This window comes from Macaca mulatta, chromosome 11 (genome assembly GCF_049350105.2).
Source record: "Macaca mulatta isolate MMU2019108-1 chromosome 11, T2T-MMU8v2.0, whole genome shotgun sequence".
Taxonomy (NCBI): Eukaryota; Metazoa; Chordata; class Mammalia; order Primates; family Cercopithecidae; genus Macaca; species Macaca mulatta.
Window position 1 is genome coordinate 72,969,604 of NC_133416.1, and position 288,358 is coordinate 73,257,961.

Here is a 288,358-nt window from a genome sequence, read left to right on the forward strand (position 1 = left end):
TATGGAACAGACTAAAATTTTCCTTTTGGTGATAATGCATTTGTTGCACTTAAAATATACAATAATTATTCATCTATGATACCCATATGATAAGTGATTTTATTTTTATTTTAATATTTTAAGGTGATAAATCTGGTTTTCTCCCAGCACTTTTATTGGGTATCATAGAAAAAAATAACATATAAGCCAATATTCATCTGTAACTGAGGGTTATCTACCATTATGAGTTAGAATCAGAGGTATAGAGTTATTTCCTAACCCAGTGTTTTTCACCTCTGCTCTAGGAAGTTCTAGGGATTATTTCCAAGAGTGGGAACAGGGGGATAATGGGAACCAGTGCCAGGGTAGGAAAACATGAACTGTAATTGATGAACTGCTAGAGGCTCAGAGTAGGCAAGCCTGAGAGTTAACAAACTCCATGGGGTTCCAGCCATGGGGTTGTCCACACTTCTGTGAGTTTTATCTACAGGATCTCTACCAGGTCTTCACAGTGAATATTGGAGAAAAATCTTCTCATGCTTCTGGCAAGGGAAAGGGTAAATAACCCATTTTGAAATTTTCAGCAGCATTCTGTCCTTAACAAGGCCTGCTCTCAGGAAAAACTATTAACTGGAATCCAATCTACTGGGGTTTTATTAGAGCCTAACCTACTTGAAGGAAGGACAATATCCAACCCCAGCCTCCTATAGCCATCCTGTTCCACATAACAGGCAGGGAAAAGAAGTGAGAAAGCACTCAGTTCAGGGACACAGGCTCACCAAAAAGTGCAACCTGATCATAGGACTATAGAAGACTCTCTCCCCTTCACTTCTTAGGATTACATTAGTGAAGGTCTAGTCTCCTCAGTTCCTTACACCCGGTACAGCATGTCCACCTTTCAACAAAAATGGCAATGCACACTAAAAGACAAACACACACACACACACACACACACACACACACACACACACACACACACACAGTTTGAGTGACTGAACAAGCACCAGAGCCAGAGTCAGAAATGGGAGGAATGTTGGAATTATCAAACGAAAAATTCTTGAAAACTATGATAAGTGTGTAGAGGTCTTTAATGAAAAACGTAGAGAGTATACAAGAACAGATTATAATGTAAGCAGAAAGATGGAAATTCTAAAAAAGAATGAAAAGGAAATGCTAGAGATCAAAACACTGTAACAGAAATTAAAAAAGCTTTTGGTGAGCTCATTAGTAGACTAGACATGATTGAGGAAACAATCTCAGAACTTAAGGATATGACATTAGAAACTTCCAAAACAGAAAAGCAAAGAGAAAAAAGATGCAAAAAACCCAGAACAGAATATCCAAGAATTGTGGGACAACCATAAAAGGTGTAACATACAAAAGAAGAAAGAAACAGAAGTAATATTTGAAGCAATAGTGACTGGAAATTTCCCCCAAGTATTGTCAGACACCAAACCACAAATCCAGGAAGAGCTCAGTGAACACCAAGAAGGACAAACACAACAAACCCGAACTCAAAACAAACAAACAAGAACAACTACACCTGGCTATAATACATTCAAACATCAGAAAATTAGAGATAAAGAAAAAGTCTTGAAAGAAGACAGAGGAAACATTTTACCCATAGAAGAGGGAAGATAATAATTACATCAGACTTCTCAGAAACCATGCAAGCAAGAAGAAAGTGTAATGAAATATTTAGAGCACTGAAAGAAAAAAAAAGCCATCAACCTAGAATTCTATACCTTGTAAAATTATTCTTCAAAAGTGAAAGAGAAATAAAAACTCATAGACAGACTAAAATTGAGGGAATTTGTTGCCAGTAGAACTGCCTTGCAAGAAATGTTAAAGATCTCTTCAGGGAGAAAGAAAATGATATAGCTCAGTATCTCAGATCTACATAAAGAAGGAAGCACATCAGAGAAGGAATAAGTGAAGGTAAAATAAAAACGTTTATTTTTCTTATTTTTAGTTGATCTAACACATAACAGTTTCTTCAAAATAACAAGCAACAGTGTATTTGCATATATATATATTTACACACATACTTATATATTCTTATGTGTAAACAAAGCAAATGACAGTAGGAGACAATAAAAGGGAGAGAGGAAGGAATTAGGGATGTTTTGTTATTGTAAGGTACTTGCACTACCCATAAAGTGGTATAGTGTTATTTGAAAGTGGACTTGGATTTATTGTAAATGTATATTGCAAGTAAAAAAAAGTTTAAAAAGTACAATTTATGTGCTATGAAAAGAGACAAAATCGATTCATATAAAATACTCAATTAAAACCATGAAAGGCAGAAAAAGAGTGGAAGACTAAATAGGAACAAAGAAAGGCAACAAATAAAAAGCAGTAACAAATATCATAGATATTATTCCAACTATATCATCAGTAATCACTTTGAACATCAATAGTCTAAATGCACTAATTAAAAGTTCAAAGTGGATCAAAAAATAAGACAGACCCAAGTATATGTTATCTACAAGAAACCCACTTTACATATAAAAACATATATTAAAAGTAAAGGGATGGAGAAAGATGCACCATACTGACACTAATCACAAGAAAGAAGGAGTAACTATATTAATTTCAGACACAGAAGACTTCAGAGCAAGGAAAGTTATCTTTTAAAAGAGAGCATTATATAACAACAAATAGGTCAGTTCTCCAAGAAGGCACAACAATTCTTAATGTATATGTGCCTAACAACAGAGCATCAAAATACATGAGGCAAAAACAGATAGAATTGCTTTGTTTGTTTTCTGAAGAACTTCTATACTGTTTTCCATAATGGCTGTAATAATTTACTTTCCCACCAACCATGTGCAAGAGTTACCCTTTCTCTTCATCCTCACAAGCATCTGTTATTTTTTGTCTTTTTGATAACAGGCATTTTAAGTGGGGTGAGATGATATCTCATTGTGGTTTTGATTTGCATTTCCCTGATGATTAGTGGAGTATTTTTTCATACATCTGTTGGCCATTTGTATATCTTCTTCTGAGAAATGTATATTCAGATCATTTGCCCATTTTAAAATTGGATAATTTGTTTTATTGTGATACATTGTTTGAATTCCTTATATATTCTGGTCATTAATCCCTTCAGACAGAGAGTTTGCAAATATTTTCCCCCATTCTGTAGGTTGTCTTTTCGCTCTTGTTTCCTTTGCTCTGCAGAAGCATTTTAGTTTGATATAATCCTATTTTATATAAATCTACAGTAATCAAAGCAGTGTAATATTGGTTAAAGAATAGACAGGCGGGGCGTGGTGGCTCACGCCTGTAATCCCAGCACTTTGGGAGGCCGAGGCAGGCAGATCATGAGGTCAGGAGATCAAGACCATCCTGGCTAACACGGTGAAACCCCATCTCTACTAAAAAACACAAACAAATTAGCGAGGTGTGGTGGTGGGCGCCTGTAGTCCCAGCCACTAGGGAGGCTGAGGCAGGGGAATGGCATGAACCCAGGAGGTGGAGCTGGCAGTGAGCCAAGATCGTGTCACTGCACTGCAGCCTGGGCGACAGAGCAAGACTCTGTCTCAAAAAAAAAAAAAAAAAAAAAAAAAAAAAAAAAAAAAAAAAGAATAGGCAGAAAATGGAACAGAAGAGAGTCAAGAAATAAACCTACATAAATATAGTCAACTGGTCTTTGACAAAGAAGCAAAGGCAGTACAATGAAGCAAAGATAATCTTTCCAACAAATGGTGCAGGAAAAACTGGATGTACAAATGCAAAAAAGAAAAAAAGAAAGGAAAAAAAAAAAAGATCCAGTGGGACTGCTCTGAAAAGGGAATACTTTTACTGCTGGTGGGAATGTAAATTAGTACAACCACTATGGAAAACAGTATGGTGATTTCTTAAAGAACTAAAAGTAGAACTACCATTTGATCCAACAATCCCACTACCATGTATTTATCCAGAGGAAAAGAAATCATTATATGTAAAAAACATGTGCACACACGTTTATAGCAGCACAATTTGCAATTGCAAAAATACGGAAGCAGTCTAAATGCCCATCAACCAACGAGTGGATAAAGAAAATGTGATATATATATATAGACATACACACACCATAGAATACTATTCAGTCACGATAAAGAATGAAATAATGGCATAGGCTGCAACCTGGATGCAGTTGGAGACCATTATTCTAAGTGAAGTAAATCAGGAATGGAAAACCATTATAGGTTATCACTTATAAGTGGGAGCTGCCGTCGCGGTGGCTCACGCCTGTAATCCCAGCACTTTGCTAGGCCGAGGTGGGCGGATCACGAGGTCAGGAGATAGAGACCATCCTGGCTGACACTGCGAAACCCTGTCTCTACTAAAAATACAAAAAATTAGCCAGGCGTGGTGGCGGGAGCTTGTATTCCCAGCTACTCGGGAGGCTGAGGCAGGTGAATGGCGTGACCCCTGGAGGCGGAGCTTGCAGTGAGCCGAGATGGTGCCACTGCACTCCAGCCTGGGCCGCAGAGCGAGACTCGGTCTCAAAAAAACAAAACAAATGGGAGCTAAGCTATGAGGATGCAAAGGCATAAGAATAATATAGTGCACTTTGGGGAACAGGCAGGAAGGAGGGAAGGCTTAAAGGATAAAAGAAAATACATTGGGTGCAGTGTACACTGCTCAGGTGAGGGGTGCAACGAAATCTCAGAAATCACCACTAGAGAACTTTTCCATGCAACCAAACACCACCTGTTCCCCAAAAACTATTGAAATTACACACACACACACACACACAATAAATCTAGATACAGACATTATATTCTTCACAAAAATTAACTAAAATAAATCTATGATTTCCTAATAAATGTAAAATGCAAAATTATAAAACTCCTAGAAGACAGCATAAGAGAAAACCTAGATGACTTTGAGTATGGCAATGTTTTTTTTAGATACAATGCCACACGCATGATCCATGAAAGAAATAATGAATACTCTGGGCTTTACAAAAATTAAAAACTTTTGCGCTGCAAAAGACAATGTCAAGAAAATGAGAAAACAAGTCACACACTGGGAGAAAATACTTGCAAAAGTCACTTCTGATAAAGAACTCCTATTGAAAATATACAAAGAAATCTTCAAACTCAAAAATAAGAAAATTTTAAAAATCCTATTTTAAAAATAGGCAAAAGACCTGACCACAAAAGAAGATATACAGATGGCAAGTAAGCATATGCAAAGATGTTCAACATCATGTGTCATTAGGGAATTGTAAATTGAAACCACAGTCAGATACCACTACACACCTATTAGAATGGCCAAAATCCAAAACTCGTAACACCAAAAGCTGGCAAAGATGTGGAGCAACAGGGACTCTCATATCTTGCTTGCGGGAATGCAAAATGGTAATGGTATAGCTACTTTGGAAGACAGTTTGGCAGTTTTTTACAGAGCTAAACATACTCTCACCAATCCAGCAATTGTGCTCCATGTTCTTTACCCAAAGAATTGAAAACTTATGTTCACACACACACAAAAACCTGGCACAGGGATGTTTATAGCAGATTTATTCATAATTGTCAAAATTTGCAAACCACCAAGATATTCTTCACTTTGTGAGTGGATAAACTGTAGTACATCCAAACAATAAAATGTTATTCGGTGCTAAAAAGAAATTAGCTATCAAGCCATGACAAGACATGGAGAAAACTTTAATGCATATTACTAAGTAAAAGAAGCATATCTGAAAAGGATACATATGGTGTAAATCCAACTTTATGAAATTCTAGAAAAGGCAAAACTATTAAAACAGTAAAAATATCAGTGGCTGCCAGGGATTAGGTGGGAGGGGAGATGACAGGCAATGCATAGGGATTTTTAGGGCAGTAAAACTATTATTCTGTATGTGACTACGATGGTGGATACATGTCATTCTACATTTGTCAAAACTCGTAGGATGTACATCAACAAGAGTGAACCCTACTGTAAACTATGGACCTTGGGCAATAATGATATGTCAATGTAGGTTCATTGATTGTAATAAATGGTGTCAATGTATATATAGCTCGGGAGGTTGTATATATGTGGAGACACAATATATGGAAACTCTCTGCACTTGCCACTTTATTTTGCTGTGAACCTAAAAGTGCTGTAAAAATAAAGTTCATTGATTTTTCTAAAAAGCCAGTCACATTATAACTTTTGCCAATCATGCGTGGATTGAATATTTTATCAATTAAGAATTACATTTTACTGTTCATGACAGAGAATGGCTTGAACCTGGGAGGTGGAGGTTGCAGTGAGCCAAGATCACGCCATTGCACTCCAGCCTGGGCAACAACAGTGAAACCCCGTCTCAAAACAAAACAAAACAACAACAACAAAAATAGGTTATAAATTGTAATGTACAGTATGAACCTATATTTGTTCACTTAAAGTCCAGAAGGATTAAAATAGTTTTAGAGTTTTCTCTCAGTGGTGTGATAATTGGGGCATTTTTTTCTTTACTTTTCTGTCGCTTACATTTTCAACAATGCATTTTCTATTACAGTTGTGATAAGAGAAAAAGAACAATAACAATAACTGATCAGAAAAAGAAAGAGATCCTTCTAAAAGCAGTGAAGAATGGATTCTTACAATGTAAGACTGAAAGCTAGGAGACCATGGAGAAAGATAGTGAAGAAATCCAAGTGAGAAGGGGAGGGAGCCCTAACTAAGGCAGTGGGGGTGGGAAGTAGAGTCAAGAAATATTTAGAAGGTAGAATTAGAGGGACTTGGTGATCATTTGATGTGGAAAGAGAAGGATCTAGACTGATTCCTAGCTAAGTGCAATTCCTAGTTAAGAGTGATTAAGAGTGATTGGTAAGAAAAGAAAATCATTTTGGGGAAAAAATTATGGGCAGTTTCTATGGCTATGTAACAATTCACCCAAAAACTTAGTGAATGAAGAACAAACACAACATGTGTTTTACCCCTAAATCTGCACTTGGGTCAGAGCTCAGCAGGGGTCTCTGCTCTCTGTTCTGCTTCACATCTGCTTGGGGTGGCTTAAAGGCAGTTGGGGGTGGGGGCCTGGAATTATCTGAATGTTCATGCACTCACTTATCAGGCAGCTGATGGGAAGATAAATGTTTGAGACCTGGCACAGCAAGGGCTCCTTGGCATTTCTATCTCTGTGTGGCCTCTGCCCAAGGTCTCTACAGCATGGTGGCTTCAAGGTAGCTAAGCTTCTCACATGTCGATTCAGGAATTCTAAGGTGGCAGGAGGAGGCACAGGGAGAGAGAGATTGGGATCAAGGCAGTAATTGTATTATTCGTGTTTGCAGCCTTGTGTTATGTAGTCTCCAAAATGATGCAGCATGATTTCTACTGCCTTTTATTTATTACAAGCATGTTACTAAAATTGACCCACGTTTAAGAAGACTGGAAATTAGATTTCACCCTTTGTGGGAAGAATGTTGAAGAATTTACAAACATGTTCTCAAACCACCACACATGACCAATTCAGTTTCAGAGACACTGAGTTTGAATTTCTGGGTGCCTTAGTCTGCTTCCTGAGCAAACAAGAGTCTTGGGTAAGGATCAATCCTTACACTTTATTTAGAAATACACACTCAAGGCAGTGAAAGTACGGAAAAATGAAGATAAGGCAGGGAAGGATGGAAAGCAATTGAAGTGATGCATTTTTATGCTGGTCACTACTACCCAATTACCACAAAGAGACAAGGCAGGTGGCTTGGTAGGAGTGGTGCAACCACGCGGGGCTTTTCCAGATAAATTCCAGATAAAGTCATTGTGCTTTGGAGCTTGGTGGCATTTCACGGATGGTGAAAGGAGAGGAAGTTTATTTAACTAGATCCCTCCTGTATTAGTTTTCAATGGCTGCATAACAAATTACCACAAACTTAATGACTTAAAATATGGTTAAAATACCCATTTACTAGCTCACAGTTTTGTGAGTCAGAGCCAGGTATGGTGTGACTGGGATTCTTACTCAGGGTATCATAAGGCTGAAATCAAGGTGTCGGCCTGGCTGTGCTATTGTCTGAAGGCTCTGGGGAAGACTCCACTTTCAAGCTTGTTCTTGTTGTTGGCAGAATTCTGTTCCTTGTCATTGGAGAACGGAGGTCCTTATTTCCTTGTTAGATGTTGGTCTGGGCTGACCTCAGCTCCTAGAAACCACTCATATTCCTTGCCACCCATGTCCTCCATCTTCAAAAACCTTCTTCAAATCCTTCTTGAGCCAGAGGAAACTCTCTGCTTTAAACATACATTTAGTATGGCTCCTCTGCACAATTTCCCTGTCTTAAGGTCAGTATGTCAGGTAATACAACCTAGTCACAGGAGTGAAGTCCAGCCAGTGATTATGCACTCATGTACACCTCGAGGCAGAAAATCTTGGGTGCCATTCTGCCTACTACACCTCCTATCCCTAAATCTGATTTCAAAGCCCATGTTCTTCCTGCTACCCAAAGCTGCTTGATAATATATGGAGACCGAGATTGCTTGGGGCTGACAATACGATGTCAATAGATGAAAGACAGACATGAAACTCTATCACTTCTGTTCTGTTTCCATGACTTTTGTTGAAAAGAACGTTCTGTGAATCCCAGCATGTATTAGGTGCTCAATAAAGAGGGTTGAATGAATGATGGATTGGACAGAGGAGACTGCTGGAAGACTTAATGTGATAAGTAAATAGATTTTAAATGAAGACCTAATTGTGTTAATTGAGATTCTCTGTAGTTCTAGATGAATTATATTTCTGAGTCCTGAGAGAATAACAGTGAGATTTCTGCAAAATCAACTCAACTCAATATATGTTCCTTGAATGAATGAGTGAACCAATTTATTTTGTTTGATGATTCTCTGACTACAGGACTAGGAAGCCTATCAGAAAAAATTTAAAACCCCAAAACTAATTTGGCAGCATATATTTGTTCTTGATGATACTATAGGGAAACTCTTAGAGATAATCTCTCCGACATTTCATTAACTATTAACCATTAAAGACTTATTATTATTATTTTCTTTTTGAGACGGAGTCTCACTCTGTCGCCCAGGCTAGAGTGCAGTGATGTGATCTCAGCTCAATGCAACCTCTGCCTCCCTGGTTCATGCCATTCTCCTGCCTCAGCCTCCCGAGTAGCTGGGACTACAGGTGCCCACCACCACGCCTGGCTAATTTTTTGTATTTTTAGTAGAGACGGGGTTTCACCGTGTTAGCCAGGATGGTCTCAATCTCCTGACCTCGTGATCCGCCCGCCTTGGCCTCCCAAAGTGCTGGGATTACAGGCATGAGCCACCATGCCCAGCCCACAAGTATTATTAAATAATACATTATTAAAGATATAATTTCTAAATTGTGGGTTTGAGCAGTGCAAATGACCTTATATTAAAACACATGAAACATTTTTCAGCCAAAGTAGAATGCAAAGCTCTTAAGGCAAGATTATGTGTTTATTTTGCTTTGTGTGTGTATGTGTGTGTGTTTTGACACAGGGTCTCACTCTGTCACCCAGGCTGAAGTACAGTGGTGCCATCATTGCTCACTGTAGTCATGACCTCCTGGGCTCAAGTGATCCTCTCACCTTAGCCTCTTGAGTAGCTGAGTGAGACTATAGTTGCACATCACCATGCCTGGCTAAATTTTTATTTTTTGAAGAGACAGGGTCCCACTATGCTGCCCAGGCTGGTCTCGAACTCCTGGCCTCAAGTGATCCTCCCACCTCGGCCTTCCAGAGTGCTAGGATTACAGGCATGAGCCGCTTCGCCCAGCCTATGTGTTTACACTGTACTTTACTAAACTTCTATTTACATACACACACACAAGTGCTATGCATTCTGTTCAATCAAAATTAGTTATAATTTTTTTCTGTGACCTTACATAGATTCAATTCCAAAATACCTGATTATAATAAATCTCCATTTAATTACACATGAAATATATTCATCATTAATCAGTAATAATCTGAGTAAATCCTTAAATAATTCTTTTTAATTTGTGAATGTATTAAGGTGTCAATATATCACGAAAAAGTGCAATATGAGTACTTAAATCTCCTTGTCATAGATGTATCTTTCTTTAGTTAAAAGAATATGAAAGGTATTTTAGTATATCTAAAGCTTTTCTCATCCTGTATGGTATGTTCTTTAAAATAGTAAATTTATTATAGGTGCTTTCGTCGTTGCAATAAATTAATAACTATCAGAAGTCTATCATGAACAGAACACTACTTAGACTAGTGCAACAAAAACAAACAAAAAACCGAGGTACTTGAAATGCTACCTGTCTTCTGGGAATATACATAAAATTTACATATAAGCATGTGTATTAGTCCATTCTCACACTGCTATGAAGAAATACCCGAGATTGGGTAATTTAGAAAGGAAAGAGGTTTAATAGTTCTGCATGGCTGTGAAGGCCTCAGGAAACTTACAATCATGGCAGAAGGCAAAGATGAAGCAAGACACCTTCTTCACAAAGAAGTAGGAAGGAGAAGTATGAGAGCTGGGCAAAGCAGGGAGCCCATTAAAAAAACCATCAGATCTTGTGAACACCTACTATCACGATAACAGCATGGGAGAATCACCCCCATGACTCAATGACCTCCCACCGGGTCCCTCCCACCATAGGTAGGGACTATGGGAACTACAATTCAAGATGAGTTTTGGGTGGAGACACAGCCAAACCATAGCAGCATGTATACTACCAAAATAGAAAAGACACTACCTAGTATGTGATAACATAGTACTAAGACACCTTGAATTCTAAGATACATCCCAAATTCTGAGACGTTAACGATGAAAATACAACCCATCTTAACAGTTTTCATACATATGTACTATATATCTAAGGCAGAAATTGTACATGTGATATTCTCGATCTTAGTCTACCTATTTTTTAAATGATGTTATGGGTTTGCTAAATTAATTTTACCACCCACTAATGGGCTGACCTGATCTAAACACTAATCTACATCATGTATCACAGATAATTAAAAACCTTGTTAACATATACAACCAAGGTGCTAATTGCTCAATTCTATAGTGGGTACAGAAGAAGAAAAGACAGTTGAATATGGACAGAAACTACCTGGAAAGTTTTCAAATTAGAAAGAAGAATTGAGCCTTGAATATATAGGTAAAATATGGTGTGATAAAAAAGTAAATGGTTGAGAAGTTTAAACTGGGGGAAAAACCCTCAGATGTAAATGTAAAAAAATTCCTTTTTCTATAAAAATTAAATCTAACCTTTTAGCATTATTTTTAAAATATATAAGAACACCATTTTGTATAATAAAAGTCTCAATAATTTCAAAGATTAGAACAAATTTTAATGTTTTGCCTACAGAAAATATACAGAATTCTGAAAAATTAAATACAGCTTCCAAAGAATGAAAATATGCAAAATTGATTTGAACAGAACTTGATACAATATTTGTTTTATACCCTTGTTATAAATTCAAAAGGGGTCAAATAGTCTAAGAGCAAAATGATAGCAGCCTGAAAACAAGTGGCTGTATATTCCCCCACCCCCAGTTTTTCTGTGCTTCTCTTATATTCAAAGATTAATGCAAAAACAAAATTTTGGAATCCCCTCCTTGCTGACCTCTGTACACATTACAAAAAAAAAAAAAAAAATCCTAGGATATAATGAGGTATACAGCACAAAACTGGCTGGCTGAACTCCTCAGTGGCTCTCCTGCATTCACCCTCAGAATTTCTCTCTCCTCCTGGCAAAAAGTAAGCAAACACACACAAATCCAGAAATCTATTTTGTACGTGTATGTAAAATGTGCACACCACAGTGCAAATATGTGATCATAGTTTTTAAATGTGAACGCTTGTCAGTTAGGACATGTCACTGTAATCGTTAGGTGAAACTTCAATCCCTTTGATGAAGATACCATCTTTGAGCCAAGCCCTGACAGAAAACCTTTGGTTCCTGTTAGACCCCTCCCTTCCCAGTCAGCTGCTGGGCTCCATCCGGAGGGATGGAGGCTCTCTCTCTCCATCACAGCTAAGCGTTCCCAGACCCAGGAGAAACCCTGGATTCCTGCAGAGCACTCGACGTGCAGCAAAGTGTCCCAGCTCTGCAAAGGGCAGCTGGAAATGGATTTAAAATGGCAACGCGGACCAATCAGCGCTGCCGCGCCAAAGCAGACATTTACACGCGCCTCCTCCACATGCACAGGGGAACCTGGCGGTGCCTAACTTCTGCTTAGGGCTGCAGAGTAGGCGTTTTTATTCCACGGTGGTCTGTATCTTTGAAAAAAATAAATTCTTCCCCAGGTGAAAGTTTTTATTTTGGAATTAGTCCAAAATAATTTTGGGTGTGATGTGTGAAAATCTGAACCTAATTTTTTCAGAGTTTTGTGTTATTCAAGGATGAAAAGAGGTACATTTAAAAATGTACTCCACCTTTTAAAAACGGACTGTGGCCATTATGGTGTTCACATAACTCAGAAACAGCCCAGGCTATAAAATTAGGACTTGGCAGAAAGAGTTCTCAGGCAGAAGGTTAAATCGAGGTAAACTGAAGGGAGAGTTGAGCAGTGAGTGCAATTGTGGTGTTAGGAATCTACAAGGTGCCCTTTACTCTGCGAATGTCGGATCCCCGGGGAGGTGGATGGGGAGGGAACTTTGATTGCCTCTAGTCTTTCCTGGAGAAAAAAGTTCAATGAAGAAGCTGGCGCGCTCTGTGTGTGCACATTGCTTGCACGTGTCTGCGAATGTGCATGTCTATCTGCGTGCCTGTGTGTATGTGTGTGTGCGTAAATGCGTGTGTTTACGAGCGCATGAGTGCCCCGTTTCCACGTGTATCTGCGTGCAAGTGTGCATGTGCTTACACGCGTGTTCGTGTGTATCTGCATGCATGTCTCCGTGTATGTGCGCGCTCGCCCGCCCGCAGTCTCTGTGGTGAGGGCATTCTGCGGCGGAGTAGGGCTGTCAGGGCCCCTCTCCCACTCCTCTGCAGTCCCTTCCCGCTCACAGTGAACCGGAGCGCTGCCTGGGGTGCAGCCTAGACGCTTCCTGCAAAGTGTTGGCTCGCGACCGTAGAGGCGCAGGTAAAGGCCGAGCCCCGAAACGTGGCTCGGGGACAGTCACGTTCCCGCGCCTTCCCAGGACAACCGCCCAGGGGTGACCTCGAGAGGCGGGTGGGGCTAGGCCCACGGCGAGCCTGTCCGGGATCCCCGGCCTGTCCCTTTAACCCCGCCGCCGGGCGGGAGCACGTGAGCGGGGCTCCGGGTGGCACCCGGGCGCCGCCGCCGCCGAGGCAGTTGTATTTCGAACGCTGCCTCTGGCTAGCAGCCAGGCGCCTTGGCTCCGCGGTCCGCCTGGCCTCCCTCCTCCTCATACTTTTCTTCCTGCGCAACCCCCTCCCCTTTATCCGCCCACGATTAGAGGTGGGCACTCCCCCCCTTCCACCACCCCCTCCCCAAGCGCAAGCGCGCGCACGCACACACAGCACACACACTCACACTCACACACACTCACACACACTCATCCCACTTGAATCTTGGGGCAGGAATTCAGAAAACTTCCAGCCCGGGCAGCGCGCGCTTGGTGCAAGACTCAGGAGCGAGCAGCCCGTCCCCCTCCGACTCTCCGGTGCCGCCGCCGCCTGCTCCCGCCACCCGAGGAGGCGCGGTGCCACCCACTGCTCTGTCCTCTGCTTGTGCTCCGTGCCCGACCCTATCCCGGCGGAATCTCCCCATCCTCCTTTGCTTTCCGACTGCCCAAGGCACTTTCAATCTCAATCTCTTTCTCTCTCTCTCTCTCTCTCTCTCTCTCTCTCTCTCTCTCTCTCTCACTTTCTCTCTCTCTCTCTCTCGAGCGGGGTGGGGGGAAGAGGAGGAGGAATTCTTTCCCCGCCTAACATTTCAAGGGACACAATTCACTCCAAGTCTCTTCCCTTTCCAAGCCGCTTCCGAAGTGCTCCCGGTGCCCGCAACTCCTGATCCCAACCCGCGAGAGGAGCCTCTGCGACCTCAAAACCTCTCTTCCTTCTCCTTCGCTTCCCTCCTCCTCTCGCTACCTCCACCTCCACCGCCACCTCCACCTCCGGCACCCACCCACCGCCGCCGCCGCCGCCGCCGCCGCCGCCGCCGCAGCCACCGGCAGCGCCTCCTCCTCCTCTCCTCCTCCTCCTCCCCTCTTCTCTTTTTGGCAGCCGCTGGACGTCCGGTGTTGATGGTGGCAGCGGCGGCAGCCTAAGCAACAGCAGCCCTTGCAGCCCGCCAGCTAGCGCTCGCCCCGCCGGCGTCCCCAGCTCTATCACCTCATCTCCCGAAAGGTGCTGGGCAGCTCCGGGGCAGTCGAGGCGAAGCGGCTGCAGCGGCGGTAGCGGCGGCGGGAGGCAGGATGAGCGCACGCGGTGAGGGCGCGGGGCAGCCGTCCACTTCAGCCCAGGGACAACCTGCCGCCCCGGCGCCTCAGAAGAGAGGACGCGGCCGCCCCAGGAAGCAGCAGCAAGTCAGTACGCTGGCGCGGTGGGGGCACCAGCCCACCCCGTCCCCACTGCAGGGGCCCAGACACGCGCGGGGCGGCCGGAGCGCGGGAGCCCAGTCGCCGCGGCAGTCGCACGCTGCCCGCCCGCCGGCTGGGGGAAGCGGCGCAGACCCCACGAGTGTGCCGAGCGGCCCCGGGGCGCCAGCAACCCTCTGGGCGGGGAGGTGGGGAGCTGCGGCGGGCGGCCCGGGGAAGGCTGGAGGTGGGGTCGGGCGAAGCGCGTCCTCGGACTTTCGCTATTGTGCACCGCCCCGAGTGGCGCGGTGTCGCCGGGTGACTGGAAGCGACCGGGATCCGACAAACCCGGGCTCGCAGGCGCTCTCCGAGCTGCTTTTGCAACTGCCCGGGAGGAAGGAGGTGCCGGGGACCCGGGCGCTCTGGCCGATCTGGGCTGAAGGGGTTAGAGTCCTGGGGGCCGGAGGCTCTTTCTCCCGCCTCCCGGGGCTGCTCGCGGGTCGGGGGCTGGCGCGCCGCAGCCGCCCCCTTGGCGCCCTCCTCCAAGCTCTCGGTGGCCCAAGACTCGCGCCCTCCCGACAAAGAACGCATGGAGAGCCGGCTGCCTGGTCCTCTTCGGGCTCTTTAAATGTGCGGCGGCCGCCGGAGGGAGCCCGGGGCAGGGGCTACGGGGAGCCTGGCTCCCCGCGGGACGGGGTTAACTCGCCCAGCCAAGGGCGCGTTGAAAGGAGTGTCCGAGAGAGTGCAGGGTAGCCAGGGTCGCTTCCTCGTCAGGCGCCCGGTCCCCCTTTTGCCCCTGGATCCCGCGCCTCAGAGCTGCAGCCATTAAATGCTCTTCTCCAAGGCCAGTGGCCGGGGGTTGAGTAGGGGAAGATCGAGGGGCGCCCGGGACCCAGCGGAGTGGAGGGTTTTGTCTGCGGATGCAACCAATTAAGCGTGCAGCCGGCGCTTGCAGAGCTGCGCTCAGCGCGCAGAGCTGGGGGTTTTGTTCGCTGTAATTTCCAAGCCGCGGCGGGCAGGGTCGGAGCGGGATGAGTCTATTGAGAACATTTAAACTCCACTTTCTCGGGCTTTAAAACTTGCTCGCTCCTTAGTCTTAAATCGCTTCCTTCATGGCAAACACGCCGATTAGAAAATAATCCTAGAGTCCCAAAGTTGCCTGAGAGCAAGGTGGGGAAATTGAACAATGTTTGCTTGCCAGAGAATTTTAGAAAAATTGAGAGTTTACCTTTTCAAAATCATCAAAGGAAACAAGCCTATCTAGAGGCCCCTGAGTTTTCCCGCTCTGCCCAAGCGACACTTTACATCGCAATTGAATCCTGTTTTACACCTCCCAGGAAGTCTCTGCCCTCCCCCACTTGTTTCCCACCCGCCACCCAGCTCCAACTGACTAATTGCACCCCCCTCCAAAAAAAAAAAAAAATCCAAAAGAAATTACAATGGGGTCTGGAGGTGATTGGATACTTTACCTTTGAGTTAAGGCAGAGTTCACAAAGAAAGAAAAATGTGTCTCCGATGTGTTTGCTCTCGATGTGCCCACTGGCGCTAGTGGTCCCACAGAAGCTTGCAGGGAACCTTCCCCGAATTCTCTAAACGGGATGCGAATTTTCATTGAGGACGTTCATGGGTTTTAAGTTAATTAGTCTCACTTAATCACCGAATCTGAATGAAATGTGAATAGATGATTCACTGGATAAATATTTGGGATCTGGAATATTAATCATCGCATTCTCTTAACCACTTGAGTATTTACTACTTGGCATAGGAGCCATTTAAAGTTTTGCTAAACCTAGTGATTGCTTCCATTTCTCATTCCCAGACACTCCATTCCTCCTCGCTTTTACCCCCTTTTAGTTTTCTCCACTCCATCCCCATAAGAGTTTTCTTAAAAGAAAGTTTTGAAGAAAATATGTTTATTTTTATCAAAAGATATTTAAATGTAGACTGGAGACCATGCCTGCATCTCCAAAAGGAAGTGGAGAATTGAAGCAATTAACTAGATAATTCAAGCAAAACCTCCCACAATAGATTTACTATAATTATTTGGAAATTTTAGGGGGAATGGAGTTATTTTGAACTGAAGAACTTGAATAATTCCTCCAGTATTTCACTCAGAATGTGTCAGTTGAATCATAATCCACCTAGAAGGCAGGTATACAAAGATTATTAAAAGCCACCTTTTCAATATGGAAGATTGTTGAAATATCTATGATGTTAGCTTCATATTTCTATTGTTTGAAATGCTAGTATAATGGACAGTGGTGTTCGTTTAAAATGCTTATTATTCCTATGAGTCGCCAAATGCATAACCCTGTAAACTTTACATCTTAAAAGTATATGACTTTCTTTCTAGAACATGCCTCTTCAGTCTTTGTTACCATTTTAGGTTTGAAGTAGAATCTAGTTTTCATATACAAAATAGGGTTTCCTCTTTGAACCCTTGGATTAAAAGTATAGTTATTTCCCCTTTCTGTAAACTCTGTACCATCATCATCCATTTATGCTTGAACTGAAAGTGTTCCAACAGCTCTTTTGAGCAGCACATGCAGAAAATATAGCTAAAGAGTCAGGGTCAATTTCTTTCAGACATTCTTGCCACAACAGCATTTTTTTTTTTCCCCTCACAATTAGGAGCCAACCGGTGAGCCCTCTCCTAAGAGACCCAGGGGAAGACCTAAAGGCAGCAAAAACAAGAGTCCCTCTAAAGCAGCTCAAAAGGTGAGATTTCTCGAGTCAAGCTCTCCTAACTTCATCAATGACTACAGGAGCCTCCCTGTAATTTTCCTATTCTAACTCCGCACCTAGGAATTTGTCCCAACTGGGTAACACAGACTCAATTCTTACATTTAACATTAATTAGATGTGAGTTAACCTTTTTTCTAAGCAGATGCTCAGCATAAAAAGTTTATGAAGATACTTAACAGTGTTGTTTTTAAACAGCCACCAAATAATTTGAACCTTAAAACGGGTAGAAGTGAGGAAGGAAGGCAGGGGGGAGGGGAAGGTGGAAAATGACACAACTAATATTTGCACTAGTTGTAAGTAGTTAAAAACAAATCAAAACTATAGATTTTGCCTGGTGGTAAAGTTTTTGCAATTTCTTCTGAAAGATGATAGAGATTGATTTACTTTGTGCTTATTACATGGCTACTGCAAACCAAATCCCCCTATTAAAGTACTTTGCCAAATAGATGATAATTAGAAGTCAATCTAGTTGTGCGATAGTGGAAAAATTTCATGAATTTTACAGCTTTAGTTGTGATAATAAAGTATACTGCTTGTTTTACAATAAACCTGCAGTATAGTATATCATAATCTCAAAAAGCCTTTTCATCAAGTGACATAGAAATGTCTGAATTGGACAATGAGACTTTTTAAAACAAATATTTGGCTCATTTAATATCTCTTTTTGGGCAAAATAGAACCCAGTTAAGTGTAACATTCAGTGTTTTTCTTAATAAATTTAAAGTTGCAGTTTAAGATAACTTCAGGTTGGCTATATTTAAGATTGCAAAGAGGAACTATGTCAGGGTTAATGCATGTATAGAGAAGTACCAGTCGCTTTTTTGACTTTATAAATAAATTGGAAAAAAAAGTTTCTGCATTTTATTTGTAGGTTTGTATAGTAATTGAGAACAAAGTTTCAAAAATCAGAACTAAATTTGGATATACCTTTTCAACGGGTTTAAATACATGTACAGTATTTGTTAGAAAGGGCTATATGCTCATCGTTTGGGGATTAATGTTTTGTGTGGTTTTCTTTGTGACTGTGGGTACTAACTGTAATATATGTGCTAGTTTTCAGTGTTGTAAACTGCCATAGCAACTAATGGTACATATAAAGTTATTTAGGAAGTAACTATGAGTTCTTGTCTGTTTTAACAGTTTTGAACAGAGTTGAGGAGCATATTTTTAATATATTTAAATTTAATTGCTTCTTAGAGTTTAGATTTGATTGTGTTTCTTATTTAATCAATAAACTTTAAAATAGCTCTAAGTAACCTTGTTATTTAAAAATGGCAATATGTACTCTGGTATTTTTAATATGAGTACTTTATATTTGTTTTATTTTACCTCATTTATAAATTAACTAAAAAGGACTGATTTTACCAAGGAGTTTTTCTATGTTGCGTAAGTGTGGAGTTTACCTAATTTACTTTTATTCTAAGGAGATGCACAAATAAATACTTGTTAGATAGCTAACATGCATTTAAGCTATGGTGTAGTTCTTCTGAAAAATGCAGCATGATAATATCTCCGAGGAAGAAATCTTTAAATTTCACCATAAATAAGTAATTTGAAATTTAATACTAAAAAGGAAAATGAATTGTCTCCCATATTTTACTATATTCCATGTTTTTTGGATGAATAGATAGAAATGCTCCCATCGCCTCCTCTTCAGTTTAAAAAGCTTACCACTGACTAACAAAATTTGTATTGAGAAAAGGGAAGCTGAAACTAGTGCCTAGTTTACCATCTAAAGCAAAATTTTTGAAGTTGATCTGTTCCTAAGTAAGGGTTGATTTATTTTTAGTGACTCTAGTGACAGGCGTTTGTAAATGAGCCCCCTAAGCCACTCATCTTTCTGAAAATTCTTCATATGTATGCATACATTATTCCAATTTCCAAAACAGAAGTAGGCTTTCTTTTTTCTAAAGATTCCTTCTCCAGAATCCTTCATTCTTTCAGACACAATTATTTCCAACAATGCTGTTATAAAAATCCCTCTTGTAATAAAAATGAATAAATACATTTGCCCATAACCTGACTTATTTTTCTTCAGTTTTATAAATTACGCTTCATCTGGAGAAGAGAATACCTTGCAAAATAATGAATGACATTGATGAATCATTCATGGCATGTGTAAACTTAAGGTGTTTTCACTTTCAAATCAGAATTTGTTGAGTATGTTACTATTCTATATAAACATGATTTTCAAACATATTTGTTTATTAAGCATATATTGTGTTCTAACAAAACATATATGTTCATCAGGATTTTGAAATGCAAATGTTTTTAGAAAAAATTATATTGTTCATAACATGTAAGATAAACATACCCTGTGAGACTGACCAGAGTAGATATGAGAAGTCTTCTATGAGTAACAAAGTGGGTGTTTTCCTGTAAACTGAGACCCATCACAGTGCAACATACATTGCAAAGACTGGTAAGTATATGAGAAGAAAGAAGCCTAAAATTAGAGGAGTTGCAGTGCACACTGAAATCCTGATGGTTATATGCTTAAAATGTCTTGCTGCTTGGAGTTTCTTGACTTACAAAGTTTATATTTGGATTCAGTAACTGGCCTTGGGACATTTGAAAACAAAGCTGTTTGTTAGGAAATTAACAGTGTGAAACTGGACAATGCATGCAGAATGTTGCAAGACCAAGTGAATGACTACTAAATTAGCCATCACTTTAATTTCAAACCATATTCAGTAGAAAATTGATTTATATAATATGCAAAACAAAGACATTTATAAAAACACAATTTGCTATCCTTGGAACTTTTGGAAGAGAATTATTCTTCAATCTACTTAATATTCCATTAAAATGAACTACTATGCATGATCATTGTGTGATGATTCTAGTCATTCCTCAGAACTCCAATCTGAGTGCTCAAAATTTGTCCCTGAATCGGTTTCATATAGTTACCTGAATAAAAGAAAAGAAATCAGAAGTTAAAGTTTTCCTGAATAATTAATTTGTCCATGTGTGTATATGTCTGTGTGAGCATATCTTTACCCTTTTATTTTTAGTCTGAGATATACCTAAGACCAGTTATGTTTTAACCTCCTTTTTTGTTTTGTTTTGCTTTGCTTTCCTTTCCTAGGTTGTGCTGGATGGAACTCTTTGCATTTTTACAGTTCCCAAATGGTTAGAGAGAAAAGTTATAATCTCCTTTAGTTTAGGGTTTTGTTGTACTTTTTTAATCATGACAGAATACTGGAGGGGTTGTCACTAATTCTTCAGTGTTGAAGGTCTCAAGTCAAATTCATCCTTAAGTTTTAAGCCAATTCTCATTCACATATTTTAGGAAGTTTTTTTTCTGAGGTTGAATTAAATTTTATTGGAAGGTAAATGAAAATTTTTAAAAAAAGATCTCAGGTGTGAGATAACCCTACTTCATCATGTCATATATTTGCTTCACCACCCTTGTGACTTTAGGTGTAATGGGCAGATCTAGGGAGCAAAGTGCAGAATGAAAATATCTAGATAGAGCAGCTATAGTTAAAATAACATGTTCAGAGTAAATATTTAGTCTCTATGTTCAATTTGCTATAAAAAGAAGGCCTGAATTAATTAGATACTGTAAAGACTACTTCATGCTCCTTCTAATCATTTGCATTCCTAGAAATGTGGTTTGCTTTTCATAATCATTACCAACACCAATCACAGGTATTTTAAGAAGAGAGAAGATAGGTTTTAGTCAACATTCAGATAAATCATTCAGCATAAATGCTGAATGAGGACAGAATTTTCTTCAGAATATAGTAGGCCTAGTTGAAAGGAGAAACCAAAGGCATTATTATAGGTGAGTTAAGGAAAGGTAACATTGGCAGTTATCATATAATTCTGGCCTATGGTTTCTAAATTAAACTACTGTGATTTAGTTTAATTCCTCTGTATTTCAATGGGCAGGTAAGTTTTATTGGGGGATTCAGGGCCCTATCTGAGGATACAAATGAATTCAGGCAGATTCAGGGCCCTATCTGAGGATACAAATGAACTCAGCAGGTGAAATTAAGTAAAGCCCAACTGTTATTCCATTATCTTGATATTTCAGGCTGACTTACCTAAACAATTGACTCATTTTTTTCTTTCACTTTGCCAGGGAAGATAAAGCCTTACTTAATGCACCACCACATTCTATCTGGCAATGCTTTGAATCATCACAGATTATGATCCAAATATGGGAGATTGAAATACATTTGAATTATCTTACGAAGTAATTTTATTTCAAGGGACCCATAGTTCTACTTCTCTAGAAGCTCTCATCCTTCTGAACTCTTCTGAACTTGAAGGCTCCTCACTTCTCTGGCTGACCTACATTCCTGGCTCATTTTTATCTCAAGTTCTCAACAGATCATTTTGCTAAGGAGATAGAATATACCAGATTGGTATTCTATTGCATTTCAGTTCTTTCTCGAGAATAGATGGATGAAGAGCATTTTATGTCAGTTAAATCATTCAGAACTATCTTGTCTTGTTAACTTTCTGCAGTTTCCAGAGCAGAAGGCACAAAGTAGAAACTGAATTTAATTTCACTGTCCTAGATTCTGAAGGTTTTAGTTAGGAATCTTTGTTCTGCCAACCAGGAGAAAAGGGGAAATGAGAACTGACTATCTGTTAGGGCATTGCATTATCTCATATTGTTTTAATATGCTGAGCAATTTTGAATGGCATAGTCTATTTAAATTTGGGAAGAGTAGTGCAGGCATTATCTTTTGTCTAGGATAATGTTTGCTCAGAAGGTAACTCCTATGATCAATAGCAATGGTCTCTTGTATCATTGCTATTGATTTTTCTCATTACAAAGAAGTAGAGAGAAGATTTGGAGGAGGAGAATCTTAAACTTTGAAAATGATAACTTTGCCTGTCATTTGGCTTTGGTTTTAATTTAGTGTTTGTATACATGAAGATAAGCATTTGCAAAATAAGGACACTAGAGTTGACAGTAAGGGCTAACTTGGGTAATAAGCAGGAACTACAATGGATGATGGAAGTTACTTATATTTCCTATTGGTAAATATATTATGATAGCAAATTGTAATGTCTCTTCAAGGCTAAAAGTGTTTCTTGTAAAATTAGGAAACTCACAGAACTGGATTATCAAAAAGGTAAAATGAAAATTTCCTCAGTGCTTAGTGGGATTGATTTGTATAGTTGATTTTGATAGCAGTGTACATTGATTTATACTGTTTATGTTTTTAAAAATAGCAACTGAAGGAAATAAAATGTGTTTTCTAGGCTTTGGATAGTGGGCTTCGTGTAAATCAAGATACATGCAAACAAAACAGGGCACCATCACACCCAAATATTTTTCTAGTTTTTTTTTTGGTACAGATGCACTGATGGATTTGCAGTGGGGGAGTTCTGGCTATATCATAGTACATAAAAAATATGATGAGATAACTTGTAATAGCAAAAAATTAATAGCCATCTAAATCTGACCCTGAAGTCAGAATTGAATTATTCTTAGTTTCCAACCTCTGCTCTTGTCCTGTGTTTATAGGAAACCTGGAAATACATTACTTTTAACTAATTTGATTTTCACCCTAGAAGGTTATCTTTTATTTTTTAAATTTTCCCATGGCAGTTTTGTTTTATATGAGAATAGCTCTCCAAAGAACAGACACTTTACTGCCTTGAAATCCGATTGGGTCTCAGTTCTACTACCTGTGAACATGGGCAGGATGCTTAATCTCCCATTTGTAAAACAGGGGAATTAACAGTTGCCCTGCCCTACTTAAGTAACATAATGCTTGGAAAGTCACTTTGGAAACTTACAGAATTGGTAAGTATTATATTTGTGGGTAGCATTTTAAAGTAAGGGGAGGGAGAAGAAATTACATTTGCCTAACTGCTAAATACCATAGCTTTTGTCAGGCACTTTATATGTCTATTAGCTCCTTTAATCCTCTGATTTAAGCATTGTGGTCTTCATTCCACAAATGAGAAAACTGTGATTCAAAGATGTAAACCAGGACATATCTGATACTCAACTCTGGTACATGGTAGCACGTGGGTTTGAATTCACTTTAATTCTAAAGCTTATACTCTTTCCACTACCATGTGCTCCTGAATGTTCTGTAAAACACTTGTTAAAAGGTAGATTTCTGTTATCTCCAGTGACCTGAAATGCAGGTTGGAAATTACGCTTTGGGAAACCTTTGAAGGGCCACTCCAAAGGTTATAAACAGATTGGAAATGTGTGCCTTCTGGTACTGATACCCACAAGACTTCTAGCTCCCAAATATATCATGGGGCTATGTCTTTGGGAATTGTAGTGCATCCAGAAGCTTTCTGCTTTGCTAAATGAGAGGGCTAGGTGAAATTATTTTTGCTAAAGTTTTACTGAACTCTAAATTCGGATGAGAAGAGGGAAATAAGACACACATATAATATAATCACTTTTCCTTCCTTTCTTTTTTCCTTCCTTTCCTCTTGCCCTCCCTTCCTCACCTCTTCCTCCTTCCTTCCCTCCCTCCCTCACTTACTCCCTTCCTCTCTCTTTGCCTCGCTCCCTCCCTCCACTCCTTCAACAAGTATACAGTGAACACCTCCTGCACACCAGGCACTAGTGCTAAGCACTGTTTTCAAGCTCAAGAGATGTGTTTGCTAGATGAATTTCTTTCCTAATTAGCTTTTAAAATCTGCAGTACATTGAAGAGTCTGCAGTACCAGAACTTGTAAGAGAAAGAAATAGTTATATTTACCATTTAACATTTCTCCCAATCCTCGTGGACTTGCTTCTAAATATATCATAAAATTAAGTATACAGTTTTGAATCTAAAGTTTAAAACATAAAAATATTAATGAGGGCAAACAAGGGAGAAATGACACTTTTAATGAGAAATGATTGTTGTAAATATTCACATAATAGTACTGGTAATAGTCTGAAATTTCAGTTCTTACAAATGAGAATTCCGACCATATCTCCCTTTTCTCTCTCAATGAGAGCAATAAATAGTTAGAATTAGTTATGTCTCTGTTATACATGGGTTTGTAGTATAAAGCCAAATTCTATTCTGGCAAAGGAAAACCAAATATACACTTCTACAGTATTGCATATGTTAAAACAAAACAAGCCTCCTGAATGTTTTGTTTGTCTTTTTTGAAAAATAATATCCTGAAAAGCATTAAACACAGGAAAACAATATTAAAGCTGGTGTTTTCCAATATGTAAAAATTCTGGATCTAAGCTGGTTTACAAACTAAAACCCTAACTTGTTTTGCAGCCTTTGAGGAGTTTGATTAGAATGATTAAATAATGTGGGTTTTAAAGAAAAATGAAAACCTCCCAGATCGATGCCACACAGCACAGCTAATGTGTTTCTTCTAGATGTAGTCTCAGAAGAGGGTTTCAGTTTACATGTAACACAGGCCTGAACGACCAAGGAGCAAATTTGCTTTTAACAAGTCCAAGTGATAATCGTGATATTTTGCCCTTTAGTTAATGGTGCAAAGTTTATTTCTCAGTAGGCTTTTTGTAAATGAGATGCTTGTTTAAAAGTCATCTTATTTGCAGGGCTTTTTCTGTTTTTGAGAGATTTGTTTTCTCTGACTTTGAAATGCAGTGAAATCCTTTTAGAAAAAAACAAAAAACAAAAAACAAAAAACTCTCTCTTCAATAGACTTTAAATACGCCCGGATCACATCATGGCCCCTGAAACATAACAACCATGCGGAGAAAGCATGGTGTGGCACTGTTAGCTTCTAAGGTCAATAGCCTCCTTCTCCCACCCCCACTTCACACCCCCATTTCCATTAAAAAGGATTTATATTTTCCATGTTTATGTAATTTACTACTGGGTTAAGTGTGCAATCTTAGAGTTGCTTCCAAAGATTAAGTTAGATGCTGCTTCTGTGCTAGAGAACTCCATACCCATATATAACTCACTATGCAGTAGCAAAAGGGATCCTTAAAAGCCTTATTCTAAAGGTGACAGATGGGTGTGATGGAATACTTGCATTGACCAAGCCTTCTGAGAGAGGGCTTGGTCAACTTGAAGAAAAACTCCCTTTTTGGGAGGCCGAGGCAGGTGGATCACGAGGTCAGGAGATCAAGACCATCCTGGCTAACACAGTGAAACCCCGTCTCTGCTAAAAATACAAAAAATTAGCCAGGCGTGGTGGCGGGCACCTGTAGTCCCAGCTACTCGGGAGGCTGAGGCAGGAGAATGGCGGGAACCCGGGAGGCGGAGCTTGCAGTGAGTCGAGATCGTGCCACTGCACTGCACTCCAGCCTGGGTGACCGAGTGAAAAAAAAAAGAAAAAAGAAAAAGAAAAGAAAAACTCCCTTTAAGAGTTCCATCTAGTTAGGAGTGAAAGAACACTTATGGAGCACCTCATGGGAGGCAGGAACCTCTAGGTACTTGGAGGAATGACCTTTCATAGGAGGCGTCATCTCCATTTCACAGATGAAACCAAATTGAGGTCTTCAAGGCCCTGCCCAAAGTCATAAAACTAAAATGGCAGAGCAGGAATTGGAATCTAAGCGTTCCAAGGTAGAGTCTGTGATCTTCTCAGGACATCTCCCTCTCTCCATGAGGCAATGCTCTGAAGAGTGTGTGATTTACTTGACACTCTGGGCTTTCACTGAATTCATGCCCTTGGGACTGAAGGTAAGACAGTGCCACTAACCTCTGACAATATATGATTCCTTTGTGGAGCCATTCAAAAGTAATAAACAATGATTCAGAATGTCCAACTCTGATGGTCAGATAGAATTCCTAAAGGCTACCAGGTTTCCTTTTGTTCTGGGAAATTAACTGAATCAGTGACAATTATAGTTTCCTCAAGTATTTTTTTATGGTAATAAATGCTTGTATACTAAGGGGTAGTAGCATTGTTAAGAGGCTAGGAGCACAGTTTTTAGAGTTAGACAAAACTGGGTTCAAATCCCAGGTCTGCCACTTACCTGCTTTGTTTGTGACCTTGAGACAGTTGTATACCTAACCTATCTAAGACTTAGTTGTTCATCTACAAAATAAGATAAATAATAATACCCACTTTATAAGGCTGCTGTAAGGATGAACATAACACCTGTGACTGACAGTCGAGTGCCTGGGATATTTTAAATGCTCAATATGTGTGAGTTAACATTACAATCATATAGAGTCTGGGTTAATTCATGGGACCTGTTGGATAGTAATGACAGATCAGGGAGATACTATTTTGGTAAGAAATGTTGTGGCTTATTTTATCTGTTATCTACCTGTCTGTCTATCTGTCTATCCATCTATTTGTCAACTATCATGTAAATCTATCTGTTTTTACCAGGCAGACTGAAGAGAAAAAGAGGAAAGTTTCATTTGGCAATGTAGATAGTCAGTATCACTACCAAGTACCCCCACTGGCTGCTAACTCAGATAACAAAAGTAAAATGTGGAACAAGGTATCCTGGTTCAAGTTACCTATATTTGTGTGTTAATATAGCCATGGATGATTCTTATACATGAAACAATATGTACTAAGTTTTCTTTATCCTAAGAAGTATGAACGCATGTTTTTATAGATGTATGTGATATGTGTGTGTATTGGTGTGTTGTTGTGTCTGAAGATTGGACTAGGGCTGACAAAAACAGGGAAAAATAATTGTTTTATAAATCATGTTAACAACTGTGATATCAGAAAAATCTTCTGTGAAGTAAAGCAATGAAACAAACTCTCAAGATAGAAATGTATTCGTGTTAAGTGTGGGATTATTGTTAATAAAGTACATTTTTAATTAATCATTATTTCTAGGCACATATAGTTTTCATCACTGGGACAAACTGATGATTTCTGCCGCTTTTTTTTCCTCTGCTTTAGGTGAACTGATTGACAGGTAATTGTTTCAGGCAAGGAACATGAAATTAAACATGTAGAAGTGTACAAATGTTTGTTATTTTGAATTAGAATGCTTGTGTATTCTTTTTTATACATTTATACTTGCTTTTGACTATCAATATAGGTAGAAGAGCTTTGTAAATTGTAAAGCAATGTATCAATATTAATTTTTGCAACTTTAGTTGTGACATGGAAAGAATCTTGATCATCTTAAGAAACATTAATTTTCTAAAATACTAACATATGTAGTTACAGAATGTGGGGATAATGTTTTTAATATGGACAGAAATAAAAGCAAAATAGCTTTTTAAGAAGCATTTTCATGCATTTCAGAAGAGATCACTATACGGGGAGTATTTTAGGGTAAGGGGTTGCATAGATACCTCTTTACATCATGCAATGAAGAAGAATCTACTCAAAAATGTGGAAAAAGATTAACCTTAGAGGAGATGGAGTTTGCTAAAAAAAAAACCCCAAAAAACCGATACTTCATCTGCAAAGCAGAACATTCTTACTTCAAATGTGTCCCTTGGTGCAGTACTTATAAACAATGTCAGGTAGAAAACTATAATGACTTCCTTTGTCATTTGCAGAAAGCAGAAGCCACTGGAGAAAAACGGCCAAGAGGCAGACCTAGGAAATGGGTGAGTAATAAGATATAATTTTTCTTCTTTTTTTTGGAAAGAAAAATTTCTGTTTTATTAAATGAGAAAAGTTTTATTTCGTCAATTACATGAATTTCCAACTTCTGGTTTGATGAATCTTTGAAAGGGTTAAGGCAAGAGACAAATGATCATCACTTCCTACCACTAGGCTCCAGGTGTTTACGCAGAACACTTTTCTTTCCTGAAGGTGGACTCATTTTTCTATCTCTTATCAACATCAAAAGAGGCTCCACTCTTCCTTCAAATGGGGTAACAATGAGATGATTTGTTCAGTAGATTGAGTAACTAAAGTTAAAGGGTATTATGAAACCTTGGAAGTTGATTACAAATGGTGATAAAATTCATACACAATGTGTATGTGATAACTTTTTAATGTTTTTCTTTTTCTTTCTTTTTTTTTTTTTTTTTGGTTTTCTCCATGGCTTTTTTTTTTTTTTTTTTTTTTTTTTTGACACATCTCATTTTCTAGGTGGTTTGTGTTTTCTTTTTCACATGGCTTTGTTAGGAAGCAAGGGTTTATTTCAAGTTCTTCTTGCTTCCCTTAGTAGTCATTCTCCACATGCAAACATTAGAGATAGCTGTATCCATACAAGTGCACTTAATCCCATAGGCACACAGATCCTGTATCTTTTGAGGCCAGAGATTCAGTCGCCACTGAAGAGCTTTGCTAATTTTATTGCTTGAACCTTGTTCCCTTGGTTGCTGTGTTACCCATGTTCTTCTGGTCTGTCTTTCCCACTGACAGAGAAGTCCTAAAAAATGAATGAACTCGTTTCTCAAGAAGGATGAGGGCATCCTTTATACCCAATGTTGTATATGATGGGTTCTTTGGCTTTCCTTTTTCCTCTTCCCCAGTTCATTCTTCACGCTCCAAATTTTAAAAAGTTTTTTTTTTTCTGTTATGCTGGATTATATGTTCCTGTTTGCCATTCCTTTCTCCTCTAGAGTTCTACATCACTTTCTATTTATACTTTGGTATTGCCTTTCATTTAATTTATTCATCTTGTATTTTTCCTCTGCTCAACATGTGTTGGGATTAGATTTCTTAGCACAAGGAAATGGGATGATCTTTAGATGAAAAACATCTCAGTGTTAAAGTGTAACCTTAAAGTAAGGATATTTCATTCAACCTTCTGTTCATTAACTTAGTTCTCTCCAAACCTGCTTATCAAGTGGTGATCATCTAGCCTGTGCTTGATTACCTTTAAAGTTAGGGAACTTGCTACCTCTCAAGGCTGCCTCTTTCTTCTAGGAAAGCTCTGAACATTAGAAAATTATTCCATCTGACTCCCTGTAACTTCTGTCCACTGTCTCTAGGTCATCCTCCTGGAACATACAGAGTAATTGTTTTCACTTTCACTCATGATAGCCCTGCAAACAGTTGAGGAAAATAAACACATATTCTTTGTATGTATCTGTGTTTGTATGTAACACATACTCCAGTTTTCTCATTTTTTCCCCATAAAGGAACGTTCTTGTTGTTCTTTTCTGAGCATGTTTGTTCTTTAATCTTTTGAAAGATGTCACCTAGAACTAAATATCATATTTCAGGTGTGGGTTCCATAACCAGTGGGTTTATCACCTTCTTTATTGGACATATGATTCCAGTTATTGATTGCTGCTTAGTTAACCACTCTGAAACTTCATAGTATAAAAAAAGATTTTATTATGCACATGGATTCTTTGGGTCAAGGATACAGGCAGGGTAGATAGAGCAGAAAGTCTTGTCTCTGCTCCATGATGTCTGGGGCCTCCACTGGGAAGACTCAAGCATCAGTGGATGACTCTAACACTTGGGATCCAGAATCTGGAGCTGTTTCACTTACAAGTCTGGTGCTTTATCAAGATTGACTGGAAATCTGGGTGGGTCTGGGAGTGTGTGCACTGGATCACACATACGTGGCCTCCCCAGGATAATCAGCCTTTTTAACATGCACTCAGAGTTCCCTCTGGGAGTGTTCTGGTAACTGAGGAGGAAGCTGCAAGGCCTTTTTTGCCTTAGTCTCAGAAGTCAAAAACTGCTGCCTTCATTATACTCTAATGAGCACATTGTTGACTAACTTGATATTGACATACATATCAAATAGAGATCTGCTGTTTTCTAAGCATCAGAACTCTGAAAGGACATCACATACCATTGAACATTAATAAGAAAGACGTGTATAATCTTTCTAATAGGTAGCATAATAGAAAATAGATGAGTTATTTGAAGTCATGGGATTAATGTGGCTAAAATGAAATAAAATAAATTGTAAGCAAATACAGTGGCAGTTAACCAGCAAACTAACCTCCATCAAATGGGGCCTCTTAACTCTCTTAGCCTTTCATCTCCTGCCTTTGGACTGTCCTATAATGGTCACCAATTCACCTCCATAGGTTAGAGTCCTGTCGTCTCAGAACCTTCCTATGGCTCCACATCTGACCAGCTAATTAATTAGAACCCACTCTAGTACTTCGAAGTCACCCGGTTTACATCTACCTTTCTTTACAGTTTTCTTTTTCACCACACATCCTTAAACAGTTGATTAATCAGCCAAGCCGGAGTAAACTATAGAGCAATTATATGTTTTTTTCTTAACGGGTTCTTGCTAATTTAGGGGGGGATCTGGATTGCAGGCATTCGATCTTCCTGCTGGGTAAGAAGCACATGTGAGGCGCCCATCACAGAAATCCTTGCCTTTCTGAGAATAGCTGGGCCATTTTCTCTGACTCTCCTGGTTTCTAATTTTTACTGGCTGTGAGAATGGAAAATATTATGCGGTGAATTGTTACAAGTCCCTGATTTGGTCCCCAAAGAAGAGTTGTTCTACTGAGAAGAGGAAATAAAAGGAAATTGTATATTTTTTCTAGACAGCGTGTTTCCTCTTTGCTTGTATATCTTCTGTTGGGTAGAGTATGCAGCCAGTCACAGCAAGGCATTCCGTTCAATGGCATTCTTTGCTGGAAAGCTTGTACTGAAGAAATAAATTATTGCATTTTCCATAGGAAATGGGCTTATACTTTATAGCAAGTTCAATTCTTTCCAACAGTGTCATTCACCGATTTCCTTGAGTTAGAGATATATTTTTGAACCAACTGGATTCATTAGGTATATGGGTTAGAAGCCAAATTGTTCCCCTTTTATTCTTGTGGGGTATTTTGCTTTGTTTTAAAGCTCTTGTGCTTTTAAAATTTGTTCCAGTAGATATTATAGATTCATGTAAGAGGCCTGGGAAAAGATACTTAGCGAGGAATCCTCTGATCTGATGTAATTGGGATCGGTATGGGTAGGTGTAGGAGAGAAACTTGAGTCAGTCTTGCTTTCAGAGGGCATGAAGCATTGACCAATCCAGTGATCTAATGAGTGTGTTAAGTAGATTTGCTTAAGAACACGTCTATTGTTTACTTTAATTCCCTTCATTTTTTTTTTTTTATCCCCCTAGTTTGAACTGGATTTCAGATCTATTATTTTTATGAGGTGGTCTGATTTTCAAGGGGTGTGTGTGTGTGTAGAAGAGGCTAGAGGTAAACGGGTCTCTTTTTTTTTTCTGGCTTTTTATAGTTAAGAGCTTAGGCTCTGGATTCAGATGGCTTGAGTTCAGATTCTGGCCCGCCATTTAGCTAACTGGAGTCTTGAGAAAACCACATGACCTTTAACGGTCCAGTTTCCTCATCTGCAAAAGTTATATTTCTAATAGAGTTGTAAGGATTAAATGAGATAATGCATGCGAAGGGCTTAATAAAGAGCATGGCACACAGGAAGTACTCAATAAATGTTGGAAATTATGATTAATTTCACTGTACATTTTCATTTTGACATTAGCTATAGGCTAAACCTTAATTACTTAAAGCCACCAGTAGTTACACATAGAATGAATGACAGAGTTACATGTCAGACTAACCAAGTACCCTTGATAGTATCATTATGTCCTCAATATGTTTATGCTGAATATTAATCAAGTTTAAGAACTGCTTATAAATAATACTAAAATGCATTTTTAATTCTCTTTGCTGTTAAGGGGGAGTTTTACATTGCAGCTTAGAAGCCTTTCTTCTAATAGTAGAGATTTGGTGTCATGTGGTGTTCATCAATTTGAAAAGAAGTATTTCTGCTGTTTGCCTCAAGATGTACATACAGAGATGGCTGATTCTCAGAACTTCTATAGAATTCCATTAGCCAGTCCTGCCAATTGAAATTTGGCATTTAATATTTGCATTTTTCTATTCTTGCATAGGAAAGGAGCTTGTCACATACCTAGTTTAGTGATGGAAAGCATTTGGAGAAAGTTGTAGAGAGTGGGGCTCAGGCTCAAGAATACAATGAAGTAATAAAGTTGTTAACCTCCTGTATAAAATCCTCCGTGCAGATGTTGCTTAGTGATGCAGCTAGTGCTTCTGGAGGAAAAGAAGCAAGAACCAAATAATGAAGACTACATCAATGGGAACAAGTGATAATTTTAGGTGTTTTGTTCTCAGAATATTTTAAAAGAAAGGAAATTAACAACAGAAGAAAAATATTTCCCAATATGAATTAATGGTTTTTAAAAGAAAAAAAATCTTTCTGGAGATACTAAGATTGACCTAGAAGTTGATCCAAGGACCAGATGCTGAAACTGCACTTCAGTTGGTCACTAGAAAGATCCCAGCAATCCCCAGCTGGTTTCTCAGGCTGCTGATTCCCTTTATTTGGTAATGGGGTGTGTGCAGTACGTCGATTAAAAAATATGTATTTCCATTCCATTGCTTGTGAAGGGGAGCAGTTGTCTTTCTCTTATTAAAGAGCTTGTGATACACAGGAAAGTGATGTAATTTTATTTATTAGTCAAACATGTGAGGATTCTAGATAAGACAACAAGGGTTTTTTTCCCTAGTTTGTAGAAATCTAGAAATTTAAGTGATGATTTGAGGATCAAGAAGGGAGAACTGAATCAAAATAAAATTTACTACACCTATTCTTTGGTTTTGGAATTCTTTGGCTTTCTTCTAAAGATCCCAAGCATTAATGTATAGAAGAACCTGGAAATCTGATTTTGAAGCTAAAGCATTAGGTTTTCATGTCCATTACTTTTCCCCTCCAGAGGTTTGCTACTTAAACACACACACACACAAACACACACACACACACACACACACACCCCAAAAACTTTTAGCTGTTTGTAATTTAAGACTTTCCTTGTTGAAAGTGGCTGGGAGTGGTGGCTCACGCCTGTAATCCCAGCACTTTGGGAGGCCGAGGTGGGCAGATCACTTGAGGTCAGGAGTTCGAGACCAGCCTGGCCAACATGGTGAAACCCCGTGTCTACCAATAATACAAAAACTCCTGAGTGTGGTGGCCCGTGCCTGTAGTCCCAGCTGCTCAGGAGGCTGAGGTAGGAGAATTGCCTGATCCTGGGAGGCAGAGGTTGCAGTGAGCTTAGTGATCATGCCACTGCACTACAGCCTGGGCAACAGAGCAAGACTCCATCTCACAAAAAAAAAAAAGAAAGAAAGAAAAGAAAAAGAAAAAAGAAAGAAAAGAAACTGAAGTATATAACTGCAGCGTTTAGAAAGGAATATCCAATAATGCAGATTGTAGATAATTGCAACTTTGTACTGCAGTCGGTGGGGAAGAAAATGACTTTGATATAACATCAAAAACTCTCTGCTAATGGAATATGTGAAGGTGAAATCATTTTCCCTTAGACCCTTGAAACAGGAGATGCTCTTTTTAAAGCAACTGGATTTTAAAAATATATGCTTAGTAATTAAATATAAATTTGCTGATGCATATAATGCATTCAAAGTTGGTAAGTAATATTTTCTGAAACTAGCTTCTCCTTTGCAATTATGATAAAAATAGAGTACTTTCCAATTTTTTCCCTATGGAGAAAAGTAGCTTAATATTGTTTTGTTTTAATAGTTTACTGCAAAATTCACTAAAATGATTATTTAAAATTAAAAGATGAAATATAAAAACACAAATAAGTCATGTCTAAAAGGCAAGAATTGAATTTGATCATTCATGTTTTGATTCAATACTAACGTCTTTTTCATTTGTTTTAATATGCAAGTGCTATTCTTAATTATTCTGTTAAATGAAGACTTTCCAAAAAAGAGATTGATAATCTGCCCTACTTGGTCATCCAGTTCATCCAGTTTAGGACGGCCAATCTCTACCAGACACTAACCATTTAGGATTATAAAAGCATTGACTGCAGAGTCTGAAGCTCCAGTGACTCTGCTGCTGTGCCAAAATAGCACTGACTATTTTTCTCACTTGTGTGGAGTGGCAAATTTTAGACAGGAGGTAGTTTATAAAAATGTCTTGTTTCTCCATATGTTATCATCAGATCAACAGAGTCCTGGCCAAGACCGTATTCTCAATTTTTAATTCTAATAAAATGACAAATGTAGAATCAGTGACCATTTTGTATGACAACAAATGTATATAAGATTTTCCTTACACAGTGTACTATCCCTACTCCCATACACGTTTACCTACATTCACCTTACTGTAAGTATTTATGGATGGTAGTAAATATTTCTAAAAGGTTGGAAATCCTCATACTGTATATTAATATGCCACTTTTTTTACTAGGTAAACAAGTAAAATGATTATATTCCAGGAGAATATTTTTGTTGTGTTTTTAAGGGTGGAGCCTGCTTTTATAAGGGTTTTTGTTTTTGTTTTTGTTTTGTTTTGTTTTTGAGACAGAGTTTCGCTCTGTCACCCAGGCTGGAGTGCAGTGGCACAATCTCGGCTCACTGCAGTTTCTGCCTCCCAGGTTCAAGTGATCCTCCTATCTCAGCCTCCTGAGTAGCTGGGACTATAGGCCCATGCCACTATGCCTGGCTAATTTTTGTTTTGTTTAGTAGAGACGCGGGTTCATCATGTTGGGCAGGCTGGTCTTCAGCCTGACTTCAGGTGATCCTCCCACCTCAGCCTCCAAAAGTGTTGGGATTACAGGCATCAGCCACCACTCACGGCCTTTAAGATTTTTTTAAAAATCAAGGAATTCCTGATTCTAAACTCTTCAATACTTGACACAAACATTTAAACATTTTTGACAAAAGATGGGATGAAATCAAGCCTACTCCTTGTACTCCAGATTGAAAAAAGGACCTCTGTATTTTGATGGGCTGAATACCTTTGGGCAGGTTGCTTAATTTATCCATGCTTTTTCTCATGTTTAAGTGCCTGACAGGAACATTCTGTCCATAACTAATGGCTGTCAAACATTTACGGTTGTAAAACACAAAAACCTGTATTGCTCCAGCCAGGGACTGATTATTGAGTTTGTGATGATGCAGCCTCTTGTCTCCTTCTTTGCTTTGTTTTCTCGGTTCCCTCCTGCTGCCTGCCCTTTGGCCATTTCACTGCTCATTAGCGCCTCCACCAGATGGGGGGCAGGGGCAGGAACAGGGGGTCAGCTCTGGTAAAAGGCTTGGTGAGAAGGAGGCTGAGAGTAACAGCCAACATCAGGTTTTCAGATTATCTACATCCAGGCTCGCCCCCAACCCTGTCTTCAGGAATCACTGAATGCAACCATGACACTGAAATTTGTTTTTCATTCATTATTTTTTCATTCTTATAATAAACGTGGTTTTATAAGTTAGTTAAAAAGTTAAAAAGTATTTTTCAAGATGTCATAGTAAATAAGAGTCCCTTTTGAGCATTTCGTTAGTAAACGATGAATGGCTGCCGGTCAAGCTTGTTCTGGCAAGTCTTTCGCCTCTGTTCAGATTCAGAAGAATGGCACCAAATCTATGCGTACATTAGGCTCAGGTTGTGGAATGTAGTTCTTTCAATTCAGGTTTAGGGAATTTGCCTTATGATGGTGAAAGAGTCCTGTTTGGGTGTTAAGAGGCCACAGAGCTAACCCTAACTATATGATCAAGGAAAGCCCGTGTTATCACATTGTACTGTAGTTTCCGTGTGTTAACTCAGAAAATGCACCTGAAGTGCCTCTTTAAACGTGACATTGTGCAGAAGGCACAGCACGTACAGGACAGAGATACAGACAGAGGCTACTGAAACACTTTTGTTCGTTCACCTATTTGGTTGCTTGTCTCTTTCTTGGCTGGATCATGTAAACCCTAGAGCTCCAGTTCTGAGACCCTTTGATTTTGTGATTTTCCCATTTGTCTAAACATTTTGCCAAAGCCATCTGACATTATTATGAATCAAGCCTGTGCTGGGTCCTAGGGATGTCAAGGTTAACAAGATAGGTGGGACTGCCTTTGGGGAATTTATCGTCTGGGGAGTTCTAAAGAGATAACCTGATGCCTGCCAGGTAGATTATTATTCTGTGCTTCAGATGTTAGGAGGTTAAATTAAATGACAGTTTTCAAGTATTTTGAGCTCTTTAGAATTTAAATCCTTCCATAGAAGTAATTATACTGCTTTCCAAATCCTAACAACACACTATCGGAATTTACTTATATTAACACCATAATTTGAATGTACATGTACATGTATACATATATATACACACATACACACACACTTATATATGATATACGAATTGGTTGTACTATGTACTGTGCGCCTGGGGTCACATTCTCTCATTATCATCACAGCAAATATTAAAGCTAATACAAAATGTGTACAGATTTGATTTATCAAAGTAGTCAGATTTCATCTAGTTAGTATAGGTTCAAGAAGATGAGTGTTAAGTCGTCAGTTCCCAGCTCCAAAAAGAGGGAGAAAAAGGGAATCAGAAAAACCAGGAAAATTCTGGTGAGCCATTCAACATATGGTGATCTTATTTTTCCTCTTTGTGCATACTCAGTATAATTTATGTTTATCAAATAATTTTTAAATCACCAGGTCTTATAGCAACTTAATTATATACTTTAATATTTCTGAAAAGTGCAGCCCTTTGTGTTTTAAAATGAGCTCTTTGAGGGTAGGGTGCATATCTCATATTTATCTTTTCACCCTCAGCACCTAGGACATAGGAGGAGATTCAGCAAAGCGATTAAGAGCTCAGACTGCCTGGGTTCAGGTATCAGCTTAATCAAGGCAAGTTGCTGATGGTCCCAGCCCCTGTTTCCCTGTGTGTAAAACAAAGGGTAATCATAGTTTTTGTCTTGTAGGATTGTTTCGTAAGAATTAAATGAGAAGCCATCAAAAAAAACTTTATTCAGCATGTGGCAAGCTCTCAATAGGTCATAATTGTTGATGTTAGTACAGTCCCAGGCCCATAATGGTGCTTACTAAATGTTCGGTGAGTAGGATGACAGTTTTTCTTTAGTGTGTATAAAGCATGGCTTTTGAATTTTTGTTTTCCAGTAATGAGTGTGGATTTGAATTACATTCTTTGACTTAAAAAAAGAAAAAAACCAAACATGATTTGTATTTCCAAAGAGGCTACACTGGTTTTTTTTTTTGTTTTTTTTTTTGTTTTTTTTTTTTTAAAAAAGCACAACCTATAGGCATCAAAGCAGATTTGTAATAATTTTGAATTCCATCTTATGCCTTTCCGCTAAAGAAGTAAGCTGCTAGCCACTATCAACCAGGCCCAATAGAAACTTTGAATGTCTTGCCCTATATTAATATTTCCATTCCCTCGCTCCTGGAAATAGCATTCTGCTTTCCAAAATAGACTCTTATGCTGTACCTTAGAAGGATTTTTGTCACAATTTTGGATCATCAGAAAAACAGAAGACAGTTTTATTGGCCAAACCTCATGAACTAATTTTCTAAGGTAGTTTCTCTCTCTGTTTTACAAAAACTCATTTTAATGGCCTATTCGTGTCCCATTTTCTTTCTGTTAATTTTTAGTACTAACATGAGAATAAAGAAAAGTAAAAGTAACTCTATTTGTTTCTTTTGAGGGCATCTGAAAGCACTTAAAGTGACACATTAAGGCAGTAGGGTGTACAACTAAAGATTTACTGGGGACAAAAATCTGAAACGCTAGGCTTACATCAACATGGGAGTAAGTACTTCACAGTGAGAATAATAGATAGCAATGTTACATAACTTAAAAGTTTAAGCATTACCAATAACGGAGGTTCAGGTTTACCAAGTTCCCAGAAAACCCAAGTATCTTCACTATTAAGGCAGTGCCCCAGTGCGGGAAGCACTAGATCCCAAGGAGGTGAGATAATAACTCTACGCGCATGGAGGAACATGGACTCATACGATTATGGTTGGTAATGTTCTAGAAAGCACCATTTGTTTTGCAGTGTCTTATTATTTCCTGTTCAGAATGATTGTGATGTCAGAGAAGTACATCCTATGCAGTTTGTGTCAGAAGCTGATCCTCGAGTGTAATTTCCTTATTACAGGGTCTCTGTCCCTACATTTTCTTTCCTGCCATTATTCTCTCAGGTAGTCCGACTTCAGTATTCCTTACATTCTCTAGTGGAAACTTGATGAGGCATTTGCATGCCTGGGCCCACTCTCAGTTGATAGAACTGGAGGTGGGGTTAGAATGCATGAACATGGCCATCTCTGTGGCCCCTCATTCTCTTGAGAGATGGACATTCTTGGCACTATGCACACTTTATGAGTGTTAAGGAAAGGATGAAAAGGCAATGAGTGATCTTATAACATGTTCATTCTGTGCTATTGCTAAATCTAAAATTTCTCTTTTAAAAGAAAGTATAGTTTGATTTACAAATCAATAAATAAATCCCTTATTCCCCTTTCATATGTTTAGACTATATATTTTCCATATATATTTGGTGAAAATTATCTCATTCCCAATCCTAATTCTCCTTATTATAATTTCTTTCATAGCTATGTTGTAGAGTTTAATGACATTGTTTGGATTGCTATTGAGATTTTCCTAAATGAGAGTGCTTATTTCCAGACTGCCAAACCAAGACAATGGTCAGCTCTGAATTTTTTTTTTTTTTTTTTTTTTTGAGGCTGGAGTGCAGTGGCGCAATCCTGGCTCCCTGCAACCTCCGCCTCCTGGGTTCAAGTGATTCTTGAGGTACAGCCTCCCGAGTAGCTGGGATTACAGGTGCCTGCCACCACGCCTGGCTAATTTTTGTATTTTTAGTAGAGACAGGGTTTCACCATGTTGGCCAGGCTGGTCTCAGACTTCTGACCTCAAATGGTCCGCCTGCTTCAGCCTCCCAAAGTGCTGGGATTACAAGTGTGAGCCCCTACGCCCAGCCTGTATTTTTTATTTAGTATTGCCCTTCCTCTATTGGTAGTTGACTTTTTTGTGGATATTAAAATTTGTCATCAAATCAGCCAGGCTTAAAGTTTTGTGCCTTCCATCCTGTTTAAACAATTGATGAGCTACATAAAACCATTTAAAATTCATACTTTTATAAGCAGTAAATTGGTAACTTTTTCTAACATATAGTCCTCCTTGCTATTAAATTGCTTATCTTAGTGGAGATCAGTTGGGATCCTTTTCAACTGTTAAGACCTATAGAAACAAAACTGTTACAGCTGTGATCCTATTTACACTGTTGGAAGTTCTTAGGGAGCCATAGTATTTATAGGAAACTAATTCACGCTCAACTCACTTGTACTGCATTGTTTCCTGCTATGATAAAGCAAATGGGTTATGTATATTATTGCTTTAATAGAATAATGAATGCACTTAGATTGTATAGTGTGAGAGAGTTTGGCCTTACATAGTCATAGTATGAAGAGAGACCGATTTTTTTTTTTTTAACTAAAAAAAGACTTTTCTGCTGGGATTGTAATAATGTGGTAAGTATTCAGACTTACTATTTGCTATCTTTGAAGCAAATATATCACAATAAACATTTAGAGAAGCTGATATTTTATATCCATAAGGCAAACACAGAATTTCCTGATTTGTGTGAAAATTTGGGTGTTTTATCCTGTGGTTTTATTTTATTTTTGAGTCTGAGATACTTTTGTGTCCAAGAAAATGTTTAGATTAATTTACTTGTAGTCTTGAAGTTATCTTTTGTAGAAAACCATCCTTATGTGTATGAAAAAAGCCATTTAGAAAGGAGATTTCGTGAGTATCCTTGACAGTGGTGTACAAGTTTAATCATCTTTCCTGTGGCAGGAGAGTCTTCATGTATTCAACCTAGAATTTCTCCTTTTACGGTTCTTAGTCCATTTCCTCTTGTCTTATTCTTAATGGTGATAGAGAACATCTGCTATGTTCCTCTTCAAAACATATCTTCCTACTTGGGGTACTGTAAAGTGTACATACTTTGGGTCCTAACATATCTGCATTTGAGTCTAAACCTTATCACTTACTAACCTTAGGCCTTTGTTACCTCTCTGAGACTAAATTTCTTCTTTTGTGAAATGAGGCTGGTAATATCTCCATTGTAGTTTTAGCTAAAGTATCCAGTACCTAGCAAATGCTCAAAATGCCATTATTTTGGCCTGGCACGGTGGCTCACGCCTGTAATCCCAGCACTTTGGGAGGCTGAGGCAGGTGAATCACTTGAGGTCAGGAGTTCGAGACCAGCCTGGCCAACATGGTGAAACCCCATCTCTACTAAAAATACAAAAAATTAGCCGGGTGTGGTGGCACATGCCTGTAATCCTAGCTACTTGGGAGGCTGAAGCAGGAGAATCACTTGAACCCAGGAGGCAGAGGTTGCAGTGAGCCGAGATCACGCCATGGTACTCCAGCCTGGGTGACAAGAGTGAAACTCCGTCTCAAAAACAAAAACAAAAACCAAGAAATTAGATGGCGTTGGTGGTGGGCACCTGTAATTCCAGCTGCTCGGGAGGCTGAGGCAGGAGAATCGCTTGAACTCAGGAGGCGGAGTTTGGAGTGAGTCAAGATCATGCCACTGCCTGGTCAACAAAGGGAGACTGTCTCAAAACAACAACAGCAACAACAACAAAAATCATTAGTTTTAAACCCTGTAAAAATATGTTGTCAGCTTTCCATTTTCCACAATAAGATTCCCAAATCTTCCTTACTATGTCCTGTTTTTCTAACTCACTAATCATGGTTCTGAATGAGACTTCAAATGACATGGTAGATGGAACACTACGTTTGTGATGAAAGGCCTTTCTGACTTGCTTTCTGACTTAATGAATTTCTAGCTTTATGACCTTGGACAGGTGACTTATCCTTGAACCTGCTTGCTCTTATGTAAAAGGGGGATAATAATTGTCATATATTCTTTGTCTTCCTCTCTGGGTTGTGGTCAGAATAATATAAGAAAGTAATTTGTAATGTACAAATAAAGCACCTTACAATCATAAGGTAACAGCAGTAAGTATCAGCAATTAAAATTTCATACACTAGCTGGATGCAGGGGCTTACGCCTATAATCCCAGCCCTTGAGGAGGCCAAGGCAGGTGGATCACCTGAGGTCAGGAGTTCGAGGCCAGCCTGGCCAACATGGCAAAACCCCATCTCTACCAAAGAAAAAAATACAAAAATTAGCTGAGCATGGTGGCGCGCCAGTGTAATCCCAGCTACTTGAGAGGCTGAGACAGAAGAATCGCTTGAACCCGGGAGGTGCAGCTTGCAGTGAGCTGAGATTGCACCACTGCACTCTGGCCTGTGTGACAGAGCAAGACTCTGCCTAAAAAAATAATAATAATTAAAATTTCCTGCACTACAATAGGGTGAATGAAATTGTTCCTGTTATTTATGTAACTTCTAACACTTAGCTTGCTATCTTCAGCTTTTCCCTTGTCCTATCTGGTGGTTTATGAGGCATTTACTCTTTTACCATTTCCATCTGCTCTTGTGATTGAAAGGCTAAAACTGACAACTTTCAGATGTATCACAGAGACATGTCAAAAGAATTTCAACATGAAAGGTACTGGGTTCGTGTGCAGAAGTAGTGAATAAATAAGCAGGGTTGGGTGAGGTTAAGAGAGAGCCAGATGATCTAAGTGGTAATAAACAGGTGAAGTGTCCAGGAGAGAGAGATGAGCAGAAGAGATCTCTCCAGTAGTAGACTTTGAAGAGGAGGATTTTAGAATTCGTCTCCTAAGACATTCATTGCCAAGTTCCAACCGAACATCGTGGACAAAACATGTCTAAATGAGAAGGAAACTTTGGGACATTGAGGATTGCTTGGCGTGGAAGTGACCTGGAAGGTTACAGTGATCCCAGGCAGGAGAGGACAATGGCCATGTCTGCAGTGGCTGTGTCTAAGGGGGAAGGTTGCGGACTGACGTGTTGGGAACTGGGAGTGTGGCACTGGAGAAGACCAGTTGGATAATTGATTGCCCTGGGTGTGAAAGGTGAACCATGAGGACGGTCTAAGAGCACTGAAACTGGGGAGAAAAGAAAGTAGTGTGAACATGGTAATGCTTAAATGAATATTTACATGTGATACTGGCTTAATATTTTAAATCTACTGAATATACTGTTCAAGTTTATAGAAGCAAGAAACTTCCCCCCATATTTGTACTGTATTAATCTTTTGGTTTCCTTGCCTCAATTCAGTTTTGTTTCATGTTTAATTATGGGGCTGAAAGTACATAAGTTTGAGTAGTCTAGAGTGGAATGTGGTTAAATATCCCTGCAGATTACTTTACGTGTTTCAGTATTCCAATAAAATCAGCCGCAGTGATCCATATGGGATTTGTAGCTGCTGTTTTCCCGAGGCCCTTTTCTCCATGGCTGTCTGTGACCTTAGCCATTGAATGGCTTAATCGTTTTTGGCCTCCTCAGTCAGTGATTCTGAGCGGGCAGAGTGGTAATGTGATGTCATGTCTGGGGCATGAGCCTGCATCCTCGCCGTACATGGGTCCCACCCTTCCTGGTCTAGGCAGCTCAATGCACAGTGCTTGGCGCATCGTGAGTGCTCAATAAATTCAGTTGCTTTTCCCGTCTCTCTCTGGATCTCAAATAGGAATATCCAAATTTGAGAATGCCACCAAAGCATTAGGTTCCCTAATTAAAGTCCATAGTAAAACCTGAGGCAGATGTGTGGGAACGCAGTTCCAGACACTGTAGTTAATGTAGGAGAGATGATCGCACTGTATTTACAGCAAGGCTTCCCATGCTCATGAATCATAATAAGAACTCTTACAGGATTAATGAGTTTTAACTTATTGCAGAATTTTTGAACTATGTGTAATACTGGGACATTTCAAAGTGTTCGTCATGAAAAGTGGCTGATGGAGGTACACATTTTGAGATATCCTGTGTTCTGACTACGTTGTTTGTTATCTTATTGACATCTTCTGTTCCTTTTACAAAAAGGTCAGCAGGAAGGCCCTCCACATTTTCTGTAGATTTCTAGATAAGAGAAACATCAAGATAGAAGGGAACATTTTGATAGCCTTACACATTTATGTTTTTAAAAATGAAAAAATTCTTTACATAAAACTTTCTTTCGTGCCCTTTCTCTGGTAGAGAGAAAAATCAGCCCCCTTTTCTTTCAGAGAAAGGCCTTGTGCACTTTGCCCAGTTTTCCCCAAACGCTGGCATTTTGTAAAACTGTAGAACAAGATCTCAATTAGGATGTTGACATTCATACAATCCATTCATTGCAATTAGATTTCCCCAGTTTCTCATGTACTTATTTGTGTGTGTGTATGTGTGAGCATCAGGTTATATACAACTTTATCTCATGTAGGTTCATGTATTCACTACCAGAGGTGTTATTATTTTTTAAGTTCCGGGGCACATGTGCAGGATGTGCAGGTTTGTTACATAGGTAAATGTGTGCCATGGTGGTTTGCTGCACCTATCAACCCATCACCTAGGTATTAAGCCCAGCATGCACTAGCTATTCTTCCTGATGCTCTCCCTCCCCACTCCAGTATTATCTTTTTTTTTTTTTTTTTGAGATAGAGTCTCACTCTGTCGCTCAGGCTGGAATGCAGTGGCTGGATCTCAGCTCACTGCAAGCTCCGCCTCCCAGGTTTACACCATTCTCCTGCCTCAGCCTCCTGAGTAACTGGGACTACAGGTGCCCGCCACCTCGCTCAGGTAGTTTTTTTGTATTTTTTAGTAGAGACGGGGTTTCACCGTGTTAGTCAGGGTGGTCTCGATCTCCTGACCTCGTGATCCGCCCATCTTGGCCTCCCAAAGTGTCCAGTATTATCTTTTAAGACGGTCAGTTGCTCAGGAGTTTGTGGCACATCCCATGGTGACATACACTAAATGTGTCTTCTCTAAATACACAAGAACTTTGCATGACTGTAGGAATATGGGGAGAGGAATTCTGGTCCATGATTCCTGTCTTTGGCTGTGCAGTTACTCTTTCACATTCCCTCATTATAAAGGTCTGGCTGGCCCTGGCAAAATCATAGGTGGGCTTGGCACACAGCTAACTGCTTGCCTGAAGTAACTTACGCTTTTGTACTGCATTCAGAGTTCTGCCAATTTCAGAGGCCAGGAAAGAAAGAAAGGATTGGCCTGGGAGTGTAACACACCTGCTTTTCCTGAGGGCACATACAACAGGCCTGTTTGAGTACCTGCTTGCCCTTTGGTATATATTGAAACACATGCCTGTATCGTCCTGAAGTTGTGGATGAATACATTTATCCCCTGGAAATTCCTTGTTTCACATAGATTTTAAATGTCCATGCGGGCAGACAGTCACTGAGGAAACTGTCCTGTTAATTGTACTTTGGCTATTTGCCCAAGTCTCTAGAACAATTATAGTAGAACCATGTCATCTTGACACATTTAGGAAGAGCCATATTTGAGAATGCCACTGTAACATTTAGGTTCCCCAAATAAAAATTTCATATTACAACCACGTCTCTCTCTCTCTCTTTCTCTCTCTCTCTCTCTCTCTCTCTCTCTCTCTCTCTCTCTCACACACACACACACACACACACAGAGCAAAGCTGTGCTAAGATGCAAACACTAGGCAGATGGTCAAGTTGCCCCTTCAGGCTAAATGTCTCAGGCCTGCACTCTAGTCTGAGAAAAAAATGGATTTGCAAACAGCTCAAGCTGTGAATATTAACATTTGAGAATGGCCAAGGTCTATTGCATTCCGCTAGTCACTCCTAGAATCTGAGGTAACCAGAACACAGATGATGATGATGATGATGATGATACCGATTGATCATAATAACTGAAGAGTAAAACACCATCAATGTGATCATTATGGGATTCTTTTAAAGAATACATTTAGCATATTTGGACCCAAAGGCCTATGGGATCCTAAATCCCAGCTATGCTGTGGCATACAAATAACTATTTTTTCTTTTTCTTTTTTTTTTTAGACTAATGCTTTTTGAATATTGGCACTTCAAATTTCTACGAATTACAAGTGATACTCTTTATTTTTGGTGGTAACGATTACCTTATTTAAACAAAATCATGCTTTTGAATCAGCTGTAAACGTTTTTGACAATCTTGGAAGTGCAGAAAAAGTTATATTTGAAAGAAAATAATTACAGAATATCAGAACATGCTGCTGTTGCTTCCATAGCAAACTCCTTTGGGCCTTACTCAACCAAAATAAATGTGACCACACTACTGCGGTAGGCATGGCTCGAGGCAAATGGAAGACTGCAGTTCTGTTTCCTGTGTCCTGCTTTCTGTCCCTGAGGTCCAATCAATGCCAGAACAGTGACTCTGGAAGTATTAAATTGTTGGTCTGTGTGGTCCTTGGTCTTCCCAACTATAAACCTAGACTTGGTCTAGAGGTTATATAGTTAAATCCTCTTATATTCTACAGGTAACAAAATGAAAACCCAGAGCAATTGTGTCCAGCTCAAGGCCATGCAACCTTGTTAGCTCTGGCAAGAGCCAGGTTTCCTGACTTCTAGTCTGCTTTTCCCTGTAGCGAGCCGCTTCCTCTTGCCTCACCTGATCTTCCTTGGATTTCCACTGGGAATGTTGACCACAGTTCTGATGAATCTCTTCCTTCAGATCCTGTGCTAGTTTCTTCAGTGCTGCCATAACAAAGTGCCATAAACTTGGGTGCTTTACCACAACAGAAATTTGCTCTTTCACAGTCTGGAAACTGGAAGTCTGACATCATGGTGTTGGCAGGGCCGTGCTCTCCCTGAAGGCTCTAGGGAAGAATCTGTTCCATCTCTTTCCCTTCACTTCTGGTGCTGTTGGTAATCCTTGATACTCCTTGGCTTTTAGATGCATTGCTCCATTCTCTGCCTCCGTTGCCACATGGTGGTAACAGCAGTTCCCGTGTGTCTGTGTCTCTTTTCCTCTTATAAGGACACCAGCCACATTTGATTAGGGCCCACCCCGCTGACTTCATCTTACCTTGATTATACCTGCCAAGACCTTATTTCCAAATAAGGTCACATTCATAGAGACAAGGTGGGTTAGGGCTTCACTATATCTTCTTAGGGGACACAATTCAACCTATAGGAGTTCTTTTTAACTTTAAACCTGTTAGAACCAGGCTGGTGTGTGTAATGCATAACGAGAAACTGCAGTGAATTTCATTAAGTGTAAAGCATCATATCCAACATTTGTAGTTTGTTACAATAACACATTGAAAAGATTTATAGACTGTTTTTGGTGTGATTTTTGGATTAATTCCCTCTTTTGAAGACATTTGTTGGGTTTAGTTTATTTTAAGGAAGGAATGAATAGACCTGAAAGCACCTAATTTTTATTTTCAATTTAGGCTGGAAGCTAGCAAAAGCTTTTGCAGAGAACTTAAACTGTTTCACAGAGCACCAGCACTGTATTTGTTATCATTTTGGCCTTCAGTTTTATTAATGCTTGTTTGATGTGCTAAGCCTCTAGCTAAGACAAAAAGACAGAACTTTAGTGGTTTTGTTTGTTTTAGCAGTAATAAGGTCTAGAATAAAATGTTTGCTCTATAATATTTAATGGTGTGTATTCAACTTTTAAACCAAAATTTAAAAGAAAGAAATCCCATTCTCATTCAGCACTGTCAAATGTATTCATTCCCCCAAACTTCACTGGTTGAATATAATAATTTGTGTGTATAAATAGTCTTCCTGACTGCATTCTCTTTAATATTAGTTTATCAATTTGGGAGGAAATTTCCAAATAACCTTTATTTGTACCTTAAAAATATAGTTTTAAACGAAGTCATGGGAATGGATTGCTGTATCTTTTATTGACTTTTGTATATGTGATTCCAAATCTCCCTTTAAATTAATGTCTTCTAGTTTCAAATATACCTCTTCCCATAAGGCTAGTCCCCATTTCCTATAATCTTACAGACCTAGGAGAACAATATTTTCCCTTCTTCCCTTCTGTCGTTTTGATAATTACGTCCTCTGTGCTCAGTGGTGGCCTATTAACTCACATGAATATCATGGGCTTGCAAAATAGCCTCAAATTTCCATATATTGGAACTGTGAGAATTTTCTATAATGGTGCTTTAGCAATAATGATGGAGGTGCAGGCATTTCCTGAGGATTAATGACCAGCTGGGAGGAACCAGTGGCCCTTGGCTCTGCCTCCCAGCCAGCCATTAATTCTAAGGAAATGTCTTTTGCTGAGGTCGTTATTGCTATTATAAGCTTAAAATGGAAAAACATAATAGGCGTATGAGTTATTTTTATGGGTTGATGCAGTTTCCAATGGTATGTACTAATTTGAGAAAATGAATGTGTATACATACAAGAGTAAGATTGTTTGAATCATCCCTCAGTATTCCATATGTTTTGTGACTGATTTTACAGTTCTCTCTACCTACCTTTCTCATTTACAAAAGAAAAGAAAGAAAGAAAGAAAGAAAGAAAGAAAGAAAGAAAGAAAGAAAGAAAGAAAGAAAGAAAGAAAAGAAAGAAAGAAAAAGAAAGAGAGAGAGAAAGAAAGAGAGAAAGGGAAAATTTGATTTAGCAATTCCTAAAAGTATTGTATTCAGTGACATCTTTGGAAACACCAATTTCTGTTATCAGCTTTAAGTAATAGTCAGGTTTTATGTATGATCTAAAGGGAAAAAAAGTTTGTTTTTCAATCGTGTGATAATTTTTCTTTTAGAATGAAACATTGCAAGAAATGAAAAATAAAAAAAAAAAAACCACTCTAACAATTGTGCTGTGCTTCTTTGATTTTTCTCTGTCATTTGTTTAACAGGCACCTTATATTTATACCTTTACATATTGAATTCATGAGAGAGTTATGCACAGCCTAGTTATTTGACATTCCAGGGGTTTTTAAAAATGTATATTAAATATTGCAATAATGGTGAATACTTTAACATAAAACCACAAAAAACCTCCTAAAAATAAAGCCAAAGAGTCAAAGTCTTGCTCACTGTGCTTTCTGATTCTTTTTAAAAGCCAGCACTTCTTGTACAGTGTTTCTACTTTTTATTCTAATCAACTGGCCTGTTGCGTTATTTTTATGTAGATTGCTAACAAGGTTTTTGAAGAAACATTCTTAAAAGTCATAAAAGGGAAAATCTTGACAGTTCTGGGATATTGCCACCCTTGACCTTTTGGAGAAACGTAGACAGCATCTCCCAGGCATGACGCCTGGGGATCGTGTTTATCTGTCATCAGTTGGTGACTCCATGTTTATCGAGCACTGGCTATAAGCCAGACTTGGTGAGGGACTGAAACAATTACAAGACACAGTTCTGCGCTGGAAGAAATAGGAATCAACCTAAGATGTCCTGTCCTGCTAGGTCATCAGGCTCCTGTCCCACTACTTTCCTTTCGCTACCAAATTCACTTATAGCCTCCAAGTAGTGTAACTATCAATAGCACCCCTTTCACTCCCCAAAGTGGCCTAATTTGGAGAGTAAGTTGTATGATCACTCTACCTACAGTCTGCCTGTTTTCAAATGCACACTTTGTCCCTCTCCTGCTCTTGTTACACATGTGTTCTGAGGCCACTTCCAGATTGTTCTTCCTCTGTCATTACTCCAGCGTGTCGTTGCTCTGCTCAGAAACTGCTAACTGGGTCTTGGTTTGTGATTAAATAATTTATAAATATTTCAGGTCCCATAAATACAATTATGTGGCTCTCAGTTTACCATTTTTCTTATATACATGTAGCAGAAAGCTCTATTTCCAATATGGAAATAGCTCAGAGTAAACATTCTATTCCATGAACAGGACAAACACTCTAACCTTCACTTTTACCTGCAATTTCCTTCTCCATTTTCAACTGCTTAAAATCTTCTTTAACCTTCAAAGTCCAGTTTAGACGGCACCCTTTTATGAATTAGCTCCTTACTGCCCTAGTCAGAATTGGGCTGTCTCATCCGTGGAGGAGGGTGAACAGACATTGCAGATGCTTCTCAACTTGCCATGGGGTTATGGCCCGATATACTCATTGGGAGTCGAAAATATCGTCAGTCAAAAATGCATTTAGGCCGTATGCAGTGGCTTACTCTTGTAGCCCCGGCATTTTGGGAGGTTGAGCTGGGAGGATTGCTTGAGCCCAGGAGTTTGAGACCAGCCTGGGCAATATACTAACACCCCATCTCTAAAAAAAAAAAAAAAAAAAAAATATATATATATATATATATATATATATATATATATAATTAGCCAGGTGTGTGGTGGCACGCACCTATAGTCCCAGCTACTCGGGAGGCTAAGGTGGGAAAATTGCTTGAGCCTGGCATGTCTAGGCTTCAGTGAGCCATGACTGTGCCACTGCACTCCAGCCTGGGCAACAGAGCAAGACTCTGTCAGGAAAGAAAAGAAGAGAAGAGAAAAGAGAAGAGAATGCATTTAAGACATCTCACCTACTGAACATCCTAGCCTGGGCAACAGAGCAAGACTCTGTCAGGAAAGAAAAGAAAAGAGAAGAGAGAAGAGAAGAGAAGAGAAGAGAAGAGAAGAGAAGAGAAGAGAAGAGAAGAAAAGAGAATGCATTTAAGACATCTCACCTACTGAACATCCTAGCTTTGCCTAGGCTACCTTAAATATGCTCAGAACACTTACACTGCCTACAGTCTGAGCGTATTTACATTAAATATGCTTGGAACACTTACATTGGCCTACAGTCATCTTACACAAAGCCTGTTTTATAAGAAAGTATGGAATATCTCATGTAACTTACTGAATACTGTACTGAAAGTGAAAATCAGAATGGTTGTTATGGGTATTTGAAGTACAATTTCTACTGAACGTCTATCACTTTCACACCATCGTAAAGCCAAAAAATTCCAGTCAGGCCATCATAGGTCGGGGACTATCTGTATGAATGCCTTGCTTTTATTATAGCATTCTCTATTTTCTCTTGTACTGGTAATTTTTGAACAGTTATTTTTACCAGTTTTGTAAATTCCTTGAGAACAGTTTTGTATTTTCTTCAAAACCTAGGACTGTAGTATACAGTAACTGCTTAATACAATATTTGTTAAATGAAGAACAAAAAATACATGGCTAGGCTACTCAGGTCATTACCACAAAATGATTTCTTTAAACTGCGTAATTGGAAGTTACTGTTTTTTCAAAAAAGTATGTCCACAGTATTATGTCATTAATTACTGTACCCTGAGGAATTACTGCTGCTGCTAATCTTTTGGATTCAGTACTTAGAGACATAAATATAAGTGACATTAGCACTGCTACTGTTCAACAAGATTACAAAATAGAAAGTAGATGTACAAGCAGATGTTGGAAAATATCCTCAAAGATAACAAAATGTAGAATATCTTACTAGGCCTGGTTCAGGGACATAGTCTAAGCTGAAGCTGCCACACATGGTGTTTGATTTCATGGCAGACTCTTCTGCAGAACTGGAAAGAGATGTGTCTACTTTAGGGCATTTTCTTGGAAATTTTTAAAAAAATGTGTCTATGATTGATTTTTAAAAAGATAATTTAGGCCAGGCACGGTGGCTTACACCTGTAATCCCAGCACTTTGGGAGGCCGAGGCGGGCGGATCATGAGGTCTGGAGTTCAAGACCATCCTGGCCAACATGGGGAAACTCTGTCTCTACTAAAAATACAAAAAACGAGCTGGGCATGGTGGCACACACCTGTGGTCCCAGCTACTTGGGAGGCTGAGGCAGGAGAATTGTTTGAACCCGGGAGGCGGAGGTTGCAGTGAGCCCAGATCATTACACTGCACTCCAGCCTGGTGACAGAGCGAGACTCGGTCTCAAAAAAAAAAAAAAAAAAAAAGATAATTAAAAGAAACAATACATGCTATTGTATTGGATAGATAAAACAGAGTTTCATGTGACAAAACCTGTACATAAAAGTATTTCTTATTGTTTAATCATCGTTTTATGTATGTGGATCACTATGGAATACTGAGCTCAGAAAATAAATTACTTTTCTTTTTCAAAACATTGGATTGGTAGTTTCATCTCGTTTTAGGTAATATTGATTTATCCTAAATTGGTAAAAACAACCTAGATACTATATATATTTAATTTAAGTACCTTGTAGTTCCATGGAAAACAAACTGATAAAATTTTAAGAGTAAATTGACTAAATAAATATAGATTATACTTAAATTTTTTTCTCTATGAACTGGCTTTACAGACGTACTTTAACATTTAATATACCAACATATTTTTGAAAAAAGAATCCATTTTTGTGCAACATGTTTCTAAGTGAACAGTATGACTTCAGATTTTTAAGAGAGTTAACAAAATAATAAGCATTGGATATATTTACCTTTTTTCAAATGTTGTAACAAATTTACCAAAACGCACCACACACACACACACACACACACTACACAACATCAAACAACAGAAAATGGGATTCTCTCTGTGTCTGTGTTCCACAGTCAGTACCACTACCACTACTACAGTTTGCTTTTATTATAGCATTATCAATTTTATGCAAATAAGCCTAAATGTCTTATAATTCTACATGTTTATATTACACAGTAATTGAGGAAAAACTAAATATTTTTGAAAGTACATTTAAAATACTACTTTAGAACAATTAATCTGCTTGGGTATACAAAATGAAAGCCAGTTGTTAGAAATCTCTTATACTCCAAAAATTAAAAGAGTGTTAAATGTCAAGGGTTAGACCTGGACTAGAAGCATGGGTCACTTGGTGGATGACCATGCAACTCAAGAAGAGGAAGAGTGGATTTAGAATTCAAGATAGAGATGAAACACTCATGTACTTAGTATGTGTGAAGTTTAGGAGAGGGAGCTGAGCTTGATGGAGCCATAAGTTGCAGTAGCTGAAGCCATGGCTGTGGATAAAGATCCCAAGAGAATGTGAAAAATGAAACGTGATATAGAAAGTGGAGAAGAAAGGGAATATGGGGACCACTGCACACAAAGGAAATAATATATGTTGTCAACTGTCAACAGCGATGTGTGGAACAGTGGTCTTTACTACATCCTTCTCCAGCTGACCCACCGTCCACACGAACTTATGCATGCTTTCCTTGCTCTGCTCCACCCATGCTCGGTTCATGGTAATTGACATGGCTGTTTCATATCTATTAGCTCACTAGACTGAGCTTACCATTGGGATAGCCAACAACAGCAGTGAACCCTAAATCCTGACGACCCTATCAGCACTTAAGGAGAGCTGGGGAATGAAACTGGAATTCTTTTGGGGCCAGATCATTAACTCATATCTAGTGACACCCCATTTTCCCTCTGGAAAAGTTAATTGTTATGCAATTAGCCTTACAGAATGGAGCATTTCTGTTGGTTTACTAAAACTGTTAAGCCAAAATAGGGCACAAGTGCAAGTCCTGGCTTCAGAAGTTGGCTGTACCTTCCCTTCTGCAGTACAAGGTGAACATCTGTAAAGAAGAGTGCAATGTCCCGGGTGTGTTTAAACTGACTGCCTTGGCCTCAAACTAAAACTGTTAAGCCAAAACAGGGCACAAGTGCAAGTCCTGGTTCCAGAATTGGCTGCACCTTCTTTTCTGCAGTATGAGGTGAACATCTGTAAAGAAGAGTACAGTATCCCTGGTGTGTTTACACTGACTGCCTTGTCTTCAGGGATCATTAGATTTCAAAGAAAAAAAGTCACAATATCCTTTGCATGGACCAGATGATGAGAAACTAAATTGTAATTTGGGATTCATTCACAAGAAAAGGCCTGAATGGTTTTCCCATGGACAGGATCTTGGAGGTTAGGAATACTAAATCCTGTGCCCAGCTCAGTCTCTCTGACTGACTAGGGAACATTGTCTTCAGACTACAGAAGTCGCAACCCTAACCCCAAAGCATGAGATATTCAAACCTTTTGAAGGGTGTGATGTTTCCAGGTAATTTGGCTTGGCGCAGGGATTGCATTTATGCCCAACTTTGGCTAAGCGATTTTAGTAGTCCAACAAAAATGCTCTGTTCTGTAAAGCTAATTGCAAAACAATATCTTCACTTCTCCAGATGGAAAACGGGATATGAAAATCCACCAAAGGAAAGAAATATCATTTCCCACACTATGGCTCTGCAATCTTAGAATGGTTTCATGAATATTATGTATGTGCAGTAAACATTTATGACCGTATTTAGGTCCAAGCAGCATGAGGGATTTTGTGCTAGTAGTTGTTGATGAGCACTACAAATAGGAATCCTTTATATCTGAGGTATCCATAGTAACTACGTAGGGCCCATTTCCATTGTGCTTATTTGCTTCCAACCTGCCAACCATGCTTAGACTCTGAGGGCTCCAGGATTCCTAATTCATAAAAAAACACCCCAGAGAGGTGGGTTAGTGCTTTTCAGCAAAAGCAAACTTAAGCAAGTGATTTTAAGAGATTTGAAGAGTGCTACATGGCAGCCAAGATGATAATTTTTGGCCCAAACATAAATTTAATCGAGTAGTGTTATAAAGACAAAATTACATAGCCAGAAACAGAATTATGAGCATTAGGAAAATAATAGTGTTGTCTTGCATCTCCTTGAAATCCCCTGTTATGTTACTCACTCCACTGTTGACTATTTTGTAGGTAGCACACGTTCACCTTGCATTTGGCAGAGAACACCAGCTTTGCTATGAATGCTCACAGTTTTTGTAATACAGGGAAATATTTAACATACTAGGGAAAAAAGGTTTAAATTCATTAACATTAATATTGTAATGTTCACATAATCCTCTTAGGACACACTCACTAAAGTGATTTTATAGTGTTTCCATTTAACACACATAGTAGCTTTTCTTATGGATTGTATGTGCAGTGCCGTTGAACAGAAGCATAAAATTGTCAGTGGCCTATATTTTTTAGATTATTTAACTATGATTAGAAATATTTTGATCCATTTTTTTCACTTCATCTCTTTTTCATATTAGTGCACACTTGACCCTTGAACAATACAGGTTTGAGCTGGACGGGTCCACTTATATGCAGATTTCTTTCAATAAAAGTTACACCGAGTGCTCCTGCCTCTCCTGCCTCTTCCACCTCTTGTCCCTTTTCTGCCTCTGTTACCCCTGAAACAGCAAGACCAACCCCTCCTCATGCTCAGCCTACTCAACATGAAGAAGATAAAGATGATCCATTTCCACTTAATGAGTAGTGAACAAATTTTCTCTCTTCTTATTTTCTTCTTTGTGGTTTACATGTAGTTTGTAAGAATGCAGTATATAATAATGTAACATACAAAATATTTGCTAATCGACTGTGTTATCAGTAAGGCTTGCAGTCAACAGTAGGCTATTAGTAGTTAAGTTTTGTGGAGTCAAAAGTTTTGCGTGGATTTTTGTTGGATTTCTGACTTCACAGGGAGTCAGTGCACCAACCCCTGCATTGTTCCAGGGTCAATTGTATTTTTGTCTGATTTCATGAGGGTGAACTTTTTATACTATACTTTTACAGATAGAAATGAAAGTACTTAGTAATAATTGAATGTATGTACAGTAAAAATATTATAACTGTTGTTCTAAAATAATTATATTAAATTGAAACCTAAGTTAGTCTTCAGGCTTTTTAAGGTTTTGAAATTTGAACTGGAATGTGAAGCAGAATGCACTAGAATAACATTTCTCCTTTCTCCAGTGTCAAGATGGGAAGGCACACATTCTAAGAGTCTGTATCCCCATCTATTTTTCACTAATATTCAAGCTATAGTTACTGGCTAAAATGATGAAGCATCAAAATTTGTGAACTCTGGGAATCATAGCAAGTGTATAACTATAATTCCTTTGTGTCTAAGGAGGGTGGACCTCTAAATTAGAGAGAAAATTTACAAACGTTGGGGATAAATGGAAATTGAGATTGACTCCTAAGGAAACATCTGTTCACTCACTCAGCAAACATTTATCCCACTCTGCTAATGCTAGGCACTGTGCTAGATATTTGGAGAGACACTGGGGAAAAGCCTAAGGTCTCTAGTCTTGTGGCTCTTACATTCTAGAGAGGGATTACAAATGGTGGCATAGTTATTAAAAAAATAAAGATGATGATTTCAAGACATGATAAGAGCGAAGAAGAAAAGTGAACCAAGTTAATGTAATGGAGAGTATTGGAGTGGGCAAGGCTGCTTTAGATCAGAGAGTCTGGGTGGACTTGACGGAGGAGGTCATGGATAGCCTTGCAGCTGGTAGTCCTGTGGGCAACATTAACAGCAGATAGAATGAGAGGGTTAGGGGCTAACTGAGCATTCACCTTTGTCTTCTTTTTCCCCTCGGTTATGAGTGTGACTAGGCGGAACATTCAAGAGAGATGTTGCAGGTGTCGTAACAGTCATGTAAAAGGCAAGATGATTCATTGTATCTGTTCTTTTTGTGATACTCGTGTGACTACCTATAAGCTTCAAAGTGAAATAAACATTACCTCTTCTACCTTAGCCCGCTTCTCATCATTACAAATTTAAGAAGGCAATTATTAATGTGAACAGTCATTCTTCTTTTCAGCAGTGCTAACTTAAAAAAAATCACTAGCACTTAGCTGAGATGCAGCTGACATGTACCAAGATTGCTTGCCATTGCCCTCTCAACCCATCTGAGTCTAGTTTTTCTTCCTGCTGCTGTTTTCCTTCTGCTGCCGTTTTTCTTTCTGCTGCTATCAAGATGGGAACATGTGCCTTCCCATCTTGACACTAGTAGAGACAGAGATTGAGAGAGTGAGGGGGCAGAAATCACTTCTGATTTTCTAGTTTCTAAACACTGCAGAAGAACAAAGTAGAGAAGAAAGAGGAGAGTGTGTGAGGAAAGAAGTGGCAAGAGATGCATGAGATAACTTAGCAAGGAGTTAAATCACTAGCTCACATAATGACAAAGAAATTGACACTCTAAATTGAGAGCCTGCCATTTTTGTTAACTGGTATCCCTGAATGTAGCTAATGGCACAAGCTACATAGAAACAGCGCTTGTCCTGTTTTTGTAATGAGCAGAAATCTAGCCCACTGAGACATTGAGTTCTTTTCTAACTTTTTGCTCTGTTGAGAACATCTTTGCTTTTGGATACAAAGGCAGCATGAAAATCCGGAGGCCTTCTCAGGAAGGGGAACTTCTAGGAACTTAATCTGTTAGTGGGAGAGCCAGGAACCAGCACACTTGGAGTGTTTTCTGAGCAGGAGGAGTCAGAATTGGCTGGCCAGTTTTCCCTTAATGAGTGTTTATTATGTTTAAGCTACAGAACTAATTACTGTGAAAAGACATAAAGGAACAAGAAGACCAAAATCGTATCCTCATGATACTGACAAATCAGTTGGACTGAGCACACATGAATCAACTGAAGAACACTTCTGCCAAGTTCAAGTTGTGTAAAAGTGGAGGATATGAGTCTTGTGGGGACACAGAGTTGAGGCATGAGCTATTAGTCAGAGCCGTAAGGCTGCCTGCAGGAGAAGAACTTTGGATGGAGTTTTGAAGGAAGTGAGGAAAAGATCTGAATTAACGTATTAATACATAAAGCTTGTCATCTGAACAGGACTAGAAGCATCTCGAGGGTAAGAACGTGCCTTCTCTTTCTTACACATTCCCTGAAGACCCACGTTCCTTTTTGGGCACTCTGTAACAGTATTTACTAAGCACTTGAATACCTGGACATGGGCACCATGTTGCTAAGTTGATTAAAGGTTTATCTTCCGCTCTGCCACTGCCCGTAGCACAAAGTGGAAACATGTCACAAGCACCTTGTAGATCTGTCCCTTTTTTCTTCTGATGTTCACTCTCCTTTTGAGCTCTTTTTCTCTCCAACATTGCTTACAAAATAATCTTTCTGCATCTGAGAGGGAGCAAATATTCAGTAACTTTCTGCCGTTGGCCTCCCTAAAGAGGAGAATTTGCTGAATGCCACCGGAAATGTAAGGATCTCTTGTGACAGTAACGTCTCAGGGGAAAACTAGTGGTTAAATTGTTAATTCTTTGCGTCTGAAACTTTTTTCATTTGCAGTGCAGATAAGTGCCTGATCTTAGAGTATCATGTTTCTGACTTCTTTGGTCTGGCTTCATTTTTTTTTTTTTTCCAAAATGCCATTTTCATTTGTTCTTAGAGTTCAGAACATGTCAGAGAGCTTCTCTGAGCAGTAGGTGATTTTACAGAGCCCACAGAGAAGGAAAACTAAATGTCATCCCAGATGTAGTCCACTACGATCAGGGAGGAGTCAGATTACTCTCCAGGCTTTGCTGTGTCTGCTTGTGAAACAGGAAAGGGAGAACTGAGGCAATGAGTCACCTTATTTGGGCCCAAAGCACCACCTACGTTGAATATGGAGGAAATTTGAAGCAAGAGTTTCTTTTTATAGGTACTGTGTACATAATCACCATTTTCTCCATGGTTCTTATCCAATTCAGTGCATCTTTAGGGATGGCTTATGGAATCATGATATAGCAGAAAAATACAGGTGATATCAGTCTTGCCTGTTTCTACCTAACTCTTTCATTTAAACTCTCACTAGAATCTATAGGAACTGTTAGCATAAATTTTAATAAGTTGTCGACTAGGTGATTAGTGGTATTTATTGGTTATTTTTGACAAAATAATGGAATCATCAAATTTTGGGTTGAGAAGTAAAGTAATAATTTATGCCAAACCCCAAATGTAGACAAGGTCACATTATAAACATTAATGCTGTCCCAAACTGCCAATGCATTGCATACAAGTGAGTCTAGTAGGTTACCGTTGAGTTCCTCTACTTATGCTTTAAGAGGTTGGCATTGGTAAGCCACTACATTTTCTTGATCAATGAGGCAGAAACCCCTTTGCAAAACACTCAGCTGATGAAAAGATTAGCTAGAATGACTCTAGGAACTGTCTTCTAAGGATCTGACTCATTCATTCCCTTTTTTTTTTTTTTTTTTTTTTTTTCTGGTAGGGTTCTCTGGGCCAAGTTAGTTCGAGTATGTATCATTTAAAATAGGATATTACCATCACCATCATCATGTACATTCGTAAATCAAAGCAAGATTAGAGAAGGAATATGGTGGATCACAGAGCAACTCAGAAAGATGACAGCAACAACTAGGAAATGAAACACCATGGTTGTATTTCAGGAACCCTACCCAGCAGATAGGAATTACCATAGCTCCTAAAATTCCATCTGGGTGGTTGATGGAGCTTCAAGTAATCTGACACCATAGCCCACACTCCCCTCTTGCTACCTGCTGAAGTTAGCAGGGAAAAGTCAAAGAGGGTGCTGTCAGTGGAGTCAGTTCTGAGGGATCCTAGTGAACCACCCTCCATTGCACTGACTCTTTCCCACAAAATGGGCTAGAGACAACAGCTCTCCTTATGTATTTAAGAAAGAATGGTCAAAAAATACAATTCACATTTTTTTCTGATGTACACCATTTTGACAATGTTTCACCATGTAGGTAATATGAATGGGGGCATTTAAACACAGTCCTGTTTAATATCCTTAGCCAGTACTTATTAAATGCCTACCAAGCCCAGCACTGTTCTAGAAACCTCAAAATACACCTTTAAAAACACATTTTATTGACAGTTGTATAAATGAAGAAAACAAGTCTCCGAAAATTAAAGTAACTTGCACAGATACACGAGCTAGAAAGTAATAAAACTGAATTTTCAACCCAGGTTTGTCAGACTCCAAAGTCCATGATTTTCTGCTCCATATGGCCAACCCAGTTAGAAAGGTTATAAAAAATCTTAACAGTTTTTCAGCCCTTCTCACACTTAGCTTTAAGATTAAAGTATTGGTCACGATTTGAAAAAAACAAAAAACAAAAAAAAAAGTGGTGTACAATATTCCAGCTATATTCAATAAACATTTGTTGAACACAACACATGTATATACAGGTCACTGTTACAGGTGTGTGTATAAGTAAATATAATATGGTCCTTAGCTTTAAGACCTTATAGTCTAGGGGTAGATATGCATATCCATACAACTTCTATTTATTTTTGAACTTCGACTATGTGTCAGGTGTTACGCTGAGCACGTTGTCTTGATTTATTATTTAATCCTTACAAGAGCCATGTAAGGTAGTGGTTTCAGAAATATTTTTGCCGAAATGTAAATAGTAAAAAACAATATGCGAAGCCTTTATTCCAACTAGGTAAAATAAGGAAGGCTTTACAAAGGAGTTGAATGACACTTCAGCTGAGCCCTAAAGAATGAATAGGATTCTAATAGAACAGCTGGGGGCAGGCGTGGTGGCTCACATCTGTAATCCCAGCACTTTGGGAGGTGGGCAGATCACATTAGGTCAGGAGTTTGAGACCAGCCTGGCCACCATGGCAAAAGCCCGTCTCTGCTAAAAATACAAAAATTAGCCGGGTGTGGTGGCACATTCCTGTAATCCCAGCCACTCGGAGGCTGAGGCAGGAAAATTGCTTGAACCCACGAGGTGGAGGTTTCAGTGAGCCGAGATGGTGCCACTGCACTCCAGCCTGGGCAGGGGGAGACTCCATCTAAAAACAAAACAAACAAAACAGCTGGAAGAGGACTTTCCTGTGACAGGGCCTTTCATGTCATGTGAAAAGTAGGAGTAAATCAATGGAGGCAGGGAAATGTAGGGTGTATTTAGTAAGGGCAGCTAGTTTGGATTGGATAGTGTACATTAGAGACATACCATGAGTGAGGGAGTGAATGTGGACAGTGAACCTAAACGCTTAGTGGTAGCAGGTCACGAGGGCCATGCATACATGCGTAAAGAGATTGGACATTGCAGGAAATGGGAAGCTATTAAAGATTTCTAAGCAAGAGAATGACAGGTCAAATCCGACATGATTTGGAAAAAACATAGGCTCAGTCAGAAGCCATAGTCTAATGACCAACGCATCATAATTATTTGCTACCCTAATTTTCTTCTTTAGAAGTCAGCTTTTAAAATATGTGTTTATAATACAGGTTTATACATTGTTACATGGTTGAAACAAAGAATAATAATATTTATTATGTAAGATTCAAATTTCAGTATCAACAAATAAAGTTTTCCTGGGCACAGTCGCACCTATTGGTTCACGTGTTGTCTACACCTGCCTTCCTACTACAGTGACAGAATTGAGTACCTGCCACAGAGCCCATCTGCCCAACAAAGCCTGAATTATTTACCATCTGACCCTTAAGAGAAGAAGTCTGCTGACTCCTGCTCTATTGCGTCTTTCTGGCCCTCTTAATCCATTTATATAGGTTTCTTCCCTTTGTGTGTGAATGGAAAATGAATTTAAGTTCATTAGTAGAAGCAAGAAACCTTTAGCTTGGCCTCCAGGTATTATTTGTTTTCCTTCTCATGAGAATTTTGAATGTCCTGTATCTACATTCTCAAGGCTAAAGAATAATGAGGCAGAATATGTTTTCTCCATTACTATATCCCCTTCCTACGGGGATTCTGAAGGTGTGGTTTTCCCTCTAGGTGAGAGAACTATATTCCTTTTCTAGGCAGATTCCATTTTAGTTCACACTCAGGCTGTCAGATACACAGAACAATGTCACACAAGCTTCTTAAGACCTCTTAAAAATCACTTCCAGTTTGACTTCTGCCCATACCTTATTTTGTTAGTTTTCCTCAGAAAGGCTCGGGAATAGCAGAATAACCTTTGATTACCAACAATAGATTTAATTTTCCTATTTGATATGATGATGTCACAGAAAATAACCAATTGCTTTATGTGCTCTGTAGCTTTGTGCTTCACTGCATCATCACTTTCTTGGGTTTAGGGGTCTGTGGGCATAGCAAAAGAAGGTGTGACAGCCTGTCCTTGTTAGACTGAAGCCAGTCTGAAGTGGTAAGGAGGCAACAGGATGCCAGCCAAATGAAACATCTTCTCACCTCTCCAGATCTTTAATCCAGTCCAGAGCCTAGTGTGACTTGGCTTCTGCCCCCTTCATCCTTCCTAGGGTCCCCCTACACAAAGTCCTCTAAATAAGGTCGCCAGTAACCTCTTAACTGCCAAATCCAGCAGACACTTCTCAGTCCTCGTCCTGATGTCTCTTCTGAAATATCTGACACATCAGCAGCGCCTCCTTATTTCAAACTTGCCCTCCTTGGATGCCTGAAGGTAAACCTGTCCTGTGTTTCTTCTCTTGTCAAGAAGTTCCTTGCACCTGGGAGGCTCTTCTTTCTCTACCTGCCCTCTGCACGTCGCTCGTCTCCAGGGTTATATCTGAGGTCTTCTATTTTTCATTCCATGGTGTTTATTCTGAGTTAGCTCCATGATATCTGTGTTTCAGTCACTGCCTGCATTGACTGACTGTATTCGTAGCTTATCTGAGTGCCATCATATACCCGGTCATCCTTGACTTGTCAGTCTCCTATTTCAACATTTGCAAAGTTCTGCTATTTATTACTCCTAAAGGTGCCTGGAGCTATATGTTTTGAGTTTTCTTTTCCTCCATTCCCACTTCCCCACTGCCACATTCTTTGTACAAGTCTTTATCTTCTCTCACTTAAACTATTTGCACCAGCCTCCTACTAGTTTTCCTGCTGTGTCTACTCTTCTTTGCACAGCTTGCCTCCGTTATTGCTGGAAGTGTTTTCTTCAGAACAGACACTCAATCACTCTCCTGCCAAAAATTGTCACTGGCTACCATTCACCCAACAGATAAAGTCTGAACTTCTTATGTTGATTATAGCATTGGGCCTAGTTTCTAATCTTGCCTCCTACCACGCACCAGTTGAAATCTTCACTTCCCTAGGACAGAAAGACCCGTTTTTCTGAAACTTACATTAGGTGTTTCACACTTGTGCTCTGATTGGTGAAGTCTTTACCTTTACTTCCATTTGGACCGATCTCAACACACCTCCCAAGACCCAGTTCAAATATGGTGCCCCCGCCAACCCCTCCTGCAATTATTTCCTTCCTCTTTGCCTCATGGAAATTTGCACACACCTGAGGTAAAGGACATTTCCAAGTCTACTATAATTATTTGTTTACATGTTTTTCATGCATGAGACTGTGTCTCATCTATCTTTGTATTTTCAATGCAGAGCATAGTGTGTGTCTTATAAAAAATATCCAAGGAATGAATGTGTCCAAGCCATGTGTCTGCACCTATACCATGAGCCCTCTAGATTCTGTTGTCTGGTGTGTTAGAAATAAATAGTGCTTTGAGCACCAAATAGGGAAGCCATCAGCAGAAAAGGTTTATTTCCTTTTCTCAATATTTTTTTCGTATTGAATCTGGGCTAAGTGTAGATGGCTATAAATAGTCACTCATGAAGTCAAATGCACTTGTGGGATTGGAGGATAATATTTATTTTAGAAAAAAAGAAAGAAGGAAAAGAGGAGAGATGTCCAATGTCACTATTAGTGAATCACATATATTATACTTTAATTTCCCATGTAAATGTGAAAAGAGCTTAGTAGAAAGTAAGATATATAAAGCATGTCTACATGTGTTTTATTATATGTATACATGTATATATGTAGATGCATACATATATTTAAATGTGACCATTATCACATTACTCTATGTTTTATTTTATTATATTCATCCTCATGAAATCATTGTTTTACCTCCAGTAATAAAGACAGGGAACTGAGGATTTATTTTCAAGTCTTGCTTGTGGTATTTGCCCGTGCTTGCACAACAGTAACAATAATGGCAGACCCATTTATTAGATGATTGAAAAGAGCAGGACACCCATGGAAGTTTAACATATGGTCGCTGCCCTTACAGAATTCAAAAATCACACACCAAAAAAGGTAGGTAACAATATAGGGTGGTTTGAGGTATGCCAACTAATGGCACACAGTTAGTGAGATTTTGTTTTTTTTATCTCTCGATAGCCTACTATAGCACTTTGCAGACACTGGATAAATATTTGCTGAATGAGTGGACAGTAAAACAGAAGCAAATTTGTACTAATTTTTCAATTACACTTTCTTCCTTGTATGCATTAAACTAGAGTTGGGTTTTGGGCTGTGTTTGTTGACACCAGCTTGTTGGGAATAAGAGTAAGAATTTATCCTTTACAGTTTCATAGATCTCATTTATCATCTACAAGAAAAGAAAACTTATTTTTGTTTTGTAAACTTCAAATGTAAATTAATAAATATATAATATAAATAATAAAGCTATATAAATAATAGGTATATATAATGTATAACATTTAAAGCTATATAAAGTCTACTACTTAGTTGAAGACTTTGTCAGTCTTGCTGAGACACATTGAGTGAAAATATATATAAAAGGCTTTAATGATGTGAGGTGAATACTCAAGAAATTTTAATCATCTTCTTTTCAGTGGTAACGAATTGCGCTCATACAACAAAGCCTAGGTTTCCAGCAGGAAGCAAACCATTTGAAGATGTGGTGCCCTTTAGAAATTGTTTAGAATCTTTTTCAGAAGGAGGTGTAGTGTGACTCCAGGTGCCTCTCCAACCTTGTTGAAGTGAGTGCAGGTGACCTCTATGTACTTGTTCTTCAAGCTGCTTTATAATAAGCAGCTCACTACCCCGATTTACCCACAGAACCACCTTAAGACTTGGCAAGATAGCTTTTAAAAAAAAATAAAGTAATGGATAATCATAGTTCAAACTCATTTGTTTTTCTGTATATATACATACAGGTAAACATTTTCACAAGTACGCTTAAAAATAGTAGAAGAGTTTAAAGATTTGCCCCAATGGGCTCGTCTCCCTTTTCCAGTTTGGTGCTCCATCTCAGAAAAAGAGAGTCACACTTTGAGACAGATGTAGCTCTTTCTACAGATTTTTTCCAGAGCAAGAAAATTGGGATCTCACACACCTGCAGTACTTATTTTATCTTCTCATTTCCCTTTATTCAACCAGAAAGGTTTCCCCCCACCAGTAATACTCTTTTAGAATTATCATGTAGCTTGATGCTATGGCCATAATGGGTTTTGTCTTGTTTTGTTTAATCACAGATGTAAAAATAAAAAGAAATGCTTATATTTAAATAGAGTTAATACAAGTAATTGTCTCAAAGTAGTCCCAAATTAATTTTTACTCCCTCATGCTCATACGAGAAAATATACTGACAGTGGCTTAGTACTTGCTTGCTTTGCTTATCTTGCTGGCAATAATACCAGATGTATTTTATTTAATTGAATAGCTGTGTTCCTGAGTGAGTAAATGATATTATTCTAAGTTGATCTATTTACATACACTGGAACTTGCAGTTTATAACAACTGTTAGTTTATTATTTCAAAGATTATACTGTGTTGCAAAGAAATATTTTATTCAGATTTTCATATATTCAGTTTTGTCTGTTTGTTTGTTTTGAGACAGAGTCACTCTCTGTTGCCCAGGTTGGAGTGCAGTGGTGTGATCTCGGCTCACTGCAACCTCCACCTTATGGGTTCAAGCCATTCTCCTGCCTCAGCCTCCTGAGTAGTTGGGATTGTGGGCATGTGCCACCATGCCTGGCTATTTTTTTGTTTTTGGTTTTTTTTTGTGTGTGTGAGACGGAGTCTCGCTCTGTCGCCCAAGCTGGAGTGCAGTGGCCGGATCTCAGCTCACTGCAAGCTCCGCCTCCCGGGTTCACGCCATTCTCCTGCCTCAGCCTCCCGAGTAGCTGGGAGTACAGGCGCCCGCCACATCGCTCGGCTCGTTTTTTGTATTTTTTAGCAGAGACGGGGTTTCACCAAGTTGGCCAGGCTGGCCTCGACCTCCTGACTTCAGGTGATCTGCCTGACTCGCCTCCAAGGTGCTGGGATTATAGGCGTGAGCCACTGTGTCCGGCCTTGTCTGGTTTTTTAATACCGATGGCCTACGTAAACCATCAGTCAACTTTCTATGAGTTTGAACTACCAACTTGGTGGATGTTTTTCTTTTTTTATTTGCTTGTTTTCTTTGAATTATTTTTACTATCATTAGAGAATGGGCAAAGTTATTTAGTAGAGAATGAGCTCATCTCTGCTACTTCAGCTATTTTTAGAATCTGATTTTTTTTTTTTAAGTGGTTGGAGGAAAGAAATGAAACTGTATTCAACTAGGCTGACCTTGGTTGCCATTATCATGGGGATTGGTGAGTTTTTCTCTTTGTTGATGTCTTCAGTTTTCAACAAAATTGCTTCTTTGGAAGTTTCTGCTTTTTCTCCCAAACTGGTTATATAGGAATGTAGTAGGTACAGGTAATTCCATTATATAAATGCGTATTTATAAATGATTTACTTAGCTGTTCCAGCTTGTTAGTTAAATATGTATTTAAGGCCCATTTAAAAAATATATATATATATATATATAATAGAAACTCACAGAATGGATACTGAGTTGCTGAAAATTAGCCAATCATTTGAATTTAAATCTTTTCAGGAGTTTTTTCATTAGGAATTTACACCATATACTCACTCTGAAACCACGGCATGAGAAGTATGATTAGTCACATCTATTAAAATGGTGAAAGAAAATATTTGGTAATTTTGTATTAGCCAATAAGTTACTTTGCATAAGGCAATTGTGAATACTCTTTCTGTTCCTAATCTTAATATGTACACAACTATACATTCAATATTTCTTTCAGGAAAACCAAATCCTACAACACCAAAAAGAGATTCTAATTTGGTTGCTTTCTATTTCTCTTTGTATCATTTATAAAGCAGGCAAAGCAATTTCTGGCCTCTGATTTTTGAAAACCATACAATCATTTCACCACTTAAGCCCAAACTTTCTAAATCAAATTTTTACCCTAAGAACAAATACTTTCACCATTTATAAACCTTTCAAATTAAGGTTTTGAGTAGAACTTTCCAGACAGCCTCTGGAAACCATAGCGACACATGTCCCTAAAGCACATTATATTATATGGTGCTCTACCATAGATGCCCAGTATTTGCCACAGAAGGAAGAGAACTTGTATTACCCCATGAGTAGGCCAATTGGTCAGTGGAGGGGTGACAGGTGAGCAGTCAGCGACGGTGCTGGAGGAGGGTGGCTGTGGGGGTGTGAAGGTTTAGTAGTAGAAAAAACTCTCACTCTGGGTTGCTGGGTGCTTGCTTTGCAGCCCTGGTTTGTGAAGTGATTTATGGGCCATACATCACCTTCCTGGTTGGCTTTGTTGACACCTTGTCACATTCTTGCTTAGGCTTGAGGAATTCATTGTTCTTGTTTGAACTGATAAGAACAAAAAAAAAAATGAAGAAAGAAAAAAGAAAGGTTTTCTCACTGAGACCTTGGGAAAAGCTAAGGGGGTGGAATGTTGACGTGGAGCGTCAGGCTGCACTTTCCCAAGCAATGCAGCCCTGTGTCTGCTGGCTGCTGCAGCGGCAGGGAATGCCATTAGGAGTGCTGGCGGAAGCTTTATTTGCCCTGTGGAAGTAGTTTCCTGGCTTGGAGCTGTTCCTTTTTGCTAGAATGGTACTGTGGAGAGAGGCCTTAGGAGGGGTCAAGGAGAGAGGTTTTCCTTTGAGAGCTGGGATACATAATGGCTGAGAGGAGATTCCAGTGGGAGGTAAAATGACCCCGGCCACTGGGAGAATGTAAAACACACGGTGACTTGATGTGAGTTGGTCTCTCCAAAGTTCATCCTGCTGTACAGCATGCATTTTGGGCATGGTGCCATGCTGACCTTTCTCCTTTAATGTGTAGTGCCCCATGCTTCACTTAGTATTTTGGCAGCCTGCACACAGAGGCTGGCATTTGAGCCCAGTGCTTTGAAGAGAGCAAAAAAGTTTCCAAATGGGAACTCTTCAAGTCATTGGTTATACATAGGGTATTATCTCCCACGTCAATGGAGCAATGGATGACCTGCCTGTTTTGTTTGTTTTTTTTTTTTTTTTAGACCTCTTCCCTTTTGTCTTTGCTTCAAAAAAAGTTAATACATTAAACTATTTTTCATCCAAGAGAAGTAAACAGGTCAGATCCTATGTTCCATATCATGGGATTGTAAATGCTCATATTTCCTTTTGTGAAAATATGTTTTGTTTAAGAGCAGCCAACTGTGAACATACTGCATTCACTAATATTCTCTGTCATCATGCTACTGTTGATTGGAAGGAGAAGAACCTACTTGCACCCCAGCCAAGGGTGAGGTGTCCTGGGGAGTGTTCGCACTTTTGTGTTATACTGTTAACAAGTTCATGTGTAATGTAATAAATCACTTTACCTGGAAGCGCCATTCACACATCCCCCCTATGAACCCCATTTTGAACCTGAGCCATAGAAAACTGTTTCTAAGCTTCTTAAAATGGTTCTCTGCAACAATGTTTCTTACAGAATGAGGATGTATAAACTTGTTATAATGTACTTGACTTTCCAAGTGGTCCCTGTAAACAAGGGATGCTTGAAGAACTGCCAAGGTAGGTAGCCAGAGATTGGGATTGAAGAACTGACATTGTTCTAACACTGAATGCAAATGGAAATGACCTAATACATATGTAATAGTAAAGCTTATAAACGTGTAACAGTATAGCAATTGCAGGATTAAAATAAGAAGCAAATTTTGGAAAGTGCACACTTTTTCTTTTGGGTCATCTACCTTGGTATGAAGTGATATTTCGAATAACATTTAAATATCTAAATATATGTATTGCCATAATATTGACACCAAACTTTTAACACATATCTGTTTTTAAAAATCTGTAAGCCCGGTTTCCTCAGTTTCTTTGTAACTCTGATGAGCCTGCCAGTTCTGCCTTTGCTTTTTTTCCCAACTTGGAATCTACTCTGGTTTCCAGAATTAGGTTTATTGACAGTGTTTCACTGCTCTCTGCTGGAGAAGCCCAAAGCCAAGCCAGGCATCTAAGGCTCTAATGACTTGCAAGGAATGCAGGTGAGATGGTTCAGCTGATAAACTCCCGGCCTTGGAAATTAAACTCAACACAAGACTTATTCATACTAGTCGAAGATCACAGTTTGCAAGCTGTGCTGTACGGGCTAGAAATGGGTTTCTCAGAGAGTAGTATAGGTAATATAGAAAGTATAATACTGCCTAAGCTCCAATTTCTTACTTCGAATGTCCTTTGTAAAGATATCCTATATAATGTTGCACAGAAACTGTGCAGTTTCTCAAGTCAATTTTCATCCTTCCATTTTTGACACATAGATATAAACTTAATTGTGGTATGTACATCTGAGACAGTAATCAACCATTCCCCCTGAAAGAAAAAAAAAAGAATTTTATTTTTATTTTTGAGACAGTGTCTAGCTCTGTCGCCCAGGCAGAAGTGCAGTGGCATGATCATGGCTCACTGCAGCCTTGACTTCCCAGGCTCTGATGATCCTCCCTTCTCAGCCTCCCAAGTAGCTGGCACTACAGGCATGTGCCACCATACCCAGCAAATTTTTTGTATTTTTTTTTTTTTTTTTGGTAGTGATAGGGCTTCACCATGTTGCCCAGGCTGGTCTTGAATTCCGGGGCTCAAGCAATTCACCCACCTTGGCCCCGCAAAGTGCTGGGATTACAGGTGTGAGACACCATGCCTGGCAATAAAGTGCTTTTAACCAAAATATATCAAATTTGAAACAAACTATATATAAAGATTTTTTTCTTCTAAACTTCGTATTTAGTATGTCCATGACCAGAAAAAAGAGAACAAGAGTATTTACCAAGTAAGCAAAAGTGAGTTATGACATTTTTTTCATGAAACTTTTCTAGGTAGGAATAAACATTACTTTACATCTTGATTTGCATGAACACAAAACTCTACCATAATCTAGATGCCATACTTCTCAAATTTAAAACAAAAGAACAAAAACAAAAACAGTAAACACTTTAGGTGACTGTTGTTTAAAATGTCTATATTAAGCATATATGTACACATATATTTATGTATGTGTGGATGTGTGTTTATACATATATTCTATGTATATATCCTTGGGTGGGAACAGGGAGCAAAGATCTAAGCATATCTCCACAGGGCTTTATGTTCTTTTCAGTCTGGTATCTTTTAACTTAAAAACAACTCGATGAATAGAAATCATAAAAGCCATCCTTACAACAGCATTAAAGTACTATTCTATTCTGTAGCATTCCAAGTGAATTATTGCTGTGCTGTCAAAGAAAACAAAAACATTTGGGAAGGACTGTTTATTTTACAGTGGTTGACCAAAAGTATGCAAGTGGTTATAAAAAAATGTAGACAGCTAACGATGGGAGGTGCCACTTGCACATTCTGAAATCCATTCACAAACCTTTGACACTAACTGTTGATCACTGGAGATAATATTAGAAGCAAAGCATTTTCCACAGGGAAAATCCTAGCACTATGAAAGCATTTCAGGTCAAAGTAAATAAATAAAACCTCTATCCCTCATCCTGTATCACTGGCATCTCCTCACTCACAGAACCTAATGGCATGGTTGTTTCTTCCCAAGAAGAGCAAGAAAACTTTGCAAAAATATTTCTGTCAGAGGTTATGGCAATGAGGGATTTTTGTGCCATGAAACATGTGTTGCCCTTTGTATTTAAAGATTAAAAACTGCTGTTGACAATGTTAATAGATTCTTTCATTAAACAAATATTTCATTTTGAGCTATATGGGAAATTAGAGACATCAAACGCAGTCCCTGTATATTAAAGATAACAAAATGTATACTTAGGGAAGATAAATGACTTAAGGTTACACAGCAGGTAGCATGGAAGGATGAATTAGAAGTACTAGTTCAATGTTTGTATTTGTATGTTTTGCCTCAGAATCAGACAATATACAGTTAAGACCTCATTGATATCTCCCGGTAAATGCTTATTTAATGTTTAAGAATTTTCATTGGTGGAGAGATTCTTATTCCAGGAGTCTAGGTCTTGGAGTTTAGGTTTCTTTTACTTAAAAAAACAAAAAGATTCCTCTGATAAGTGAAGATTCATTTAACTTTCTGGTGGATCATTCGGTAACTTTCGAGAAATGAGAATAATCATAACTGGCTCTATTTATCCTTAGCATGGGGTGAAAGATATGAAAAGTTCCTTGATATGACTGGCATGAGTCTATCCCATAAAACCACTCGCAAATATCAGTTGAAATAATGCCTGTAGTGAAAAATTTCAAATGTCCTTTCTGTCAATGCAGAAATGCCAGTGCAGCTTGTTTTCTGGGTGGTATGTAAGTTGTAGACAGGCACCACATTGTAGACGTATTATGGTGGTGCGGCGAATTGACAGGCAGTTTACCACCATTTCCATGTATTAGATTATGTATACCTCTGGCTATCCAGAGCCTTTGCCCCCGGAGTGGAGATAGTGAAAGAGAAGGAGAGAGGGTCAAGAACTCCTCGCATCCATGCCCCTACCTCAGCAGCTCCTCCTCCTTGTCTCTGAGGGTCTCCAGAGTTTGAGTTTGGTGTCATGTTGGCCCAAGAGACTGTTGTCCTTTTGACAGCTCGGCTGTTTGTGTCTCCAGAATGAAACAGAATCAAAATTTTTTCAGATGTAGCATCTGCCTTCCCTCCAACATCCTTGGGTTAATCACGTGCTTGCTGGCCAGGATATGTAAATAAGACTTGGCTAAAAACCCCTTAAAGGATTATGAAGCAATCTTGCTTAATAGTAGCAGAACAAAACAAAACAAAAAACCACTCCAACAAATCCTCCTGTGTGCTACCAAGTAATGGAAAGATCCAGTTATGACTGGAACTGTCCTGGCCTGAGTATTGTCCTAGACCCAGAGGGAGCGAAAGAGGGAGGGAGGAAGGGAGAAAGGGGGGGGGGAGAGAGAGAGAGAGAGAGAGAGAGAGATAAGTATGAGAGGAGGAGAGAAATTGCTGAAGGAGAGCTTCACTCACTGACTCCGCACACATTCCCTCCCAGTGGTTGCTAATGAAGAGCCCGTGCTGGTGAAGGAAGCCTGCTGATCCCGGAACTGGCCTTGCGCGCATGTGGTGGGATGACAGACACATTCCCTTCCTTGAACTGCACTCTTTTCCTTTGCACTCAGAGGTGGCCAGAGAGAGCCCCGGGTAGGTCCCGGAGTATGTTCCATGCTGCATAAGACATGGAGAGAGTCCAATTGCGGGGGTTCCTCCGTAGCCTTTGCAGCTGAACGTCTCCATCTCCTGTCCCTAGGCGGTCAGTCGCTGGCATGGCTCTGTGGAGTTTTACCTCCCAGTTGTCTATCACCAAAGCTGTCCACCCTGTCTGGAGGGGAATGAGCGTGGAAACCCCTGGCGGCTGTACTGACAAAAGCAACCTTAGTCAATGACAGAGTTGGGCAGGCGGCGAGGTCCTGCGGGCTGGCCTTTCTGCTGCTCGTAGGAGGATCATGTACTGCTATTTCGGAGGTTCCTGCCAGTTGGCCCCTGCCCACCTTTTCTGTTCATACTGAAGCAGCCAGGAACTGAGAGAAAGAGGAAGCCTCGGCTGTGCTCCGGGCTGCGCTGCCAGGGTTGCGTCTGTAGTGGGTCCAGCAGCAAAAACAAAACAGGGCAGAGCCCAGGGAGGCCCCAGCCAGAGCAGCTGAGTGTGGAAACAAAGCAGCCCGCCCGCCCTGGGAAGCTGTCGCAGGCTGTGGAAGGCAACTTCTGGAGAGGCTGCATCCTCTTCAAGCCGGGAAACTGAGACCCAGAGGACATGTGACATATATGAGCAGTGACCAAGCCAGGAGTAGAAATGTCTTCTGAGGGCCTGTCCCCACTGCTGTTTGGTTTTAATTGCTCAGCTTTTAACAATGTAACCCTGGACAAGTGACTTACTGTCCCCAGCCTCCATCTCATCTGTAAAATGGGGATGAGAAAATACCGCTAAGAGTTGTTGTGACAATTACATGAGAAAGTATAAACAAAGCATGTGGCACAGTGCCCGGCCACTTAATGGGCCCTCAGTAAGTGTTGTCTAATTATGTGAACCAGAACTTGAGATGGAAGTGAAGCAGAAAAGATAGGGAGTTGTTCATAAATGCCTGATCTGCTAGGGAAATATTTTTTAAAGCAAGGCTACTTTTCACAAGGAGGGGTAGGCACACTTGAATTAAGATCAGATTGATTATATGTTTTTGTTCAGCTTTGATGTTGAAATGTCTAATCAAATGGCAGACTGTGCACCACTTCCAGGAAGAGCTCAACTCCAACTAGGAGGAAGCAGGTAACGTGGGCCGTGGCATCTTCGCCGTGTAGATTTCCCGAATCTTTGTTTATCTTCTTTGTCTGAACCTTCCCAACAGAGTTTAAAATATTCAACTTCAAAGTTACATTCTGATGGAAAACACTTCCTAAGAGGCTGAAGGCTTGCTCTAGGAGGTGAAAGAAGAGGAGAGGCGATGGATCACACCACATTTGTGGAAAACGTTAATGCTATGTGATCTTGCCTCCTTAGACCCAGATAGATGCAAAGGATAAGGAACTCAGTTTATAAGCTAATAACAGATACTCCAGAAGTGCTTTGCATCCTGTTCTGACACTAACTGGTTGTGATTCACTTGTTAAAGACAAGGATAACAACAGCAATACCATTTCTTGAGCCCTTACTGGGTGTCTGGTATTGTGCAAAGTACTCTCTCTATTACCTCAGTTTCCACAACAACTTTTATGAAATATTTCTTCCTTTTGTGATGAGGAAAGTGAGACTTAGACAGAAGTTAAATAACTTGTTCAAGATCACTGAATTAATAAATGCTCCTATGCACTTAATCACTGTGCTATGTCCTGCTTACCCCTTAATGTTAACCTTAATCCTAACTTGAATTTAGGTTAATGTCTATGCACTGCTGTTTTGTTCACCTGCAAATCTAGGGCTGTACTTACAGTTTTGCTAAGGCCACTTCTTTGAAAATTGTCAATATTTCCAGAAAGAGGCACAGTTTACAACAAACTTACTGCTTTCCAAATAAATTCTTCCCTATTAAAATCAATGTACCAGTTGTAATTTTCATACCTTTGTATTGTTTAAGATAGAGAGTTCAGGACAGAATTGAAAACTGGGAAAAATAATCTCGTGGTTTTGTTTGTTTGTTAGAGACATAGTCTCGCTCTGTCGCCCAGGCTGGAGTTCGGTAGCCCAATCTCAGCTCACCACAACCTCCAACCTCCCAGGTTCAAGCAATTCTCTCGCCTCAGCCTCCCAGGTAACTGGGATTACAAGTGCGCACCGCCACGCCCAGCTAATTTTTGTGTTTTTAGTAGAGATGAGGTTTTGCCATGTTGGCCAGGTTGATCTCGAACTCCTGACCTCAAGTGCTCCAGCCACCTCGGCCAAAGTGCTGGGATTACAGGTGTGAGCCACCAGACCCAGCTCTCGTATTTTTGATATACAGATTGAATATCCCTAATTTGATAACCTGAAATCTGAAATGTTCCAACATCCAAAACTTTTTGAGCAGTTACATGATATTTGAATGAATTGCTCATAGGAACATTTTGGATTTCAGATTTCCAGATTAGAGATGTTGAAATCTGTAAGTGCAAGACAAATATTCCAAAATCCGAAGAAAATCAGAAATGCAAAACAGTTCTGGTCTCAAGCATTTCAGACACTCAGCCTGTATTTGCATGCTCATGGCTGTTGGGAAAAGTTAACACATTCACCAAATTGTGCTTGGCCAATTGATAATGACTAATCAATATTAATGCACGAGTATATGTACTTTTGCTGTCAAGGGCAAAATTTAAACTTTACTTGCACTAGTCTTTATCTCTAAGGAAACTTGTACATTTATGCGTGTAATTTGGTATCCTCAAGGTAAAAACTCCAAATAGTCAGCATTATTTACTGAGTGAAATTTCTCTATGAAGACTTTTCATATCCTAATGGAATTATGCTTCTAAATTCAATATTTATTAGTATCATTGAAATTTTGTGAATTAGACTCATCTAGATTAATATGTACTAGAATCGTTACCTGTATGAACTTGGACAAGTTTCTTAATCTATCTGGGCCTTAGTTGCCTCAGCTGCAAATTGGGAATGAAAATGGTATCATCATATTATAATGGCTGTTGAGACTGTTCAATGAGTTAATTATGTAAAGTGCTTCAAATTGCAGCTGGCACATAGTAAGTGCTATATGTGTTAATTAATTGTACTAATCACTTGTGACTTTCAATTGATTCTATTTTAATTGATATATTCTATAATATAATTTGCTTCCTTCGTCTCCATTTCATGTATACAAATTAAATTTGCATAGAAAGTCTTCTAAGAAATTTTCATTCTTCTACTTCACCCTCTCTTTAGCTCTGTAGTAAGTAATTTCTAACTATTTATCCCTTAGAACTTTATCTAGAGAAGCTTTTGATATTAAGCTGTGACATATAATGGATGAAATTACAGTCATTGAATTTATTTTCTCTGAATTACTGATTATTTTAGGTAGAATTTATCTTCCTTTTTTTTTTCTGGTGCCCAAGTCTTAGAGAAACATGTTTTCAGCCCTGATCATGATAAATAGTGGGTTTTTTAAATGACATCACAAGATACATATTTCTCAGATACAAAGGATTGTTGTTATGTTCTTTTGGCCAGAAGACACTCATCTTCCTGGGAAATGTAGCCACAAAATGCTGGGTTTGAGTTTTATTAATATCCTTGTAGATGAAAAACAAAATGTTTCCCCTCTAAGTTTTTGTTCTTTTCCATTTGGCAAACCCGGTGATTTGCCACATGAGCCAATGTGTGTCTCATTTGCTTATTTTCTTGCGCACTAGCAGCCCTGGTGATAGCATCTGGAATGTGTGCAGTTCCTGGGAACAAATAGCATGTTGGAAAATGGTTGACTTGGTGGCAGCAGGATTGCTCATGCACCTGACAGCACATGCCACGTATCTCAAGCCATTTGCCTTTTGTAAAAGTGATTTTAAGATAGGCTGCCTCTCCCCAAATTTTTGTCCAAATAATAATAATAACAACAATGATAAGAAAAGATTTTTATGACCAGTGACTTTAATTTGAGAGTCAGATTTTCAAAATTATTTTGATATTTGAGCTGATGATATCAACTATGCCATGAAATTTTGTTTTGTTTTGAGGCAAATTACTCGGTTAAATGGGGAGGAGCCCTCAGTTCTGGGAATTGCCCACTGCTTTCCTGGAAAACACATGAATAATCCACCCTCTTGTTTAGCATATAATCAAGAAATAACTTTAAGTATCCTTAGTCCAGCAGCCCAAGCTGCTGCTCTGCCTATGGAGTAGCCATTCTTTTATTCCTTTACTTTCCTAATAAACTTGCTTTCACTTACAAAAAAATTACTAGGTTAAACTGAATCAAGAAAAAGATCAGACTTTGAAAACTTGGTTTACATATATATTATATATGTTGCTTTATTTTCACCATTCTTAAAAACTGTTCATTGACTAAATGATACACAGATTTAAGAGGTTAGGAGACTGAATGGAATTTAGACCGGACTGTTCTTAAACTGCTTTCAAGCTCACATTTCACTTAAGAGTAGGGACTCCCTGTCACCCTTAGTCCCTGTTTCCTCCTTTTCTTTTGATCATCATTCTTGCAGGAAATTACTGAGAAGGACGTGAGCTAAAAGACAACACAGAGGTATTCGAGGAAGGAGGTGTGAATCAAACCAGGCCAGACCATTGAGTTCCAGAGAAATTTCCAGACAAAGCTTCTCAACCCACCAGCCAAGACCCAACCCACAGCGGTCACTTTCACTCTGTCTTATCTTGAACATACTCTTGCTTTTTGAAGGCACAGTCTGTAGAATTCCACATTTTCTGTTTCATTCATTGCTTTCCTCAGTTTCCCTTAATAAGTAAGCAAGACTTGAACTACAGGTTATGAAATTCTTGGGATTAATGACTGAGCTAATTTAGAAAGAAATGCCTGTTCTTCATGGCCCAAAAATGTAGAAAGCCAATCACCTAACTCTACTTGGCAATTTAAATGATGCCTTTTCTATAAAGAGTTCATTACACAAACGCTGACCTCCCCTCCTCATAAAATGGATGATATTTTAGTGAGGCATTTCAAAGACGAAAGAGTCTGATGACTTGGCCTAAGGCTAGTTCAGTGAAGGCAATGAAAACTTACCTTGGCTATTCTTTTTCGAGTTGGCATTCCAATGAGTCACCATATGGAAGAGGATTAAGAAAAATATTTTATACTTAGGCCAGACACAGTGCTTCACACCTGTAATCCCAGCACTTTAGGAGGCCGAAGTGGGTGGATCACCTGAGGTCAGGAGTTCGAAACCAGCCTGGCAACATGGCAAAATCTCATCTCTACCAAAAATACAAAAATTAGCCTGGTGTGGTGGCGTGTACCTGTAATCCCAGTACTTTGGGAGGCTGAGGCCAGTGGATCACTTGAGGTCAGGAGTTTGAGACCAGCCTGGCCAACATAGTGAAACTCCATCTCTACTAAAAATATACAAAAATTAGCCGGGCATGGTGGTGCGAGTCTGTAGTCTCAGCAACTCGGGAGGCTGAGGCAGGAAAATCACTTGAACCCAGGAGGCAGAGGTTGCAATGAGCCGAGATCGCGCCATTGCACTCCATCTCAAAAAAAAAAAAAAAAAAAATTGCACTTAGGATTTGTAAAATCCTAAAAATGTTGAAGAACAATAGTTAAATCTTACCTTCTATAATTAAAATAATTAAATATTAAGGATTCTTTGGAGTTGCGTCATTAGGAGCTTTACAGTAAGATACCTTACTAACCAATATTAGCCTGCCACAGGTAAATTTGAAAAAAAAAAAAAAAAGCAATGACAACAACATTTGAGTTTGTTAATCTAATTGCCCCTTCCTTGCCATCACTCCAAGGCATTAATGTGTCTTTAGATGACCCCATTAAGTTTTCTATTAGAATTTCCTCTCCATCTCTCTCATACACACACACACACACACACACACACACACACACACACACACACACACATATCCTAGCCATTGGTGTTTCCGAGATTATGAATCCTCTTTCCATGGTGGTTTGGGAACATAGGATATAGTTTATGAGTTGGGGAGACACAAATATGTTCTGAAAAAGAAACCTTCAAACCTACTGGGCGTGGTGGCTCACGCCTGTAATCCCAGCACTTTCGGAGGCCAAGGCAGGTGGATCACTTGAGGTCAGGAGTTTGAGACCAGCCGGGCCAACATGGTGAAACCCTGCCTCTACTAAAAATACAAAAGTTAGCTGGACACGGTGGTGTGCGCCTGTAATCCCAGCTACTCGGGAGGCTGAGGCACGATAATTGCTTGAAACCAGGAGGTGGAGGTGGCAACTAGCCAAGACGTTGCCACCGCACTCCAGCCTGGGAGGCAGAGTGAGAATCAGTCTCAAAAAAATAAAAAAAGAAAAGAAAAGAAAGAAAGAAAAGAAAAGAAACTTTCAAATAAAACTATCTTTGACTAATAGACTCATTCATCCAATAGGAATAGAGTGCCCATGGTGTGCTAACTCTTATGACAATGATGACATAGGGACCCAGGGACCACCCTCCCATTAGAGATGCACCATGCTCAGCCCGTCTAACTTCGAGCCTGCACTTTCCACCAATAATCAGCTGCCTTCTGTGCCCACACTAGGAGGAAGGATATATGCTTGATACTTTGTTTTATTACACTGTTGAATTTCATCATCACCCTACTCTTATCCACAAAAATTATCCAAAGTATTAAATGTTTCTTAAAAGAAATATTAGTTGTGCCCATTTTAATCTCCTAAACTTTATGACCTTTGTCCAGTGTTCAACTAGATATTTAAGATTGCTTTCATTTGGCTTTTGGTAAGACTCATTTTTGGAATTAATACAGGATCACTATTTGTTCTCCTCAAGTCCCAGAAAAGAAAAAGGCTTTTTCCTACAAATCAAACTTCAGCATACCACGAGCTGCCAGTGTTATTTGCCATTTGTTCCTTATCTTTTCCAACAAAGTGACCTTAGCACTGAACCAGGAATGCTTGGATGTAGATGTGCACAGAGGACCCTTTTAGTTAATATATAGTAAATACATACCTAATAGGTAAATATGCCTATATATATATATACCCACAGATTTTTAATAAGTGAATATTCTAGAAAGTTGCCATTCCAAGAATGCTCACCGAAAACACAGTACACAAGGCCAACAAGGAATAAGATAGAATATTCCAGCTTGGCAGAATGGTGAGTGAATTGGGCTTTGACTTTAAAGAGGTAGGTAGGTGAGGAGCTGTTGACAAACCTTAGTTTGAAAGTGGTTTATGTCATGGGAAAGTACGTATCAGGGCTGTTGTGAGGACTATCTTATTTCTTTCTCACAGTAACTCAGTGAGGTAGACACTGTTATCATCCTTATTTCACTGATTAACAAACCAAGGCACAATAAGGTAAAGTCATCTGCTGCAGGACTCAACCGCTGATGAATGAAAGAGCCAGGCAGGGCAGGCTGGCTTCAGAATTGTACTGTTCCGCTTCCTATTTCTCCCTACATCCTAGCCCCACTCACATGGAAATCAGTCTGAAAAGTTCTTCTGTCTTATTCTGTAAAGACAATCCAGGCTGGGCGCGGCGGCTCACGCCTGTAATCCCAGCACTTTGGGAGGCCGAGACGGGCGGATCACGAGGTCAGGAGATCGAGATCATCCTGGTTAACACGGTGAAACTCCGTCTCTACTAAAAATACAAAAAAAAAAAAAAAAAAAAAAAAAAAAAATTAGCCGGGCTTGGTGGCAGGCGCCTGTAGTCCCAGCTACACGGGAGGCTGAGGCAGGAGAATGGCGTGAACCCGGGAGGCGGAGCTTGCAGTGAGCCTAGATCGCTCCACTGCACTCCAGCCTGGGTGACAGAGGGAGACTCCGTCTCAAAAAAAAAAAAAGACAATCCAGGCCGTCTTCCTCCTAATTCTTACCCACTTGTATTTCTTCTATAATTGCTACAAAAATGGTCCTACACAACAACAACATTGTCAACTCACAGAGTACCAAAATAGCAAAGAACCTTACAAATTCCTCTGGGCGAATTTTATCAGCAAAACACTAAGCAAAATGAGAGTTGCCCAAGTCCTGAAAATCATTATGCCACAAAGTGAGTGGTTACCAAGTTCAGCCCACTATTTAAGTATAGCCATTTAAATAGGCCACTATTTAAAACATTGTGTTATCCCCATATACTCAACTCAACAGGACAGAGGCTATGTTTTATGTCTCTTTGCATGTCCAGCCCTTACCACAGCACCTGAGACATATTCCTCAACAATTTATGCTTGTTGGATGAATGATGGACTGAACAAATTAACAGGTCTTAGCTTTTAGTTTTTTAAAAATTAAAAATTGTGCTTAATCTTTCATTAATATATTCTTGTGATTTGATCAATGTAAAGAAGAGCAAGATCATCATCTAATATTATCCTGAATACTATTTAATATATTTCTATAATGTTGCCTAAGGTATATATCTTTTGTTTTGTTGTTTTGGAAGCTGTATTACACAGTTGACTCAAGCAAGCTGTATATGCCATGAAAATCAGCATTGTTCTCCCTCACAACCCCCCCCCACACATACCCAGCTTTCAGATAGATCTGAACTCCATGAAATGGAAGTCCTTCTTGGGTTAAGCTGAGATTGAGAGGACTATTTTACTGCTTCTTCAGTATATTCTTTTTTTTTTTTTTTTTGAGATGGAGTCTCACTCTGTCACCCAGGCTGAAGTGCAGTGGCGCAGTCTCGGCTCACTGCAACCTCCGCCTCCTGGTTCCAGCGATTCTCCTGCCTTAGCCTCCTGAGTAGCTGGGGTCCCAGGCACACATCACCATACCCGGCTGTTTTTGTATTTTTTGTAGAGACAGGGTTTCACTGTGTCACCTTGTCGGCCAGGCTAATCTCAGTCTCCTGACCTCAAGTGATCTGCCTGCCTCGGCCTCCCAAAGTGCTGGGATTATAGACGTGAGCAATAGCTCCCAGCCCACTTCTTCAATATATTCTTATATGTGAATTGAGCCTTCCATTTCTTCCCTTACCTCCTCTTCCATCGATTGGAACCAGTTGACTTTTTAATGTAAAGTATAGAAACTCAGCCGCTCTAACCCTGTTTTGATTCCAAACCCTTGTACCTACCAGGCCTTTTAGGAAGACTGGGATAAATAAGCATTGTAACTCCAGGGAGCTTTCTGGTTTCATGATCCATTTCTGCTTCTTAGGGGCCAGACAGCGCTAGGCTTACAGGAGGCTCAGCCAGAAAACTGGCAAGTCGATTAATCTGTAGTTAACCACAGCAATAAATGAACACAAAGGAAATGCAGATGTAAGTAGGGGATAAACTTTGAGTGGTTCCATCAGTAGTGATTCATGATGTTGAACTACAATAATATTTTCCTCCACACACTCTCCCAGTTCCCATTGTGACCCTGGAGCAGCATTTGGGGAAGACAGTTAGGCTTGGGGGTGGGTTCTGTGGTCATGGCTGTGTAAGATTGGTCCTACGGCTGTTAATCTGGCTGACAAATGGTTCATCAACATGTATTGTTGAAAGTGACATGATGCACAGTGCTAGTTAAGAGAGTTGCGTAAATATTAAAATGCCCAAGATGGGAGAAGAGCAGTTTTCCCGGCTTCTCCAAGTTTGAGCTGCAGAATCAGAAGTGGCAGAATAGAGAGAGAAGAGACAGGACTAGCTTGGGTTCCAGCCCCAACTCTGCTGCCCTGTGCTGCGAGGCTACAGCAAGTGACTTATCTAATAACTGTGGGTCTCAGTTTCCTCACTCATAGTACTAGTGATCATTTCTCAGGAGTATTAAATAAAAGCATGAGTTTAAAGAGCCTAGCCCCGTGCCCAGCACAACGGAGGCTACCCTCCAAAGGTCAATCCCTTTTTCTATGTGTTTCATCCTCTCTTGGCAGCCTGTTTGCTGCATCTCTTAGCTGACTTTTGTCCCTTCCTGCTCACTTAGTCAATTCAGAGATTACAGTTTGTACAATAATGCGCTGCCTTGTCTTCTCGCTGGTGAATCTGGACCGGAATGCTCTGCCTCTGCGCCGACGCTCACTCTGATGGTTTTGGCTGGAGGACAGAGGCTGCTGGCAAAAACCTAAGAGGGAACATACCGTGGTAGCAGCATGAAAGAATTTGGCAAGGAGGTGCTCGTCACATGATTGTGATTCATACTGTACTCTCAAAATGTGGCAGGAGGGCTAGGAGAGACTTTTAATGCCAGCACACAGAGCAGAGACACTCATTTTCAAACATCACATTCTTTTTATAGTACAGGCATGCCTCACAGGGAAAATATTGAACTTGGCCTGCCAGCACCACGAGAGTCGTCCCAACTGTGATTTTATTGCTTGAGTCACTCCCTGAATCAGATACTGGCTGCATGGAGGAAGTCTTCTATTAGGAATGCTTTGAAATTGTGTTTTTAATTAATTAACACCAACTCTGGGCAGGTTTTTCATTTACTCCTAGCAGACTCTTTTTTTTTTTTCTTTCTTTTCTTTTCTTGCCTGAAACTTGTTAGACATTTTTGTAAGGTCTCAGTTGGATCGCTTTTAAGTATCTTGGTGAAAGAGTCATCTGTGTTGGGTGAAAGCAAAGGGACCCTTCAAAGTAGAGTTTGTCATCTCCGAGCAAATCTGATCCATGGGAACTGGGTCGTCAGGAAGAGTCCCTAAAAGTCTGGCATAACACTTTCTGATGCCTTCAGCCGTCCTCAATCCATTCATCCTGTTGTTAAAACTTAAAACTAGAGCTGGCCAGCTGTTGAGAAAAGTCCTCAGTTTTATTTCAACCAAATGGTGCTGCCTTCTGGGGCTGGAAGGGGGCTGACTTCAAGCACAATTAGAAATGTGTAGCTCTTACAAGCGGCGGAAACCTACAAAATGGCCTTGATTCACAGAGCCCCTCTGGCTCAAAGACTCTCTGCTTCCCGTGTGTCATAAATCTGTATCTGCATCAAAAAGTGTAAAGACGGCAGTGTATGGAAGTCCCTCTTCCTCTGTGAGTGTGTCTATGACAGATTTATACTGATGGCTACACTGCACCCCGGTCACAGGCTCCTATTATAGTCATGCCCCACTGACTCAGCCCCCATTTCCTGTGGAAGGGGAGACAAGGTCCTGCATGAAGGAGGGTGAAATTACAGCTCAACTCTCTAATTGCTGTTAGTACAGGAGGACCTTTAAGGGTTGCAGCAAGACCCATTTTGTTCATAGCAACATCTACTGTCTCCTCACCCCTGTGTGGTCACAGCTAAAACCTAAGGCATTTAGTTTAATGACAAGATCTGCCATGACAGGGTACTCCAGAATTCAACAAGACCAAATGGATACATGCGAAAAGAACAAACCACCTCATCTGTTTAGTTTCTGTTTCTTCAAAGTGGTTTTCTTTTTCTTCCTGAGGGTCCAAGTTTCAAATGTGAAAATTTTTTAAGGTAGCATTGAATCTACCTCTCTATTAGTATTTGCAAATGGATGCAGACCAGGACTGGTTTTTGAAACCACCTCCTTGTTGGAGATTTTTCATCCTTGGCGAACATTGTAGGGTTTCAGAGGTAGCGGCTGATGAGAACGCTCTTGTGTTCGACTGCCACTTTCAAGGTTTAGAGCTGTCCTGCATTTCAGGGGGTGAATCGCTACTGGTAAAGAGGTCAAAATGAGCTTTATTCCAAGAGTTAAGCAACTAAGTTGCAAAGTTTAATTCGCCTAATTTTGGGAGATAAGGATGGAAACTGAAGGATGTTAGGACAGTTTGAATCCTCTAAGAGGAGAAAAGGCAAAACTGATGTTTCACTTTCCCATTGTATTTAGAGTAGAGCCTTCACGTGGGTAGCTGTTCCTTCTCCTGTTTGGTATGGCTCAGAGCACTTGAAAATGTCACTGGCTGAAGAATAGTGTTTGTGATGATATTTTTTAATTCAATTTTTTTTTTTTGTAGATTGTAGTACTATAAAGAAATGATAGATAGAGGTGAGTAAAAACTTGTCTAGCTAACAATTGGTATTATGCTTTTGAGTGCACAGTTCTGATTAAATTATATACATTTCTTCCGTTGGCCAACTTATCGTGAGCCTGGTTGTGTGCCTCTGGTGTTTGTATGATATCCACCGCATTTTTTTTCTAACATATTAAGGATTCTGTTTTAAATAGAAAATCAGATTGCAATTTGAAAAACTTAGTTTTAAAACTCTACCATCTGCTAGATTTGTGAAAGAGGATCTAGTAAATGAAAATTGTGTGTGTATGTGTGTGGTTTATTTTATAGGCACTGCATATTTCTTTGATGATCTATTTTCCAAGCTCATTCTTATCTTTTAGAAGATGTTTCAAGGATTTATGCATCTGGCAGGATTTCAGAGAACTCTATAGTGGTGGAGAAGTACACTCCATTTATAGGGAATCCTGAATCAGGGTCATTCAGAGCATTTATTTTGTTTTGTGCTTAAATTTATTTCTGCTCCGGACATTTCTTTCAAATGGATCATTTTTACATTGGCAAATCTAAGCATTTTATTCATAAGAACTGTAATAATAAAGCTTTTCCAGTCCAGACATAGGAGGAAATTTGCAAAATGCATCAAGAAAGTATGGCAATTGTTTTTCAAGCCATCGTGTATTTGAGAAAGTATTGCATTCATTAGTGTTTGCAAAACTGTACATTTAATGGTGCAAAAGTAAAGTTGACCTCTCCCTTTTGGTGCACAGATGTATAAACTTTATGGAAGTACATCCCAAGGTAGAGACTTATTGGAGTAACTCTTAGAAAGGGCAAAGTTGGCCATAAACAGTGATGCAATAACCCCACAATTATGTATGCTCAATTATTTGGAAGGGAAGTCTGGGAGAAGTGTTTTATATGATTACATGGGCAAATAAGAAGTGAGTGTGGAGAAGCACAGTCCAAAAGTTTGCATTTGTTGTGTATACCCCAAATAGCATCCTAATACAGCTTTATAATGTAAATCCACCGGTACCAGTAAAATGGCATTTAAAACAAATTGTAAAATGAACAACATTTGCAAAGCAATAAAGACACCACCTTTGCAACCACTTTACTACAGTTTTGAAAAATGTTAGTGAATAGCTCTCCAAAGATTCAAATAAATAATATTTTATTAGATTTCAGACTAGGAGAAAGGGGAGGAAAACCTTCAACTAGAATTACATGATTATTGCTTTGCTCCTCCCTCAACCCAGCAAACATTAAAATGGAACATAAAGCAAGTCTATAACAAGATTTATGAGGAAAGGTATTACACTTAGGGGCACATTGTGCAGAAAAGTCATTAAAATTGTTTGGGCCTTAAGAAGGGGAAAAAACCCTTTTGAGAAAAATGAGAAACTCAGATGTATCGAAATGCCTTCCTTATGATTACCTAAGGCTTTAGGTTTTTAAAAGCCATTGTACCTAAAGGTTCTGATTCATTCTCTATTGTGGCAGCTTTTTCCTACCAGACAATACTGAAAGATTTTGTTTCTCTGGGAAACATACTTAAAGAGGTATAGTAGACCTGGCGTTCCTTTTGCATGCTCTGGTAGACCCCGGCTCTTGTATAATAAAAACAATATAGGCATGTTATATTTGCCATATGTTAGTTAGGGGATTTCAGCACACAAATACCTCCTTGTGCACAAAAGTAGATGAAAGCAAAGCTTACTGATGTCTAGGGTCCCTGTGCCTTAACTTACCTTCTTTATCCTACTTAGTCTGCCTAGCAGACTTCTTTTTAGTTGGTTGTATGCATATTTGGATAATGGTGATAGCTCAGCTTATTCTTTATGCTTTGTTCCGCTCTAAGGACGGCTAGTACACTCGATTCAGTAGTATATGCTTTCTGATTTCCTTGCCTAATGCTTCTGTGTTATGCTAAATCTCAGTTTATTCTGTCAGTAAAGTTGAAGAGAGTAAGTGAGGAGTACGTGTGCATGTGTGTGTTTTCTTATCTGTAAAGTTTTAACTTTGGCTTACTGTTTAACCAGGAAACTCAGCAGGACAAAGGAGAGCTAAATAAAACTATATTCCTGTTGAGAATCTCCAAGGTTATGCAATACTATAAAATGGTGGTTTAAGTAGAAGTTCTGTAGTTCATCCTTATCAGAGTAATGGTTTTGGGGGTTTTTGAAAAGGAATGTTTCAAGGAGGTCTTTGAAAACCATTTTCTTCAAATGTTCATTGCATCTGAGATCCCATTTTTGTCCCTTTATTTGCTCCAGAATACCGCCCAACTGCCAACAAAGAAGGGCCTGTGCTCCCAGGAATTTTCTGCATTCCTCTCTGGAGTAGGCATTTTTCTCAGCTACAAAGGCCCTTTGGCGAATTCCCTCTAATCATTGGATTTGCCCTGGGCTCTGATAGGTGCCATTCATGGACTTGGTCTGCTGTTTGATGGGGCTGAGGCATTAATGGGATCTTTTCATGATAAACAAAACCGGGTAACATTACCAGAGGGATCACAAAGCTGCTGTTGTGGGGGGAGTGTGGTGCTTTCTCTCTCTTTCTCTCTCTCTCTCTTCTTTTTCCTTCTTCCTCCTCTTCTCCCTGTTCTTTTTATAAATGCACATTTGTGTGCGTGTGCAGCATGGCCATTTCTAGAAGCAGATCTTCTGACCTTTGCTGCTACTCATAAGTCAATGGCCAATGGCAAAGCCTTTGTTGAACATAAGATGATTCTATAAACTGATCTGATCTACAGTAGCTTCACAGCCTGCGGGGAGGTCTGTGTTTTCTTAATTGATTAAACATTGGAAGAACACTGCATGAAGAATCTGATTTTGAGATCTTTCTTACATGCTGACATTTAATTACTGAAAGTATCTGGTAGTTGAGATGAATGAGTCTGTGGGAATAAACACTTAACACAATAATTTGACTTCATGTGGCTGCTGTGGTGGTATATCCCTGACTGTGTTATCAATGCCAGACTGAATGGGGTAACTCCAGTCACTGTTGTGGTATCCTACTTGCTTCTAAAAAGAATGCAAAAATTAGTTGAAACCTGATTCCTGCAATAGTGGAGAAGTGAAATTAGAATTAATTATTAGAAGTGACGAACACTATTTTTTTAAAATTTTTATTTTTGTGGGTATGTAGATGTACATATTTGTGGTGTGTGTGAGAGATTTTGATGCAGGCATACAATGCTTAATAAATCACATCGGAGTAAATGAGGTATTCATCACCTCAAGCATTTATCCTTTGTGTCGCAAACAATTCAGTTATACTCTTAGTTATTTTTTAATATACACTTAAATTATTATTGACAATAGTCACCCTGTTGCATAAGACTGTTTTTTGATGAAAAGAAACTGACAGTACAAAATAGAGAACTTGCAATCATATTAACAACATTATTTTTAAGTTTCTGAAAAAATTAAGGAAAAAGTTTCTTATTTTAAATGGAAATCTCTGTGAAGTAATTTGGGAATAGGTGGAACATTAGGCATCCTGATAGAGGTAATTCTACTTACTTACCATGTATTTTCTTATGTTCCATCTGAACACTGGGGCTCAGGCAAAAGGACAAAAAGGAGTGGTCAGGGATAGCACAGAGTGAGCAAGTGTGCAGAGCAGTGATTTAAAAGTCAAAAGGAATGTTAGGTTAAGGGAGGGTGGGTGAAAAGCAGTGCTTATTATTTCTCCTAAAGCAATAAGAAAGGCCCGGCGCTGTGGCTCTCGCCTGTAATCCCAGCACTTTGGGAGGCCAAGGCGGGCAGATCACCTGAGGTCAGGAGTTTGAGGCCACCCCGGCCAAAGTGGCAAAACCCTGTCTCTACTAAAATTACAAAAATTAGCCAGGCATGGTGGCACGCCCCTGTTGTAATCCCAACTACTTGAGAGGCTGAGGCAAGAGAAGTCACTTGAACCCAGAATGTGGAGGTTGAGATCGCGCCATTGCACCACCAGCCTGGGTGACAAGAGCAAAACTCTATCTCAAAAAAAAAAAAAAAAACAAAGTTAAATGATTCATCCATCGGAAGGGATAGCACAGTGCCCTTGTATTTCCACCAGCCACTGATGCCAATTCTTCATTTTAATTTTGACATGACTTCTGGCTAAGTGTACGTATTTTAATATGAGTTTCGGCCTCCAGCTAAATAACAAACAGGACACCAGGCTTCTGTCTAGCCAAGGTTTCGTGATGCTATTTAACGGTCCCCAAATCCCTACCTCAGTACATTTTAAAATATCCACGTGCTGTCAGTCGGATGGGAAAAAGTTTGACAGCTAGTCAAAGAGGAGAGAAAATCATTCCCTTTGGTAGAGCAGCACTTTATTCTTTTTTTTTTCAGGTTTTGATTTTTGATTAATGCTTTTTGTTATCATCTGTTCAGTATAACATATTGTAAATCATAAACTCAGGGTTCAGATCTTTCAACGACTTTGCAACTTGAAAGGTGGAGCTTCCCAGCCTCAATGGAAATCTGCAGTGGCTAGTGTTCCCTGCGGGGCCCCATTACCCAGTCCTGGAAAGGTGCTAACGGGGCATCGTTTTTTTTCCCCATGAAGAAAATATCATGCATTTAAAAATATCGGTGTTATCTGATATTCACATGTTTCATATATATGGTTATAGTACATATTCAACAGCCCTTAAGGGCTTAAATATCCTTTATATCTACTAAAATCTTGGTGGTAGCCACTATACAATGAACTCTGCTATGTCCAGCACTTGATTCACATTATCCTTAATCCTCCTAGCCTCCCTGCCAAATCATGTTACGATTATTCCCATTTCCCATTTTAAAGATGAGGAAACTGGGGCTCAGGGAGATTCTAGTGTTATAAGACAATGGAGTCAGTTTCCAATGATGCCTGGCAAGTGGCACTGGCTGTGTTCATCCTATTTTACCTTCTCATCGGTTTATAACTCGTGTTTCTGAACAGATGAAAACTGAAAAGTTTAGTTGAATATCCGAATGTTACCAAATATCCTTATATTTCGTAGCTTGTAGTTTATGACACATTTGGGAACAAGTTCTTTCCAATGTTTATTTATTCTCTATAGTACCTACATTTAACTTTTTTCCCCCATAATGACTTCCGATCCTACTTCTCCCTGATTCAGTATTCACTCCATTACTTCACTGGCTCTCTTACTTACTATCTGTCACAGGACGCACACACTTTGGAAAAATCTGCCTTGTGATATGATAATTGCAGGATGTTTTCTGAATTGCAGAAGGCTGGAGTAGAGGGGGGATGAGGGTTTGAATCAAGTTTATCTCTGGATGAGAAGAATTCTGGCCTGGGAAAGGAACTGGAAACATTCTGGCCAGCTTTCTGAATGTCGGTTAAGGAAAAGCCTAACTCACTCTAGACTGCTCTGCATTCTAGACATTTTACCATGGTCTGTACCCTTTAAGATCTTATATTCTGAGGAAGAAAGTGATTATTTCCCAGGTCGTGTTATTTTTATGAAGAGAATTGAAGCTCTTTTAACTCTGGATAGTTTTCATTTTAATTTACAGATATCCCACTGCATCTTAGGAAAGCTGATATTTTTAGTTCCAAACTACTGGATCACATTTTACCTGCCAGCACTTTTGCCACCTAAGTAGTTTCCTGACACCTGGGGTTTTTCTACTACTCAAGTTAGACACTGAGACAACTATGCGGGGAATTTAAGCGAATAATAAAATCAAAAGAGGAAGGAAACCTTTCATCTCAATCATCTGAATATTTTGTGGTTTTAAAATCTTTATAGGATAGGGTAATATTTTAATACTTATAATGACTTCATTATTTTAGATTATCTTGTATATGTAATTTGCATTGCTTTTCTAACTGCTATAAGCAAATTAGGTCATGTTTACTCTGTAGTCAGTGAAAACGATTTGTTCAAATTGAGGTCTCCTTGGATTATTTCAGTCATAACTACCTCTCCATTAGAGAGAAACGCCACTAATGATCAGCTTCTCTGCATTCTCTAGGAGGGCCTTAACGCACTCTAAATTTGTACATGAAGATTTAGTTATGAAAATACTACATCTTACAGGACTAAATGGCATGCTACTATTCCAAGAAGCTTGTTTTTAGTTTTACTTCTCCCCTGGACTCCTTTTCAGGGTGTTTTCAAGCAAGGTAGAATCTGTTCCTAGGTCACGGCATAGCTGAATGCCAGAGAGCAGAACTTAACCAGACCCAAATCTTGAACCTGGTTCAGGTAGAAACCAGACAAGTGTCATTAACTTTCCCTCTTAGTAGCCACAGCAAGCTCACAGCAGCCTCTAGCCAAGGACCAAGTGTATCAAAGGGGACTGACCAGCACTGTGGACTGCAGTGAATACATAGAGCGGGGTATGGAGATCACAGGGACAATTTTATTTTTTCCTGTTCTCTAAAAGACCACTTAAGAACAAAATGAGCCCAATCTTTGTAGTAGAAGCCCTGGTAATTACTGAACACTCACTCAATTCAGTTAATAAAGCCAGACTGGCTTTAATACACCCATAGGCCAGTTTAATATACCGAAACTGGCCATTGTTTTTAAGGGAGATTTTGTTTGTGTGCTGGAGGCAGGTTGGCGCCAACTGTTACATTTTTAGGAAGTTTGGGAGCTGGTTGTTAAACACAGCCATTACTGAAAATTAACATATATACATGTATAATTAAATAAATTATGTTTGAAAACAGTCAATGTGTAAAACTCATCATTTCCAAGTTATTCTTCTGTACTTTACTATTATTTATGCTCTTGATGGTATTTATGTTTATTGTATCTATGTGGAGAAATACTACATAATGGTGTGCCACCTCCCATTTCTTTCCAGCTCTGTGTTTAGTGATGACACATTAGCAGCTGAAATTGACCATGGTAGGAGCATTTACACCACAGAAATTGGCAAATGCTACGAATAGGACTTGACACATTGTTTTGATGATTGTCTAGACTTTAAAAAATTATTGAGGACATTTTAATAATGCAGGTTAAACTTAATAAAGTGTTATATCTGCAGCCTTTACATTATAAATAGCATAAAACATTTAAGGAAATATTCCTTGGGTATTCAAAAACTATCATCCAGTTTAGCAAAAAAGTCACTCACATTATTGATGAATGAGTAAAGCTCTGACTTCACTGTTTCACTTTGGTTTTACTTACTGATGTAAAGAAAAATATCAACCAATGTTCATGTTGAAACTGCACTTATTTGTTAATGACATGAGCTGTTTCTTTGCTGAAATGAATAGTCACCAAGCATTTGTTTGTTGTCTGATTTTGTGACACTGTTGTTGGTAATCGAATTACAAAAACTGATACTGAATTTTGCAAGAAATAGCAAGTGAAACAAGTTACAGGTGTATGGAATTTTAAAACAGTATTACATGTTTTATTATCAATTGTCAATTGTTTACTAAACATTCCTTAAATCACAAATTTTATAATAAACTTATGAATATGTATATATGCACACATTGTTTTTTCTCCCAAAGATCCTGACATTAAACATTTACTAGGTAATGGAAGACAATGGATGCCTTATGACGTAAATTGAGAAATCCCCCATAATTTTCTGTTGAGTCCTATTTTTAGATCCTTGTTATTCGAAGGACACAAGCAGAACTTTTCAAACAAAATAAAACACACACACAAGCCTAAGAAACATGATCTCCACCAACATAATATTCTGAAGTATGTGAAAATGAAGTCTTTTATGTAAGAACCATAGAAATGTTTTTCAAATATAGTAAAAATGAATGGTGTTGATTAACTTACTTTATAAAAACTTTCCTGAGTTTATTCTCTGAGAAACAACTATGTAGAAAACTTTGTCCTGGGCTCTGCACAGATTTAAGGAGGACTTGGTGCCTGTTCCCCAGGTTGAGCTTAAATATTTGCTCTAATACGGATCATCCTACTTTTAAGAGTTTTTTTTCTTTCCAAATAAATAGGTAAAGAGCCATTCTAAGTTTCTTAAGAGAATCGACATGAATTTGTGAAGACCGTTGATCATCTTAATTTGTCTTCCATAGATAGTAATAAACAAACAATATCGAACACCTGTTATATACCACATTCTATACCAGGCACATTCCTCAAAACTAATCTTTTGAAAATCTCTGTGAGCTCAGTTATAATGTCTTCATTTTACACAAAAATGAGACATTATACTGGTAATCAATGATGAATATGAGATTTCAGTTCAGGTTTTTCTGACTCAAAAATTCTGTGTCTTTTCTGAAAAAATCTTTTACCCCAAGAGCCCTTGAAAAAGAAAACAATCAAAAATTATATTCCTTTAAATTACTGAACAGACACCGAGCCTGTGGAAATGCTTTCATCAAGTGTGAGAATAAAACTAAGTGACAGCTGGATGGCCAGATCCATTTTCTGCAGTAGATAGCAGAGTCTGAGAAAACAGCTGCCCAGAAATGAGGAAATGGAACAGACAGTATGTTTTGGTATCTTTTTACATTCAGAAGAAAGTAAAGAACCATATTCTGATGTCATTAGTCATCTCTGATACAAGCAAATTTTTGACCTGCTGATACTACAGGGTTTAACTGTGAAACTCACGCTGTGGCCTAAGATAATTCCAAATTCCTCACTCTCCTCTTGTCCCATACAAAATATCAGTGTGCTACTTACCAGTACTAATTCAAAATTTTATTTCTAAATTTTGTAGAGTGAGATAGTTATATAAACCAAGTAGTAGTATTAGAAAGAAAATAAAGCAAGCTGAAGTAGGATCTAAAAGAAGAAAGAGAATACATTATTTGTATATATTGGTCTAAATGTTGCCTAGTTTTGTTTGTTTGTTTGTTTGTTTGTTTAAAGAAACAAGCACCAGGATATGAGATGTCACTGGGAATACCATTTCCTTTCAGCTGCTTTATATTTCATTGTGTCCTGGTCTAGAATGTGTTTATATACATATAAATATATTCTCCACCAAATACACAATTTGAAACTAATGGCTTTGCTGATTGAAAAGACTGAAACTTGTGTCACTTCACGAAAGCAGTTCCTAAAAACAAATGTCATAAAGTTAAATGTATATATGGCCAATGTATGCTAGAAAATAAAGGGACATGTAGGATTTTAAATCAGTTGATTGATTTTTCAGCCATCAGTTTGAGTAACATAAATTGCAGACTATTAGGAAACTTTGGAGAAATGCATAGGTTCACAGTAAAAGGATCTGAGTGGGGAAAAAATTACCTTTTAGGGACAGCCAAAAAGACTGTAGTCACAAGAGCAGAATGAACATACTGAGACATTGCTGGGGAGGTGGGGGCAGAGCAAGGGTCTCCAGTAAACAGGAGCCACTGTAAGAAGGATCCAAGTTAAAGGTTCGAGACATCACAGTGAGTATTTTTTTTTTAGGTTAAATGTTAGCAAAATGTTTCTGACAGGCCTGTCAAACACTGTATCCATGGACCTACAGAGGCTGTTTGTGTTCCAAGAGTAGTGCTTCTTCATTCTGAGGAAGAATAGAGATTCCATCACAGGATTTTTGAACTCAGAGTTATGTTGGGTCTTTCGGCTTTTTGATTGGTGAGAAATAGGCTTCTGTGGATAACTAGCAGATAAGAGATAACATCCATTTTTGTTGCTGGAATGAAATAAGACCCAACACTGGCAAATTTACATTCATGATAACGGCCTAGAGCCGCTTGATTTCCTAGTGGAGATAAAGAGGAAATGTTTTATTTGGGGGAGGTGGGGATTTGCCAGTATGTAGTAGTAAATAACAAAATCAAACGCATCACGTAGTGATCCATGAACAGTAATGATAATATCTTGAATTTGTACAGTAATTTGTAAAGCACCAGTTAATTAGAGAGAACTTTAAATCATTAGCTTCATATTCCAGAGGCCCTGGGTCAGGGACTTCTGAGAGATCTGTTCAACGTCATAGAATTAACTCGTGGATTTCGAGGCTGGGCCTAGAATCTGGACATACTGTTTCCACCCAGTGTGTCCCTTGGCTCATTGAGTGACCAAAGCACTGCAGCCTCATCTGCCTCTAGATTATAGACTCATCTCACAATTGAAGCTGCAAAGCAATTCATTTTTTAAATGACTTCTAATATCAAGCACTACACAATTATCAGGTATACTCTTTCCACATAGAATTGTGACCTATCTTGTTTTCCAACAGTAGAAAGCATCCAGAATCAAGACAGTGCAAGCCACCTCCTCCAGTTTCTTAGCAATTGTTCTTTAACTGATTTTTTTGCTATAACTTTACAACTAAAGTATTACTGTTTTATAAATGAATAAAACAAGGTGCAAGAGAATGGTTCTGATATGCCCAACTGGTTGATTTGATGATTCTGAATGACGCTGTTTATTAATTGATTCCAATGATTTTTTTGACATTTTGAAGATTAAATTTCTGGCTAGTTTGATGATATTAATTACTTATTTTAAAACTCTTAAACATCTTACATATATATAACTCTACAGCCAAGTCAGCTTTTGGTGACGTAAATTAGAATGAAACCGTAGAGAGTGAAAATTTTTTTCACTTTGGGAGGCCAAGGCGGGCAGATCCTGAGGTCAGGAGTTCGAAAGCAGCCTAGCCAACATGGTGAAACCCCATCTCTACTAAAAATACAAAATTTAGCTGGGCATGGTGGTGAGCGCCTGTAATCCCAGCTACTCAGGAGGCTGAGGCACGAGAATTGCTTGAACCTGGGAGGCGGAGGTTGCAATGAGTCGAGATTGCACCACTGCACTCCAGCCTAGGCAACAGAGCAAGACTCCATCAAAAAAAAAAAATATATATATATATATATTTATTTATTTTAATTGCAGATAAATAGAAAGTCATTTATATCAGTCTTTGAAATGCATGTCCTAATTTTTATTTCTTGGAGGCGTGGCTTTCTGATTATTTTGGGAGTAGGTTATAATAAATTGACTTTATCACAAACACATACACATATATAACAGGAAATGAGGATGAATACTAAAGTGGGCATTTTTCTGTATAATTAACAATATTGATATAGTCAGTGAAACCAAATGAAATTGCTGTTTTTGTAAGTAAAAATAATTGTTGAATATCGTCTGTTTCTCATGCTTCAGTCTGCTTAATTTTGTTTACGTGTTTATCAAGCTTCTTCAATGGGATTCCATTGTATTTTGAAACCAAGCTGTCTTCCAGAAGAAAAACAAAATGGAAAAAAAATTACCAATATTTAAATATTTTCATTGTTCATTATTACAGTTTTATAGGTTGAGGAATAGAAAGAAAAAGCAGAAGACAAATAAAATACCTCATGTCCAAACCTGTGTGTGGACACTAACTCCACGGCACAGACATGTCGTCACTCGACGCCACTTCTTCTGAGGATAGCCACACAGTGTGCATGACAGTGCCTGCCCTGTATATGCACAGTACTCTTTGCATGCTTCTACTTACATAAGGAATATTTTTCTTTAAAAAATACTTTCCTTGAAAATACATATATTCTTAAACTAATACATTGTCTTTGGAAATTTTGGATAATTCATAAAAGCTGAAGGAATAAAATAAAATTGTTGAATCTTACTACTCAGAAGAAATATTTATATTTACTTCTTATACATTAAAATATTAATATATTCTTATTTAGAATATTAATATATTCTAAATATATCTTCTTATACACTAAAATATTAATATTTTTATCTATGAAGTAAACAATTTTAAAAGCTAAATATAGAGTCTCATTCAGAATATATGGATTATACCTTATGTGTAATTTTGTATTCAGCTCTTTACACTTCACATTATATTGTGTTTCCCAAGTCATTAAATATTCTTCTAAGTAACCAGAATAGATCAGCAATAGTTCACTTAAAACAGTGAACAAACTGCATTAAAAACCAGCCAGAGCCTTACCAAAGAGCTGATGCTATGAATACCAGTCATAGCTTAGTTGCTGTTCCATATGTTAATTTAATTTGACAGAGTAAGAGTCTTTGAAGTCCTAATTCTCTTTTGCATCCAATAAACCAGTTTTTATAGTGCGTGAACGTTTAGACATCAGCCTGCAGCTAAACTCATGTCGGGAAGTTGCTGTGAGGTCACACATAACAATGGCTGGATGGGTGTTCCTTTGGAAGTCTTGTGGGAGAGGTGAGGGGACTGTCAGGGGTCACTTGGGGGGTCAGTGCCTCTGATGATAGCATCTTACGGGCATACAGATTAGTTGCCATTTTATGTGAGCTCTTGAAGGTTGATTTCTACAGAAATGGGTCCACAGTAGCCCAGCAACATTCATTAATAAGTGTTTAGGTACATCTTTGTGTTTATTCATGTTCTCTGTAGCTTTACAAGGAAAAAGCTAAGCACAAATGTCTTGCTAGTATGTTGTTTCACTTCCCATACTTCAGCGAGAAGGTGACTCTCTAGTCTTCCCTACCATCAGCATTTAGAATCCGGGTGGTGAGTTAGTTCAACTCATAGAATACTCTTGGGGATATTTTTGTTTGATGCTGATTAGGGCTAGTGGTACCCACTAGAAGGGTAGAAGGGAAAAGAAACAGGGTCTTAGAGAAGAAGATCGTAAAGAAAGAGGTTAAAAATAACAAATTATGCTGAACATTAAGTTCTGTAGAGTAAGGATTTTAAGGTTTTTTTTATTGTTCTTTGTTTAGATTGTACGTTCTTTGAGGGCAGAAATCATGCTGATATTACAAGTTTAGCAGCTGATGTTTTTGTCTAATAGTTATTCTGGAGGTTCAGCATCAAATATAGTGCCATAATAGCTACAAACATTAAAGATCAAGACCCTGCGGAAATGGGTTTCTTTTCCAATTACTGATCACCTCCAGTGTGCCAGGACCTGTGCGAGGCTAGCATTTGACTGCAAAGGTGTATGGGCATTCCCTGTAGCTGAAAACGAGTGGGAGCCAAGCATGTGAACTGTTAACTTCAATAAAAAGGGGTTACCAGGTGCGGTGGCTCACGCCTGTAATCCCAGCACTTTGGGAGGCCGAGGCAGACAGATCACGAGGTCAGGAGTTCGAGACCAGCCTGGCCAATATGGTGAAACCCCGTCTCTACCAAAAAAAAAAAAAAAATACAAAAATGAGTCAGGTGTGGTGATGCATGCCTATAATCCCAGCTACTCAGGAGGCTGAGGCAGGAGAATTGCTTGAACCAGGGAGGTGGAGGTTGCAGGGAACCAAGATCACACCACTCTATTACAGCCTGGGCAACAGACCAAGAGACTCCGTCTCAGAAAAAAAAGTGGGGGTGGGGAGGTAAAGTGCTCTGATGGAGTCATACACTGAGAGTTCTGGGCCTCTCAGTGTTTGTCCAAAGTTAGGGGATCACTCAATGATCTATTAACTAGCATGAAAGAGCAATTCAGAGAGGAGTCTGTGCCCCTCTTTGGAAGGACCTGGGAGGCCTATTCTTTGGGGAGTTCTTCATCAATGACAGCGATTTGAGAATAGCGAACTGAAAGATAGAGTGGCCACTTACAAGGCACACAAGCCAACATTTAGGGAAATTGGTGATTAACAGGAAATTATTGGACAAGTGCTTAATATTTCCAGTAAGGATGTTTCTAGGTAACAATCCTGTTGTGGCCGCGTGGTTCTGGGAAGTGGTAGACATGGGATTAAGCAGCTGCACTGGATAGTAATGATGTAATTAGGTTTCCAACATAATTTCCAGTCCTTCTACTGCTTCTGGGTGGTTTCAACAACTGTGTGACCTGAGTTTCATTTTGGCAGTCCATTTCAGCTGTACCGTTGCTTTTCAGCCATTACAAAGGTAGCTTGACTGCCTCTTTACACTTAATTACTCAAATCTGTGTCCTTTAAATAAAATTGAGATATCCATAGAGTCTGCCAATTAAGCATTTAGGGGAAACCACACACTATGGAGAAAAGAGGTCAAATTAGACAATCAAGTGGACCAAGAATTTGCCTAAGTTTGGTATAATTTTGTTGAAGATTAGCTTATTTTCATGGTGAGTTATGGTATTGCATGGAAAGCACACTTTACATTACTCGTACCTGACTGTCAAACAGCCGTTACATGTGAAGGGCAGCCTGTATACAGGCTGGGTTTCCCCTTGCCGCTTGGGAATAGGCACGGGGGACTGTTGGCATGAGTCGTTCTCCTTAGCTCGGCATATCTCACACACGTATTGTAGTTCTATTCTCCAGTCTGTCTGTTCTACTCGGTGTGATTTCTTATTCATACATTCCAGCATCTCTAGATTTTTCCTCATCTCTTCAAAGTCTCATTCACTTGTCTTCTAGATATTTCCCTTCACATCCTTTCCTTTTTTTCCTTTGCCTTTCTCTTTATTATTAACCTTTTTACAATTTCAAAATGAGCTACATATGTCTGCAGTTGTTGCTGGGAAGTATTGGTACTTTCTTCGTTTATCCACAGCTATTTTAGTGCACCGTGTTAAAATTATTTGTTTATGAATCTATTTCTTCCTTGAAGGAAGTTTCATCTTTAACATCTTCCTTGGCATCTAATGGGGACTTCATAGATGCCTATGTTTTTAACCATTGTAATTTTAGTAAGTTTATTCTGCTTTCCCGATAGTCAATTCACAAGCAGACTTTTGCAACCCAACTCCCATATAGATTGAGGAGTTTCTGCAATGTGGTCAACTACGGCAAAAGGCTTTTTTTTTTTGTTACAAAACTCTAATCTTGATCTACTTTGACCCCACCTGAATTCCACTATAATTACCTTTACAACATATATCCTACCATCATCTTTAAAAGGCTTACTTCTGAACACATCCGCTGGCAGAAGATTTGTCTTGCTTTCTTTTCTAGGAAATTGTAGCTTAGCCAACTATGAGACTGTCTGACTTTAATTTTTCTTACTTTCTAACTGTTGATCTAACTTTTAAAAAGTAAATAGATTACCTTTAATTTGCTTATTATGCTCAATAATCACACATTAGCAATGTAGTAATTTTAATAACAGAAAGTACATCTAAATCTCTACTGTTTGTATGTAAGTCCCATACCTGGGAGCCACAATACTTTCAAAAGTGCACATCAAAGTAATTGTTTTGTCTGGCGCCAGCACAAATTTCTGCTGGGACCTGCCCCATTTAATATAAATTATATTACCTGTGGAATTTAAAAGGATGTAAGGTGTAGTGTGCCCTGCAGGCAGGAAATTTAAACTACGGATTGCCTTCTTTTTTTTTTTTTATCTCCGATTTATTCCTGTAATGTGGAATATTTAGCATCCCTAATTTTAATCATTTTACAGGCATATTTTGAATTTTTCAGTCATAGGGAAGACAAAGTTAGAAATCCTATTATTCTCTCAGGCTAACTTGAGAATGAAAAATATCTAAAGCTAGGGGCGAAGTGGGAAATAGATGTCATTATCCAAAGGAGTCTATTTAGAAACCAACTAACCAACAAACAAAAAAAGGGATGATGAAGAAAAATAGGGAGTTTTGACCTAATTTAACCAAAAACCATCAAGCTTCAAACCTGATATCTTTGCCTCTTTTTTGCCTGTATAGATGTGAATGTAGGAACAGCACATCCACGGGCATGAATATGGAGATATAACCTCATCTCTGTAAATCCATTGAACACAGTTTTATCCCCTGCTTAGAGGACCAAGATGTTATATTTTAAGCCTGTGGAGGAAAACACATGCAAACCCAGCTGTTCAGGTGGAGAACTCTGGCTTCCACATTCACACCCTCAGTGACCAATTGGGCTCACGTCGTCCTCTCTTAGGAGATGGCTGCATGCATATCATCTTGGATGTTGAATGTACAGAACACTTTCACTAGGACCAGTAAAAAGGGCAAATAAAGCTAACAGCACAAAAGAGGATATATTGAAAAGAGGTAGAGAGGAAGGAAGGAGTGAGAGCGTATACTAGAGAAAAAAAAACTAGAGGCGCTAAAGACCAAAGCAATGAAGACGAGGCTCCTGTCCGCCTCCCCTCTTTGTGTTCCAGGTGGTTCTTACACTCATTTTTACTCAGCCACAGCTGAAAACATGCTTCTTTCTCTGCCCTTAGTCAAGGGAAGGGGCTTCTGCTCAGTCTCTTAATTCAGTCATTGCCTAGCCATTCTCATGAAACAGGTCCCCATCACCAAGAGGAGATACCTTCTCCAGGTCTTTTTCTTTTTTGTTCTATAATCCGAGTATTCTCTCAGACTGACATTGCAGTCATGAACGATAGTCACTGTTGACCAAGGTACTGCATTAAATCTTTTATGTCTTACTTAAAAATCTTTACATCGTACTCACTCCTCATGCCTACAACATACGCTCTATTGTCCCAATTTTATAGATTATTGAGTAAGATGTTCTGTATCTTTAGCCATGAATATAAACACATGTAGTTCATAATTCTACATAAGATTTTGCTGTTTTTCCTTTGCTCCTGCATGCATTTCTCTCTGTTCAGTGTCTGTGGTCCCTGAGTGTTCATGACATCTTCTGGTAGGAACTTGGGGTACTAGATCCTTGGACACTTTTCACAGTTTTCTCCTTTTTTTATTTTTAAAACATCTTATTAGTTCTTGGAGTCCTGTCCAACTTTAACTGAAATGTGCATCTCCGTGGTTTTCTTTTGGTTTCTTATATGTTTCCTTTTCCCTTATTTAAAAAAAAAAAAAAAAAAAAAAAAGGGCTAAATACCCTTTGTTCCAAGGGTTGACTGAATTCAAAGGCTCAAATTCAAGTTTTTGAACTGTATAGACAGGTTAGTAGCAATTAGTAGTTGTTGAATGCCAGCGGTAGAGAGAGCTGGTATTTAGCTTCCTTCCACCCCATTCTCTTATTCACCTTTGTCCTTTCAGCATTAGAGCCCCCACAGATTCTGCAGCAATGGACAAGATCTTCGAGAGGAACAATATTAAGAAATAAGGCTTCAGATACACAGAGGACATTTTCTAATCTTAAAAGCTGATATCGAACAATAGAACTATTTATTTCAAAACGACACTCCGTGTATCCAACTCAGTTGGTATACTTTGATGACTTACATTAGCATTTAAGGAACAAGCAAATTTTAGAAGATGCCTCTAGGTTCAAGTGTTGGAGGCAGGGAGCAGCTGGTCTTTGTTAGAAAAATAGATATTCAAAGATTGGGATAACAGATGAACCATCTCTACCACTTGACTTTAAAGTTAGTTTTTAGATAAGAAGATAGCTTAATAATGGGCTGGTTGTTGAGAGGATCATCCTTCTAAAAACCTTAATATGCTTTCAGTCTTCCCCGGAAACAGGTGATAGGGTAGTTAGCATCCACATCCTCTGCTCAACAGAGCAGCTTCTCTGCTGGCACATTGCTTGGCAGGATTCCAAGGAAAGCTGTGTGATGACAGCAAGATTAAGATCCAGGAAGCAAGGCCCGGTCATATGCTCTAAGTTGTCCATTTCTTCTACTCCCTTAGCATGTTCGATTCCACAAACACGGTTTATTCCGAAAGCCAATCTTCCTAATGAGCACTCGGTCATTAGAATTTTCATCAATACCAAACGGCATTACATTTGGGATCCCTTTTGGTCTTTCTTGTCATACCCGAGATAATGAGACCCTTTATACTCTAAGTGCCCCTTATGCACACACAGAGCCAGGGCATCCGTGTAGAAATAAGAACTTACCATGGTAAATGGTCAGTACTGTTGAATCTCCAGGATGTGGGGTTCACCACATTTAACTGTATGTTTATTAACAATTCCATTCTAAAAATTACAAGCATGGCCAAACAGAAATGAAACTATGACAGTGGCATCTCTGTACTAAAAGTCTACTCTCTATGGATCTGGCTATATCTACACTTATAGATAATACATTGTATGGAAGTTCTAGTGTCAGAACTTCAGGCTGGTGATCCCTGATTTAGATACTATATTAACTATATCTTTCCACTAGTCTTTCTGTTTATGTTCTCTTTACAATCCCCAAACACCCAATAGTTTGCAACCCTTACCACACTTCACAGAATGATTCTTCAGGTAGATAATAAATATGAAAGTTTTAAATTTATGCATATTATTTTGGTAAGCTAATCAAATTTTTTATGTTAAAGTGAACTTGATATATTTTTATATTCTGTCATTTATTTCTTCATTAAGTGCACAGCTTTAAAAATTTTCAGTGCTGCAAAAATAGGCCAAAAAGTGTGACCTCGTGTATTTTAAATTTAAATAAATGAATGAATGAATATGCAAATGAAAGAAATAATGTCCCCTGGGAGCATTCTTCAAAGTGGGCCGCAGCAAAATAAAGAACAAAAGCTTCTAGACCTTGCTTTCTGCTCTGTCTAGAACCCTTCTGAAACTCATTTCCTCCAATCTGTAGAGTGGCAGGGGAGTCCTGGATACTTGGGTCCTTCGCATTGTCCTGTTCATGCTGAATTATCAGTTTTATTTAGCAGTTATAAGTGATTCACATTGAAGTTAAAGGAACAACCTGAGGAGGTGTTGTTCACAGACAGCCAACCCTCAGAATGTGTTTGAAAACATAGGTTATGATTCTGGAAAGAATCCTGGATTTGGAATCTCTTCCTGGATTTAATGTCAAGCCATAGCTCCATCAGCTATTTGCCGGATGAGTCCCTCTTCGTCTCTGGCCCACAGTTTTCACAAGTCTAAACTGTGGATTGTCATAGGATGATCATGCCGAATGGGGCATTTTAGTTTCCAAAATGAGAACATTATTCATCTATATAAATATAAAGTTAAAAAAGAAGCTGTTTTAGGGATGACAAAAACTCTCAAAGCAGTCCTTTAGCACTTCTATGTCCTGCTCTGAGGCAGGACCACTCTTAAATTCTTCCATTCGGATTAAAAATCTATATTGTTTGAAAATACCTTCAGAGGAGATGTGGTAGGAATTTACTCCACAAGCACAGTTACACTAGACATTATTAATTAATTACTTATAATCATGAGTCTCTTGTTTTCTGTATAGTTCTCCATCCAACAGTTCTTCAGTTCCACCATTCCTTCTGCCATTTTGTGCTATTTTTTCCTTCTGCCATTTTGTACCATTCTGTGGCCGTTTGCCTCTCCTTCCTTTTTTCTGGTCAACTCCTTCAGTGGTCTTCCCCATTTTAAACAAACTTCACTGCCCCGCTCTTCTCCGGGGTCAGTCATCTTGACTTCTGCACAGGAAGAAGATTCCACAGTCTTCCTCAGCCACTGAGTCAAATAAGTGCAATCTTTCTGGTAAGGAAACTTGCTGTCTTGTTGCAGTTGAAGCCCATTTCCTATTCTTACTTCTTCAGAGCCCGTTTCAAAACAGCTGGTTACCATCCTTTAGGTTAGTCCTTCCTAGACAGTACTTCAAAAACATTATATCACTTTTCAGTCTTTTTTGTCAAGCATGAGTTATAGAACTTCCTTTAACTTTTTCTCATAAGGCGTATTATTCAGCCTTTTAATAAGCAGCAGGGTGTAATTGAAAGAATATGGGCTTTGTAGTTAGACCTAGGTTTGAATCTGGGCTGTGTTACTCACTAGCTGTTTGACCTCACTCAGAGCTCATGACTTCTGAACATAAGTTCCCTCATCTGTCAGGTGGGGTTCATGGGACCTGTCTCACAGGGTCCTCATCACAGCTGATGTGTGTGGTGTTCCTGATGTGTCATCAGTGCTCTAAAAAGTGTTGGTTACCCTTCCTCTTCCCTTTTGTTGTACTCTCCTCTACATCAGGTCACTATTTCCTGGCACTTATGGAGCCTAGGATTGAACACAATGTTGAGAATTTGAAATAATTATCTTTATTCATCCCCCCGCAACATGCTTTTTAAAAAATGTCTTGGTTGTTTGTTGTTGTTATTGTTGTTTTTTGAGACGGAGTCTTGTTTTCGTTGCCCAGGATGGAGTGCAGCGGCGCGGTCTCAGCTCATTGCAACCTCTGCCTCCCAGGTTCAAGCAATTCTCCTGCCTCAGCTCCTGAATAGCTGGGATTACAGGCACCCGCCACCACACCCTGCTAATTTTTGTATTTTTAGTAGAGATGGGGTTTCACCTGGTTGGCCAGGGTGGTCTCGAACTCCTGACCTCAGGTGAGCCACCCACCTTGGCCTCCCAAAGTGCTGGGAATACAGACGTGAGCCATCGCGCCTGGTCTAAAAAATGTCTATTAGTGTTTCATCACTAGATCTGTTCTGAGGTATTCATGCCATATGCCCCACCCTGATGTCGTATCCACGGGACAATCTACTACCAAGAACCAGCTCCAAGAAGAAAACATCTCTGGGAAACAGTATCAAAAGGAGTCATTTAATTGTCATTGGAGGAGTCCAGGATAGCTCTTGATCTTATTTTCACCTTGAGGAACTGTCTGTTACATCTATGAACCTTGTGTGTGTGGCTTTCTTCATATAGAAGCTGATCGGGTGTCCTTCAGATCATTTCAAAACACTGGATTATTCTTTCTTAGGTTTCCAACTGAAGTCTGCATCCCAAGATGCAGTTTCACTGCCATTCCATACGGCACCCTTGTGCAAATTTGAAAAAGGTACTCACTCTAGGCACATGCAGAGCCATGTCTCGGGGGACAGCTTAGAGAGTAGAGGGTGGGCTGAACTCCAGTCACTCTTGTACAGGGATCCACCTTTTTGCAGAAATCACAGTGTGGCTCTGGTGTGGTTTGATTTCATAAAATAGATACTTAGAAAGTATTCACTGTCTCTGTCTCTTCAGTGCCATGTAATATCACATGACCTTCCTTTCTCATTCCATTGGTCTTTTCCTGTATCTTTTATCTTCTGTGCAGTTTGTCAGTAACATTTCATTCCCAGCTTCAGATGGGCTGCCATGACTCCTACCAGTTCCAGCTATTTCTATGGATGCACCTTTGAATGCCTGTCTTGACTTATACTTTTGTGTGTGTGGGTGTGTAATTACTCTTTGGATTTAAATTTTGGGCATTTGGGTATTAACCCAAATAGATTTTGCTAAAAATTTCATTCTATTAACAGATTCTTAGTAATAGCAAATTGGCAAAATCTAGATAGTTAATTCATATTAACTTTACTTCCCCGTCTTCTCTACCACACCTCTAGAGATGACTTAACTGAGCATCTAAATGACCTAACCCAGGGTGCTGGAGGGAAAGGGGGAATGGGTGACCATCAGTCTTAGATAATCTACACACTAATAACCTTCAAAGGAGGTGAGAGTCCAGTCGTTCTAAGAGGAATACTGTGCTGTCATCCTTGCCAGAAAAGAAGATCCTTTTATACTAGGCCCACAACTTTGGACAAGTCCCCCATAGAACAGGAAGGGAGTACAGTGGACCATTACATTTTCCAGGGCTCGGCCAAATTGATTCTGGTGGTCAATGAAGCTGCAAGTCTCAGGAAGCTGGTCCCATGTTCAGTAACTGATAGGTATTCTTACATTCATCTCAAGGAGGTAGAAGAATACTTTAATATAAAAAAAAAATGTGTAAAAAGGGATGAAGATTAAGAAGTGGAAAACTTGAAGTTAAGCCAGAGGCAAAATTTCCTGACAGCATGATGTACTGGACTGCAGATAGGTCTTCTGATGGATATGCTTGCAATTCCATTGTTAAATTAATCTTGTCTGCATTTTTCCGCATTTATTTCTAATGTGTCTGCTAGGCCGGTACCTCCCTGGGAACATAATATAAAAACAACTATTAAGTAAATAGAAAAGCTTAAACAATACACATATAACTCCAGCTTGAAGCATTTTTTTAATGCTCTATAAATCACTAGAAAACACGTGACAGGAGCTATTCCTGATCGGTCTTAGGATGTGCAGGATACCCTAAGAAGGTTTTCCTGTTTATTACTTTTTTGAGTGTATGAATTTATGATTTTTGACTTTGACATAGTTAATATCCAGAAGAGTTCTTTGGCTATGGAAATAGCCTTGAAGGCTTGGGTCTGGGAAAATAATAGAGAGAAAGAGTTAGTAGGGCTTAGTAGAAGAATTGAGGGAAGGATGCAGGGAAAAGGGGACAACAGATAGAAAGAGGAAGCTGGTGAAGGCAGACCTTGGCAGCTGGGGCAGCGGCACTTGGGCCGCTCACGGTGAGGTAGCCCGCAGAGGCGCCTTTGGGCAGAGAGAGAATAAAATCTGGTTTTGACATGTTTATTTTAGATGGCAATGAAATGTCTAGCCTATATGTTTTGTAGACATTGAGAAATAAGGGACTGAAAAGAGGAAGAGGGGTCAGGGCTGGAGATGGGGATCTGGGGCTCATCTGAGTATAGGTGGTAATTGAATCCTTATGGCTGCACTAAGGGAATAAGTAGAGAAGGAAAAGATGAGCTAGGAACCCCTGGCTGAGCCCTGGGGGCACTAAGTGGTAACGCATGGAGGGAGGGGGAGAAGTTAAAAGAAGGAAGAAAAAGCAGACAGAAATATCTGAGGAGTCCCAGGGCCTAAGGTCCCTGCCACTGAGGCCGTGAGAATGTTGAGAAGGCAACACAGATCCCTGGAACGGGGGAGTCGCTAAGAAGTTCAGTAAGAAGCCATGGTGTTTGACAGCTTCCATAAAAGCAAATGACAAAAGCTAGGACTGCAGAGAGGTGAAACCAAGCCCGAATCTGGGTCTGGTCTGGATAGTTTCCTCCATGCTCTCTAGTACAGAGCTTTATAAGATAGTGTTGGTTTAACGAATGAGGGAGGGAATGAGTGAATGAATGAATCAAGCAAGTAAGCAGATATAGAAACATGGGCATTTTCATAAAGCAGAGTACTCAGCAGTGCCTGTGAGCATCACTGACAGGCCAAACACATAAAACAGGCAGAAGGGAGAAAAGGAATTGAGAAAAAGAAGGACAAGGAAGAGACGGAAGGGGGAAGGAAAGAGCAGTAAGGACTGAAGAAGGCCGGGGTTTCCTGGAGTGTGCAATTATGGAGCCCTAGATCTGTGGGTTTGGCCCTTACTTTGTTCGTATCTCTAGTTGTTTCTTTGACATTCATCTTGTCTCTGTGATGAAACTTTAAGTTTCTTAGCAAAGACAAGAACTACTATTGTGTATCTCTTTAGTAACTAATACAATTCTACAAGCATTTACTTTATACTTGATAACAGGTAGAGAGAAAGAAAGCACGTTTTCAGTAATTTCTAAAAAATGAAGAATTATCTAGAAATTTAGTCAGTTAAAACATCCAGTTTTGATAAGTCAAACTAAAACATCCATTCTTCACTCAGAAGAGGCTTTTAAACTTGGATTTTCTAAGTAATTTACTCAAACCCCTGTCTCGTCTCTCAAAGACCCTCTTGTGAAATGCCCTTGTGAAGTGCTTGTGAAATGGCCTTCTGACTTAGCTCCACAAAATGTCCTTCCTAATCTTAGCAAAATGAAGAAATGGGTCAAAATGATTTGAAATATGCTTCTCTGTCTCTTCCTTCACCTCTTTTTGGTTCCATTTTCGTAAGAGTACCTGTCAGCATTTGCAGATGAATTAAAGGCACTGTCGTTCTGGAGGGAAATCACATGTTCCTTTGATTTTGTGATGGAAGGACTTATAAAGAGAAGTGGAGCTTGGTTAGAAAGGAGAAATGTGCACATGGGAAACGGAAGCAGGGCTGGTGAGAAAACTTGGTGGTGGCATTTAATTAATTTTGATACTGGAAAATAGTTCTGTAGTTAATTTGTAAGATTTTTTATGCTGAATGCTTGGAAAATTTCGACTTTTTTATTTTCAACCACTTTGTATGCAGTGATGACATAAATAAGAAAAATGGCCCTTGAAAACATCAAAAATGTAATTTTCACCTTCTTATGCTTTAAAAACACCTAAATGCACTTCTCTCAAACTTTTAAGAGAAGAAACAAAACTCAGATTTTGGTAAAGATCAAGATGAATGGTGTTGACAAATTTCAGGAGGCTGGAGACTCTGAAAATAGTCTTATGGATGACATCTGTATGTAACTTTAAAATGCTCTACCACAGATGCTCCTATAAGGGCAACAGAGAAATAGCTGGAAAAGGTAACAATGTTACTTATTTTATTAAATATGTAAGAATTGTTTGCATCCATTTCCTGGCAGTATTTCCTGTTTTTAGGAGTGAGATCAATGATGTTGTAGAGCTGGAGATACCACTGGGCTGACTGCAATTTTCAAAGCACCTTGAGATGTAAAAAAAATGTTTCTGCAGGAGGGAAGGGGTACAGTTCTGATAAATCTCTCAGCAGGATGAAAAAGAAAAGGGTCTAGACAGTCTTGTTTCATCTGATAGAATTTTCCCACAGAAGATGGGCAAACCTCAGATAAGAACATTTATCAGACCTCACACATTTTACAGCCACATCCCTTTGGGAACATTACACAGCATAGACTTGCTAAGTCCTGAAAATGGAAGACAGAAAGCACTATAAAAAATATGGACTGGCGCCCTGAGAAACCAGTCTTTATTACTCAACCTAACATATACATTAGGCATTTTGGAGTACTTGTTAAATGATACATAAGACCATATCACTAATGAAAATACAGCAGTAGTCCATGAGCTCTTGGCTCAAAAGAAAGCAAAAGTAAATTAAGCAAAATATCTAATTTTTTAAAAAATGGTAGTGGTCCCATTGGAAAACCAAATATATGCTGACCCACTTTTCCTATTCTGCTCTTGTCTGATTTTCATAACAATGGGTGAATGCAGAGGAGCCTTGAGCAGGATTGCAGAAAGCAGGAACCTATAGTCCATTAATCCCAAACTTCGGAAGCAAGAGCAAGTAAGCTGGCAACCTAGGAGATGCTTTAGTAGTAAGGGCAGGTGTTTCCAGGGCAGATTTTTGCCAATGAAATAAGAATTTAAGCAAAATGTTAAATTCATTTAATGTTATTTCAAAGGCTAATCTAATAATTCTTAAACATCTATGTAAATCTGCCATTTTCTCAACTCTGGAAGACAGATAAAGAGAACCACGTGGGAAGATATAGCATGTTCTATTACTCGCCATTAAATTGATAAGAATTACAATGTCTGTGAATTCATCAATACCACTGAAAGACATGCAGTGGAATCAAATAGGTGGCAGAATAGGTATATGAATAGCATAATAGAACAAATCTTTCACCAGATGGTGTTCAGATTTGCTGTTTATTTGTGGCTTATTTAATATTATCCTGCTTTTCCTCAATCCACAAAGGATTCAAAGCGTCTTACAAAGAGCACCATGGGCCTCAGGCAACCAGCTTTTAATGACCAAAAATGAACTCTTAAGTCCATGACATTTAGTAATTTGTCACTTTTCTTGGGCACAAAGTTGAATTCTGGCTCCAGGAAGCTGATGTTTGGGAGAAAATCATTTAGTTGTGGATGAAGTGAGCCAACACATAGCCAGTAGTCCCAATGTGACTTGTTTGTTTGTTTCCTAATTTGAGTTTACATAATAACTCTCTTAAAGAAACAAAACCATTTTTTAGTGATGGGGGAGTTCTTTGTGAAAATAGCCATGAAGTGAGAGATGAGTCCCGGGTAGAAGCTGGAAAGGGAGTTAACTTGCGGTATGAGGATGTGCACAGGAAACGCTTGCCTCTAGATAGTAATACAGTTTCAGGAGAAACTCCAAACCTGAGTGAACTGTTTCCTGGATTCTCAAGTTTAGAGACTGTGAATCTGGGGACTTGCCAAGTCCTCAAAAACATCAAGGGCCTACTAAAATATAATAGAAAATCTAGAAAAAAGATAAAAAGACAAGGAACATGTAGATTTGTTTAGAATACGCACTTTAAATGCAATTCTCCTATTACCAATTGATATGGTTTGCCTGTGTCCCCACCCAAATGTCAACTCGAATTGTATCTCCCAGAATTCCCATGTGTTGTGAGAGGGACTCGAGGGGAGGTAATTGAATCATGGGGGCCAGTCTTTCCTGTGCTATTCTCATGATAGTGAATAAGTCTCACAAGAGCTGATGGGTTTATCAGGGGTTTCCACTTTCGCTTCTTCCTCATTTTCTCTTGCTACTGCCATGTAAGAAGTGCCTTTCGCCTCCCGCCATGATTCTGAGGCCTCCCCAGCCATGTGGAACTGAAAGTCTAATTAAACCTCTTTTTCTTCCCAGTCTCGGGTATGTCCTTATCAGCAGCATGAAAAGAGACTAATACAGTAAATTGGTACCAGCAGAGTGGGGCATTCTTGAAAAGATACTTGAAAATGTGGAAGCGACTTTGGAACTGGGCAACAGGCAGAAACTGGAACAGTTTGAAGGGCTCACAAGAAGACAGAAAATGTGGGAATGTTTGGAACTTCCTAGAGACTTGTTGAATAGCTTTGCCCAAAGTGCTGATAGTGATATGGACAATAAAATCCAGGTTGAGGTGGTCTTAGATGGAGATGAGGACCTTGTTGGGAACTGGAGCAAAGGTGACTTTTGTTATATTTAAGCAAAGAGACTGGTGGCATTTTGCTACTGCCCTAGAGAATTGTGGAACTTTGAACTTGAGAGAGATGATTTAGAGTATCTGGCAGGAGAAATTTCTAAGCAGCAAAGCATTCAAGAGGTGACTGGGGTACTGTTAAAGGCATTCAGCTTTATAAGGGAAGCAGAGCATAAAAGTTTGGAAGATTTGCAACCTGACTATGCGATAGAAAAGAAAAATCTCATTTTCTGAGGAGAAATTCAAGCCAGCTGCAGAAATTTGCATAAGTAGCAAGGAGCCTAATGTAAATCCCCAAGACCATGGGGAAAATGTCTCCAGGCCATGTCAAAGACCTTCACAGCAGCCCCTCCCTCCCATCACAGGCCTGGAGGTCCAGGAGGAAAAAGTGGTTTTGTGGGCCAGGCCCAGGGTCCCCATGCTATGTGCAGCCTAGGGACTTGGTGCCCTGTGTCCCAGCAGCTCTAGCTGTGGCTGCAAGGAACCAATGTACAGCTTAGGCTGTGGCTTTGGAGAGTGGAAGCCCCAAGCCTTGGCAGCTTCCATGTGGTGTTGAACCTGTGGGTGCACAGAGGTCAAGAATTGAGGTTTGCCAACCTCCACCTAAATTTCAGAAGATGTATGAAAATGCCTGGATGCCCAGGCAGAAGTTTGCTGCAAGGAAGGGCTCTCATGAAGAACCTCTGGTAGGGCCATGGGGAAGGGAAATGTGGGGTCAGAGCCCCCACACAGAGTCCCTACTGGGCCACTGCCTAGTGAAGCTGTGCAAAGAGGGCCACCATCCCCCAGACCCCAGAATGGTAGATCCACTGACAGCTTCCACCACGTGTCTGGAAAAGCCACAGACACTCAACACCAGCCCATAAAAGCAGCCGGGAGGGAGGCTGTACCCAGCAAAGCCACAGGGGTGGAGCTGCCTAAGACCATGAGAACCAACCTCTTACATCAGTATGACCTGGATGTGAGACCTGGAGTCAAAGGAGATCATTTTGGAGCTTTAAAATGTGACTGCCCCACTGGATTTCGGACTTCCATGGGCCCTGTAACCCCTTTATTTTGGCCAATTTCTCCCATTTGGAATGGCTGTATTTACCCAATACCTGTATCCCCATTGTATCTAGGAAGTAACTAGCTCACTTTTGATTTTACAGGCTCATACATGGAAGGGACTTGCCTTGTCTCAGATTAGACTTTGGACTGTGAACTTTTGGGTTAATGCTGAAATGAGTTAAGACTTTGGGGGACTGTTGGGAAAGCATGATTGGTTCTGAAATGTGTGGATATGAGATTTAGAAGGGCCAGGGGAGGAATGATATGGTTTGGCTGTGTCCCCATCCAATGTCAGCTCGAATTGTAGCTCCTAGAATTCCCATGTGTTGTGGAGGGACCCAGGGGAGGTAATTGAATCACAGGGGCTGGTCTTTCCTGTGCTATTCTCGTGATAGTGAATAAGTCTCATGAGATCCCATAGGTTTATCAGGAGTTCTCGCTTTTGCCTCTTCCTCATTTTCTCTTGCTGCCACCATGTAAGAAGTGCCTTTCGCCTACCACCATGATTCTGAGGCCTCCCCAGCCATGTGGAACTATAAATCCAACTAAACCTTTTTCTTCCCAGTCTTGGGTATGTCTTTATCAGCAGCATGAAAATGGAATAATACGCCAACCTTAGGAAACTTCATTGCATGACCATTTCCCTAGTTTCTTCAATTGGAAACGAGGGGAAGCGGCTCATCCCACCAATTGTTGTGCCCAAAGAAGGGCAGCATGGGCCTTCTGCTAATTTAGTTGGTAAACTTGGGTCCAATCAAGTAAAAAAAGAAGAAAAATAAATCCCTATGGCCATTCTTAAAGAAGACCCCTCAGGAAATAAAAGAACAAGGTTCTGGGTCCTTTCCCACTCCCAAAGCAGAGCAGCTCCGTTTTTATGATTTATATAAAGTGATGTTCTAAAGACTGGAGGTTAGGGGACAGAATGAGGAAGAGGAATGTTTCTTTGATGAAGGAACACTCAACACCCACTAGGGGCTTCCCTGTGTTACATTCAGACCACTGTCAGTTCCTGGGCTTTCAGGGAATAAGTGATACAGTAGTGGGCTCCCCTTGCCAGCTATAGCACTGGACCAGTCCAACAAAATATATTCTGAGGCTGAAGATCAAAAAACTTAGTGAATAACTGAAACTCCTGTAGGCTCCTGTACCCTGTGGGAACCTAGAAGAGTATGATAGGACAGCAACATAAGGGCTATGTTCTGGCTTCAAATGGGAGCTCTAGAGCTCTGATGGGAGATGCCAGACTTTATCACCCTTAAGAAAGTCATCCTCACTGGGTGCGGTGGCTCACGCCTGTAATCCCAGCACTTTGGGAGGCAGAGGCAAGTGGATCACCTGAGGTCAGGAGTTCGAGACCAGCCTGACTGACATGGAGAAACCCCATCTCCACTAAAAAATACAAAATTAGCCTGGTGTGGTGGCACCTGCCTGTAATCCCTGCTACTCAGGAGGCTGAGGCAGGAGAATCGCTTGAACCTGGGGGGCGGAGGTTGCAGTGAGCCAAGATTGTGCCATTGCACTCCAGCTTGGGCAATAAGAACAAAACTCCATCTCAAACAAACAAACAAAAAAACAGGAAAGTCATTCTCTGACCCCACCCCCAGCCCACCTTAGGAAGGATACTGTTTAATAGTAACTTAAATTCCTCTTAGGGTAGGGAACGTCCATCTTGTCTTGGCTTATTCAGGGCAGTGGAAGCTTTACCCACTTCCCACTCTTCTTCATGTTATTGAAGCCCAGTTAAAATGAACCAACGTAAATTAGAATATAAAATTATTTTAATATTTCTTCATCTGACTTGCTTCTAATCCCATTGTTCTTTTTGCTGTATCTGAAGATAGTCCCAACTTCTCAAATATGTTATAAATTTCTGGGCTGTAAAATGAATATGGATGAGGGACTCAAATTTTGTAAATGCTATGGGGTAACAAATCCCCAGCTGTCCTCTGCCTCTGTGTTGCCTCAGCTTACCACAAAACCCCCCTATGCACATACACACACACACACACACACACACACACACACACACACCCCTGAAGTCACTCTAAATATCAGTAATTATGAAGTTGACCAGGCGCGGTGGCTCACACCTGTAATCCCAACACTTTGGGAGACTGAGGCGGGCAGATAGCTTGAGGTCAAGAGATCGAGACCATCCTGGCCAACATGGTGAAACCCGTCTCTACTAAAAATACAAAAATTAGCTGGGCGTTGTGGCACATGCCTGTAGTCCCAGCTACTCAGGAGGCTGAGGCAGGAGAATCACTTGAACGCAGAAGGCGGAGGTTGCAGTGAGCTGAGATCCTGCCACTGCACTCCAGCCTGGTGACAGAGCAAGACTCCGTCTACAAAAAAAAGAAAAAAAATTTAATTGTAAAGTCTTTGGCAACTTCCTGAGGCCTTCCAACTCTCTCCCAGCCTTTCAGAACAGGTCTCCCTATATTCTTCCATCCCTCTTCTGCCATTCTATCATATTTCTAGAGTGGAGCTGGCAATAAAGCTATCAGAGAAGAGAGAAACCATATGTTCTGAGGTAAAATTTAACAGAATAAAGAAAGAATGCCATTAATTTCCAGCCCTTGAAAATGCCCAGAAGCTTCCAAACAGACCTTCCTTAAAAGTTTCCATCTACTGTCTTTTATTAAACCCTGGTATTCCTCAAATGTGAAATTCCAATCTGAATTGTTAAAATATTTTTACAAATAAAAAAACTCTATTAATTTTGAGTAGCTCAAAAGTATCTTTTCTACAATTTCTAAAGTAAATATGCTACATTTTAGATTATAAGCTTTTGCCACCAGGTGTGAGTCTAACTACTCTTTATATCTTTTGTTCGCTCAAGGTAAAACATGTCCCAAATTTGAAAAAAATTGACTTTGAACAATTTCTAATAAGCATTTCGGTGGTCCTGAGCAGGAGGACCTATTCTTCTAGTGTGTGAAGTAGCTAAGGAAAACATCTTAGGCATAGAACATTCATTTATATTTCGAAGACCTTAGCCTGACCAATTAACCTGACTTGCAACCTGGGCGTTTAATTAGGAGCAGTATGGACACCAGAGTTCCAGTTCTGCTGTTGGTGCCATCTTTATCTTTGGGGAAGTGTTCTGCTTGCAGCCTATATTTTGTGGACATCGTTTCCTGTATATCTTTGTGTCTAAACTTCAAACATAGTAGGCATTCGGAAATTGCTCCCGGAACTGAATTAAATGCAAGGTTAATTCATGGTTGTACATGACCAGAGTTGGAGTAAAAAATGAAATAAAGTGAAAAGCATTATCAATTACTCAGGTGAAGTCATGTCAGGCAATCATTAAGTTTTCGATGATCTTGCAGATGTTTGAATGAGAATCCGGATCTTGGGGCATTTTCAGTTGTGTGCACTGACATGTGAATGTGTGTGTGCCCTCACATAAGTTCTTACATAGCAGAAGGAAGGAAGTTGTGAAAGGGGAGAAAATAGAGCTATTGACTGTAGAGCCATAAAGCTGTTTTTAGAATGACTGCTTCTGTTGTATTGGGGAACACTTCCTTTGAGAAGGGGTATATTATGCATCCTTTTTCCATTAAGTCTATTTTTGGAAGAAATTACAGAAGATAATATATTACCAGCTTCCAGGGATCTCTTATCAACATAGCCTCTGTTCTCATTACACACCTGCTTAGAGCAAAATAAATTATTCTGTCCTCAGGAATGCCAACCCCAGACAATCAAAATCTTCACTAAATCACTGTATTTATTAGGGAAGCTCTGATTTTTGAAAAGTGTTAACTCCGCCCCTAAAAGGAGTAAGTGAGATCTAACAACACTGGAGTCTTGTGGTTGAGCATTCAATCAGCTTCAACAGGGACAAAGTCTAGGAATTGTTTTCAAAACAGTGTGGGGCTTCGCTTCCTACTCAGGAGGAAGATTTATCTGCATTTGGCAATTACTCCACTTACCTTGGAACAAGAAATTTACTTCTCAGTAGTTTTACAAATTAAGTGTCTAACTTGTCTCTATAGAATTAATGCCTTAGGAGGTGGGGAGACGGAGGCAGAGCAGAGGCTTTCAAGGCCAGTTCACAAGTTTGACATTTAAAGTGATAGTAGCAATTTTTTCTCTAACTCCGACAGTGTGAAGCTCTGCTTCCACCTAATTGCAGTTTGCATCCTGCAAGTATGTTGATTTAGACATTAAAACAACTTAAATGTTTAGCAGTAAAAAGTTGTTTAATCATTAAACCACTACCATTTTATTTTGCCCTTTAAACCTGCTTTCAATCAGCAGATGCTGATTTGGATACTGGTTTACAGTCTCATTAACCATGAAGATCACAAAGGAAAGGTTGTGGCAGCAGCGGGAAGCTCTGAAACACCCTCATTGTCACAGGAAACATTCAGTGAGACATTCAGCTGTCTCACAACACACGCGGCTCTGAGAGAGGTTTGGGTGACAGAAATGCCGCCTCTAATTCCAGAAGCAGCACCCTGTTCATTCCAGGAAAGGAAAGGAAAAGTGTTTTTCTGCGTGACCATGTTGATCACTGTTACCATGCAGTAATCAGGGGTCTTTTTGCGGCTTAAGTGTAATGGGAGGAGGATATATCATTGCAGACTCCTAGGTGAATGGCGTGGATGTTACTTTTTTGCAAAGCGAGGAGGAGTTGCAGTGTTTCATGGCCTTCTTTCAACACATGGGAGTTTTATCACTCATTTTAAAAGCCCAACTTAACACCATTTTCAAACTGAGTTCCAGTCCTGGATTGTTTTTCTACAAAATGGCCCCTTTCCCCTCAGAGTGGGATGGCCATGGGTGCCCATTAATTGCTACACTTGTAGGAACTGAATTTATTCCCTTCATAGTAGAAAAACCAAGCTTATTTTCTGAAACTTAATCCTGTGAGCTACCATCCACGGCCACACCAGGCTCCAGGAAGGGATCACGACTTTCCGAAGAGATGAATTGCTGCTTTAACAAAGGCTACATGTGCCTTTTGATTCCATATTCTGCCTCTGCTAGATGTTTGGTTTTGCTGCCAAATATAAAAACCACACTGGAAAAGACAGTTCTTCACTTTTAAGTGGCTGTGTGATAGAAAATTGGTAATTAGTTCAGTTTTGAGGAAGATAGGGACAAACTGTTCTTTACGTTTTATAAAATCGCAAATTGTGACAGTGATCTCCCATTTGAGATGGAGAAATGGAAACCTAACGAGTTCCAGAGACTTGCCCAAGATCTTGTAGCTAATTATTAGAAGCAGGAAATGGGTTAGAAGCCAGAACCTTGACTTACAGCTAATTGTATTTTCAGCTATCCAAACGTCTTTACTGGATTAATACAAACTTCTCTTGTCCTCAGATAATACAAATATCTGTCCTCATGGAAAATAAAGGCTTATTGGTCTGTCTCTTTCTCTCTCTCTCTCTCTCTCTCTCTCTCTCTGTATCTGTGTGTGTGTGTATGTATTATATATGTGTATGTATATATAAAATATGTATGTATGTATATGCATATGTATTTCTGTCACCAAAAATGTGTGTGTGTGTATATATGAATGTATGTGTATATGTGTATGTATATGTTATATATTTTATAAAGATACATATTCAGTCAAACATTGCTTAACGATAGGGGTACATTCTGAGAAATGCATCTTTAGGCAATTTCATTGTTGTGTTAACATCAAAGAGAGTACTTACACAAACCTAGATAGTACAGCCTACTGCACGTCTAGGCTAAACAGTGTATCCCATTGCTCCTCGGTACAAACCTGTACAGCATGTTACTGTACTGAAACTGTACGCAATTGTAACACAATAGTAAGTATTTGTGTATCGAAACATATCTAAACATAGAAAAGGTATAGTATACAGCATAAAATATTTTAAAATGGTACACCTGTATAGGGCATTTACCATGGATGGAAGTTGCCGGACTGGAAGTTGTGGTTGCTCTGGGTGAGTCAGTGAGTCAGTGGTGAGTGAATATAGCAGCCTAGAACATTACTGTACACTATATAGACTTTATAAACACCGTACACTTGGGCTACACTAAATTTATAAAAATATATATTTCCTTCTTCAATAATAAATTAACCTTAGCTTACTGTAACTTTTTTACTTTATAAACTTTAAATTTTTTTAACTTTTTGACTCTTTGTAATAAAACTTCACTTAAAACACAAACACATTATGTAGCTGTACAAAAATACTTGTATTTATATCCTTATAAGCTTTTTTCTATTTTGAAAATTTTAATTTTTTTTAAATTTTCAAACTTTTTGGTCAACAACGAAGATATAGCACACACCGTGCCTAGGCACACATAGGGTGTGGATCATCAGAATGTCAGTAGGCAATAGGAATTAACTCCATTATGATCTTCTGGGACTATATGCAGTTCATCATTGAGTGAAACGTCATTATGTGGTGCATGGCTGTATTTATATCTGTATAAAGATTACACATATATAAAGGATACAAAGACAAAGAATGCATATATATTTATATATAGTATACTGTATATATGCATGTATGTATGTATGTATCTTACTTTGGGATTTCCATTTTTCTAATCTTCTTACCATTTTAAGAATTGGTCTATGCACAGCAAACTTTTAGAATCGCAATTAAAATATTCAGAGAAGTGGCCAAGTTTTTGTTTTTGTTTTTGTGTTTTGAGACAGAGTCTCGCTCTGTCACCCAGGCTGGAGTGCAGTGGCGCGATCTCGGCTCACGCAAGCTCTGTCTCCCGGGTTCACGCCATTCTCCTGCCTCAGCCTCCTGAGTAGCTGGGACTACAGGCGCCCACCACCACGCCTGGCTAATTTTTTGTGTTTTTTAGTAGAGACGGTGTTTCACCGTGTTAGCCAGGATGGTCTCGATCTCCTGACCTTGTGATTCACCCGTCTCGGTCTCCCAAAGTGCTGGGATTACAGGCGTGAGCCACCGCACCTGGCCCTGGCCAAGTTTTTGTATAGGTGTTTGGATACTGTGCACACAAGTTCTACATTTCTCTGTTCTCAAAACTCCTTCCTACATAAATACTGAGGACTGTTCTCTGGCCAAAGTCTGTCAAACCATCTCCCTGAGTAACAAGACTCTCGTGTTTTCCATGCTCTATAGTTCAGTGTTGCAGCCTTCCCATACTTGATTTTTAAAGCAGAGTTTTGTTTTGTTTGTTCATGGTGTGTTATGACTATAAAATTTAAATACCTTTCCTCTTTGAAGATAATCCTTATTTTAAACACTTGCTCTTGTTTTAAAATACTGAAAAAAAATTTATCGACTTGATATTTCTAGAGACCTATGTATATATGTATTAGATATTTATATACATACATATGTATATATGTAATATATATTATATATATTTTTTAGAAATCTGCAAATTTAATAAGGGAGTGTTCAGATTGCAGAAGACCTATCCTTAAATCCCGAATCCCAGAATTCTTAAGCTAGAAGGGCTCTTGAGAGGTGATCTCATCTATACAGAGATGTATATTTAAGGAGCTAATTTACACAAGTAGGTAGCAAAACCTTACACCAATTCTTCAAGCACATGAAGCACCTTACACCAAGCACTTTGGTGAATACCCATTTCTACTCAATTTTAAACTAAATTCAACTGAAAATATCTCATTTTAAAGAGGATATTCAGTTGACTCACTGGGGAAAAACAATTGGATAAACTGACTGTTTGCCCTTACCTGGATAAAATCACTGATGAGTTGAATGCATTTTTGTAATGTGTCAAGACACAGGTGGCTTTAACCGTCACACATATTAAGTATGGGATATGTGGCGAGGAATGGAGGTTTTTATATACAGCAGTAAGAACTGTAGAGGGGGAAAACCGTGAAAGATGGAAGACAATGAGAAGAAAGAGGACAGAGATGATACACTCAAGAAAAGCTGCCTATTTCAGAGTAGAATATATTGTAAGCCCCAGTATAGTTGAATGCTTACAAGAGGAGAAGCTTTCAGCAACTCCTTTGTTTCTTAATGTATATATTATATCTGAACAGAATGCTTCTTTCCTGTGAGCTGGACAGTAGGAAGTAATCTATCTTCAACCTTGTTTGGTGTGTAAATAAAACTTCAGAAAGGGTCTGTTGAACTTTGGACAGGCAAGCTCCATGAGCTCTCCCTCACTCTTTGAGGCAGGTTAAAGGGTAGGGCCATGACCACCACCTTCATCCTTCAGGGACTATTTACAAAAGATTGAAAAATGTGCCCAGGGCCTGTACCTGGCCCTCTGTGAAACTAGCCCAACTCAAGTGGGCTGGCAGGCAAGCCTGGCTTTCATGGGGACAGAAGAGAGAGTTTAGGGTGAGCTTGGCATCTTTCAACACATGTTTTTTTGGCTTCTCCTACTGAATTTGTAATTTCCATGATATTTGGTGGGAAAATGGACACTGGCCTCTTTTTCCTTTTGTCTGCTGCTTTGCAGCTATTGGGATTCTGAGCCTTGGGATAATGAAGCAGGCTGTCATTTCCTACCCCCAAATAATGCAGTACAAAGTGGAAATGCAAATTTCCTGTGCAAGCTCTAAGTAGCAGGTGGTATTTCCTTAATATATTGTTTTTGACCTTTGGGGAAATTGGTACTATGAGCTTACTTTGGAAAATTAAAATAGCATCAAGGTCCTACATTTTCAATAAAACAATCAATATCTTAAATTTTAAAAATCAGACTAGATTACAATACCAGGAAAAGACATACATATTTTGCTTTTATGTGTTAAAGTTTTGTAATTCAGGGAGGACAAGAAAAGGGATATGGTGCAGCTGAACTTTCTAATTCACTAAGACAGAAATAAAAGGAAAGAAAAAATGTATATTTTTAAGTTTCAATTTAAACCATTGCTGTTAACTAAATGCTTTGATACGATCAGTCATACAAAGAGTTAAATTAAGCATGGAGCTGTTCAGATGGCAAATCTGAGTTGAGCTGAAGGTAAAAGACATCTGTATTTTTCATTCATTTGCTCAGCAGCACTAAATTTCAAGCTTGTTTTTTGTTCAGCATCAAAGAAAAGGTTGTTTTATGGTTATTGGATTTTTTTTAACCCACATATTTCATGAAAGAGACTCAAGTCACTGGGTCTTTATATTCTTTTAAGTTATTTTTCTGCCCACAGCCCTTCTGCAAGCCATCTTGTTGAAGAAGGAAAACATAATTTCATTCTTTTTCTCTTCCTTTGAAGAAAAAAATTTAAGAGATTTAAATACCGTTCACATTTTGGAACTTCCTTCTTTACCCCCTCCCGAAACCATCATCTCACAACTATGTAAAGCAATCAAATGTTGAAAGACTTAAGAGATTTTCACTCCCATAAATATCCTTTATATACTTATAACTGCTCTACTTATCAAGGGCAACAAGAATGGAACCCAGGAGCTAACTAAGTTTATAGATGTGTGTTTGTGTGTGTGTGTATCAATATATCCAGATGTGTCCAAATGTACACGGTATTTTTAGCATACAAATTGCTAATTAGGCATCTATATCATTTTTTCCTCTAAAATGTCTAAGTGCATGGATCTATTAGTGGATGGGCGCCAGAACGACACAGTTAATGGAAGACCGAAATATTTACCAAACCCAAGAAATGAAGGTTTGTTTGAATAGTTTAAACTTGACGGGAGGCTGAGACAAGAGGATCACTTGAGCGTAGGAGTTCGAGGCTACAGTGAGCTCTACAATCATGCCTCTGCACTCCAGCCTCGGGGATAGAGCAAGACCCTGTCTCTCAAAAAAAGTAAAATAAATTTGAGTAGAGTAAACTATGTAAACTTGGATAGTCTGGTAACCTTCATTCTTTAATTGTTCCATAGCTTATATTTGGCTTCAAGGTCCAGGTTTTCGAGCACAAGAAATCTGCATTTTCATTCTAAGAAGTATAAAGCAAGATAGTTATATTTCATGTGAGGTTCACATTAATTGTCATTGCACTTCTTCTTCCCAGAAGGAAGAGGAAATGAGAGCTGGAGTCAAAACTGGGTACTGTAAATGCTCATCTAATCTTGAAATCTCAGAGGTTATTAATTTTTCAGATAGTTGAGTTATTGCCTTCAAATTTTAACTTCAAATTTTATTAATGTGGTGGTATATGAAAATGCAGCCAATGTGCATGATATGTGTGTCTCAAACTATATTTATGAATTCACTAAATGTAATTTTATGTGTCTCTTGATAATGTTTGATTGTTAACATAAGCATCACTAGACTTGTCAAGTGGCAAAGATCATATTCTTTCATTCTTTCTTCCTTTCTCATTTCTTGAGTGCTGGCCATATGCCAGGAACTATGCACCCACTCTGGTGCTTGGTGTATAGAAGGCACTCAATGAATATTTATTGAATAAATGAAAAAAAAATAAATGAATAAACAAGTTCAATGGATGGTTAAAAGGATAGTTTCAGTTCTGTAAACCTTGATTTGGGTATAGGACCAGTCACAGTGACATGACAGAGCTATTTGGTGATAAATAGTGTGGAGTGTATTTACCACCATGCAGTAATGCCCTGTCCCTCCTTGAATAGTAGTACAGATATGAGAGTGCTTTTTAAAATTTTTAATCATTGGCCACTTTCTCGTGAAATTAGAGGGAAACTGTGCAGCAACAGGACTCTCTGGGCATTGTGACAAGTCTACTGTCTACAAAATTTGTGTTCAAGACAAAATCTAAAGCAACCATCTTTCAAAAGGATGTCCTCACTTTCTAAAAGACAATTATTGCAATGACTATAGCCAATGAGGTTTTTCTTGCCACTGCCATTCAAAACATCAGTGATTTTGGCATCTTGGGCACCGTACCAACTTGTTTTTTCTTTCCCACACCTCTGTCCCACATATGATAAGTTTATTCTTGGGTTGTGACAGAGGAGCATTCCTTATCACTTTGAGAAGTTCAGCTAGGATATTTAGGGGATGAATTGAATTCTTTATCATGATTACACTCCTATCTAGTATAATGTGAAGGTAAAGTAGGGCCTTTAGAGGTAGACTAGCATAGGTTTGAAATGTTTGCTTCATTCTTTACCAGCTTCCAAAAGTAACCTGCGGACATGTCCATGCTTCGTAAACATGGTGTCTTCATATACATGCTGATATACAGGAAAGATCTTTGCAGAACTCCATGAAAGTTTGTTTTTATTATGGTACCAAAGATTACATATACCTGACCAGACACAAAACTAAGCTGTAAGTTTTCTTCAAGCCTCCTTAATATTTTGTCCTTTAAGCATAAGCGATGTTGCAAAGCACCCCTTTAATTTATCGTGTGTAAACAATCACTAGAGTCTGCAAAATAGATTGCATTTCTTATGAAATCCATTTTGTAATAACATTTTGTATACTGAATGATGCATTCAGTGAATGAGGTAATTAATGCTAAAGGATAAAAAGATTATTTAAAAATTTACCAAACTATACCTTGCTTCCTTAGTAGCTATGCATAGGTAAGTATGTTGTTCTGAAATTATTGTTGACTGAAAGAATAAATATGAAAGATAGTGGGAGCTATCCATCAAAAACGTCTTTATTTTTTTAAACACTGGCATGCACTCTATAAGCAGTAAGCAAAAGTGACAATTTTTTCCTAATCACTAAATGTTTACTTACCATTTGTAAGAAGAGTTAACCTGTCCTTAATTTGTTTGAACCCATGGGGCCATGAACAAACACCATAATAGAATGAAGAAAGCAATGCCAACATAGACCAATTTTGTCAGTAATATAGAACTGTACTGGGACAGAGTATGCCCAGATATGAGTTCTCAGAAAAAGCGACAGAACTCTTCTGTAAACTTCTGTATCAACCATATCCTACCTCCTCTTCTGCCTCAGCTTGCAGTAGCAGAAAAAGTTTACATGTGTTTGTATATTCACTGAACAGTAGTCCTCAAAGAATAGGGAATTCTCACATCTTTTTAAAAAGAGCCACTTAAAGAAAATATATTCTAAGTGCTTTAATTCAGATTTAAATGGCTACATTGCGAGATATTATTCCATATAATTGGAGTAATTGCGAATTTATACAGATTTTCAACAGTGGCACTTTGTCACCATTGATAAAATACAGCGGGGTGGGGGGTAAAACCAGTATTGCTTGTATCCAATGACATTTTCCCATGCTCACTTTTTCCAGTTGTGTAGCAATGACCATATTCTCTAATAACATTAGCATACTTTTATGCTTCGGTCTTTTTGCTTTTCATTAGGAGAATACTGGAATTCATGCTATAGAATGGTTCCTTTTATACTCCAGCCCACTTGTGCAACGACATTCCTGTGATTTTACTATCTAATATGTTGTGGCTATAACCAGAGAATGCACAATTTGTCTTCCTGAGAGCCTTGGCCTCTATGTTTTCTACCAAATCATGCCTCCATTTTCTCTATAAAGGCTGTTGGTACACCCACAAATGTCATCTGTCTGTGACAAGCAGAACTGAGGCACTTTTGTTCTGATGCTTACATTTGTTCACATGAATAGAAGTTCCTCAGTTGAAAATGATTTGCACATAGGTTGAGGAACTGTGAATGAAATCACTCAACCTAGAGGCTGGCATTCTTCATGCTGCTGGCTGTTGATTTCTTCATCTTCTCCCTGAAGACCCTGCATGAGTGGTGAGTATCCGTAAAGGCACCAGGAGACCCAGACACCTCTGTGGCAGCCAAGCAGGTGTTACCCTGCAGGACTTAGAGGGATCTTAAGAGCAAGAGAAGGAAGGAGTGACTTCTCTCACCAGTGGTCAGAGCAGAAAGTGCAGAGCAGCAAGTTGCAGGTGCTGGCAGTGATGGCTTCTGAACTGAAGAGCAACCAAACCCTCTTATGTAACCCTGTCACCACAGCTCAAAGGGAGGCTTTCTTGCCTCCCAGTAGAAGGGAACTGACAGAGCCTGTGTGGCTTTGCATCCTGAAGATACTATAGTTGTTGTGTCTGTTGAGAAAGCGTCAAGAAAATTGGATTGTTCCAACATTCAAGCTCTTCCATATTAGCTTTGTGTTCCATTTGAAAACAATAGGTTGAAAAAATAGCTTAATTCTAAGCTTATATGTATATGGGGAATTTTATCAATTATTAGCACCATTATAACTTGTTAAACAGTGAACTTATAGTTGAATGTGATCTATCAGATGGCTGCTTAACATTTGCTCAAGGATAATCTATGAGTCATCTAAGCACAAAGTAGCTATTTGAAAATTTGTTGAGTAAATGACATCTCTTTGACAGAAATATCTGCATAATTACAGTGTGTTATACATGCTCGTTATAGCCTAAGGACGTCTGTTTGAATTTGGGTTTTCCTTTTTTTTTTCTGTCTGCATAACACACATGCAGACATCATAGTTTGAATACTTACGGTTATGATCTTGGAGAAAAGTGTATCTCTTTTCTCTTTAACAGCTTAAGCATACTAAAGGTAGTTTGTAAGCAACACATAACTTTGAACACGGAAAATTAAGTTTGCTTTTCATGAAATTCTAATTTTGTAACTTGTTGAGAGTTATTTTTAGAGAGTGGTAGCTTTTGAAGAAAAAGAAGTTTTTGTTTTTTTTTTTTTCCTGAAATGTAATTGGTAGTCATTAATTACATTTTATAAAATATATGTTCCTTTCAAAAGCAATCTCAGACAATGGTACATTTTAAAGTCTGGATCACTTTCCCAGCAGCCCAGGGTGTTTTGAAGATAGGAGAACAAGGGAAGTACTTTAAGCCGTAAAGTCTTGCAGGGTAGCAGTTAAGTGCTTAAGGCAGTGCATTCTTGTTGCAGCGTCCTGTTACAGTAATATTATGAAAAAAAGCTACAGGGAATTCTCATACATGTCTAATACATATAGCTTTAATGTTCACTGGCTGGACCCATTCACAAATGGAATCTGTGGGTCAGATGTAGTTTGCAAGCCACTATTATTAAGCTGTTTTCCTTTTACTATTAAGTAATGGTTCCTTGTTAATATTGTGAATGCATGTGTTCTTTGCTCTCTCTGTAAATCTTTTGTTCCATTCATTTTTTTTTTTTTTTTGGCCTTACAAGAATGTGGGGGGAGGATATCCCTATCCACAAATCACGTACTTTAAATAGCCAGGCTAGAGCTGAATGAAGGAAATCAGTCTAGATAACATCTTTGTGAAATGTATGCCTATGAACTCTGCGTCACACAATACAAAGGAAATTGCCATTGTCCTGTACAAATTAGGTGAACAAAGCACATTAAAAAATCCTCTTCTGGTTGCCATATATATTCCTGTGCAGCTGAAACTAGAATTCCAAAGGCCACAGAAACGGCAAGGCTTAAGTGACAAATTTGCAAATCAGAGAGTGTAGGTTTTGCATTGATAATACAGAGAGATCTGTAATCATTTATCACAATGGTACCACATTTTTTGATACTGAACACTGCAGACCATAAACAATAAGGATTACATGACCACTGCTGCTACTGTGACTACTACTGCCATCACCGCCACCCTCCCTAGTGCTATTAAATCATGCTTATTAAGTTCTTACAGCCAGCAATTGTGCTATGTACTTTAGTGGCATTCATCATATTTAATCACCCCAGCAACCCACTGAGGAATCCACTTCATACAATTAAGGAAATTGAAGTTTAAATTGCTGCCAGGTCACACAGCTTATGCATACCTGGTCTCATACTTGATCTCGGAGGTCTTTCTGGCCCCAAAGCCCTGTTCTTCCCCACTGTCTTGAACTTCCTTTCCCTGTATGTGAAGGGAATGGAACTCACCAGGTACCAAGATGTCACCTCCTAACCCTTACAAAGCCCAGTGAGTTATTTGGAGGAGAATTTTTCCCAAGGCCAAAAAGCTGCCCCTGTAATACTCCAAAGTAACTTCGATATTCTGGAAAGAGCAACTACAATCAAAGATAGCACCTTACAAACATCCTTCCTTTATTTAAAAAAAAAAAAAAAAAAAATTTTAAAGCTACTATCACCAACAGTTCTTCCCAAGATCAGAGATACCTGCACATCTGGCAATAAGCCCAGACATACCAAACTGTGTATTATCTAGAGCCAAGGACTTGAATACCACTGCATCTGCAGAGAGACAAGCATCTCATTTCAATAGACAACTTGTTCCTAGAGTGGGATACTCCCCTGCTGAACTGACAGGGAGCCGGAAGAGAGGCATGGAACAAAGAGAATAGTTATGACTGGGCAGCAGACGGCCCCAAGCACAACCCCAGGTTCTGCTCTTCTTCAGCTTAACCAAGCAGAACTGCAGTTAACTCCCATTAAAAGTCAGTAGACATTTAGTCGGCTTCCAGAATGTGGGCAGAAGCTCATGTTAGTTATTTACTACCCATCTCTGGAATTCCTTTTGGACATGACCAATGAGTTACAGCTGGTCTTTAGGCAGTATGGCACACTCATTAACTAGCTGTCAGGAACAGCTACACCATTTGGTCCACAAATCTGGATTTACCAGAGGAAAATTCCAAACAGACCAGGAAAGCAAAAACCACTGACACCATCTCCATAATAACTGTAAAACTGAAACATGTACGTTCTACAAAGAGGGCTGTTCTTCTGCCTCCTCAGAAACAATTTGACAAAGGCAAAAACTTTATGCACTACCCCTGGACAAACAATGCAAAGAAAAATGTTGTGCAGCTGATTTCAGAGTCAAGAGGGTGCTTCTTACCAACCCTCAAAGACAAACCAGCACAGAGAATAGTAAAATGTGCAAAGCCAAACTGGTTGCTACTCTCTATCCATTCCCCAGCTTCCTTTGTTCACAGACAGTGACCCTCTCCATGGCCCTGGGGTAAATCTGATCTGTCCATGGTTGTCGTGCTGGTCCCATTCCCCTCGCAGGGCAGTTCTGGCCTGTTAAAAAGGGCGGTGAAATCTGCAGGGACTGTCGGAAGAGACTCTCTCCTTCTGCTGGACATTGACATTTCTGGAAGTGCCACTATGAATGGCCACTGCAAATGACTGTACCCATTTTGTGATTCTGAAGGAAATAGACTGAGATAAATGTCAACTGGCAGAGCGGAAAGAAAGAATCTGAAGCTCCGACATTTCTTGATCCACTGAAATTACCAACTTTAAACGTGCATCATCTCCAGGCTTTTTGTTAAGTAAATAATATCCTTATTATTAAATCAGTTTGAATTGGGGTTCACTGTTATACCCAAAAGCATACAGTAGGAATTTTCTTTGGTGGGCTATTTGAGACTTGTCAGAATTCATTATCTACAGTCTTACAAATTGGTTGGATTTCCATTACCTTCTTACATACACTGATCTGCTGGAAATATAGGGAGATCAAATCATATTTAATATGTCTTTTAAAATGTACTCATTTTCTTCTAGCCACTTTTGGAACTCCAAAAAAAGTAACTCTGTCATGCTAACAACTCCCCTGTTAGAGAAAAGAATTGTGGGTGTGTAAGCATTGTTTTCCCATGACAATGTTTCTTTTTAATTATTTATTTATTTAGAGACAGGGTTTCACTCTGTCACCCAGGCTAGAGTGCCAGTGGCATGATCACAGCTCATGGCAGCCTTGACCTTCCCAGGCTCACGTGATCCTACCGCCTCAGCCTCCCGAGTAGTTGAGACTACTGCTATCAAATGGGTGGCATGTACCATCACACCCAGCTAATTTTTGTACTTTTTTGTAGAGATAGAGTTTTGCCATGTTGCCCATGCAGGCCTTGAACTCCTAGGTTCAAGCCATCCTCCCACCTCATCCTCCCAAGCAGGTCACTGGGCCCTCCAAATCTAAGAGTCATGTCCAGGAATCAGCATTTCTAACAAGCACTCTTTTACGAGATATATGGAAGGTATGACTTAGCGCTTGAGGAAGAAGAGCTAGAAGAGGAGGAGGACTTCTTCCAGGCAATGAGAGGCCTTAGAAATTAGTTGGAAACCTTTTTTTAATATTTACTTCTTCCAGAAGACTAGAAACATGGTAGGGACTGAGTGAGTGAGGTGGATGGCCAATTTCCCTGCTTTAGGAAGATTCTCCCTGAAATTTTCCATTGATGTTATGGTCTGCTCAATGTTTGTAAACACAGCTTCTCTGAGACTGGAGCATGAAATGGTGTGTTGGTAGCTTTGACTGGTAATGTGCCTTAATATAAATATGTATAAACATTATATGTGTGCACACACATGCAAACATACAAGTTTTTTAAAATTTTTATTTTTATTTTTATTTTTATATATTTTTTTGAGACCGAGTCTCACTGGATCACCCAGGCTGGAGCACAGTGGCGTGATCTCGGCTCACTGCAACCTCCGCTTCCCAGGGTCAAGCTATTCTTTTGCCTCAGCCTCCTGAGCAGCTGTGAATACAGGCACCTGCCACCACGCCTGGCTACTTTTTATACTTTTAGTAGAGATGGGGTTTCACCATGTTGGCCAGGCTCGTCTCAAACGCCTGACCACCTGCCTTGACCTCCCAAAGTGCTGGGATTATAGGCATGAGCCACCACACCCAGCCACATACAAGCTTTAAATGAAGTGTTTTAAATGACTTCCTCTGTATTTATAGATCATGAGTAAAAAAGAATGTCATGGATGGTAACATTCTAAAGAAATGAACACAGGCACAGGAGCACCAGCCAGTGAACACAGAGACCATACTGGACAAGGGACTAAAGGCAAGAGACGTGGAGATTTATTGATTAGAAAGCCATGTGGTTGGGAAGGGGAGAGATGTGATGATGTAGATGGGCCTACATCATTATGGGAAGGACTCGTATGGCATCTGTATGGGGAACAAGCATTTTTATTCTTCTTCATATTTTGGTCACAGACATTAACATATAATATATGAGACTGTAAAGTCCAGAGATACAGGAACTGTGCCTGTATATTTTCTATATCATAGATACCACAGAATTTATAGCTAACATTTGTAACATAATCAAATGTTATAGCAGGTAATAAACAAGAGAGGAAAAAAACAAAAATTAGTCATTAACATTTATCATGGATATTTTAGCCTTCTTAGCCTTACCCGAATTTATTTTCTACAGTTTTCAAAAGGAATAATAGAAATAAAAGGGTTAAAGAAAGTATAGATAGATAGATATAGCTATACATAAGAATAACAGGATAGGATTTCTACTTTTATAGAAATCTAGTGAGAAACAAGATGCTCTCTATATTTCTAAAACATCTTGAACTTTTTGATGAGAAAACTTTTTTCAGAGCAAAGCTGTTATTATAAAAATAGTATTCTACTGCTGATTTGTCCTTTAAATATATTAGAAGCATTCTTTTGAACTAAGATCTTTTAAATTGTTACATTAAAATGCAGTTTTTCTCCTTATTTGGTCATTTTTCTTCTTAGTGAAATCATAGTCCTAGAAAGCTAGATTTTTATTATGTTTTCAAAAACAGATGCTGTTTTTATAGATAAAAGAGGATGGTTGCATATAACACTGATTTTCTTCATAAAAAAAAAAAGCACGGAATATGCTGAATAATTGCCCAAAATTCTTTTCTGGGGCAGTGTAGAATAGTGGAAAGGGAAAAAGATGTGGAGCTATACAACCTGGGCGGGTGTTATAGCTTCATTATATGCTGGCCTTGGAATGTTTTGCAAGTCAGTTACTGTCTTTTGGATTCAGCTTCTGCATGCATGAATCTGAATGGCAATACATCTGTACATGGTTGTTGTAAGGGTTAAAATCAGTCAGTGCACTTTTAAATCACGTTACAAACTGTGTCACTATTATTATATGACACATACAAACTATGTGTCATTATCATCATATGATCGATATCAACAAAATGAAAACTCATGTCAGCTCATCTTGAAATGAAAGAATGTTCGATTCCATGGGTGTGATCGTGAAGCCGAGTTCAGAGAGATATTTCTGGAATATTCTATACAATGCTAAACAAAGATAAGCAGTTTTTAAGTTAACAGAATGCTGACCCCAGAATCATCCATTTTAGAGAAGTTGAGCTGAGTTGGGTAGTTCAAAACAGTTGCCTGAAGCTCCACTTAGGTTTGAGATGGAGTAGATTTGGAAGACAAGACGAATGAAGTATTTGATTGTCTAAAAAAGGGAATGGAGACACTTTAATTTACAGCTTCTGAGGAAAGGTCATCAATCCAGAGAAGACAGTGAAGGAAGGTCCAGGAAGAAGGTATCCTCTGGAAAGGCCAGGGTGTCAGGGCCACTGTGGAAGTGTGAGCATGTAGCTGAAAGAACTCACTTCACAACTGTTTAGAAACGTTAAGGATATAAGCTAATGTTCGGGAATAGTTAACGTTTCTCGGATTGAATATTAAGCTTCCTCCAAGGAAAACAACTCAACTGCTAAAGTCAGCCCTAAACTAGTGCCGAGAAAATAGTGCTAAATTAGGATTCTAGGAGAGATATGACTCAGTTAAGTATCATAGAGCACTCAACCCATAAACTATCCCTTTGTAGTCCTTGAGAACATAAGAGATTACAAATAAATGTACTGACTCTTTCCTTAAGGAAAAGAAATGCCTAAAATCATGATTCAGCTTTTTAAATTCAGTTTCCATGTGTAACTGCTATAGGTGCTGGGAAATACTTGATAGTCAAATCATTTTGTAAAACCATTTCAAATGTTTAGTCTAAGACCGGGCAAATGTTCTTGGAACCAAATACATTTTCTGGGTATTGATTCTAAATCTCTTTAGTCAGAATGAAAGTAATAAGAACTGTTTTAAAAATCATATTATTTCTATAAGCTTATGGGCAAGCGTACAAGAAAAGATATACATGTTCCATGTCAAATTGTGTGTATCTAGTTCAAGTCCTGATCTGATGTAATATAATGACTATCTGAATAATTGGCCAAATGTCAAGAAGATGGATATCTTAAAGAGACTTTCAAGTATATTGCCAACATGATTGGAATATTAACAACAAGTTTGGATATTAATTCTTGGTAATCTCCAATAGCATCTAATTTCATTTCCATTATTTCATAGATGCCTCCTTTTCATCTAATATTGAGCACTAATTAGTCTTCATTTGGCTGGAGTTGACATTAGCTAAAGTTTGAACTTAGGCTATAGCATCTATGCATACTTGTTTGATTTGTGAAAACCCAGCAGCATGGCAGTTCAAATATTTATTCATTTTCCTGTGCTGGCCCTTAAGCACATGTGCATATGCAAAGTGACCTAGCTTTGTGAATAGTCATACACAGAGAAAAAGAAATACATATAGAATAAATAATTTGAGCCTTAAAAATATATATATGTATATATGTGTGTGTGTGTATATATGTGTATATGTATGTATAGCGCTCCTGTTTTGAAAACTTGTAGCAATAGGAAATAGGACTGAAACATTCATTATTTTCTATGAAGTAACATTAATCTCACAATTTTCACTTCACTTTTTGACTAAGGGTGGATTTTTCCCCTAAAATCTTAGAGAATCATAAAAATTGAGATGCAAAGTCGACTCCTGAGACTGTGTATTCCTTTACCCCACCTGTGTGTGACTGTTTACTTCAGACTGCTTTATGTTCCTCAAAGCACAACCGTCTCCCGTAAAACGAAAATCCCTATTAAACTGCTATAACTCGGGAGCACACCAGAGTATCCCCTTGACACTAACCATGGTTTGACAACACTATCCCCAAACCACATCTTTTGCTTTTTAATTTGTTAAGCTTAATTGTAATCTTTAACTTTCCAAAGTGAAGGCAAAGAAATTTTCTTACTGTATTTCTTTGTGATAGGGAAAAAGTGATACTTTTCTTCTACTTCGTCTTCAAATTTCTTCTGGAATTTTTTTTCAGTGACCTTATCTCTACTTTCTTATTTTCCCTATTATAAAGAAAACAGTCATCTCTTCTTTCCTACATTTATCTTTTCCATATTTGATCAGCACGCCTCCCACACTTAAGAAAACATTGTAGGAAAAAATATTAATCTAAAATTGTACATTGTACTCTAATATCTGTGTTTCATTTGTCTCCCCCATTAGACTCTAGGCTTCTTGAAAGATTTCTTCTTTGTTTTCTACACCCAGTTCCTGTCTGTCATATAGTTCAAATATCAATTAGTATTTGATGAGCCAATGAACCACTTCATCAGGTCAGAATCCAGAAGGATGCATTTTGAAACTAATCATGACACTGTGATTTTTAAAGGGCTTCCCATTGATCTTTTCACTCCATTCCAAAGGTGTCTCAAAGGCACCCGAGGGAAGGCAAAAACTCCGAAGTATCAGCCCCCCAATCTGTTCTCATGAGAGCTGCTATGGCTCATTGCCACACATACGCAGTCTGATGTTAATCAACACTAACTAGAGCAGCTTGTGGCTATTCTCATCCTTGAGCAGATGAAACGAGGCCAGCAGCAGTGAGGGCACTTTGCTATAATAATCCAATAAATACTTTTGAAATGATGCTTACTTTTGTCTTTTGCATTAAAGTCTAAATGCAAAGCCAAGAGAATAGAAAATAAAGAACACTTCCCCTTTTCCACAATACCAAGCAGAAATTCCAGAGATTTTGCCAAAACTCCCCCATAGATTTATCACTTCTTGGGAGACTTTGTACAGAGAACTACAAAATCTCCTTTGCACCATAAGGGCCAGATGTTACTGTTGAATTGTAACCACCCGTAGCTACATGTGTACACACATTGCACAGTCATCTCTAAATGCACACAGGAGGCACAAGGAATGGAAGTTAAGGCCTAACTTAGGCTTTTTCTAGGTTCAGAAAAAACTCTCACTAGCTACTCCTGGTAGATGGTTTCTCCTCTTTACCAAAGCCTCCCATCACTAGAAGGCAGGTTTATTTCCAACTCAGGAAGCACTAAGACAGAAAAGCTTTCAACCCCAGAAGGGTGGTGCCTAGAGGTGTGATTTGTATAGCTAACTATAGCTGAATCTCATCCTCACAATGTTGCATCAACATTTGATCTGAAATAAATCCTTCAAACTTCAGATATACCATATTCCTATCTAATTATCAAAATACATTCCTTAGGTCCATTAAAACTTTTTGATCACTTACTATTGTAGAATACCTCAAACTGAACTCCCCTATATCTGATCAATACCTGAGTTGACCATTAATTTTAAATTTAATTCAAAGTGACAGTTTTCATTCTAGACCTTCCCTGGATAGCCACAGAGAAGTGTTATGCACAAATTATTTCAGCCATTCAGTTTCAGTGAAGAGGTAGAGTTCAGGTAGATTTGGAGTGGGTATGAGAATCTAGCCAGATGGCCACAGACAGTCCTGGTGCTCTGAAAGAAGAACCACAGCATAAGCAAGAAACTGGAACACCATGCCTGGTATAGGCCAATCCCTCCTTTCACTGCAATCTGGCAGCTTTTGGTAAAGTAAGTGTAAGGGGAAGGATCCAGGCTGGAGAGGAGTGGGCAGGAAAATTGAGTACAGGATCTCAGAAGGTACAAAAAGGTATGCAGAAGGTACAAAAATCTCTTGGCTAATACAGCTTAATGACATGTCACAAAAATTACTCTTACTGAATTAGAAAGACCTTACCTTGATTGTATGGGATTAAACCATATGAAATTGCTGATAATTGATTGGTTTTGACCTACAAAAATGCCAGTTCATGTGGCTCAACCTGATAGTACGAGTCACACGGTGAATGCTGTGAAGACGCTCTGCCTCCACGTATCCTGGCGATACAGTTCTGCAGGAGGATTTGCATCTAAAAATCAGAGATTTTTGTTTTTTAAGAGTCAGAGTCTTGCTGACTCCATTCCAGTGGCAGTGGAATGCAGTGACTACTCACAGGTGCGATCATAGTACGCTGCAGCCTCGAACTTCTGGACTCAAGGGTCCTTTTTCCTCAGTCTCCCAAGTAGCTGGGACTAAAAGCATGTGCCAACATGCCTAGTCCTAAGATTTGTTTTTAGTTGACCTCCCCTGGAGCTCTGGTTTTCCACTGAGGGGCCTCAGGGGCATCCTGGGAGGGCAGAGATGGGTTGGAGTAGAGGCCACGTGAATGAGTCTCAGAAATACCATTTTGTTTGCTTTCTGTTGTAGGGTCCCCACATAAGATCTAACATAAAAGGTGTGGGGGAGATTCTTATGCTTTAAAAAAAAAAAAAAAAAAAAAAGTGGTTCAAAGCCTCCAAAGCCTGAAGTTCATTGTTTGAAAAGTGACCCAAACACAAATCTTGACATTCTGGAATATTGAAGTTTTAAAACTGTAAATCCGGAGGGCCATGAACAAACATGTCGATCACGTAATTTCATGAAAGACAAATTCTTGATAATGGTCATCCTCCTTCAGCCAGGTAAACATCAGATTCAAAGAAAATATATTCAGGACAGCAGTGTGAAATTTCTGAGGATAAGAGCATATTTCGCAACACATAAATGAAAGTGGATCTCGGTGAATGTTCTATACAGAAAGAAAGGTTGTGTTATGAACCTTTAAATAACTTTGGACAAAGGGTGAAGAAGGATATTGTTCACACCACAAGTCAAAAGCTACTCCCATCAATGTGCCCCAACCACACAAGTCAAGGCTGCTGCTGGCCTTGATGGTTCATGGCCATTTGGAGTGTTTGCAGAGAGATTTGATGACTACTTGTCTAGAATTTGAGCTGTGTCTACTTATTCAATATTTTGGGACATTTTTCCTGTAAATAACCAATCAATTTGGTCTAGAAAGCAGTGAAGTGATAAGTAATAGGTCTATGTATTTATTGAAATGTTGTCTGTATGGTAGGGATATATTCATCTGTCAGTTCAGGCAGATAAAACTGGCTACACTTGTGTGGATACAAACATGATCATAAACCTCACTAGTTCAATGAGCTGGCTTACATCTAAAGGACTCTTTTGGAAGTTTAAAAACAAGTATCTTTTGCATAAACATTTTTAATATGACACCATATTTAACTTAAAATTTTAAATAACAGATGATCCTGTGAGATGTTGTTTTATGAGGTGTGAAGGGCCCCCAAAATGTCACTCTCATTGAGGAATTTTTATAGAAATTAGGGTTTTTACATCCTTTTTTAGTAAATAGCTAGAAGATCTGTCTTACACTATATTGCTATGAGACTGGAAAACAATCTACATGAAAAAAGATTATGCTAGGGCACAGAAGTACCTATTGGTTGAACAATGGTCATATGATTTTTAAAACAAAATCATACGATTTCAAAACAAAGTGGGCAAAATCACCTACTACTGGCTGGCAAGAAGCAAAGGATCTAATTATATTAAAATTCTGCTGCTTACATTAAAGCCAGAGACTCATCTGCACAGAGAGCCATGTGAAGGGCTTCTTTCTTTCTAAGGTCACCTTAAGACCCTTTGCATAATAATCATGTTTGCTTTACCATACACTGTGCCTAATTTTTTTTAAAAAATTAAGTTGGTAAGCTCCATTCAAGCCTCTTTTTATTTAATGTTTAGATTAGTACTAAAATGAACTACTAATGTCTGGGTCCTTTGTTAGCAAGGATTTTCTTTCAATGCCTACCAGAAGGAGTGGCTTAGCTGTCTGAGTATCAGCTTTAAAATACCTAGACTTCCTGGAACCATAGATTGTATTCTTAGGAGGGCCGAGGAACTTCTTAATTATTCTGAAATAGGTGGAATGGCAGACCATTTCCTACACAAGTGTCTTTCTACAAAATCTTAAAAATCCAGATACTCTGTGGATTTTAAAAATTCAGTAACTTTTTTTCTTTCATTTGGAGAACTGCTCGTCTGCTGTATGACCTCAGAAATCCAAAACTATGTCCTTTCCTTTTGCTTATCCTCTACAGTTTCTTAGCATGTTGTACCCTAAGCTATTTGTATATACTTTAACAATGATATTTATTTATTTGCAAGCATTATACTTTCAATTGTGGCTGAGCTAGTCCATTCTAAGGGCTAGACTACAGAGCACTACTCACTGAAATCCATGTGATTAGAAAGAGCTCTTCTTAATCTTCACATGATATGTTCAACTGATGGGGTCTTTGAGTTCTCACCATTTTTTTTTCTTTAGAGGCAGGGTCTTGCTCTGTCACCCAGGCAGGAGTGCAATGGTGTGATCATAGCTCACTGCAGCCTCAACCTCCTAGGCTCAAGCAATCCTCCCACCTCAGCCTCCTGAGTAGCTGGGAGTACAGGCATGCACCACTACACCTGGCTAATTATTTTTAATAGAGGTGAAGTCTTGCCAGGTTACCCAGGCTGGTCTCAAACTCGTGAGCTCAAACAATCCTCCCAAAGTGCTGAGATTACCGGCATGAGCCACCGCATCCGACCACAGTTTTATTTTAACATCTATTAATCCAAAACATTTCTTCAAAGTCCTTTGGTGATTTTGTCAATGCTGCTATTGATGTTTTGTTCTGGGAGGAAGCTCTGTTTCACCCCATTGTATTTTAGAAGTTTAAATGCAACCATGGAATGATGATTTTCATTACAAGCTTTTTGAAAGGTGCAATAGTCTCAACATCATGAATTCAAAATCTCAGTATACTGAAGGGTTTGCATGCCAAGTTGACAAAGTGCCTAAATTATATAAACTCCCTATATGCACACTTAGAATTGGATCATCAGATTTGTCTAAACAACTTGAAAGGCTTTGCTATGTGTTCACTAGAACGGTCATTATGATGTCCACACCTTTAAGAGGGACTTATCCCCTCCACAGTTGATAATGAAGGAAGAATCTCCAAGTGAGGTGAGGCTGCTGGACTTTGCAGGGCTGACTCTTGTCCCCTGGGATTCACTTTTCATCAGCAACCTGGAGGAATCAGAACTAGGCCTTGCTGAACAATCTGGAGTTGAAAATCAAAGCCGGGGAAGTACAGCTTCTCCTGGATTGGATATTGATTTGACTTTTTTCTTTTTTCTTTTTTTTTCAAGGAACAGACTGGGTTTCTTCAGAGCATTATATCAGGGATTAAGAGAATCAGTAGACTCAAGTTGTTTTAGTTTTAGAAAATGATCTCAGAAGATTATTTAAATTCCCTAGGCCTTGGTTTCCCTGTGAGAAAATGAAAACAGTAAGGCCTGGACCCTCCCAGTAACAAAGGGGCAGATGTTAAAAATATAAAGGATTTTAGCTTTTATATAGGAAATGCATGTGCAAAATATTACTCATTTTTTAAGGTGCATGGACATTTACTGTTAACGGCACAGAAGACTAATATGTATCGTTGATATTATTCAGGTCTTATAAAAAATCCTGTGGCCAGTCATGTTTTTAATGCCAAGAACCCTGAGGAGCAACTGGTTTCTAAGTATCAACACTTAGTTCTGAGCCGAGAGATGCCTCAAGGAAGATAAGAGACTTACAGTTTGTTTGGCGTCCAAAAAGCTTTCCAGACAGCAGTTTGTTTCCTTCCCCTTTTTATGAATGGTGGTAGTATTATGCTTCAGTCTGCGTTTTCTACCAAAGCCATTCATAAAAATAAAAACAAAACAAAATAACAACAACAAAAACTTTCCCGGCACAGTCTGGAGCCATTGGGTGCCAGAGGCTGGGAAAACATCCTGGCAGCCATAACCCCAACCAACATTGAAAGTATTCAAGGGTCTGTTTGTTTGGTGGTCTGAAAAGTATGAAGTGCTGTGTCTGAGGGTAGCTGGTAGAAGTTCCGTGACACGGACTAGGCCGGGAGCCAGGGCTGGCAGAGATTCAGACATTGTCTTTCCCCTCATTGAAGTGTCAGGACCTAATTCATGGAAAATTGGGTGAGCTGGCAGCCCTTTCAGAGGATTTCATTGAGCTGCAGTGTGCAGGAGTCACATGAATGCGGGAGCCTCGGCCAAAAAAGGAGGGGGATTTCTGAGCAGTAGGAACCAGTCAGCCTGCAAGAATGTGTGTAGATTTGAAACGGTTTGGGAGTAAACATGTGTACAGGTGTAATCGACAGGGAAAAGGGGGAGGAAGAAGAGTGCTGTCTTCTTCCAAATGGCCCTTTGGAAATGAATCCTCTAATAGCCCACGCTTTTGTGTCCTAAGAGACAAAAAAAAGTTCTCATTGTTCTTAGTTCGATTTCCCCTGGAGAAAATATCATCTCAAAACTTGGGCTTTTGTGATGACCTCATCTCTACTGTGGTTTAAAGTCAAAGGGAAGAACGTCTTTTCCTTTGAGCAAAAGTACCTTGCCATTTATTTTATTTTTATGCCGTCCATCTAAAAACAAGAAAAGTTCTGATGATTTTTATATGGAATTTTTAATGTACCAGCAGTAAACCACCGTACCACTGAGAGGAACTCTGAGAGGAAGGGGCTCTCAGAATGAATGAACAGGGGCTAGTGAATAGTGAAGGTGTTCTAACTGCTGTTATTTGGGAGAACTGTGACAATTTTATTTTTCACTGGCGCAAGAACGCATGTCACTATCCACATCAGAGTACCTCAGGTGTACTCACAAATCTCAGTGATGTGTAGATAGAATAATGCATGCCTGTATTCAGACATGAGAGTGAGGACTGGAAGTAAATAATCCATCGAAAAGCTCAGGCTTCAAATCCACCTTTTATAACGCCAAAGTAATAACAAGTACTTTCTAATACTCTATTGGAAAGTTAGGCAGGCAGAAAAACATTCCCTCGGATGTTTCACTCAAAAGAGAGAGTTTTGCTCTACATATACAATAGATATAGATATAACACAATATTCTTCCTAGGATACCATCAAGAAACTGAACAAACTCACAGAATGGGAGAAAATATTTGCAAATCATAAGAGACTTGGATGTAAAACATTAAAAGAACTCTTACAACTTCGTTATGAAGAGATAGCAATTTTTTTTTAAATGGGCAAGGGATTTAAATAAACATTTCTCCCCAGGAGACATATAAATGGCCAATAAGCACATGAAAAAATGCTCAACATCATTAGTTGTGAGAGAAATTCAAATCAAAACAGCAATGATGTTTAACTTCACACCCATTTGGATGTCTATAAGCAAAAAGACAGGCAATAACAAGCATTGGCATGTATACAGAGCAATTGGAACTCCAGATTCATTGCTGGTGAGACTGTAAAATGGTGCAGCTGCTTTGGAAAGGTGTCTGGCAGCTCCTCAAAAAGTGAAACAAAGAATTACAGTATGACGCAGTGATTCCACTCCCAGGTATATACCCAAGAATGAAAACATGTTCGCACGAAAATGTGTATATAAATGTTCATAGTAGCATTGTTCATAATAGCCAAAAGGTGGAAACACCCCACATGTCCACCAGCTAATGAATGGATAGGTAAAATGTGTTATATCCATACAAGGGAATATTATTTAGCATAAAAAGGAATGAACTGCTGATGCTACCACATGAATGACCTAGAAAACCCTAGGCCAGTGAAAGAAGTCACACACAAAATACTCTACATATATTGTATGATTCCACTTACGTGAAATGTCAAGATAGGTAAATTCGTAGAGACAGAAAGTAGATTCATGGTCACTTAGGCGTGGGAGGTGGCTAGGGACGTGGAGGTTAGGGAAGAGTAACCGCTAATGGGTACAATATTTCTTTTAGAGGCGATGAAAGTGTTCTAAATCAGATTGTGGTGATGGTTGCACAGCCCTCTGAATATACTAAAATATACTTTAAATGAGTGAATTTTGTGGTATCTAAATTATGTCTCAATGAAGGTGTTTTTAAAAAATGAAATATTAACAAATTAGGTACCTTCACTCCTCAGTTTTGTGACATATAGGCTAAAAACAAAGTGAATCAGTTAAGTTTCTTTCAAGCTACTTGGCGTGTATGCCAGACTTTAATTGGGAATTACTTTCACTGAGATAACCTATGTTGTGTTTCCTTAATATAGAGAGATCAGGAATAAACGATTTTCTTTTCTTTTCTTTTCTTTTGAGATAGGGTGTTGCTCTGTCACCCAGGCTGGAGTGCAGTGGCATGATCACAGCTCACTGCAGCCTTGACCTTTCTTGGCTCACATGATCATTCCATTTAGGCCTCTGAGTAGCTGGGACTACAGTTGCATGCCACCACACACTGTTAATTTTTGTACTGCTTGTAGAGACAGGGTGTCACCATGTTGCCCAACCTGGTCTAGAACTCCTGGGTTCAAGCCATCCATCCACCTCTGCCTCCCAAAGTGCTGGGATTATAAGCGTGAGCCACCACGCCTGGCCATGTATAAACACTTTTAACTTTGGATATACCAGTTGAACTTTATACTTTCCTGTTTTCTTTGAAGACAAGTATCTATATTTAAAATATGTGCACCTAATTTTTTCCATAATGTATATTTTCTTTTAAAATATATCTTTTTCTTTTCCTCCTTAGCCACAACAAGTTGTTCAGAAGAAGCCTGCTCAGGTAAGACATAGTCATTAATTATATTCTCCCCATTAATATAAAAAGTGAAATATGTTCTGAAAAATGTCCCCAAACTAAACCTTATTTCGCATTTTCTTCATTTTGATTATCGTCTTGCAGTGTTCTTGAAAATGTGTCGTAGACTTCAAAGTCAGGAATATATAGTTGACAATCGTACCATTAAAAACCCCCCAAAATGTAAGGTCTTAAGTGTACAAAGCAAATATAAATTATTTTAAAAATAAAACTATTTTATTTCATTGCCTCATATGTAAAACAAATATTTAATCTTACTCTATCTTTTACCAATTCTTAAACATCAAATTTTGCCCTTTCCAACTGACTGTCTATGTTCTGTTGACTTGACACCAGACTTCTATTTAATGATTCATGACTGGAAACATATTTCTTCATTGAACCATTTCATAATATTTGATGATCCCAAAACACTCCAAAGAATGCTGGAATACTTGAAAATTAAGTTATACTAACTTGCAGACTGATGCATTCTTAGATCTTATTTAAATAACTGAATCCCAGTCTCTGAAGTTTTTGGAACATCAAAATTGGGAAATAGCTCTACGTCTCTTGCCCCATATTCCTGGAGCACCTTGTCCTCACTATAATCTATACATAGAAACATTAAAAAAACATGTTTATTGAGGAAGCATATCTTGAAGAAAACAAAACTGAAGTATAAATTAACCATGATTGCTAATAATGTGAGCCATTATTAAAGTATAAGAATGTCCTGCTGTTCTCTTCCCTTCTGGATGTACATAGTTATTGGAGATCTAGGTGGTATGCTGAACCTGCTAAAATAAGTTATTAAGCAGTGTCATGAGCTATCAAATTAAGTAGAACTCTTTCGTGTAATTTTAAGTATCCATGAAATCTTTTTCCCTAGAGGTCTTTACAAATCTACCTTGCATCCTGTTTTCTTAGGTCAATGTTGCCTTGCCTGGGAAGGACCACCCGGGCAATCTTATATATCTACTATTCTCTAAAAATGCCACTTAGAAGAGAACTGAAACTTCCAAACACATGAAAGGATCCAGGGAAAGTGTCTTCAAACAATTACACATGAGCTTTAAGTGGAATAAAAACAGAGTTACCACGAAAAAAGTCATTCTCATTGCTGCTCCCATACATAAAAGCTAAGAGTGGGAGAGGGGTGCTAAAAATATATATATTTTTATATATATACACATATATATATAAACAAAAACTTGACATTTTAAGTAGGAAAACCCAAATATATTTAGCCTCTCATCCTTTATCTGTACAAAAATCAAGAGAAAATAAATTGATATCTGTGCATTTGAGTCAAAGGATGAGGCAGAGTTCACATTTGCATCACAGGCTGTGAACTACAGATTAATCACCTTATGTGATTTGTTAATATTGATTCAGTCCCTGTGTTTAGTGTCATAGGGAAGATGAGTCAAACAAAGAAAAACAGTCACTGCACCTGAGAAATGTATTTATATGTATATGCCTGTGTCCTATCCAGTGGTATGCTGGAACCAGCCCTTATGAGCAAATAGTGAACACTCTTCTGAATTCTGTGCAGTGATGTCGAGTAGGTAGCTTGAAATCCACTATGGTGGGAGTATTTACACCATGGAAAATGACAAATACTAAAATTCAGGACTTCTTTTTTTTTTTTCCTGAAGAGCAAGTTGTTAAACATTTCCTCCCCAGCACGGCCCCACCCTTCAGCGATTCTGCTTATTTGGTCTGGAGATCCATCAGTATTTTTTATGAACTCCCTAAGAGTATAATGTGCAACCAGAGATGAAGACACTCCATGAAAACACATGGGAAGATGTTTGAACATTTGTTGAGCAAATGACCACAGAATGTCAATGTGCATGGGACACACGGGGGATACGGATGAATGAGTGGAATGCCTCAGGTTATCAAGGGGATGATACCCCAAAGACTGGAATTTTCTTGTTTTGTTTGATTTTGTTGTTGTTGAGTTGCAGAAGGGAAAACTGAAACATAAATTAAGGGAAAGAAATTACAGATAAGATGAATGGCATATACAAAGGTAGAGAGGCAAGAACAAATACATCACAGGTGGAGATTATTAATGTGGCTAGAACTGATTGCAAGTTGGGCATTAATACACCAAGAAATAATATAAGTGAAATCACAGTTTTTCCCAAGAGAATCCAGAATCTCAAAGAATCCATAGTGGATTGAGTTGATCTTCAAGGATGAATATGACTACCTTACAGACCCTGTTCCAGATTTGCCCCATATAGGAGAGTTCAGACTCAGAACTATAAAAAAGAACATGAGCTCATTGGGCTACCTAATTTATATTGTCTGATGACACAGTAATGAATTATGTAAACATGAAAACTATGTGAAAGTTCGTGGACGATAATGTAAATTTTACACTACATTCAAAAGCATATCTTCCTTTTCCATCTGTTTCTTTCAAAATACCCTCCCAGATGGCTTTCCCATGTGGCAATCTGGATTAACTCAGCCTCATATCCTTCCTTCAACAGCACTTTGAGGGGTTACATTCAGAATCACTTTTGAGATAAAAATTTTAGCACAGCTAAATATTTGATATCTAAAGAAAAGGGCTCAGAAGTGTGTAAAGAGACCTAGGTTTTTCTTTCTGACCCCATCACTAGGCTAATTAATTTCTCTTTGCTCTATTTATCCATCTAGGAAATGGAATAATAATGCCTTTTCCCTTCCTCCCAAGAACATTACAAGAGATTCATAATTATATAAATTCCAGGTAGCATTATTACGTTCTGACTTATTTTTGACTGTTTTTCGTTTCCAGAGATTTATAGTCTCAAAAATTCTAGAATCCTGATTTATTCCAAAGTACTTCCTCTTTGACGTCAAGTGTTTTCCTTGAATGTTTTTTAAAGCAGGATTTTTTAGCTGGAGGAAATTTTCTAGTAATTGCTCCATCCTATCATTAGGGCTAAAGCATTCAGAGTCATCTTCCTAGTATTTCTGTCACATGTATACAGAATTACAAAGGCTCTGTGGTAAAGTATCCTTATACCGCCCAATGCTGAAGTCTCCTCAGATCTTCAATAATGGCCCTTCTTGAACCTGGGGTACAAAGCAGCAGAGTTTATTCTGAGGAGACGAATTCAGAATTATGACAAATCTCAGCACCTACATATGCACTTGTGTTTGTGCGTACAAGTACATGCATCTAGAGAGAAATAAAAAGTGAAGGACCACCCTGTTGCAGGGGTTCGTGTTTGGGAAATCCACCAGGTGTCATCAGCTGCAAACATCAACTGTGTCCCATAATCCTAATGGGAGAGTTAATAGCCTCTTTAAAATCTAAAGGGGAAAATCTGTAATATGCACGTTAACTTTTTTCTAAAATTCCAAAACCAATGAAAACGGCTTACAAAATAGCTCTACTATATTTCCACTTCAAGTGATAAACAATAAATTGAAATTAGCTAATTGGAAATAAATAGAAATGAGGCTGGGTGCGGTGTCATGCCTGTAATCCCAACACTTAGGGATGTCAGGAGTTCGAGACCAGCCTGGCCAACATGGAGAAGCCCCATCTCTACTAAATACACAAAAATTAGCCAGGCATGGCGGCAGGCACCTATAATTCCAGCTACTTGGGAGGCTGAGGCAGGAGAATCGCTTGAACCTGGTTGGCGGGGGAGGGTTGCCGTGAGCAGAGATGGTGCCACTGCACTCCAGCCTGGGTGACAGCAAGACTCCATCTCAAAAGAAAGAAATAGAAATCAGCTCATTTTTTAGCAATTTGAGCAGTTGAATTCTCAGTCATATGAATTACATTCTTAACCCTAGTAGGAAATGGTGGTAGGTTTTTCTTTTTCTTTTTTTAAAAAAAGAAACACCATAAAAGTACCAGATTATTATTATTATTATTATTATTAGAGGGTGCTTTGTTACTCAGGTTTTTACTTTGATGAAAATAAGTCTCTTTCCATCTGAGATGTCTAAAAATGTTTCTCTAGTTTATCAGGTATTTGATCGTTTATTGCTATTTCCCTTTTAAGGCTTTCACCTGAGACTTGAAGGGACTCCCTAAATGTAATTCAGACATTTTTCTCTCACCTTTCTTCTACCCAAAGGGAAAACATGTTTTTAAAATCCAAAAGTTCTCAACCCTTTCAATCTACTTTCCCCATTGTTGTACAGCCCTGGCAAACAATGCCTCTGGCAATTAGGACAGGTACAAACCTGCTCCTTTTCAATTTCCCAGTGAGAGGATTGCAAAGTTTTCAGTTTCTAAAAGACTGGAAACAAAGCTTTCTGTTTCAAAAAAGAGTTTTTACTTGCGAGTAACATCTTCTGTGGGTGGTGTGCACCCGGGCAAAGAAATCTCAGTAAGCCTTGATTATCACGGGATTTCTTCCCCCTCAAAATAAAATGTTGAATGTTTTTACAGAGACTTCAAGGGCAGTTTTAAGGATGTTTATATTTCAGACAACCTAAACATTGTTTGGAGCAAAATGAGAGATTTCATTTTGGGACAAGCAAGTTGATGAATTGCAGTCAGCATCTCGTTCTCAAAGAAGGCATTTTTACTGGGGGCTTTTAGTCTAGACATACAAAGAGGGAAGGAGGAAAGGGGAAAGCATTCTCACTCTAACACTCATCTTTTACATGGTACCTTGGCCAGTGCAGTAAATAGTTCATAATAAATCAGACTTACAAATACTCACTCGTCTACTCACTCAAGGAACATAATGATTTATACTGCCTAAGTCATAAAGATTACTGATGTATTTATTTTTTTACTTATGCACTTTCAAGCTGGTAAAACATCTTGTGGGCCAGTAAATGTTTAGTACCAATTGGCAAAACATGAAGAATCATATCAAAGGCTGCCCTGAGTTGCACTGTTTTGTTGTATAGGAAATACTTTTTGACTTAACCGCTGACCTCTGACATCACACAGGTCAAGGGAAAAGGAGAGAGCAAAGTAGAAACCAAGGTTTAACCCTTAATAAAGTAGCTCAAGGACATAGCAGCACAGGGAAATTGGAGGGCAGAGGAAGCGTATCAAAATGATTATTAACTGTAAACAGATGAAGTAATTAGCTTAGCTAACAGTTGTAATACAGGAATATTGGCAGGATGAAGTCAGCGGTTCTTGGCAGGAAATGTTTTATAGAGATGACAACTTCTAACAGAAGTGAAAGAACATCACTCAATTTAGGGCAACTTATAAAACTCCAAAAGGCAAAATTTAGTGTTTCTGGACTTGACACATTTGCCGAGAGTTTTTTTTTGTTTTGTTTTGTTTTTTTTAAGTATGACTGTTTCTGTGTGGGGAAGTCTGTGGATTAGGCTCAAAACAAAATGGCAGTGGCTGCCTGCATTTTCCCTTCACATTGCAGAATTTTCCTCTACATTTTGATGTGTACTGGATAAAAACCAATTATTTACTCAATATATATCTTTCTTCTTACTCTCCAAACTTACTCACCCAAATTAATGTGGAACAAATAGCAATTGGCTTGAAAACCTGGTCTTTCTAAGAAAATCCTTAATCGTTGCATAGAAATATATTGCATTGTCTCAGACACTCACATTCAGGAAATGTTTGCTAGACACTCAAATGTCTACTGAGAAATTATTTGTTAACTTACTGTTATTGATATTTTTATAATCTTACTCAAAAGTCATAACTCAGGATAATGAAAAACATTTGGTGCAATAATGATTAAAATCCACAAATGTTCTGTTCCCTGGCTGCAAATACAACACCTATGCAAAATTTTACACATCTACAAAACAAAAGGAAAAGGTTTTTCCTAGTCTATGCCATTAATAAGCACATCTGGAATATAACCCTTAAGCAGTCTTTAATCATAATTTAAAGCTACTTTGCATAAAAATAAGAACATTCCACAACAGTTGTGGAAACACTGAAATAAATTTTCTTCTTCTGGGCTGGACATGATGGCTCATGTCTGTGATCCCAGTACTTTGAGAGGCTGAGGCAGAAGTATCCCTTGAGCCCAGGAGTTTGAGACCAGCCTGAGTAACATAGTGAGACCCCATCTCTATTTAAAAAAAAAAAAAAAAAATCCCTTCTTTTGAATACTTTGTTTATGCAAAAAGCCTTTTGCTGTCTTTAGCTATTTTTTAAAATGCAGTGTTCCTGTGATAAGAATTGAACCTGGCATGGAAAACTGATCAAACCAGTAATCCTCAGAAATCGTGACTCCTGAAACTTATGATTAGTTTATACCTAAAATGATTTCCCTGTTTGAAAAATGTGCCTACCATCTCCAGATTTTTTAAAAATAGCCCTTTATCCCAGGAAGGAGAAATTCATTGTATCCCAGAGACCAGCATTACTTCTGTTGCGATATTTTCAGTAATGGAACTCTATTGAGATTACAGACAAGACAAGCCAGAGAGCATTTTAGGAAGCTAATACTTTTTATTTTACTTTCCTCTGGGGACCCTATTGAATAGTTTTTTTCTTTCTTAAGAACCTATCCTTGAATCATAGGTAAAGAAATAATCACAGAATTAGTAACTGACATTAATAATCACAGCTTCACACTATAGTCTTACTGGATTTTTACTCTTTTTCAAGGTTTCCCCAAATGGTTGTCACATTTCTCACACAATCCTGCAGTGTAGATAGACATGTATAGTCATTACTGGTCTGACACAGTGGGACTGAGACCTGCTAGTGCAGTGGTTGGCATCTATGATTAGTGAGGTCCAAGCTCAACCTTCTTTACATTAAACATGCCCTAGCAAGACCTTCAAACCAACTTTATTAAGCTGATGCTAACACACACAAAGTAGTCCTAACAATTCTATGTTATATATACGTAATGCAAAAATAAAGACAAGATCAGGTACAAATGCTGTCAATATCTCAACTTCTTGTCTCCTTTTGAAAAACGTAATTCCTGCCTAGCATTTCCACCAGAATCCCTTGCTCTTGCCAGATTATATGGTTTATATGTGTTCCATTTAACATGTTTTTTAAAAATTTGCTGTAGAGTTTTCCTAGTTGGAGGAAATAATCACTTTCCATTAAGTTAAACAGTCTTGATACATTTTAAACGAAAATATCTGACAGAGAATAGAAAAACTCAGCTTTGTGGTCTTGTCAGTCACTTAGCTACAGATGGAACTTGAAAAACTAGTTCCTGGTCATTGCTGCTGAGGAGAGCCCTTTATTTCTGCTGTAACAGGACTGACTCAAGATACTCATGAACGTGGAAAACTCCTAAGTGTGTCGTTCTGAGTTCCTGAGAAATTGAACCTACACAGATAACAAGAAAAAGAATGCCACTTAGCCATAACTACCCTTTCTAGATTACCAAGTATTTGTAGGTTTATTGGCAAGATAGCTTAAATTACACATGTATTTCTGGCCTGCAACATCATGTAATAGAAGAGTTGCAGAATTATTTGCAGTTAAGAAAAAAAAAAAGATAAGGACTTATTAAAGCTGACATGGACTTCTGTGATTTTTGCACTCCTTACCACACACAAAGGAGGGCATCGTGGTAACACCACCTCTGAGTTTGTATTTCCCGGTTCCATTTAGAATCCACTGGCCTCTTCTACTGCAGACCTGCTGTTTAGTCTGCATCTGAAAATTAAACCCAGAGCTTCAGCTCTTAGCATTAAATACTGAACTTTCTTCCAGCACACACCCTCATCCATGCCTGTATGGTAAGTCTTATTAAACTCAAGACATTTTAAAATTCCATCAGCCTTAGGAGTTAAGTTTGGATATTGGGCTGTCTTCCTCCTCCTTTTTAATCAATTAGCAGAAGTGTACCCAAAGGTGTATATATCACATGCATCATATTGAACCAAATTAAGAGAACAGTGATACGTGCAAACTACATTTCTGGGTTTTAGTGGAGTTTTTTTCAAGCTTAGCTAAAACAATGAAAGAGTTACATTTACCAAATTCCTTTTTTCATGAACAAAAGAAAAACTAAGGCAAAGTAAGTGCACTTTTCCAGTAGTTATAATAAAAATATAGTTTTCCAACTCTGCCCATCCCTTGCCCCGCTCATCAATTTTCTGCCAAGAAAGCTCACATGTTTCAGCCCGGTACCACGCAACCTCACTTGTCTTTGTAAAGTAGCTGCATGATGGCTGGGAGCTGTTCGGTGTTTAGAGGCCTTAGTGGCTGGTGCTCATAAAAATGTCACTGTGCACTTGCACTTTGAAAAGTCCTTTCATATGAACATTCCTGAAGCCCCTTGACCAAAGAGCGGCTGTTTAGCCTTCCCACCCTGCCACTAGACCCTAATGAGATGTGTGCAACTCTTGGCTACAGTTTTCTTCTTATTATTACTTCAAGGCTTCTCTTGGGAGCTACACAAGCTCAAAGGTCCTTTGACCATTAGGTGACAAATGTGACGCAATTTTTTTAAAACATGTCAAGGTACAAGCTATTGTCTATAACACACAGCCTTTTTTTTTTTTTTTTTTTTTTTTTTTTTTTGAGGTCGTCCAGGCTGGAGTGCAGTGGCACCATCTCTGCTCACTGCAAGCTCCGCTTCCCAGGTTCACGCCCTTCTCCTGCCTCAGCCTCCCAAGTAGCTGGGACTACAGGTGCCCGCCACTACACCTGGCTAATTTTTTTGTATTTTTAGTAGAGATGGGGTTTCACTGTGTTAGCCAGGATGGTCTTGATCTCCTGACCTTGTGATCCGCCCACTTCGGCCTCCCAGAGTGCTGGGATTACAGGTGTGAGCCACCGCGCCTGGCCCCAGCCATGTCTTTTAAGTTACTAAAGGTGATTGAAGCTCAGGGGTCCCTACCAACTCCTCAGTTACAGAAACAGGACTCTTTGGGGATGTCAGAGCCAGCTGCTTATTCTCCATGTCACCTGTTTCTGTTCTCTCTTTGCACCACAGAAGCACCCTGTGTTAACTCTGGCCAGACCATGACACTTAGGGGAGCTAAGAATGGGTTTTCCAACCTCATTCCTGACAGGGAAGGTTTTTCTTCTCTTCATTGAATGCACACTTGTGGTACAGAATCCACACATGTAGCCAAAGACCAAGTCACTGGGAAGGTGAGAGCTGAGGTTTGCAGAAGCGGGAAGAGCCACCTGCCCCGCCACATCACCCCTTTGGGAACCATTCCTTCCTTTGAAGGGTGGCCAGCCAGGGCTATGCCAAGAAGAGAGAGCTCTCCACTAACTAGACATTTGAGAAAACCATCATTCTGAGCATGTGAGAGCCACATTGCCTGCAAACCTTTAACAGAGTGAGACTCCCACCCTCTGACATCCTAGTCATGTTCCCAGTACTAACTGATAGTCACTAGTAGAAGAATTCCAAGGTCAGCAGAAAGATGCATTAATAAAACAACTATCCACATTGTGTTAAGAACAGTTAAGGAAACATTATGATCTACCACCATTTTCATTTGAATTGTGTCTAAGAGGTTGGAAGTCAGGAGTTTCAGGAGCTCACCTCAAGCAACATTTCTGGGAATGTTTTGAAAAGCTGATCACATTCCATCTAGTACAAGGTCTTTGTTAAGTTCACGGCCTGAAAATTCTGTTTCCTTTCGGATTTGAAAGTACCTTGGTTTCCGGATAGTATAGAAAAATCAAACGGTTAGAAATGGAATAATTACAGCTCAATCCAGGAGGTTTGCCAGCTTGACTGTGCTCTATTAATTTGTTAACCGTAAGAAGGAATAAAATAGACCTGCTGGCTTTTATGCCATGGTCTGTTTCAGAGTAATCACCTAAGTCCACACCTCATGTCATAATGGGAAGTGAGTCATCTGGGGACAGACGAGGTGTGTATCTGCCTAACGGTTCAGTGACTTTCTGGAATTTAAATATTAAATGAAAGGACAGGGTCACAGGGCAGCTGATCTTTGGCTCGCCTCTCTTTCGTCTGCCCATGGCTTTGATCATGCTACATCCTCCTTTGTGGCCAGGGCTCCACAGAGAATCTCAGGGTCATGGCCTGTTGCCTAGTCAAGAGGTATAAACCTGCTGCTTATATATGTGAAGCCCACAGTTTGGGGGTTGGGAGTTAAAGGGGAGGTAGCCTCATACGTTCCACTTTTCCCACAAAACCCAAAGCAGACTAAACAAAACCGGTGTGAAATCTCATGACTTGATGCTGCCATGGTTATATTTTTCAAGCTGTAATCCATTCATTTGTATGTGTGTTTATTCCCAGGATTTACAGCTCTCTCAGTCTTCAGGGGGAAGGAGAATATTTGAAACCTTTTGCAAAGGGTTTGAAGTATGCAGTGGCCTGTGATTAAAGCCCAGGATAGAGAGAGTGTGTGTGTGCGTGTGTGTGTATGTGCATTCATGTGAGTGGGTGAGTGCCCGTTCATGTGGGGTTTTTTCTCCCATTTGCTGCTTTTACGCAAAAGCGTCACACATGGTAGCATTTAGGAGCCCCTTCACAGCTGAAGTGTTTCAAACACTAATGAATGGAAGTTTGGTCATATAATGCAGACAAGCTTTAAGGCATGCTTTACTGAATGGTGTACTGTGGTGACCTGGGAAAGGAAGAGAGGTATAAATTGTGTCGGTTAGCCACCCAGACAAAATGAAGCCATGTGGAAAATCAAATCTATTAAAGTATGAAGACTGTTATAAGCTGTTTTAAGCTGGCCATTCTTAAAGGGGCTCGGTCTGCTGCAGGAGTAAATGTTTACCTCTTCTCCCAGATCTTTTTCACATGCCGTCTTATGAGACAATGTGCAGCATTTGATAAAAATCATCCTCTCACTAACGACGCTTTTATCGGAAATGTTTATTGTCTCCGCTTTACCACCCATGTCCTGAAAGGTACTGCACATTTGTTAAATAAGCAAAAGGAAAGAGAACTTTGCGGCTCAAGCCGGCTCGCAGAAACCCCAACAAATTCCAGAGCCATAAGGAATCAAAAAAAGGAAAAGGGAAGGAGGAGTTAGATTTATATGAAGAGGGGGTCTTGCAAAAACATATATATTAGATTTTCTCTGCTTGGCTAGCCCACCATCAAATGTTTGGTCCATGCGGATTAGTATTGAGATTGAGCAGTTACGCTGAACTTGGGTCACTGTCTCAAAATGTGCTTTAATAAATACAAGGGGGAGGAAATGGATTTGGGAAGGCTCGTTGTCCGATCTGCCCCTGCTCTCACACTGCCTCTGCACAGTGGTGTAGCGGTCACACGCTGGTGTTGGCACCAAAACCGACCCGACCCAAATCCTGGTCCCACACACCCTGTAATTTTGGGCACATTCCTTGTCTGTGCCTTGGTTTTCTCATCTGTAAAATAGGAATATTAACAGAAGGTGCCTAAGCATCTGGTAAGCACTCTAAAAATACCAGCTATTATTACCAGTATCGGGAGGGTGGGTTCGCTTATGCCTTAAGAACTGATCCCCCTAACTCTATTTTCCTTGTGTGCCGGTGTTTAAAACTGATGAATGGCATGCTGTCGGGAAAAATTTATTCCATTCCTATTTTTTTTCTAATTGGTGAGTAACCGTGCATTGCCCTGACCGTCTCTGGACAGCAAACAATTGAATTTGCTGACCAGTCGCCATGATGTCAAGCCTTAAGTCAACAGTGGCTAATGACCACTCTGGGAAAAAACAACACCTTGATTCCTCAATTACGGTTTAAGAAGCCCTGGCAATGAGGGCTCGCCAGTCATCGTCATCCTCTTTTGAGGCAAGCATAATGTGCTGTGGAAACAGGTTACCTCTGCACTGTTGGCAAGAGCAGCCCACACAGTATAACGATTGAGCGTCATGGCTGTGCCCTTTGTGTGTTCCAGGAGGAAACTGAAGAGACATCCTCACAAGAGTCTGCCGAAGAGGACTAGGGGGCGCCAACGTTCGATTTCTACCTCAGCAGCAGTTGGATCTTTTGAAGGGAGAAGACACTGCAGTGACCACTTATTCTGTATTGCCATGGTCTTTCCACTTTCATCTGGGGTGGGGTGGGGTGGGGCGGGGGAGGGTGGGGGTGGGGTGGGGAGAAATCACATAACCTTAAAAAGGACTATATTAATCACCTTCTTTGTAATCCCTTCACAGTCCCAGGTTTAGTGAAAAACTGCTGTAAACACAGGGGACACAGCTTAACAATGCAACTTTTAATTACTGTTTTCTTTTTTCTTAACCTACTAATAGTTTGTTGATCTGATAAGCAAGAGTGGGCGGGTGAGAAAAACTGAATTGGGTTTAGTCAATCACTGCACTGCATGCAAACAAGAAACGTGTCACACTTGTGATGTCGGGCATTCATATAGGAAGAACGCGGTGTGTAACACTGTGTACGCCTCAAATACCACCCCAACCCACTCCCTGTAGTGAATCCTCTGTTTAGAACACCAAAGATAAGGACTAGATACTACTTTCTCTTTTTCGTATAATCTTGTAGACACTTACTTGATGATTTTTAACTTTTTATTTCTAAATGAGACGAAATGCTGATGTATCCTTTCATTCAGCTTACAAACCAGAAAAGGTTATGTTCATTTTTCAAAAAGGGAAGTAAGCAAACGAATATTGCCAACTTTTCTATTTATGGATATCACACATATCAGCAGGAGTAATAAATTTACTCACAGCACTTGTTTTCAGGACACTTCATTTTTAGGAAATCTGCTTCCTACAGAGCCAAATGCCATTTAGCAATCAATAACACTTGTCAGCCTCAGAGCATTTAAGGAACCTAGACAAGTAAAATTATCCTCTTTGTAATTTAATGAAAAGGTACAACAGAATAATGCATGATTAACTCACCTAATTATGAGGTGAGAGGAGCGAAATCTAAATTTCTTTTGCTATAATTATACGTCAATTTAAAAAGCAAAAAAAAAAAAAAAAAAAAAAAAGGGGGCAGTCTGTCTCTCTCTGTCTCTCTCCCTCTTCCTCTCCCTCTCTCTTTTCATTGTGTATCAGTTTCCATGAAAGACCTAAATACCACTTACCTCAAATTAAGCATATGTGTTACTTCAAGTAATACGTTTTGACATAAGATGGTTGACCGAGGTGCTTTTCTTCGGCTTGAGTTCACCATCTCTTCATTCAAACTGCACTTTTAGCCAGAGATGCAATATATCCCCACTACTCAATACTACCTCTGAATGTTACAATGAATTTACAGTCTAGTACTTATTACATGCTGCTATACACAAGCAATGCAAGAAAAAAACTTACTGGGTAGGTGATTCTAATCATCTGCAGTTCTTTTTGTACACTTAATTACAGTTAAAGAAGCAATCTCCTTACTGTGTTTCAGCATGACTATGTATTTTTCTATGTTTTTTTAATTAAAAATTTTTACAAATACTTGTTTCAGCTTCTCTGCTAGATTTCTACATTAACTTGAAAATGTTTTAACCAAGTCGCTCCTAGGTTCTTAAGGATAATTTTCCTCAATCACACTACACATCACACAAGATTTGACTGTAATGTTTAAATATTACCCTCCAAGTCTGTACCTCAAATGAATTGTTTAAGGAAATGGACTAATTGACTTGCAAAGACCTACCTCCAGACTTCAAAAGAAATGAACTTGTTACTTGCAGCATTCATTTGTTTTTTCAATGTTTGAAATAGTTCAAACTGCAGCTATCCCTAGTCAAAACTATTTTTATAAAAGACGTTTGATAGAAAGGAACACATTTTTACATATTTTTGCAAAATAAGTAAATAATAAATAAAATAAAATAAAAGCCAACCTTCAAAGAAACTTGAAGCTTTGTAGGTGAGATGCAACAAGCCCTGCTTTTGCATAATGCAATCAAAAATATGTGTTTTTAAGATTAGTTGAATATAAGAAAATGCTTGACAGATATTTTCATGTATTTTACACAAATGTGATTTTTGTAATATGTCTCAACCAGATTTATTTTAAACGCTTCTTGTGTAGAGTTTTTATGCCTTTCTCTCCTAGTGAGTGTGCTGACTTTTTAACATGGTATTATCAACTGGGCCAGGAGGTAGTTTCTCATGACGGCTTTTGTCAGTATGGCTTTTAGTACTGAAGCCAAATGAAACTCAAAACCGTCTCTCTTCCAGCCGCTTCAGGGAGGTAGTTTCAAAAGCCACATACCTCTCTGAGACTGGCAGATCGCTCACTGTTGTGAATCACCAAAGGAGCTATGGAGAGAATTGAAACTCAACATTACTGTTAACTGTGCATTAAATAAGCAAATAAACAGTGGCTCATAAAAATAAAAGTCGCATTCCATATCTTTGGATGGGCCTTTTAGAAACCTCATTGGCCAGCTCATAAAATTGAAGCAATTGCTCGTGTTGGCCAAACATGGTACACTGAGTGATTTCCATCTCTGGTGAAGTTACACTTTTATTTCCCGTACGTTGTACAATCAAAACACACTACTACCTCTTAAGTCCCAGTATACCTCATTTTTCATACTGAAAAAAAAAAAAAAAGCTTGTGGCCAATGGAACAGTAAGAACATCATAAAATTTTTATATATATAGTTTATTTTTGTGGGAGATAAATTTTATAGGACTGTTCTTTGCTGTTGTTGGTCACAGCTAAATAAGACTGGACATTTAACTTTTCTACCATTTCTGCAAGTTAGGTATGTTTGCAGGAGAAAAGTATCAAGACGTTTAACTGCAGTTGACTTTCTCCCTGTTCCTTTGAGTGTCTTCTAACTTTATTCCTTGTTCTTCATGTAGAATTGCTGTCTATGATTGTACTTTGAATCGCTTGCTTGTTGAAAATATTTCTCTAGTGGATTATCACTGTCTGTTCTGCACAATAAACATAACAGCCTCTGTGATCCCCATGTGTTTTGATTCCTGCTCTTTGTTACAGTTCCATTAAATGAGTAATAAAGTTTGGTCAAAACAGATCAAGGAGGGAGACACTCACAAGTCATTTTGTTGCACCCCTTGCACACACCTTGGTACACACATACATAAAGTGTGTTTTACATATCATACTCCTTCAATCAACTGCCCTGAGCTCACCTTTCAGATTCTGACATTTAATTCTACAGAGACAATCTTAGAAGAAACATGAAGAATAAGCTGTAGTTCCAAACTATAGAATTTTTACTTCAGGCTAGCATCTACAAAGTTTGTAAGGGAAGTAACTAATGCAACAGTTGTCTTTGAAGTAACATTGAAGAGAGATCTAGAAGTTTGATCAAAAGAATAAGAAATGAAAGCCACGAAGTGTCTCCTAGATAGGAGCCTTTTAACTCTAAAAAGTACTAGCAAAGTCAGAATGATTCTACCAAGTTCAAGGTCAACTTGACACTTAGGTTGCTAATTATGAATATATCCAGGATTTTTAAAAAGCTAAAACTTCTGGTTTGTACTATCACCATTGTTACTCAAATTTTCTTCATTTAGCTTCTTAAGAGAAATTTGTTTCTAGAAAGAGTTTGCCAATTTTAAGACATCTGCTGTCAGGAAATTTGTTAAATGTATTACTTCATTCCTGAATTCATTCACTTATTCTCACAGTCAGTATTCTGTGAGTACCTTACTGAGTTATCCTGAAAAGTGGTTGCATCCCGAAACCCCTGCCAATACCAAGGACAAATCACAGGCCCTCTCACAGAAAGCCTTTATGGTCACCATCAGAGAGGGAGAATGGGTTTCAGCCAATGTAGCATTTCATATGGGAGCGTGGGGAGGGTATGTATCTTTTAATGGGCTGAGGATGCTCAACTCTTTAGTGAATTCAGGAATAGTAAGTGGTGTAGTACTCTAGGCAGAAATAAAAACAGAATTTAGGAATGAATACCCTCCAGCCAGGGGGCATATGATGCAAACTCCAGCTGTAACAAAACTTCAGAGAAGTGAAACATAAGGAGCCCAAGACCAGCACCGTGGCGCACTCCTATAGTTTCAGCTACTCAGAAGGCTAAAGCAGGAGGATCACTTGAGTCTAGGAGTTGGAGGTTGCAGTACACTATGATCACACCTCTGAATAGCCACTGCACTTCAGTCTGAGCAACACAGCAAAACTCAATCTCTCAAGTTAAAAAAAAAAAAAAAGCCCAAGAGCAGAGAGAAGACGGCAGATTTGATGCTCTTCTTTTCAAGTTAGTTTTATTTCTGTGAGATGACTTTTTATTGAGCAAGACTAATTTCTAGAGTTAGGTAAGGTCGTTCTTGAGAAATTACTCTTCATATCTAGGAATTCTGGCCTAAAAGTGGAAGAAAAATTGAAAAAATCAAAATTATTTTTGAAATACATAATTCAGATAGATAACAACCCGGGGGTCAAAAGGCAACAACAGGGGTCTACACCCCTAATCCGAGTTCGGCCATCTGTAAGACTTGGCAATCCGGTTTCTTCTGAAGTAGGAGGGGAATGGCTGCAGATATGACCCTCTGTCCTCCATCCTCAGCCTATGTATTTGGGACTCCACCTAAGCTGAGCCAGTCATGCCTTGGTTCCTCTGTCATACCAAGACCCAGTTACGGCCCATGGGAAAATGCCTCATGTCAGTGAGCAATACTCCACTTTGTACCTAGTTTGTAGTAGTTAGGTTCTTGTTTTTGCTTTTGAGCCTGAATCAACACCTTGATGATCTGCCTCCACTCCATGAGTAAGTCTATCTCAGCCTTCCCAGGGCCCTAAATTCTTCCCCTGTACTGCCACCAACCCTAAGATTGATCCCTTGTGACCTGTTAGTCCCATCTCCCTTCTATTCAATTACCTATTTTCTCACTTTTGGGTTTTGCTTGTCCTGTGGCTTCCTTAGTCCTAGTTTAAGCATACATTCTTGAGGATGTGAAATAGCAACATTTGAGAATGCTGTGCTGCCAGAACCCAGACTGTGGGGTATCTACCTTGAAAGAAACTTGCTTTGTGAGGAAAATGGTAGACACAGATCTAGCTCTAGTAGTGTGCTGCTGCTGAGAATCTAGAGAGTTCAGAGAAAAGAGGAGACCTTTAACACACTGCCATGTGTGTTTTGAGATCTCCCCAAATCCTGGAGATCTCAAAAGCGTCAATGTCCTCCCAAGTCAGATCACTGACTAATGTCTGCTGTTCCACTGGGCATATTGGTCAGGTTTTAGAGGAATCTAAGGAAGAAGAGCTGCCATCTAAGTAGTAATGCTCCAAGAGATGCAATGAAACAAAGACAAAGTTAATATTAAAATGCAGATAGTTTAGTCTAGCACAGGCTAGCAGCTCCTGCCCTAGAAATGAATGGCTGTGTTAGCCAGGATCCCTTCAGTTGCACTGGACATAAACCCAATACAGAATGACTTAAGCCAAACAAAACAAAACAAAACAAAATGTGTAGTAGCTGATAAACTAGGAAGTCCAGGATGTGGATCTTTAGGTACGGCTTGATCCAGGGACCCAAGGATGCGGCCAGACCTATAGTCTGTATATAACCTATAGTTCAGCTTTTCTCTATCTTGGCTTCATTCTTGGATAGGTTATGTTCTAGCGATGACAGGGTAGCTGCTGTAAGCCCCACACCCACATCATCTCGATCTAGCAAACTCTGAAGAAAGATCCTTATTTTTTTTTCAATATTTCTAACAAAATCTTGGGGTTGAATACTGTTGGGCCAATTTGGATCTCACGCCAATCACTATAAAATCATTCTGGCCAGAAGTGGGTGGGAGTGGGGAGAAAACACTGATTGGTCAGATCAGCTGTGGGTCACATGTCTGTCCCCGGAGCCGGTCCATAAAGGCGGACCTCAGTAAGTGAGGGGGAAGGAAGAGAGCAGGCCCAGCCCCACGTGAAACACGAAATCAGAGATGCCCCAAAGACAAACCCAAGCCCACAGCCAGGAGAAGGGAAAATAGATACAGGAGAGAGGAAGGATAGCAGCTGCCTGTTACAATGGCACAGCCAACAACTCTCACTTAACACCCAGAAACTGAGGTGAGATAAATGTGAGCAAGGCTGAAAAATGTCACAGACTTTACCATGAATGTGAGTGGAAATCAAATACCCTGAGAATTGTTGGTCTGGCAGTGGACTTTGCAGGAGGATAAAGACACCTCGTTTAGAGGCACTGAGACTTTACTGTTTCTTGCCATGAAACAATTTAGCCTATCTTGATTGGGACAAGTAGTGACAACTCTTTTTGCATCATCAGTTTTTTGCTTACAAACCACCTTCACAAATTTTCTTTCTTTTCACCTTCATTACCATGGTGAGTAATAGAGCAGGTATTATTATTATTATTATATTTATTTTACAGATGGGTTAACTGAGGCTCAGAGAGCCTAAGTGACTGACTTGGGAAGACAGCTGGTAAATGGCAAAGCCATAATGTAATCTCAGGTTCCACACTCTCCTCTAGGCTGGTGCATACCCACAGAGTATTGCATGCAATTCCTGTTCAGGATGAACTTTCTTTTGGGTGCACATCCCTAACATAGTTAATCCTAGCTTCCCAAGCTTCAGTCAGATTTTCCAAAGTTATATTTTCAAAGGGAGCACTGAAATAGCAGCACACTCAGTCTCCAAGTCTTCAGTACCCTTCAGTTGGAAAGATTCTGTTGCATTGTGGAACACCTAAACCTAGCTATTTATCTCATTTAGCAGTCTAAGAATATATATCAAGAGACTATGAGCTATATCAGGTTTAGGGGATTCTCTAAATTGCAGCAAGTAAGCTGGCCATAAGACTCAGAACATTCTGCAAGACCAGTAACGTTTAAGGCCCCATTCCTCTACCTTTCGTCTAGTCCCCAAATCTATAGGCTTGTCGAAGTTCCCTGTGGCCTCATCTCTGAAATCAGGCATTAGGTGGGCTGATATATGGTAATTATTTATTACAACAGGATACATTTAGCCATAAAACAATTATGTTTAGCCTAATCCCAGCCAACTTAATCACATCATGAAAAATAAAACCTATATTTCAACCAGCTAATGAAAATGTGAAACTTACCTAAATCCGTAAGATACATCATGCTGTCCATCCAACAATTACAGAAGTCATCTTTACAAGACAAAGGTCTTCAAATATCTCTTGAATGTGTCTGCTTTCTCTTCATCACCGTTGCCACTACTACAGTTCAAGCACCACTACATTTTTATGCTCCGTATGCTCTCACCCCACTTCAATTTTTTCTTTACCCACAGCCAGTGTCATCTTTTGAACAACAGAAATCCAATCACAAATTTTATGGTCTTAGTAAAATTCAAAATCTTTCCTATGGCCCAAATGGCCTGGACAGTCTGACTCCTTCTTCCTTTTTGAGCCCAAGCTGTCTCAGTCTTCCTTACTTTGTGCTCACTTGCCTTAGGGTGGCTTGGAATGCACCTTTCTCCTTCCTATAACCTTGAGCACTTTTTCCTAGGCTCTAGTACCCCCTGTTTGGAATTCTTTTCCTCCTCAGCCTCTCTTTCACTCTGGCAAGCCTCCTCCTCAGTCTTCAGATCTCAGTTGAAATGTTTCTCCCTCTAGGGTAGCCTCTCTGCCTTCTCACTCCCAACTCTGACATACAATCAGGTCCTCTAGTGCAAGGGTCACCAGACCCCATTACCAAACCATTACCAGTTTTTGGTTTGTAGCCTGTTAAGAACTGGTCTGCACAGCAGGAGGTGAGCGGCAGGCAAGTGAGCATTTCCACCCATGCTTCGCCTTCTGTCAGATCAGCGGTGGCATTAGATTCTCACAGGAGCACAAACCCTATCATGAACTACGCATGCAAGAGATCTAGGCTGTGCGTTCCTTATGAGAATCTAAGATGGAAGAGTTTCATCCAGAAACCATCCTTCACTGCCAACACCCCGATCCATGGAAAAGTTGTCTTCCATGAAACCGGTTGCTAGTGCCGAAAAGGTTGATGACCCTGCCCTGGTGTATATTCTCTCTTTTCATTTGTATAATTTAAGGGATACAAGTGCAATTTTGTCACATGGATATATTGCATAGTGGTGAAGTCTGAACTTTTAGTGTAGCCATCACCTGAATAATGTACATTTTACCCATTAATTTATCATCATCCACTCCCCACCCTTTACAGTCTCCTATGCCTATCATTCCACACTCTATGTTCATGTGTACACTTTAGCTCCCACTTATAAGTGAGAATATGTGGTATTTGACTTCCTGTTTCTGAGTTGTTTCACTTAAAATAATGGCCTCAAGCTCCATTCATGTTACTGCAAAAGACATGATTTCATTCTTTTTTATGTTTGTATATGTACACTGCATTTTCTTTAATCATCTGTTGATAGACACTTCAGTTGATCCCCTGTTTTTGTGATTGTTGAATACTGAATATATTCAAAAATATATTGAATATATTCTCGTGTAACACCCTAGACTTCTCCCTGGTAACAATTACTGCAGTTGTCATTAACCAATTGTGTGAGGTGCCCCTGTGGAGCACGAGAGCAAGTCTGTCTTGCCATCTCTGTCTTTCTAGCACCTGGCACAGTGGTGGAACACAGTTGCTCTTCCAAAACTGCTTGAATGAAATGAACCATACAAAGTTTCCTCTGCACTGAGCAGACAGACTTTTTCTAGCATCCTCTCATCTGGCCTTTTCCTAGAGCCCTCCTGTCCTTTAGCACCCTACTAACCTTCTCTCAGAACTTACTTTCCCTCGCCTGTGCAAGGCTCTGCACTCCAAGCCTCTCTCTGTTGCCACCCCATCACTTCCTCAACACAGCCAATGTAATCTCTCCTCTGCCCCATTTGTATGAGTTCAACTTTCTACCAGCATGTTCATCCTGAAGAAGTATCTGCTAAACAAATGAATTGACAACGGATGCTCCATAGACAAACACCTAACGCAGTGTCTCAGATATAGTGTGCCCTGGGAACAGACAGTGGTTGCTCTGAATTACTCGGCATCTATTTTACCTCTGCTAACAGAACTTTTTTTTTCTTCAGGAGATTTCTCTCCTTACTCTCAGCCTATGAGATTCAGCTGGAGCTGACATCCAATCCCTGGTGGCAGAGGAGGGTATGCGACTTAGTTCAGGCCAGTGGATATACTTTGACCCTCTGATTGGTTCAAGCAGAGGCACACAACTCAGGGTAAACCCATGATGTTTAATGTCAGTACTTTTCTGGGACTGGTAGGAAAGTCAGCCCTTCTCACTCTGGTAGACTTGAAGCTGGTAGACTGCATGCCTGTGGCTTCTGAAGGAAGGGTGGTGAGGAGGAAGACATTTGGCCACAGCATGGGATGGGCTTGTTGGACAATGAATCCAGCACAGAGAAAAGCAGAGACAAGATCTGGAGACAGACAAAGTGTTGAGGACATAATTTGAGCCACCGGATTTCTTTGTGCCTGGAGGTTTTCAGTTACATGAGCTAATAAAGTTCCTTCTTTTCTTGAAGTTTGTCGGATTTGGGGTTCTCTCACTTTCACCCAGAAGAATCCTGATGATGCTGTAAACTAAATAATCAATAACTACAGGAATGCAGTGAAAGTCGACAAAAATCACCTTCAGAAGACCCCATTCTAGCCATGGTTCTACAACTCTCAGAGGCTGAGACCTTGGACAAAGCTCTGAGTTCCCATTTCCTTATCTTTAGACTGAGCATCGTGGTTGACCTTTATCTCTTTATCTATAGACTGACCTTTAATATTGTTTCTAGGTTTAAAATTCTTTAATTCTGTGATACTAAGATGTCCACAAAGCTTAAACACAACAGAACTAGTTCATAGAGGTGAGAATTTAGATTAAGAGCCTATAGAGGAAATAGTACTGAATCAGGGGACACCTTTCATGCATCTGCCATATCTCACGTGTTCACAGCTTCCTAGTGTATTTCCAAGTTAGAGAAATGAGGAAACTCCTGGGGTGATAACAGAACCTACTGAAATTTGAAACCCACAAATAACAAAATAGCAACCCCACAGGCAGCAGTGGAGTTTCATGAGAGAGCTTGTTTATTTCTTTATGTGTGTGTGTATACATATATATACACATATACACACACACACACGTATATGTGTATGCATGTATCATATATATGCATATATATATCACTTTAAGTTACATAGATGCAAGATATGTCTTTTCTTAAATTAAGATAATATAAAGTCATTCATAATTAACCATATATAGTAATAATAATAATAACAGTGGTAACAATTAAAAATCGTAGCCAGAGGCTAGTAAAGAAAGCAGAGCTAGTGAAGAAAGTAAATGAAACATCATCTATCATGGCACATGGATCAACATAAGAAAATGTGCTATTATTCTGGTCATAATGGAAAACATGACATAGATTTGTAACTGACATGGTTTCAGCTTTTAACCAAATATTTCTCTGGAACTCCATTTGAATCAAAAAGACATTCTGCATAGAAGTATTCTTCCTATAGAAGGAACAACTGCCATATGGAAATGGACATTAAGCCAGAGTCTAATCTTACATCAGTCAATGAAAATCCTCCTACAATCATTATTAATAGCATCCTGATTTATGCATTTTCCTTTAGAGTTATGTTAACTGAAAATCTAGCTTCACATGTAAAACCATCAAACTAGAATCATTCTCTATTTCTTCTTACTATTCATTTGTATATCCTTGAGGTCATTCCAATGAATTCTTTTCTATTTAACTTGTTATTCCTGAGCCTGTCACATAACCTGAAATAAAAAAATGAAATCTTGACCAATTTCCCAATGGTCACAGACAACCATACCTCCTTAAACAATTATCTTTCAACTAGCCTCAGATTAAAATTTTAGAACCACTTTTAAAATTTCTTTTCGTGCCTGTGTCCTAAATGGTATTACCTAGGTTTTCTTTTAGGGTTTTTATGGTCTTAGGTCTTATGTTTAAGTCTTTAATTCATCTTGAGTTAATTTTTGTATAAGGTATAAGGAAAGGGTCCAGTTTCAGTTTTCTGCATATGGCTAACCAGTTTTCCCAACACCATTTGTTAAAAAGGGAATCCTTCCTTTCCCCATTGCTTGTTTATCTCATGTTTATCAAAGATCAGATGATTGTAGATGTATGGCGTTATATCTGAGTCCTCTGTTCTGTTCCATTGTTCTATATATCTGTTTTGGTACCAGTGCTGTGCTGTTTTGGTTACTGTAGCCTTGCAGTATAGTTTGAAGCCAGGTAGCATGATGCCTCCAGCTTTGTTCTTTTTGCTTAGGATTGTCTTGGCTATATGGGCTCTTTTTTAGTTCCATGTGAAATTTAAAGTAGCTTTTTCTAATTCTGTGGAGAAAGTCAATGGTAGTTTGATGGGGATAGCATGGAATCTATAAATTACTTTGGGCATTATGGCCATTTTCATAATATTGATTCTTCCTATCTATGAGCATGGAATGTTTTTCCATTTGTTTGTTTCTTCTCTTATTTCCTTGAGCAGTAGTTTGCAGTTCTCCTTGAAGAGGTCCTTCACATCCCTTGTAAGTTGTATTCCTAAGTATTTTATTCTCTTTTTAGCAATTGTGAATGGGAGTTCACTCATGATTTGGCTCTCTGTCTATTATTGGCATATAGGAATGCTTGTGATTTTTGCACATTGATTTTATATCCTGAGACTTTGCTGAAGTTGCTTATCAGCTTAAGGAGATTTTGGGCTGAGACCTTGGTGTTTTCTAAATATGCAATCATGTCATTAAACACCAAAAGCAATGGCAACCAAAGCCAAAACTGACAAATGTGATCTACTTAAACTAAAGAACTTATGTACAGCAAAAGAAACTCTCATCAGAGTGAACAGGCAACCTACAGAATGGGAGAAAATTTTTGTAATCTATCCATCTGACAAAGGGCTAATATCCAGAATCTACAAGGAACTAAAACAAATTTACAAGAAACAAACAACCCCATCAAAAAGTGGGCAAAGGTAGGAACAGACACTTCTCAAAAGAAGACACTTATGCAGCCAACAAACAAATGAAGAAAAGCTCATCATCACTGGTCATTAGAGAAATGCAAATCAAAACCACAATGAGATACCATCTCATGCCAGTTAGAATGGCTATCACTAAAAAGTCAGGAAACAACAGATGCTGGAGAGAATGTGGAGAAATAGGAACACTTTTACACTGTTGGTGGGAGTGTAAATTAGTTCAACAATTATGGAAGACAGCACGGCAATTCCTCAAGGATCTGGAACCAGAAATACCATCTGACTCAGCAATACCATTACTGGGTATATACCCAAAGGATTATAAATCATTCTACTATAAAGACACATGCACATGTATGTTTATCGCAGCACTGTTCACAATAGCAAAGACTTGGAACCAACCCAAATGCCCATCAATGATAGACTCGATAAAGAAAACGTGGCACATATATACCACAGAATACTATGCAGCCACAAAAAAGGGTGAGTTCATGTCCTTTGCAGGGACATGGATGAAGCTGGAAACCATCATTCTCAGCAAACTAACACGGGAACAGAAAACCAAACACCACATGTTCTCATTCATAAGTGGGAGTTGAACAATGAGAACACGTGGATGCAGGGAGGGGAACATCACACACTGGGGCCTGTCAGTGGGTGGGAGGCTGAAGAAGGGATAGCATTAGGAGGAATATCTAATGTAGATGATGGGTTGATGGGTGCAGCAAACCACCATGGCACGTGTATACCTATGTAACAAACCTCCATGTTCTGCAAATGTATCCCAGAACTTAAAATTATTTCTTTTAAAAAAAAATTATTTCTTTTAAAGTTTTTCTTATCATTTGTGAGGGCAGTCAGTGCATATTAGCTATGGTCCAATGAAGAGAGATAGGAAAAGCATGGAGGAGGCCGAGCATGGTGGCTCATGCCTGTAATCCTAGCAATTTGGGAGGCTGAGGCAGGCGGATCACCTGAGGTCAGGAGTTCGAGACCAGGCTGGCCAACATGGTGAAACCCCATCTCTATTAAAAATACAAAAATTAACCAGGCCTGGTGGTGCATATCTGTAATCCCAGCTGCTCAGGAAGCTGAGGCAGGAGAATCAATTGAACCTGGGAGGTGGAGGTTGCAGTGAGCCGAGGTCATCATTGCACTCCAGCCTGGGCTACAGAATGAGACTCTGTTCAAAAAAAAAAAAAAAAAAAAAAAAAGGCATGGAGAAGCTGTGATGCTTCCTATGGCCTCTCCTGCCCCATTGGAGAGGGTAGTGGATGGGAGGGGAATGGAACTGTATTGAAAACATTTTTCAATGTGGTCTTTGTTAACTATTATTCAAAGGCTCTGAAGAAATAAGAAAAAGTAACAACTTTCCCTCACCTATTTGTCAAGCCATAAATAAGAGGCTAGGTTATAGCATGTGGCACCAACCGTTCTGAAATCATTTTACTTTCTTCTTTCATAAGGGTGTAAAAGTATATGGTGCATTCTCAATTTACTTAGGAAATGGCTGGAGGAAAAGAGCTTAGGAAATATTCATTTCCTATGGAACACAGGAAATCTGCATAACCTTCTCTCTATCTCTTTCCTTTTAACATTTGGGTTTAAGCCAATATTTTTTAACTCATTAGCCTTTAACTGAGCAGTTATTTAACACATCTGAGGGTTGTTTAGATTCTTACTTTTCACATAATCAGTGTATGCAAACTAAAGTGCAACTGTACACAGTGACAGTGGCTTTCATTAATTCATTCCACATGTTTACTGAGCACCTACTATGTTCCAGGCACTATGCCATGTATTGGAACTACCAAGACAAATAGTCCAATCTCTGCACCCATGGAGAATAAAGTCCAGCAGGAGAAACTGAAAACAAATGTCATACTTGAAGGGATAGATACTCCATCTCCATAAAGTGATTCTTTCACGTTGCATGCCTATAACAAAGCATCTCATGTACCCTGTAAATATATACACCTACTATGTACCCACAATAATTCAAAATAAAAAAATTTAAAGGAAGCAAACAGCAGTGATAATAGAGTATATGAAGGGAAATACCAGAGGGATGCACCCGGAGCTGTGGGAGGTACAGCATCCCCATTTAGGGGGCGCCATTGTTGAGAATGGCATCTCTAAGGAGGGCACAGCTAAACTGAACCTGAAAGATGAGAAGGAGTTTAGCCAAGCAAAAAGGAAAAGGGAAGTGGAGGATGCTCCCAATAGATCCATAATATAGTCTACACACCAGCACCATGCAAACAAAATAATTGTGCTAAAAAGATTTTTTAAAACAACTATCCATGTTTAAATTACATCACTGTAATGACTGAAGAATGAGTTGCCATGGTATCTGATTCTGTGTGCTCTTGAACAACTAATTGGTGGATGACAATGTGCCAGCACAACTCCGGGCACAGACAGAGTGGAGTGGATCAGAGCTGAGGCTCAGAAATGACTCTGTCAGAAGCCATTTCATGTTGTGAAAATCTCATGAATTTCCTGAAACGAAGGTCATTTATACTCCAGATGAACAGACAGGAAGATAAATGTAGGGAGAAGGGTGGAGGGAAAGCAAGCAGAGGACACCAACAGATGTTTCCAAAAAAGTGTATACATAACTTTTCCTTCACTTTCTATAGCTCCTGTTGCAACAAATCCTGTTGACAAGCACTGTTGCAGTTCTACAAGAATGCCCTAATAAATATAAATGATAGTCTTAAAAGTATTGTATGATGCTTTTTCCTTGCATTTTAAGGACATGAATAGGCATATCAAATTCATATCTGTTAGGATTGATAAGTAGAATTTATCCAATTGAGTTTATGTTACTAAATATTTATATTTTTGGATTGAGTTTTTCTCTTTTTTTAGGCTAAATCCAGATGTTTTCAATTCATGCAAGATGACAACAGAGATGTAATACATTCTTCAATAATCCATATAAAGCTTAGCACAATGCCTGGCATGTAATAAGTGTTCGATGCTTAATAAATGTTAGCTATTATTATTGTTGATATGACCTCTTTACAGAAAATAAATAGAAAATGTTTTCTGAGACATGTACACTCTTTTAAAATCAAGCACATGATGAAGAAAGCAAGTAGTTCACAAAATCTTATAATGAAAAACAACAGTGACTTGCTTCCTCCTGCCCATAGCCTCTCTTCTTATTCCTCAGATACAATTAATTGCCTTTCATTTTCTCAGCTGTTCTTTCAGGTATTTGCTTTCCTATTTTTAAATTATAGACATATATCTTTTTATTGATTAACTCATTCCAGGTGTTGTCAATTGACATCTTTTCATGGCAGATGAGGATTTAGGTCTCTTGCATCATTTCCTTTAGTCACTCACTCAGGAAATAACAATAACTACTGTTATTATTTTGAGACAGGGTCTCTCTCTGTGGCTGCAGCGCAGTGGCATGATCAGTCTTGGCTCACTGCAACCTCCACCTCCTGCGCTCAAGCCAACCTCCCACGTCAGCCTCCCAAGTAGCTGGAACTATACAGGAACATGCAACTATACCAGGCTAATTTTTTGTATTTTTTGTAGAGACAAGGTCTCCCTATGTTGCCCAGGCTGGTCTCAAACACCTGAGCTCAAAAGATCTGCCCACCTCAGCCTCCCAAAGTGCTAGGATTACAGGCCTGATCCACTATGCCTGGCCAACTCAACAAATAATTATTGAACACCTAGAGTGCCAAGAATTACATAGGCACTGAGGATACCACAGTGAACAAAACTGACAAAAACTCCTCGCCTGCAAGAAGTTTACATTCTAATGGGGAAAAGAGACATTAAATATGTCAGCGGGTTACATGTTCAATGGAGAAAAATTTAGTTGGCGACCAGAATATGGAACACTGGCTAGAGAGGACTACAGTTTTAATACTTTGGTCATGAAATGCCTCTCTGAGAGGTTGATATTTGACCAGACTCTAACTTTGGGAATTTTCTGTTGTTGTTTCTTTGATAATTTCTTTGCCTTCATTTTCTCTGTTCTACCTTTTTGGATACCCTATTAATCAAATGTTGAACTTCCTGGTTTAATCCTCTACAATGCTTGGATTTTCTTTTCTACCTTTCTCTGTCTTTGACTTTTTGTTCTATTCTCTGGGAGATTTTCTTGATTTTTCTCTTTTTAACTATTCATACAACAAGTATGTGGAGATCTTTTTTCTTGAGACTCTTCAGTTGTCCTGGAAAGTCACCTCTGAATTCCAGGCTTGGGACAGAAACCACGACGTTGACGTTTTATGTACAAATAAATAGATGGGCGGCGGGCGCGGTGGCTCACGCCTGTAATCCCAGCACTTTGGGAGGCCGAGGCAGGTGGATCATAAGGATCGAGACCACGGTGAAACCCCGTCTCTATTAAAAATACAAAACATTAGCCGGGCGAGGTGGTGGCACCTGTAGTCCCAGCTACTCGGGAGGCTGAGGCAGGAGAACAGCGTGAACCCGGGAGGCAGAGCTTGCAGTGAGCGGAGATCTGGCCACTGTGCTCCAGCCTGGGCGACAGACAGACCGAGACTCCATCTCAAAAAAAAAAAAAAGAAAAGAAATAGATGAAAGTCAAGAGATCCATGTAATCCCTCTGTTTTTAGACCTACACCCAAATCCCATCCACTACTGTACCTGGAATTCCAGAATCCTAAATCTTCCTGGTATTCCTCTGGACACATCTGATTGATTTACTTTTTTCTTTATCTTCATCTGTGGGCAAAGAGGCAGCCTCCTCTGGTCTGCTAACTTTGTGCTTCAGAAATGTGTGGAAAATTCTTATCTGCTACGGACTCCTATCCTATTCTCTTCTTTTTCTATAAATATATGGAGTACAAGCGTGATATGGTTTGGCTGTGTCCCCACCCAAATCTCACCTTGAATTGTAATAATCCCTACATGTCAAGGACAGGGCCAGGTGGAGATAGTGGAATCATGGGGGCGTTCCCCCAAACTGTTCTTGTGGTAGTGAATAAGTCTCATGAGATCTCACGGTTTTGTAAATTAAAGCTCCCCTGCACAAGCTCTCTTGTCTGCCTCCATGCAAGATGTGACTTTGCTCCTCCTTTGCCTTCTGCCATGATTGTGAGGCTTCCCCAGCCACGTGGAACTGTGAGTCAATTAAACCTGTTTTCTTTATAAACGGCCAGTCTCTGGTATGTCTGGTATGTCTTTATTAGCAGCGTGAGAACAGACTAATACAAAGTGTAATTGTGTTACATGTGTAGATTGAGTACTGGTGAACTCAAGGCTTTTAGGGTATCTCCCATCTGAATAACGTACATTTACCCATTAGGTAATTTGTTTTTGTTTTTGTTTTTGTTTTTTGTTTGTTTTTTTTTTTTTTTTGAGACAGAGTCTTGCTCAGTCGCCCAGGCTGGAGTGCAGTGGCACGGTCTCGACTCACTGCAACCTCTGTCTCCTGGGTTCACGCAATTCTCCCACCTCAGCCTCCCAACTAGCTGGGATTATAGGCACATGCCACCATTCCTGGCTAATTTTTGTATTTTCAGTAGAGACAGGGTTTCGCCATGTTGGCCAGGCTGGTCTCGAAATGCTGGCCTTAAATGATCCGCCCACTTCAGCTTCCCGAAGTGCTGGGATTACAGGCATGAGCCACCGTGCCCAGCCATCATTGGGTAATTTCTTATCATCCACCTCCCTCCCAGCCCTTCATCTTTCTGAGTCTCCAATGTCTATCATTCCACATTCTATGTCCATGTGTACACATTATTTAGCTTCCACTTACAAGTGAGAACATGCAGTATTTGTCTTTCTGTGACTGTGTTGTTTCACTTACAATAATGGCCTCAAGTTCCATTCATGTTGCTGCAGAAGACGTGATTTCATTCTTTTGATGACTGAATAGTATTCCATTGTGTATGTACACCACATTTTCTTATCCGATCATCTGTTGATGGGAAATTAGGTTGATTCCATATCTTCGCTATTGTGAATAGTGCTGTGATAAACATATGGATACAGGTATCTTTTTGATATAATGGTTTCTTGTAATCAATATAATGAGATTATATTGATATTGAAATATAATGAGTAGATACCCAGTAGTGGGATTGCTGGATCAAATGGTTGTTTTTTCTAGCAATTTGAGAAATCTCCAAACTGCTTTTCACAGAGGTTGTATTAATTTACATTCTTACCTACAGTGTATGTGAGTTTCTATTTCTCTGCACCCACACCAAAATGTTAATTTTTGTCATTTTAATAATAGTCATTCTGACTGGTATAGGATGATATTTCATTGTGGTTTCAATTTGCATTTCTCTGATGATTAGTGATGTTAAATATTGTTTCATATGCCTGTTGGCCATTTGTATGTCTTCCCTTGAAAAAATAAAAAGACTATGTCCTTTGCCCACTGTTTTCTTTTTTTAAAATTGTTATATTTTTAGTAGAGAAGGGGAGTTTTGCCACTTTGTCCAGGTTGGTCTCAAACTCCTGACCTCAAGTTATCCACCCGCCTCGGCCTCTCAAAGTGTTGGGATTACAGGAGTGAGCCACTACGCCCACCCGTTGCCCACATTTTAATGGGATTATTTTTGTTCTCATGAATCTGTATCATTTGTATGCCTTTGCTATAATTGTAATGAGGTTTAGGGAAAAAGGGAAAATTAATGTATTGGTTCATCTGCTCTCTATTATTGGATATCCATGTACAATTTTAAAAAGCATTTGTTGATTGCTATAATTCCCATCATATACACAGGTATATGTACATTTCCCCATATATTTATCTAATATACATATTACATATGTTATATGTGTGTGTGTGTATTATGTGTATGTGTGTGCAAGTATGTCTGTATAATCTTTTTTCCATCATTCCACTCTTTTGGAGGTAAGATATGTAAACTCAAGAAATATCATTAATCTCAAATACACAAAGTTCTATAACTATGTTTCAAAGTGAAAGTTCATGGTACATGTTAGGACCTGCAAAATGGCTGGAGTAGAGATTTGTTTTAGGGAGAAGAAACTAATTACAGAAGATGCTGGAGAGAAATTTTTTTTTTAATGGAGACTGACCCTGAAAGTAAAGTTAAGCAGTTTGAAATTTATTCTATGATCTGTTGAGAACCACTGAATGAGTTGAACAGAGAATACTATAATCAGATTTATATTTTAGAAAATTCACTGGCTACAGCAGAAAGAATTTAGTAGGGGGCAAAACTGAGATGGATCAATTAGCAGGTGATTGCAATGACAGTAGAGACAGAGAGCACTGGGTCAATTTGAGAGATATTTGGGAAATAGAGTTGATGAGTCTTGATGTTTGTTAGAAGTGGGAGTGGGAGTGGAAAGAGGACTCCAGGATGGTTCCTGGTTCTGACCTAAGCAGGCAGGTTCTGGTGCCATTCACTAGGATAGGAAGGATAGAAAAAGTGGGTTAAGAAGAAGCTAATGTGGGGAGAGGGCAGAGATCAGAAGCCAACTACACATGCTAAGGCCACAGCCAACTACAGACCTCACTGTGAAGGGAAGAGCAATCTCCTCTGAATATAGATTGAAGCACTGATTCATATCTCCTGAAGAACACTGACTAGAGAGAGTGATTTGAGGACCAAAGTGGGAATGTGACTGTCTATTACTTAAGAGTCCACAGAAAAAACACCACATTTTCCAGAATTTGCATCCAGTGACAGAGAAAGTTTACTTCCATTGAATAAATTCAAAATTGTATTTTTGTTACAGCCCATGCATAATGGATTGAAGATACTAATTATGGCAATATAAAATTCTGTACTCTTCCAATTGAAAATACACATTCTCTCCAAGCACACATAAAACATTTATCAAAACTGACCACATAACCAGGTCACAAAGGACAGCTCAAAATTTTTCAAAAATGTAATCTCATAGAGATTACATTTGTAAAGCAAATTATCCCTAAATTAGACACCAACAATAACAATATGGAAAAGAAGATATATTTTGATTAAATGCACCTCCAAATAATTTATGGGTTAAAGAGGAAATGATAATGGAAATTACAAAATTTTTAGACCTAAACAACCACAAAAGCCCTACATATTAAAATGTATGGGATATAGCTAAAGTGGTCTTTAGATATTATTTTACAACCTCAAATGTTTCTTTAAAGGGATACTGAAAACAAGCATTTGCTTTAAGAAAATACATTAAGTCATTGAAGGAAACTAGATACCAATGTTAAGAGTTTGTCATTTTTCATATATACAAAACTTTATTGGGTAAACAAATAAACTCTTGTTTGCCCCAAGTAAAATTTATTTCAGCCAAGTAATAAAAATGCTAATTTCATCTACTCTGTCCTTTTTGTCTTTTTGTTTCCGTTTATTTATTTATTTATTTATTTATTTATTTATTTATTTTAAGACAGGGTCTCACTCTCTCATCCATGCTGGAATGTAGTGGTGCAACCATGGCTCAATTTAGCCTCGTCCTCCTGGGTTCAAGTGATCCTCCTGCCTCAGCCTCCCTAGTAGCAGGGGCTACAGACATGCACCACCATCCTTGGCTAATTTTTAAATTTTTTGTACAGATAGGGTCTCACCAAGTTGCCCAGGCTGGTCTCGAACTTTTTGGCTCAAGCAATTTTCCCACTATGGTGGAATGGTAGATATTTGGCTTTCTCATATATATTATGTATATATAATATCTGTATGTAATGCAATAGGATTCCGTGTGTGTGTGTGTGTCTGCGCATAATAAAGTTCTACTTGTTCAAGTTTTCTCTAAATAGAAAACAGCTCTGAGAGAAGCAAGAGTTGAAGGATGAATAAGAACAGGGGCCCGAGGTTCAGACAGAACTGAATTCTATCTCCACTTTACCTTGTATTAGTTGGGCAACTTGCACACGTCTTTGTAACCTCTGAACACTTCACTTTCTTTCTCTGTAAATTGTAGATGCTGGAGCCCGGGTACCAGCCGTAGATGAGCATTGTGATGAATACCAGTCACTGTATATGGAGTGCTCACCTTGCTGCCTAGCAGTGGCAACAATCACTACACAGTAGGTACTGGAACTAGAAAAGGAATAATACTTTATGGTAGAAGGGAACTTTTAATTTTGACAAGCATTTCAGGGTACATTTTTCACTTGGCTTTTGATATTCATAGCTGGTAGGTTTGATTAGGCCTTATTCTCATTTTACAGTAGGGCAGCTAAGTCCCAGAGAGCTTAAGTGCTTTGTCTAAAATTGCAAAGCTAGTTAGTGACTGTCTGGTTTTGGAACCTGATTTCCCGACTCCCCGAGCGTAGTTCTTCCTATGATATGTTTCAGTAGAAGTGCTACTTAGAGATCTCCTGTAAGGGACCTCCATTCTAAGCAGCTTAAGTAGGACCCAGATTCACTTATTTATCTTTTAAGGCAGTAGAAGAATCAATACTCTATAAAAATGTGGACTAAAAGCTCTCTTAGAACAAAAAGACCTGTAAAATTTGTGCACACTTGAAAAAAAAATTAATTTATAATTTACATAAAAATTGACCCTTTCTAGTGTACAATTTTGTAAGTGTTAACAGACAACTGCAGTCATGAGAGCATCACGACAATCAAAACAGAGCAGCTCCGTCACCCCGCAAATGCCTCTGTATCACTCTGTACTTAGCTTCTTCTCTTAATCCCAGTTACTGGCAATCACTGGTCTGTTTTCTGTCCCTATAGTTTGTTCTTCTCCAGAAAGTCATAAAATGGCATACAGTATGTAGCCTTTTGATTTTGAGTCTGGCTTATCATTATACACTGGAAATTCATCCATGTTGTTGAATTCACTTATGGGCTGTCGGTTTTGATTCCTGAGTAGTATTCCATCAGATGAATGTACCACTATTTGCTTTTTTAAAAATTTATTTTAATTTATTTTTATTATACTTTAAGTTCTAGGATACATGTGCACAACGTGCAGGTTTGTTACATATGTATACATGTGCCATGTTGGTGTGCTGCACCCATTAACTCGTCATTTACATTAGGTATATCTCCTAATGCTATCCCTCCCCACTTCCCCCACCCCACGACAGGCCCCGGTGTGTGATGTTCCCCTTCCTGTGTCCAAGTGTTCTCATTGTTCAATTCCCACCTATGAGTGAGAACATGCGGTGTTTGGTTTTCTGTCCTTGTGACAGTTTGCTCAGAATGATGGTTTCCAGCTTCATCCATGTCCCTGCAAAGGACAAGAACTCATCCGTTTTATAGCTGCATAGTATTCCATGGTGTGTATGTGCCACATTTTCTTTATCCAGTCTATCACTGATGGACATTTGGGTTGGTTCCAATTCTTTGCTATTGTGAATAGTGCCACAATAAACATACATGTGCATGTATCTTTATAGCAGCATGATTTATAATCTTTTGGGTATATACCCAGTAATGGGATGGTTGAGTCAAATGGTATTTCTAGTTCTAGATTCTTGAGGAATTGCTACATTGTCTTCCACAATGGTTGAACTAGTTTACAGTCCCGCCAACAGTGTAAGAGTGTTCCTATTTCTCCACATACATTCCCCCCTTAAGAGATATTCGGATTGTTTCCAGATTTTGGTGATTACAAATAAAGCCACTCTAAACATGTGCACATAAGTTTTCCCATGAACATAAATTTTCATGTCTCTTGGGTAAATACCTAGAAGTAGAATTGCTTGCTCTATGATACACCTTTCAAAGAACCATCAGACTGTTTTCCAAAGTAGCAAGACATTTGCGTTCCCACCAGCGATGTGTGAGAGTTCTGGTTCCTCTAATTCTTGCAAGCACTCGGTATTATCATGATTTTTTTTTTGTTTTTAATTTTTGGGGTTTTTTTTAGCCATTCTAATTGATGTTAAGTAATATTGTGTTTCACTAGAGATATTTTGTAATGATAATAACCCAAGGATCCCTGTTCAAACAAATAGCCATTCTAATTGATAGGGGAAATGTAAACAGTCCCTAATCAATAATTTTGCTAGTTGTTTTTCTTTCTTACCCAGTTGGGCATGTAACTTAAATATACATATGAGGGCACAAACACACAAAAATCTAAATCTCACTATTTTGGCAAATGTTATTCTTTTGCACCGTCAGAAATGACTTTTTTTTTTTCTAGGGATTGAGGAATAGTATGTGTTCATCTACACTTTTCCAACAAGGAATATATAAATACTTGTATGGCATGGTAAGCAGAATAATGGCCACCAAAGATGTCCACATCCTAATGTATAGAGCCTGTGAATATGTGACAATAGGTAGCAAGAGGGAATTAATACTGCAGATGGAACTACGTTTGCTACTCAGCAGACCTTGGGATGGGAAGAGTGTCATGGATTATCCAGGTGGGGCAATGCAATCACAAGAGGTCTTCTGAAAATGAAACAGGGAGGCAGGAGAGTCAGTGTCAGAGTGATGCAGCACGAGAAAGACTCAATGCTTCTAGAAGCCACAGGATGAAAGGAAACAGATTCTCCCCTAAAGCCTTCAGAAGGAACACAGTTCCACTGATACCACGTTTTAGCTCGGTGAGACCTGTTAATATTTTTGACTTCTGACTTCCATAAACTCAAGAGAATAAATTTGTGTTATTTGAAGCCACTGAGTTTATGGTAATTTGTTACAGCAGCAATTGGACACTCATACTGTTCATACTTACTTTACCTTACAAGGAAAAAGGCTAGGTGGGCACCAACTGGACTAATTTCTGAAAGGTCTTCCTTCCCATAAGCCCACAGAAGCAATATTAAATGCTTTTATTATTAACACAAACAATATTAAATGTTTGTGATACCTGCCTTTGTTGTGGCTCCTCAGCATACAGCCCTGGGACATCTTCTTATCCCTTTCCCCTTCTTTCTCTCCCTGGAGCTTCACCCACACTCATGGCTTTAGATACTATCTGTGTATGTTTAGATACTTTATGTGTATGGATGATTCACACGTTTGTGTCTCTCACTTAGCCCTCCTCCTTTCAGAGCTCCATTCCAGAATATCTCCATGTGGATATTCACTGAGATCTCAAGCATAACGTGTCCAAAGTGGAACTCTTGATTTTCTATCTCCAACCTCCATCCTCACATCCCTAGGCTGCCTTTCCCTGGATGTCCCCAATTTCTTAAGAAAGAAACTAGTCAAAAACAATTGACACCTTTCCTCTACATCCAATTACCAAGTCTTGTCAAGTCTGTCTTCAAATACATCTCTAATCTATCCAGTTCTCTCCATTTGTCATCGTCACCTTAGTCCGAGCTAGCCTCATCTCCTCCCTGACTGACTGAGACAGCCTCCTAATACCCTGTTACCCCTGGTGCTCCTTTCCAGTTCATTCTCCACACTGCAGCCAGAGTGATCTGAGCATTCCAACCTCCTTCTGACCTCAGGGCCTTCATACAAACTATTCCTTCTGCTTTGAATATGTTTCTCCCAACTTTTCATGTGACTCTTCATCCTTCAGGCTTCATTTGTTAGATAGATCTCCCCTGACAAGTAATTCTTATATCCTGTTATTTTCTTTTCATAGTTCTTATCAAAATCTATAACAATATTTGCACTTGTTTAATTTCTGTAACACTTAGTAGTGTGTAAGCTCCTTGGGCAGACACCACATCAAGTATATCTGTCTCTGTATTGTGAGTCCCAGGCCCATTACCCGACACATAGTAGATGCTCAATAATGTTTGAGGAAGGAAGATGAATTTCAGTAAAGGAAATAGTATTTATTAAGATCTCCTATTCTATCCCCTCCTGGAGATTATTTCTTTCTCTGTCTTCCACCTGGCTATCTTTGCCATTTATGCCTTTTCCCTAGGCAGTGTCATATGCTCTGAAACCTTCCTGCAGCATCAAAACACCTGTCCTATGTCACATTCCCACTGGGACTCTGCCCTCTTCTGGTCAATATGGGAACTGATTTTTTTTTTTTTTTTCCCCCGATGCTATTTTAATGGATGATTAAGGGCTACTCTATTTTCCTTCTTAGTCAGTATTTCTATCTTAATTGGCAGTTTCTGGAAAAACAAGAACTAGCCCCAAAGTAAAGACTTCAATCTATTTCTGTTTAGTGATATGTATATAAATCAAGTCCATTACTAAATTCATGAGGGATGAATCCATGTATACAACCATGGCAGTCTTCATTCGTGAATTCAACACCTATTTTTTGACTACCTATCGTTAAAAGAAAAACTTCAGCTGAATTAAATTTAAAGGAGTCTAATTGGGCAATGAACAGTTCATAAATCGGGCAGCCCCCAAAATCACAGCAGATTCAGAGATACTCCAGGAATGCCTGTGGTCAGAACAAATTTATAGACAAAAAAAAGGAAGTGATGTACAGAAATCGGAGGTGAGGTACAGAAACTGCTGGATTGGTTACAGATTGCTGTTTGCCTTATTTGAATACAGTTTGAACACTCAGCAGTGTACAAGTGGTTGAAGTATGGCTGCTGGGATTGGCCAAGTCTCAGCTATTGTTTCAGGGCATACTCCTAAGTTAGGTTTTCAGTCTTGTTGGCCTATTAAGTTAGGTTGCAGTTCACCCACAAGGACTCAAATAAAGAAGTACAGAGTCCTTCTCAGGCAATATTTAGTTTTCTTTAACAAATCCCCACTTTTGGTCATTTTTTCTCAATTTTGAGACATTGACCAAAACATTAGTCATTGATGTCACTATCACCATTGTAAATGTACTTATTTGGTTTTAAAACCCACTGTGAAACAGTAGAACAGTGAGTTTTGCAAAGGTAGGAACACAGACTTGAGTAGAAGGTACCTCCTGATGCTGGAACATTCTGTTTACAGGAGAAAAACGGAATCTGGTCTATTCTAAGATATATGTGTTTGCCTAAAGTCTTAGTTTGATTATATCACATGTAGCACGAGCGACTCCATTTTTGTTTGCTTTGGTCTGCTGGGGCCTAGTGCATGAACTCAGTCCAAAACAATCGCCTCCCATAATTTTGTTTTTTAAAAATCTCCTTTTTGGGTCAGGTTCTCACTTAGGTGAGAGTGTGACCAAAACTTACGGCCTTAGCGCCACACTTAGTTACTGTCATTTTGAGTTTCCGGTCTCAGCATGTCATTCATAGGTTACGGTGTCCTCCCGGTTGCATACTTCTTTCAGCTCTTGTCATTGCAGTGAAGAGAGACCATCTGACATTCTAGAGATGGCTGCATGCAAACATTTAAAACCTTTGAGAGAATACAGTGCACCAGGGAGACTGTGATTATGACTTTGGGGAGGATAATACCAAGAATTTGGAGTATGCTCCTTACTAGGGTCCCCACAAACCAAACCACCTAAAATCAAATAGGTTAGAGAATGAGCTAGACGAAGAGTCTATTCACTTAACTAAGCAGTTTCTTCGTTAATCCCCTACAAGAAAATCTCTATAATCTACATTTGATATATTTCTCCATAGGCCACGAGGGCCAGCAGCTGCACAGATACTTTTCTGTTTAGCCACTAAATAATCTAGATCTATTCTATTATTTAGCATCACTTTCACAAGAGAATTTAAGTGTCATGTAACCATAGCTTTTACGGTAGAATCTGCTATAGAGACTATCATGAGGGATACATTTCTAATCATTGCCTCTTTTACTCCAAGCCATGAAAAAAGAACCTAACAAATGATGCTTTTCTTGAAGAGTGAAGGCCTCCTGGCAATGTTCTCTTTAACCATGATGTGGTTTAAGAAGAGTGAACCAATGTTCTGTTTTTGACTGATTATGAGGCAACACATGTACCACTAAAGTTTCTTATCCATATTAGGCCTTTTTTTTTTTGAGATAGAGTCTTACTCTGTTGCCCAGGCTGGAATGCACTGGTGTGATCTAGGCTCACTGTAGCCTCCGCCTCCTGGGTTCAAGCGATTCTCCTGCCTCAGCCTCCCGAGTAGCTGGGACTACAGGTACACCACCATGCCCAGATAATTTTTGTGTTTTTAGTAGAGACGGGGTTTCACCATGTTGGCCAGGATGGTCTCGATCTCCTGACCTCGTGATTTACCTGCCTCGGCCCCCAAAGTGCTGGGATTACAGGCGTGAGCCATTGCACTCAGCCAGGCCTTCATTTTTTATCTATCAAAGTATAAGGTTATCCATGCATAAGGCTGGTTGCAAAATCCTTCACAAATAAAAGTATAACCCATAAGTGCACACAACAGACCCCCTTTTCATTTCTGTTGTTCATAGAGACATAAACAAGGAAAAATTTTCAAAGAGAAGTCTCATGAGAGTGGAGAAGTCTTGATCCCTGATCTTGGGAAAAGCTGCTCACATCAAGGATGCCGTCTTTTGGGGAGAAACTTTCCTGGTTAGCTTTACCTTAAGGATTCCAGTGGGTCTACAGTTTCAAGAATGTGGAGGGACCCTTCTCAGTTGTGACATTATGAACCCAAAGTTCAAGTGTCCAAAGTCTTGTTGCAGTGTAAATGGCAAGAACAGTCTTTCCCTGATGTTTTCAGAAGATCCAATTTTCAGGTTCTAGTTTGTGAAGGAGTTGACTGTCCTCAGTAAAACATAAAAAGCTTTCTTTAGCTGATGAAATTACACTGTAGCATAATAATGTACTGTTATAACATCAGTCCTCTTGCATGAAATAACTTTTCTATAACCGAAAAACATGCATTGAAAATGACAATTGAATGAAATCCCTTTATAAAATGTTTAAATGGCCCATCAAGTAACCAAATGTACCTGAAGCTTTGATTGTTTTCCCAGGAATATGGGTTTGACAACCAAACACTGGTTATACACTATTTAGCAATTTATAAGTTACCACACCAATATATTTAATTTTGATTATTTTATCTTTTCCACAATGAGTTATGGAATGCAGAACTTTTAATAACAAAAGGTTTAAGGGCTCAGGAAGGACAAGGCAGCTGTCCTCATCCTCCAAGAATCCATCTTTAACATGGGACTTATGTTCTCTTGAATACAAGCTGGTTTTTCCAATTTAGGTGCATAGCACTGATAACTCGTAGGTTACCATAGGTAATTTGACTTAGACCATGGAGCAGAGCTCATTCAAATTGCATGTATAAACAATTTCAGTATTGGCTGATTTAGCATGAAAATCTGGCAAATTATTTTCTTGGTATTTAAGTTTTGTTCTACTTGGGTTAGTAGTTTTATAACCCAGTCAGTCTTTTCATTAATTTTTACCCAGTCCAAATGATATGATTCTAAAGTTATCAGAAACCCGTATTCAGGAGTGCTTTTCAGGGTTCTTTCCATCCTTTCATGAACCTCCTAAAAAACATCAGCATATTCTAGGATTTTGTGTGCTTATGAAGTTTTCAGAAACTGCACCAGCATTAACCAATTAACTGGAAATAACTTTAAATAGTCATAGTTAAAAATACAATTGACCAGGAAATTTGCTTCTTTCTGTGGTCTACAATAAAAACATAATAACCATAATTATAATTGATAGCATATAGACATATTAGAATTTTAGAAATCACATATAATTTTGGAACATATTGATGATATACACTAGAGTATAACCTAAAGACGTATAACCTAAAACCTATAAACGTTATTTCTTATTTTAACAATACTTCCCATGTAACTTAACATGTTAAATAATCCTGTTTACCTCTCTTTCAGTTGCTTCAGGGGCCTTATGTAGCATCCCAAAGTTAGAGGTCAGAAAAGACAATTTTGAAGTTGAAATTTGATTTTGGGAAGCCTTTCAAATATGTTAAAGCATTAAAACACTTAATATTATGAGATAGAATTCCAGGTCACCATAAGCCATTCATTTAGCCAAAATAATGAGTTTAAAAAAAAAATTTTAAGGCAAAAACATTTACATATTGATAGAAGGAAGATTTAGCTTTCCAAATAATCTGTTTCTTGTCTTTCTCTTCTTTTTTCAGTTGTTTATTCAAAAGGCAAACAAAAGTCTTTCATTATTCTTTGATACTACATGAAAATCTTGTTTGAGAGGGAACCAAACTTCATGCTTGCATTAATCTACCATTAATATCAACCCCAATTTTTAATAACACTTCTGGACAAATTTATCAATTTAATCAGTTTGACCAAAAGGTGAGATTCTCACAAACCTTTATAATCCTTTACAATTTTTACTAAAGACCAGATCAGTGCTCTAAGAAAAACTTGTTATGCTTTTATTTTAATGTTCAATTTACAGAAAAACTGAATAATACCCCCTTTAACTTTAGCCAATATGGCTACACACAGAACATTTTACAATTAATTTTACACACCTTCCACAACTTGCTCAAAGCTTTAACATTTTTTTTTTTTGAGACAGAGGTTCACTCTGTCACCCAGGCTGGAGTGCAATGGCACGATTTTGGCTGACTGCAACCTCTGCCTCCCAGGTTCCAACAATTCTCCCAACTCAGCCTCCACAATAGCAGGTGTGTGCCACCATGCTCAGCTAATTTTTTTGTATTTTTAGTAGAGATGGGGTTTCACCATGTTGGCCAGGCTGGTCTTGAACTCCTGACCTCAAGTGATCTGCATGCCTTGGCTTCTTAAAGTCCTAGGATTACAGGCATGAGCCACCGCACCTGGCCCAAACCTTTAGCTTTGTCTTATTTAATTTAAAACAATCCTTTAACCTTCTAAACTAGGTAAAAATTTACATTCCTATGCCTTCTTATAATTTGTTTTTTGACCAAAAGCATACTTCACTTTTCTTACACACCTTGAATATAAAACTGTTTTTTCAATATCTCAATTACATGTGATAATGGCAAATCTTAGCAACTTTTATTTTTGGTGCATAAATTTCCTTTCACAGGTCTTTCCATGACTTGCACAGATCATCTACAACATGCTTGGACTTTCTGACTTGTCCTAAACATCCCTCTTTTTAAACTAGTTATTTTACTTTAGGACAAGAATTTACCATACAAGATCCTTTCTTTCACAAAAGTTATTTTCTTTATTACCTTCTTTGCATAGCTAAGGAGAATGGCCAATTCCACATGTTCCCAGACCTTATCTAGAGTCTAATGTCTCCAAGGTAGGTAAATTGAAAAATTTTCAAAAGTCGAAGCAGTTTATGACGTTTAAGCACTTAGCAAACCTAATATCTGACCTGCCTAATTTAGAACAAATGTCTTTATTTTACTAATAATCTTTTAAACTTTGTATTTCCCCAAGATTACTAAGGTTACAAGAACTAAAAAGCCTTACAATTTTTATTTTTCTTTCAAAATATTTTCTTTAAATGCTTATTTTTCTTTAAGCCAATTAATTAGAGCTTTTTTATATAAACATCACACATACAACATATATATAACTATACAGATAGACAGATGGAAAAAGATTCAGTAGTTGTAAGATTTTTCCTTTGCCAGTTTTTAAGTTTTTTAATTGGATTACTGGCTTTAGGGTAGAGTCCTTGGAGAAACAGGGCCAGGAAAGCATGCAGTTTCTACAGCTGAATATAATAAACAGGCACAGCTGGAAGGCAAAACAGATTTCCAGAAAGTAAGGATCCCATTCCCATTTTTATACAAGATCCTGGATCCCAAAAAGAGGGGATCAGTTCATCTCCCAGTGTGGGGTGGGGACATTTCCATAACTTCTAGGTGGCCAAAAGCATGCTTCTCTTATCCAAACACGTAGAGCTAAGTATCTCCCCATAACTGCCATTTGCTATCCCCAAAAGTCTATTTCCAACCTAGTTATTACATACCAAATCTCTCTCATAATGCAAAGTAATTTCTGATACCCCCCAAAGTCAAAAACGTCAGATAATGCAATGCAAAAGAGAACAGAGCCTTAGATTTTGAGAGGGAGCTGTCAGGTGGCTAGAATACCGTAAGCCAGGAGTAAACTGTGAGAGATGACAAAAGAGAGGTAGCCAGGAGACTGGTCAGAGACAGCCTTGTGACCACTGCAAAGACCATGGATTTTATTCTAAATGTGACATAAAGGTATTGAAAAGATTTGAGCACAGGACTGACATGATACTACTTATATTTTAAGAGGGTGACTGCCAACTATTACAGACTTTAGGAGGAAGCAGGGAGTTGCAGAAGACAGGAAACAGATGAATCAGGAGGCACAGTGCAGCAACAAGAGATGAAAGGTAACAGTGGCTTGGACTACAGTGGTAGTGGGAGAGGGTGAGTACATGATCAGATTTAAGAATTAGTTTTGAAGTTAATGCCAATAGGATTAGGAGATGGGTTTGATACAGGCTGTGGTAGAAAGAAAGGAGTCCAAGATAATGTCAAGGTTTTTTGTCAGAGGAAGAAGGAGACGGTTCCACTTAGGAAATAATATGTAAAAAATAATATCAGCATGTTGCAACCCACACACATTTTACTAAAGAGCTCATGAATTCTGTTAACTTAGGATCTGAATGTCAGATCCTTCTGCTCTAAAGGCTAACATCATCCTTCAAGCTCCCAGGGAAACACTTCTCTATATCACTTGCCCCATATCCTTGTACATTTCTGACTGTGGTGTCCAATCTGCAGCCCATGGGCCACATGTAGCCCAGGATGGTTTTGAATGCAGCCCAACACAAATTCATAAACTTTCCTAATATGTTATGAATTTTTGTGTGATTTTTTTTACCTTATCAGTTATTATTAGTGTTTCATGTTTTCTGTGTGTGTGTGTGTGTGTGTATGTGTGTGTGTTTTATTTTTTGTTTTGTTTTTTTTGAGACAGAGTCTCGCTCTGTACCCAGGCTGGAGCGCAGTGGTGCGATCTCGGCTCACTGCAAGCTCCACCTCCCGGGTTCCTGCCATTCTCCTGCCTCAGCGTCCCGAGTAGCTGGGACTACAGGTGCCAGCCACCACGCCTGGCTAATTTTTTATGTTTTTAGTAGAGATGGGGTTCCACCTGTATTAGCCAGGATGATCTCGATCTCCTGACTTCATGATCCACCTGCCTCGTCCTCCCAAAGTGCTGGGATTACTGGCGTGAGCCACGCGCCCGGCTGTGTTTCATGTATTTTATATGTGACCCAAGATAATTTGTCTTCCAATGTGGCCCAGGGAAGACAAAAGATTGGACACCCCTTGTATAGGTTGCACCATTGCCAGCACTGGAGATTAACACTGCTTTGAGTAAGCAGAGGATTTGAGCAGTAGAAATACTTAAGTGAGAGAGACAAACAAATGAGCGTGTCGCACCTTTTTTCTCACATAAATGACATCATTTCCCAGTAGTACTGAGCATTAAGTTTCTTGCTTCTCATAATGTTCCAATTTGTGAACTTGGAGATGCTTACCAATGAGCTAATTATTCGAGATAATGATATAACTATTCAACTGAATAATTCAATGAGATAATTCAAAAAGCATATGGCTTTTGAAGAAAACAATTTGTAACTTAAAACAACATCACATTACTTTTAAATTTATATATGTAAGTCTCGGTCTAACTAATGTGTGAAATGTAATATTAATTCTTAACACTGGTAATAAGATGAACAATGAACATTCGATTTGCAAAAAAGCTTTAATTCTATAAAATATGTAATAAATGTAATTAACTTTTCAAAACACTAAAGTTAAATACATGAAAATTAGGAGATGAAGGCAGAGTCATGCACAATGAAGTTTTGAACATGAGCTCTGTTAAGGGATCAGTTGGGTTTTCTTACTGGTAGGGAATCAGCCTTCCTCAGACACCTGGGCATCAATTGATTGGTGTGAATGCTTTCGGAGAGAGACTGGTTTTATTTAAATAGTTTTAAATTTTTATGCATTAATAATCACATGTATTTATATTTTGCCTTTTAATTTTGTAGGTTATTTTAAATAGAAGAAATAACTTTTTTGAAAGCACACAAAAATAATTTTAATTTTATAATTTTGACATTTATGCTAATATATTTTTATAAGATATATTCAATTTTATATCCATAAAATATATTTTATTGTTTAATTCTTTAGATCACTAATGGCAAAGTAACACACATTCGATGAAAAGCTCATTATAACACAACAAATGATTTTGCAAAGTCAAGAAAAATCTGTTTTATAGAATAACTATATAAAAATGTACATACTAACATGTAACAATGTATGAATTATATATATCTATATTATTTTCTACCTATGAATTAAATAATGTTTAATAATACTTGTTCAATTCCATTTAATCATCTTTGTTATTTTGCCAATGAAAGCAATGCATTTACTCATATTTTTATTCTGTCTGCTATTATAATAGTATAATTATTATTATCTATTATTATTTATTATAATAGTATAATTATTATTATCTCCTACTTGACAAGAAAGTAGGAGAGAACATCTTTTATTTGACCATGGTTAGCTTGATTTATAACTTCTTAAACATTTGGTATTTGGGTATTGGTGCTCTTGCCTAGGTCCTATAAATATTCCAGGCAGCTTTGTTGTTCACAGGGAAGACTGTGATTAACTCCGTCGGGAGGGTCAGAGAAAGCTTCACTGAGGAGGTGGTGTCAGTCTGGAGGTTCAGAGAAAGCTTCACTGAGGATAGGGTCATGAAGGGCAGTTAGGAGCTCATCAGTGGATGAGCTTTCCATCGACAATGGAAGAAGGGCATTCAGAGCATTCAGAACATCACATACAAAGCTGGGTGGCCATGTTCTGTGAAATGCAGTAGGTTTGACCTAGTTGGATATAAAGTTATACGGGGCTAGGGGAATGGTTGTGCATGGAGCTAGAAATATGACTCAGAGAAAGACATCTAGAACTGATATTTATCTCTCTTGTTGACACCCATCATTTACTGCTTTTATTCATTCATAAATCTCTTTCTGAGCACGCATTGTGTGCTGAGCACTAGGTTAGATGCTGGAGGTTCAACTACAAACCAGGCGTTGCTGCCCAGGAGTTTGACAGGAGTCTGGTGGTAGTCATGGTGCATGTCTTAAGAAATACTTTGAGTGAGAGATCCTGATACAAATGTCTTTGCAATTCTATCCAGCCCAGGATCTTTTGTTTTGTGGTCTTTTGAGACAGGGTCTTGCTGTGTTGCTCAGGCTGGAGTGCAGTGGCGTGATTTCTGCTCACTGCAACCTCTGTTTTCCACAGCCCAGGATCTTAAACCAAGTAAATTCTTGGAATATTTGCTGAATTGAAGTGAAAAAAATTACATATTTGAATTTATTCTTTTTTTTTTTTTTTTTTTTTTTGAGACAGAGTCTTACTCTTGTTGCCCAGGTTGGAGTGCAATGGCACTATCTTGGCTGACTGCAACCTCCGCCTCCTGGGTTCAAGCAATTCTTCTGCTTCAGCCTCCCAAGTAGCTGGGATTACAGGCATGCACCACCACACCTGGCTAATTTTGTATTTTTAGTAGAGACAGGGTTTCTCCATATTGGTCAGGCTGGTCTCGAACTCCCGACCTCAGGTGATCCGCCCACCTTGGCTTCCCAAAGTGCTGGGATTATAGGCATGAGCCACCACACCCAGCCAAATTTATTCTTAAGGCTACTTGTTAGAAATACTATGAGAGAGTTGAAGCCTTGCAAACAATAAAATATTAATTAAAATTAACATAATGAATTATGATTATCACCCATAATATTAATAACTGCCTTCTATCAATAAACTAGTATGTGATGATCAGTATGTTACATGCTCTAGATGAATTATCTTTCTTTTTTTCCCAGCTAATAAAATGATCACAAATACATGAAATGTCTCTTAATTCTCACATGAACGCTATGATATAGATGGGCTATCAAGGGACAGTGAGATGAATTCACCTGCCCTGATACAGCTAATAAGTGACAGACCAGAAGTCTAAACTTAGGTCGGCTTGGATCTAGAAAGACTTGGAAGGTGTCCCCCCTCCTCCCACCCCCTCCCTACAAGGAACAGGCAGTGCTTTTAAAATAGTTCAAAGGATTGTAATCGCCCTCCAAATGCACCACTTTGTGGGTTTTGTGTATGTGTGTGTTTTTTTTTCTCCTGGCAAATTTACAAGGTTTGCACAATGGCCACATCTATATGATAAACAGATGGAGCACGCACTGTTTCCATGGGTGAAACACACAATGGATTGGCGCTGGGGTTTCTGTGGGAGGTGCAGGGACTCGCCAGCCAATAAGAGAACATAGCTATTCAACTGACAGAGCTAGGGAACAAGGGTTTCCTTTTGCAGGATTCCTAAGTGCCGTCAGTAAGAATCTATTTGCCCCAGCAAGGAATCAGTCGAGAGACACCTTCTCCCCCCGAATTGGAAGTACTGGAATCCATTAGAAATGTTTAGAAGAATATAACTATTAAGAGAAGGGAAAGAATTACTTCACGGTATACAAAAACTTGGTGAAGAGATTTCCTTACAGGTGAATCTCAGTTACTTGGAGCCAGATGATGGGAGAGTTTGCTGAAGAAAGATGAGGGAGCTGGGCCACCAGGTATGGTTTGGCAGGTTGTTCACTGCACAAGGGTACCTGGCTGGAATAGCAAGTGAGACCAAAATCCAGCGAGCACTCTGCTTACCAAGTCATCCACGCTGGTGCAGGGTTGCATCTACCCAGGAGAAGGGAAACTTTTCTTGATATGTATATATTCAACAAATGTACTAGTGACAGCCCTGCCCTAGAGCGCCTCCTCTTTAAGGGTGCCAGTGGTGACATTACACATTCCTCCTCAGTCTTCCAAATCTCCATCACAACTTGGAGCATTTGAGAGACTATATAGAGTAGTAGCCTCTAGCAGTGCACTACCAAGTTCAGTAGCCACTAGCCATGTGTGGTTCTTGAATAGTTGGAATGTGGCTGTTGCAAATTGAGATGTAAAATACACACCATGTATGTAAAATGTAAAATACACACCAGATTTTAAAAAGACTTGATATGAAAAAAGAATAAAAACTATTCATTAAAAATGTGTATATTGATTACATGTTAAAATGAAATATTTGTATATATTAGATAAAACATATTATTAAAATTAATTTCACATCTTTTTACTTTTTAAATGCAGCTATTAGAAATTTTGAAATTCCCTAAGGGAAAATTTGAAATTCCCTAATTGGCTTACATTATACAGTTGACCTTTGAACAACACAAGTTTGAATTACCCAGGCTCACTCAGACATAGGTATTCTTCCACCTCTGCCATCCCTCAGATGGAAAGACCAATCCCTCCTCCTCCCCTCCTCCTCCTCCTCCTCCCCCCCTCCCCCTCCTCCTCCCCCTCCTCCTCCCCTCCCCCTCCTCCTCCTCAGGTTACTCAGTGTGAAGACAATGAGGATGAAGACCTATAAAGGTCTTCAGAAGGTGATCCACTTCCACTTAGTGAATAGTAAATACATTTTCTCTTCCTTATGATTTTCTTAATAACATTTTCTTTCCTCTAGCTTACTTTAAGAATATAGTATATAATACATATAACATACAAAATATGTGTCAATCAACTGTTTTTATTATTATAAGGCTTCTGGTCAACAGTAGGCGATTAGTAATTAGGTTTTGGGGGGTCAGAAGTTACAGACAGTTTTCAACTCTGCAAGGTGGGGGTAGCTTAGTGCACCAATCCCCACGTTGTTTGAGGTCAACTGCATTTCACTTGGACAACATCATCACACCAGAGTCAGACAGAGGTGGTTTAAACCCCCACCCATGCACTTATCAGCGCTGCTTCTTCAGGCAAGTTTCTTTTTTTGTTTGTTGGTTGGTTTTTCAAAACAGAGTCTCACTCTGTTGTCCAGGCTGGAGTGCAGTGGCGCGATCTCAGCTCACTGCAGCCTCTGCTTCCCGGGTTGAAGCGATTCTCCTGCTTCAGCCTCTCAGGTAGCTTGGGCTACAGGCACCCACCACCATGCCTATCTAATTCTTGTATTTTCAGTAGAGATGGGGTTTCGCCATGTTGGCCAGGCTGGTTTCAAACTCCTGACCTCTAGTGATCCGCCCTCCTTGGCCTCCCAAAGTGCTGGGATTACAGGCATGAGCCACTGCGCTCAGCCTTCACGCAAGTTTCTTCAGTGTTTTTTCTGTAAACATGACTTCATAAACTTACAGAATTGTTCTGAAGATTAAATGAGGTAATGCATGCATCCTGACACTGCTCTAGCACGTAAACATTATTATTACAGTGTTCCGGACACAGTTGCCCCAAAGAGAGGGGCAGGAGACACAAGTGGATTCTCCCAGCATTCCAATGCACAGGTACAAATTGAGGGCCAGAATCAAGCCATAGCCTTTATACAAGGAAGGAGATCTTGCAAAGGGCTTTACCTTTGAGCATTATTTTTTGTTGTTGTTTTGTTTTGTTTTGTTTTGTTTGAGATGGAGTCTTGCCCTGTTGCCCAGTGCAGTGGCACGGTCTCAGCTCACTGCAACCTCTGCCTCCAGGGTTCAAGTGATTCTCCTGTCTCAGCCTCCCAAGTAGCTGGAACTACAGGCACATGCCACCACGCCCGGCTAACTTTTTGTATTTTTAGTAGAGAAGGGGTTTCACCATGTTGGCCAGGCTGGTCTTGAATTCCTGACCTCAAGTGATCCACCCGCCTTGGCCTCCCAAAGTTCTGAGATTATAGGCCTGTTTTTCTCTTTTCAGAAATCCTGCCTTTGTTCCCTAGAAGCCTGCTCTCTGAGGACTCTCAAGGAAGCATTCTTGCTGGAGTCATCTGGAGTCACCTACCTACGCCACTGTGTCTCACGGGGCTCTAGATGGCAAGATGCTCAGGGCAGAGATGTAGCTCTGTTCTCTTCACTAGGCTCTACACTGGGGCTCACTTCTAGGTAATGTGTTTTCAGGAGCACTATTTTTTGTTTGTAAACATAGTGCCCTTTCCCTCCTAGGAGGCTGAAAAGAAAACAAACAAACAAAACCCAACAAGCTGCTCTGCAACCACGATATCACTACGTGTGTATCCAGCTTTTTCTGGAACAGGTAAAGATAGGAGGGAATGTTCATAGTTTTCATTTTTGAAAAAGTCTCAAAGATCTGTATAAATCCTTGGTCCAGACATGTTTCTTTGTGGGCACGTTTACAACGTTTTGATTTATAAATGAGGAAGTGAGGACAGATGTGTTCATCTGAATGCTCAACTTCTGAACAAGACTGAATGTTCGTTCATCTACTCATTCTACATTTCAGAGGGGTTCACACTAGATTTCCAGGAGTGCACAAGTTGCAACCTGAGTCAATTGCCTCGATCACAACTGTCATTTTTCTCTCAGCCCCAACCTCAGGTGGCTCAGTCATTGGTTCATTCACTTTCCCGCTAAGGCTTGTCCCTGGAATGCCACAGCTGCAGAGTTCCCCACAAAAACGAGGCTTCTGACTGATACACTCAAAACTTACTGATAAAGAAAGCAGCAATATCCTATGCTTGAAGACGATGAAAAGAAAAAAGAAAAGTGAGGAAAAGAAACAGCAATGAAAACAAGAGGAGCGTGATGTCACTGCTTGCTGATTGGATCTGCACTCAGAAAGCTGTGCACTTTTCTGAGTTTTAAAATTTTCCAACCAAAATCAGCACAAACTGTTAAGCTTTGTGCTGAAGATTTTTGGGACAGGAGGTTATAATAAAAGGCAAGTGATGAATATCATTTATTGAAGAAATCTGGACTCAATTGACTATCATGATCTTTGTCAATTTTGCACCATAAAAATATTTAGTCAAAAGGTTTCTGCCCTGTTCCTGTTTCTCTTTTTGCCCCTTCAAGATTCCGTTCTGCTTCCAGTATTTCATTAGCTGGGAAATTTTGTTTTGGAGTTTTGAAAACAGAGAGCCATGATCTTAAAGCCACAGGTTGATTTTCATTGGGAAAATGTTGAATGAATGTTTGGTAGGCTCAAGACATGAAATGAAAGGAGATGCAAACATAAATGAACATTGCATGTGCCTTCATGGCATTTCAGTCTAGAGGAAGAGCTTAGATATATATTTAATCATTCCACAGACATTTATTAAATGCTTACTTGGCTTACTACATGCCAAACATGTTCTCAGTATCAGGAATAAAGCAAAGACATTGCTATCATGTGGCTCATATTCTGGAAGACGGAGACAAACAGTAGAGAAATAACTATAATGTGCCTGACAGTGTAGTTCCAACTTAGTGCTGTTCACTAAATAATTCTGACTCTCCCCCTTGTTGGGCACATGGTGACATCACTCTTCCCTTCCCTTTTTGAAGTTAGGTGTGACTTGTTATGACCAATGACATAGGAGCAGAGATCACATGTATCACTTGCAGGCAGAGGCTTTAAGAGTCAGTGCACAACCCGCCACATATTCCATCACCACTGCTGTGGTAATTGCAGAAACACGTGTTAAATGATGCCTCATCACTCTTCAACCCTGGGCAATTACCATGAGCAGAGGCTCCTGCTGACCTGCAGTAGACATGTAGCGTGAGCAAGACAAATGTTTTCTTTTTTAGCCACTCACATTCGAGGATTATCAGTTACCCACAACATAGACCTTTTCTAAGAGGATGGGTTGGCTAAGTACTCTGTAGAAAAACTAAGCAGGGTTAAGGATATAAAGGAACGGTGTGACAGGAAGTGGTTCCTATATCAGATAGGGTGGTTAGGGAGGTCCTCTCTGATAAATTAATATTTGGGCAGAGATCTGAAAGAAATCAGAGTGCCAGCCATGAGGATTTCTGGGTGAAGAACATCTCAGGCAGATAAATAGGCAAGCACAAATGTCCTGAGACAGGAGCGTGCTTGGAATGTGTGACGAGACCAGTGTGACCAAAGCACAACGTGCATGGAGGAGAGTAGTAGGAAATGAATTTGGAAAGGTTGGTGGGCATAATAGAGGAGGGCTTTATGGTCTTCATGTAGTATATGTCAAGATCAAGTGTGATGCAGTCAGAGGCGTGTGAGATGACAGTGGATGAATAGCATTTGAGCTGGTCATCTTTGACGCTTATCACTACCTCATTGTTTATGTCTAACTCATCATCAAATCCTATTGATATCTTGGATCTCTTCCCTCTGCCCTGCCCTTGTCAGCTCCACAGCCACCGCTTTGGTTCCAGCCTCATTAGCCTTTACCTGAACCATTGCAGTAGCTCTCTAACTGACCAAGTCCTTTCATTCTTATAGCCCTCAAATGAATCTCATCTATTACAGCCACTGCCTCCAGGAATGAGTCCTTTAACAACTCAAAACTGATCAAGTTACACAGCCCTGGTTATAACACATCCATGGCTCCACACTCCCTAATGAAAAACAAAACAAACCCAACTACTTAGCATGGAATGCGAGACTGTCTTCCTATGAAAACCTACAGGTCCCCCTCTCCAGTCTTAAGCTCACCATCACTCTTTCTTCCTCATCTCCAAAATTATCTCACTCTTTCAGCTTCCTACACATCACTTTGTTTCATACCTTCGTGTCTTTGCACTCATTCCCTTGGCCTCTCCACATCCTTATCTGCCAGCATCACTCAAAACCCTGTTTCATCATGGCCTCCTTTGCAAAACTTCCCATAGCACTGATCCAGTGAGGTTCCCCTCTCCTTTACCTTAGAATTGAAAGACTACATCCATGGCTAATATACATTACCTGTTTATGTGGCTGCTCCTCTTCCAGCGTGTACATTCTTTGAGAATGGAAACGTGTGACTCACTTCTGTTATCAGGGGCAGGGCCTGTACAGTTCTTCCTCCACCATGGGGTGATTGTGATGTCTCCTTCAAAAGCACCCTCTGAGAGATTTTTCCAGACCTTGCCTCCAAACCTGTTGTCTCCCTAACCTTTTGCCCATGTTTTGCTTTTAACTTTTGGTTTTACTCTCTGTTAAATGCTTTGGACTTATTATTTTCAACCCTTCCATATTTCTAGCCTCAGGCTTTGCATAGAACACCCAAAACATACCACCTGGGGCCTGCTTGGATCAATCCTGGTACCTGGACCACTTCCAGAGCCAAGGTCCTATTCTTCGTCCAGTAGTTGGGCACTGCACATTGCTGTGTATAACAGCTGCTTCACACAGGACTGCAGAACTGAACTGATCTCACGTTGCTTCACCTTCCCTCTTCTTCACTGTGCACTGGCTTAGAAAAATAGCAGAGCTTTCTCCAATTCTCCCCCAAGCTGACTCAACATAAAGCAAAGTTTCAAAACGTTTGAAAGGTGAGTGGCAGTGGCTTCCTATAGCAGTTTGGGTGGTCCCACCAGAGGCCATCAAACTTATCTTACCCACTTTTCCTTATCTCCACTCACCCTGGTGCCTTTCTACCTTCAGTTGCTAGAAATGCCTTCAGAGCCCCCACATAGCAATAGAGTCAGTAGAATTTGTCCAAACCTGTCTGAAATGGGGTATGGAAACCACAAGAATGAAGTTGTGACTTTAAAAAAAAAAATACTTGGCAATTCTTCCCAAATATGCATTCTGATACAGGTGAGGAGTCAGAATGAGATCCTTGTCAGACTCTGTTATGTCAGCATGAATCTCCTCCTAGGGCCATTTTGCCTCAAAGAGTATGTTTTGAATCTTTTTGTCCTGCAAAACCCACAGGAGCTGTGAGTAAGGATGGTGGCATGCAGGGACCCAGGTGTGGGCTGGAACAGCTCTTGCTGCCAGCTCCAAAATTCCTGGGAAAGCAGTGTAATTGTGGTAGGAAGAATTTCTAGGCAATACTGCTTTCAGGGAATAAAGGTGAAAGTGAAGGGAAAATTAGGCTCACAAATGAAAATGAAAGATAAAGTAGCCTTTCTTTTCTCTGGCCTGATTAAGCTTATTACTCTTTGGTTGATGAAAAGAGGATCCAACATGAGGATTTGAAGCTTGTGCTGTCCATGGTGGCTTCATATCTAGAAGGTATTTTTAATAAAAGGAGTGCTCAGATCACTGGCTAGAAGAAAGAGCACCCAAGCACGTCAGAGATGTCATGGTTAGTCCCAGATCTCACAAAGGGAACCAAAGGACTGACCAACCCCACACAGGTCAGGTCTCTTATGTTTGAAGCCTTCATAGTGACCTAAAAACATCTGCATGAAGCCTCCAAATGGTAGACAACTAGATGCTTGATATCGACTCTATTTTTTTATTTTGGCATAAATTAATGGCTTATGATACTGCATCACAGTGGTTTATTAAAACCAGAACTCACTTCACTTTAATTTTAGTTATGAGTGAGGTTTATTCAGAGACCATTGCGAATGGGTAGGAATCAACTAGAAAGGTGTAAAGCCTTGTTTTCAGATAGAGCCCCCTTGCTCCCAATGTTGGAAATAAGGTCCTAATCCCAAAGTTAGGTAGTTTTCAGGTCACCCCAATGAGCACTGGAGAGACAAGAGAAGCCAGGCAGAGAGTTCCTCTGAGAATCAGTCGGAAGTCTAGGCCTGTGTCTCTCAACCTTGATTGTATAGTAAGAGCACCTGGGAGTTGTTTTTTTTTTTTCATTTTGTGTGTGTGTGTGTGTGTCTGTGTGGGTGTGGGTGTGGGTGTGGGTGTGGGTGTATGTGTTTAATTCCCAGAGAAGGCAGACAAGCTCAAGAAGTCTTCAGGTGGAAAACTAGAGCCGTTACCTGAGTAGCTGTAATGCAGCTGCTGCCTCAATTCTGTGGTAAAAGGGAGATATTAAAGGTGTTGGATCAGATATTTCACCCCCTGCAAACAAGTCTTCATGCTGCCTATGAAATCTTCTCTTGTTTAAAGGTGCTTCCTCCTTCCCCAAAATATGAAGTCCAATGCATAGCATCTCTGAGAATCAGGCCCCTTTCTCCTGTTCCCAGCTTCCCAAGAATCCCACCATCCCAGTTTTTTTCTATGTATCTTACCTTATCTACAGAGCCATGTATCTGAGTGATGGCTGACTCCATCCCTATATCAAGGTAAGTGTCTAAGTCAGATGTCGACAAACTATGACTCTTGGGCCAAATCCAGTGGGACACTTGTTTTTGAAAATAAAGTTTTATTGGAACATAGCCATGCTCTTTCATGTACATATTGCCTATGGCAGTTTTTGCACTACATGGGTGGAGTTGAGTAGTTGCAACATATGATATGGTCCACAAAACATAAAATATTTATTGTTTGGCTTTTTACAGAAAGTGCTTGTGAATCCTGGTCTAAGTGTTTTTGCTCAGCAACAGATTTAGAAGTGACAACATGAGCTATTTCAGGCCAACCAAGTATGATGAGGTACCTGCTACAGTTTCCTAAAAAGATGGAACAGGAAGAGAGACCCCTGTCCATCCTCTGACCATTGCTATATCTGGATATAAGAGTCAACCCCTTGAAGACTCCTTGAACAGGAGGTGTGGAAAGAACTTATGTCCCTGATGGTACTGTTGAGTCTCTCAGTCATCCAACTTGCAGAATTCCCCACTCTAGACTTCTTAATATCTGACATACTAACTACCTGTATTGTTTAAATCAGTTTCTGATGGGGTGCTATATTATTTGCATGTTAAATATCCTGAGTCAACTATAAATTACTCAACTTGACTCCAAAGGAAATATTAAGCTAAAAAATACTAATACACATTTAAAACAAGGAACCGGTTCATAGAGTATACCAAGCCCTCAAAGAACAGATAACTTATTTTATACAACAGTTACAGAAACTACAAAAGGGAGATGCTCTCCAAGTCCTTTTTATGAAGCTAGAAAAACTTTGATATTAAAAGTGCACAAGCGCAGTATAGTATGAGAAAAAATTTATAATAGACATAGCTATGAACATAGATATGCAAACTTTTCATAACACCTAATATTTGTTACTTTTTAACCAAAGAAAGTAAGGAAGCAAAAGAGGGAGAAGAAGAGAGAAAAAGAGAGAGAAAGAAAGATAAAAAGAAAAAGAAAGAAGACAGGAAAAAAGCAAGTAAGAAAAAAAATTTAATAAATATGCAATAAAATAAATTTTCTTAATCTGATATAAGTACCTGTCAACAACCTAAAGCAGATATCACACTAAATGTGAAAATCAAAAGCATTACCTTTAAAGTCAGGAACATGGTAAAGAAACTCACTATTACTGCTTCTATTCAGGACAAAAATACAGAAACAGAAAAAAATAAGAGAGTGATAAGAACTGAAAAAGTGAAACAATATGTTTAATATTAGCTGGTGATATTGTTGTCTACATAAAAAATTGAAGATATTCCACAATTGTGTTAATAAAAGTAATGATGGCTCCTCAAAGTTCCTGGATAGAAAAACAATATACAAAAACAATAGCTATGCTATACCTAATAAACAATCATTTAGAAAATGAAACTAAAGGAAAGCTCCCATTCACAATGACGGCAAAAAAATGAACATATAAATTTTTAGAAAGATGTACAACATTGTAATAAAAATATAAATATGTATTAAAATACTTAAACAACAAATAAATGAAAAATTATAGAATGCTAATAGTTAGAAAGACTCAATGCCATAAACATGATAATTTTTCCCAAATTAACCTATAAATCTAATTAAAGTTCAATAGGATTTTTGTTGAACTTGACAAACTAATCCTAAAATTCACATAGAAGAATAAAAGATCAAGAGTCATCAAGAAAATTTTGAAAAATAAAAAAAAAGAAGGGAGACACCTTGCCCTCCCAAATATCAGGATTTGTTATAGAGTTTTAGTGTTTAAAACAATGTGATACTACCTTGAGGATAAATAGATGGACTCATGCAAAACAGAAACAAACATTCACATTTAGAGAATGTGGTATATGTAGTTCTGGTGGGGGCCCTTGAAAGAGGCAAAAGAAATAGTGGGAAAAGAATGAGCTATCTAATAAATGAGGCTGAGAACATTGGCTATACTTATGGTTTAAAAAGAAATCCTACGAAACCTTTATATGAAAAAGAATTCCAGGTTAATTAAGGCCCTAAGTATGAAATGTAAATTTTTCATATCATGAGATAGCAATATGGAGGATATAAACAAAGGAAAATCTTTATGGTCTTGAAGTAGGGAAGAATTTCCTAAATAAAACAAAATTTACCTTATTAAAGTAATTAAAAATTTTTGGATGGCAAAAACTGTCTGAACAAAATTTAAAGGCACACTGTTGGAAGAAGATGTAAAAGAAATAACCAAGAAAATATTACTATACAAGATATACATTTTAAAAATCTGTAAGTAAATACGAAAAAACAATCAGATAGAAAAATGGGTAAATGACATGAATGGGCAGTTTACAACCAAAGGAAGATGAATGGCCAATGACCACATGGAAAAGTTTTCAACTTCTCTAGTGATTAGGAAAATATAAATTAGACAAAAATGAGATAACACTTTATACCAAGCAATTTGTCAAAAACTAAGAAATCTCACAACCTTTGTGTTAATGAGGATGTGAAACAACAGAAAGCAGTGTTCACTGATGGTGGCAGTGTACATTTGTACAACCATTTGGGAAATAATTTCTGCTAAAGGTGAAAATGCTTGTACTCAGCACTTCTCTTGCTGAATGCTAGAGGTGTTTGCACACGTGTATAAGAATATTCACTGTAGCATTTTGTAATAGTAATAGAACAATTGGGAGAAAAAAAATTTATGTCTATTAGTAAAAATATTATAAAGTAGGCCGGGTGCAGTGGCTCACCCCTATAATCCCAGTACATTGGGAGGCCAAGGAGGGTGGATCACCTGAAGTCAGGAGTTTGAGACCAGCCTGGCCAACATGGCGAAACCTGGTGTCTACTAAAAATATAAAAATTAGCCAGGCATGGTAGCATGCACCTGTAATCCCAGCTACCCAGGAGGCTGAGGCAGGAGAATCACTGGAACCCGGGAGGCAGAGGCTGCAGCGAGCCAAGATCCCACCACTGAACTCCAGCCTGGGCAACAGAGCAAGACTCTGTCTCAAAAAAAAAAAAAAAATATATATATATATATATATATACACACACACACACACACACACACACATATAAAATGTAATTTATAAAATGAACCAGATCAACATATGCAATATGGATAAATCCCATAAACACAATATTGACTTTTTAAAGAAATTGAAAAAGATATATATAACAGATTTAACAGTGAAAAAGTTTATTATATAAAATAACATGTTATTTTTGGGTATATACATATGTAGTAAAAATATAGAAACATGGTTAGAATACTTTTGAATGAGGGAGGAAAGAAAATTGGAAGGGAGTACCTCCAACTCTATCTATAACATTTTATTCCTAAAGCAATAAATCTGAGGCAAATATGGTGACTCTGACCTGGCTATCTAGACTCTAAACAGTGGAGGCAAGACTGAAACCAAAATCTTGACACATCCCATGTATAGCAGCTGGCACCTGAGCCCTGAGGCAGTTATCCTGCAGGCTCAGCTTGCCACCTCTAGCCAAGCCAGATTCTCCTGTCTCCAGCCCATTAGCCACACCCAGAGATATGCCTTTCCTAATATGGAACACAAACAGTCCCCAGTTGTGATGGTTAATTTTATGTGTCAAATTGACTGGGTTGCAAGATGCTCACATAGTTGATCAAACATTATTTTGGGTGTCTCTGTGAGGTGTTTTTGGATGAGGTTCACATTGAAATCAGTGGACTTTGAGAAAAGCAGGGTGCCCTTTATAGAGTGTGGGCCTCATCTAATCAATCAAATGCTTGGATAGAACAACAAGGCTGACCCTCCCCCAAGTAGAAGTCTTTTTTACAGCCTTTGAACAGGGCCATCACCTTTTTCCTGCCTTTGCACTTGAACTGAAACACCAGTTCTTTCTGAGTTTCACCCTGATGCCCTTTAAACTGAAATGACATCATTGGCTCTGCTGGGTCTCCAGCTTGCTAACCGGTTCTGCAGATTTGGGGACTTGTCAGCCTTCATAATCATATGAGCCATTTTCTTGTACTAAATCTCTTTTCATATTTATACCCTATTGGCTCTGCTTCTCTGGAGAACTCTCACTAATACATCAAATTTTTTGGCATTAAAAGACCTACCCCACTTCTCTTCCTCTGAAACTCATCCCCCAAAGCTTAGACTCATTGCTGGATTGGGCTTCCTGTTGGGTAGCAAAACTTTTCCTCTCCACACTCTTTATTCTCTTAGTCTGTATTTTTTAATAATGGCAAGTTGTTATATTTAACATATATTTAATAACTATTTAACAGTCAATCTTTATTATTTGGAGATTCCACATTTGCAAATTTGCCTACTTGTTAAGATTTATTTGTAGCCTCCAAATCAGTACAAGCAGCAGTTTCACGGTTCTTTGTGGACAAGCATTGAGTGGAGAAGAATTTCAATCACCTGATGCACACTTTCCCAGCTGAAGTGAAGTGAGGCCACACTCCACCTTTTTTTAAAAATCTATCATACTCTAAACATATGTTCTTTTTGTGGTCTATCCAGTGCCTGTTTTGTTTTGTTTTGTTTTGCATTTTTGTGCTTTTTCTTGGTGATTTTAATGTTTAAAATAGCCCCCAAATGTTTTGCTGAAGTACTAGGGTCTAGTGTTCCTAAGTGCAAGAACGCTGTGCTTTCCCTTTTGGAGAAAATAAGTGTACATTTAAGCTTCATTCAGTCAAGTTATAGTGCTGTTGCTGTGAGTTCAATGTTAATGAATTAACCATATATATGAAATACAGTGTTTTAAACAGAAACACACACAAAACAAAGTTAGATGTCGACAGGTTGATGAAAATGTGACTGATCTGAGGCTCACAGGAACCTAACCCTATGTTTCTCCTAAGAGCAGTGGTTCAGTATTCAGTAACTCAGTGTTCACAGTGACTTTGCAGGACATTGCAACTGCAAATAATGAAAATCAACTGCCAGGTGCAGTGGCTGACACCTATAATCCCAGCATGTTGGGAGGCCAAAGTAGGAGGATTGCTTGATCCCAGGAGTTTGAGACCAGCCTGGAAAACATAGAGGGACCCCGTCTCTACAAAAATAATAAAAGAGATTAGCTGAGTATGATGGTACATGCCTGTGGTCCCAGCTACTTGGGAGGCTGAAGTGGGAGGATAGCCTGAGCCCAGGAGGTCAAGGCTAAAATAAGCCATTTTCATGCCACTACACTCCAGCCTGGTTGACAGAGTGAGATTTTGTCAGGAAGGAAGGAAGGAAGGAAGGAAGGAAGGAAGGAAGGAAGGAAGGAAGGAAGGAAGGAAGGAAGGAAGGAAGGAAGGAAGGAAGGAAGGAAAAAGGGAAAGGGAAAGAAAAGGAAAAGAAGAAAGGAAAAGAGAAAAGAAAGGAAAAGAAAAAAGAAGGAAATAAAGAAAGTAAACTGTATGTTTAAAAATCTAATTTGTGGGTGGGTATCTGAATGTATTTTTTTAAATGGTTTATAAAAAACACAAGACTTCTTTTGTATGTGTAAAATATATCATAATTTTAAAGCATTTTTAAAAATAAAAGGGCATTCATTGATGCCAAAGGTTAGTGTATGACAGAGAGACTGAGGGTGCAGGCAGACAAGCAGGTGTCTGATCGTGAAGAGGCAGTAGGCAAAAGGAATACATTTGAATTTTATTCAGAACTGAAATAAGTAACTCATAATGGCAAAAGATTTTGTAAGATTACTCATTCCTTTCTCTCTCCCCTCTTCATCCTGCTTTCTTTAACTTTCTCACCCAACTATCAAAGGACCCAAATATTTGGAGCATCCTTATTCAAGGATGTACATTTCTAGATCTTATTTTCACAATGAGTCTGACTCCATTTCTGATGTTTGACTGCTGACAGCTTTTAGGCCTCACTCCTTCCTCTTTCCCCGTCCCACAACGCGGTAAGCTGATAGGAAATTCTGGGTGCTCTCTCCTTTGGCGCTAGTGAGAAGTTCAAACTACGTAAGTCCTTTGCCTGCGCAGAAACCCTCAGCCCAGACCCACCACCTAAACACTGTAAAAGCCCCAAACCCATCTCTTTTCCTTGTCTTTTAAGCCATTTTCAGATTCCATGGGTGTTCCTTTTCTGCTCCTTCCAGAAATGCCTCAATCATGTAAGTATCAAAACTTTTCATGCCCTCTTGGTGTATGTGTGGCATCATCAGTCTCTACATCCAAACCAAATTATGGGTGGGGGTTCCATTGTATTTTTGCAGAAGGACTATTACACTTTCAATATAGAAAGACTATTCCAGGATTAAGAAGGAACTGACATGATCTAAGGTCTTGGGGGAAATAAACATTGAGAGATTAATAAAACTAAGCTTACACTTTTGAAAAACCAAAGCAAAATAACATATTTGGTGACTGATCTGCAAAAAAGGACTCATTTATCCCGGTGCGGTGGCTCATGCCTGTATTCCCAGCACTTTGGGAGGCTGAGGCCGGCAGATCACTTGAGGTCAGGAGGTCAAAACCAGCCTGACCGTCATGATGAAACCCCGTTTCCATTAAAAATATGAAAATTAGTGGGTATGGGGGTGCATGCCTGTAATCCCAGCTACTGGGGAGACTGAGGCATGAAAATCGCTTGAACCTGGGAGGCAGAGGTTGTAGCGAGTCAAAATCATGCTACTGCACTCCAGCCTGGGCAACAGAGTGAGGCTCTGGCTCAAATAAATAAATAAATAAATAAATAAATAAATAAATAAGACTCATTTGGTTTTGAGTCTTGTTGTAAATGCTATGCACTTTAACCTGACCACCATCTTATTCTTATGATATGATGAGAGATAAATAGGAGTCTTTTTAGATTTATCTAAACTGCTTATTACTTGACTGGTGCTATTATTTTTCCTATTCATTGTGTAGTCCCATCACTGTGAATGAAGAGAGAAACCTGAGTCCCTGAAGAGCTCTCTTACTTTTGTTGCACCTCTTTAGACCACCCTGCTCCATAGCTATGTCTCACCTGGAACACAGAGGAATATAGAATCCTCCTCATTAACGGCAGAGCCATAAATTGCTGTAACTGCCACATGTCCCTGACCCTTGCTATTGCATAAAACGTGGTCCACTAAAGGCCTGCCACTCTGCACTTCAGCTAGGAAATTCTTCCCCATCTTTACACAGAATGGAAAGTGCAGTCATAACAAAGTACCTGTAATTAGAATAAGCCATCAGCTAAATGTGTTATTACAATTTATTGGCAGATAACAATAGCTGCTATGTTCTGTGCACCTACCATAACCAAAATCATTTCTTCTGCTTTCCTGAGGTAGCTTTCCCCTTTCTGGGCTGTAATAACAAGGTATTTCCCCTTCCTGGGCTATAACAGCAAAATAAACACCAAGAAACACAATTTAATGAGGAAGAAAGACAGATACCAAATATTTAATATTTACAAAATATTATCCCTTTTGTACTTGCCAGAGTTCAAAGGGCCAGAATTTGAACCAAGATACATCTGACTCCAAAGTTTGTCATCTTTATGCCTATGGACTTTACCAGACACCATTAATCACTGAACAGTCATTACCCACATTCTTTTTTGCTAAAAATAGAACCCTGATTTTGTTCAGCTGTCAGGTGGCCGGGTGCTTCACAGAAATTTATTCTCTTCCCAGCCCAGAAGTGACTCTTGATGAGGTTAAATCAAATGTGATAATTCCATCCCTTTTCTGGCTATTGATTGAGCAGTGGACATGTGACCCAACGCTATCAAATAAGACATGTAGAAAGTTTGCTGGGAGACTTCTTGGTACAGTTTTCTTTTCTTAAAATATAATGATAGAAGTCTATTGATTTTTCTTATATTTTTATTTTATCAATTTATTTGTATTTATTTTTGCTTTGTTGTTGTGTCTGGATATGTTTGTAGGGATGTGATGCATAGAATGTTGGTAGTCATCTTGGGACACTGGGGGAAATTACACTAAGGGAACACAACAATATCCTGAGAATACCAGAATAGAAAAATATAAAGAACCTAGATCCCTAACAAAATTGCTGAAAAGTTTAACTAAACCTTGTACCTCCACTATTCTCTTCAAATGAGATAATTTAGAACTCTTGGTTTGGGTATTTTGATTGGGTTTTCTGTTACTTGAGGTCCAAAATGACCTTACTGACACTTGGTCTATACAATAAGATTTATTACCTGTAGATGTTTTAAAAATCTAGAAATAAATTTTCCTGTAAATCAAGAAACAGTATTTCTGGATCTTTATCGGATGTAGAAAGCAGGAAAGAATATCATCCCACACTTATAACCAATAAGAAAAAAAAGATAATTTACAGAATTACAAGTTCTCTTGAATCTATCACAGGGCTATGGTCACAGGGCAGACACAACTAACTTAATAAATTCAAAGAAAAACAGGTGCCTTCAAGGAGAGTACCTGCTTGCCTGCAGCAAACACCAGATACCATGCAAGCTGGTAAGAAAAAATCAACCAAAATTTTTAACAGACTGTTAAAGGTCAAGTGGGAAAGTATAGGGTATGGAGTTTAGAGTGACAGTATAGAACTACTGAGAGCCACAAACATAAGGAGAATTCACATCCACTTGCAGGCACTTCTCCACAGATGCTGAGTGCTCACGAGAAAAATTAAAGACAGGATGAGATTCCGGAGAAAACATCACTGTAGTATAGACTTGCACAGAAGAAGAGCAGCCACTGAGGCAAAGGCTTGAAGATATAGCCATTTCTTTCTCTCCTCAGGGGAAGAAAAAAAAAAGCCTTATCCCGCTGAGGGAAAAACAACAATAAAAACTATGTCGCCATCAGGGCACTGGTAAAGACCCATTGTAGCTGGGGAAAGGAACAGAAAAACCTTCTGGGGAAGGGCAGGAATATATCCTAAGCTTGACCATTGGGGATCATTAGAGATTTCCTACTGCTGAGCAAATAAAAATATCACAGAGAAAGCACCACCTCTAAGACCCAAGGACAGAGCACCTATCTGAGACTGAGATTGAACCAGAATAGCAAAGAAAACCTCCACTCCACTCCCAACACCAGGCTAGCAAGGTCAATAAACAAGTAATAGCAGTCTTCAAGAGCATTGAGAGACAACTTAACAAGGCATAGGCGCAAAGGGAAGACCTAAATCTGAGGATGAAGCAGACATTGAGAAAAAACCTCTGACAAACTACTCTCCACCTAAGCACAAGGTAACACTAGAAGTTGAAGCCTGTGACACATTGAGAGTAACCATAACAGGAAGATAGCATACACGCAGTCTAATTCCTGGCTTGATTGAATCAATTCCATATACCAGAAGCCTAGCAAAAAGCCATAAATATTTGCTTCAGTCTTTGCTCTCTACATAAAAGTGTCCAGTTTTCAATAAAAAATTGCAAGACACACAAAGCAGCACATAAAAAGAATATACTATTAAGAGACAAAGTAATTAATACAACCACATTCAATTATGAGAGATATTTTGGAACTACCAAACTTTAAAATAACTATCATTAATATGTTAAAAGATCTAGTGAAAAACATCACTAATTTGCATGATCACAAGGAAACGGTGAGCAAAAAGGTGGAAACTATGAGAAAATGCTAGAATGAAAAGCATGATAAAAGAGACGAAGAATACTGGAGAATGATGAAAGTATGATGATGAATAGGCATTGTCTGGCTTCATTCCCTCTCACCCTCAAGAAATCTAACTAGCAATTATCCACAGGTAAAAATGCCATCCTGAATACTGGGAGTAAGTGTGACACCCCCTTGGACTGAAGAACCTAGCAAAGCTGCAATCAAATGATAAAAGGAGTAATTCTTTTGAACTACACTGCACCTTCCTCAAGCCAGCATATTGCCACACAGAGATAATTTCTCTGGACCCACAATTTCTGTAGTAGAAAAAAATGAGTTGGAGATGGATAGTCAGCTTCCCCACCATTCTGGCACCCTTTGCAGGAGGATTGTTTCTCTTATCACATAGAGAACATTGGGAGTACTGACAGGGCTAGAACATCTGGGGTCAGTTAGAAACAAAAAACAGGGGTCTCACAGTGACCAGTGCACAAATCTTGGTGGTTGCTCTGCATTCCAGACAATTTCTAAATGACTCATAGATCAAAAAGGAAGTTATAAGGAGATTTGGAAAATACTCTGAATTGAATAAAAAGTAAAAACACAAGACAACAAAATTTGCAAGATGTGGTCAAAGCAATGCTTTTGGGAAAATTTATAGAATTGAAATGCTTATATTAGAAGAGAAGAAATATTTCAAATCAATGATATAAGCTTTTGCCTTAAGAAACTTGATAAAGAGAGCAAAGTGAACCCAAAGGAAGAAAATCTTAAAGATCAGAGCAGAAGTCAATGAAACTGATAGCAGAAAAATTATGGAAAATATTACTAATTAATATAATTAATTAATAAACTGACAAAAAAGAGAGAGAAGACACAAGTTACAAATATCAGAAATGGAAGAATACATATCACTATATAACCTACAACTATTTAGAGGGTAACAAAAAACTACTGTGTATCCATAGATTTGACAACTTCGATGAAATGGACACATTTCTTGAGACACAAGCTTCCAAATTTCCTTCAAAAAGAAATAGATTAGCCTTATATCTTTTTTAAAAATTCATTTTTAATTAAAAACCTTCCAACAAAGAAAATTCCAGGCCCAGATGGCTGTGAAGCCCTATCATTTTCTGCATTTGCTTCGGTTTTGATTCTCCACACTGGGCTTCATAATTATTAGATTTTTGTTTTTTCAAAACAGGATCTCACTCCATCACCCAGCCTGGAGTGCAGTGGTATGACTGTGGCTAACTGCAGTCTCAACCTCCTGGGCTCAAGCAATTCTCCCACTTCAGCCACCTGAGTAGCTGGGACAACAGCCACACAGAACCATGCCCAGCTAATTTTTCATTTTTTTTGCAGAGATAAGGTTTCACTCTGTCGCCCAGGCTGGTCTTGAACTCCTAAGCTCAAACAATCCTCCTTACTCAGCTTCCCAAAGCACTGAGATTACAGGCGTAAGCCACTGCGACTGGCTAATTATTTGACCTTTGTGTGTGAATATTGTTTGTGTTATACCTACATAATTATTTTTTAGATATTAAGTTCATAGAAATTTAGTTTAAAAGTTATTACTATACTATCTTAGATTCATGATCATTTTTCAATTAATGACTTTATAAGCACCATTAAAGCTATCCCCACAACTCCATGAAAAGGGGAGGCAAATGGAATCATGGGGAACAGAAGTTAAACAACTTTTCCAGCCTCTTATTAAATTGATCAGTTCAAATGAGTCCAACTATAAGTCAAGGGCCTTGAGTCTTGTCTGCTGCACTCCTGTGACTGGACTAACTGGGTCTGGCTACTGTGCAAGGTCAAAAATACACAACCCAGAACTGCCAAGCTAAGGGAGAAATCAAGAGTTGGAGTAAGATTACCATGCCAGAGCTAGACATACAAAAATGAAGATCTGAGACAAAGCAGACACAGTCAGCAGGAAGCAAGGACGACTGAGAGTTTTGCAAGTCTGAATTAGGCTTTCAAGCCATGGTAGGACAAACCGGAGGTCAAAGGGGAGGCCCAGAGGAAATTCAACCCTTCAGACTTTCTGCTGAAATAGACTGGGGTCAGGGAGGCCAATTGGCAGCTTAGAGAAGACAGCCTGAGGCTGAATATCTGGTTCTACCTGAGGTGTGTGTCTTATGCCCTTTCTGATCTGGTTCACAGATTAACTTTTGCATGCTCAATTCACTCACCCTGCTCCCCCGCAAGGTCCAGAACTGATCAGTAAACTCAGCCGAACAGTGGATTTTGTGAAATAGAAAAAAGCCAAGACAGTTGATTGAATGAACAATGTCAGCAATGCGTTAGATGTTTTGGTGTCCTTTTGACAGAGCTTATTCATAATCACTTTTGCTTAATGTTTTAAAGTATGATCTTATATTTAAAAGAAAATGTGGAGTGGCAACAGAAAGAACAAGTTTTGAAGTAAAAATGACTTGAATAAAAATCACTGCTGTTTTTGGGCACAAGACTTTAGACAATTAGAAATCTCTAAATCTCAACGTCCCCATATATAACATGGGATCAACAATGTCTACCTCTTGTGAGAAATAAATGATATTTGCAAAGCACCTAATACATAGAAGGCACTCGATAAAAAGTAATAATATTTTATACATCTTGTTTAAACTGAAACTTGGACATTCCATAAATAATCCATCTAGTTTATTCAACAAATATTTATTGAGCCCCTACTATGTGCAACAAATACTCTTTTAGGTACATGGGATTCAACAAGAAACCCCAGTCTCTGTCCTCCTGGAACTGGCCTTCTATTGAGGGTTTGTATACCATATGCCAACACAGCAAAAGATGCTGCTTCCACTGGGCCCAGAATAGAATCCTTCACCCCACTTCACTCCACCGGTAACAACTAAGGTTACCGAATTACACCTACTGGAAAGATATTCTGTAGCTTTCCCTGATACTTTCTGCCTCATCATAATAATATCCTGCTAAGGAAAAAGGTCCAGTTCTGCAGAATGGATAACATCTATTCAGAATAGGAATGTAAACTTTGCGGGCCACCCCCATACATCAGTACTGGTATTGGTATTTCAAAGTAATCATATGCTACAGGGGCCAAAGACTCAAATGCCAACTGGGGGGCCATGGGTAAATGAGTCAAGAAGCCCAGTGCCATGGTTAAAGAGTGAGGAAAATTATAAAAATTAAACTATCTCTATAAAATGCGCAGCCACTACTACTTTCAGTCGATATTGCCAGAGAAAATGCTAGTGTGGTCAGATCTGACTTTTTAAGAGAAGCCGAAATCTGAATTTTTACATAAAATTAAGTGATTTTCCAAATAAAATCTCTCAATAGTACTTATTCAGCCCAGGAGACATAAATTTACAAGCCCAATCGAGGTTTAGAGGACTACGTTTTTAAAAATCAGTAGTGTAAACAGTCTGTAATCCTTTTTCACTTGCTACATGGAAAGACATTCTCAGAATTGCAAAATGCCAAATGGCAATGGTTTATAATTTTGTTCATTTGTTTTTATCTGAAACCACAGTTGTTATCCAACATCTAAGAATGTAGAGCTCAATGGGCCAATCCCATAATTTGTGGAGAAGCTGCAATAAGGCTGGAATAATGATGGATTAAAGGGAATAGGTTGCCCTCACCCTAACGTCTCGGGGTCTACCATTACCCTGGGATTAAGACATGCAGAGACTTGTTTGTAGTCACAGATTTTGTATCCTCTCTTGACATGGCTACAACAAGAACGCACATCTGTGAAGTGTTTGCCAGCATGTCAGGAGTAACAGGACTCTTGAAGCCATTTCAAATGTCAATCCTTTTGCATAACATCTTTAAGAAGATTGTTGCTAGAGATCTTAATATTAAAAAAAGAAACCTGAAACACAATACTTTTAGCCACTTAAAAGTGGAGTTCTTTTTCACTAAGCAAAGTTGAACTTTTTAAACTTCTTTTTACCAAACAAGCCTCTTTTTGGTGGTGAGCAAATAAATTAGCATGTGGGTCCTAAGTGCTCTTAAAATCGTTTTGCTATAGATCTGTCCACTGTTTATAATTCTTGAATAAAGCTAAAAGTAAAGAAAGCCTTTCTCTGAAGGTTTATGAGCATTTTTCCATGAAGCAGAAGTCAAACAGAAGATCAAAGTGATCTAACAAAATGCTCCAAACTTGGGTTGGGGTGGGCTGAAAGGCGGTGAAAACAAATCAGCCCCTCCAGATAGTTTGAGAGATATGTCTTTTTACTTAAAATGAAACAAAACGGAAAGCATGAGAGTTTGAGCATATCAAACTAATGAGAGTTTGAGTGAATCAAGCTAAGGTTTCTGAACAATGTTGTTCAAGTATCGCCTTTGATATTTTACCCATAGTATCAAAAACATCTTAAAGGAAGTTAGTCAACTGTTGTACCAAGTAGCAAATATGAACAAAATCAGGTGAATTTCATATCCCTCTGTTCCTAACAGCCATTCATCTCTAGGCTTCTCTGAGTCTCTGCCAAGGGTGGACATTTCCAAGCTCACAAAGGATTAATGTACAGTCTTGAACTGTTTTTGAAGAGTCTAATGTATTCTGTATATTTTGAATACTACTTAATTGGCATTTAGTTTTTCATACACTACCAGTTTAAATGCCCACTAACCATTTACTTTACATAGAAAAATAAAACAAAGGAAACAAAATAAATTTATCGCTGAAAAGGCATGAATCTATTCTTCCATGATTAAATCCTCAATAAATCTGCTTCTAATCACACATTGGTATTTAAAGATCTAGTAACTACTCTATTAAATTTAATTCTCTCTATTTAATGACAGTTATTCTCAATATAATGACAGTTATTTGAAATATATACCCACAGATTATTAACAACATTTTAACAAGAGTTTTAAACCATGGAATGTGAGTATGAATCTATCAAATGTCAATAAATCAATTCCGATTTAATGCAGAATGCCTGAATTGTTAAATCAAAACATATCCCAAGTGAGAATGTTTTTAAAACATTTTAATGGAAAAAAAAATTTGCCAGGGGGAGAATAACCATTTGTGAACTGCTAGTATTATTTCAGAATAAAATTAAGGATATATAACTGTATAATATATTTATTTTATATAAAACTATGCATTTAAAGGAGCACATTAAATTTTCTTGATTGGGCTGGGCACAGTGGCTCATGTCCGTAATCTCAGCACTTTGGGAGGCTGAGGCGGGCAGATCACAAGGTCAAGAGTTCAAGACCATCCTGGCCAATGTGGTGAAATCCCTTCTGTACTAAAAATACAAAAATTAGCTGGGCATGGTGGTGCGTGCCTGCAATCCCAGCAACTTGGGAGGCTGAGGCAGGAGAATCACTTGAACTAGGGAGTCGGAGGTTGCAGTGAGTCGAGATTGTGCCATTGCACTCCAGCCTGGCAACCGAGCAAGACGCCATCTAAAAAAAAAAAAAAAAAAAAAAAAAAAAAAAATTGACTGGGAGTTGCTTTTATCCAGAAAACAATTATAACCTTATGAGTCAAGTGGTTTTACTTTTTCTATTGCCAATTAAATATGTGCTAAAATATTACAAACTATTTTATTCCAGAGATTCACAGCCAGGTTTTTTACAAAACATTCCTTTATATTGAACATAAGAAAAATTGTTTTCAAGTTACAGTGCTCACCAATTCACCATCTCTTAAACAAAACAAAGTCCTTAATCCAAATAATTCTGTTTCAGGCTACTGGCACAGTTTGCTGCCTATCAGATACACTCTGGCTGCCATATCTTTCTGGTCAGCATAAATGGTCCATGCCATTCTTGCTTGAACTTTCCCTTCCACGTATCCTCTTCTACATCACTGGAGCATTTACTGGACCAGGAATGTAGACTGGCAAGTCAGTGTGACGTAAGAATCCTAACCTATAAAGTACATCAGTAGACACTTTGTAGCATGTGCCGTTTATTAGGGTTTCCATTAAAAGCATTACATTTCCATACTTTACAACCATAAAAGAGTAAATAATTTCAAAGGATTCCTTGATAGGAGACTTCTGTTTTAAATGGAACTTGGAAATATCTGGGAAATCACTGGAATAAATGTGCTTAATAGACCCAATGCTGTGAAGTTCTTTTTTACTGTTTTCTTAAGCACATAAAAAGATATAACATTTCCTCCAACATTTTTTGAAATACATTTTGGTTTGGGGTTTTTCTCTGTAACATTTGCTGTATAAATATTTCTTACAATGCTTTCATTGTTCTTTCTTTCTTTCCTTCATTCTTTCCTTCTTTCTCTTAGTGCTGAGGCTGACTTCTTAACACCAATAGATTCTGATCCCTTTCATTGCTTTAATCTGCAAGATAAATTAGAGCTTAAAGTCAGAAAGTACCATTACATGCCACTGAAGAAAACCTGCCGCACTACATGATAAGTTGGCAAACATATACTAAATGTCCCTGTTGAGATATTTCCTTTTTTAGAGGAAATTCCATCCATGGGACTAAGCAAATATTTCATCAATCTGGGCTGTATGAGAAGCCAATACAGCATTCTTTTCATGGAAAAGATTAGATCAGGCCAGTTTCAGAATGAAATAATTTTTAAATATATTCCTAATACCAAACATTTAAGGAAAATTTAAGTAGTCCATAATATATTCTCACATTATAATCCAATTGGAATTGTCCAGATCAGCTGCCTTTATGATCCTCATTCTCCAGGAAATTACATCAATTTATCTCCGATTTTGTCTGTGTAGGCACGACATTAGATAGCACACTTTCTTTTTTCAGGATTGCATTTCTAAGCATCAGCCAAAGTACCTCAACAACACTAGCTGTCAAAGGCAAGATGATGAGTAGATAATATACTTAAGGTGAAACTGTTTGATTATCTAACTGTACCAACTGGAGGTCACAGGATGGTGGAGATTAATTTCTTTAAACCAAAATGTTAAACCCTCAATAACAACCCCTGGCACCAAGAAAAGTAAGCATGGAATGTTATCGGGTGGGTTTTCCCAAGTTAACGAAGAAGGCACGAGTAATTGATTATAGCAACTACCAGACTTGCATGCCAGGCTCTGTACCAAATTGTTGGCCCATATCGTATCATTTAATTCTTACAACCCCTCCTGATCTTTGTTTTACAGATGAGGAAATTGAGACTCAGAGAGTTGAGGAACTTTCCCAAGGTAACAGAGTTAGTAGTGTACCTAGGATTTTAACCCAAGTCTGGCTGAGTCCAAAGCATATGTCCTTAACTGTCATGCCCAATATCCCTCTAGATTCAGAGTCAGGCAGGGTTAGAGGACAGAGCCCAGAGCCAAAGCTAAAAAGAAGGTTGACTTTTAGGAGGTGAAAATGCAGTCAAGTCAAGAAGGAAGTTATCCAACATCTGTTCACAGGGCCAAGGCCTCCTCCTGGCAGAGTAGATCTGGTTGGCAGGGAAGGAAAATTGAAGGTACATGAGCAGCATCTTGGATCTGGGAAAAAGACCTAAAGTCTGAGCACTATCAAGTGGGAGAGGAGGAAAAGCTATATGCCTCCCTCTAGTACTGACATAGGCCTAAGCATCTGCGTGGTGGAAAGCTGATGGATTCATCTAGCTCAGATGGCAAGTAAAGAGGAATGAAGGCAAAGAATGACAATCCAAGGCATGTCTCAAGGTGATCACTGCATGTGGACACTACTTGGGAGAGGCTGGGAAAGGGAGCAGGCGAAGAAGAATCTAGGGGAATTAATCACTTGCCTGCCAAGGAGATGCAGTTCAGAAACCAAAGGGAAAAGCAGGGCTCGCTCCCACAAAGCACTCAATCTCCTGAAAGAAAAAGCATAAATAGAGTCATATTTGCCAATGAAGGTTTCTAAATGTTTAAACTAGCTGGTAACACCGCACAGATGGAGAAACTAATGCTTGCGGAAGTTAATGATTTGTACCGTAGTCACTCGGTGAGTCGGAGATAGAGCAGATGTAAACCCCCAATCTCAGGACTCCCAGATCTGCACATAAACTATCAAAAATACAAACCTTCTAGCCCTGAAATCTGCCCAGCCCTTTGTCTACTGTGTGGTCCCTGTCAACCTTCAACATTGTACTACACAGAAGGAATTTCTTTCCCCTTACACGGTTTCTAAGTCTTGGTTAGCTACATGACTGGGTCTCTGTGTTTTTTCTTTTATTCTTTCATTCATTCTACAAATATTTGTTGAATTTTTACTATGCACAAGGCACTGTTCTAGATGCTGGGAACACAGCAGTGAACAAGACAGAGATCTTGCTTTCCTCTAATGCTGGTTCTGGGAGGGGCAGACAGACAATGAACACACAAGAAAATATCAGAATAAAAGTGTTATAAAAGAAAATAGAGCAGAGTGATGGGATGGAAAGTAATAGCAGGAGATAACTTAGACTGAATGGTCAAGGATGGACCCTTAGGTGAGGAGATTTTGAGCGGAGACCTGAATGCCACCAAAAAACCAGCCAAATAAAGATGGAAGGAAAGCAGATTTTTCAATCCAAATATGCACGTATAGATTTCCCAGTTACGCATTCCATAACCTGTTTTTCCAGCTACTCAAGATAACTTATTAGATTGCCAGCGAATGAAAGTGTCATCCTATGTGGAATAAAGTAACATATTCTATTCTAAATTTTAAAGTTTCATTAGCAAGCTTTGATACTTTGATGATTAATTTTTATGAATCTGAAATTCCCTACTCATTTCACAACATATTAAGACACAGCAGTCTTATCAGAGATTAGTACACAAAGGAAGTAAGAGATTCACTGAAGAGCTCAAGGGCATGACAAATGTTTCATCCAGATTATGCTCAAATTCATCTGCATGATAGATACTACACACTCTGTGGTCCACCACCGTCACTACCTTGCCCCATTTTATTCTAACCGGCCTCCCAGCTCTCCAGCAACCAAGGTGATCCTTTCAAAAAGAAACTGCAATCATGTCTCTCCACCACTGACCTCACTCTAAATTACAACATTCTGCAACTGTGGATTGTTATGGGCTGAATTACATCCCCCTAAAATTCAAACATTGAGGCCTGTATTAGTCTGTTCTCACACTGCTAATAAAGACATACCTGAGACTGGGTAATTTATGAAGGAAAGAGGTTTAATTGATTCACAGTTCCAAGTGACTGGGGAGGCCTCACAATCATGACAGAAGGCAAGTGAGGAGTCAAGTTACATCTTAACATGGCGGCCCGCAAGAGAGCTTGTATAGGGGAACTCCCTTTTATAAAATCATCAGATCTCGTGAGACTTATTCACTACCACAAGAATAGGAGGGGGGAAACTGCCCACATGATTCAATTATCTCCACCTGGTCCCAACCTTGACACGTGGGGATTATTACAATTCAAGGTGAGATTTTTGGTGGGGACACAGCCGGACCATATCAAGGCCCTAATGTGACAATATTGGGAGATTAGGGCCTTTACGGAGATAATTAAGGCTAAATGAGGTCGAAAGGGAGGGTTCCTATCCAATAGGACAGGTGTCTTTATGAAAAGAAGAGACACCAGAGATCTCTCTGTACATGCTCGTAGAGAAAAGGTCGTGGGAAAACACAGCGAGAGAGTGGCCATCTGAAAGTTGGAAAGAACTGCCTCACCGGACATCAACTCTGACAGCACCTTATCTAGCACTTCTAGCCCCTAGAATTGTGGGAAAATAAATGTCTGTTGTTTAAGCCGCCCAGTCTGTGGCATTGTTATGGTCCCCTGGCAGACACATGTGTGGTTGTTGACCATCTACTCACCTCACTTTCCTCTGCCTCTCTCCTGCTTTGCTCCCCTCACCCACTCATTCCAGACAGGCTAATGGCCCTGTTCCCTGTGCCTGAAGGATTCCTCCCAGAATATCCACGGGGATCTCCCTTTCTCCCTCTTCAGGGCTTTGCTCAAATGTTCCTTCCCAGCGAGACTTTCTCTGACCACCTGTATTTAAAATCATGAAACCTCCCCTCCTCCACAGCTCATTTCATTTCCCTCCTCTATTACTTTCCATGGCACTTATCCCCTGTCGATAAATAATAGCCACGTAACTTATTTATTTGGGTGCATTGTTTGCCTCCTCCAACTATGATATAAGCTCCATGAGGGCAGAGAGTGTTGCAGTCCTATATCCTGTCAGATGAGGACAGAATAGAGGAGTGTACAAGTGTGTGTGGGGAAGAGAGAGAAACTGAGAGAGAGGGAAAGAGAGAGGGAAAAGATCACCAGTCAGATCAAGATTTTGCCCACTGGAAGCAGTTCTTTTGAGCGCTTTGACCCAAATTTACTAGATATGGACTTATAAACGCTAATAAAATAACAAAGAAAATACTGTAAAGAGTTCACAGTGCAATGAGGAGGTACTACTACCCAGCACCTGGCAGAGGCCTGTTACAAAGGAGAAGTTCAGTGATTATTTTTTCAACTGAATGGTTATTGTCACTATGACCAGCATCTCCATAATCTAGTGACCTGCCCCCATTACTAACAATCTGATTATGAGGAAGGGTTTTATCATTTGGAAACGTCACAGGTCATTGGGAGCAGGGTCTTATGTGCTGACAGTGACTAGCGTAGTGCCTGACTTGTAGTAGACTCCCGGTAAATATTTGTGGAATTAACTGAATTTTTTTTTCACATTTATTGCTTTAACATAAAAGAGATTACAAAGAATCAGATGAAGAGATACATAGGGAAAGGAATGTGGAAAGGGACACAGAGCTCCCAAGCCTTGTCTGGGTGTGCCCTCTTCCAGGAACCTCCACATGCTGTTATCCAGAAGCGCATCCGATCTCCGTCCTTTGGGGTTTTCACAGAGGCTTCATTACATAGGCATGATTGATTAAACCATTGGCCATTGGTGATTAACTTGACCTTTAGTCCCTCTCCTTCCCAGAGATTGAAGGGCGGGGCTGAAGTCCCAACCCTCTATTCCTGCCTTGGTCTTTCCTGTGACCAGCCCTCATCCTGAAGCCACCTAAAGGTTGCCAGTCACCAGTCATCTCATTAGCATTCAAAAACATACATTACTTTGGAGATTCCAAGGATTTTAGAAGCTGAACGCCAGGAAACAAAGACCAAACATATATCCCATAAAATAACAGTTCACTCCATTCCCTATCCTCCAACACAGATCCCTTATATTAAAAAAATGTACAACTCAAATGGTACTGGCAAATTATTGGAATCCCATTTAATCTTTAATAATTAGTTCAATCCACTCTTACGTCATGCGAATGTGTCTCTCAGGGCAAGGCCACTCAGGTTTGCAGGCTTCCCATTCAATCTTGTCAGGGTCCAAGAGCAAGAGTAGTCTCAGCAAACATAGAGCTTTACCCTTCCTGGCATCTGGCATAATTGAGCTGAAAGACAACGTCATCTTTTGCTCTGAGCCTCTTTGGAAGTGTTGATATAATATTGGATTTCTCTTATTACATGCCCATTTATTCATTTCTTTTCTTATATGATCTTATTTGAAGATATTATTCATTTCTTCAACCTCATCTACTATTTCTCCTTCTCTTCATTTATACCTAAACTTTTCCACCTTTGCTAACATAGCAGAAAATCTGGCAGGACAAAAATACTTAGACAGTCCTCCTTTAGATGTTAATTTTAAGTAATTTTCAATACCGCCCATTATCCTAATATTCCTTTCAGTAAATAAGCTTTTCTTATTCTGCTTGGCTCTGAGCATAATGTTCAAATTGGTTCAAATTTTAAAAAGCCACCATATTTTTATCTTTGGGAATAAGAAAACAGAATTTCTTACATGGTAGAAAGGAAAAATGTCACTACAAAATGTAATAACAGCATTTTACAATATGCATCTCACAAGCTGTATAAAACACACAAAGTACATCTACTAAAACTTTGTTCTAAAACAATTTTTAATGAGCTAGTTTTTAATGCAATCAAAATTACTGAGTTAAAAAAAAAAGATTGAGAAGGAGCTTTGCATAAACAAAAACTCTATCTGAAAATAATTATTCCTTAATCCTAAGAGTTGGGGTAGCTTTCCTTTGTTTATTAGCTTTTTAATTTTTTTTAATGTAAGTGATTTTCTTAGAGTAGAAAGTTTAGTATCAGAATTGGCTGTGTTGTATACATAGTGGTCACTTTTCAGATATTTTCCTGTCTGTTGGATTAGGACTCTTATTTTCTCCACACCCACCCTCAATACTCCCCCGTATCTCCACTGGTCTCTGAATATCTCCACCAAAGAGCAAATCAGTTGACTGAAGATAAGTAAAAAATACATGGGGTTGATAGTTAAAACTATTGACCAGGCCGTGCACGGTGGCTCGTGCCTGTAATCCCAGCATTTCAGGAGGCCAAAGCGGGCGGATCACCTGAGGTCAGGAGTTTGAGACCAGCCTGGCTAATGTGGTGAAACCCCTTATCTACTAAAAATACAAAAAAAAAAAAAAAATAGCTGGGCATGGTGGTGGGAGCCTGTAGTCCCAGCTACTCAGGAGGCTGAAGCAGGAGAATCACTTGAACCTGGGAGGCGGAGGTTGCAGTGAGCCGAGATCGCACCACTGCACTCCAGCCTGCCCTACAGAGTGAGACTCCATCTAATAATAGTAATAAAAAAGCTACTGACCAAAATTTTTATGCTTTGAGATGTCTCTGTGAATTTGCATGAACATGGGAGCCTAGCCCATTAAACTGGCTAACTGAATTATATGACTATCTACGTGTTTTCAGAGGGTAGAATGATTTTTTCCGCAATCTAATAAAATTTATATTATTATATCCTTAACCCATAAGTGGGTATGTTGAGTATAACTTTTTAAAAATTTTTTTACTTTGAGAGATTGCATGTTTAGGTTTTAATGTGTTTCCTGTTTTGTTTATTGTTTAGGAAAAATCAAAAAACTAACCTTATCAATCTGGCATTTGTTTAAATTTTTATTTGCACAGCAAACATTATTCAGTGCTGTGTTAGTATTAAAATATGAGAAACACCAGGACAAAAATACGTAGACACTCCTCCCTTAGATGCTAATTTTAAGTAGCAGAAAAAGCCAAATTCTGCATTCAGAATGCAAAGAAATAAGGAAAAGAAGTAACAGAAAGAGGTTAGTGTGGGCTGAGACCACTTGAGGGCATTTGAGCACCTTTGCATTCCATGCTAGTAAAGTGACAGAAGTTAGAAAGTTGGCCTATCTTTAAAGATCAATAGATAGATAGATAGATAGATAGATATAGATAGATAGATAGATAGATAGATAGATAGGTAGATAGATAGATAGATTTATATATATATATGAATAGAAGAGATACATTTTATATCTGCCCCACAACTCATTTTGGATTTTTTTCAACATCCTTCTGACAATAAGTTAGAAAGAGATCAAAGTTGAAACTATTAGCAAGTAATAAAATTAAATCAATAAGTTATTAAATACCACATCCAAGTTATCAAAAATTACAATAAAGAGTTAAAAAAGAAAAAGTATACTATATACAGTGAGATTATATGAATCTCCAGACCCCCATTTCTGAAAAAATCTAATCAAATATTCATAAATCTAAGTAACTTCCCAGTAGGACATCTCCCAAACAAAGTGTGGCTGAATCCAGAAAGCTGAAATACATAAAAACAGAATTTGGGTGTCGACTTTGACTGTCTGGAATTTATTAGGAAGCAGAAATGCCACCAAAATGGAAATTGCACACAGGGAAAAAATCCCACCGTGCTTTTATCCAGCTAGGTTGGAAATGATGTAATAAATGTACCATAATTTATGTATATAAATGTGTGAGTAACTCATCCAGGGACTGGCAAGTGCAGAATTTTAGTGGAAAAAAATAGTGTACATCAAAGAAATTTGACCAGTGGCCAACAACCATTAATCTCTTCATGACCTCTTAAATATATAGGTGCCAAATAAAACTTGTCATTTTATTCCATCTCTCAAAGCAATACATTCTTATTTATGAAGTTATGAGAGAACATAACATTATACCTTATTTGACATACAACACACACAGAGCATACAGCAACCTTGAGAAGATTTCCTTCATAAAAATGAGGACATTGATAAATCAACAGCCATACACCTCAAGGATAATGGTTTAAGTCTGACCATAGTCCCCAAACTTAATGTGATTGTGATCTTCATTCATCTTTCCATAGTCAGCAGCCCACATCACAGAAACCACGTATGTGATACATCACCACCAGCCAGCTTGCTAACCAGGAGAGACTTCAAATAAAGATAGTGTTGAATTATTTCAGATGTGGAGGCATGAGAGAAAATTTCAGAATTAAAAGTCAAATACTTTAAGTATCACAGTAAAAGAAAACATTTGTGTAGTTGTCCGGAAAACCTATGAGTTGTTGGCTGTAGTTCCCACAGAATTATGACATTCCATGTGCAGACGTTGTTAAGTGATAAACCTTTCCACTGATGTGGCTTTAGCAGAAGCCACTTAGCATGCTTCAGATTCATGGCTTGATAGGTTTCCATGGAGAGCTTCCCTTAAAGGTATTTCCTTCTTTGGATTTCTACAGTTCTGTATCTTACACACCTCACCAATATAATAACATAATGTGTTATTTATTACTACTTTTGAAATGAATAACCACCATTTCCCACCTTGAAATATACTTCAACAAAGTCTCGATCAAAATATTTCTGTTTATCTGGACACGAATTCAAGAAGTCTTGCAGATAATAATTTAAAGTATACTCAAGTAACAGTAGAGTTATGTGATTGCCTTTCCCACTGCAACCTCAATAAATACTTGTAATGGAGTGTGTGTGGGGTGGGGTGTAGAGGGAGAGAGGGAGAAAAAAACAAAGAGAGTCAGTCAGATCAATATTTTGCGATTTGAAAACATACAAATAGCCAGTAGGCTTATGAAAAATGCTCAACATTAGTAATTATTAGGGAAATGAAAATTAAAATGACAATGAGTTATCATCTCATCCCTGTTAGAACAGCTATTATCAAAAAGACAAAAGATAAAAAATGTTGGCAAGGATGTAGAGAAAAGGGAACACTTCTACACTATTGGTAGAAACGTAAGTTAGTATAGCCATTGTGGAAAATGGAGTGTGGAGGCACCTCAAAAAAACAAAAATAGAATTTACATATCATCCAGCAATCTCACTTCTGGGTGTATATCCAAAGGAGGTGAAATCAGCACCTCACAGAGATATCTGCGCCCTCATGTTCACTGCAGCAGTATTCACAATAGCCAAGATATGGAATCAACATAAACGTCCATCAACAGATGAATGGATTTTAAAAATGTAGTGGAATACTATTCAACCTTTAAAAAGAAGAAAATTCTGTAATTTTCAATAACATGGATGAATCTGGAGGACATTGTGCTAAGTGAAATCGGCCAGGCACAAAAAGACAAATACCATAAGATCTCACTTACATGTGGAATCTGAAAAAATCAAACTCGTGGACATAGAGGGTAGAATGGTGATTACCAGAGGCTGAGGGGCACGGTGGGGAGAATAGAATGGGGAGATGTTGGTGAAAGGAGACAAAGTTTCAGTTATATAGGAGGAATACGTTTCGAGATCTATTACACAGCACCATAACCAGTTAACAATAATGTATCATATGTTTCAAAATTGCTTTAAAAATAGATTGTAAATGTTCTCACTACATAAAAATGGTAACTATGTAAGGTGATAAAATGTTAATTTGCTTGATATAATCATGCTACAATGTATTTATATATCAAAACATCACATTGTACCCCATAAATATATACAATTATTATTTCTCAATTCAAAAGAAAAACTTGAGTTAAGAAAAGATTTTACTCCAACTGGACTTACAAATGTGAAGGAAATAAAATAATAAAGAAAGAGTTCAAAGTGCAATGAAGAGGTACTACTGCCCAATACCTGGAAGAAGACCTCTCACAAAGTAGAAGTTCGACAAATACTTTTTAACAAAATAGTCGTTGTTAACATAAACCATCATATACATAATCTAGTGACACCCTGCCAGCTATCATCATCTGATTATGAAAAAGATTTTCATCATATATAGAAACTTCCCAGGTCAGCAAGGTCAGGTCTCATGTGCTGACAAAGGCCTGCTCATAGCAACCACCCCTGCTGGCCTTGAAAAATGAATTTGCTCATCTTCTCCAAAATGGTCCAAAAGTTAATACCTTGTAAGAAATGTTATGAGATAAACAATTCTCACCTGGTGTTTCCATTTGCCCAGAGTCAGAGTACATAACCTAATCCCAAGACTCCTAAAACACATGAAAATTGGACCTGTAGTGAGACCACAAGGCATCAGAATGCATGATCATCCTTCCAAGTTCAGACGATGCTGTAGCATCAACCCACATGCAATATTTGCTCTGTATTTTCCAGGAAGCAAAAGAAACAGGAAACCAACAAAATCAGCATCGTTGACCAATTATTCAGGGCTAGTCCTTCTCTCTTTCTCTTGATTAGTGGCTATTTCCAGCAGCTCCTAAAACTGAGGCAGCCAATGTCATCACTGTGGAAATATGGATTGTGAGTGGCACTTAGAGAGCAACCAGCTGGGGGCTGTATATTAACAAGTGCAAGAATGGGAGCAGAAACAGTGTACAGAGACCCAGAATGTGCCAAAAGATGGCAAATCACCCCCTGGGGTCCAAAACGGATCCAACTGAGAGACAGAGAGAATGATTGTCTTCTCCACAAAACTGCCTCTAACAGAACACAGAACCCTTTAGATTTATGTATGTGTTTTGACAAAACTGGATGGTTCCTATCATCTAGGGACACTGGAAGGGTCCCGTAGGGAGGCAAACAATATAAATAGGTCAACTTTTAAGAAGTTTCAGCATCCCGAGGTGTCCGAAGTCACACACCAACACCAAACCTTTGTGCACCTGGATGCTACATGCCACCCACAAAGGCCCCCTATCCAGATCTCACATTCTGTCCCAGCCTCTAATTCAGCCATCGGATAGCCAGCTCCTCTTGTTGGCCACAATAAAGCCAATTCATGTCAGTTTATTGCTGTTCAATGGATGTTAGTTCCATTTTTAAATTACATGCTTATGTGAATGCGTTTCATATTCACTACCCAAAATTTACTTACTCAGTAATTTCTTAAGATTCCAAGCTTATAGACCATTGAACTCACATGGTTTGATTACTGAGTAATTCTTAAAATATCTTTACTGGAGTGTGACATTTATCTGAAGTCAAATCTAGAAAGAAAAAAAATATGTGATGGTAATAAACTACTATTGAAACAGAATCCTAACATGAGATGTTAAACAATAGGGCATTGTAAATAATACCCTACCCAAAAGGTTCTCTGTGATAGCCGCAGCTAAGGAAAACATATGATAACAATAATATGATTTCCATAACCCAACAGTCCTTTCACCACTTGTTCCATGTGGGGATGATATGCAATAGCTCTGCTCTACATTTTTTGTGTGTGTGTGAAAAAATAAATTCTTTCTCACAAATAATAAATTTATAGCCAGGGAATTTCTTTATGACTCAAGCTTCCATTTCTTTAACTTACTGCTTTTAGAGACATAAATTCTATTAGCCTCTGTGTGGAAAGTTCGTTAGGGCAACTTGAGATCAGTGGGAATTGGTAAATGTCTTATAGTTTAGGATGAAAACATGCAATTCACTTAGAGTCTTTTCAGTGCTCTACAATATTCCTGGCCATTTCAACCCAATATGTGAATTCCGACTACTTCAGTCAACACTAAATTAGGCAATGGTCTACATTAATTCATTACATTTGAGTAAAGAAAGATGATAGCCTTATTTACATTTTAGAAACTGTTTCATTCTTAAAACTATTTGGGTTAAAATCAATTCATTCTTCCAGTGCTTGAATACAAATAGGGCCCACAGGATAACAGAGATACCCCATGTATATAGTTTATTTTACTTAAGCAAACACTTAATTTTTTTTTTTAATCAACGCTGTCCAGGCAATTAAATGTTTTCTTTAAAAGAAATTATTTGAAAACTACTGGAATTTATCTTGTTGTCTATACTTCAATAGCAAGTTAATAACTTTGAACTTAAAAAATATAAACTGCTATCCCTTTCCTTTTGTTTAGAGACCTTTTCTTTATAGAACATCTATACTAGTCCTCTGCAAGGGGGGTTCCCTGGACAGTGCTGGCCCTGGGCGGATTGGTACCACACTGCAATGAGTTCAGTGAAACTGAGAGTGAGCACTTAGAAACTTTTCTAGTCATCTGACGCGAAATTTTTTTGTCTTGTTTTTACGGAGCGGGAGGAGACGGAGTCTCGCTCTGTCACCCAGGCTAGAGTACGGTGGCGTGATCTCTGCTCACTGCAACCTCGGCCTCCCGGGTTCAAGCAATTCTCCTGGCTCAGCCTCCTGAGTAGCTGGGACTACAAGCGGACACCCCCACGCCTGGCTACTTTTTGTATTTTTAGTAGAGATGGGGTTTCACCATATTGGTGAGGCTGGTCTTGAACTCCTGACCTCGGGTGATCCACCTGCCTCGGCCTCTCAAAGTGCTGCGATTACAGGCAGGAGCCACCGCGACTGGCCTGTCTTTTGAATCTGATATTAAATATGAGAGGCTTGCATTTTGTATGATTTGGGGTGTTTTTAAATTTAATTTTTCTAGAAATACATTTTTGTTACATTTGATTAAAACACCAGTTTATGACTGATTGAACATTTAAAAACTGATCCTTTGCCACAAATAGTTTGAGAAGCTTGGGTCTAAGCTATAAAGTGATCTGGATGGCCCGGTAACTGTTTTGTGAATTAACTGTACATTACACACATACACACACACACACACACACATACACACACACACAAACACACACACCTTATCTATATAACAGAACAGCCAACTCAACAGAAACAAAGCTCAAAGCTCTGTGAACTCATTTCCTCAGTATCTCCAGATGTGCCACAGCTGAGGAGAGTGTTCAGAAATAGGAATGGTTTGATTACATGATTGAAGCAAATGGATTTGTTATGCCTTGATCCTTTTTCTTCCTGCCTTCCCCTCTCCCTTCCTTCTTCCTTCCTTCCTCCGCTTCCCTTCCCTCCCTCCTCCCTTTCTTTCTTCCCTTCTTTCCTCCCTTCCTCTTTTCCTTCCTTTCCTCCCTTCCTTTGTTCTTTTTCCTTGCCTATATCATCTTATTTATCTGTCTCTAAAGAGTTAAACAAAGAGCCCACAATCACACACATCAGCAAACTACATCGGTCAAATTCACTGAGGCAGAGGAAGGAGAAAAAGAGTTTAGGGATATATGGAGAAGCAAAACTATGGCTCAGAAATGCAGGTACATTAGGATCTAGAGACAAGTATCTATATCAAACAAAAGAAACGTTCCTTTATGAATTCCCAGAGAATATATATTTTTCTGAATTAAACCTACCTTTTATTAATCTATTTTAATTCTCTAGAAAAGGAATTTTTAAATCTGAATTTCTGAAGAACTCTTCTTGGTTGCTCCCCCATGAAAATCCAAAGGAATTTCTTCTAAAAGTCATTAATGAACATTCCTTTAGATGCTTTGGGGAAGAGAACCAGTGAAGCCATTTCCCCTTCTTCTCCTTCACCCCAGCTGAAGTGTTGCAGACCACAAGACTTTGCTTGGGCCCAAATCATTTCTCCCAGACTCTGAAATATGGGTGGTTAAAAACAGGATGCCAAAACAACCATATTTCCTCCCCTCATGCTGCCCTTTTACATGTACTCAAGACAATGCAGATTTATTCTGCCTCACCTGTGTCTAATGTCAGACACATGCCCCAGAATGTCTGACAACTGTTGTGTTTCATTTTACAATAAAAGAAATGCATTACCCAAACTTTCAAGAAAACACAAAGAAATGAATCTGTATCCCTTATGCTTTGCAATTCATTTTTCTTCTTTGTCGGTTCTTGAAACTGAATTCCCCGGGTTGGGGCTTTATAGTACAATTTTGTCTTCTGCCCTTTTCTTTGCTTCCCCCTTCACTCTACCCCCCTGCGCCCCACCCCCTAGGGGCTTTGGCTTCAAATCAAAACAGCTTTCAAGTGGCCAGGACCAAGTTCCAAAGCTTCTACGTTTCCTACAGATTTTCCTTCTTTCCCAGATTTTTCTAAGCCCCACTCTTTGTAGGAAGGCATGCACCTCCAGATAGGGCCCTGACTGTAGGCATTGTGCTCGGGCCCCCATCCCAACTGCAGAAGTTTATTTGAAGTATGTTACTCTTCGCCTGCTTCTTAACTTGAGGCCCAATAGTCTTACAATGTCATTTTTTTCCTCTACTGTAAATCAAGGGACAGCTGTCTTTGGACTAAATTCCAAATAGTTGGTCTGGAAATGAACTTCTCAGTGGTTCCCTCCTCCATTCTGGCTGACATTTCCCCATTAATTTCTTTTTCTCTTTCATCCATTCATTGGCTGATGAGTCTATAAATACACCTCATCTGCTTTTACTTTGCTTTTTAAGAATAAACTGATACCAAACACACTGTCTTAATTACATCCACAGGCAAAGCATAACGAGTATAAATGTTGTCACAATATAGTTTAAAAATTTGACATGGTTCATTATGCCAGCTGTGATAAAACTGTGAAATGAAAATCTTAGTTTGAACGTGTAAATGAGCAATTGATCTGAAAAGGTATTTTTAACATTAATAAATGAGAATACCTAGAAACCTACTAAGCAAAGGAAGGGAGTTGAACAGGAAACCGATAAGTAGATTGGTAAAGAAGCAAGGAAACCCGGCCTCCATTCCTCTTGGGCACAACACCTGTAAAATTAGGCAAGTCAGCCCTCCCAAATTCAGACCAGACCTGGAGAACGTTGTTCCTCATTCTGTTCTTGAGCATTCACATTATGAGGTGGCTGCTGATTCATGAGGATCTGAATTCTAGCGGCACATCAGGAAGGAAGGCTCAGGAAAATTCTGATTTATTCCCAGAAGACAGTAGGTTTTGGAAAACTCTGCTTTTAAGATGAAAACAAGATTAAAGGAAAGGATAAGGTAACACTCATATGTTCTTGATATAAAATTACTTCTTTTAAAACCTTTGGTTGTGATGATATGGCTGATAACTTTCCAATAACAGTAGCCCACTGGGATAAATTAACATTCTGAATTTTGTGAAGCCATCTTTGTTTTCCTGAGGTATTTTCACACAAACACATTCTTAACTGACGGAGAGCAATGGAGAAATAAATATTCATTTTTAAATGGAAAATAAAAGTCAATGGCAAGTTTCTCAGGTAGGTGACTACTATAATCTCCCAGTTTTCACACATAAAGAGCTTCAAGAAAATAGCAGTTAATGTACATTGAGTCGTATGTGAAAACTGATAGACATATCAAAAAAGTTTTAAATGAGCCAAAAGAAGAAAAGACTTACAGATGGCCAGATGGCTTTGACATTGATGGAGTAGTATAAGAAGAGTGATGATCAGATGTTTAACTATTTCTATGAGAATCATTCAAAGTAAATATGATTAAACTGTAGAGAAATCAATTTTGGCAATGTATAAGAAGCTGCAGACTCTAGCTGGAACCCATTCATCACTAGACGAGTTTATTAAAGGAGACTGTGGAAGAATCCTTTTTGGGTTTTTTTTTTTTTTTTTTTTTTTTTTTTGACAAAGTCTTTCTCTGTCACCTATGCTAGAGTACAATTGTGCACTCTTAGCTCACGGCAGCCTTGAACTTCTGGGCTCAAGTGATCCTCCTGCCTCGGCCTCCCAAAGCCCAGCCAAGAATCTTGTTTTTTTAAAAAAGCTCAGGGAACAACAACATGTTAATAGTAACTCTGTGCTAGGCATTTTCACATAAATATCTTACGGACTCTTTGCAGCAACTCTGCAATAGGCATTAACTCTGCACACAATAAGATGTAGAGATAGTCTCCAATTGTCATGCATTCAATTTCCATATATCATGTGTGGACAGCTATACACACTTACTACGTACTAAAATCACCCTTTTATACATCAGTTTTGATGAATAAACTTTTCGAGGGCCCTGGTGGCTGCTTGCTGGCTAATAATTCAGTTTGACAGCCCTGTTGCCAGGCAGACAATGCTGTGGATTCACCAAACCATTTAGTTTCTTTCCTGGGCACTTGGAAAAACTACATATCCCAATCTTTTTCCATCTAGATGGCATATTGTGACAATTGATGGCCAATGAAATGTAAGCAAGTGTCAAGTGTGTACTTCTAGCCCTGGTCCTTAAAAAGACCCATAAGAGGCTGGCATGGTGGTTCACACCTGTAATCCCAGCACTTTGGGAGACTGAGGTGAGCGGATCCCTTGAGCCCAGGAGTTCAAGACCAGCCTGGACAATCTGGCAAAACGCCATCTTTACAAAAAAACGCAAAAATTAGCCAGGCATGGTGGCATGCACATGTAGTCCCAGCTACTGGGGAGGCTGAGGTGGGAGGATTGCTTGAGTACAGGAGGTGGAGGCTACAGTGAGTCCTGATTTTGCCATTGCACTCTAACCTGGGTGACAGAGCCAGACCCTGTCGGAGGAAGAAGAAGAAGAAGAGGAAGAAGAAGAAGAAGAAGAAGAAGAAGAAGAAGAAGAAGAAGAAGAAGAAGAAGAAGAAGAAGAAGAAGAAGAAGAAGAAGAAGCAGCAGCAGCAGCAGCAGCAGCAGGAGGAGGAGGAGGAAGAGGAGGAGAAGGAGAAGAAAAAGAAGAAGAAGGAAGAAGAAGAAGAAGGAGGAGGAGGAGGAGAAAGAGACAGAGGAGGCGGAGGAGGAGGAGGAGATGATGTGAGAATCCCTCTCTTTGCTCATCAGCTGCTGAATAAAGCAGACCCAGCACAGGCGTCCAGGGGAGACCCTGATGCATAACAGAGTCTCTGAAGAGAGATGCCAGGACACCTGAGTCTGGCAATTTAAGAAGAGCTGCCCAAGCAAGATCAGCTCCAGTGGACTCTCTCTCTCTCATAGATAGATAGATAGATAGATAGATAGATAGATAGATAGATAGATAGACAGACAGACAGACAGACAGACAGACAGACAGATAGATAGATAGATAGATAGATAGATAGATAGATAGATATTTTTTTGAGATAGAGTCTTCCTCTGCTGCCCAGGCTGGAGTACAGTGGCATGGTCATGGTTCACTGCAGCCTCTACCTCCTGGCCTCAGGCGATCCTACCACCTCAGCCTCAAGTAGCAGGGACTACAGGTGTATGCCACCATGCCTGGGAAATGTTTTAATTTTTTGTAGAGACAGGGTCTTGCTATGTTGTCCAGGCTGGCCTTGAACTCCTGGGCTCAAGTTATCCTCCTGCCTCAGCCTCCCAAAGTCCACTGGACTGGACTTTTTATGACAAAAAATTTAAACTAAATCAGTGAGGTTTGGAATTTGTTTGTAACAGCAGTAAGTAAAAATAATTACCCCTAAGAAATAACTTCTGTGAATTCAATAATCCAAACAAAGATTAATATTTATGTAATTATTTGAATATTTTACTGTAATTTGTCATAATGTTTCTATTAAAAATGGTGAAAAAGAGAATAATAAAGGTTTAAATACTAGTAACAGGAGTATCATGGACTTAATATAATACAGAAAAGAATAATAATTATTAGACATGTTAAAAGTGATGTCTCTAACCTCAGCCAGGGGCTCACTTAAGCATGTTGACTACACATTCGGTTGCAAAGAAAAATAGAATTAGAGAATGTGTGTGAGATGCTAGAATTCTAATCATTGAACTATTGTGTCTAAAAAGCAAAACTTATATCCAAACAGGATCCCTTGCCCCTTTTATATTAAATCCATTGTTTCACTATCCTACAATCAACTTGCAGGCATGTTTTCAGGATCAAAAGACAAAAGTGTCTATTTTCTTATTTTTAAATATAAGAATATTAAAAATCAGAAAAGTTGAACAATTTCCCCAAACTCTTGTTGATAAATAATAGAATTAAGATGCATTTCAAGATTGGCATCAGCCTAAAGCCTTATTCTTTTCATTATACCTCACTGGCTCTCATCTCTGTAAAAAATTAGGATATCTGCCTATCTTTGAAGAATAAAATATATAAAATGATCTTACAGCGCCCCCTTTGAGCATTTTGATTCTGTGATAAAGATATTTCCATCATTTCCTGATCTTGTGAATGCAGGAGCCTTATGAAAAATGTCCCTTTACTACAAAGGTTGGCAAATGCTCAAAGATATGGCTTTAGTCAGCTATGCCATGCTGTCTCTACTAAACAGCATTATTTCTAGGAAGAATTTCTATTACTTTAAAGTGGAAAATAAAGTTACAACAACATTAAAGAGTATGTTACAGTTCCACGCTGTATTCTGTTGGCAGAAAACTTGGCCTCTGCACCAGCATTCTACACCAACTGGCCATGTCCCAGGAGAAAAGAATTCCTCTCATCTCTCTACAGCAGTCTTTTCTGCTTAACTCAGACCCCCGCCGAAGTCGGGTGACAAATACAAAAGGTTTCCGAGAGAGAAATGGCAAGGAGAAAGCTTGGAGACATCCTACCTCTTGAAAAGAATAAAAAAATAAATAAATAGTCTATCATCATGGGCCTTGGAATGACATCATAAGACCAGCAGTTGGCCGGGCGCGGTGGCTCACGCCTGTAATCCCAGCGCTTTGGGAGGCCGAGGCGGGCGGATCACAAGGTCAGGAGATCGAGACCACGGTGAAACCCCGTCTCTACTAAAAATACAAAACATTAGCCGGGCGCGGTTGTGGGCGCCTGTAGTCCCAGCTACTCGGGAGGCTGAGGCAGGAGAATGGCGTGAACCCGGGAGGCGGAGCTTGCAGTGAGCCGAGATCGCGCCACTGCACTCCAGCCTGGGCGACAGAGCGAGACTCCGTCTCAAAAAAAAAAAAAAAAAAAAAAAAAAAGACCAGCAGTTGTCACCTCTGCCATTTCAAAGTCAATGTGTATGAGCTATTTTAACTGAAAAAACTATTTTTCATTGACCATCCAACAACTTTGACTTCATACAGTATTTTGAGAACCAATTTTTATAATAGCTCAGCTCCACAGTCTTTTGGACTCAATAGAAAGTGCATGTAGTGGTCAGACTTTTGCTTGCGAGTGATATCAATGTGAAAATAAGCTTTAATAAAGTTGCCAGCATCCGTGGACATCTGTACCCATAACAACTTCCATGGCTTCAGGTCTGCCAAAGGTTTTGCTTGATGGGTGATTCCTGTGAAGCTTCTCCTGCTTTCCCACCCATAGCACTGTTCTCTGGCCCACGCAGGGCCAGAAGAAGCCACTAGGAGAAATTATTGGTCAGGCAACCCTCCAGTGCCACAAGCCCAGCCCTCCCTCTTCATGTCCCTGAGCTGTGTCCAAAAATAGAAAATGAGACATGATGATGGATTGAGAGTAGGAAGAAGGGAGGGATCTCGGGGTGAGTGTTTAAGTCAACACAATGGAATTCCACCAGCAAAGGCTTGCTGCATAAATCACTCTTGAGAGAAAGTTGGGCACACTGGGAAGTGTGTGGGGGCTTCCAGGCAAGTGGTGGATGGGCACTATCAGGAGGCACACCCAGAAGGAGGTGGTGCAGTGTAGAACAGGACTTCTCAAACTTGAATGTGCCTATGAATAACCTGGAGATCTTGCTAAAATGTAGGTTCTGACTCAGTTGTCTGGGGTGAGGCCTGAGACACTACCTTTCTAGTAAACTTTCAGTTGACAATCCTTGAGGAGCAAGGATGCAGAAAGTAAGAACACAAAGTCCGATTTCAGAACCTATGAGCTGCGAAATCTTGAGCTTTGCTTTTTTTAACCTGTGAAATGGAGAGCGTTTTAAGTATTCTTGTATCAGATTATTGTGAGCATTAAGTGACATGATGTCATTTACCTGGGATATAATAGAGATTCAATATGTTGATCACCATCAATATTTCATTTTTACTCATTTGAGCATTGGGGCAGCTTCCAAAACATTAATTTGTCGATTTGATTTTTTAATGGTGAGACGAGGTGCGCAGAATGAAGTGAAGTCCAGGGTGGAAGGATAGGAGCAGGTGGAGGAAGTGGGAAGAAAAGCAATCCTAGGAAGGAATAAAAAGAAAGATCCCCCTTTCGGCCAGAACCACCATCTTCCAGTAATTCACCAAAATGATGAATACAAAGGGAAAGAGGAGGGCACCAAATATATGTTCTCTAGGCCTTTTAGAAAACATGGAATTGTTCCTTTGGCCACGTATATGCGAATCTATAAGAAAGGTGATGTTGTAGACATAAGGGAATGGGCGCTGTCCAAAAAGGAATGCCCACAAGTGTTACCATGGCAAAACTGGAAGAGTCTACAGTGTTCCCCAGCATGCTGTTGGCATTGTTGTAAACAAACAAGTTAAGGGCAAGATTCTTGCCAAGAGAATTAATGTGCATATTAAGCATATTAAGCACTCTAAAAGCTGAGATAGTTGAAACATGTGAAGGAAAATGATCAGAATAAGAAAGAAACCAAAGAGAAAGGTACTTGGGTTCAACTGAAGCGCCAGCCTGCTCCACCCAGAGAAACACACTTTGTGAGAACCAATGGGAAGGAAGCTGAGCTGCTGGAAACTATTCCCTACGAATTCATGGCATAATAGGTGTTTTAAAAAATAAAAGACTTCTGGACAGTAAAAAGAAAGAAAGAAAGAAAGAAAGAAAGAAAGAAAGAAAGAAAGAAAGAAAGAAAGAAAGAAAGAAAGAAAGAAAGAGAGAGAGAGAGAGAGAGAGAGAGGGAGGGAGGGAGGGAGGGAGGGAGGGAGGGAGGGAGAGAGAGAGAGAAAGCAAGCAAGCAAGAAAGCAAGCAAGCAAGAAAGATCCCTACCTATACCTTTATCATTCATGTTCAGACAGAAAGTTTCCCAGTGACAGATGCATCGCTGTGAAATTACGTTAAGAGAGGTACTTCCTAGGGAAGCTGCAGAACGTGCTTTGTGGTTTCTTCATCTATTACAAAAATAAAGGCATTGAAGTAAGACTATAGCTACCACAGTACCACATTGCTTTAACCCACATGTGACTCTCACAGAACTTTTTTACATTAGGGATAGCATAAACTTAACTGAATTAAACAAAGTAAACCAAATTATTTTTGATGCAAACAAAGAGTACTCCACCAAAATTTTGGTCAAAGTGCTTAATTCTTAAACCTTTCTCCAGTTATCTGAGATTATGAGGGCACAAGTGAAGAATACCTAAAATAGTAATTGCATCCTGGTGGCCCAACAGCTGACTATAGTCCATGGAGTTTTGGGTTTTGGTTGATTTAAATTAATTGCTACATTTAAATAAAGGAAGAGTTTGGCTCAATTCCCTCCCAGCAACTAGAAACTGAAGTTGAGTAATGGATACTCCTTTTAAATGAGACATGTACTCTACAGTTTACTACTGTTCCCACTATTTCTTATAAGCATACACAGACTTATTTACCTTATCAATCTAAGCCTGTGTAGAGAGTTGAGTTTGTCACTCCTAACCTAAGGAGAGGTGGTAAAGAAGCACAGGATTTCTTCCTAGAAGGATGAATAGATGCAAAAGAGATGAAAAATGAGGGGAAACCCCATTTTTAAAATATTTACTCCATACTTACTATTTAAGTGCTCTTTATCTCTCTCTGCAGGTCCAAATTCCCATCTAGTATCATTTTCTTTCTGCTAAAAGAACAACATTTAACATTTCTTATAGTAAAGATCACATGCCTTTTACTGACCTGAAAAAAAATTTTATTTTGCCTTTATCTTTAAAAAAATATTTTCAGTAGGTATAGAATTCCAGGCTGGCAGATTTTTGTTTGTTTTTCTCCAGCACTTAAAAGATGACCTTCCATTGTCTTTAGGCCTGCATGGTTTATGACGAGAAGTCTGCTATCACCCTCAAGTTTATACCTCTGTACACAATGTATCTTTTTCTCCCTGCTGTGATTTAGATTTTCTTTTTGGCATAAATTTCAGAAATTTAACTATGATGTGCCTTAGTGTGATTTTCTTTATATTACTGCTGTTTGGAGTTTGTTGAGTCTTTTGAATCTATGAGTTTACATTTTTTATAAAATTTGTATAATTTTCAGCCACTATTTCTTTAAATAGTGTTTCTGTTTCCCCCGTATCACATTTGTAAGACTCCAATTGCACTTACGTTGCATGGCTTAATAAGATCCCAGAGTTCACTGGGGCTCTCTGTATGTGTGTGTTTGTTTTGTTTTTGTTTTTGAAATGGAGTCTCACTCTGTCACCCAGGCTGGAGTGCAGTGGCACAATCTTGGCTCACTACAACCTCCACCTCCCATATTTAAGCAATTCTCCTGCCTCAGCCTCCCAAATAGCTGAAATTACAGATACCAACCACCATGCCTGAAAATTTTTTGTATTTTTAGTACAGATGGGGTTTCACCATGTTGACCAGGTTAGTCTTGAACTCCTGACCTCAAGTGATCCACCCTCCTCAGCCTCCCAAAGTGCTGGGATTACAGGCGTAAGCCTGGACTTTTTTTTTTTCTCTAACCTGTGTTTCATTTTGGATAGTTACTATTGCTATGTCTTCAGGTACAGTGACTTTTTCTTCTGCATCACATAAGGTGCTGGTAATCCTATCCAGATTATTTTTTATTTCACATTCCCATCTCTGTAAGTTTCATTTGGGTCTTTTTAATGTCTTTTATTCCCTATTCGTCGTGTTTATGTTCTCTTTTACATCCTTAAGCATAGGATAAACTTTGTTAAGGTCCTTGCCTATTAATTCCATTATCTCTGTCATTTCTTTTTTTTTTTTTTTTTTTTTTGAGACGGAGTCTCGCTCTGTCACCCAGGCTGGAGTGCAGTGGCGTGATCTCGGCTCACTGCAAGCTCCGCCTCCCCGGTTCCCGCCATTCTCCTGCCTCAGCCTCCCGAGTAGCTGAGACTACAGGCGCCCGCTGCCACGCCCGGCTTTTTTTTGTACTTTTAGTAGAGATGGGGTTTCACCGTGTTAGCCAGGATGGTCTCGATCTCCCGACCTCGTGATCTGCCCACCTTGGCCTCCCAAAGTGCTGGGATTACAGGCGTGAGCCACCATGCCTGGCCATCTCTGTCATTTCTTGATCTATTTCTACTGATTAATTTCTCTCTTGTTATAAATCACATTTTTACACTTTCTGGTATATCTAAAAATTACTATTTGAATTACAGATATTGTTAATTTTATTTTGTTGGGTGCTGGATTGTATTCTCTTCCTTTAAAGAACATTGGATTTTGTGGCAGATCAGTTTGATTCATGAAAGGCTCATTTTTACATTTCGTATGGTGGTTCCAGAGCAGCTTTTATTATAGGACTAATTTACTCCACTACTAAAGCATGGCACTTCTGAGGACTTCAGCCAACACCCTATGTATTTAGGGGTTTCTTTGCTCCAGCTGGTAGAAACATGAAGTGTTCCCAGTCCTCTGTAAGCTCTAAATATTGTTCAGCCTGTGCTTTCAGGGAGTTCTTTCCTGCAGTCTTCATAGTGTCTTCACGTGCAGGTGCAGATCAATAAAACTCATCCAAACATATGGGGTAAGTGCTCTGCAGATCTCCAGAGCTTCCTTTCTATCTGGTTTCCCCTTTCTGGTAATCTACCCTGCACATTCTAGCCTCCTCAGTCTCCTCAGACTTTAAACTCTGTCTCTTCAACTTAGCAAGACCGCTGGGCTGTTTTGGTTATTCCACCATGGGTAGTAATCCTGGAAACTGCCTCCGGGGATAAGCTGTGGCAATTACAGGGCTCATCCCATTTATTTTCCTACTCACAGGGATTAAAATACTGTTGTCTGATGTCTGACATTTTGTCTCATTTCTAACTGTTTACAATGGAAAAACATTTGCTGTAGCAGTTAATCATTGATGGTCAGCAGCAGAAGTGATTGTAGTTGCTAGAAAACAAAGGCAAGGAGAGCATTTCAGGCAGGGCAGGGATGATCACACAAGCCAAGGCAAACAGGTGAGAAACAGTAATTATGAGTATCAGAAAACAACCATTTGGTGTTGCTGCACCATAAAGCTAAGGCTGGAAGGGACTGGAAAAATACGAGGCTGACGCTGGCATCCAGGGCTAGAATTTGAGGCTTCCAGGGATATGTGATTAAGAACTATGGAATAGGAAGAAAAACAATAGACAAAGAATTAGGAGACCTGGGTTCAGGTTCTAGTTTATTATTAGCCGTATAACTTTGAATAACTTTTTTGTGCTTTAGTTTTGTCATTTGTAAAATAAGAAACCTTCGTTAGTTTTTGCCCAAAACTATATTTCAAGGTAAAATTTTCATAACTGAGTTCAGTGGAGGTAGGGGACCCTTTCGGCTGGGGTCTTCAGAGAAAATAGGTTTCTAATAACAAGTATTTACTGGATACCTGCTACATGCAAAGACGTGGCCCCAGAGCTTTAAATACATGGTTTAGTCCCTACAACGAACCCCCCCAACTCGCTCCACCCATCTCATAGATTCGGCAACAGAGAGGTTAATAGTTGGTCGAAGGTCACATGGCTAAAAAATGAGGGAAACAGGATCTGAACTCAAGTCTGAGTAATTATATTTTGCTGCTCCTATCTCGGGCCAGATATCACTATGTCTTTTAAGCTCCTTGGGTAATTATAATGTGCATCTAGGGTTAACAGTCGCTGATTAGAAAGGTTAAAAGCAGGTTTGAGACAACAACCTTAATAATAACAAGTAACACCTTGAACAATGCCTCCCCTCCCTAATTAAGTCAATTTGCACACACAGTGATTGTACCTACACTCTAGCCCAACCCCTGTAAAGAGCTGGAGAATGGGTGGGTGACCCTCTGACTTTCCAGAACAGGATATCTTCAAGAGGTGACCTCCTCATAGAGCGAGTGGTCAGTTGTACTATCTAATCTTCTTTGTGCTTTTTGCAACAGTACAGATTGACTAAGAATATATTAACATTTATTAATGTTGGGGCAAATTGATGCCACATTTTATGCAATTTAACTTACGGAGCATATTGATGCTATTAGAGTAATATTTTACTGTAACAATAGCAATTGAAACCCTGCTAGGGTCCATGTACTGTGCTGAGCACCTGTATTATCTCAGTTAATTCTCACAACCACCTCAGGAAGTAGGTGCAGTTATTGTTCCTGTTTTACAGAAAACTGAGACTCTAAGTTACACAGTGAGGAGTGCAGAAGTGAGTCCAGGCAGTATGGCCCCCGAGCCAAAGTTCCGAGCCCTTCACTGTGTCGCTGCACTTCTTATAGTGGCTACCGGAGGGAGGAAGAAGGCTTTTCTTTTTCTTTTTCAGTTGCAAATAGTGAAACAAGAACAATCAAAGGGGCTAAATAATGTCCTATCATCCTTTTAAAACATAGACTAGAACAAATAAGGAAACTCTTGATTCCCTGAGACTAAAACCCTTACATTCTTCTGGTCTCTTGTAGGTGAAACCTCATTTTTGGCACACGGGTCATTGCTCAAAAGCAATGCGTGCCTTTATCTTTTTGATCTGTGTGTGGTCTCAGTAATGTACGTGTGTTATGGGCCGTGCCACAAATCTGGCACCCCCTTCACTAGTAACAATTTTACTACACAGACCACATTAACGTGAAAAACCTGGAACAAAGAGAAACTCTGACTAGCAGCATTGTTTTCACGGGGAAATGGACTACATGGTATATCACCTATTGATAGAAAAAACAGTTTTAAAACATTTTCTTTTTAGAGTGAGAATTGCCAATGTCTAAATCAAAGATGAGTACTTAAAAGATCTAGGGACATGATAAGCCAATGATAGTTTGGATGATAACACAGAAGCCTCCATTCAAATCTCCTGGAAACTTGCACCCAGTTTTAAGCAAATGAGCACAAGTGTGTCTCTGATTGAGACCAAATGTTTTGGAAAGCAATTTTACCTTAGACAAGTCTTGATTATTCAACAAGTAATAGGTTTTGGCAAACTTCTCTATGGGACAAATAGACATTTTTCCAACAGCATGTGAAGTGACTTTTTCACACTTATAGGAGAAAAAGGTACTCGAAGAAGTGGCTTGCTGATTAGGAAACCTTAGTAGCCTCCAGTCATAAATTTTTCCCACCAGCAAGGTTGGCAGTGACAACAGCGTGTATAAGAAAAATGCATAGATGACTCCATTGTTTCATTTAGGTTGTTAGTTTCAACTTCTCTCAAGCAAAACACAAACAACTCTTTGATTGAGCTTACTACGAAGTATGAAAATTAACATAAATATCATTCCGCACATACTCCCAGCTCTAAAGAGGCGTTTACAAAGACAGCAGAAAATCAAGCCAGATCAAACATAATAGCAAATTGGATAGTAGCCTGGAATTAACAGTGGATCAATGAATCAACCTCACATTTTTATCATTTTTCACTTAAGAAGCTTTGACCCAGTGTAAAGAGTATTTATTCTCTCAAACTCTGTGCATAGTGAGTGCTGCCCTGGGGCATATTCAGTATCAGAATTATTGTGGAAGAGATTTCCCCACTGGGCAGGAGTTTGGACTAAATGATTCTAGATGTTGGGTAGAACATGCTGAATTTGTGGATAACAAGTCTGTTCAAGGTCTGAGGAAATAGTGCAGCCAACCTCGAGCCATTGAAACACTTCCAACAAAGTTTCTGAAGTAAAAACATTGAGTAGCTCCCGAGTTTGTTCCAGTAAACACTGGCCATGTTGGGGGCAGGTGGGTAATGGAGTCTAAATATCCCTGGACACTGTGCTGCAGATTCTGTCAGTGTTCTCTGTGGTCTGCCAGTGAAGGCTAAGTTCCTGGACTCCATGCATAAAATGTGGGGTCAGTTTGCTCCAATATTAATGCAGCAGGGTCATTTGTATGGGGTAAATACTCAAGATTCATTGTCTGATGGCCACAGAAAACTAGGATGTGTACACACAAAGAGCGAGGTTCAGAGTGGAAGCTTAATACGCAAAAGAAAGAGAAGAGCTCTCTCTCCTGCAGAAAGAGAGGTCCCGGAAAAACTGGCTGCCACTTCCGTAGTGAAATGCAGAAGGTTTTATCCATGAGCTTGAGGAGGCCGTGTCTGATTTACATAGGGCACGAAAGATTGGTCAGACCAGGTGCGCCATTTGCATAGTGCACAAAGAAGTGGGCCGCCCCACCCTAATCTTTTATTATGCAGATGGGTTATCTACCTGGTCGGTGCCATGTTGCCTGGTTCTTTACTGCACAGGTGGTGACAAAGAAAAGGGAAGATGAAGCCTCCATGTTGAACATACCTGGCTTGCAGGTAGCCCTATTCTGTTGGCACAGCTGCTGGCATTTACCTGTGCAAGCTTCCAGCTTACTTATCTGTGTCCGCAGCTCAATTTTTCAGGCTGCTCTTTTTTAGAAAAGAAATGATTTGGGGGTTGCTTTGTGTTAAAAGGGAAGCCTTGCCAAGGACTCTCTTACTCTCACTATCTGCCTAAAAAATTTCTATCTCATGTGTCATTAACACATATTAATTTATATCCAGTCAATATATACTTTTGCAAAAAGCACAAAGAAGACTAGATAGTACAACCGACCATTGGCTGAACTAAGAAGGTCCTTGAGGAGCTCACTTTTTAAATGTATCCTCTTCCAGAAAATTAAAGCATTACCCACCCGTTCTGGAGGCTGGGCTGTAATATAGAAATAATCACAGCGTGTCCAAATTGGTGTTCCTTCGGCAACTCAGACCTGTAAGTCCAGGTTTCCTACCCAACAGGTAGGAGGTCTTTACTGGGTCTTTAGCCTGTGGGGGCTGAGGCAAAGTGGTGACCATCTGCAGCAGAACAAGATGCTTCTGGCCCCAGGAAAGACATTCCAACAACTGCTCCAACAACAGGCTCCTGCCTGTATCATTTTAACAGTCAGACTCCCATAAGGGTGTTTCTCAGCCCATACTGAAGAATCAAAGAGGATGTGATCTCAGCTGAAGCCTGACAGCAGGACTGAATCCATTGAATTTCCTGCATTAAAACTGGAAAACCTTCTAAATACATTCATGTGAACATTTTCTTATGGTCCTGAGTTTAAAAAAATTAAATCATTATTAAAATAAAAATCTTAATAACTGCCTTAGTCCTCTAAACTGGTAGTGTGAGTTTCACAACTCCCTCCATAACAGATGTGGGACTTCCAACTTACTTGGAGTCTTACAGACAGCCTTGGACTTTGCTGCCCCCAGAGTACCGCTGGTAGCTGCAAGCATAAGAGGATGTGATTCATCGTCCACTCCCTGTGCAGACAATTCGGCAGGGCTGTGAGGGAACTGCTGTCTGTCCAAGCCACTGATGAGAGCTTTCTTGTGTGTTTCATCAAAACTGAAGCCAAGTCCAAAGGGTTATGTCAAGAAAATTGCATTAGACAGTGCTCTTTCAACATCTAAATGCCCATGCCTTTAAAACCCTGAATAGAATTGATGATATTTCCCCCTGAAGCTATTTGCTCATGAGAAACATCAGGAAAACCATCTTTCTTTCCTCTTTTTGGCAAAAGAAGCATTGGATGCAAAGGACAGGCGAGAATCGGTAGGGAGGATACACCGCTAACAGACAGCATTAACAAGACGGCACAAAAGTAAGTCTGTACTGTTGTGTTACTCTTATTTTTGGCTCTCAGTGATGGCAATTGGAAATAATAAAAATAAAATAAATACAAGCAGTGAGGGTGAGAATGGGCCAGGGGTGGAGTGTGGAAGAAATTCCCTTTCTGGTGTTCTCCTATTGCTGAGCAGCTAGAAATTGCTTCAGAACATTGCTTCTGCCTTTCCTGGCCACATTCTCTCTTTTTTCCTTCTATAGGCAGTAGAGTGAAAGGGTGAGGGAAAAGTCGCTGGCTTCAGAGAGACCTGAGTTCTAGGCCCAGGTCTGCCACTACACTATTTTTAATTGTGTTTATAATCTTGATTGGTATTCATTGAGTAATTTATCAAGTACTTACTGTGTGCTGGGTAGTCTTCTCAAGTCTTTGAGTCTATTAATTTAGTTAATTATCACAATGATGATAAGTACTTATTTTTACACCATTTTATACATGAGACAGCAATTAAGTCACTTGCACAATGTCACACAGCTCAGAATTGGAGGACCTGGGATTCAAACCCACCAAGTCTGGCCACAGAGCACAAGCTCTTAGTGACTGCACTATCTTTAGAGTTATCTAAGCCCATTTTCTCATCTTAAAATATATAGCTTATAAGCCTCATGGAATTATTATGTTGGTTAAATGAGATAATGCATATAGGCCGGGCGTGGTGGCTGACACCTATAATCCCAGCTACTCGGGAGGCTGAGGCACAAGAATCACGTGAATCCAGGAGGCGGAGGTTGCAGTAAGCCGAGATCATGCCACTGCACTCCAGTCTGGGCGGCAGAGCGAAACACTGTCTCAGAACAAAACAAAACAATAAAAAAGAGATCAATACATATAAATTTAGCACAGGGCCTGGGGTCTAGTAAGCACTAAAAAGATGTCAGGTATTATTTTTTGCCTTTCCCTGTCCTTTCAGCCCAGACCCCCAGAGGTGGAACCAGCAGGGAAAACTTGAAGAAATCATGCCAGTTTCTTTTCTTCCCCACCCAGGGAGTCCTGTGTTCATATATTGTTGTGCTACATAACTAATACTCGAAGGAATAATAAGGAGGTCACTGAGTGCCGAGAATCTGTTAGGCATTATACAAAAATCGTCATTCTACAAAACCTGTTTGCTTCCCAAGCCTATTCGGTCTCTGCTGAGTGGGTTTAAGATTACTGGCAATATATCCATTGCAAACCCTTTTAGCCAGGAGAGTCTGCTGCTTTGTCTTTAAGACTTTGTCTCTGCAAGAATACTGGACTCTTTGATTTCAGCGGCAAGGGTGTTTGGGTAGCAGCCAGAGTCTGTAACATTTTTTGTCCTTTAAAGCCTTCATGCATCTGTTGTTTCGCCATCACAACTGACTGCCTTGACTTGGTTGGAATTACAACTCAATTTACACCCTATATTTTTCCTTTATTTCTTCAGCATCATACAGGACTCAAGATTTAACAGCATTTCTTTGACTTTCTGGCCTCCTCTCGAGACTTTGATTTATTTCTACAAGCCATATAACAGTGTTCTTGGCAGCCAATAAGAAGTCTTCAATTGGACACTCTAATCAGGCTCTTTTCCTTGGCAACAAGTTCTAGTCACCTCCTCTTCTTTGCTGAGAGAAAACTCAAGAAGAGAAAAAAAAAAAAAGTGCTCCAGATTTAGAAAGAAGCAAAAGCTATCTCAACAGGTGAAAGAAAGCCGACTCTTGTGAAAGTAGGAAGGGAAAACTTTGCCTCTATAGGTATTGTTTCTTTAGGAAGCCATAGGCAAAAATAACTGGTTATAATCCAGAGTATTGAGTGTTTTTCCTGATACTCACTTGCCACATGATTTAAGTCAAGCCTGTGAGCTTCTCTGGGACTCAGTTTTCCCATCTGTAGAATATTACTCTCTGGCATCTTCACCACAGAGTTTAAAGCATTCGCCATATGTTAACCTCTTTACTTTTCACAATCCTGTAAGAGTCGGGCACAGATACTTTGCTTTCAGACCTGAAAGGAAAAAGAGAAGCAAATAAATTGTGCGGCCTGCCTACAGTTGCAGTATAGCTGGGATAAGAATTTACATTGTTTATCTTAATGCCAAATGCTATTGTTTCCCAGAAACTTCTCTGTCAGAAAAATGGAATTATTAACGTAGAAATATGGCATCTTGCTTGCAAGTCAATTGACTTGGGTGTTTAAATAAAGTTAGGGGATTTAAAAACCCAATCTAATAGAAAAACATTGGTCAGAGTTTGACATTATACAAATATTTCATACTTGGGGCCTACCACCTTGAAACACTGACTACTTTAATCCTCACTGTTACCTTGCGAAATACATTATTAGTCATTATTAGTTCCATTTTACAGCTGGAGGAACTAAAGAAGAAAGTTCAAATGGCTTCTCTGGGGCCACAGAGGAAGTCAGTACTACACAAGAGAAATTCTTGTATTTTCTCTCTTTTCCTCACCCAGATAGAGAAAGCAGGTTTTCTGGAGAAGTTCTCACATCTGAAATCATTCATAAAACTAGAGGCAAATTCACATGGCATTAGTTTTTGGGAACAGTCACAGCTACAGCATTTCTAAAAATGTAAACATAAAAGCAAATGTAAGATCCATATTGGAAAACACCCTTGAGGTTGTGTTTCTCTAATTGTAGTCACTGGGCTTCCAGGAATTTGGGAGCACAGACCCCAAATCATTCACAGACCATGACACTTCTCTTCCTCATGAATTAACTATATATTGGTGGTATTCAATGAAAAACTGATGTCTTTTCATGCGTGCCCCAGCCAAAAATAATGCTAGGCTTCCTGATGATTCTCAAGATGTGCGATGAAGTGTGTGTGTGTGTGTGTGTGTGTGTGTGTGTGATGTCAAGTAGACATTTACTGAACATTAACTGTGTATCAAGCACTGTGCCTACTTGTTGGAAAACAGAAGTAAAAATCTCCTTCCCCTCAAAGAATTTAGGATTTAGGTAAGAAAACAAAATACACATATATACTAGGCTTTGGTAAAACCTAGAGTTTAAATATGTTACTTTTAATTTTGCTTAATCCCATATTTCTTTAACTTTTGGAATTCAGAACTTTTCTTCAAGAAGAACCTAATAATAATGCCACTATAATTAGTACTGCTCACTTTAAAATTAATTTTTTAATCTCTCCATCAATATTCAGGTTTAGAATTTCCTAAAAGGCCATGTACTTAAGCTTTCTTGTAAAACAATTACATCATCAAGATGCAAATAAAGACTTCTTAATTTCCATTTATATTCAATTATTTGATGTTAAATTTGGGCTTCCTGTCTGCCAAGTTATATGCTGTATGGTGAACATATAAACAGGAATCCAGTATGAGCCCTGCCCAGTAGTGTAGTGGAAGAATGACATGGAAACCTCTGATTGCAATACAATGAGGCGAATGCTGGTTGACACACCTACAATATATGACCAGCACCTGGAAACCAGCCATGCCAGCATATGGAGGTGCATGGAGGTATGCCGAGCAAAGGAAGGCTTTGTGGAGGAAGTGATGTTTGAGCAGCTCTGAAAAAAACAGAAGGTCCCCAAGGTGAGAAGAGGATGAGAACTTTTCCAGGCAAAAGGAGAAACAAAATGGCATGATTTGGGAGTCTCCTGGGGATCTACCCATCAAGAGAAAACCTCCTGAGAATGTCTAAAAGTGCAGCAGCATCTACAGGGGGCTTCGCACAGCAAGCTGAATCAAATACCACACTGCTTCAGCTAATGACATCTGCTGCCAGCATCTTCTGCTCTAACCTGCAAACACTGAGATACCTCTAACTTCTCGCCTTTCTTACCTTCTTCCTCTGCCAAAAAAAAAAAAAAAAAAAAATGGTAGTGTCTGCTTCCAACTTCTCAAGCACGTGAAAAAAGACCTTGAGCTCCATCAGTGAGTAAGACCAGATAAACAGCAATACAGTATTGGTGTCATCTTTGTCAGACTCATGAAAGCGCCTCCTTAAACAATAAATTATCGTCAACATTCCAGGGTATAGCTGCTTAATATGTGTGCTAGCCACGTCTCTGATACCTCTTCTTTCTGGGGTTTACCCTTTGGCTATTTCATTGCTTGTTAGCGTTTATGTACACAAGTGGTTGTGCAATTCTACTCTTTCAGCTGCTGTTAGTTCTTGTGGTGATGAAAGGTAAAACAGAGGGTGCAACAAGGTTCAGGAATAATAATCTGTGGACTTTTATTTTTTAGTGTGATATATCTCACAGAAAATTGACATGTTTGTTGTAGTTTATGGAAAATTAACATTACTCTCAAAATGTTCCTTTACAGTGTTTTTTGGTGAAAAACATTTTTAAATAGTCTCCACAACTGTTGAATGGCTACGGTTCTGATGAATTTCTTGAGCAGTAAGAGAAGTCCCTACAGCAAGCAGTCTGCTGTTTTGAAATTATTTGCAAGGGAAAGTATTGTATAAAGATAATTATGTTGTGGCTAAAGAACTATCTTAGGCTAAAGTCCTTGAACAAAGAACAGTTATAAGCATGTCTTTGTTTGAAGTTTTGTGGTGAAATAATCATTGGCAGCTTATGTAGATATGCCTTGATTGATAACTATCCTATGCTTTTTTTTTTTTTTTTTTTTTGAGACAGGGTCTCTCTCTCTCTGTCACCCAGGCTGGAGTGCAGTGGCACGATTACAGCTCACTGCATCCTCGACCTCCTGGGCTCAAGCAATCCTCCCATCTCAGCCTCCTGAGTATGTGGAACTACAGGCATGCACGACCATGCCCGGTTAACTTTCAAAACATTTTTTGTAGAGACAAGGCCTCCCTGTGTTACCCAGGCTTGTGTCAAACTCCTGGCCTCAAGCAAGCCTCCTGTCTCAGCCTCCCAAAGTGCTGCTATGAAAATATTTTTTAAAATGTGGAGCATTTGCTGGGTGACAAAGTACATTTTTAAAAAAATCCACATTAAAGAAAGTCATGTATTCACTCAGCAAATATTTACTGAGTTGCTTCATCTGCATAAACACAGATATAAATTCTTGATACATCATTTTTAAAACAAGTAATGATTATAATTACTCAAGGGGAACTTAAGACTGTTTACTGTTGGCAAAGACAAAAATCTGTTACCATATATTGAGCAATTACTAAATATCAGGCACATACTAAGTGCCCAATGTATATATTATCTCACTTAACCCTCTTGGTAACCCTTTGAGGTATTTTTATTAACCCCTTTTTACAGGTGAGGAATATGAGAGTCAGAGAGATAAAGAAACTTGTCAAAGTTTGTTAGAGCTAATACACAGAACCAGGTTTTGAACTCTGGAATCTTTAGTTCCAAAGGCTTATCACTTAACCGCTATCTCCCCATTGCCTTATGTAATATAGTTGCTAATAGAAGAGCTATTTATTGAGATACTTATTCCTGGTTGGTAACATGGTAACACATCACTTTACAGTATACAACATGTGTAGCCACTAACCACAACTCTTGAGGCAGGTATTTATTAACTCTTCTATTCTAGAGCTGAGTAAATTGAGACTTAAGGAAATTAAGGGACTTACCAAAAGTCATATAGCTAGTATGAGGCAGGATGAAGACCAGAAGTCAGGAACAACTCCTCTGCTGTTGCAACTGTACCACTCTGTACTACAAAAAGATAGAAAGAGAAGTGATGGGAGGTTTGTCTTTCAAAACATGTGCACATGCACTCCACAAGTAAGGAGGTACTAGCACTTCTCTTTGTGTTAATAAAATAACAATTTGAATTAAAATGCTTCTCAATTTTAATTTTACAAAAATTTAGCGGCAATTAACACAATTCATTAGCCTAACAATAAATACCAAAAGAATCACATATTTATAGCCCTCATAAAATATTAAGGTATTACTGATTATAAAAAGTATATTTTTCTTAGTTTCTATTTTTAATAGCCTTTCAAGGGCTGGAGATTGTTTAGAATTATAGATAATGATTTTAAATCTTTTTCACTGTAGGAAAACAAAGCAAGATAAAACGGGGAACTCATTATCTACCTGTTTTAATCTGAAAACGGGTAAATTTTCCAAAATGAATTGTTACTGAAAACTCTGAAAAGATAATGAACCGTGAAGAGACCTTTCAATCTTGTTAATTTTTGAAGCTGAAATTTTTTAATTTAAAATGGAGAGGAAAGAGTAAAAAACTCTATCCCTCTGAAGGATGTTTAGAGGATATCATTCAAAAATTTGGTGCCAACAACAATTTATACACAGCATGAAGAGCAACGAATTCCACTTCTGTGGTTTGTATCTGGAGAATAAAAGAAGTCAAAAGGAAAAATTCCAAAGAAGGTTTAAATTTATTCTCCAACCTCAGAGCCTAGTTCAAGTTCGCCTGTGTGGTTTTATTGCTTAGTTCACACACAGGAATTAGCACTGGGGATCCTAAAATCCTGTTTTAAAAAAATAAAATAAAATCGTTTGCTGCTGGTGTTGATACAAGAAAACACTCTTTCTTAAATTCAGCATGTGATTATTTGCTTCCTCACAAGTTCAAAATGCGTGAAAAGGGGGAGGGGAGTGTCTTTAAAAAAGAACATCCTTCCACCACATTTTAAAATGTTGCTCTTTTGTCAATGACAGGCAATTGGGGGCTTCTAAAAACAAAGAAACATAGTGGTATCTTTCAAATTAGTCAGCAGGGAATTTAGTGTCAAGTTATGATCATAACCAGATTATCCATGGAGTTGCTTTCTGTAGTTACTTCTTTATAGGGAATATATATAATTTAAATTTTAAATCACCAAGATTTAACATTGATCTTTACTACAGTAAAATCCCCCCTGGGGGTGGGTTGGGGGGGAAGTGTGGGGAAACTCTTACCATGGCATTCCTTCAGGAATAATGTTTTATAGTTGCAACCAGATAAAATATGATTTGCCTATAAGGTGAAAGCTACTACTATATTTTACCATCTGTGTTACATATTACTGTGAAATTATATTAAAGTTATATTGAAATAAGTGCTAGAAGAAGACCAATTGTCTAACCAAAGAAAACATTCAGAAATCTAATAGTTTCAGAGAGGAGAAATGTAAGGTATAAAATGTATACTTTGCCAAAGTCATATAACACAATGATCAGGGAAGGAGCATCTAAATTGCCTAGGAGTCTAGCTGTTCACAGTCATGTGTTAAACTCCAAGATAGGTGGAATCTCACCATCCTGACATAACCACATGAACCCCTTGTAAATATACCATTTACATTAGCATTTGAACTTGATCTGATACTTTTCCACACTTCGGAGGCCACTGCCAATCAAACTAGTTTTTTAAAATGCATTAGCTCTTTTTGTCTTGGTCAAGCTAATCAAAGTTTTTGTAATTTTGCATTTGGTAGCATCCACAGTATAGCACAAGTTTGAGATAAGAAAAATCTTAGAATTCTTCCATTTGCTTCTTAAACAGACACCAAATCCCTAATCTGTGTTTTCATTCAAGTTTGCTCATTTCCAGTTATTTTATCTAAATATCTTTTTCTATTTTGTAGATGCAAATTTTCTTCTTGATTTAACATTGTCAAAAAAATGTACCATATATATGAGGATTTCAAAGCTATCTTCTAAACTGCAAAGTACTATTTACATTACCTGAAATTTAACATCCCAAAAGTTTTTTAATTAAAAAGTTTTAAAAAACAAGATGCACCAATTTTCCCACTTTAAATATTTTCAGTGACTCTAATTTTTAAATAATTTTTTAAAAACCAAACCAGGTCCCTTGTGGGTAACCTTCATATCACCACCTACTCTGGGGTAGATGTAATGAAGCTGAGATATTGGGGTACAACATCTGGCAAGGACTTGTGAATTACAATTTTCTTTTACAACTAAAAACCGTATCCTGGTCAGGTCTCAGTGGGGTTTAATGCTGTCAGAGCACACAAGGTTTGTTTTGATCTGTTATGGAGGAACACACATAGCTTTCAGTTCACACTAATAACATCCCTGTGTCTGGTATACACCAATCCAGAGGCTACTAATTAAAGATTGGAATTAACCAAACACAGTTTCACTACAAAACATGTGAAACTTATTAAAACTTAAAAGTAACTGCTGATTCTCAATACAGGCGAAACTAAAGAATGTAGGAGTCTTGTGGGTTACTTAAGCAAAAAATTTTAAAGCACACTCTAGATGCCTCAGGTCTGCAAACTCAGCACACAATGTGTTAACATAATAGAAAAATGTGCAAAACTTTTAAGATTACTGAAACCAAGAGATGAAAAGAATTTAACAAGGAGGCAGCCCATTTCCTTCACCAGGGTTAACTTCCACTCTGAATCTTTGGTCTAACAAGTAGTTTTATTTGCAGTTGTTGGAACAATTACCTTACCATTTTCTCACCAGAAAACTGTTTGTTGATTTGGTAATAAAAGGGGCAGTTTGGACTAGTGGAACATGGCCAGAGGTGGTGAGTTCAGCAGCTAAATTACATAATTCAAAATAAGCCTACGAATTTTGTTTATTTTAAAAATTTTTATCTATGTGTAATATACAATCAGAATAGCGCATATTTCAAAAGTATACACCTTACTGAATTTTCACAAACTGAATCTATCCATGTAAGCAGCACCTAGACCGTGACACAGAACATTATCAGTACTCTTACAATTTTTTTTTGACTTAGCACTGTCTCGCTACTCACACTCAGCATTAGCATCTTGTCCTATATCATGATTAGAAAGAATAGTGAAGCCCCAAATCCGGAAAGCAATGGGAGATGACAACAGCCAGTGTTGAGTTCTCTCTGCTTGTGGTTTTGACAGGGCTACTAGGTCCCAAAATGTTGTGTGTGACACCGACTGCTCATGGTAGATTATTCAAGAAAGGCAGAGAAGAGGGGAACAAAACAGTTCAATTAAAGCTCTTTCCCTAGGAGGTGCACCCAAAGCTGTGGTTTATAAAAGTCGTGAATGCACTGTGCTTTGGGGGCTAAGATCCCATGTTCTAGAATCAAAGAGATTCCATCCCTACAATTTACTAGCAGGGAGAGCTGGTCCAAATTATTTAATCTCTCTGAACCTCACTGGCCTCATCATCTTTATTTAGATGCATCAGCCTCACTGAGTTATTGAGAAGATCAAGTAAGATCCCCTACAATTGTACGTGGAAAGGGCTGAACACAAAGTAGTAATCAAAAAATGGCATTGATCATTATTATTGCAATGATCAAAAAGCAGAATCATTCATTGGAGAAGTAAACCTCCTAGTTTTCTCCTCTGTTGAATATCAGTTCACCCTCTGCTTGTGGGTTTTTTAAATCTGTCTCTTAGTGTGTTCAAACTAATTTTAAGACTAAAGGGTAAGTGACTCCCTTTGGTGAAAGAACCAGTGTACTCCATTCCTTCTCTCTTTTGGATTTACATAATTTAGGAACTTTCAACAAATATCTCCTAGCATTTATTATACACCAGCTTTCAAATTTTGGTGTGCATAAACATCACCCAGATTTCTGGTACCTCATACCTAAATATTCTCCTCTAGTTGATTTGTGGTTGGCCCCAGCAATCTCCATGCTGTCAAGCGGAATGTGCATGAAGTCAGTACCCAGGTGATTCTGACATAGGTGGTCCCTGGGTCACCCATTCAGAAATGTAGACCCTCTGAGTCTGGGGACCTCAGAGATGATAAAGAGCACCTGCTGAACCAGAAGAATTTTCACTGATTTGATTTTCTCTGCTAAGTAGACAGTACCCACAGCTAATACTTTCCAAACATTAAAGGAATTTCCCAAGGAATGAAAAAAACAATTATCCAAATATGTGGGTGGCTGGCCTTCATTTCAGATAAGTCATTTGCATGTCATTAATAGTCCTAAGGAGAAATTAGATGTTAATGAAATTAGTTGAGTCAAATCAATGCAAGTTTAAAATTCATGAAAGCAAAAATAAGATTCCTGCTGATGTATAAATGTAACATTTTTCTCATTACGGTTTTCTGTTCCTTGAGCATATTTCCTGGCATTTGACGTTCTCTATATTTTGGCATTTTCAGTTCTTACTTTTTCTCTAAAAATAAGCTTATCAGCACCAAGCCCAAGACATTTTTGTAAAATATTTTATTTACAGGTATACAGGTGCAGACGCGTATGTACTGAGATAAGCATAACACTTTGCTGAATGAATAATTCTTTCTGGCCTTCACATTTTCCTCCATTTTCTCCTTTTCCATTGTCATCGTCAGCACCTCACTCAGCGCATATCAAATTATGTCCACATGTGTTTAAAAGATCTATCCTTTCACTAAGTTCAATTATAGGTCTTCCTTTTTTTCTTTTTTTTTTTTTTTTGAGACAGAGTCTCGCTCTGTCACCCAGGCTGGAGTGCAGTGGTGCGATCTCGGCTCACTGCAACCTCCACCTCCTGGATTCAAGCAATTCTCCTGCCTCAGCCTCCTGAATAGCTGGGATTACAGTTGCATGCCACCACACTGGGCTACTTTTTTGTATTTTTATTAGAGACAGGATTTCACCATATTGGACAGGCTGGTCTCAAACTCCTGATCTTGTGATCCACCCACCTCGGCCTCCCAAAGTGCTGGGATTACAGGCGTGAGCCACCGCACCTGGCCCCAATTATAGGTCTTTCTACAAAACAATTGGATATTCTTAAATACAAGACTGCCATCCAGATTCTAAGTTTAATTTTCTTCAGTTGAGCTCAATACACATTTATATAGGACCTACTGTGTGCCTGGTTCAATTAGGATGGGTTGATTATTTTCACAAAAGCTGACTGGGAAATAAAAACTACATTGTGGTGAAGCACAAGCTGGAAGGAGGACAAGATGACACTTATCTCAATCAAAGAAGCACCAGGAGCAAAAACGAGCTGTGAATCGATAGATCAGTCAGCTCCCATCATATTTGAATTTGCTTTCATGTCACAGATCATTTTCAGTTCTCTTCCTAGACACTCCCCCAACAATCCTGCCCAGACAGCACAGTTGTTAGAAACTGTTTCCTAACACAATGCTAGTCTGCCAAACACTGGCCCAGGATCTGACATTGCCAAATCTGCCTGCCTTTCTAAGAGGACCTGAGCAACCTATTTCTGAGAAAGCACCTGCTGAAGTAAGAAAGAAAAGCTTTAGGGCTAGATAAAAATAGATCAATATTAGTGCTTGTCCTGAGAAGAAGTAAGGATGATTGTGTGACATTTTTCCCATGCTCTTCGAATTTTCCATAGTTAAAATGTAACTTTCATAACTGGAAAAGGTAACTTTTAAAAAGCAAATAAGGAAAAGTGTATCTCAAATTGGAGTGTCCTACCATTAGAAATTATAGTATAGAGTCATTGCAATTGTTGCTTTTATCAGATATTCTTATTTGTATTTTAAGTTCAAACGCGTATTAAATTCAATAATGTAGTCACTTTGAAAAAGGACCCTCAACAGAATACACACAGTTGCTTTTTTCTTGGATAACAGATTTCAAGCATGACAGAGATCGAAAATGGTTCTGTTTTCCTCCTTTTCCCTCCAAGTTTTCTAAAATAAGCATGAATAACTTTTATAAATTAGAAACATACCAATCAATGTTATTATTTGGAAAGAAGATTTTAGACTCTCTGAAGCCCACAGATATTTGGACTTTGGCCTAATTTATTTCTACTCGCCAACATTTTGCAGGCTTTTCGAGTGGTGGACAATTTCTTAAAATAACATTCAATAAATTCATTTGCTTTTATGATTTTATAATTGGATACCTTGTAAATATTCTTGATTTAAGTCTTTTTGGTGTTGGGATGAATTGAATTCGGGAAACTGTACAGTTAACACAATTCAATCTCGTTTGGATATGGCCTTTTAAATGAGCAGGCATCAGATTGACAATGTAGGGCTTGTGAAAGTGTCTCATTACCTAGGATTATCATAATCCTGGAAATGACACATTTTTAAATTTGTAGATTCATTTTAAGACCACAGAGAAAGCTGAAAGAAGGAGCCTATATTTATTGTGACCAGGTGTTCCTGGCCCACTATCTTTAATAGCCAAGACCACATTGCTCTATCCCCAGAGCTCTGTTCAGGAAGGCATAAAAGGTATGAACATTTAAGAGGGCCTGGTAAAATCTTCACCTTAACCACTCAAAGTGTACCTCATTCTAGGGGTAAAACTTAGCAGCTTCCAACTAAAAGTGAGAAGCACTCTCATTTCTTAAAACAGATGTTGAAGTCAGTAAACTCAGTCTTTGTCTGACATATCATCCTACTGGACCAAATAAGAGTTTAGGAATTTGAATTCATTAAAACAAACAAGCATGAAAAGGCAAATGATATAACTGGCCAGTTCCAATTCTAATGGCCTAAGTGCACTCATTCTATAATTTTTTTTTTTTTTTTTTTGAGACAGAGTCTCACTCTGTCACCCAGACTGGATACAATGACACAATCTTGGCTCACTGCAATCTCCGCCCCCCGGGTTCAAACAATTCTCCTGCCTCAGCCTCCCAAGTAGCTGGGATTACAGGTGCCCACCACAAAGTCCAGCTAATTTTTGTATTTTTAGTAGAGACAAGGGTTTCACCATGTTGTCCAGGCTGGTCTCAAACTCCTGACCTCGTGATCCGCCCTCCTCGGCCTCCCAAAGTGTTGGGATTACAGACATGAGCCACCGCGCCCGTCACATTATAGAATTTCTGTTTTTCCACTTAAAGACACTCTTTAACATTGAAAAACACAATTTAAGACATACAGTACTTTAAAATAATACTACTCAGAAAGAAGAGAAAGATGCACACATCAGTCTGTTGTAAGTTACAGGATCTGTATTTATAAGCCTGAAAGAAATTATACATTTTAAATACAACTATGGATAATTGCCTTCTTCAATGGGTGCATCACTGAGAAGAAAGATCTCTTAATACTTTATTCCATTAACAGCTTTTTTCCCACAAAGACTGGGTGGATCTTTAAAAATGTATTACTTTAAGCAGCAAAGTTCAGCTCAGTGAATGGCCTACTGAAGGGCACACAAACAAAGTGTTCAACACTTAGACCCAGAGTCCACTGGTTGCTCTGCAAGGTTCTGTAATTACTGGTGAAGTCCTTGGGCCTGAGCTAGGCTCTTTCTGTGGTTTGCTTTGCATATACTGGGACATGAATGGTAATGAAGCATAGTGGTTAAGGGCTGGCACTATTCTGCAGCCAGACTGCTTGTGTTCAAATACCCAGGTACCCTACTTACTAGCTTGTGATCTTAAGTGGCCTATTTTAGTTATTTCTGTCTCTATTGCCTTGCCTATAGATAAGGATAATATTAATAATATCACTATGTCATAAGGTTGTTGTAAGGTGTCAGTGAAGTTAATTCATGTAAAATTCTTCAGGCAATGCCTGATACATAAAAAATTGTAATGTAAGTATTAACTGTATTTATAAATGCAGTCAGTGTGAAGATACAAGTGAGAGAAAAATCAAGAAGGAAGTAAGAGCACTACCAAAAATTGTCTTAGAAAAAATTACAAAGGATATGAAAATTGTCTTTAAAAAATTATAAATGATACACATGGTTCTAAGTTATGAAATCTCAGAGGGTTTGTTGCTTTTTTTTTTCCTCTTCCATCTGGGTGAAAGTCTCCCAAAAATTTGAATAGAAATTCTATATCATCATCCAAACTTTCCCATAAACAAAAAATAATCTCCCACAAGGCTGAGATAGCATTTTTAAAGAAACAGCAGACACTTGTGAAACACATTCCCCCATGAAAGTAATGATCAAAACTTGTTCTCAACTTCACGTAGAACCTATTATGTTAAGAAGTGAATCTCTGGGGGACTGAACATCAATTGCTTGCCCATGTTCAAAATATTTTTTAATCACAGACCGCCAGTGGGAAATGGCACAGAAGAATAAGGAGGCTATCTAACGAATGGGAAGCACAATGACAAGAGTCTAATTCAGCAGATTTCTCAAAGGCCTTTCCAACGCTATTATGCAGTCAAATGAAGGGGAAGGTAACAGCGGATTATTACCTTTCACTCAACACTTTTTCCTCTGCCAAGAATTTTTTAAATGTCACAGGAATATAATTCACATGCTTCACAGATTGTGAACAATTTTCTCTAAACCTTCAACCATGTATCCAGCAGCACCTAAGCTCAATATAATCTGAGCACAACAGCAAATGGCCAACACACCATCTGTCCTGCCACTCCAACTCCCCAGGGTATGAACGAGAGGACTCCATGCGGCACTTGACCACGGAGGCAGAAAAACAAATGCTGCTGGGAGTGGTGTGATGTGAACATGCTGTAGCTCTGCCAAAACACGTGAAAAGCTGGGAGCCATAGCACAGAACGAGTGCAGTGAGAAACTCTTCTTGATGGTCATTTTGTCAACTTGGTTGACTGTAGAAAGGGAAAGATCCTCCTGAACATTGCAGTGCCAGTCATTCACGAGCTGTGAAATCTTGCTGTATGCCAGGCACTGTGCTGAAAGTTTTACTGCAAGTATTATCTCATTTAATCCTATGAGCCCTATTTTACACTTAAGAAACTGAGGCACATGCAGGTTAAGTGTTTTATCCAATATCTCCCATTGGCAATTGTGATACTGCATAATAAATACACAATATGCACTTGAATGAGTAAGTAAATACATGAGTGAATGCATTTCAGAGTAGGAATCTAGTTTCTCAACACACAAATTCACTAGGTATTCACATATTGCTAGATCTGAAGGGAAAGGACACCATAAAAGGGTGAGGGTCTTTGAAAATGACTCAGATTGCTTAACAGAATGGCAAAGAATCATTAATTGCATACTGCAGAGAAACATAGTGACCATTACATACCCTCCTCCTCCTCCTTATCTTTTCTTCTGCTGTTGAATTTCCCATGAATGTTTAAACTGGCTTTTAACGGTTCTGGGTAACCATTATGATTATGGTTTTGTTTGGAGCTAGCAGTTTATTGGTCTCCCATAAACAGTGGCAATTCTCTCACAGTAGCAGTCATCTGGTAGGAAGCCAGGCACTCAATTGTTCGTTCATTTATTCTACAAGAACTCATGGAGTATCTATCAAATGTCAGGCCCTAAAGATATGGTGGTGAACAAGATGCAGTCCTGCTTTCAGAGTCTTACAATTTAGCAGGAAATCCAGTGGTAAACAAATAATTAATTGCCCAAGAGTTAATAAATTACAGTTGAGATACATGTTATCACGAAGAGGTACATCACACAGAGAGATGTAACAGTGGTGTCAGCCCAGCCTGGAGGAGTCAAGGAAGTCTTCATTGACGTGATGTTTAAGCTGAGACCCATGGAAAATGAATGCATGTTTGTTGGGAGGCGAGGGGGCCAGGTAGCGCTAGGTAAAAATATTCTAAACAGAGCATTTGCAAAGACCTTGAAACAGGAAGGAGCTGGATGCATTATGGGTGTTCATTTTAATTATCAAATAATTAACAAGTGGCTCACGCCTGTAATCCCAGCAGGGGAGGCTGAGGCAGGAGGATCACTTGAACCCTGAAGTTCAAAACCAGTCTAGGTAACATAGGAAGACCTCTTCTCTACAAAAAATTTTTAAAATTAACCAGGCACGGTGGCACTCCCCTGTGGTCCTAGCTACTCAGGAGGCGGAGGTGGGAGGCTTGCTTTAGCCCCAGAGGTCACATTCCAGCCTGGATGATGGAGCAAGACCCCGCCTCAAAAAAAAAAAAAAAAAATTAACTATTGATTGGCAATAGAGTAACATCTTCTGGAAACTGCCAAATAAGCTGAGCACTAAAAAATAAGATACTACGAAACAGACCCCCAAAAATTATTCAAACTCTAAACAATCACCATTGGCTGTGGTATAGAAAATCTTTTGGAATTCTTTGCTGTAGAAGCAACCTCTGAAGTACTCATGAGTCTACCATGAAGATCCCATGTCCTCTCTCAGCATCTGCCTGCCCCAATCCAGCATAAGAAGGCAGAGGGAAAGGGGGAGAAATAGAAAGAATCCTACAGTCTCTGTCATTTATAAAAACATTATTTCCAAAACATTCATTTGATGATGATTCTGCTCTTCCAGCAAAGCAAAGCAGGGAGGCAGCTGGCCCACTGCACTTCCCTGGCCCCGCCACCCCACACACATTTCCTTCCCTGAATTCCTCCACCCACCTTTAACTTAGACTTATGCATTTGCCAAAGTAAACAGAGATGCCTTAAAAAAATAAAAAAATAAAAAAAAGCAGGAGGGAAATGAGGAGAAAGGGGAACATAAATCCCTCCAGGACTTCTTGCACTTCGTGATTCACACAGCAAAATCGTCTGAATGCCAACCTGACTCCTGTAGCTTTTCAAAACACGTGAACAACCCGGTTCCTCAGCTTAGGTGACCTAAAAAGCAGGCCCTCCAACTGATCGCGTTCAAGGTGTGTGGTCCAGAAAATCAATCCATTTGGAGGACAAAGCCCACACCTCTTCTTTGCAAGTTCATTTGGTTTCCTCACTCATTGTTTTCTCCAGGTAATGCCTGCAACCTAAGTAGGATCAGTAAAGTAAGTAGCCCTTGATAAAGGGAACACAGGAAACATAGGAAGGAGGGAGGGAGGGAGGGAGCGGGTGGAGGGAGGTGCCTAAGAGAGAGTCGGGAGGCCTCCCTCATACTGGGAACTTAGGAAGAGTCTGATCAAAGCTGTCTGATGTTTCAGGTTCTGGGTAATGCAGCAAAGAGCTAAAATTACTCAATTTTTACTTAGAAATGATTATGAAGCTGAATCACGGGTCACTCAGCATTTTCCTAATTTGGAACCCCTGGAGGCTACTCTGACTAAAACAGTCCCAATTTGGCATGGAAATGAATTAAGAGCCTCCCAGCGAACATGGGCTTTTCAACAATCTCAAACCTTTTCCAAGAGGCCAGGCAGGGATTTAACTTTGCCCACCTCTCTACACAAAATCACTCACAGTTTATGACTGACTTTTAGAAGTGAATTCTGAAGAAATTATGTACTGATTCAGCTTATTCTGAGTTCTGTTTTGAGTTTTAAAGCAATCCCATTGTTTTAACCAAACAAAAAGTTTTTACTTCAGCATAATAAATAAGAAAAAAAAATATATATATAAGCTATAGGCTGAATTCTCTTTTCTTCAGAAGATTTCCTCTCTGTCAATAGTTCTTAAAGCAGGAAAAGTCACGGCCTGAAGGGTAATGTTCTCATTTTCATTTTGTCCTCACTCAGTTTCCACAAGCACAACCACTACGTTGCCCAATTGCAGGAAACATGGTTTTTGTTTTGTTTTTTTTTGTTGTTTTATTTATTGATTGATTGATTTTTTGTAAGCCATAGTGTGAATGGTACAATGTGGAATAACTGTTCCAAAAGGATATCAAGGATGGGGGTTGTAGAATATTCTAGAACATTGGCCTTATGTACATCAGCTTGTACATTTCCACTGTGCTTCTCCCAACCACTCTCTCTCCAAAATAATTATTTTTGTCACAAAAGCCCGGTGCAAAGGAGAAAAAGAGGACTAGGGGAAGCAGGGCCGAGTGAGAAACAGGTTTATTAGAAACACACATTCAAACATCCTTCTGAGCCACTGTTGCCCCGAAGAAGCCTAAAGTCGACTTCCTTTTTGCATCTTCTGAAATTGAAGTATTTTCCACAGAGTGCCATTTCAGCCCCCCTCACTGTGAATATCACACAAAGATTGACACAACTTTTGGAACCTATAGCTATAGTTCATTTCACGCTCGTAACCTTGAGCTTCTTGCATCAACTTAGTTTCCTGTTGTTTCCCCAAAGCTTTTGCTCTTCACGGAGGGACATCTCTGGGCAGCAGCACAATTTTTGCTGATAAAGTTAAATTGACCCTAGTGGTATAGGACAATTTGAACTGACAAAGAATTCAAACTAGGTAGGATAAGGAAAGGTGCTTGGAAACTAATGGCTTAGCTTTTGAATGCTCTGTTCCCAGGCTGTACTCCCGGGAGTATCAAACTTCTAGGACACTTAATATGTTGCTGAGGGTGCGCTACTTCAGCAATGAACTGTTTACTATATAGAGAACAAGAGAAAAAACAAATTTCCCCCAAAAGTGTTAGAGAATGCAAAGATGTATTTAATAACATTTGATGGGGTGGAGAAAGCTTTTTTTTCAAGGAGAATTTTTTTGGCACCACAAAATTAAAGGATTTTCTAACCCTGTCTTCTTTTCGTCTTTCCCAGAGAAGGAAATTGTAAAGGCCAGCCCTTGAAAAATAATATAGCAAAATCTAACTTTATTCCCCTAATCTCTTAATAATGTTGCAGCTGGCCATGATCTATTTAGCATAACACAAAAATAATGCATTTGTACCAAGCAGATTTGAAATGCTTTAAAATAATGAAAGCTATTTACTTGATTGATTAAGTTAAAGTGTTTATATAAAAGTGTCATATTTTGACATCAGTCATACAACACCACATCTGGTACTTCTAATTAAATTGTGTGAAAAAGACTACATTTTTTATTCGGTTGCAACAATATGGCTAATGGGAAGTACAAACGTATTCGTCATGCCCAGAGCCTGGGATCTGCAGTTATGGCATGTGGCTGCTAAAATCCCCAGATTTGGATTTTGCAAAGCTTTTCATAGCCTCTAACACATGTTTTGCCTGAACAAAGACTGAAAAACTGAGCTCCACCTCTGTGAGTCAACGGTTACTATTTTTCCTATTTTGATTTAAACCTCTCCAAGCGCCATCAGAGAACTAAAATGTAATGAGAATTAGAATAAAGTTGTCTTAAGGAATTGGTGCTCAGAGCCCAGGTAAGGCACTTTGTTTTGTTAAGCTTTAGTCCTGCAGATTAGGAAACAAACTCAAGAAACTTTAATGGGGGAACAGGGGAGTGAAATCCTATTATTCATTCAGAGCAGGAGCTCATTTATATCTTTGGTGAAGTGTAGAACTCATACATACCTTAAAAATGGCCTGCTCCTTACTGAAGCACTTGATTTAAACCACGGAGATTTTTTTTCTCCCAAAGTTAGGATGAAATATTTTACATATAGCAAATAAAGGACAAAATGGCTTGGCTAGTTAAGGCATGCTTACTTCACTTTTAATATAGACAAATAATACTTCAAAATCCTCTTTTTATTTTTTTAAGTAAAATTATGTCCATCCCATGTGCAGATTCAATTTACGGACTAAGTACACAACCAAATCTAGCCTCCCTGGGAACCATCCATTTGCTTAAGAAGGTGGAGGAGACACTGCTGTATTTTCTTAAAGAGATTCCTGGCATTTTTTTCCTCCTCCGTTTCGCCTTAAAGACTACCTTGAGAAATACTGCCCAGCAGTAAAAGGAAAATGAGTTCAAGCTTCAAAATCAGGAAATTTGGGTAGTAAAATGTACGTTATAAAGTCAATGTTGATCGAAAACCAAATTGAGCCCTTTTAAAGAGGTTGTCAGCCATGAGAAGTGAAGACCATCTGATTTCCTATAGAATTATTCAGCCTTCCTCAGGCAAAGGCTGCCTCCAAAAGGCTCAGAAGCTGCAAAAGGCGACGTTGGCCCAAGATGGTAAAGCATTTGAACGCACATTTGGGATGTGCACTTATTTACCATGTACTATGTTCAATTTAAAGAAAATAAATGCAAAGGCAGGAACCATGAACAAATAGAGGGTACGATTTTCCATAATTGCAAGAAGGCTTAGGTAATGCTCTATGCGGTGTTTGATTTAAAATGTTAAAATATTAACAGAAGTTTTCTACAGCAGAGTGTTCCTATCACAGTGAAATGACTCATAAGAATGCTAAATTCAAACCAGATGGGCACAAACATTAACTGAAAAAAAAAAAAATCAGATATTTAGGGGTCAGCATGGGTCTTCATAAAAATGAAGACCTTGTCTGAGTTATTGAAAAATGAACTTTCAGTGATAAAAAAGAAAACAAGAGAAAATAGTAGTGACTTTATTTTAATTATACAAGCCACTGTCAATTAGAAGAGCTAACATTTACAAAACTTTATATTGCCATTTTAATTTGAAAAAGATGACTATGGTGATCTTGAGACTTCAGATAAACAGGGATGTCAGTATCTCCTTTATAGCCAGAGTCAGGGACTCATTAGTTCAGCTGTGTGCCATGCTAATAGTCTACCAGAATCTCCTTGCTTCTCACCGAGAGGAACCCTCATTGAAGATTTGTGTGGTAGAGAAACCTCCAACCGTCAATCCGCGGCATAATGCCAGCCTTTGCTCTTCCTTCAACAGACCACAGAGGAAAATTCTCATTGCTGGGTCAGACATCCCACCAAATCTCCTCTGCTCTCTTGTTAAAAATATGTTTCCTTGCATTTCTCCTTTTTTGTTTGTTCCTCCAGAGCTTTTTACCATTTGCAGATTGTCTGCAACATGTGCTGGGTTTAAATGTGTACATACCCTACAGGAAGAAAAATATGCGGGCTCAGAATTAATATTGTTTTTGACTTATAGGGAAATTCCAGTTGTGTTTAACTTGGACTGTGGGATCCAGGAACTTTACAGAGAGGAGAAACGAATGTGTTTTGAGCAAAAATGTGTATGGGGAGTTCCCTACTGTTTTGTTGCTGGAATCTTGGACAACACAGGGAAAAATGACAAGCACATAATTTAGTCTGGCAGCCATACCACTCTGTGCTGTGAGCCTGTCAGTTCTTACTAGCTAAGTAAGGGCTGGCCTGCTTTGGTGCGAGGATGAGAGACCTCCCAGGAACAAGTAGGTACTTCAGGAAATGGTGTTTCGCATTCAGTAGGTGGCCTCTCCTCTCCGGGTCCATGTGAATCGATGCCCCGCGTGGTGTTAGGAGGCACTGTCTGCACTGAGCTGTTTACCTTTTGTATGAAACTTAAAACCACAGACCTAACCATTTGTGGTCACCAGAGATCTTATGGCAGACTTTCTAAGAGCAGTTGTGTTAACTCCAGAATCCTGGCCCGAGTCCAACTAAAGTAATTACATTCTGCCTCCCTAAAATCCCCCCTGCAGTTTCAATTGAATACAATAGTCTCAGCCCTCTGTCTCAAAGCTGGGCATAATGTTAGCATTCCATGCAGGAACAGCCTGTGATTCCATGCTAAAAGAAGTGATTCCCCAATCCTCACCAAGGTGTAGTGATGCTTAATTAATTAGTGCTTCATAAAAGCCTGTGGAGAACCACAGTTTCAACGTGCTCACAGTACGCAAAGTGGCAGGAATGTTCACACGTTCATCTGTCTGTAAGAGCCAGCAGTCAGTGTGGTCTCAGACTGCCTTCATAGAAGCAGAAATTCAGGACAAGGGAGGTAGGGTTGCGTCCCACTGCCCTCTGGCCTGGAAATATATCTGGAGCAGTGTACTCAACTCTGGAGATGCACTTAAAAAGGGTACCTCATCTAGGTAGAGCAAGTCCTCAGAGGCCACCAGAATGAGGAAGGATCTAGAAATGATGTCATATGAGGGATGGTTAAAGGAACTTGGGGCATTTAGCTAAAAAGAAAAGAAGGAAGGAAGGAAGGCATCCATTCACCAAGACCAAATTCAAGTCTATCAGATGAAATGCATTCCTCCAAGAACTAATTTAGTCCTTACTGTCTGTAGCACTAATCTGGCCCTTTTCACAGGCTCTTATTGGCTATCTAATTAATTCTGAATGTCTTTTCTCGTTCAACATGTTTCTAAGACTTCCCAGAACAGGCATCATGCTTGATACGTCTCTGTTATCTGTAGTAGTCGTAAGCAAAGTAAATTCAACTCAGCCCTTTGCAAGACCTGTTTATTAAGAACCTGTGTTGGGAGGCCGAGACGGGCGGATCACGAGGTCAGGAGATCGAGACCATCCTGGCTAACACGGTAAAACCTGTCTCTACTAAAAAATACAAAAAAACTAGCCAGGCGAGGTGGCGAGCACCTGTAGTCCCAGCTACTGGGGAGCCTGAGGCAGGAGAATGGCGTGAACCCGGGAGGGGGAGCTTGCAGTGAGCTGAGATCCAGCCACTGCACTCCAGCCCGGGCAAGAGAGCGAGACTCCGTTTCAAAAAAAAAAAAAAAAAAGAACCTGTGACATCTGTGCCGGGTGTACAAAGATGAATAAGATAAACCTGCCTTCAAATGTGACCTCTAACAGTATGGCTTAAATTATAAAATAACAGATAAATAAAAGAAAAAAATCCTACCAAGTTGGAAGGTTCAGGAAATATTTTTATGAAAGAAGAATACATTTTTTAATAAGTCAACGTGTCAGGGGAAAACATTTTACAGGGAAAGAGCCTTAACCCTTTCTCCACTTAGAAAAAATGAAAAAAAGTGCAGCTTTCTGCCAGCGCTCATTTAATTTTACATAAACACGCTCCTTGAGGATGAAGCAAATCTGACTGATTTTCAATGTGAAAATAAAATATCAAAACTGTTCTTGGAGTTATTTCTAAACAGAACTAATATCAGAATTGTCTGATTCATCGAAATTGTCTATTTCAGGAAAAATCAGATTTATCAAATTAATCTTCAGCTAACAAGCTAACAACTGTTTGAGAACAATGTTACCACATGTAGGAATGTCACATTTTCTAGGATTTGACATTTTCAGCAATCAAGAATTACTATATATATATATATTTTTTTTTTAATTTTTTTTTGAGATGGAGTTTCACTCTTGTTGCCCAGGCTAGAATGCAATGGCATGATCTCAGCTCACCACAACCTCCACCTCCCGGGTTCAAGTGATTCTCCTGCCTCAGCCTCCCCAGTAGCTGGGATTACAGTCATGAGCCACCATGCCTGGCTAATTTTGTATTTTTAGTAGAGACGGTGTTTCTCCATGTTGGTCAGGCTGGTCTCAAACTCCCGACCTCAGGTGGTCCGCCCGCCTCAGCCTCCCAAAGTGCTGGGATTACAGGTGTGAGCCACCGCTCCTGGCCAAGAATTATTATATTTTTTAAATGAAAATACGATTACTAAAAACAGAATGCTATAAACAGAATGACGTCTTTTGTTTCCAAGGTCACTATACAAGAGCAATGCAAAAATAATAACAATGAAAGTGAGATATTTTGTGGCAAAGTTATCTAAGGGCAAAGGCTGTGGTGGCAAGCACTGCCGGCAAGTATTCAAGGGGCAAACAGGCAGAGGGTGTACGTGCAAGGGCCTGAAAGTGGGAAAACACGGAGTAATTTCTGGGAATTATATAAAGATGTTTCTTGAACTAGAGGATATAGTTAGGGGAGGAAAAGAAAACAGAAGGAAAGGTCAATTAGGAATATATTTTGGAGGGCTCTGAGAAATTAGTATTGGCTGTGGTTTTAATGCATCCCCCAAATTTTATATGTCGGAAACAGAATCCCAGAATTCATATGTCGATGGTATTTGGAGGTGGGGTTTTTGGGAGGGAATTGGAATTAGATAAAGTCCTCAGGGTGGGGCCCCCATGATGGGACTGGAGGCTTTCTAAAAAGAGAGGCCCAGGCTGACACGTGTACTCCTACCGTCTTGCCCTGTGGTGCCTCTGCCGTGCTATGACCTCGCAATGAGGCCCTTGCCAGAAGCGGACCACATGCAGCTTCTCAGCCTTGGACTGCTCAGCTTTTAGAACTGTAAGGAACAAATTTCTTTTCTTTGTAAATTACCCAGCCCCAGGTATTCTGTTATAGGAACAGAAAACAGACTGAGATAGTGCATTACCGCTCAGCAAAGTGCAGTTGGGTATTGAAGGGGGAGCTACTGAGATGAGCCCTCCGCCTCAGGATGCTGCTATAACAGGGCTGTGCCAGGTGGATGAGAGAGCCAAAGGCTGGAGTCTGGGTCATTTCTAGGCTAACCAGGGAGCGGGGCTCTGGTGCAAAAGATGTGGGAGTGGGGGCCCCTTTCTCCATATCACAGGTAACCCCATACTCGTTACCATCTTGACTTTCTGTGTCATAGCTCACCCTCACTACTTTCCCTGCTGCCCACCACCCCCACCCTGGCAGGCTAAGTGCGTGGTACACACCGGGGGGAATAGGCTGAGAATTCTGAGCCTCAACCCCACCCAGTCTTGGAAATTCTAGCCTTTTATCTCTTTGACCCTATAACCTGTACCAGAAGCTTAGATTAATCGCTGAGGGACTGCACCCAGGGAGGGATGGGGTGTTACTGGGGAAACTGGATTTACTCTTTAGTTGCTAAGTCTGGCTCCAAGTTCTGGGTTTCCTCGTTCCAAGTTCCAGGACGCTTGATACGAGCCATTCCTCTGGACCCTTTCCTCAGGGAGTTTGGTGAAGAAAGAGCATGTTAGCATATCCCTAGAGACTGCTGTGGCCTAAGAATAGAAAAAGAGGAAATCACTGCATTGTGGGGGATTCCAGTCCCTCCACTTCACGCTTCTCTTGGGCCCAGAGAGAAGCTGTTTTCCTTTACAAACTGTGCAGTACATACATCCAGGGCATAAGAATTTTGTTCTTTCCTACGCTTTGAGGAGACTACAGTGTATTTTGCCTTAAATAGATGCCCTGACATTTTACCAGCTTCATAGTCTGCATATTTCACTTCCAACACTGAGGTTAAAACAGAAACGAATACAGTAAATTTTAGACCTGAATGAAATCTACAAGTTTTGTTTTGTTTGTTAACCTTTTGCCATAAATTGTGACTATTTCCAATGATTTCACAAATTGCTGTCTGTAAATTCTAGAAATGTGTGTTTGAGGCTCCCCTATTTTGAAATCATAGACAGTCCAAAGATACAATCTGACCAAATTTTTTATCAAGATAAGGAATGGGGGCTGGTGACATAGAATAAGGGTGTTTCCAAGAGGGTTCAGGACTGGGAGGGGAAATAATCCAAAGTCGTGACCTGTCTTGTACCAACAGTGAAACACAAACAAACAGCATAAGCTTCCTCTTAGAGAGTTTTGGGAACCTAGAAGATCCTCTTATGTGGACACCTTCACTTAGCAAGTGAGAAACATTAAAACTGAAAGAGAAATTTTCTTAAGCCCTGTTATAAGAAATAAATGTGTAGGAACAGATTACAAGGCAATATCTATAGTTTTAAGGGTTGGCTCATCAAGCCTGTTTTGTTGATCTACTAACTACAAATTCAAATGTGAGAGGGACCAATATATAAAAATCCATTCCTTGTCTGGGTTCTTGAACCTGCAAACACACTCAATGATAATAACAAGAATATTAGTGTGTGTCTATTGCAAGCTGTTTGTCTTACTTCAGCCTCTTAGCATCCCTGGGAGGATGGCATTATCACCTCATTGTAAAGATGAGGAAACTTGTTGGGCTAAAGTGACTCAACTTGCAAGATATCAAAGTGTGATACGTCTGGCTTCCAAGACTAATGTTTTCAGTTACAACGAAACTTTTCTATGTTGATTTCCCATTAGTCCAAGGTCTACATGTGAAAATTTCAGTTCTAATTTCCATTTTAGGAATCATTCACACTCTGAATCACGTGAGGGTTGTTACGTGGCTTGCGACCAACTGACCATTACAGTTAATCCCTCACATCTCTTCCTCACACCAAATCATTCTCCAAATAAAATTATTCAAAAATCAAATCCAAGGATAAGAAAAAAGTGAGCAGAGGGGAGTCTGTTCAGTTTCATCTTCCTCTAACTAGTTCAACACTCCACTTATTTGGCTATTCCAAAGATATTTTGTCCTGCTTAAAAATGGAGGCGCAACAACGTACCATTCAAAAAACAGCTAGCATATCTTCTGGCATTTAAAAAAAAGAAGTTTAACCGAGAAATCCTGTAAGATTCTTTTTTTTTTTTTTTTTTTTTGAGACACAGTCTCCCTCTGTCATTCAGGCTGGAGTGTAGTGGCACTATTTCAGCTCACTGCAACCTCCACCTCCCCGGTTCAAGTGAATCTCCTGCCTCTGCCTCTGCCTCCTGAGTAGCTGGGACTACAGGTGCATGCCACTACATCTGACTTTTTTTTTTAATTTTTTATTTTCAGAAGAGACAGGGTTTTGCCATGTTGACTAGACTAGTCTCGAACTCCTAGCCTCAAGTGATCGTCCCACCTCAGCCTCCCAAAGTGCTGGGTTTATGGGCAAGCCACTTGCCCGGCCAATTCTGTAAGATTCTATAAGTTCTCCTGCACTTGCCAGGTGTGGCAACTCATGCCTATAATCCCAGCACTTGGGGAAGCTGAGGCAGAGGCCAGGAGTTCTAGGTTACAGAGAGCTATGATCGTGTCACTGCACTCCAGCCTAGGCAACAGAATGAGACCCTATATCTATTTTTTAAGAAGCAGGGGTACTGGTTGAGGTGGCTTACCCCTGTAATCTCAACACTTTGGGAGGCCAAGGTGGGAGGATTGCTTGAGGCCAGGAGTTTGACACCAGCCTGGGCAACCTAGCAAGACCTCATCTCCGCTTATATTTATATATATATATATGTATGTGTGTATATATATGTACGTGTATATATATATATGTGTGTGTATATATGTATGTATATATGTATGTGTGTGTGTATATATGTGTATATATGTATGTGTGTATATATGTATATGTGTGTATATATAGTATGTGTGTGTATATGTGTGTGTGTATATATATACATTTTTTTTTTATTAAATGAGCATGGTGATGTGTGCCAGCTGAGCTTAAGTCCAGGAGTTCAAAACAGTGAAGTATGATTATGCCACTGCACACTTCAGCCTGGGCAACAGAACAAGACCCTGTCTCAAAAAAACCAAAACAAAACAAAAAACAAAAACAATAAAAAAGTTTTCTGCAGTTGATCATGAGAGGCAAGCTTTCTTTTAATTGAGAACAGAAGAGCAATGGCAAGGAATATAGAAACCTTTTCTGATATCTTCAAGGTGGTAGAAAGTTTTTAATGGAAAAATACACTGCAATGCACTCTGTAGTTAATTCAACCATTTGTTCTTTTAACAAATACTTATTGAATACTTGTTATGGATTAGATACTATCAAACTTGTAATATAGCTTCATAATTGAGATCTGAAATAAACAAAGATTTCGGAACTCTTACCTCACTAACTTGGAAATATGATCTTAGCAGTGAGGTGTATATTTCCATCCAGTGATGCAAATCTTTAGGTAGCTTTTTTATGAAAAAGAAAAAGGGACAAATTTTGTTGTGGAAGCTGTATGTGTTGATACTAGTTGCAAGGAAGAACAGCACAAAACTTCTTATGGACTTGAAATAATGCTTCAAGCATTTCTTGCTTTCCACACAAATATATATCTGGTCACAAATGTAAGCACTGTCCTCCCACATAGTCTTGGCACTGCACAAAGAAAGAAGCATGAAACAAGGAGAGCTCACCTCATGGCCTCTGTATCCCAGCTCACACATGGTAACGGGACCTTTGCTGATACATTTTAGTGAAAGTTCAATCAGCTATCCTTGAATGATATACATACTTTTAAATACAAAAAAAATGGAAAATACTTTTATAATATTTTAAATCTGGTCCTCTAGAAAGAAAATAAATTTCAGTGATTGTACTGTCACTATTACTATTACTACCTTAGATATAAATAACATTTTTCTTAGAAAAAGTCAGAGGGTTTCTGACAGAGAAAGTGAAACACAGATTATTATTATTTTTTATTTTTTTGAGAGAGAATCTTGCTCTGTCACCCAGGCTAGACTGCAGTGGTATGATCTTGGCTCACTGCAGCCTCGAACTTCTGGGTTCAAGTGATTCTCGTGCCTCAGTCTCCTGAGTAGCTGTGATTACAGGCATTCGGCACCACACCCAGCTAATTTTTGTATTTTTAGTAGAGATGGGGTCTCACCATGTTGGCCAAGCTGGTCTCGAACTCCTGTCCTCAGATGATCTACCTGCCTCAGCCTCCCAAAGTGCTGGGATCACAGGCACGAGCCACCATGCCCGGCCCAGATTAATTAATTTACCTAATCACACAGGTGGTTTCTAAAGGACAGCAGTAAAAACCATATACTATTGTTGGAATTGATACTACTATGTGGGGACACAGCATTCACTTTCAGAAACTTATTCTACAGATATGCTCACATGAGCATGCAAAGTGTACGCGGATGTTCATTGGTGTTAAAACAGAGAAAAATCAGAAATGAGAAACCAAGTGTCCTTCAACAGAGGACTGGTTAAATGAATTATGTTGCATCCATAAATGGAAAATGAAAATTTGCTTTAAAAAATGATTTAGGTCAATATGGGATGATATGGAATGACCATAATATATAAGGTCTTTTGACTCTAAGTTTAGTGTTCAATACACTATGTTGTCCATTTCAGTTAAAGTTGGGTCAGGAAAACAGAAGTCACTCTGTGGAGGAGGGGCTTTAATGGAGGGAAGTAGAGACGTACACAAACATTGGTAGAGTTGGGGAACAAAGGTCAGGGAAGCCATCACCCATTATCACAGTCTGCAAGACTATGTGGGTGGTTCTCAAGAGCTCTTCCAGAGGCTATCAGCCTGCACTAAAGCAAATGACTCTCAAAAAACCATTATCAACTACAGCAGCCACTTGCAGGACCAAAGCAGGTAATCAGCAAGAGCTCACCCAGTAGCAACCATAGACCATTCATGTATGATCAGCCCACACGCCGGCCTGAAACTGCCTGTGGAGAGTAATAGTCCCTACTCTTCTCCCTTCCAGATCTCACCATGGGTCTCACACTGGCCCACTCAGGCCCAGAAACAAGTGAAGAGGGACATTCTTGGAAATGTGTTGCAGAGGAGACTGGGGAAGCTGGGGTGGCAAAGATGGGATTTGACCCCAGATAGCACATCACTCTGCCATTTACAGTAGAGGTTAGCATTAGGATCATTTGACTGGTGGCCAAGGCATATATGAAATATAATTTTACAACAAAAATTTTTATTTATACCCAATTTCTCTAAAACAGCATCTTTAGGACGTGTGCTCAATTCTCTCTTGAAGGTAGAAGTCATCTCTTATTTTCAGAACTGAGAAATCACAAAGAACTTCTGAGCTTCAAAAAATATGCTGCCTTTTTTTCAAGTCCTTGCAGTGAAGGGGAGAATCTACAGAAAAGTTTGGCCTTTTGATTTACATAATAATAGCATCGGTTAACACTTCAACTAGTGTAGTGCTTATTTGCACAAGTGCTGTTGCACACAAAATGTTTTGTGTAATCCTCCAGCAATCCCTGGAGTAAGTAGTAGCAGCATTTTACAGATGAGAAAAATCAAGAGTGAGAAATTTCCACATGATCACGCTGTAGCTGTTTTGTGGAACCTAGACCTGAAGTCCAACTCACTCTAAAACCCATGTTCCAATCAACTCAAGGATCCATATCTTCGTGAATTGAAAACTCTAAGAATTATGTCCTTTATGAAATATGATTTGTGAGGCTGAGGCAGAGGGAAGAAAATGCCTTATCATGAGTTGAGGCAAGTATTTAATAAACCTTGAGTTTGAATAAAAATGTTGGATGCTTTAAAATCCCCTCTAAAATATTTGCACTATTGTTATTTAAATGCCTGTATTGCCAGTTGTATCAAGTCACTATTCTTCAGTAGTACCGTTTGCTTCAAAGAGGCAAAATTCACAGTGCAGAAGGATGAAACTAATTTTTTTCCTTAGAGAAAAAGAAATGGAATTTCTCTAAATGTCTTAAATACATGGTATAAGAGAATGCAGTCTGGATGGGAAAAGAATTTTCACTTTCAAGAGGAACTTGATTTTACCCATGGGCGAATAGGTGATTTTATCTGTGCCCTGAGGCGTTCTCTTCCACTTCTGCTTTTGCAATATCTCTGCTTTGTTTTTGATGAGGTTAGTTTCCAATGGGTTACAGTTCTTGTACTATCTGTGCAGAAATGTACTGTCTGCACTAAGCTATAGGATTTTTATGAGGATGGCCTTCAATGCGTCAGATTAGTGGCTACTTGATTGACAATTTGATTCAAGTATAAGGCAAGTTCAAAGAGGATCAAAACTATTGGTAACCTGGTAAAATCTGGTTCTAAGAGAACTCAAAGAGAGTTCCAAGAAGCTTTCTTGAGTTAACAGCTGTTCTAATAGACCTGGGTCATTGGTTTCCCCTGGTTAGTATGCATACAATGGACCTGATTGAAAGGCTAAGCCTCAGAGATGTCACTTTGTCGCTTTGATTCTTGATAGCCTATGCCACAGTTTGACCTTCAAAACACTCTAGAATCCCCCCAATATACCTTTCTACCTTCAGATGACAGCCTAAGCTCAACCTCTGTTCTGCCCCTCTCTTCTTGCACTTTGTCCTATGTTTCCTTTCTTCCTAAAAGGAAATGTGATGAATAATATAGTATATAAATCTCTTAGATGCAAAAGACGGAAACTTAATTTAGCACAGGAAAAAGAAAAGATATTTAATTGGCTCAAAAAGTGATGTCAGTTGCGTCAACTAGTCTATCAGACACAGTTGCATCCAGGGACTCTGATAATATCAATTACATTTGTTTTCTCTACCTTTTGACTCTGGTTTTCCCAGCATTATCTCCATTCTCCCAATCTCTACCCTTATGTTGGCAAGAGAGCTTCCAGAACTGCATGCTTACAGCACGTCTTCTCAGCAACTTCAGTAGAAAGGGAGATTTTATTTTCCTTAAAGCTGCTTTGTCAAAAATTATGAAATTGGGTTTACAGATCTGATTGGTTCCATGTCCACACCTAAAGCCAAGAGTGGCCCATCCCCAAAGCCAGAAGTGGAGTCAGCTCCCCACAAACTGCATGGGGTAAGAATGGAGACAAGAAATTCGGCAGCTGTCATCAGAAAAAGGGGGAACGAACGTTGAGTGATAAAACAAAAACGATATGCACTACCAAGATAGGGTCCTCCTCACTCCAGAAGTCAAGTCTTGTGAGGGAGATATATACATACATAGTTAATTACATCTTGTGCCGTCCTGCAGATCTTCATATTTCCCAAAGAAGTGTACCTGTACAATAAGTATCGCCAAGAGTTTATTTTACTGCACTGCTATTTTTATGAATTGCTGCTGTTTTGAGGCAGAAATACTAAAACTGATTTCTTTATATCCAATCCCATAAGAAATTCTTTTAATTTTGAAAAATAAAAGAAATCTCATGCCTGACAACTATTTTATTTTTCCGACTTTAGGTCTTTGTTTTCATGCATACATATATTTTTTATAGTTGAAATCTTGGTGGTAAACAACATTTTGCATTCGATTTTTTAAAAGTTATATAATTATAAACATCTTTCCCTATTGTTATAAAAACAATCTAATGATCTGGTCCAGTGATTGCATAATATTCCCTTGAGCAAATCTCCTATGGTTTCCTTAACCATTCTTCTATAGTGAGAAACGTAGGTGGTTTCCAAATATTTACAATTATACAATCCATTGCAGTAAACATCTGTGTATATGCAGAGATTTTTTCTGAAAAAATTACTTCCTTAGATTACATTTCCTAGAGTAGGATTACTGGGACAAAGAGTTAAAGTATACAAAAAGGGTTACAAACAAGGGATTTGAAATCAGATATCCCTGAGTTCAAATCCCAGCTAGGTCATCTATGTGACCTGAGACATGTCACCAATCCTGCTTTTCTGAATTTCCATATCTTATCTGTAAAATGGGCATGAAGATATCTATTTCTTAAGGTTGTTGACAGACTCATATGGAATCATTCATATAGAGTATTTAGCACAGTGTATGACACACAGTAAGTACCTCCACAATTAAAGTTAATATTGGGGCTGTTGTCCTATGACTCTTGATGATATATTATCACATTGCTTTCTTAGAAAATTTTACTAATATACACAGAAATATACCCAGTTTTATTACATTTGTAATGAATGTTTTATTATACTTGTCATTCTTACAATTTACAATTTCAAATGGTACTACAAGGCATTTTAACTGGAAGTTTTCTAATCACTAAATAAATTAAACTTTCTGCATGTATTTTAAAACCTATTGTTCTGAACTAAAAGGACACTATCCTTTCAAACCTCAAGCAGAGGGTCACTTAGGATTGCTTATTCTCAAGATTTTCCTAATCAAAAAATACCCAAATGATAGAATGTGTCTCATCCACAACAGTGACATTTCATGGCAGAGTTTTTTTTTGCCTGAGGACCATATCCCTTGGACGTCATACTAGAATTGGAAAATACATGGTTTGAATAAGTCTCTCAGTTGACTTACCTCATTCAGTTAAGAATCACTCATCTAAATAAACATATACATTCAACTGTATCAATGGTTTAACATAGAAATATCCACACCTTTTCATCATCCCAGTTTTTCTATCTGTGAATGTGAGATTGGACAGTCCATAAGATTCGAGGATTTGAGAAACAGGCAATACAGAGTGGGTGTGTGTGGAGGTCCCCCTCAAATGTGAGCTCAGTCATACATGTGCTCTACTTCTTATCAATATAGAGACTCAATTCTACCCTTACCCCTGTAGCTGCAGCAAAAGCCAGCAAGTACTGGGGTGATAGGAGAGTGATGTGGTGCAGTGAGAGACAGAAGGCTCATGAACACTTGCTGACACAATGATTGGTTTCCCCACCCCTCCCCTGACCCAGAATAGAAAGGAAATACAACCCTGAAGGACCATGGATGGCCCCACACTCAAAAGACCTCTCTTCACACAGGGTCAGTGTTTTGGGCCCAGGTAGGACAGAGGAAATCATTCAGTCAATAAAAACAAGCAAAAAAAAGCAATGAAAGAAGGAGAAGTGGGAAGAGAGGCTCCACGGGAAAGGAGAGGCAGAGAGCTAATTCATAAGGGAAAAAAATGTAGTGTTGCTATCTTCTTTGCCATCTTCAGCCCAGAAAGAGAAATCAATACTGGATTTCTAAACCCGTAAGTTGGCCTTATAATATGGACTTCCCAATACTACTACCAATACTCACTGAGGGTGGGGAATATGTAGCAGTTTCTGTAGTTCATGCACACCAAAGATCAAACTGAGCAACCCTTGGTATGATAGTGATGGAGTTATTGCTTTAAACCATAATTCCTGTCTGATAACATAGCATGAAACAAGCCTCCTAAACGACTGAGAAGAAATTTACATCCAGCCAAACAGGTTACAGACTGAAGTAGAGTAAAATTCACCTGGGAAAGTCAGATAGGCTTCTGGCTGAAGATGGCATTAGCTTCTGCACTCTCCCCAAGACTTAACTAAAGCAACAATAAAGAAAAAATTTCAAAGCGTATACCCACAAGTATAAAGAGAAAGAGAAAACAATAATAATGTAATTTTGGAAGGGAGAAAGCTGTTGGACAAACGGAAAGGCATTTGGCAGACTTGAGAGCTAAAACTTAAGCCAACAACTAGGAATGCTGACGAGCAACTTGAATTACACTGGGGACCCACAAAAGCCTTAAATATTGGTGGCACAACATCTTTGGTAGCAGGGATGAGGGTGAGATCGAAAACAGAACTGTTGGAAGTATGTTTAAGAAGTAATTAATCCCTCAACAGATCCTTCTATTCCACTCCATGCAGTTAATCAATTGCTCTTTTTCCACCCCAGCAGAAGACAGGAGGCTCAATCTCCAGGAGTAAAACAGAGGGTCCCTAGACTGGAGGACACCAGGCTCAGTCAAGTGCAATGATGTTATGTTGAAGACATAAGGAGTAAGAGAGAAGTGACATTCTTTATGTTGAGATTACCCAGACGACTTCTCCCATTGAGCCTCCAGAACCCTGAAATGTAGGCAAGAGTTTGGAAAAGTCTTCTCCAGTTCATGTGATTAGCCTTTGTGAAAAATCCTCAACAAAATGGCCCAGCCAGCGATTAGTCCACACACTCCAAACCACTCCCACATGCACAGAGCTTCCAATCAGCAGGATGAAGTTCTAATATTAATATAAGCAGAAAATAAGGATCACTAGACCTTTGAAGAAATCCTCTAATGCGAAAAAACAGGGGCCCAAGCAAACAAGGAGAATAAAACAATGCAGGGGAAACAAACTATACAGTAGAAAAAAAGTCAAAAACTGCCCTGGAGAGCCTAAGAAAGATCAAACAGTTGTGACACAAGAATAGTAATCTGTTAAAAAAGGATGTTCAGAGAACAAAACAGGGATCTTGTATATTAAAACATAGAATAGCAGACATAAAAACTGAATCGAAGGAATTCTCCTTCCTTCCTTCCTTCCTTCCATCCTTCCTTCCTTCCTTCCTTCCTTCCTTTCTTTCTTTCTTTCTTTCTTTCTTTCTTTCTTTCTTTCTTTCTTTCTTTCTTTCTTTCTTTCTTTCTTTCTTTCTTTCTTTTTCTTTCCTTCCTTCCTTCCTTCCTTCCTTCTCTTTCTTTCTTTCTTTCTTTCTTTCTTTCTTTCTTTCTTTCTTTCTTTCTTTCTTTCTTTCTTTCTTTCTTTCTTTCTTTCTTTCTTTCTTTCTTTGAGACAGAGTCTCACTCTGTCGTCCAGACTGGAGTGCAGTGGTGTCATCTCGGCTCACTGCAAGCTCTACCTCCCAGGTTCATGCCATTCTCCCGTCTCAGCCTCCCAAGTAGCTGGGGCTCACTACCATGCCTGGCTAATTTTTTTTTTTTTTTTTTGTATTTTTAGTAGAGACAGGGTTTCACCATGTTAGCCAGGTTGGTCTCGATCTCCTGACCTCATGATCCAGCCGTCTCGGCCTCCCAAAGTGCTGGGATTGCAGGCGTAAGCCACCGTGCCGGGCCTCAATTACATTTTTTTAAAGGTCAACATTAAGAACTTATTTACTATTTGTCATGTCTATTTGGGTAGGGAATACCTTAAAAGATGTCATTTTCAGATATGTATTAGCAAGTAAGAGTTCATGTGGAAATTCTCTAGATGTGTCCAATTACCATTAATGTGTGGAGCTTTAGAAAAACTTATAGAGACCAGGTGCAGTGACTCACACCTATAATCCCAGCACTTTGGGAGGCCGAGGCCAGTGGATCATCTGAAATCAGGAGTTCAAGACCAGCCTGGCCAACATGGTAAAATCTCGTCTCTACTAAAAAAAAAAAAAAAAAATACAAAAATTAGCCCCAGGTGTGGTGGTACACGCCTGTTATCTCAGCTACTCAGGAGGCTGAGGCAGGAAAATCACTCGATCCCACAAGGCAGACGTTGCAGTGAGCCGAGATCACACCATTGCACTCCAGCCTGGGGAACAGAGTGAGACCCTATCTCAAAAAAAGAAAAAAAAAGAAAGAAAGAAAGAAAAAGAAAAAGCTTATAGAAACAGTTTATCGAATTTTAGCATTTGACAGCATGGTTTCATATCACCAGATCTGTACCATACTTGGTACTTTACAATCACCACCACCTCATGTCAATTTATTGGAAGACCTACTTGGTAGATTCGATTACTTTTTGGATTTCCTCTCCATTCCACTGATGTTAGGCACAAACATGTGATTTGTTTTGGTCAATGGAATGTGAGCTGAAGTACTAGGGCACCAGTTCCTAGCTTAGGCTTTAAAAACCATCAGTTGTTCCACTCACTCCTCTGGGAGCTTTTGGCTTCTGCCATGGGAAAAAATGCCCCAATTCACTGTTGTTGCTCCTGCTTGGACACTAGAACCAGGCATGATAAGCAGAACTGAATTCCATTTGCACCCTAGCCAACCCACAGACACATGCGAAAAAACTACATGCTTACTGCATGTATTGCATGTATTGCAGTTGGTTATCACACAGCAAAAGTAACTAATAAACTTACAAATTTTTCAAGGGTGCTTCCAAATTCTATTTGAAGAAAAGCCCCCCAAATTTCACACTGTGTAGAAGCTATATACAGAAAAATATTCAGGCTTTATTCTCCCTTCTATGTGACTTTCATATTACTCCTCATTTGTATTTAGTTTTGTTTTTATTTTATAGGTACCATTTTCTGAATTGAGCATGTGTTCATACCCATTTTTAGAATCCCATTACTTACCCCAGAGCATCAGCAATCTTCCAAACATGGCAGAACTAAGTCACTTAAACCACTGATGCAAATTAGAAGAGTGAAAGTGTCATCTTAAAAAGCATCAAGAAGCTAGCAAAATAGGGTAGTATTATTGGCCCAAAATCTAGGTGATGACAAGACCCTAGAGAGGTAAGCCCAGCATTCAAAGCTGCTTTGCCCTGAGGGCATTTGTTGATCCATAAGAAACAAGTTTTGAAACTCAACTGTACTTTGAGTGGGCTTCAAAGTTTGACAGGATGAAAGTAAAAGCCTGGAGCCTACCAAAGGCAAAGACTCTGATAAACTCTCTTACTTTAAGATCAGAGTAAGGATGATGTGGGAGTAACCCAGCCTTCACATGGATATATACAGCTAGCATCATCTGGGTTGTTCATGAAATTTCAAGCCTTGAAGGTGTATTATGGTGGTTCCAGATTGTTCTTGTTCCCAGGCTCATGGTTGAAACAAAATAACGTGCTGTAGAGGAAAATTGATTTGTAGGCATCAAAGAGAGATTCAAACTAAAGTCTGTATATCTAATACATTTTTCTAAATACGATGTCCAACACACAGCCAAAAATAACCAGGCACACAAGAAAACAGGGCACTTCAAATGACCACTAGAAGAAATAACAGATAACAGACCCACAAATACCAAAGACATAGAAAGTATCAAATGAGGACCACAAAAGAATTATGCTTATTTTTTACAAGGAAATAAAAACCAAGTCAAAATATGTCATTGGAGAACTGGAAACTATGAAAAGTGGCAGAGTATATTTGGAAAAAAAAAAAAAGAAATTCTACACATTCAAAAATATAAAAATCAAGATATTAGACAAATATAAGGAACTACCTATATCAGATGCAGCAGGACAGACTATGATATTACCCTTCTTCCAGGTTGACAAATATCTGCAGCAATAATTCTGGCTGTTAGAAGAGAATTCATACAATTATTTTAATTTTTCTAGCTATTTCTAATAGTTGGTGTACAAGTAAGGCCGCGTGAAGGAAAAGCTGTCTATGTGCCAACATGGAATGCACTCTATTAAGCAGCAATATCTTATCTGTCTTTAGTTTGAATCTCTCTCTTTGTCTCTCAAAGAATGAATTATTTCTGTTGACTGGAGTAGAAAGCCAAGTCAAAAAAATACAACAGACATTGATCTGTTCTGTGATTTAAGGCAGCAACTGGCAAAGGTTGAGCCATCAAATACAGTCATTTTAAGGAGCAGTTCCCTTATAGGATGCTGGACTACAGTCCGTACTAGCTATTTGTGTCTATAAGGCAATTTATTTCAGAATGTAGCAGGAATGGATCCAGAAGAAAATTTAGAAAATAACAAAAAGCATATAAGGAAAGTCCAACAATATGTCTCTCTCTTTCTTATTCTTTAAAATAATAATAATCATCATCCAGGCTGGGTGCAGTGGCTCACACCTGGAATCCCCACACTTTAGGAAGCTTGGGTGAGAGGATCGCCTGAGGCCAGGAGTTTGAGACCAGCATGAGCAATATCGCAAGACCCCATCTCTACAATAAAACAATTAGCCTGCCACATGGTGGTGCACACCTGTAATCCTAGCTACTCAGGAAGCTGAGGTGGGAAGATCACTTGAGTCCAGGAGTTCCAGATTGCAGTGAGCTATGATCACACCACTGTACTCCAGCCAAGGCAATGCATCAATACCCTGTCTCAAAAAACAAACAAAAAGCCCTTTGCTTTTAAATGTTTTTACTAAAAGAAGAATGTCCTGTCATTAGAGGACCCTACAAATTAACTCTTGCACACTGGCTTTCTCGGCCATTGAGGAAAATAACTTCCCCATGACACAAAGCCCTGAATCAGCATATAGGATGTAAATAATTATGGATTTTTTAAAAAATGAGTTGTGTTTAGAATATAGTAGGTATTCAATAAATATTTAGTAATATTAATAATATTTCTATGTTCATTACTACCATGCCTTAATCTTTGAGGTAGATACAATTGTCAAACTAAGGCTCAGAGAGCCTAAGCAACTTGCTTAAAGTCACACAGGATGTATGGGAGCAACAACTCAAAACCAGCTTGTATACGAGATAGCACTAGACAATAATATTCCTTGTTGAATGAACTGAGGAAACTCCCAGGCTTTCCAATACCTTTAACTCCCCTGTGAGGTGAGGAGAATCAGACTTAGCTCGTTTTTGCCATTTAGCAGCCATTAGGCATATTTTTCTCCCGTGCTTTCTCCTTTTAAAAGTGTTAAACATTCCTGGGGATACTACAGCAATATATTGGTCTCATGATTAACTGTTTGCTGAACAATGGCCTGGGCCCTTTTTGTGTATTTCAGGCAATTCCTCAATAGTGTTCATACTTACTTTTTATGGTTTGCCATTTGAAAGATCTATTTGGAAGACTGAAAATAAAACTGCTTTTCCCACAGACTAGTTTCTGTTTCCATTTGGCAAACTCTAACACTTCTTTCTCCTCATCTTTGGAATTCAGCTGAGGTCAATATGGCTTTGTTCTTGGCCTCCTTTTTACTATTTTCATCCTTGTGCGCCAGGAAGGCCAATGAGCTCATGAAAACATGGCTGTCCCAGGAAAGGATGATACAAAGACTCCTAAAGCTGAGGACGTTTGAATCTGTGTCCCAATGCCACATACAAGGACACTTTCCCCCTATAGGTCAGCGCTCCTACTGACACTAGACACTCCATCGCTGCTAACACCAGGACTTGGGTGAAATTTGTTGACCAGGATTTCACCAGCCTGTCCTTACCTGCCACTCAACTTCCTGAAGGAGTTTCCAAACCAACTTGCAACTCAAATAATTGAAATTCCCACAGACACTCAACACCAGCTCACCCTCTCTGGACACTCTGAGGACTTCTACTTCCCTTTAATATCCAGTTACCTCAAAGAATGAGTATTTATTTCACTGTCTGCAAGATACAACTCCTTGTCAAGTGTCAAAGCTAACAATGAAATAAACTCTGAATAAATGATGGGAGTCAACATTTGTGATTACAAAGAGATCAGTAAGTCTGTCGGTTGCTGCATACAGAAAGAAGACTGCCATTGAGAAGGGCAAAGAGGCATCCCTGAGGCAGTCCTTCCGTCTTCAAAGGGAACAAAATTACAAGCAAAACACGTTCATCCCAGGAAACTCATCTTGTTCTGCCCACAAGTTGTGTGTGCCTTTAGTTTTGAGTCTTGAGTGCTCCCAGTTCCTCCTCTTATGTGTACCTCTGGAACTTTGCTCTCTCATTAATATTCTTCTGATTATTGGTTCCCAATTTTGCTTCAGCCTCAAATAGTCTTGTCATTCAACTTGAGTCTCTGATCCTCCAATCTGTCCTTTAGTTTTTGTTTGTACTCCACCACATCTTGTTTGACCACTTATCCAGTAAGACAATATCCACACAGAGACAGTGGAAGGTTTGTTCGGACTTTCCACCCAAGGCAATGGTTTGTTTGGTTAAAGGATAGCTTCTCTTCCAAATACTACATCTATCACTAAATTCTGAGTTATTCCCTACCCTAAAACCTTCAGGTTTGAGTGTGGGCTGGAATCTGAGATAAAGCGGCATTTCTATACTAAACTACATCCATATATCTGCTCATCTTGATCTTGCTGTACGTGTTTGTGTACATAATTCCATATGGATGCATACAGCAAAATAAAAACATTTATTTCAGTTGTTCTTTAAAAACACACAATGTATCTCACTGCATTTCTCTTTCTTCCTATGAGTGCGTTTCTTTCACAGGGGTATTTAGATAACCAAAAGTATTCTCCTGAGTTTTCCTGAGCAATGGTATGACACATAACCACTAAATCTCATATTAAGAAAAGGCTGGCTTAAATAAGAAATTGAAAAATCTGCCTGCAAATAATACTGTAAAAGTTTACAGTCCATCCTAACCATCAAGGATATTTTCCATAACTTTAGGGTTTGATAGTAAAATATATACACACACATATGTATGTTTCTAATAACACAGCACTAAAGTAAAATAAACCTGCTTGTCCAAATACGGTTGCGTTTCAGTCAAAGTTTTGCTTAATATTTTGAGAAGCGCTTTGGTGAAGATAAATATTCTCAGCCTTAGATTTTATGTCAGATGCTCAGGGTGCCATCTACTGGCGACTCTGGATTGGGACAGTTTTGTTTTCGGTAGGAACCAAACTCCATGTTGCCATTGATCCACAACTTCAATGGTGGCCCAATTTTAAGATAATGCCATCTGTGTTGATTTCCTTTTTCACAGAAGGACATCCAGATTGTTGAGTTTTATTAGAATGAGAAGGCAACTCATTCTTGAACAGCAATGTTTCTTTCTTTCTTTACTTTTTTTTTTTTTTTTCCGGGACAGAATCTTGCTCTGTTCCCCAGGCTGGAGTGCAATGATGTGATCTCTGCTCATGTCAACCTCCGCCTCCTGGGTTCAAGCGAGTCTCCCGCCTCAGCCTCCTGAGTAGTTGGGATTATAGGTATGCACCATCATGCCTGGCTGATTTTTGTATTTTTAGTAGAGACCGGGTTTCACCATGTTGGCCAGACTGGTCTTGAACTCCTGACCTCAGGTGATCCACTCACCTCAGCCTCCCAAAGTGCTGGGATTACAGGCTTGAACTATCGAGGCTGGCTGAACAGCGATGTTTCTAATGACACGAGGCCTGAGCTGCGTGCTGCCCTAGTCACATGAGATTGCTGTGTAACTGCAGCCCGATGCCTTGCTCTGTCTGGGACTGTGTGAGTATCAGGTTGAGGATAGGGAGCAGGACTGGCCAACTATGTCTTCATGGAAATACCATCCTGGGAGCATAGAGCATTCCCAGTCAAGAGATGCCAATGAGAAACAAGAAACAAGGGAAGGTGTTGTGTGTTGGTGCCAACATGACCATCTCTCTGAAAAAAGAGACCTCCTTTCTGCCCTGCAGGAGCCGGGAGGTTACTGCAGGCTGCAGGAGATGTACACCTTCCCAAGAGATTTTTTGGCAAGTTCTCTCTTGAGGTCCCTTCCTGAAGAGCAGGTCCAATGCCTTCTTCCTTCATCATCTGCCCAATGATTGCATGCGCTTTTTATGGTATTTTGTCTTTCGGAAACCAAGCTTGTGCCCCCCGGCCCCTTTAATGTTTTCTGAGTCTCAAGTGCAAAAGGGCTCTTGTGGACATTCCACACGACACTAACGCATCCATTTATCATCCTCTCCAGCCCACTGTGGAGCTGCTCTGAGTTCAGAGCTCCCACCGGCCCTGACACTTTTGAAGGTGAGCCCACCTTGGCCACAGTCGGAGGGTTTCAGAGCTTCCCCAGCTGTTGTTGAAGCTGGGGACTGAGCAATCATGGCCCTTTTACCCAAGGGGGTCATCCACAAATCGGGAAGTGTCGTGTACATCTCTGTGTGGAGACCACCTGATCATACTTCTAAAATCTCTTTTTTATTAAAAAAAATTTATGAAGAAACCATTTTCCAAGAATTAAATTAAATTCCAAACCTGATGTGTATGTTGAGGCTAGAATCCAAAATTCAGAGGAGGATAGAGTCCCTCTTCGACCAAGTATCAAGCTAGCCCCTTTGAAATGCTGTGATTACCTGAGGTGGCTAATACAAGATTACGTAAAAAAAAAAAGGTAGAAATTGGGAATCAAAATAATGTCTTCACCCTTTACATCAAACCAAGTTTATTTGTACGTCCTTAAAAATATTCATATGAGCCCAGCACAGTGGCATGTGCCTGTATTCCCAGATACTTGGGAGGCTGAGGCTGGAGGATCACTTGAGTCCAGGATTTCAAGGGCAGATTGGGCAACATAGCAGGGTACCTATTCACATGACTTATGCAACAATATCAGAAGCATACTGATCATTTTAACAGTTAGTCTCTCTCCCTGGGAAATAAGAATAGAAACTTGGAAAAGACCTTGGTGTTTCCAAGAGCATACAGCATAAAGTCCCGGACTCCAAAGGGAATTTTAAACAACACATTCTACAAGCGTAAGTGATTTAAAAAATAAAGGTTGTTCACTAACATTGTTTTATCTTAAAGAGCCAGTCTCACTTCAATTGGCACAGAAAAGAGACCTACAAAAAAATGGATGTGTCCCAAATGGTTTGATGATGATGAAGACACTGCTACAAACCAACTAATGCCTCACGTGTCAGTAGGTAGATGGAGGATTCATTATCCAAAACAAAATGGTGGTTTTTCTATCTAAAAAATCTGGACTAAGAAGACTTTCAGAAAATGATATGTCTTCAATAATGTAACCAAAAATGAAGGGATACAAAACAGATTTGTGAAGCTCAGAGAAAGAATACAGGATAAGATATTGACATCTTATGTTGTGTCCATTCAGGATCCAAATCCAGCTCATATCATTTGCAACTCTTCATTGAGGAAAAAAGTAACATAATAGAGGTGCGAGTTTTAGCCTGAGGCTTTTAAAGATTGTCTTTAAAGTTTTCCAAATAAAGCTAATAACTTGAAAGTACTGTTTTTACTACAAGAAAGAGCCCAGATGATTCTAGAAGAACACCAAAAACATGGCACATCCAGGAAAAAAAATGCCTCTATTGAATTAGAACCTCAATCATATTTGCAATGACAATGATGAGCTTATCTGCACAGCACAGAGAAACTAAGGTAATCTGTTCAGTGCCTAAACTTCCTGCTTTTCCAAGCATTCATTGGTCTTTTTCTAAAGAAAGGTACCGCACGTTTTGAATTTCCTGTGACTGATTCCCTGTTACATTCCAAGGATCTGCTTGGATTTAAGAGTACAGCAAAGGAAAAGTAAGGCATGTTGGGTTCAATGAAAGAAAGAAAAGGGTGAGGAAGGGAAAGAGAGAAGAAAATATCCAGAGAAGAGAAAGAAGGGGAAAGAGAGAAATCATCAGAGAGACAAGAGGAGGTGAGGGGATGAAACCAAGAGAGAAAAAGTGGCAGAGAAAGGAAGTTGAAGGAAAGAGGAAGGAAAAAAGGCAGGGAAGGAAAGACATAAGGGAAAACAAATCAAGAGAGAAAAGATAGAGAAAGAGGGAAAGGGATGCAATTTCAAGAGGGAAAAAAATGAAAATGCCAAAGGGCAGGTTGGGAGAGGAAGATTCCTGGAGAGGCTGAAGAACCAAAATAATAAAATCGTCATCCAGTCATTTAGAAACTCATCAGGTCAGAGCTGGAAAGAATATTATAAGACATCTTGTGCAACCCTTCTGAGTATAGATTCATAAATAGAGGCCCAGGGAGGTTAAATAACAAAATGGAAGCCACATAGATGAATACTGTTTTTGAAATATATTCATAATAACAAAAGAAATACGTGTCTTAAAGGCAGCTTTTTTGAAAATTGAATACCTGACCTGCACCTCCACACCTTGCACTGATGTTGCATGTTAGTCTGAGAGCTGGGAATGGACACAGGGCATCAGGAAGTGGTCCATATCCAAAAAGAATTCAGAAGCAATTGTTATTCAGCATTGTCTGTGTCATTACTTGGCTCGAAGTCAATTCCCAGTGCAACCGACAGCTCCATAATCAAATAGAAGTACAAACACAAAAGAACAGTAATAACAAAAATCGAACCCATCTGGCATTTAGAAGAGAGTAAGAGCTTGAACTCCAGGATCAGGCTGCCTCGGTGTGAAACCTCCCTGAATCACTATCTGGGTGATCTTGCAAAAGCATTTTCTTTACCTCAGTTTCCTAGTCCATAAATTGAGAATTTCTGGCCTCTTTACTGTATAATAATAGGTTGGTGCAAAAGCAATTGAGGTTTTAATATTAGGCTGGTGCAAAAGCAATTGCGGTTTTACATTACTTTTAATGGCAAAAACCGCAATTACTTTTGCACCAACGTAGTGGTATTTGGCACCCAATATTGTTGTGAGAATTAAATAATCTGTGTAGTGTGTGTTTTTTTATACTTTTATTTTACATTTGGGGGTACGTGTGAAGGTTTGTTACATAAATACGTGTCACAGGGGTTTGTCATGTAGATTATTTCATCACCCAGGTATCAAGCCTAGGAGCCAATAGTTATCTTTTCTGCTCCTCTCCCTCCTCCCACCCTCCCACCTCACCTCAAGTAGACTCTAGGTATGTTGTTTCCTTCTTTGTGTTCATAGGTTCTTTCCTTTTTCTTTTTTTTTCTTTTTTTTTTTTTTTTTTTTTGAGATGGAATCTTGCTCTGTCACCCAGGCTGGAGTGCAGTGGTATGATCTCAGCTCACTGTAACCTCTGCCTCCCAGGCTCAAGTGATTCACCTGCCTCAGCCTCCCAAGTGGCTGGGATCACAGGCGTGTACCACCACATCTGGCACATTTCTGTATTTTTAATAGAGATGGGGTTTTGCCATGTTGGCCAGGCTGGTCTTGAACTCCTGACCTCAGGTGATCCACCTGCCTTGGCATCCCGAAGTGCTGGGATTACAGGCATGAGCTATTGCGCCAGGCCAAGTTCTTATCATTTGGCTCCCATGTAGTGTGTTAAGCACAGTGCCTGGCTCTCCAAACACAAATAGTTCCTGATTCTTGTGGCTGGGCATGGTGGCTCACACCTATAATCAAAGCACTTTGGGAAGCCAAGGCAAGAGGACCAGTTGAGGCCAGGAGTTCGTGACCAGCCTGGGCAACATAGTAAGACCTCATCTGTACAAAAAAAAAAAAAGAAAAAAAATTAGGCAGAACGACTGCTTGACCCCAGGAGGTAGAATGCCACTGCACTCCAGCCTTGGTGACAGAGTGAGACCCTGTCAAAAAACAAAAAGAAATTAAAAAACCAAAACAAAACAAGGCTAGGGCGGTGGCTCATGCCTGTCATCCAGCATTTTGGGAGGCCAAGGCGGGCAGATCATTTGAGGTCAGGAGTTCGAGACCAGCCTGGCCAACATGGTCTCTACTAAAAATACAAAAATTAGCCAGGCATGGTGGCACATGCCTGTAGTCCCAGCTACTCAGGAGGCTGAGGCATGAGAATCGCTTGAAACCAGGAGATGGAAGTTGCAGTGAGCCAAGGTCATACCAGTGCAGTCTAGCCTGAATGACAGAAGGAGACTTTGTCTCAAAAATAAATAAATAAATAAATATTTAGAAAGACGGGAAAAAATTAAAAAACAAAACACAGAAGGAGAAATAATAGTCAACGTGTGCCATGTCGTCAGGAAAAAAAAAAAAAGTTTCTGATTCCTTGTTGAGTTCTTTGAGCCTCAGCACCTCCCAGGATGTGTTTAAAGCATTGAATTTACTATGTCATTTTTGTAAAATGTTTGGTTATGAAATGTCTTTGACACTTGCTATGAATGAGTAAGACGGGGTAGTTACCAGTCTGGCATCAAGTCATTTGAACCTCTCTCTGAGACAACCAGTTAGTGGGGTTTTCCCAGCACTATTTCCCTATTTTTGAGACCAGTTACCAGCCCTAGTTATGAAGGAGAAAGTTATTTTGGTGTTGGACCTGCTTGGCTCCAGACCCACTGAATGCTATTTGTTTGAAATGAAAACAGAAAGTTTAAACAAATGTAGGACTTATTAACTTACAAACATTCATGTTGATCTGTTGCTTTTACTATTAAAATAGCCTTCTATCCATTTCAGCTGAGGTGCTGATCCCTCGGTGACTGCTCCCCTGGCTTTCATGTCACTTCTGAGTGCTCTTTTATTACAGGAAGTGAAGTAAATCAGTGGGGAGGCTGATTAGAATCCCCGTTAGAGGCAAGTGGATAAAAATGAGATTAGGGAATGTGAGTGCATCTCTAAATCACTGCACTTGACCAAACAAATGACTTTTAAGTGTGCCTTCTCTTCAAGCCAGAGCAGCATGTAGTGATACAGGAAAAAAAGAGATTCAAACTCAGAGAGATAAGCAATAGGCACCGGCTTTTCATATGCATGCACACGTGTACACACACATGTAAGTGCAAGAGTGATTTTCTTTAGTTGAAGCGCTATTTTGCCTCTGTAAAACTTCTCCAGATGTCTTAAGTCTGCTTTTCAATAACATTAATTCCTATTTATGGTGTACTTTCTAAAGGCCAGGGACTGGGCTGGGAACATTACACGTGTAATTTCATTTAATCTTCACAACAAGTCAGTGACATGCATATTGTTGCCCTTTTATAGATGATGAAACCAAAGCTACTTCATTCAATCTTTTTAACAATTCTGTGTGGTAGATTTGTGTCCCTATTTTAGAGATGAGGAAAGTGTGGCTCATAATTATTAAGAGCTTGCAATAGCTACCATTTATTGCATACTAATTGTGTGCCAGGCACTGTGTCATGTCTTTTAAACGTAGCACATAATCTTTTGTAATTCTTACAACCTACTAGGATAAATCTTATCCTCTTCACTTTACAAATAAGTAAATGAGAGCAGAACAAGCCAGAAAACTTGCCCAGTATCATTCAACTAAGACAAGACAGAGCCAGGATTTGAATTAAGAACTGGTAATTTCAAAGCCTGAGCAACCTATGCCAGACACTATACTTACTTCATTGCTTTTCTAATTTTGCATTTATTTTTTCTTTATTTATAAGAATCTAAATGGTATAATGAAAGAATATCCAGCTCTAGAAGACACTGATTCAAAACCTATTTAGAGGGGATCCTGCTGTCCAAATATGGGACAATTTGAACATCAAAATAAGTAATGATAGTAGTAAATTACAACCTATTTGGTAAACAGGAATTCATGAAGCCACACTGATATGAATGAATGGGTGGATGAACAAATGAGTGAATAAAGCAGAAGAGAAAGCTCTTCCTTAAAGTAGAAACCATGCCAAAAAAAATACAGAAAGAATGATTAAATTAGAAAGCTACCATTTGGCAACCACTAAGTTATAATCAATTGTGGCAGAAAACATCCATGAATGCAAAACTAGTTGGTGAATGAAAACTGAAGAATTAGATTTTGTATAACCTTAAAGCATCTCCCTACAAAATATTTATTAATAACAAGGGGGAAAGTAACTTCACAGTAGAGAGGCCAGAAAGACACCCCAATCTTAATTAAGAGGTAAAAGTTACCACCACCAGCAAGAGCAAAAAAATCACATGCCTGTCAGTAAGATACATTGAAAACACAGCATTCATGATATCTTGTCAAAAAATGTGTACCAGGGTCTCATCATGAGAAAACATCAGAAAAGTTCAAATCGAGAGACATTCTACAAAATGACAAATGTATAATCTTCAAAAATGTCAAAGTCATTAAAAGATTGAGGATCTGTTTCAGTATAAAGGATGTGGAGACCCAATTGAGTGCAACTTGTGTCCCTAAGATAAAAGTTTGAATGAGTTATCTGAGCAAATATATATATATATAGTTCTTTGTACCATTCTTGCAACTTCTTGTTAAATTTAGAACTTACAAAATTGTTTAAATTTTTTTCTTTTTCTTTTTCTTTTTTTGTAAATCCAACCACTTTCTTTGTGACCTTTGGCAAGTCATTGAACTTCTTTGAGTTTGTTTTGTTTTGTGAGAATAGGAAAATAATTCAGTAGTTTTGTTGAAATGATGAAAATGAGACGGTATGTATAAAAACACTTAGCATTTATTAGATGATTAATAAATACTAGTTTCCTTTTTCTTTTCAACCTGCTTATCTAATACTCTGAACTTGATCTGTGGGTGTCAGGAGGAATAGCATGACATGTTTTATTTCACAAAGTGAACAAGTGTCAGTGTTAGAAACATTCCAGAAATTTCACGCTCAGGGCTTTATCTTGGGTGAACTTTTAATCTGCTTAGGAATTATTTCATAGGGCAGTGTTTTCCAAAATCAGGGTCCATAGATGTATTCTTGGAGGTCCAGAGAGCTCTTTGGAGTTATCTTTGTGTGTTTTCATTTAAACTATAATAAAATTAATATACTCTTATTAGCATGATCAGATTTAATTGAGTGATTTCACTGTCCATATGTGTAAAGTTTCTGAAATGTTCAGTGCCCACATTTACAATTGCCTAAAAACCAAGTAGTTCTACTTTTATTATCATGGGTGAATGAGAAAAAGAAGTAGACTCTATAAGTAATTGTGCATTTGCACCAAGTGAAGGCCACTGCTAACAAATACGGAATCTTTGCATGACTACAAAAAAGATATGCCTTACCTCTGCCTTTCAAACAAACTGTCTTGCTATAAACAATAAACATAATAAAGTAGTAAGTTATATGTTGCTTAAAGGTGATAAGTGTTATGAAAAGAGAGAAGGCAGAATAGTTAAGGAGAATAAGGAGTACTAGATCAGGATTGGGGAGGGGCATCAGATTGCAATATTAAATATATTGGCCAGAGTTGGTCCCATTAGGAAGGCAACATTTGAGCAAAGACTATTAGCAGGCGAGAGAGATATCTGGGGCAAATATCTGAGAGCAGCAGATACCTAGAGGACAAGCACTTGAGAAAGAGAAAGCTATGTCACTAAAGCAAGAGTATGGCTGATGTGTTCAAGGAACAGCAAGGAGTCCAGAATGGCTGGAGCAGAGTAAGTGAAGAAGAGAAAGCAGGAGATGGTTATCAGAGAAATAAAGTGTAGAAAAATGCTAGGCATTGAAAGGATTTGAGCTTTTAGTTTAGGTGGAATGAGGTTTTGAGCAGAAGAATAACTGGATGTGAATTACATTCCAAAAGGATCACTCTGAGTAGACTATAGGTCGGCAAAGTAAGAGCAAGGAGACCTATTTGGAGGCTATCTTAGTGGTCCAGATGAGAGATAACCATGGCATAGACAAAGCTCGTAATTAGTGAGGATGCTAAGAAGTGGTAATATGCTGATTCAATTCTGAAAGTAGAACCAATCACATTTGTCTAGAAATTGAATAAAGAGAAAGACAAGATTCAATGATGACTCCAAGGATGTTGGCCTAAATGATTGGAAGATGGATTTTCCACTTTAACTGAGAGAAGGCTGTAGGTAGAGCAGTTTTGGAAGGGACACACTTGAGTTTGAGACATCTGTTAGACATTCAAGAGGACCGTGCATCTGGAGCTCAGGAGAGCTGGCCGGAGATGGAACCGTGGGTGTCCTCACTATTTACAGCTATGAGAGTAGTCAATGGAGAGGAATGCAAAGGAATGAGCCCTGGGACTCTTCAATGGTGAGTGCTTATGGAGAGAAGAAGGAGCCACAAAGGAAATTGAGAGGGAAGCTCCAGTGAGGCAGGCAGAAAACCATGAGTGAAGTGTCTTGGAATCCAGATGAAGAGTGGCATTTTAAGTCCAACTCTCCACTGGCATAGTTTAAATGTGTCCCTTCCAGTGGGATTAGGTGCCCTTATAAAGAGGCCTGACAGAGGGAGTTCATTCCTTCTTGCACTTCCACCTTCTGCAGTGTGAGGACACAGCACTCTTCCCCTCTAGATAATGCAGCCCTCGCCAGATACCAGATGCCAGTGCCTTGATTTTGGCTTCCCAGCCTCCAGAAGTGTAAGAAATAAATTTCTAGGATTTATAAATCACCCAGTCTCTATAAATCACCTAGGTATTTTGTTACAGCAGCACAAATGGGCTAAGACATTCATTAACCTGTAAGAATGCTATACATCAATGCCACTTGTCATTCAGCTTCACAGCGCCCTCCCATTGTGGGTGAAGGTACTTTCCCACCCCACACTGGGCTTGGGCATGTGGCTTGCGTTGGAAGATGGGAATGAAACAGAGGCTTGAAGTGGACTTGCCTAGTTTCTTTTATCTCTTGCATTCCTGGCATTTTCCTTGAAAAGGATGTGTCCTGGATAGCCAATGACTGAGGGAGAATGAAAGACTCATGGGGCACACCTGAACCCAACATATAGTCTAAACCTATCTATCTGCCCTCCTCTAACCAGCAGACCTGTGAGCATAAGAAAGCAATGCTTATTTTTACAAGCCACTGAGTTTGAGCTGATTGCTATAACAATAATAAGCTTGCTGGCTTATTATTATAAGCCACTGAGCTCCTCATGCAACATCATTTCAGTAATAGCTAACTGTCCCCAGTTACACAAGTCCCCAGAAACACTTATACCACCCTAAGAAAAGGAGAGTCTCCCTACCTTGATCAGAACTGACTTCATTTGATTTAAATAGATGTACCATTTCTTGCACCTGCATGATATGTGGCAAAAATTTGTTCCTGCTGATGTATATGTGTGTGTGTGTGTGTGTGTGAGTGTGTGAGTGAATATTTCTCAGTCCATGCTCATGGTCATGCTTTAGAACCACTAGATTAGATGACCTCTAAGGTTTCTCCCAAATGTAAAATTTCACGATTCTGTATCATCCAGCTCATGCCATTTGTTCACTGCTTCACCTGTATCTCCTCCATTCTGGCAGTTTCTGTTTCAAGATAAGTGGAGAGCATTGTCTGCTCCCCCTGCTTTAGTGTCATTATTTCTGAGATCCTTTGCAACCAGAAAATGCAAGAGGCCTCCACCCACCCAGAGGTTTGTATCACAGCCTTAAGATAAGAGGGCAAGGGATGAGTACACAGATGGAGTTCATGTGGTGTGGGTAACCCCACGGTATGGGGAGGAGCGGTAGGAACAGTTGTTCCTGGAGGATACCAACCTTGATCCTAGCCTTCCAAATCAAATTGCTGCTTGCAACAGATTAAGTCAGCTCCTGGAAATAGGGCAAATAAATTTGCCATTTGAAGAGAGAGTATACAACAAAGGAAGAAACGTAACTACGTGGAATATTGCAAAGTCTCATCATCATGGATATCCCACTGACATCTTGGAAATTCCTAGATAGGGCCTGTCCTTAAATACAGGTGGATATTGGGAGAATAATTGCTGTGTGCTCTCTCTGTCTGTCTCTGTCTCTGTCTCTCTCTCTCTCTCTCTCTCTCACTGTTTCTCACACACACGTGCATGCACACACAC

At 39.2% G+C, this 288,358-nt stretch overlaps 1 protein-coding gene and 1 long non-coding RNA gene across 2 annotated transcripts; one reads left to right on the forward strand and one right to left on the reverse strand.

The window, feature by feature from the left end:
* Positions 1 to 14,267: 14,267 nt before the first annotated feature.
* Positions 14,268 to 153,843, forward strand: HMGA2 (high mobility group AT-hook 2). The gene is made up of 5 exons (XM_001117025.5): positions 14,268 to 14,406; positions 17,029 to 17,115; positions 27,546 to 27,596; positions 139,023 to 139,055; positions 150,848 to 153,843. Exons 1-5 carry the CDS (start codon positions 14,296 to 14,298, stop codon positions 150,893 to 150,895), a joined length of 330 nt encoding a protein of 109 aa, XP_001117025.1. The 5' UTR covers positions 14,268 to 14,295; the 3' UTR covers positions 150,896 to 153,843.
* Positions 153,844 to 219,318: 65,475 nt separating this feature from the next.
* On the reverse strand, positions 219,319 to 222,591 carry LOC114670886 (uncharacterized). The gene is made up of 3 exons (XR_003720694.2): positions 222,486 to 222,591; positions 220,180 to 220,291; positions 219,319 to 219,588 (listed from the first exon to the last, which is right to left on the reverse strand). It is a non-coding gene; the product is annotated as an uncharacterized LOC114670886 (long non-coding RNA).
* Between the last annotated feature and the right edge of the window lie 65,767 nt (positions 222,592 to 288,358).

Excerpts from the sequence above, each read along its gene's own strand:
- HMGA2 (XM_001117025.5), top strand. The coding sequence starts at position 14,296 with ATGAGCGCACGCGGTGAGGGCGCGGGGCAGCCGTCCACTTCAGCCCAG. Across the intron at positions 14,407-17,028 it reads GCCCCAGGAAGCAGCAGCAA|GAGCCAACCGGTGAGCCCTC; the intron begins GTCAGTACGCTG and ends CCTCACAATTAG. Across the intron at positions 27,597-139,022 it reads GAGGCAGACCTAGGAAATGG|CCACAACAAGTTGTTCAGAA; the intron begins GTGAGTAATAAG and ends TTTCCTCCTTAG.